Below are 272,830 nucleotides of genomic sequence, written 5' to 3' on the forward strand. Positions count from 1 at the left end.
ACCAGCAAAGAGATTACAACTTGCTTTACTGCACTCCAGCTACCAAGTGCTTCCCAGTTATACTGGGGCCACCCTGAGTGGACCCTGCCCAGCTGTCCCCATGTTCTCAGGCCAGCAGCAGAGAAGCCCTGCCAGGCAGCTTCTGGCCAGTCCCCGTAGCACTGCTGTCATGGTCCTCCCCAGACCTCCCTTTAGCCTCTGCCTGCAGGCTCACAGTTTTAGTGGAGACACTGCGATCCTTGATTCCGGAGAGGCTGATTTAGGGGAATCATATTGGGCTTATTTTTTGCATGGTCCCTTAAAGGAAGAGAGAGAGGACAAGGGCAGGGAGGGCCCAGCTGTATGGCAGGCAGTCCAGAGGACAGGCTGGTAGTGATAAGTACCTTGTAAGACAGAACACCAGTGATCAATCAAATACATCTTTATTATCTCTTCCCAAGATGCACAGTGTTCTAATGGAGCTACATTCACCCCTAGGCAGGCAGGGAAGAGAAGAGAGAAGGAACAACTACACCTTCAGGAGTAAAGTGGGGCAGGCAGGGGACTGGGAGGTCATGGGTGCAGGGGAAGGACCAATTGCAAGAGGTCAGGGAAGGCATCAGAGGGGTGGAGGGGGCTACTGGAGGGCACCAGGAAATTGGGCCAGGGGAGGGGAGGGCCTGAGATGAGGGGTGGTCAAGAAGCTCTGGCTGCAGCTACGGAGATGTCCTTGTAACCCTTGATCTCCTTGACTTCATTGCTGCTGATGAGGACTTGCAGCTGGCGGCGTCCGGCTTTAAAGGGGTAGAGGACCAACTGAATTTGGGTGGTGTGTCCGGCCACCAGAGTTCCAAGGCTGAAAGTGAAAAGGAGCTCGTTAGAGCCCTGAGGGGTAACTGGTGGGATGGGTAATCCGGTTTCCCCCCTTGGTTGGGAAGCACTTCCCACCTCCCCACACCACAGGGCCAACCTTCCCTGAGGAGGGTGGGAAGATGGGTACACAGAGGCAGCATTCAGGAGACCAAAGACTGTCCCATGACCCCACAAGGAACCACCTGTCAGAGACCAGCATAAGACAGGTGAATGGCGATGGCACTTACTCATATGATAACTGCCCGTGGATGAGGCCACTTCCCTCCAGCACCATCGTACAGTGACTCAGAGCCACTGTTCGGGTGTTGGTGAAGGTGACATGGACTCTCAGTGCTTTGCCCACCTCGGCCCTCTCAGAGACCTGTGTGGGGAGAAGACAGGGATGTTGCAGGCAACCGACCTCATTTCTGCACTCCAGTAACCTCACTCCCCCATCCCTCTGTTGACCACCAGGGACTGTTTATTTAGACCTAAAACACTGAAGTTGGGAGAAAAGAATATGAGCTGAGAGTATTCAAGGTTAACACACACGCTGTCTTAGAAGGAAACCAGCATTGATTGGAAATTGGCGCCAAGTTGAACTCTATTTCCCTCTCTATCATCTAGTTCAGAATGGCAATTAGATCTCAATCTCAGTGCCAGCTCCAATCTAACAGGAAAGCTGTGTTAAAAAGAAGCACATACATTGTACTCCAATGAGGACATCAAAGTAGAGCGGGTAAAAATAACTTTGGAATCCAACATAGTCACACAAATCATCCCCAGGTCCCTTACTGATGGGGACCAATTAATAGCCTAGTTGGCATCTGATGTGTTGCATTGGATCCTGTTGGAACCAGGCTTCAGGTAGCGGGCAGGGCTCTCACCTCAGTACCAGGCTGACCGCTTGCGATTCTGCCCACTGTTGGTGAAGGCTGCCTGGCATCACTTCACCTGAGAGCATGCCCAGGTGAAAACCAGCAGGTGGCCAGGTAGTTTATGACATGGAGTCACTCAATTCTCATTCTGGGTGGGGATGGGGTGTGCTGTTGGGAAGCCACGAGCTGCAAAGCCAGGTTGTGACTAGGCTCAGGGGAAGTCTTTTAGAGTGAGAGGGGAAAGTGGGGAAGGAGCTTCTGGGGAAGGAAACCCTGGTAACAGGAGATGGGGAACATCCTGCCTGCCTGCTTCCCTTTACCCTTCCTTCACCTGTATTCCTCCCTCATCCAATGGCCTTGCCAGCTGCTCAAGCACCTGAACTCAAAATCTCAGGCTCACCTTTCATTTGTTTCCCTCCTCCTTGTCACCCCCATCTTATTAGCAGTCACATTTTGAATTTCACTTGTGGTCTCTCCCTCTCAAACCTCCTTGACTCCGTCTCCCAATTGTTGTCTTTCTTGCCTCTGCCTCTGCAAAGCTACTTCCTTACTTAAAATGCCTTCATCTCTATCTCATACGTCTGTATAGTGTCTTCCTGTATTTACATTCCATTTGAATCTTCTGTAAATGTCACCTCCTCTGGGAAGCCTACATGCTCTGTCCTGTGCTTTGTGGCAAGCACAAAAGATCACACCACATTGTGCTTTGTCCACTGAGTGGACACTCAGTGTTGGGACAGAAACCGTGTCTCTTACTGCCATACCCCCAAGCCCTGGGTTGGATGAGTCAGAGGGCCCTGGCCTGGGTCCCAGCGGTGTGCAGACGCTTACCTCAATAGATAAGTGGGGAGGTTCCAGAGAGATATCTTTTAGGACCAGTATGGACCTCCCCGTCCCCTCCACCTCAGCGATGCCAGACACACGTATCAGCCTTTCATCCGTCAGCTTGTTTCTATAATTGATGTAGGGTAGCAAGAGCGGCCACTGTATCTCTGAGCACAGATAAAAGACATCTTGAGTCTGGGGAATGGGTCTCAGAAAGCAAGGGGATAGAAAGAAACGTGCGTGTGAGAGGAAAAATTCGTTTGGGTGTGAGAAAGAATAAGTGTGTGAGTCTAGATGGGTGTGTGAAAGTGTATGTGTGTGTAAGAGAGAGATAGCGGGCTTGCCCTGCCCCTGTTGCACCCAGAGGTCGACTCTACATTTCACCTGGTGGGATGTTATCAGAAGTACAACACTTGGCAACCAACCTCCTGCCAACAGCAGCTTCACTGCCCAGTGAGTATATGTGCATGTGTGTGCACTGGGGAGATGTAGGGGTCTCTGTGCGATCTGGCTGGTCCAGCCCAGCTTTCTTCATGGCCCCAAGGTCCCCCTCCCCTGCTGTAGATAACTTTCCAAGCCTGCCTCATACTCACCCTCCCCAAAGTCCAGGTTTAAGTGCACTATTTGTCTCCAGAGGGGCTCCCGAGCGCCACCCTTGTGTAGCAGGGCCTGTGCGCAGAAGCGCACCTGAAGCCTGATGGGACCCTGGGGATGGGCTCTGTTTGGCACCCTCCTGGCATGCAGCTTCAGCAGCAGGTCCTGGCCCCACTCAGGTGTCCTGGCCAGGCGAAGCTGCAGCTGCGCTGGCTGATCCTGAGAATCCCTGGACCTCAGCAGATCCAGCAGGGGTGAAGAGGCCCTTCTGGAGCCCAGCATTTTCTTGGATGCCTTCATGAAAACAGACCGCTCCTCAGGGGATCCTGGCAGAAAGGACAGAGGAAAAACTTCAGTGGGAGTGGTCAAGGGGCCAATGACTGTCTTTAGGAAACAAGCCATTGGCAGCTCCCAGCTCCCCTTCTGAATCCCTAACCAGAGGAATAGCTATGTCAGGAGGCAATGCAGCATTGTGGCTGAGAACATGGGGAGTGGTGTTGCTTGGTGCTGAATTTAAATCCTTCCTCTTTCACAGTCCTCTAATCCCTCAGAGCTCAGCTGTCATTTAGAGCCTGGGGCTATCTCCTTGCCTCATAGAGTTGTCAAAATTGGGGTTAAATGAGTTGTTCTTTGTCAACAATATTGCCACTGTTGTCATTATCATCATCATCAATGCCAGAGGCTTCTCTCTCCCACCAGCATCCTCACTTCTAAAATACATGCTCCAGGACCTGGCTGGTATGGCTCAGCGGACTGAGCACTGGCCTGTGAACTGAAAGATCACCAGCTCAATTCCAAGCCAGAGCACATGCCTGGCTTGGGGGCAAGGTCCCTGGTTATGGACCTGCAAGAGGCAACCAACTGATGTTTCTCATGATCATCCATGTTTCTCACTCTCTCTCCCTTCCCCTCCCTCTGAAAATAAATAAATAAAACATTTAAAATATATAGGTATATATATATATATATATATATATATATATATATATATATATGCTTAAGCCTTTTAAATAGAGCTTCATCTGTTGCCGGTAGGGGCTATTCAACATTCAATCTTAACCCCAACTCACTCCAAACTGCAGACCCCTCTAGAATATTTACTGAGCACCAGAGCCACTGATCCAAGTAGTTTCCGTGTACTAACTCATCAAACCCTTACAACAGCCATCTGAGATACAGTTAACCCATTTTACAGATGAGAAAGTAGAGGCACGGGGATGATAAGAATGTGTCCAGGCTTATACATCTAGAACGTAGCAAGCCCTTGTTAGTACCCAGGCAGCCTGACTCCACCCTGGCCTTCTCCACGGGACGTCTACTCCCTTCCACAGGCCTGGAATCCCTTTCCTTCCCTGAGCATCCGCCTCTGCCCTTGCTGCCACCCCCACCGCCATGACAGGAGCCTGTGGTGTGACCCTAGGATAGGGTTGCCAGGTAAAATCAAGGACATTCAATTACATTTGAAATTTAGATAAACAACAAATAATGTTCAGTATAAGAATATCACATGCAGTATTTGAGACATACTTGTACTAATAAAAAAATTTTTTTGTCTGAATTTATCTAGAATTCAAATTTAACTGGGCACCCTTTATTTTAATTTGCTAAATCCAGCAACCCTGCCCTGGGGCCACATGGTCAGGACTCAGGAAAACCCTGGGAGTTTGCCATGAGGAAGCTTTTATGTGGTGATGATTTTAATGTGGGACCTAGCCCCACTGGGAGGCAACACAAAGGAGGTTATACCCACCACCCTCCCCAAACCCCCGGGCCCCAGGTACCTTCTGGGTACTTGTAGGAGCTGGTGATGTTCTGACGCTGGTCTGATCCTACCATCTTGGTGCTGATGTTGTTCCCAATGGAACGGGTATTATGCACCAGGATTTCCTGGGCCTGGCCATCCCCAAAGAGCCAAATGACTTCATCGGCATTCACCTCAGCATACACAAATGGGGTGTCATAGGGCAGGTGAACATCCCCTTCCTTGATGGCCCTCACGGAGGCAGGGCCACAGCAGAACAGCCCTGCACAGGGAACAGGAGTGGTGGACAGCTAACATGGCTGCTGACACGGGGACCAGGGCAGCTGGTCATGGTTGTGGGAAGTAGGGAGATGGGACAGGGAGGGGCAGTGGCACTAATGCCATCCTGCAGTTTCCATTAATTTAGCTGATTCCCACAGCCACCCTGTGAAGCAATGGTTAGCATCACCCTCCACTTTAAAGTGAGGAAACAACTGAGAGATCACCTAGCCTGTCAAGGTCAAAGGCAGACTCCTGACCCAAAGTGGTCCCTGCTTTGACTTTGGGAAGGGGAAAAAGAGGAAAAATACTTTCTTTTGGCCTCTTGCTCAGATGGCTTCACTCTGATCGTCCTTCCCCCAGAGCCCAGACCCTCCCATGGTGGTCCTCACTCACCGCTGCTGGTTTCCTGGGGAGTGGGATCCAGAACCTGCCACCCGTTGTATCCTGGTGGGAGATCTTTCCGGATCATCCAGCACTCATTCCAGACGTGGAAATTCCTACAGAAAGGAGGTAGATGACAAGGACTCACAGTTGTAGCAAATTTGCCAGGTATGAGACGCTACACTAAGTGCTTGCTGATATCATTGTTTCTTCTTCTCTTTTTAAAAAAAAATTTGTATTTGGAAGTAATTTCAAGCTTACAGTAGAGTTACACAATATTAAAAAAAATAGTACAAAGAGCACCCATAGACCCAATTCATAGACTGTTAACATTTTGCTCTATTTGCTTTATCATTGGCTTACTTTCAATATGGATATGGAGATTATATCTTTTCTTTTTTCTTTATTACTTCAGTGAATATTTCCCTGGAATAGGGATTGTCCCTTACATAATTTATACAGTTATCAATCTCATACATTTAATATTGATATGATAATTTAAAAATCTAATTTGCTGCCCTGGCTGGCATAGCTCAATGGATTGAGTGTGGGCTGCAAACCAAAGAGTCGCTGGTTCAATTCCCAGTCAGGGCACATGCCTGGGTTGTGGACCAGGTCCCCAGTGGGGGCCATGTGAGAGGCAACCACACATTAATGTTTCTCTCCCTATCTTTCTCCCTCCCTTCCCCTCTCTCTAAAAATAAATAAATAAAAATTAAAAATTTAAAAGTTAGTAAAAATAAAAATCTAATTTTCTGTCTATATTTCAATTTTGTCCATTGACCTAATAGTTATCCTTGCAAGGGTGTCCAATCTTTTGGCGTCTCTGGGCCACACTGGAAGAAGAAGAGTTGTCTTGGGCCACACATTAAATACATAAACACTAATGAAAACAAAAAAAATCTCATAATGTTTTAAGTAAATGTATGATTCTGTGTTGGACCACATTCATAGCCATCCTGGGCCACAGGTGACCCATGGGCAGCGGGTTGTACACCCCTGCATTATAGCATTCTTTCTTGCCCAGCCCAGAACCACACTTGCATTTAGTTGTCCAGGATCCCTTGTCTCCTCATTCTGGAACAGTTCCTCAGCCTTTGTTTTATTACACTGAAATTTGAATAGAGCATTTGTTTTACCAAAGTGGTCCTCATTTTTGGCTTATCTGGTGTTTCCTCATTATTAGATTTAGGTTAGGCATTCACAGTTCTATATGAGCGATATATTCTTCTCAGATACACACCTGCTTTTTTAAAAAAGAGATTTCATTTATTTATTTTTAGAGAAAGGAGAGAAGAAGGAGAAAGAGAGGGAAGAGAAACATCGTTGTGAGGGAGAAACATCGATTGGTTGCCTCTTGTGCAGGCTTGGAACAGGACGGAACCTGCAACCCAGGCATGTGCCCTGACTAGGAATCAAACTGGTGACCCTTTGCTATGCAAAATGATGCCCAACCAACCGAGCCTTACTGGTCAGGACCACCCCTGCTTCTTGGATCTGAGTAGTTTCAGCTGTCTAGGAGCTCAGAGAGAGAGGGCAGCTAGTTCTCAATGCAGCTCAAGGGCCTTACCTGGAAACTGGCTGGAAAGGGAAAAACAGAAAGTCAGATTTGGGTGAGAGCAGAGGAGAAAGGAACCAGGGAAAGAGACTAGAGTTCCGAAAATAAAGGGACATACAGAGATACACAGACACTTGTGCACACACAAGCACACATGCACACACACAATCAGAGTGTGAGTGAGGCAGGGAGAGGAGGAAGTCAAGAGAGACTGAAGGAAGTATGCAGAGGTAGGTCCCCTAGGCTTTGGCCTGACAGGGGAAACAGAGAATGGTGCAAGCAGAAAGACCCAAAACAGGAAGAATAAGACGATGCAGATTTTGAGGTCAGTATTCAGAGGTACAATCTAGTCATTTGCTTGTGGCTTCAGAATGTTATCCCATAGTCTTCTATCTCTGAAATGAGTTTGATGTGATGATCTAATTGGCCAGAACAGTCTCCTGGGTTGGGAACTTTTTTTCTGAGCAACAGCAACAACACACAGGGTAATGCTGCCTCACAGCAAGGGGGAACTAGGTCAGAATTTTCCTATCCTACCTGGGATAGAGCAGAGACCTGTTCAAGACAAGTGCCCCTTACCATATTTTGTCTCGTTCCGGAGTTGCCAGCATTTCTGCATTTCGATCATAGTAGGTATCTAAGGTCAAATTCCCATCCACATTGTGTGCAGAACGGAAATTGGAAACAATACGGGTTGGAACACCTAAACATCTCATTACTAAAGAGAAGAAAAGAATGGAGAATCACTGAGTTCATTTCAAGCTGAATCACTGGTATCCCAGGCATATTTTCTAACTTTCTTGCTGGAGGAGAAAAAGAAGGCCAAAATTCCTGCAGATCCATGCCTGTCACTCCTTCATTCTCAGAACACCACACCCAGGCCCAAAACCCTGCTGCCCTATTGATGGTCTCCATCTATCAGGACAAAAAAAAAAAAAAAAAGCATTTGATGGTCACTTAAAACAACATTTAATAGCTCAACTTATCATTTAGGGTTTCTTCTATTCATCAGCTTTCCAAATTAAAAACAAAGAATCTAGCCCTGGCTGGTGTGGCTCAGTGGTTGAATGCCAGCCTGTAGACTGAAAGGTCACTGGTTCAATTCCCTGCCAGGGCACATGTCTGGGTTGCAGGTCAGGTCCCCAGTTGGGGAAGCATGGGAGTCAACCAATTAATGTATCTTTCACACATTGATGTTTCTTTCCCTCTCTTTCTCCTTCCTTTCCCTCTCTCTAACAGTAAATAAATAAAAAAAATCTTTAAAACAAACAAGCAAACAAAAACCCAGAGGATATAAAACACTTTATAATTAGAAAGAAAATGTAAGAATTTAGGCCTCTGCTGTGGCCGGTTTCAGAAGAGAAGGTGTGTGACCTTAGGTAAGTGGCTTAACTTGTATGGGCCTTAGTTCCCTTGTATGTAACAAAAAGAGAAATCGAACCAGGTGATTCTCAGTTCTGGAATTCTGGATCTGTAATTCTACTGAAAGACAATGGTCTGGCAGAGGTAAGAAACAAATCCTAAGTGAACAGAGGAGCAAGATATACTTACAAAGGGAACATGCAAGTACAATGAGGCAATAACCATCTTTGTTAAAGCAACAGCATCCTCTTGTGGCTGTGAAGATGGTGCTACACAGGCTTTTGAAAGCTGAGTTAAGATTTCACAGATCTGCTCACACAAAGTGGACATTACACCACGGTGATCATCAACTCATACACACACACACACACACACACACACACACACACACACACACACCTGCCCAGGGTCAGATGAAATCAACCCAAGAGCCAGATGTGACCAAGGCAAGGAGTTCAGAGGGAGGTCATCCCACCCCTCTCTTGTTGGGGGTGAGGGGGAGCAGATGGTGCCTACAGCTCTGCTGGGAGGATTACAGTGCTTTGAAACGTAAAAGGACTATTGAGATTGATTGATCTTTTTTGTTTCTATTCATTCAAGAGCCTCAAAGAGCTACACCTATCTGCAATCACCCATCCACTCCCAGCACAGTTCCTGAGCTTTTCACAAACCCTTCCCAAGGACCAAAGTTAGGCCAGTGCTGCAAGTGGCCAGAAGCAGCTTGATGGGAGCAGCTCTGACCTCGCTCCATGGCCCCAGAACTCCAGGGCCTGGGAGTGGGGACAGGCTCAGAGGTGGAGCAGGGACACAGACTTAGACCTCCTTCCATCTCAAACTCTAAAGCCCAAGCCTTCCTCCATAATGTCTACCTAGCCACCCTAAGGGTAAATTTGACTCTACTAAATGCTGACACTATTTTGAGCATTTCCATTGAAAACAGATGGGTAACGTGAGGTCACTTGATTTGAACACTCGGATTTAAAGCTCTTCTCTGCCAGAAGCAGGTACACATAACAGCCAAGTTCTGCTGCCCCTCTTAGAAAAATCTAGAACTTTGTCTTTGTCCCCTGTCTCTGTCCTTCTGATTCTGTGCTTCCTCATTCTCCAACTCATTGAGTGTCAGCCCATGAGTTCAGCCAATATTCATCGAGCCCCACGGCGTAGAGAGTAGCACTGTGACAGGGACTCCTGCCTTGCGCTGGGGGAGACGGGCGGACCCCTCAGAAGATACTTTCCATCTTCTCTCATCTTTGCAGACAATCTGATCAACAAATTTGCACTAAATTGTAAATAACTGATAATGCATAAAACAGCAATGGTCCTTAAGGGTAGTTAGCAAAGTAGCAAATCTCTAATTGTAACTCCTCAAGAATCTCTCTGAAAAGCATTTGGGAGCTGCAGCTCTGCCTACAGGTGAGATCCGCTCTCCCAGACCATCTGCTTGCACCTCAGGCTTCCCAAACCTGTCCTGACTCCAGGCTCACCTTGAACTGAGAAGCCTGAGCAGGTGGCAGAAAAAAGCTCCATCAAGGAGACTGTGGAGTGATTGCAACAGGTCAACCTCCCTGCTGGGTAAATGTGCGGGACTCCTCAAGACCGTAGAGCATGCTGGTTAAGAGCCAAGTGCTCACAACTCCTTAGCTGTGGGCAAGCCACAGTCAACTCATGTGAAAATGGAGATGTCAGACCCAACCTCAAAGGGTTACCACTAAGGTGAAATCAGTGATTCTGCATTTCTACCTCCCCTCACTCACCAGTGCACATAACGCCCGCAAAAACCCAGCACTGTCCGTACTTCACAGGCTTCCCGCCCCTGGCTGACCACTGCCGCAGGATGGCCACGCTGCCATTCCACTCCAGCGGGCTGACCCCCAAGGAGTAGTCCTCTCCCCAGTTCCCCTGCAGCACGCCATTGTCATCATTGCTGTTGATCTGCAAAGAACAGATGGGTGGGTTTCCACAGTGGCTATGGAAAGCCCAGACTGCCCTCCGACAGGGGCGTGGGAGCTCTGTCCTCACCATGGCGCTCACCACCCTGCAGATGTACACCACATCACTCCTCTGGGAGCAGTCTTTGGACGGGTTCTCTAAGAAGTACAAGCTCTTGTTTAGGATCTCAAAGCAGATATCTATGATGTCCTCTTCAAACTTCCAAGTGATTGCAAGGGAGAAAAAAAAAAAAGAGAAGGGTAAAAATGTCTGGAATGCTGAAACTTCAAGCAAGTAACAGACTTTTAGGGAAGGTGTGTGTAGGAATGGGGCTAAATAGCAAAGTTCTGCCTTATAAATCAAAATGGGAATTCTGAAAAACTGACCTGTGTGGCTCTGATGGAAAATGCAAAGAGAATTCAGAGAGATGAAAGATCCTCATTGACTGAAGCGATCAGAGAAGGCTACTGGAGCTGGTGGGCTTTGAAAGGTGAGGTAGACAGGAGATAGGAGGGTGATGTCTTTGAGCATGGTGGGTACCCAGGACAGGGGCTTAGAGATCCTCATTTCTGAAGGACTTGTGGGAGAAAGTCAGAGAAAAAGAAATATAGGCTAAGGCATGTGTGGAGAGGGAGAGGAGAGTGGAGAGCCTTAAAACCAGGTGGAGGATTTGGCACTGACGTCAGCACAGGAGAAGCCAGTGAGGCTCATGCCATTCGTTTACAACATGTATTTGTGACATGTCGTAACCCTTTTGGCAGCCAAATGCACTGGTATTTGTCTCAGCTTCAAATAACCACACAAGCTGTCACAGTTGGAGACCAGGGGAGCTGATCTTCCTTAATAAGGCTTCCTGCTTCCCCCGATTCCTCCCTCCTGGTGTGTGGACAGACAGAAACTACACCAGCCATGACTGGTAGTTGAGGGTGGAAAATCTAGCCCCCTAACCCTGTATACTAAGTGGATATTTGATGTTATTAAATAATTGCTGTTCACTTTTCTTCAGTTCTGATAATGTATTGTGATTCAGTTTTTCAGAAAGAGTCGTCACCTTTTAGAGCTATATTCTGAAGTATTATTGGATTAAATGATATGGTATCTATCATTTGCTTAAAAAAAATCCAGTGATGAGGTGGAGTGGGTGGTGCGGTGCGGGAAGACTGGAGGAATATAAACTAGAGGTCAGCAAACTTTTTTTGTAAAGGGAAAAATAGTAAATATTTTAGACTTTGCAGGCCAGAGAGATTCTGTTTCAACTACTCAGCTCTGCCACTATAGCACAAAAGGAGCCACAGATGATACCTAAATGAATGAGCACACTTGTGTTCCAACACAATAGTATTTATGGCCCTGGCCAGGTGGCTCAGTTGGTTGAAATGTTGTCTCGTGCACCAAAAGCTTGCGAGTTCAATTCCCTGTCAGGGCACATACCTAGGTTGAAGGTTTGGTCCCCAGTCGGGGCACATGGGCACATACTAGAGGCAACCAATCTATGATTCCCTTTCTCTCTCTCCCTTCTTTCCTCTATTAAAGAAATAAATAAATGGTTCCTCAGGTGAGGATTTTTTAAATGGTATTTATAAACACAGAAATTTGAACTTTATATAATTCTCACATCACAAAATATTATTGATATTTTTTCCAACAATTTAAAAGTGTGAAAGTCATTCTTAGTTTGTGGGCCATGTGAAAACAGAGAAGCCACGCTTGGCCTATGGGCTATCGTGTGCAAACCCCTGGTGTAGGTGAGACAAGACTTACCATAAATTGATCACTATTGAAGCTGAGACAGATTCGTACAAGTTCACTGTAGTAGCCAGTCTGTTATGATTAGGTTTTAAGTTTTTCACTATAAAATATTAAAAACTAAAAAGGAGCCCTGGCTGATGTGGCTCAGTGGATTGAGTATTGTTCTGCAAACCAAAGGGTCTCTGGTTCAATTCCCAGTCAGGACACGTGCCTGGGATGCAGGCCAGGTCCCCAGTAGGGGGCGCATGAGAAGCAACCACACACTGATGTTTCTCTCCCTCTCTTTCTCCCACTTTTCCCCTCTGTCTAAAAATAAATAAATAAAATCTTTTTTAAAAAACCCTAAAAAGAAAGACATCTCCCTTTCCTTCTTTGCCTCTCTCACTGGATGGGAAATTGGTCCAGCACCGCACACCTGGACTTGTTAGTGGCTATTTGTGAGCCCACCTTCCCAGATAGTGTTACCTGCCCATAGTTCCATGGCCAGGAGGTGATGAATCTCTCCTGACCCTTGTACACAAAGCCGTAGTCCATCATGATATACTCCTGCAGCAGTATTTCACTTGGCAGATAGACATCATCTTCTGAGCAGTTAAGAGGAGTGGAGGGGGTAAAACACCAAATCAAAAAAAAAAAACACACAAAACAACAACAAAAAAACAGAGTAGTAAAAATGAAAACAATCATGAAAATTACCTTTCTGGAAAAAGGAGAAGCAATGAGGTGATGAAAATAGAAATCAAGAGTGGACCCCTTAGAAGTCTACTATACATTTTTGTAGAGGCCAGAGATAAAATCTATACTTTAAAAAAATAATGATGATCTTTGGTTGGTTGTAAAAGCAGCAAGATTGTTGTAGAGATTTGGAAAACGTAGATGATAAAAAGAAGATAATGAAAACCACTGATTCCCACTCTTCAGAGACACTCATGTTTTGGTGTATTCTGGCCACTCTCTTTTTTCCCTGCACATATATGTAATATATTATGTATCACATTATGTTCCATCTCCTAATCTATTTCACCTAATCTCACACCATATAAGTAATTTCAAAAGAGTGTATGGAACCAAAATGTGGAGCTCTTAATGCTGTGACCTAAGGCTAAAGTTCTTCATGGGACGTAATAGACACTCAATAGTGCTATGTTTTCCTGGGGAGATATAAGATTAAAAAAGAAAATCACATCATGAAGAGTTTCATCATGCCACTAAAAATTCCTTGTAAAGAAGATTTTTGGTGAGCACAAGGCAACGTATTACATAGATGTGCAATGTTTTATCTCCTGGGCTTTCTGAGTAGAATTTTACAGAACATTCCCAATGGATCAAGTTGGCATTACCACCTGTGAGCAAGCTGTACCTGCGCTCCAAGGATTAAAAAGCAGGAAGAAAGTCCCCAGGGAGTGAGTCGAGCTGTAACCCTGGCCTTGAGAGGTCTCTATCTTCAGAGTGTAGGAGCCAATGACTGCATTGGATGGTGTGAATAGGGAGACACAGAGCAAGTTGGAGTCAATGGAGAAGTCAGAAGCACTCCAGACATTCCCTTGTTGGGTCTGGGTGAGTGAGAAGGTGGCTCGGGTTCCTGACAGCTCCGTGGGTGCTGGTCCTGTGTAGAAAAGAATGACTCCAAAGTGAGGTTCAAAAATCTACGTGACATGATTCCAGGCATCCTGGAACGACCCTCACCTTTTCCCAACACTTGTTGATTCTCTTGGTTTAAGGTTTTTACTGCCACTGGGTGTCCTTGGGCAAGCCATTTAAGATCTCTGGGCCTCAGTTTTTAATCTGTGAAATGGGACCATAATAGTACCCACCTGAAAGTATTGTCACAAGGATTAAACAAGTTTATGGGTCTGAAGTTTAGAACAGTGCCTGTAGTATATTTAAAGGTTGGTTGTTATTATCACAACTTGAGTTTTGTGAGTTTGCCAAATTCTTTCTTAACAACACTAATAGGGTGCTAACAACTTCCTGAGGAATCCAAGGAGAAGAGAGGAAGGGCAGCTCTGAAAAGAGAGGTAGGTGCCCTACAGGTAGACTTTGCCGTGGGGAGGGTGAACTCACCAGTCTCAGCTATGAAGGTAATGCGGTCGGTCCCCCAGTGGAAGGGTCGGTTGAAATGCAGCTGGAGCATGAAGGGCTGGCCCCGGCGCACAATGAGCCGCTTGAGGCCCATTTCCTGCGTGTGATGAGCCTGGTTGTTCCTGGGGCTCTGCAGGTTGACAGACCTGAGCTCTAAGGCTGCCACTGGGGGAGAGGGGGGCACAGGTCACTGCCCACTATTGTTCCCTGGGCTCAGCATCATTCCCTGACATTGTCAATCATTTCTGTGGCACCTGGCTCTGACTTAGGTGAGATTCCAGACCTTAGGCCTTCTGCCACCCACTCCCTAGTTGCAGGACTCCGTGTCAGAGGGTGATCCAGCAGGCCCTGGCCCGAGAGTGTGGGCACAATGACCCCAGTGACCTCTGGGCCTGGACCCAGAGCCACAGTGCTTGGGAATTAAGGTCCCAGAAAGCAAATCATTTCTGGATAACTGAAACTTACCCCACCACGTACCATTAACCATTTGTGTTGATGTTCTTTCTATAACTTATTCTGCTGATTAAAAAAAGAGCAAGTAAGAATTTTGTATGAATTAAGTCAATGAGCTGACTGGAGGCTGGGACCTCAGCTATAGGCAAGTTCCTACTTTAGGATACAGGGCAGGTGGAAGCCTCAGGGTTACTTATAGGTTATTTCTTGCTTCTCAACCATGTTGCCAGTATATGAAAGCACTTACCACTGCTTCCTGAGGTGCTACTGTATGGGTATACCTAGTGTACAGTTTAAGAATTCTCATTTGGACCTAAGGAGGAACACACCAAGATACATCATAATTACATTAGCCAAAATTAAAGATAAAGAGAATATCTTAAAAGCAGCAAGAGCAAAGGAGACAGTAACCCACAAAGGAGTGCCCATTAGACTATCAGCTGATTTCTCAAAAGAAACCTTACAGGTAAGAAGGGGCTCAAAGTCATGAAAGGCAAGGACCTACAACCTAGATTACTCTATCCAACAAAGTTATCATTTAAGATGGAAGGTTAGGTAAAGTGCTTTCCAGATAAGGTCAAGTTAAAGGAATTCATCATCACCAAGACCTTGTTATATGAAATGTTAAAGGGACTTATCTAAGAAAAAGAAGAAGATCAAAATCATGAACAGTAAAATGACAACAAACTCACAACTGTCAACAACTGAACCTAAAATACAAAAACAAAAACAAACTAAACAAACACCTAGAACAGGAACAGAATCACAGAAATGGAGATCACATGGAAGGTTATCAGCAGAGAGGGGGAGGGGGAGAATGGGGAAAAAGGTACAGGGAATAAGAAGCATAAATGGTAGGCATAAAATAGACAGGAGGGAGTTAAGAATAGCATAGGATATGGAGAAACCAAAGAACATATATGTACGACCCATAGACATGAATTAAGGAGGGGGGTACTGCTGGTGGGAGGGGGGTGCAGGGCAGAGAGGGATAAAAGGGGGAAAATTGGGAGAATTGTAATAACATAATCAATAAAATATATTTAAAAAGGAAGAATTCTCATAACACTATAAGCCTGTAAGAGTGCAGGCTCTCACTGCCTGAACTGTGAGTCCTTGAGTTATTTAAAGTCCCTAGACATCAGTGTCCTCGCCTGAAAAATGGAGACAATGCTAATCCTACCTCACAGGGTTGGTATGGGCATTAAGTGAGAATTCACAGGTAAACCTTAGCATAGCAGCAGGTACAAAATAAGCACTCCACCAAAGGAAGGGCCTTCATTAGTTGTTCTTAGTACTAGTAATAATGCAGCCTCAGATTGCATTTGCTTTGCTGTTTTTGCTGGTGATTTTTATTGTATTTCTGTCAACAAAAAATCTATTAGGTCTTTCCCCCTAGCAGTTCACTAATTTATCTCAGTGGTTCTCAGCTGGGGAAAGTTTGTCCCCTGGAAGACATGAGGCAATGCCTGGAGACATTTCCAGTTGTTACAACTAGGGGAAAGGCTGCTACTGACATCTAATGGGTAGAAGCTGGGGATGCTGCCAAACATCCTGCAGGAAAATCTCAAGTTTGCTCCCAGTCACGATGTAAACGTGGGTCACAGTCAAAAAGTTTGAAAAAAAAAAAAAAAACAACTGGCCTAGATCCTGTTGGAAACTAGTTGCATATCATTTGTTCCTAAGGGTCCTGACATTTTCGTTCCAAGACCTACTGAGCCTTCCCAGAAAGTCCTTCCACCCCAGACATAGTGCCCAATGGCCATTCCACTCTGAACGATCAGATACCCAGAAGAGGCAGTGAAGAACACACTTCCACAGGGAGGGCCAGTACTGGGGGCAGCCTTTTCCTGGCTGCTGTTCACAGCTCAAAGCACAGTCCCCATGGGCAGCCAACTCCATTTTCCCTTGACCCAGGCTGACTCTTGGTTTAGGGAAAAAAGGGAGGAGGAAGAAGAGAGCTGTCTTCCTCTTCACACCCAAAGTTGCAGTGCATAGAGTAAGCCCATTCTCCACTGGAGGCTCAGGTTTTCTTTTTTAATTCCATTTAATATAATTATGCTTTTGGCCCACTGAAGTGCCTTTCATGTCAGGGAGACAATGACTTCAGAGAACCGAAGGGAGGGCCTTCAAAGGAGCAGGAACAAAAGCTAAGAGATCAGAAAGAGGTTCAACAAAGCGGGAAATCAAGCAGAATCAATTAGTGAAAGCATGTCAGTGCCCACAAGGCCTTCCTGACTTGGCCACTGGCCCACCAGAGTTAGTAACAAGTAAGAGGAGAGGTAAGCCCCAGCCACATGACTCCTGGTGCTTGATTAAATACAAAGACAAGGACATAAAAAGGATCAAAATATATCCCCATGTATTACCAGTCTTTGAAAAAAAAAAAAAAAAGAAGACGTTAAAACAGCCCTCTCTGCCTTCAGTGAATTCTGAGATGGGAAGCTCTTGTCCTCTGAGAGATCAAAGGTCTTGTGGAAGGTTTTATCTCTCCCTTTGAGTCTCGGCTCAGAGGTAACCACCGATCAAGGATTTTCTTTGACCTTTGAAGATGATGCCCCACCTCCTACCTATGGTCACTTACCATCTCAACACCCTCTTTGTTTTCTGCAGAGCACTTAATCACATCTAGAATTAGTTCCACAAAAGCAGAATCTTTGGCTATCTTCTCACACCTGCTTAGGATGGAACCTGGTTCCTAATTACTGATAATTATAATTAATGTTCTTACTTAATTCTTACTACATGTCAGGCGCTCTCTGAAGTGTTTTACATGACTTAAATCATTTGTATTCTCACAACCACGCTCTGTAGAGGTGTTAGTATTGTTCCTGACATGCAGAGCAGAACTGGGATTCAAATCCAGGTACACTGGCCCCAGAGCCTGTCCTCTAGCTCTTTACAATCTTCTGCCTCCCCTGTGGGTGTCTAGAGATGTTTGCTGAATGGATATGTGTATATGTGCATGAAGGAGGAGGTAGGTGGCCTGGCAGAAGGGAAGTAAGGCTGTAGAGGCACAGAAGGAGAAGAGCTTGTGAGGGCAATAGCACCAAGCTGCTACTGTTGGCTTCAGTAGTAATGTGCACACCTATTCCTGATGGGAGAATAAAAGCTATATACCTCTCTGAGGGCAATATATCAATATTTATTACAAAATAAAAGAAAGCCTTAAAACACAGATACCTTTGAGTCATAAGTTCCTCTTCCAGGAACTTTTTCTTTTTTTAAAAAAATCATAATTTGGGCCTGGCCATTGTGGTTCAGTTGGTCATTCTGTAGATCAAAATGTCGTGGGTTCAATCCCTTGTTAGGGTGCATATGAGAAGGCAACCTATTGATGTTTCTCTCTCATGTCGATGTTTCTCTTTATCTCTCTTTCTCTCTCCCTTACCCTCTCTCTAAAAGCAATGAAAAAATGTCCTCGGGTGAGGATAAAAAAATCATAATTTGTGTACAAAAATGTAAGCATAAGGATATTCAGTGCAACCTAAATAATCTTAGAGTAAGAGTTGGATACACAAACTTTATTCCTCTCATCTTGATATAATCAACAAAAAAAGGACAAAGAGGGATTCCAGCTAAGATGGAGGCATAGGTAGAAACCCTTCACTTCCTCGCACAACCAAAAGGAGGATAACAACCAATCTAAAATCAATAACAACCAGAAGTGCCAAAAAATCAAACTGCATGGAACTCTGACAAAACAATTACAAAACAAGAATTACAAAAGAATTACAAAACAGTCAACCAGAAAAAACAGACTGGTAAGATGGGCAGACAGAGAGAACCATGGCAAGGCTGAAAAGGAAACTGAGCCTCAGAGCTGACTGTGGACTATGGCAGTTGCCACGGTGGGAGAAACTCCCAGTCTCACATGAGAATTCGTTGGAAAATGGACATAGAGCCAAGCAGACGAGCTGCATTATTCCCTCTCTGGCCCCTCTCCCACAGACAGCACCTAGTGCAGCAAGGAGGCCTGCCCTGACCTGGTGAATACCTAAGGCCCTGACCCCTTACAAATTAACAGGTGCTCCAAGACAAAGAAATAGGGCCCAAATGAAAGAACAGAGCAAAACTCCAGAAAAAGAGCTAAGCGATGAGGAGATAACCAACCTATCTGATGGAGAGTTCAAGGCCCTGGTAATCAAAATGCTCACAGAACTGACTGAGCTTGGTCACAAAATGAAAAAACAAATGAAGGATACCCAAAATGAAACAAAGCAAAATATTCAGGGAACCAACAGTGACAGAGAGGAAACCAGGACTCAAATCAACAATTTGGAATAAAAAGAATAAGCATCCAACTGGATCAGAATGAAGAAACAAGAATTCAGAAAAATGAAGAGAGGCTTAGGAACATCTGGGATAATTTTAAATGTCCCAATATCTGAATCATAGGGGTGCCAGAAAGAGAAGAACAACAGCAAGAAATTGAAAACTTATTTGAAAAAATAATGAAGAAAAACTTCCCCAATCTGGCAAAGGAAATATACTTCCAGGAAGCCCAGAGAGTCCCAAAGAAGTTGGACCAAAGGAGGAATACACCAAGGCACATCAACATTAAGTTACCCAGGATTAAAGATAAAGAATCTTAAAAGCAGCAAGAAGAAAGGAGAGAGTTACCTACAAAGGAGTGCCTATAAGACTATCAGCTGATTTCTCAAAAGAAATCTTGCAGGCAAGAAGGAGCTGAAAAGAAGTATGCAAAGTCATGAAAGGCAAGAACCTACATCCAAGATTACTCTATCCAGCAAAGCTATTATTTAGAATGGAAGGGTAGATAAAGTGCTTCCCAGATAAGGTCAAGTTAAAGGATTTCATCATCACCCAGCCCTTATTATATGACATGTTAAAGGAACTTATCTAAGAAATTGAAGAAGATCAAAAACTATGAACAGTAAAATGACAACAAACTCACAACTATCAACAACCAAACCAAGAAAAAAAAAAAGAAAAACTATGAAAACAAAAACTAAGCAAACAACTAGAACAGGAACAGAATCAGAGAAATCGACATTCATATGGAGGATTTTCAGTGGGGAGTGGAAGGGAAAAATGGGGGGAATGTACAGGGAATAAGCATAATTGGTAGGCATAGAATAGACAGGGAGAGGTCAAAATGGTATAGGAAACAGAGAATTCAAAGAACTTATATGTACAACCTATGGAGATGAACTAAGGGGGAGGGGAATACTGGAGGGTTGAGGGGTACAGAGTGGAGGGGGGATAAAAGGGGAAAAATTGGGAAAACTGTAATAGCATAATCAATAAAATATACTTTAAAAAAGGACAAAGAATATGGGAAAATAATTCATGAAATAATAAAAGGAACATAAAAAAATAAAAACACCATATGTTACAGATTATCTTTAGATGGTGAAATTTGTGGGAAATTTATCTTTCCTTTGAGTTTTTTGGGGTTGTCCAAGCTTCTGCTTAAACATGTACTCTTTTTGTATTTAAGGGAAAGTGTTACTTTCATTAAAGGCAGATTTCTGAGCAGGAGTGACATGATCAAAGCTGTCCTTCTGAATTAATCTGGCTGTGGTATGTAGCCCAGACTGGAGGGTGAAAAAGATCAGCATGGGAAGGGCAGTGAGTGTCTGCTGCAATCATCTGAGACAAAAGGCTAATGAGGACTTAAACAAAGGTGTGTGAGGGACTGGCATCTGTGGGCATGTGGCAGGCTAACAAACAGCTAGTTTGGAAAAAGACTGGGGCAGATTAAAAGAATCCACTGCCAACAATGTCCTGAGCAGTCAGGCTACTGGAGAAGAACTGGAAACCTCCAGGCAAAGATGGCGGAGGGTAAGTTATACCCAGCACAGCCAGTGCAGAGAGATCGTGCCTGCTGCCAAGGTCAGGTGGACTCAGCTCCTTTCTTCTCCTGACTTTGTCCCTAGATTTGTCCAGTTTCTTGGCCAATGTCTTTTCTTTTTCTACTACTCATTATTATTGCCAGTTTGGGACTTTGATAAATACTTTTTTTTTTTTCATTTCTTCCCTTTTAAAAAATGTGAAAGGGCCCATCTGTGTGAGAACAGGGAGGTTCTTATGTGATGAGATATTGCAGCATTTCTGTGCCTCTTTAAGTGTACAAGAGTAAGAATGCTTTATTATCTAAAGGTTCAAGTCCAAATTCTTTCAGCAAGTGTTCAAAGCCCTCTACAGTGCAATCCCAACATCTTATCTCCCAATAGCCATAAATAAACTCTGCTTCACTTGTTGCCTCCAAATAGATTGTGCCCAGCTCTACCTCTGGATGGTCCCTGCCATTCCCCAATTTCTATGTGTCCCCACTGTAACCATTCTTCAAGGACAACTCAGCATCCACCTGCTCCATGAAATCCTTCCCAAACAATTCAGAATATGGAGGTATCTTACCACCTGTTACAATAGTTTTATATCTAGCTAATATTTACTAAGTATTATTAAATTCCAGGATTTATATGCATTATCTCGTATTCCTGCAAATACCCAAGAAGGTGTTAACTCCATATTACAGATGAGCAGACAGAGGATCGATGAGGCTAAATTTCCCAGTGTCACCTACCTAGTATTTGGCAAAATTGTCACTTATATCTGGACAATTTGATTCCAGAACCTGACTCTTCTCGCCTGTATGCCTGCTCTGAGGCCCCCCGCCTCTTTCTTTCCAAGTAAATGAATATCATGGTTTATTCCAAAGAAAATGTAATAGGCAGGCCTTAGAGGAGCTGCTCTGGTGGAAGAACTAGAGAGGGGTCCCCTGGTTTCTCTGTAGAGCCCTAGAGTTCCAAAGAACACAATGAAAACCACAGTCCCATCTTCACCACCTTGTCCTAAAACACCAGCCTGTCCAGGCAGAACCAGCTCCAGGACCTACCTGGCCTCTCCCCCTGCACTGCAATTTCTTAGACTCTAAACCACTTATTTGTCAATTAATCACCAACAGATATGTTGTTTCTTTGAAACATTGTTTTCAGTTAATGGTGTCTACATAGTTAACTACACTGTTTGCTTGCATACACCCAGCACTCAGCAAACAGCTGCTGCCAAGAGGAAGCAGCTGTTGTGTTCCTAGCTGGCCGCACAAGTGAAATCATTAGGTCTTTGGCAGGAAATACAGCCCTGGATTACAATCCACAATATATTAAAGTTTCTATAAATATTAAGTCTTGCTGTAATCAGAGAAATGAAAACTAAAACAATGAGATCCCATCTTTGACTCATTCAAAAACATTTAAAAGAATACCCATAACTTATTTTATGAGGGCATATGGAAATAGACTATCTCATATGGTAGGAGTGTAAATTCACCCAGACTTTTCAGAGAAATTGTTTGATATCGAAGGGTAGCAGAATATGTCATCCCAAAATATGCCACTTTGGCATAAAGATTATTTTGAGCTGAAGGCACGTGCAAAGAAGCAGATAAAAGAAAGTCTTTTTGACCTCCCCCCATTGGCTTCAAAGCAGGATATATATCTGTAAACAAGTCCTCCCTCTCCTCTCTAATGGAGCCTGGAGAGAGCTCTGGGCCCCATCAGCCCAGAGAAGCACCAGAAGAATCCACATAACAACCTATTAACTAGCCTTTGTCTTTCATTAGCTTCCCCAATGTTTACCTTTCTGCAATTTGTTGCCCTAAACACTCAGTCCTTTTCCTTTGTCTTTCACTTCTCAAAAAATTCATTGATCCTTTGTTAAGATGCTATATAAGGCCAAGTTCTAACCACTCTTTTGAGTTACTCGTCACTGAGTGCTCCCATGTGTATATGCAATACACATGTTAATAAATTTCATTTGTTTTTCCCTTGTTAGTCTCCTATCAGTTTAATTTGGAGGTCCTCAGCCAATGAATGTCACTGGTGGGGGGAAAAATTAAATTTTCCCTCCCCTACAATATCCATCGTAACTCCCAGTGAATATTGTTTTTGATCCAACAGTTCTCTTAAAAAACTTTCGGATAAAAAACATTTGCACACATGTGCAAAGCTATGTCAACAGGGACATTCACTGCAGCATTATTTATAAGGGCAAAATATTTAAAACAATCTAAATGTCCATGAACAAAGCAAATAAATAAATTAAATTAATAAATGTATTAACTACATTGTGCTTGTTTGCCCCAAATTGAAACCTATAATTCATTTCAAATCTTCGTATTGCATGCAAAGATTTCCAAGACATCCTTGGCTGGTGTGGCTCAGTGGGTTGAGTGCCAGCCTACAAGCTGAAAGGTTCGATTCACAGGGCACATGCCTGGGTTGTGGGCCAGGTCCCTGATTGGGGGTGTGAGAGAGGCAGCCAATTTATGTTGCTCTAGCACATTGATGTTTCTCTCCCTCTCTTTCTCTCTTTCCCTCTCTCTAAAAATAAATAAATAAATAATTTTTAAAAATTGCCATAAGAAAAAGATGTCCAAGATATAAGATTTTGTTTTTTAAAAGCAAGTCACCAGACAATATGTGTTATATAATCTCATTATATAAAACAAATAATTGTATATAATCTAGTGTTATTTGGAAGCAGTTAACTAAATTGTTAACAGTTCTTTCCTATGAGGAAAAATCAGATTGGGAATACATATGTATGTGAAGAGGGATTGGGGCTTTTTCTTAATCCTAATATATGAACTTTTAACTTTTTATAACATGTATTTTGTGTATTATTTATTTAATTAAAGTATGGTATTTTAGAAGGTACTATAACATTTTAGGCTTACTGTAATTTGGGATAACTGAAGTGAAAAAATACCCTAGAATTTAGTACAAAAAGACCCTGGAATCTAGCACATGAACAAACCTCTTTAGCCTTCTCTATCAAACTCTGCCTTATGTTGAAATACAATGTACATCTCAAATTCTAACAATTTCTATGATATATAGTTTATTTTTTATTAAAATATTTTTTATTTTTCAACTACAGTTGACCTTCAATATTATATTATTTTCAGGTGTACAGCATAGTGGTTAGAAATTTATGTAACTTACAAAGTGATCCCCACAATAAATCTAGTACCCATCTGACACCATACACAGTTATCACAGTACTGCCGACTGCATTCCTTGTGCTGTACTTGACAGCCCTGTGGCCATTGTGTAACTGCCAGTTTGTACATCTCAATCCCTTCACCTTTTTCACTTAACCCCCAACCCCGCTTCCCATCTGGCAACCCATCAGTTTGTTCCATATACCTAGGAGTTTGTTTCTGTTTTGCTTGTTCATTTATTTTGTTTTTCTGTGATGTATAATTTACAATGCAAATTTTAAAAACCTGTAATCCACGTTTAGCGCCCTCTCCCCGCTGACCCCATGTGTCTGTCAGGCTGCCCTCCCTGTTTTTCTCACTCCCAGCAGCAGGGCAGCAGTGATTCTAAGGGGAGCTGAGAGTCGGGAGAAAGGCCTGGGATCGGAGAAGTGATGCTCCCACAGGTCCAGGGTTAGCCACAGAAGTGGCCTCTCAAGCACCAAGGGCACCAAGGGGTAAAAGTCAAGGTCCTTGTGAGCCCCCTCAGACTTTTCAAGGTCATTCCAGTCCTAGACGTTAAAGAAAAGATTGCCCACTGCTTCAGGTACAAACTGAATCCATTCATAAGAAAAAGAATGACTGTATGCTTTGTGCCCTGAGGTCTGAATTAAGGTAAAGAAATGGGAGAAAGGAGCCACATTATACAGTGGACTATCAACATCAACTTAGGCCCACCTGTCTTTCCTGTTCACCTCTACCCTCTCCGTGTATCTCTCCTCTCTTGATTTAGCACCTCAGAAAAGTTACGTTCCCAGTACTCACCTTGATTCATCTTCCTCCTTCTTCTGTCAGCCAGGGCCCTTCAACTAATCTGTATAAAGATTCTAGACTTTATAGCCTCTCTGGGCATTTACTGTCATCTGACCAGAAACTTTCTTTCCCTCCTGAGTTGGGTGGGGCTGCCATTTCCTCCTCCTCCTAGTATTCTTCCTGCTCTTAACTTTCCCACTGTTCCGTGTGCATCACAGCTTAAGGAAAAGAGCTGTTTCTAAAGCCTTTTTAAAAATTGCTGAGGGATTTGTTTCTGTGGCTTCCTTTTTCAGCTGAGAAGACTCAAGGGACATGGAAGGCAAAGCTTGGTCTGGATCTGTTCCTTTGCACCTCTGTCACTTCAGGGCCTGGGACTGGATTCACTCTAAACTGGATTCATTCTGGTGTGGGGCATCCCTCCATGGAGTTGAGATGGGAATAAGGCAGGGAACTGCCCTCAGAAAGGTTATCACAAATGGTCATGAAAACACCTGTGGGCAGCCCATTAGGACCTGGAGACCTTTGCACCTTGAAGAAAAATTAAGTAAATTGAAATGGTGAATTATTATAATTCAGATGAAGTTGGTAAAGTTTCCAGTGACAAGGAGAAATGCCCGTGATATAACGTTAATGGGTGGGGTGGGAGTCAGGGAGCAGGATACAGAAACAGAGCAGCTTATCTCAAGGAGGAAAAAAATGTTATTTATATAGATAGACCCATTTTTAACAGATGGAAGAAAGTATAAACTGTGATTCTCTAAGAGCAGTGAGATTGTGAATGATTGTGGTTTCCTTACTTCAACTTTTCTGAGCTAAAAAAAAAATCCTCATTGGGAGAGGAAAAAAATCAGGGAGGAAAAAAATATTATTAAGAGAAAGTGAGAAAAGGGAGGACCGTGGCTGGAGATCTGGACAAGTGTCTGTTATGAGATTCACAGTTTAAAGACAGAAGCAGAAGTATCCAGTCAACCCTCCTGGAAGAAGAATTTAGATCGGTAAAAGAATAGCGCTACAGAGAAAACATAAGGCTATTTACACATTTACTGCTCATTGTCAAAGGTGTGTAAGAGGTGCCCAATTCCTTATGTGACTCATAGAGAAAATGTCTGCACCCATTGTAATCAAAGCTTTCTGTCACATCTGCCTTTTCATGTGTTGAATATATTTAGGAAATGGTCCTCAGTTGGATGCATTAAATTAGTTTATTACTAAATGCTTACTGAGTACCTTGTGGGCTTTATGTTTATCAAAATTACTGTACCTTACCTCAGAAAAATAACATTTTGGGTACTTGTTAGGGTGGTTGGTGATGCAGACTGTGAAAGAATTCACAGAGTGAAGAAAGTGTAGAGAATAAAGTTTTTATTCACTCTCCAAGAAGGAGAGGGGTATGGTGTAGAGAGATACGCCAGCATTGCAGGGTGGGGGCTTTGAGCTTTTATTGGCTCATAATGGGATTAAAAATGGGTGGGGGTTGCCCTTGTGTAGCCCTTGGGCTGTTGGGGGGTTGTAACAGGTGGCTGCAGTTTGTTCCAGTGTCATCCTCTGCCTGTGGCTGTTCCGTTCTTGCTTCCAGTAATTTCTAGTCCTGGGGACAGAAGCTCAGAAGAGTAAAATGGCAGTCAGGTTTAACAAGGTCATAGGCCTGCTCAGCAAATGGTGCCATGATAGCAAATAGAACTGCTCTATCCTTTCAGTACTGGTGCAAGAATCCCTAGTAGTAGAAATAGATGCCCTTTTTATGAAGACAGATTTAAAAAAAAAACAAAACAGCTCTTTGTAACATAATTTCTAATTTACATTAAGAATATTTTCATTAAGATTTTATTTATTTATTTTTAGAGAGAGAGGAAGGGAGGGAAAAAGAGAGGGGGAGAAACATCAATGTGTAGTTGCCTTTTGTGTGGCCCCTACTGGGGACCTGGCCCGCAACCCAGGTATGTGCCCTGAATGGGAATTGAACCAGTGACCCTGTGGTTTGCAGGCCAGTAATCTGAGCCACACCATCCAGGGCTAAAAATATTTTTTAACATAGACTTTTATAAGTGGTAGAGTGGAGTATACACTTTGATAAATGTCCTTCCTGTTATTTTGTCTTTACTGAGGTCATTTTTTTCTATAGTTACAATCATACTGTATCTTTTTTTTAAGTTAATGACCAAAAAAATTTAATTGCTCAGGAGAACAAGACTGGGTCAGTCTGAACATGGGTCACAAAATGTATTCATCCTATTCCTTGACTGTCCAGAAAATGAGTTATGCTCTTAGATGGAAAGCTGTAGCGGTGAGGAGGAAAACCGAGTGGCCAGCCCCGTAGAGGTCCTGAGTTCTCAAGAATCACCAAGCTCTCTGTACCTTAGGTTAGGGCTGCTTGCCCACACCTGAAATGTAAGTGGCACAGTGATTTTCAGTGAGGGTAGTGGCATCACTGTATAAAAGGGCTGGAAGGGGTACAGAAAAATCAGAATTTGGCCTTGACAAACACAAGACAGAAGAAGAAAGACACCTTCCTCACACCCCTTCATTCTGCTGTAGCTGGTGTCACATTATATGGCCTCTACAGAGACATCGATCTTAAAACAGCCCAGGCGTTCCTCCCCGCTGCTTAGGATGTTCTGGATTTGGTAGTTTCCTGGTCCCGACAGGTCCAGGTGGGGTAGGGTGAAAACTCTTGGGCAGTGAGTGTTTGCCTTCTTTGAAGGGACAGTGGCAGGGAAGCCCACAGGTATGCAGGGGTTCTGGGCAGGGCTCTCCAGGGGGAAGGAAAATGTCAACTATGTCACAGATGTCTTCACAGGTACAGTTGTCAATTTGTTCCACACGCGGGACTTTGACCCACAAGCCAGCCATTTCCTTCTGCAGTTAATTCCACCTTCAGAGTAGAATGGGGTTACATGCGTCTGGGTCTCAGCACTGACAGTCACAGTCCCAGGACCCACAGAGGGGTTAGGCGCCACACTCAGGCTTTTGGTCAGCACAGGGTCCTTCCGCTCATCACGGTTCTCCCAGGAAAAGCTACTGATCCAGCTGGAATGACTGTTTCATTAAGACCTTTGCGAGGGCCTCAGGTCCAGAGAAAAGCAAGCCCAGGGCAAGCAGGAGCAGAGCCTGCATCCCGGACATCATTGCAAAAGGTGGGTCTGTGCAAAGAACTACAACAATCATACTGCTTCTTAAAGACAGAACTTGTTCAATGGAGAACGTCCATATAAAACAATTTGCCATCCTACTTGAAAATATAGCCTTGTGTAATGACTTTTGCCTTGTAAAAATGAGCTTTTACATCTCAAAAATTATTTATTTATTTCAACCCTTCCATTTTCACTTTGGGGCTTAAATGGGAAAAGAGGTTTCTCCAAAAGTAACCACAATATTAGTACCCAGGTTAATCAAAGAAATTCTACTTGGTCAACCTTAAGGGCCTCATTAATACTGTGTCACAATTTCTGCTACTACTTTCACTCCTTCCTTCCTTCATTTTGTAAGTATTGAATGACTTAGGGAGAGAGATTTAGGTGGTACGGTGGTGGGAGAGGAACAGGTAGGTGTTGGAGAGAGTTGAGGACTGCAGGGGAAGAGAGGAGTTGGACATAGTGAATGTGGACAGAGTTGGGATTGACTTCCTTTCCTTTTGCCAGGCTTCATTCTTGTTCTTTTAAAAACATCAGTGAAGGCGGGGGGGCGGGGATAAAGGGAGAATTTCAGAACCAAAAAGTCAGAGAGGCCAGTAGAAGGGAATTTTTTCACTGTCTCTTTATTTTCTACTCAAAACAATATTCAATAATATTTAAATATTACCCAACCCTCCGTGAATGAGATTGTGTTTTTTTTTTCCTTTCCGAAATGGCCAAGTGGATCTGGATCTCTCACTGTGGGAGAAAAGATACACAAGGTTTCTTATACTGAGTGATTCCTTCAGAGACAATGGAGGCAGAACTTATCTGTGGATATAATATTGGATCTAAACTCTTTGCCTCATTCACAGCCATGTTGGTGGGAAGATCTTGCACTATTTGTACTTTTAACATGAAAGAGCAAGTTGGCATGATTTGGACAGAAATTTCTTACCAAAATTCCAAAGCAATGTTACATTGTAGCAACATGAGAACTTTATCATCTGAAAAAGATACAAAAGATTTTACTTGCTATTTGGTTTGTTGGTGTTTTTTTTTCCCCCCCCCAACAAAAATCGAAAAAACACTACCCTGGCTGGTGTGGCTCAGTGTATTGAGTGCCAGCCTGTGAACCCAAAGGTTGCCGGTTCAATTCCCAATCAAGGCACATGCCTGGGTTGTAGGGCCAGGTCCCCAACTGGGGGTGTGCAAGAGATAACTGATCAATGTATCTCTCACACACTGGTGTTTTTCTCCCTCTCTTTCTACCTTCTTTCCTGTCTCTCTAAAAATAAATAAATAAAATTTAAAAAATTTTTTTAAAGAAAAAAATGTCTTTCCTTTCTGGCAAGTATCAGGAGAATTTGATAAAAATGGAGAATTTGAGCAAGGTTATCCCCAAATAACAACTGAGGAAGTTTGATTGTGAGGGAAGGGTAGCATTTTTAGGTGTTGATAGGAAAGAATGAGTAGAACAGGATTGGCTAAAAAAACGCAGGAATGAACATGAATAATCCAGGCAACTCAAATTCAAATGTCCTAGGAACCAGGTAGGTAGCCTAAATGAATGAAACAGTGGGATATAAGGAACAGAGAAAACAGCAAGAATTGTGAGAGACTAGAGAATACAGTTTCCTTCTATATGTTGGCCTGAGGCTCTGGGAAGTTCTCAGGGATGGTAGAACTGTTATTGATTGTGATGGGAGTATACACAGAAATGTATGTATTGGTCAAAACTGGTGGAATTATACACTGAAAAAGATGGATTTTACCTTCCATTTTTCCTTATGTTAAGTAGAATAAAAATAATAGGGAAAAAAACCTATGTGAGTCAGACATAAGATATATTGGCTGGCCACAAACATTGTTTTACAGCCTTTGGAATAATTGAGAAAATGAGGTTTGTGAAAAGATGTGAGGAATGGGACCCAGGCTCCAGACTGGAGAGATTTGCTTCAGATGGAGGAGAGTAATGCTCTGTATGGTAACAGGAGGAAAGGTAGTAAAGAAGGGAAAGCAGGCAGGCAAGTTTGTGGCAGAAATTTGAGGATTTCTGATCTGATAACTTCTATTTTGCCAGTGAAGCAAGAGGCCCAGTCATCAGCTTACTATGAGGTGAGAAGTGGAAAGTCAGATATTTCAGAAGAATGGTGATGGTCTGCTATAGCCACAGAGGAGAACTGCAGAATGAGTGAACTAGAAAAAGATGATGAGATTGTTAAGTAGTATTTCAGGCCCTTCCCATGTTGGTGATAATAAAATCAATTAGTTAATAATAATAACAGTGGCTTAAAATCTAATTTTACTTCTCTTTCATATAAAGGAATTATGAAGGTAAAACTAGGGCTGGTACATGATTTCATTAGGTATCAAAACTACTACTTTTTACTTGTGCATCTTGGCTTGCAGCTTCCATCCTCAAGGTCACCTCATGGTTCATGATGGCTGCAGCAACCGCAACAGAAGGCAAGAAGGGGAGCTCTTCTGCTGAATCAACTCTCTTGAAGCTTTCCTGCACCAACCACCAGACATTCTTCCTCATTTGCTGGGATGAAGTCATGTGAGCACACATACACACAAAGGCCACTAAGAAATGCAGTCTTTTATTCCTGGCAGCAGTGTGCCCAACTAGACATCAGGGTGCTATTATTAAAAATTATGTATTAGAGTATGGAGTTGGTAGTCTCTGCCACAGTGATCCGCCCTGTTGTGTGCTTTTTGCTCCCCAGTAGGGCATCTCAGGATACGGCCATGGAAAAACCTGAAAGTTGATTTCATTGATTTCACCAGAGCTGGAGTTTTATCAGATAAATGGTGTAGAAGTGCTAAGAAGCAAGAATCTAGAACTGTCTTGAGAGAGTGACTAAAATTATGAATTATAAATTCTATACTAGTTTTGGGAGAAAAACGAGGGCAGGAGGAAGCTGACGGGTGCAGAGGGAATAGAGACAGCAATGACCCAGACATCCTGATATCGTGGAAGAAGGGCTCCTGTGGAAGAAACTGAGTCATCAAGCTTGAACCATAGGAGGTCATGATGGAGAGAGGAAAGTTAGGTTGTGGACAGACAGCTGCTAATCATCACTTTAAACAGAGGAGATGGGACAAACACCCTGAAGTTCAAGTGAAGATCAGGGAGTGATGAGAATCCACCACACCCCTTCCCTGTTTCTCTTTCCTTTTCATCTACTTTCTACTTGTGTAAGACTGCATCTGTAGTATTTCAAGCTGAGGGTGTACTGGACACATCTCATGCCCCACGTCACATCCCCTTGGCCCCCTTTTAACTCCAGTTATTTTTGTAACAGCCAGGTGTGACCTGACAATATACCTTCCCACAGGTGTGACCTGTAGCACTACTGTGTCTCAACTTCATTGGGAATCTCTCATGCTCTGTCCCAGTGTTCCTCTGACCTGCTGGGCACTCACTCATATGTGAACCTGAAAAGGAGGGAGAAAGTCAGTAGGCAGGGGCCAGTCCTTGACCACTGGGGACCAGGATCTGATAAATAAATGCTCCCTCTCATCTTCTTCAGGGTGGACAATTCTGAGGTACATTCCACTTGGCTGTCCAGAGGGTCCTAGCAGGACTGAGTCCCAGGTACCCATAACTGTGACCAGCTTTATAATACTTTTTAAAAATTTTATTAACACATAGCACAATTTTACAACTTTAAGTGAAATGTACCACTTTAAGAATTTTACAGTGTATAACTCAGTACATTTAGTCATGAAACCATCACCACTGTAGCTGAAGAACACTTTTATCATACCCCCCCCCAAAAAAAACCTCATACCCATGTAGCCATCACTCTTCGTTTCTCCCTAACCCAAACCCTGGCAACCACAGATCTCTATTCTGCATAGTTCATATAAATGCACCCATACAATATGTGTCCTTTTCTGGCTAGATTTGTTTATTTAGCATATGTTTCTGAGATTTCATCCATACTAAAGCATGTATCAGTACCTCATTCCTTTTTTTTTTAGTAAAATAAAATGTATTAGTACTTCATTCCTTTTTATGGCAGAATAATATACCACTGTATGGATGTACTATGTTTTGTTCATCCATTCATCAGCCGATAAACATTTAGGTGTTTCCACCTTTGACTATTGTGGATAGTGCTACTGTGAATGATAACACATTTTTACACTGGCTTTTCCCCTTCCCTGTTAGTCGGGAGATAGAACGTGGGAAAGAATCTGGAAGTAGTGAGGCCACTGCAATAGCCCTGGTAGAAAGGGGTCACTTGGAGATCTGGACTAGAGCAGCAGGAATAGAAAGAAGGGGCTAGATTTGAGAAACATGCAGAATTACAACTGACTGCATTTGGTGACAGTGTGAGAGAGACAGGAACCCAATGGAGAGGGGAGCAAAAATGAGGATGATGCCGATATTTTAACTTAAAAACAGTGTTCAATTGTTGCCACTTTTAGAGGTCAAACATTTGATAATTTTGACAGCTAGTATATTAATAATTACTATTCTAGTAAATCTCACATAAATCCACCCACCTGTGGGGACAAGTATTTCCAGGTTCCTAGAAGCAGGGTCCATTTAGAGTTTGCAGGGCCCCTGCCTAAATAAACATTTAAGTCACCCAAAGTCAGCACGTCAACATCATTTGGCAGCTTGATCTTCTAAGGTCTTTCAAAGTCATATCACATTGGCCAATGGGAGTGATCTGCTCATCAGGCTGCCCTTCTGGAACCTGACCCTGGCCAGAGTGCCTAGGGATGACCTCATAGATATGAGTCCTGAAACTCCTCAGGGCATCTTTCTGGTCAACCCCTATGTGTAAGGAGGAGAAATTGGCCAGGGGAAGGAAGAGGGTACAGAAAGTCAGAGGTCCCCAAGGAGGTAAAATGGGAATTAGGGCCCATGTGGGATCAGGTCCAGGCTGGACAGCAGTGTTAGCCCCTGCTGGAGAGGGACTGAGAAAACTTTGAGGATGGCACTTCAAAATGCAGGGCCCTCTGAGAGCCTCACTCAACCACATCTAAGGGTGGTGGAATGATCTGGGATAACATGAACTTCTGGAAGCAGAATGAGAGATGGAAACCAGCATTTGTTTTATGTGTGTCTTATTTGCCACACACCATGCAAGACTCTTGGTCCTTTTGATCCTCATAACTACCTTGTGATGTAGGTACTATTATCAAACCCATTTTACAGATGAGAAAACTGTGTCCCAGAGAGACTATGACTTCCCACAGATCACCCAGTGGTGAATCCAGGTTCTAAAATGTGTTCCTTTTCTATAGCCCACGTTGCTGCCCATGAAGGGTCTTCCCTTTTCCACTTCTACTAAAAGGGCATGAACTGTCCCTATAAGGAGTACGGCACTGTGATCTTTTCTCTGGTTGCTGGACGTTCTCTAGCTGGCTGTGTACATTACACACCGAGTTTCTGTGACTAGGTTTCAGCCATGGCTCAAAGCCCTCCTGATCTCCTGATGAAGGGGTACAGAGCAGGAGCACCCTTCCCTGGTTTGTGTCTGATGGCTCCTATACCTGGGTTACAGGTCAAGGACTCCACCTGCGCCTGAGAATTACGTGCTTGTGGTTTGGGGAAGGCTCAACTCACATGTGGAATGAACACAAGCAACTCCCTGAACAACTTTTAAACCCAAGGAAGAGCCATTACGCTAAGTGATGGAAGGTTTATTTAGAACCTGACAGGAAATCAGCTTAAGATCACTCTGAGTCAGTCTGTGGTGATGTTAATGATTATTCCGGTTTGGATTCTCATTAATTGGGACAGACTTTGGGCAAAAATCATTAAGGTAAGGTGTGGCTGTTCTGTAACCTTGGCTGATGAAACCATGTATCCAGGCAAGGGGCCAGGTTGAAATTTAAGGACAGTGATGTGGCTGTCATTGTTTCAATTCTCACTGGGATGCCTGACTAAGAGATGGCAACATCTCTTGTGAGGCGTTGGCTTGGGATCAAGTAAGAGCTTCACTACTTTTACAGACACCTTGGTCTCCTTCTATTGAGCCCCCACCTTTCTCCCAACCTATTATATATGATCCCATAAAATAGCTACAAATGAATCAATAAAATAGAGCTCCTGTGGAGGAAGCAACTCAAGATTTTCATGGGGGGGGGTGGTAATGGGAAGCCCCATTTCCTTGTAAACACAGCATCCTGAAAGACAGCATCTAGATAGTGTTTAAGAATGAGACAAGGTATCCTGTGACTTCAGCAACACCTCAGGGCTGGGGCAGGGAGGTCCTGAGTGTAACCATTAATAAAGTTCCAAGGTTCAAAACAGCAGCTGTTTCTACTCGTGGAAGAGAATTACTCACAGTCCCCTGAGAATGACACTTGTGATCTTGTGAAGGAGTCAAGAAGATGCCCCCCAGCAGGGTCTGATATCAGCACAGACATTATTTCTTCTATGTGGGTATTTATCCTAGGATCTGAAAGTTAGTACCCACTCTTAATGTCTGTATGGAAATGAGGTTATAGATGTGGAATGAGGAGCTTAAAAAAAAGTCTGGTTTCTAAGGCACTTGATATATAAGTAGCAGAATTTCTGGATAAGAAAGTGACTTCCAGGTTAACTCATTTCCCAGCACGAGTCCCATAACTTGGTCATCCCAGTTAGTTTTCAAGTTAGGATGCCTGGACTGAGCCCCAGGAGGTACCATACGTTTTCATCATAGTTTCAGGCTTGTTTGGTTATTCTGGAGAAAAAGACAATGGTTCCCTCAGTGGCTTGTGTTCAGCTGCTGCCCCATGCCTTGGTTGTGTGCCTTCAATGTAGCAGGAAATCACGGTCCTGCAAAAGGAGTAAAGACAGGGAAGGGTTATGCAAGGTTTAGGTCTCAAAGTCAACAGAAATGAGTTTCAGGTTGCTGGACTGACAGAATGGAGAAGGGAATTTTGGCATTTCAGGGGCAGGTCCATGGCTGCCTGTATGGCCAGTCTGACCAGCAGCACACTCTCAGAAGTACTTCCCTTAGTGCCAGTTTGACCATTCCAGTTTGCATCTATAAAACGTTGCATTTTGTTATGGAAGTTAGTTGTTCTTACAAGGCAGATTAGTGCTGTGTTATGGGATTCAGTCCAACCCTCGAAGCCTCCTTGAGACTGGATTACTACAGGATTCTCAAACCTGAGTTTGAATCCTGCCTCTATAATTAGCCTGTATCCATGCACACATTATATCCCTTCTCTAAGTCTCAGTTTCCTCATTTTCAAATGGACAAAATAATAATACATCTCTACAAGTTGTGAGGATTTCAGGAGATAATGCTGGAAAGCAACTGGCCTAGTGCTGGGCATAGAGTCAGCTCTCAATAAATAGAAAAGATTAAAATTACTTTAAAAGTATATATCTGCTCAAGTAGGGCCCTTCTCTTTTCTTGGCCTTCCTTATTTTTGCTGAAGGTGCTCTTGGCTAGGACAATAGAGACTGACTAGTTGGTAATGAACTTCATTACTTTTCATCCCATTTCATTTCTGAGTAGTTCACCTGCTGTCCTAATGTGCTTACCTATGGTGATTACCTCAGCAAATGACTCAGGTTTTGGGGTAATGAAGGAGGCAGGACTATGGGTTGTTGATACCTTATTTGATATAATAAAAATGGAAAGACGAAGGTGTTTGTTGAGAACCACAAGGCTGGGTCCAGCATCTGAAACTACTGAGCCTTGCAGAGGACTTCAGTTACCACAAAAGTTTTCTGCTGAATGCAGAATGATGATGATAACTTACATTCTCTAGATTTCTAAATTCACCTGTCCCTTGACTGAGTGAATGTCCCCAATGCCAGGGAGAGAAAGTATGTTACTTTTTATTTTTTTTATATTTATTGATTTGAGAGAGATAAAGAGAGAGAGAGAAATATAAATTTGTCATTCCATTTATGCATTTGTTGGTTGCTTCTTGTATGTGCCCTGACCAGAGATTGAACCCACAACCATGGTGTATCGAGATGACACTCTAACCAACTGAGCTACCCGGTCAGGGCCAAAATGTTGCTTTTAAAAACATTACTTATCGTAGTGTAAATGCAACAAAGAAGATTCAAGTTAACTAATGTGTGTCTTTAAACTCAAAGATTGACTTCACTATCTCCTCCCAATTAACTAAAAGCTTAAATTTATAGATTGGACCAAAAAAACTGATGGTGACCCATTAAATCCCATCCTAGCCCTTGTGAAACTAATCTGTATCTGCCATATTGATGTACTCAACATATCCCACACTCAATTCATTTTTCCCCTTAAACTGCCTCTTCTTCCCAACAACCAATTTCTGTCAATGGTTTTGTGATTGACAGAAATCTTGATGTGACTTCTGATTCTTTGACCACCTTTCCTCTCTGTTCAAGAGTCACCGGGTCAAGCAGACTAATTAAGATTCTGAGCTCCATGGTAAGACCCTCCTGGATTTGATACCTGGCTTTACCACTTACGGCTGTGCAACATTAGGCCTGTTACTTAACCTTCCTGTGCCTTAATTGCTTCATCTTTAAAATAGAAAAAAAAACCAACAATTAATTCCTCATAGAGTTGCTGTAACAGATAAATGAGATACTGTGCTGACACACAGTAAGTACTTACTTGATGCAGTTCTGCTACTAATTTTACTATTACAAATAGTCTAGGATGTGTTCCCTCCTCTCTATTTTTATTATAACTGCTCCATTTTAAGGTCTTATCAGTTTTGGCCTAGGTTACAAATATTGATGTTCAATTTTATCCCGCTTCTAGATTTCCCTCTACTTACCTTGACCTGCAGAGCTCTGCCAGAGTGGTCTTCCTTAAATACCATGCAACTCTTTGAGTTCAGAATCCATAATGGTTCCCTAATACCTATGGCTTCTAATCTACAAGTTTCTGGGCAGTTTCCAAGGCCCTAAAGAATTTACCCTGCTCAGTGTCTGTCCAGGTGACTGAGGGCATAAACTCTGGTGTGCCACCATTTCCTAACTGTATAACCTTAGGTTACTGTGTATCTTTAGTCAGTTCAAAATCCTCACAGAGGGAGCTTACATATCCTCACAGGCACAGGGGCACAGATCTCTGGCTCCTCTCTTACCGTGGATGTCCTATATCCTTTTCCCTAAGAATTGAGAGGAAGACCCTGTCCTGAGATTTGCCCGAGTACATGTGAATGTTTCTCCACCCTTTATTCCTCCTCTTCTCAGTTTTGAGGAAGTGGAAGTGAGAGTAGAAAATACCAGCCCTGGCTGGTGTAGCTCAGTGGATTGAGCGCGGGCTGGGAACCAAAGTGTCCCAGGTTCGATTCCCAGCCAGGTTACATGCCTGGGTTGCAGGCCATAACCCCCAGCAACTGCACATTGATGTCTATCTCTCTCTCTCTCTCTCTCTCCCCCTCCCTCCCTCCCTTCCCTCTCTAAAAATAAATAAATAAAATCTTTAAAAAAAAAAAGAAAGAAAGAAAATACCCATACTTTTCCCTGGCTAGTGTGGCTTTGTTGGTTGGAAAATTGTACTGTGCACCAAAAAGTTTGTGGGTTCAATTCCCAGGAGGGCAAATACCTAGGCTGAAGGTTCAATCCCAGGTTGGGGTACATTCAGGAGGCAACCAATCAGTATTTCTCTCTTAAATGTCTCTCTCTCAAATCAGTAAATATACCCTCGAGGGAAGAGCGAACAGAAGATACCCATACTTCAAGTCTTGCCATACTGTCTCTTTTCTCTCCCTTCCAGGACCAGATGACTTTCAGCTCCCTTTTCATCTCTTATGTTCTTCTCTTATTTCTTACTTCCTTATTTTTTCCTTCAGTGTCATGGACTAAAGTTAAAGGCTAAATGGCATAAGGGAACAGGATCTGTTATATTGAAGGGTGTGAGAAAGTACTGACTCCTAGAAAATAAACACCCACAACAAGACATTCTTGTTCAGTTTGTTTATAGAGTGCCAGGTGCTGGGAATACAACAATGAGCAAGATACTATCCCTGCCCTTAAGAAGCTTCAATCCAGAGTGAGAAGACAGACTAGAAAAAGGTTATAACACAATATGGTAAGTGCAATATGGATATTTACAAGATGTTATGGCAATACAGAAGGGCAACCCATCCCAGCATGAAAGGGCTGGGGGGTAGGGGGTGGGGCTGTGGATAAGCTTTGAAAGTCAAATAGGAGCTGTATTACAAAGGTTGGGATGGCATGAGACTAATATAAGAGGGACAATGTCAAGAGTCCCTCTGGGAGTCCAAGTGGAGTGAGCAAGCTGACTGGTTGTGTGGTCATGTCTTGGAGACTGGTGGAGCTCACAGCATGGCTGACCAACTGACCGAAGAATAGGTTGCAGAATTCAAAGAAGCTTTTTCACTATTTAACAAGATGGTGATGGACCTATAACAACAAAACTGTAGTGAGGTCTATTTGGCAGAATCTCAGAGAAGCAGAATTATAGGACATGATTAGTGAAGTGGATGCTGAGGGTAAAGGTACAACTGACTTCTCAGAATTTCTGACAATGAGGCAAGTAAAATGAAAGACACAGGGAGTGCAGAAAAAAAATTAAAGAAGCATTCAGTGTGTTTGATAAGGATGGCAGTGACTATCTAGATAGTAGAGCTTCGCCATGTGATGACAAACCTTGGACAGAAGTTAACAGATGAAGAGGTTGATGAAATGATCAGAGAAGCTGATGTTCATGATGATGGTCAAGTAAATTGTGAAGAATTTGTATAAATGATGACAGCAAAGAGAAGACATTGTACAGAATGTTACATTTCTTGTATTAAATTGTTTATTTGCCTTTTCTCCATTTGTAGTTTATCTGCAAGAGGTTTCCCCTACTGTCAATAAAAATATGCATGTATAGCAATGAGGACTTCATTGCTCCATGTTTTCTTCCCTTATCTTACTGTCATTGTCTCGAAGCCTTATTTTAGAAAATTGATCAAGTAACGTGTTACACATGGCTTACTCTGGATATATCTAAGCCCTTCTGCACATCTAAACTTAGATGAAGTTGGTCCAATGAGGGAACATATGGATTATGCCTTTTTAAAAGCTGTTTTCTTTAGGAACTGTCAGCATGTTGTTGTTGAAGTGTGGAGCTGTAACTCTGCATGGATTATGGACAGTCAACAATATGTACTTAAAAGTTGCACTATTGCAAAACGGGTATATTATCCAGGTATACATACACTCTTTTTTTGTACTACTGGCTCTGTACTAGAAACATTTTCTTTTCTTGTTATTTGCTTTTTAAACTTTGTTTAGCCACTTAAAGAAAATCTGTTTATGGCACAATTTGCCTCAAATCCATTCCAAGTTGTATATTTGTTTTCCAATAAAAAAAGTTTATCACCCCCCCCCCACACCCAAAAGAGTCCCAACTGGGAGGACACTCTATCTAAAGGCATGAAATGATATTATGTGCTTTAGGACCTAGGTATAGTTTCATATAACTGGAATATCAAGTAAGGGGAGCAGGTATGGCAGGGGATGAGGCATTCTGGCTTTATGAAAAAGCTGCTAATGAAGTGTGTATTCACAGTGTGTATAATAAATATTAATAAAGAAAGACATAAGAATCAGAAAAAAACAAGACAATGGTTCTGAACAAAAGTAACTCTGGGAGGGTCTCTGGGAGCCAGGAGCAGCCAGGCTTGGGCTATCTCATAGAGGATTTGTTCCTCTTATTCTTCAAGCTACAATTTGTTTCCAGTTCAGCTATTTTTATTTGCCAGTTCTATTCTTGTATTTTGTATGGTTATTTACAGAAGAGGGGAAAAGGAAAAAGTGACTGAATGTAGAAGGGGGGGTATAAAATAGATGTTTAAGCAGCTCTCCATTTGGGTATCTAACAGACATCCCAAAGTCTACACATCCAACGTGAAACTTCTGATCTGTGCTCACAGATCTGCATCATCCACAGTCTCCTCAGCTCAGTGGATAGCAACTCCTACTTTCCATTTATGTAGGCCCGAAGTCTTCATGTGCACCCTTCATTCTTCGGTTTCTATCATATCCCACACGCAGTCCCTTAGGAAATTCTGTTGGCTCTTCCTTCAAAATACTCATATGCCCCAAATCCAACCACTTTTCACCATCCCAGCTGAATCTACATCATCTCTTGTCTGGATTACTGTATCAGCCTTCCAACAAGTCTTGCTTCAACTATTGACCTCCTATAATCTATTGTTCTCACAAGGTCCAGAAGGATCCTTTAAAAATGTAAGTCAAATAATATCACCCCAAACCCTTTTTCACCCAGATTAAAACCAAAGTTCTTACAATGAATTGCTTTAGGAGCTTTGCTCTTGCCATTACCTCCATCAGAAATACTCTTTTCCCAATAATTTAGTTAGCTAACTCTGTCACCTTCTTAACTCTGTTAAAATTTCACTGCTCAGTGAAAGTGACCCTGTTCACTCTATTTAATATTATAATCTGCTACCCCCATCTCCATACACTCCAGATCCTCCTTATCCTACTCTACTTTTTCTTTTTTCCACAGTCCTTATCACTTCTAATATAGTATATAATGTATTTATTATCTTTATTGTTTAATTTCTTGTCTCCCTCTTCTAGGCTGCAAATTCTACAAGCGATTATTTGGCTCACTGATATATCCTGTTAAAACAAAGGTCAAATGGATGAATGAATGGATGGATGAATGAATGAATGGGTGAAAGATAAGTGGATATTATCCATTGAAAACTCCACTTTACATTATTCAAATTCCCCTTTCTTAAACTCAGAAGCTAGTATGGAGAAACAGAGGAATCAGTTACATGTATCTTAATTTTAGGGACTGAATGAAAAAGGAAAAAAAGTCTCCCTATGGCATGACCCTGGGTAGAGGAAAGACTAATTTTTTAACATTATAATATAGTTTCTCGTCCCTAAGGTTTAAATGAATAATGACTTTTTTCTGAATTTTGTTTGTGTATATGTGTTCTTTAAGGTCTTTCCTACCACTAAGATTATAACATGTTCTTTTATACTTGTTCTAATGCTCATAGAATTCAGTTTTGCTTTGCTTATTAAGTTTAGCTCTGATCTTTAATCCATCTGGAATTTAGGCTTGTGATTTGTGAGAAGTAGGGAGCAAACATCACTTGTCACAAATGATTAGCCAGGTGGTCACAAATCATATACAAAATAGTTCAGCCTTGTCTCATTAGTTTGAAATATCACCTTTATTCTGGCATTAATATCAAACTATTATTAATTACCATGACATTACACTATTTTTTTATTTTTCTGGTGGTAATCTCTGATCTTATTACAATTCACTATTACTAATTTTAGCTTAACTAAAACAGATAGCCATTCATGTGACATTTTCTGAGCATTTATTATGTGTCATGTGCTGGAAATAAAAATATGCTGGCCAGACTCAATTCTCCAAAAATAAATTCAGTGGATTGAGGTCTAGACTCTACTGTGTGTGCATTACATATTTTTAATTTAAATTTTATTTTCCAGTTTACATTCAGTATTATTTTGTATTAATTTCATGTGTACAGAATAGTGGTTAGACAATCATATACTTTACAAAATGTTCCCCCTAAGATTTTCAGTACCCACCTGGCACTGTACATAGTTATATTATTTATGATATTCCCTATGCTATACTTTACATCCTCATTACTATTTTGTAACTACCAATTTGTACTTCTTAATCCCTTTACCTTTTTCACCCAGTTCCCCAACTGCACTTTCCTCTGGCAACCTTTAGTCTGCTTTCTCAATCTGTATAGACTCTGATTTTTTAATTGTTTTTTTGGAGGGGTGGTGATAGCAAAGTTTTTCCTCATAAGTATTGGTTATGTTGCTGATGTATTTATAAATAAAAAAGATAATCTTTGTTAACTTTTTCTGAAATAGTCTAAATATAATTCAGAAGTTGAAGCTTCTAATTAAAAATGTGGACAAAGGCTGGGAAGTGAGAAAAGCAGGATGCAGCGTCATATCCTAAAAATCATTCTTATTACAATTTATTCCCTAGCCTTAGTCTAACAATTGGGTAGCAAATGACTATTCAAGTAAATATTAGGGCACAGCCTTTCCTCTCCCTCTATTAAACTTATTTTGAGAGTTACACACCAAGTCATGCCCAATGAAGCATCACTACATCCTAGGAAGATCTTGTGTGTATATTCTCATGAGCACATTTAATTGTATGTTCCTACTCCCTCAGATTAAGCTTTTGGCAAAGTTAGCTCATTTTATTTCCGAAAGATATGGGGTAACCATGGTCCAATGTTGAGCAAAAGGTGATGAGGATCAGTTGGAAATTGCAATCAGGGAAAAGGTTCAAGTGTAATCTGTAACACCACGAGTAACACCAGGAAGTCTACCACCTTTACTCAGGTCAAGGCAGTTCCATTTTAGAAACTTTTAAACAGGGGGTCTTTAGAACTTTAATACTCCCTCCTCACACACAGTAATTAAAGAAATGTTGACATCTGTTTGTGCATGGTAAGCACAGTAGTAATAATTCAAATATAACTTATTTGAGTGTCAGATTGGACCTCCACCCAAGTATTTATTGAGCACCTACTATTATCAGGATAGAGAAATGAATTAAACAGACACAATTCCTCCCCTCAGTCAAGAAACTGCCCCTTCCCAAATTAGCGCTTTATGTCACTGTCCAAAAATAAGAGAACAGTCTTATAACTAAACTGAAATGACATAGCTCTGTTTACATAATTGATATCCAAGGAAATCTCAACCTAAAGTTGATATAATTTTCATAATTTATGCTCTACATATTTTCTTTTTAAACAGCAAGTCCAAATGTGATTATCCAGGATTCATGACCTACTTTGCCAGCCTAAAGCTATTTTATACTGCAATCAGAAGGATTAGTTTAGTTTTAATATGACACTAGACATTACTGGATGGTCCTTATGATTTAAGAACTCACCTTAGGAACTAGTCCTACTATTATTAACCAGACTCTCCAAGAACACAGGCTTCTCTAGCACAGGGAGTAGTTGGTTACATTTGGGTCTGCCACATGAGAGTATTTTCCAGGAGATGTCATGTAGGTGTCTCAGGGTAGGCATGTGTTGTTTGAGGTTAAATTTGGAATCACAAAATGCATACAGAATAAACCCAAGATTTTCAAGATCTGAGACCACTGAAAGAGAATACCAAGGCAATGCCTGGGCACTGAAACACATGTTACATGTTAACTTCCTAATATCACTAAGGAGGATTAAATCTGTAGAAAGATGAAAAATGGACATTCAGTGATAAAATCCTAAAAACACACAAGGAAATGGCAGCACTAGCCTTTGAAGAACATATTCCAGAAGTTATTCTTAACCTGTTTTCACATCTTCACTAGTATAATACTAGCAAGGCCCTACCAGTAGAGATTCAATGTAAGAATTTCTCTCCTTTCCTTAGTTTTTCTGGTCTAAAAAGAACTACATTTAATAAACAAGGAAAAGGCCTTTCATTAACTCTCATAACTACCCCAGAGCTCCGTTCCAGAATTTTAGGACAAAAATGTTCAGAGGTGAAATGGAGAAGCAAAATTATCCAACTTGAGCTCTCAATCTGGCCCACACCTCTAATTGGTGCAGATTACTGTTATGAAACGGGGATCCTGCACCAGTCTACACAGAGCACTGTTCCAAAGGCAGAGTAAACATTGGTGACAAAACTTCTAAGTGCTGTAATGAGTAGAGCTTGAGAAATAACTAATTCCTAACTGAGTATGATACATGTGTAGGGTTAAAAGTAAAGGGCATGCTTAATCTGGTAATCACAAAAAAGGTGGTTGTTTCTCTGGAAACAAGTTTGATTAGTCATAATGTATCATACTGGGCAGTTCTCAAGAGAACAGGCACCACTGTACTAATTTGGCTCTGGCACACATTCACATTCTCTTTATGATTCCACCACCACCTTCTTTTTTTCCCCCAAAAGTAATGAAATAATAATGGTTGATGGCACCATCTAAAAGGTAGCATTATAGAAGTCATTCCCTGGGTTTCGGAGTCATTTCTAGATTAGAATTCTGGTACCATTACATAGCTGAGAACATTCATTTCATCAATGTTCTGCTTTCATATGCTCCTTTCATTTTTCAAAGTTACAGGTAGGCTGTAGTGAACTTAGAAAAAGGAAATACAAAGCAGCCTCTCCCCCTTCTGATCATATTCCTGCATTATCTAGTAGCCACCGGTAGTCTGGACAGATGTCTAGCTGTAGTAAGCCTTGTTTCCTAGCACTCACGTCCATAACTTACAACTTCCCTTGAAAGTGCTCTTGCAGTCTCGATGAAGCTGAAGCTAGACAATGGTGTTCTTCAGGGAGCTTTCATCTAACAAAGCCAGCAATGTCCTCTCTGTACACTTAGGGTAGTATTTGCTACTCAGTTTTTATATTAATCACTTTTCACATTCATTTATATGGAGTTATCATAAAAATATTTAGGGAAAGAGGATTCTGTGTCAATGGCTATTATATTGAACAGTGCAGCTGAGGCCTAACAGAGAGTTAATACAACTCCTAGGCCTGAAAAGGTAGGGAGAAACAATTACTGGAACCTGGGGTGTTGCAGAATTAGAGCAGTATCTTATAGAAGAGGATTACATGATAGGAGCTGTGGCTTTTGATAGAATACAGACTTTGCCAACTTGTAGATCAGTAGGAGAAACACTGTGAATTACAACTCACTCTTCCTGCCCTACAGCTCCCTCTTGTGCCTCTGACTGGCTGAATTCACCACAAACTAGAGATAAGGAAAACTCAGTGATGTATTCCCTGAGTCAGCCTCCTCTGGTATAGATCATAGTGAAGGGTGGAGAATAGATATGAAGCAAAGCATTATACCATGCACATAATGAATTGAAGCATCATTGTCTGCTTTACAAGTATTCATGAACCTAAATAAATATGGAACCAGTGGCAAAAATGGAACAAAGGAGTATTTTTCAATAAAGTCCTACAATTATTGTTAAAGCTATCCCAGAGTTCTCTGCTGAATAAAATGGAACAATGCTTTAATCAAACTGCAACTGGGTTCATTTTAGGTTACATTCATAAAGAATGAGGTCAATGTGCCATGACCCTTGAACTATATTCAACCTTAGATTCTTACCAAAAATCTGTGTGAAACTTTTTCCAAGGTACCATCTCAAATGACAGACTTGGAGTGAAAAATTTTTCACTTGACTTAGGTTAAAGGTTGTCATAACTCAATAAATGGATAAACATAGATTAGAGAATGGGAGGAAGACATGGGGATCCAAAGGCCCAATTCCTACACTAGGATTGTATGACTACTCTCTTAAGACAGGCTTACTTACGTTTTTTTTGTACTATCTCTCTGGAGATGGTATGTGTTTTAACAACCTTTCAGATTTCCCTAGAGAGTAGTGCTGATAAAAGAAATTTTTTTAAAAGATGGGGCATAGAGGGTGTGGTCAGACCTACAGCCAAAGTCAAATCCTACTTGTGGAAACCTTTATTGTCAACTTTAATGGGTCCTGAATATATCAAAAGTCCAGTCCTTACTGCCCAGCACTCAAGGAAGAAAAATCTAATGTTACTGCATGAGGGTTGAAGTAGGTGCCAAAGGAAAAGCAGTTCCCACCACCTCCAAGGAGCAGGAGTTGTTGCTCTTCAGAAAGGAGTATGCTGGTATGGTTATGTAGCATTAATGGCCATGGCACACATGTTGTGTCAATCTGATACTCAGAGCTCAATCCTGTAGTCAAATTGATAACAGTCACCCCAGGAACTGAGGGGGAATGAATCCAGACCCCTCCAACCAGCAGAAGATTCCCATTAAGCACATGAGCTGTGTGGGAGTACCTTGGAGTAATGGGAGGCTGGATGTCTACTGATTCCCAGAGGAATCCACAAGTGACTGGTTTCAGGAAAAGTACAGAGCTCAATGGCTCCTCAGAAGCACCTAGACCTCCAGCAATAAGGGCTCCCCCTTGCCAGCTGCAGGCACTGTGGGAATGCCGACCTGCAGGTGTCTCCCCCTCCACTGGGACCCTGACCCAAGTCATTGTCACCACATGTAGAAAATGCCAGTCACTTAGTACATGTTCCACCACACTTCGACCCCCATACACAAACAAATATTTCTGATTCTTATAGAACACTTCTGTTGTTGAATGTCGCCAACATGACAAAGTAGAATCTTCTTCCGGGCCAGCCTTTGTTACTGTTACATTTAGATCCTCAGTACTATTATCCTCACTTTTAAAAAAATGAAGTTGGAGAATTCCCAAGGCTGGAGTTACTGGGGACAGTCTCCCTCCCAAAACCAGAACTTGAGTATCTGAAAGTTTTGTCATGGTGTGATAAAGGCGTCCATCCCACTGAGTTCCAATTCCCCAACTGCATATTTGTTTGCCTTTCCATTCAAAGTCACAGTATTTTGAGAGCAAGTGAAACTTGCTGATTCGGCAGTGCCGCCCCTCCTGCTCTCCAAATCCACCTACACTGAGAATAATGCCTGGGCTCAAAAGGACAGAGGCATGGCCATATCTTTTAAAGTCTGGACTCTGGCTGTCACTAGTGACTACACTGGCGGAGAGGGTCCCTGAAGGGGAAGCAGGGTCTACCCGAGGAAACACCTTTGAGGATGGAAACACCAAAGTTTGGGAGAGAGTGTCTCCCTTAGAAGCGGCCAGAATGAAATAGTGGGCACACTTCAGATGCCACTCCTCAAACTCGTCAAAGGGTTCAAGATTTTCCATGCGCCAGCGTTCTTCTGAGGGTACAAAGCAGCGATAGAATTCATTCATGTCCATAGCACTGCAGGCAGTCCAGCCTGCCTGAAGGAAGCGGCGCTGCTGGGACTCCACATCAGGAAAGCGGTCCAGGCCATGCAGAGGAGAATTTAGCTGCTGAAAATGTTGCTGCATGAACTGACCAAAGGTGTCATGTGGCCTCATCTGCTCGTAGACCACGAAGTGAGCATCAGGAAAACGCTGGGCTGCCCAGGATATGAGGGCCGCGGCATTATCTGGCTCCAGGTAGGTCAGCACGGCCTCAGCCAGAAGCAAAGTGGGTGCTGCCGTATCAAGGCCTGCGGCAGCCAGGGCGTGGTCCAATCGCTCGACCTGCCTCAGGTCCAAGCCCAGGATGCGGTAGTCCAAGCTCTCAAAGAACAACGCAGACCCTGGGTTCCGGCTCTGGATTGGCCCGGTGACCGCGCACAATTCCGGCGTTTCTCGAATCTTCTCCGCTTTGCGCTGCGCCACGTCGGGAAAATCTACCTCCCAGACAGCAGCCCAGGACAGCCGGCCTTCAGTTTTAAGGCGAAAATAAAGCGAGTCTGAGCCGGCACCCAGCGACAAGATCTGGGCGCGAAGTCCACCGGAGGTAGCGCCCGTACGTTCCAGGAAGACACGCACGCAGTGCCTTACTGCGCGTGCGCGGACATAGTAGCCGCGATGGATAAGCGGCGCGCGGCGCGCGGTCCCCGGAACTAGCAACGCAGCATAAGTGTCTTGTACGTACCCGTACGCTGCCAGGGAACTTTTGCTGAGGGCGCTGCTATTGTTGGTGTGCTGCACTGCTCCAGCTCGACGCCCGCGACTCCGCGGGCCCATGGCCAGAAGACACAGAAGAGCCGCTGTCCCTCACGGTGGTGAGCGGCTCTTCGGTTCTAGTTACGCACCTCGCGGACTTGTATTCGTAAAAACCCCTCCACCTTGACTCCCCTTCCGGTGATTAGTATGCGTCACTTCCGGGAGGAGAGTGCCTCCCTAATCTGAATTGAGGAGGTTGTAGTTTATACTAAAATTTGACTGTGGTTGACTATTTGATTCTCTGGGACTGCATTTTCGCGGGAAGACTGCTCGCTACGGCTTATTGTGGACAAGTTAACTGTGTCAGGGAAGCACGTTTTGTCAGTTTTCAACAAGCTTTTCCGTATGAAAGAAAAGTTTTATCTAAATTCTCATAGTTGACTGAACTGTTGACAGATTTTAAAGGTGAGTCTGTGGGGGCTGACAGCCAGGACTTGGGGGGAAAGATCTACACCACCGACGTTGGTGGGCAAGTAGACGGGGTAGTTCCTCGGATACTAACTACTCGTGCTAATTTAATGCTTTAATTCAGGGGTATCCAACCTGTTGGTGTGTCTGGCCCACACATTAAGTACAAAGGCACTAATGAAAACTGATGAGCAAAAAAGGAGATTTAAGTAAATTCACAATTTTGTGTTGTGCCGCATTCATAGCCATCCTTGGCCAAGGGTTGGACACCCCTGCAATTGGTACCAAAGACATGCCATTTGAGTCTGGAAACAAGTCAGCGAGGGCAGGTGCAAAATGAACAAACCTTTACAGAGGTTGTGATTCACCCGATAAGTTTTTCCCCACAGATATGTACTATTTCCTGTATTCCTGGCTCTGTGCTAGGCTAACAGTAAACTACTCAGCCCATTTCTCTGCTATAAAATGACATTCCCCTCCACTTTCAAAGTTCTGTGACTCTAGGGTAGTAAGGGAATTGTGGAAGAGAGATGATTATTCTCTCATATGGTTTGAGTCTTTTGGGGGGTTTAAAATAACTATCAAATTTCTGAATTGGGTGTCTGGGTGTCATCACCAGTAGAGAACTGCCTCCAGAGATGTTAAGGAAACTTATAATTTATTAATTAGGATTTGGAAACTGAGGGCTGAGATGGATAACTATAGGTGTGGCTACCTAGAAGCAGTAGAGCATAATGGTTAAAAGTATGAGTTTTGAAGTCCAGCCAGTTTGAATTTGAATACTGGAACTCAAAAGTTTGAGTCAGGGTAAAGTTTTGTTAGTTGAAAAGTTTCATTTAGGTCTAATGTTTAAGACCTATTAATAATCTTAGGGAGAGCAACTTCCGTTGAGCAGTAAGGGCCAAAACTGTGTTACAGTGAATGGGAGATAGGTAAATGGAGGCAGTCATTCTAAATTACACTTTCAAGGACCTTAGTTCAGAAGAAAAGGAGAGAAAGGGCAAGTAGTTAAAGAGCATTGTGGAGTGAAAGAAAGTTGGGGTTATTTTTCTTTTAGGTGGAAGCAAATACTAACTATATTTGCATGTTAGTCCCCTGAGCAAAATAAGCCAGTGGAGAGAGAGAGGTTGGAGGAACAGAAAAGTGAGATTTACTAGTGGAGTAATGAATTAGGATATATGGGAACGAATGGGGTTCTGGGCCCAGATTAGTCTGGGAGACAAGAGAATGAATCCTTTTTCTCTGACTCCTGAGGGAAGAAGGGGTGTAGATAAAGATAAGTGTAAGTGTGGGGGAGGGGAGAGAGAAATAGAGGGAATTCATGCCTGATGACTCCTGTTGTCTCTGTAAAGCTGGTGTCTGGGTTGTCACTTCAATGTGAAGCAGTTGGGTGTAGGGGAAACCTTGAAGAGTTTGGAATTGCCTTTGAAGGGAATGGGAGAAGGACTCCCCTGAGCATGCTGAGCTGAGGGATCCTCATCTCTAAAATGAGGGGACTAAGTCTGCTTTGTGAGTTGCCTCAAGTTGACTGAGGACCAAAGAGGAGAAAAAAAGAGTTGTAGGGCTTTGAAAAAAATATATAGCATTATAGAAATGATATTTTAATGATGTTAGTAAAATGTATATGATATATGTATACATTAGAAATATTTTCTGGTAAAGAGCAGAAATCAAGAAAAGTGATTCAAAAAGAAAGAAGAGAGCAAAATTTATGATTTGATTATCTTAGGATGGTTTTCTGGTTATTATTTTTTAAATCTGTTTGTTCTTATGTAAAATGGGAGTAATACTACCTTAGGGGTTGTTGTGAAGATTCAGACAGACACTTAGGATAGTGCTTGTTTCATAGAAGTGCTTAATAAATACTAACAAATAAGTTTATTATTCTGAACCCCCTCTACCTACTGTCATGAAAAAAGTACTCTTGACACAGGAGACTTGGCTCTCATCCTTCTCCTACTTGATAAACTATTAGTACAAATGTAGAAAGATCTTATCTCAGTATGTTGCCTATCCCTTCCTCAACTCTCACCACAGCTTTTTCTTGCCCATGCAAAATCCAGCCTAGGAAAGTTGAATTTGCCAAGGAGTGGTACTATCACTAGTAGTGTCTTAGGCAAGGATCAGTGAAACAGCAATTATTTTAAAATGTGCAAAGATTGTGCTTGTTTTGGTGGCTTTCAAATTTCCATAGGTTAACATTGTAGCCAGTGCTGGAAGAGGGTTTGAATCTGGCCCAAAGTAAGGTCAGGATCCTAGAGTAAGATGTTACCAGCCTCTTAAGAGCTCTTTAAAAAAAAAATTATTGCCCTGGCTGGCATAGCTCAATGGATTGAGCTTGGGCTGCAAACCAAAGCATCACAGGTTTGATTGCCAGTCAGGGCACATGCCTGGGTTGCAGGCCACGGCCCCATGCAACTGGAAATTGATGTTTCTCTCTCCCTCCCTTCCCTCTCTAAAAATAAATAAATAAAATCTTTAAAAAATTATTGATTTTTAAGAGAGAAAGGAAGGGGAAGGGAGAGAGAGAGAAACATCCATTTGTTGTTCCACTTATTTGTGCATTCATTGGTGGATTCTTATGTGTCCTGACTGGGAATCAAGAACTCACAACCTTGTTGATAATCAGGACAATGCTCTAACCAACTGAGCTACCTCGCCAGGGCCTTAACTGGCTTTTTTAGGCTCTCATTCTGTTGTCTAACCATAAAAGTTCTTTCCTAACAATTCATAATAATAAAGCTGTTTTGCAAGATTTTAAAGAATTATTTTATAGACAATTATAATAAATGATTAATTTGTTAAATTATTAAAATTTAATTAAATTAAGTAAATTATCTAAATTTATTAAAATTTTTAATTTATTAAAAGTATTTCCAAAGTAATCAGGTATTATATGCTTGTTGTTAAACCTTAAAATTGCACAAAACTATATGACATAAAGTAAAAATTCTCTCCCAACCTTTGCCATTTCCAACCCACATTCTAGTGGTAACAGTTTTCTATGTGCCCTTTCATAGGTGTTTTAGGACTAAAGCTATAAATACATAAGACAGTGTATTTGTATGTATACATGCATGCATGCTTTACTTATGTCATCTTTATAAATCATATAATGTGCAACTTACTTTTTGGAAGTAACATTATATTGTAGAAGTCTTTTCATATAGTCAATTGGGTGGATACATATAATTAATTTAGCCAGTACCCCACTAATGGGCATTTAGGTTGTTTCCAATTTTTTGCTATTATAAGTAATACTACAAGAAATGTATTTGTACATGTCCTATAAAAGATAAATTCTTAACAGTAGAATTACTGGGTCAATAAATATGTGGGTTTGTGTATGTTGATAAATGTAGCCAAATTGCTTTCCAAAAAGACCATACCAAGTTCTGTTCATACCAAAACTTTTACTCAGATCTTCACCATTTTAGGTATTACTCTTCTGAGGTTCAGAAGTTTTTTCTGGATAATTTTACAAGTTAAGTCTTTCATGAACTTTAAAAATCAATTTCTAAGTAATAATTTTGAGAGTATTTTGATTAACATTTACTTTGTAATTCAGTTTGACTTATGTAAGATAAAGTATGTTTTTGCTTTTTAATGACATGTTTTATGTGCTTCAGTAGAGATATTAAATGTATTGATTAAACATTCCATATTTTTCATTCATTACTATTTACTAAGCACTTACAATGTGGTATTCCATTGAAATACCACTTTTAACTTATACTGAGTTGGCCTTTCTTTGGATATCTCATGGTTCTGTCTAGTCCTTACAAACTATTTTCTTTATTGCCTATTTTAATATCTTGGTAAATTATTTAATCCCTCTCAGTGTAAATTTATTGTTTTATAATGTGGTAATAAATGTAATATTTATTCTGTGAGGTTATCAGTGAGATTAAAGATTATATTATTAAAAGTGCTTGTCACATATTCCATAGGCTCTGAATTGAAACTGCTATTATTATCAACATCATCATTAATATATGACAACCCAGAGAGTCAAGGTGACTACTTTGAAAAATCACTAAATTTCATTTGAAATTTTATCTTAATGTATAAGCCATCTTTGGAGGCAAAGGAAAAATTAGGATTTATTTATCATCTGTAATGTGCTAGGCACTGTGTTAGGTACTACACATGGTCCTTGTCCTTAGAAAGCTTATAGTCTGGTGAAGGAGAAAAACAAGTAAATCAGTGATTAAGAGACAATATGATAAAGCATTGAGTGAAAGGTAGTCACTGGTTATATGGGAGCATACAAGAGGGGAATTTCAATTACTGTATCAATCATCACAGCTACCGTACATTTTTATCAATTTTTTACAAATAAGGAAACTGAAGCTGTGAGGATAAGTGACAAAGGCCACATGGCTACTAACTGCAAGAATAGTAAAAGGACTAACAGGTCCATTGAAGCCAACGCTGCTGCTCTTCCTTTATATATTTTAAATAATTAAAAAATATAAACTTTTTTATAGGCCTTATAAATTTCTAGTTTTAGAAGTAGTTTTCTAGAAAATGCTAATTCATAAGGACTACACCCAACATTTCAGATTGTAATCCACCTCTTATGTTTTCTTATTTCTAGTTCAAATTATTAGCTAATTTAAATTAGCTTTGGAGGGACTTTTGTCTTTTAAGGAATAAATTAGCAAAATCCTGTTTCTTTACTTTTATGTCAACATCTGAAAATGTTCACATTTGTTTGAATAGGTGAAGCTGAGCCCAGAGCAACATTTACAGCTAATCTTAGAAAAATGTGTGGAAATAAAGCAATCTGAAGGAAATTCAAGACCAAAAAATTTGCTGGCTGAAATATATTGTATTTTTCATACCAATAATAAGAGTGTTTGGAGAAAGACCTTTTATTCTGCTAAATCATGTTGGAGGCAGAAGACCAGCAGCAATGGAAGAGAACCTTTTACTCAGAATTACCTAAAGTGGTGAGAATTCAACCACAAAATTCTAGAGTGGTTGCCAGTTATAATGTCTTCTGTGTTGTTTCTTTTCACAAAAGAAAAGTAAATTTTATAGGTATAATTTGTAAACTTTAAAAGTTATATAGCTAAATGTAATAGGCAACCTGCCTACTACAGACTATAAACATCAAGTACCTGGTATAATACTATGAATCTAGTGGAATCTTGATATGTTGCACTGATTGTATTCTTTTGTTTTTAGGAACTTCATGCCCACTTGAATGGATCCATCAGTTCTAATACAATGAAGAAATTAATAGCTAAGAAACCAGGTCTTAAAATTCATGATCAAATGACTATGATTGATAAGGGAAAGAAAAGAACTTTAGAAGAGTGAGTTTGGGCAGATTCTGGACACACTTTTTTTCTCTATCATTGTAAATAGTATGTAAGAACTCAGATTTTAATAATTAAAAGAATAGGGTATCCATCTAGTATGGAGAGTATAACTTGACAGCATTTTTTCCAGTTGTCAAGCTGTTGACAATATTTTTAATGATTTATATTGTTTGTAAAGTTATACTGTATTGAAATATTCTTTAGACTTGAAAGTACAGGATTACTGATTTTTTCTTTATTTGTTCCTACCAGCAGAGGGTGGGGAGGGGCTGACGTGGTGGAGAAAAGAAATTAGTATTTCCCACTTAAAAATATCAGTAATGTAGCCCTGGCTGGCGTAGCTCAGTGGATTGAGTGCAGGCTGCGAACCAAAGTGTCGCAGTTTCGATTCCCAGTCAGGGCACATGCCTGGGTTGCAGGCCACGGCCCCCAGCAACCTCACATTGATGTTTCTCTCTCTCTTTCTCCCTCCCTTCTCTCTAAAAAAAAATAAATACAATCTTTAAAAAATATATATCAGTAATGTTTTATTTTTAGCCATTTATCTTTCCAGATCAATGTAATTTTCAAAGAAGGTGTTCTGTAGTTTTTTAAATAAATATATAATTACTACTAGCCTAAAATCTATTAATTTAATTACTTAATGAGTTCATCTTGAGCTTTCGATGACTAGAGTATTTTAAAGCTTTTCATTAATGTTATAGATGTTTCCAGATGTTTCAGATTATTCATCAGCTTACTACTAGCCCTGAAGATATTTTAATGGTAAGGAACAAAGCAATTTTTAAACAAGTTAAAAATTATTAATTTATACTTTTCTCTTGTTGCATCAAGTCTGATAAAAATGTTTTCTACTTTTTTTATGACAACTCTTTTCAAAACTAATGTAAGACATTTGTGTAAGAGCTAGTATCAAAACGCTATGTTCATTGTAAAAGATATGAGGATAGAACTAGATGCGTATCTTCTGTTAGATGGAGGATAGTATGGAGGAGAAAATCTGGTAATATTTTCCATAATAGTTAACCACAGATAGAAATGACTTTGATAAGGTTTTATCCCTATTGCTTGGAAGATTTTTCACTGCCTAGGTGGATGTTATAGAGAGTGAGGAAGTTCAAGAAGTGCCTAGAAATTGAATTACTACTCCCTAGGGAAATAGTTCCTTTCTCTGAGAATGAAGGACTAAAAGACACCACTGTGTTCTCATATCTGAAGTTCCATGAGCCTACAGTTTCCATGGTATGGAAGATTGGCTTCTGTATCATTGATCTGACTTGGATGGCATTTTAAAATGCCCTCTTTATAAATGAAGAAAAACAAAATCCTGAGAGTGTTCTTAATCATTAGAAAAATGCAAAGTAAGAAGTATAACTTGTTTTTCTAAAGAACTAACTTTTGGCTGGTCAAGACAGAATTTTCCTCCTTGGCCAAGATTGATCCTCACAATAAACAATAAATCACCTTTTGAAGGAGAGTTGAGTCTAAAAGTTTAGTTCAGCAAATGTTGACTGACTGCCCAAAGTGTTCCAGTGCAAGAGGCTAGGGGATATAAAGATAGATTGACGGTCCCTGCACCTGAGGAGTTTTTAGTCAGAGCTGAATTTGAGATACACAGATGTGGACCCCAAGGAAGTATTCTTGGACATGGGGTAGGGATCATTTCACAGGCTTCACTGTGGCCTAGGTAAATCTTCCATTGCTCTCATTCCATACTTGCCAGCAAACTTCTGTTACTCATTTGGTGTCACAGGTATCTTACCACCAAGATGAGGGGTGCCCAGAATAGTAGATATGATCACTGCAGTTGCTGAGAAGAACAGCCACTTCATACCCTCCTTGTCAGTGCACACGTTAACAAATAGGCTTCTGCATTAGTCTCCTGTCAGCTGGGGTAGAATGATTTGGGGACTCTGAAGCAATGACAAGATGCAAATTCCTCAACCTGCAGAAATGAGTCCCACAATCTGATGGTGGCAAAAGCAGCAGTGTAGAGTTCCTAGAGAAGCACTGCCGTTTGGTCTAGTATGTAGAAGGTGCAGGCTTATGTTCGGTGGTGGAGGAAGCAGTAGTACCTCTTGGTGTAGTGTTGTGTTGTGTTGTTGTAAGGTGTGTGGTCTCTGAGGGTGATTCTCTAGGTCCCCTGGTGAATCCAAGCCACCCATCATATTTATATTATTATAAATTCCTTTTTGCTTTTAATTAAAAAAAAAAGACGAGACTCAGACTTTGGGTTCCAGTGAATCCACTAAGGTAGTGCCACCCCATTAGGCACTGTCTGCACAACCAGCCAACCCCTTGTTCACTTACCTGCCAATGGGCATGTAGTCAAAGCCGGTTAAGGTTTGGAGTCCAACTGTAAGGACTAAATAGGGCATGTTGTCACAGTATCCCCAACTTGGTATTTTTTCTTTTAGATTTGATATTTTTTTAGGATTGATGTCAGAGAAGGAAAACATACCTTCAGCCTTTACATATAATTTACCCTGGTCATTTAGTAATTTTTGGATTGTTGAGATTTGTGCTAAACTACATACAGTTTGACTTAAATTTATTACCTGTTTTCTTTGCTTATGAGGAATTTTCCTAAGTACCTCTAAGGAAAATTTAACCCTGCCTAAAGAATTTGTTGAAAAATACAACTTATTTCTAAATAACTTGAATAAGAACTTTAAGCCATGACTCTGAATGGTACATCAATAATGCCTAATATTAGGTGTTCATTTCCATACGTGCCTGTCTAGTACTACACACTCATAGATGGTTTTAACTAGTTATAGTTTTGCCTCATTTCTGTTTTATCAATTTGTTATGAACACTAGGAAATAGAAAATGGTTAAAAGGAGGGAAAAAAACAAAAAGTGCAAATGATATGCAGATTTGAATTTAATGTAGAAATGATAGGGGGTGATAGAAGATACTGGAAATTTTTCATTTATGTTGTGATCTCCACCAGGAGTGTAACAAAGCAGATAATCTTAATTACATGACTTGCAAGTCAAATTTAATGAATGAAATAAAGCTGTAGCATTTGGCACTTTCATTGGGACCCTTATACCTATATTATCAGTATTATGTGCATTGTTTTTATTTTTCAGGTCACAAAAGATGTCATTAAAGAATTTGCAGATGATGGCATCAAGTACCTGGAACTAAGGAGCACACCTAGAGTAGAAAATACTACAGGTAGAATATAATTTCTTCTCAGCCAATATATTCTCTGTGTGCTCTGTCATTCATGTGTTGACAAGTTGAGAATACAAAGCACTTACTTTTACTCTATTGTAAAAATAGAATCAGCTTTCCAAATCTTAAGATGTACACTTATGATGTACATTATTAATGAGTGAGTTATTCTGCTCTGACTGGTGTGGCTCAGTTGGGCATCGTCCTACCAAGGGAAAGGTTGTTGGTTTGATTCCTGGTCAGGGCACATGCCTGGGTCACAGGTTCAGTTCCCAGTTGGGATGTGTGCAAGAGGCAACTAGTTTATGTTTCTTTCACATAGATGTTTCTCTCCCTCTTTCTCCCTCCCTTCCCCTCTCTCTAAAAATAAATAGCATCTTTAAAAAATATTTTTAAATGAATAAGTTATTCTTTAAAACATTAAGTCAGGTATTATTTATTATAAGTTATTCTTTAAACATTAAGTCAGGTTTAAGGAAAATAAAAAGGCTTACAAAAATTTTGTTTGTTTTTCTTGTTTGTTTTTTTCACTATGAGAAAAGGAAATTTGCTTCTTATAGTTGCATTGTCTTAAACATAGGCTAACTCTTGCTCTCTGTATCAAGAGCACTTGCGAGACAAGGCCACTGAGTAGATGTAGGATCATGTTTTATGACAGTCACTAAAATGAGGTCATTCAGTCACTTCTCAAGGACAAATAGTATCTTAGGCCAGAAGAAAGCCATGATGTGGTGGAACCTCTCTGGATGGAGATAAGCAGATCTGGATGTGGTCTGCAGAAATTTCCTGGGACCCTCTTTCCATAAGGGTAGTATCAAGAGATATTATGTAGGATCTTCGGGTCCCTATTAGCACTTTGTGACCTGAAGACATCCTGCCTGTCATCTTGTACCCTGACATATGTAGCCTGGTAACCATTCAGGGGGTACAATTTTTGCAACTTCATATAATAAAGTAAGTGTTTTGCAACTGGGACAAGCAGAAGATTCTTTTTAATTTTTTAATTTTTTAAAGATTTTCATTTATTCATTTCCAGAGGGAAGGGGAGGGAGAAAGAGGGAGAGAAACATCAATGTGTGGCTGCCTCCCTCAAGCCCCCTACTGGGGACCTGTCCTGAAACCCAGGCATGTGCCCTGACCAGGAATGGAACCTGCAACCCTTTGGTTCATAGGTCAGCACTCAATCCACTAAGCCACACTAGCCAGGGCAGCAGAAGATTTTTATCTCACATTTTTAAACTGCAGAATCAGTTCCAAGTTATGATGGTGAGGGTAGTGAAAGAGAAGGATGGAAAAAACCTGCCAATTATTAGAGCTGATTTGCTTTTTAAAAAGAGATTCAAAAGGGAGGTGTTAACCTAAGTATGTAACAATAGGGGAACTGTTAAAGAGGTTAGTGGAATATTAGGCAACCATTAAAAATAGTTGCAGAGACACTCTAATGATATGGAGATATGCTCAGAAGATAGTGTTAAATGACTGGACAAAATACATGTATACCTAGTAGCATCCCACCTAGTAAAAAATATATATATACACACACACATATATATACAAAGAGAGTGGTTATCTTTGAGTGGTAGGATTATGTGTTATTTTTATTTTTCTTCTTTATAATTGCCTGAGCTTTACTAGAGACTTCCCACCAAAAGTAAGCATATGAGAGTATTTAGATGAGGTTGTTCTGGAGAGTGCTCTTTCAGAGTCCCCCAGGAGAGAATTAAAGCACCCAAACTTTAAGAATTTCTCTAGTGGCCTAGATGAGAAACACTGAACCTGAACAGAATTGAGGAGAAAGGAACTCAAGATTTTTTTCTGGGCCAGCAGGAAAACATTCTGCTAGTAGAGAAATATACTTCTTGTTTGTTTGTTTTTTTAAGAACAGGCTTTAGAATAGGACTTGTTATTTTGTTAGAACATTAAAAAATTTTCACAATAATCTGTGACAGTAATTTTATGTCTATTGAATCTAAGAATAATTTTTAAATGGACTGGTATTTTGTGTGTATTTTAAAAATTTTATTTATGTAGTACTTCATTTTTTTCCAAATTTATTAAAGTTCAGTTAGTATTTACTAAAATATATCAGTAAGGGCCATGATTTAATTTCTTTTATTATGCTTTTGTCTCAACACAAAGTGAAAATGTAATTGTTCACATAGGGATGCTAACGTTGAAGGATGAAATAGTTGATGATCTCTTTACATGTTTTCTTTGTGTCCTTTTCAGGAATGACTAAAAAAACTTATGTGGAATCTGTACTTGAGGGTATAAAACAGTCTAAACAAGACTTAGACATTGATGTTAGGTAAGAAGCATTGTCCTTTGGTGGTCACCATTTAAAAACCCAGAATGTGTGAAAATTTTACTACTTCGACTATGGGTATAATGGACTTTTATAAATCAACCAACTGATTTTTATCTTATAATACATAAAAACAGAGTCAAGAACCCTGTTCTTTAATGTTGAGAGTGCAGTTCTGAATTTATTCATATGGCAATAAAATTCTGAGTACTGCTGCCATAGTGAGCTATGATGGCTTTCCATTGCTCTCAGCTAAAACCTAGACTTCTTACTGCAGCCTCCAAGGTCCCACATGATCTGACTGCCTCTCTTACTTCAACAGCCTCACCTGGACCACTTGTTACTTGTTATGCACTGGTGTCTCTGTTCCCCAGATAGTCTGAGACTATCCCACCTCAACACCTTCCTGTAATGTGCCTAGAACACACTTTCACCAACCATTTCCTTGGATGGCTAGCATCTTCTCATTATTCAGGTCTCAATTCAGCTGTCACTTCCTCAAGAGGGCCTTCCATTACCACTTTATCTAAAGTGCCCTCCCCAGATCCTCTAGTCACCCCACTTATTTCCTTTATGGAATTCTTTTTAACCAGATCAGAAACTATTTTGTTTTATTTGTGTATACATGCTCACCCCCAGGGTGTAAATTCAGTGAGGCCACAAACCTTGTCTTTTGATTCACCACTATACATCCAGTACTTAAAATAGAACTGGCAGGTCTCAATAGGTCCTCCAAGGAAGAATGCTAGCTGTAGCATTTCTGGCTATTAAATCTCTAAGAATTAATCTTAACTAGACTAATACCCCAATTTAAAAGACCACCCAAAAGACAAAAATTGAGAAAATAAAGACATACAACTGGCCATTATAATCAGATAATTTAAAAAAGAAATATAGTAGCATTTCAACATCCCCCCCCCACACCAAAAGAGGGTAATAACCAGTGTTTGTGAACTTACACTGTTGGTGATTATATATAATAAATAAAACCTCTCCAAAGAGCAATATGTATTAAGATCTATGAAAATATTTTCCCCTCTGACCCAGTAATTATCTTCTAAACATATATCCTAAGGAAATAGATTGATTTCTGTGTAAGATTCTTCATTGTAGTGTTATTTATAACAAAAGGTAGAAAGGATCCTAAAATGTCCAGCAATCAGAACACAATTACATTGTTATGTTCATATGATTTACATTGTTTTGTAACATTATTTAATGGCAGGAGAAATTGTTAAATGAAAAAAAAAAGATATGGAATTGATATATAGTTGATCCAAATTCTGTAAATAAATAAATGCTGGAGAAATTTCTTTATTTTGTGAGTAAATAGATAAACTAATGAGTGCTGGAGGAAAATCATACAATATTAACAGGGGTTCTCTGAGTATTAGATTCCTTGTAGAATTCCAGCCAATATATGTATCAGCTATTGGACACATGTTAGAATATTACAAGTTTTTTGTCATCCTTATAAAATAATGGATCTAAGCCCCCTGATAAAAGAACACAATACTACCTATGAAATACTCTTGCCAAAAAATTTGATCTGATTAAGCCTCTAGATTAGATTCAATTTCCAGTTTATAGGAAATACAAGAGACAGGAGAACATGCTAGTAACACAGAGATTCAATCGGCAAAACCTAGACTGTGGGAAACTTTCTAGGAAAAATGACCTGGTTTCTTCAACAAATAAATTTAAGAAAAGGTGTGGGAAAGGTGGGTAAAGGGAATGGCTGTAGATTAAAAGACACTTGAAATGCATCGACTAACAGAATTGAATGAACTGTTAAATAATTGAACAAAAAAATCACCAGACAGTTAGAAATTTGAACACTTAATTAGATATTTGGCGCTATTTAGGAATTTACATCTCATTCTTTCTAGCAAAGTAAGATGTCATGTCAGTTAGGCTATGTATTTCCTATAGTAAGATGTATGTGTCATTGCTCTCTGGCCATACTCAAGAGCTGTCTTTTTTATCATATTCATTTTCAACTGTGTTTCTTATATTAAAGATATTTGATATCAGTTGACAGAAGAGGTGGCCCTTCAGTAGCCAAGGAGACTGTTAAACTTGCTCAAGAATTCTTCCTTTCTACTGAAGATACAGTTCTTGGTCTTGACCTCAGTGGAGACCCTACGGTAAGTTATTCTTCCTGAATGCATTTTATTTCTAAAAGGTTGGGTTCATTTATGGGATAAGGATTGACTTGAAGCGTCCTGCATTCTTCAGAGATCCAGTAGACTCTCGGATGACCAGAATGTCTACAGCAACTGTTCTTAACCAGGGTTCTATGAGATTTAAGCCCCATAAAAAGGAAAAAGATTTACATGACAATATTATGTTCTCCATTCTTCTAAAGATGGTATACAAGCTAGTTCTATTCAACATAGAAGTTAATTCATTATATAAAATGAATGTCTAAAGCTAGAGCTTATCTCGTAGAACCCCAGTTGAGAAAGGCTGGCCTAGAGTTTCTTGAATGTCATATTCAAGGTGGGTATCTCACCTGTGGCACTATTGGCATTTTGGGCCAAATAATTCTGTTATAGGGACTATCCTGTGCATTGTAGGGTCTTTAGGAGCATTTGTGGCCTCTATCCACTAGATGCCAGTAGCACCTCCCAGTTGTGACACCTAATGTTTCTAGACATTGTCAGATGTCCTGGGGGGTGGGAAATTCTGTTTGTGCTAGGTAACCTTCCAGAAATAAAATTTGGTGACTGCTGTATTTAGCTTGGCTAATTGGCCTCAAGATCACTGTTACTTAAGATTCTTGAAAACAGGGACTGTATCTTTGCCAGCTTTGCATTCCCCACGTGTCTAGCACATTGTAGGTGCTTTATACACAAAATATACGGATGAATCATTGTGCCATTTTTTTCTGCCATTATTTTATTTGTTTCCTGGGACAGATTACTCAGGTCCTTAGTTTGCCCAAAGTTCTCATGCATCCTCATTTGATCTTTTATCTTTAAGGCAGGACAAGCAAAAGATTTCTTGGAACCTCTTTTAGAAGCAAAAAAAGCAGGTCTGAAGCTGGCATTGCATCTTTCAGAGGTAAATAATATTATAAAATCAGGCAGGAGAGGGTAGATTATATGAAAAATAATAGTCATCTTTAAATGGCTAAAAATATACCTGGCTTGGAAAAACATTTTTAGAAGGGGAAAGTAGAATTTTTTTAACATAAATTATAATGATAAAGGCATGGCTTGCCTTGGTCCCTTGTGTTACTGTTTTTGTTTTTGTGGCTCCTGGGAGGATGGCTGTTGACTTCTGGTACAGCTATGTCTTGAAAAACAACCTAATGACATCTTGCTAGAGAAAATGCATGAATTTTCATCATTGATCTTGTTGTTGGCAAGCTGACATTGAAAGAAGCACCAGTTCATCTCACTTATTCTCAGAAGGGAAGGGACCTCAATGTATCTATCATATGTACTAGCAAGAAAAGAAGTAGCTCATCATCATTTTATAAGGCTCAACAGGAAAGGCTCATCAGTCCCCGGGTCCTTGGCAGCATGAACAAGTGACATATAATGTACAGGTAATGGATGGAGAACAGTCACTTTCTTAAGCACATCCCTGTGAGGCAACCAAGGGACTCTACTGCACTTTCCTCCATTTTACAGATGGTTTACCTTCTTCCTATTTTTTTTCTTTAGACATACAAAACACTGCATAATATATACAATTAGATGAGTTTGGATTTGTTTCATAAATGCAGGAAATAGTACTTAGTCTACTTATCTCATAGGGTTATCTTGAGTATTAGATAGGGTAATAGATGATGGCTGAATAGCATCATGATTTAAAGATTAAGGAGAAAATTGGAGCTTCTTGTCATTGCTGGTGGTTTTCATGTCTACAAGCAAAGAATTGGTAATCTAGTGGCAGAACTTAAAATCTAGGTTCCATGTTTTCATACTCTGGTCAAAAAGATCTTTGACTCAAGCTGATACCTGATTGAAACAACTGGTCAATATAATGAAACAGCCAATATGTGTCACTGTAACCAGTTATCTCTGGTCTGTGCACAACATCAAAGCTCTTTACCTTAGTGAATGTTGCTTTTCTTGTTTAATCCTTGGTATTAAAACATTTTATTTCAGTATGTTACTATAATTTGCCTCTTAGACTATTAGGAGATAAAAAGCTCAGCTAGACATTTTCATGGTGGTTGTGATATGTATTTAGCTAGCCTCATCAAAATAAAACATGAGCATACTGTGTGTGGAATCTGGGCCGTGGAGTCAGATGGAGCCATATTTCACCATTCTGTCATTCACTAGCTCTATGACCTTGGACAACTTTTAAGATATTTTATATTTTTAACTACAACAACTATGTATCTGAAAAAAATCCAAGTGTAGAGAACTATAATGTAGAAGGAAAAAAAAATTAAAACATAAAAGGTCCCCTTCTCATTTCAGTTGTGCTCCCGAGTCAATCTTGTTAACAGTTTTGTGTTTATATTTTTCCGGACCTTTTTCTCATATATATGAACACACATACACATACACAACACAAAATACATATACATATAGAGTTATGGGATTTTGTTTTTGAAAATTACTTTTTCTGAGCTATAATTCATGTTAATATTTTGGAAGATTCTTGAGGTTTAAAGGAAAATTTATGTCAAAAGGCACAAAGTAGGTCCTTAATAACTGTTTATTATTATTATTGGCTATAGTTATTATCATTGAAATGAACCTAGAATATTGGGAAAGGAATGGGAAGATAAAATGCAAAGAGGAGAGCTGGGAACGTTTAAGTAGTTCAGCTTTCCAGAATGTCTGCATTACCTTCTTAGGGACGAACAATCTGGCTATAAAAAAAAGCACTTTTAAGAACCACTGAAACCCCTGGCTGGTGTGGCTCAGTTGGTCTGAGAATTGTCCTATAAACTGAAAGGTCATGAGTTTGATTCCCCATCAAGGCACGTACCTAGGTTGTGGGTTCAGTTCCCGGTTGGTGCACATATGAGGCAACCAATCGATGTTTCTCTCACATTGATGTTTCTCTCCCTCTCTCCTTTTCCCTCTCTCCCAAACCAGTAAGCATGTCCTAGGTGTTGCATGAACAAATAAAAGTATTTTTCTTAAAAAAGAACCACTGAAAGAGGTTATTGATGCTCGCTCTCTCCTTTTTTGAGATTCCAAACCCCCAAAAAGAAACACAAGTACTCCTGGATTTGATTCCTGACAGAATCGGGCATGGAACATTTCTCAACAACTCTGAGGGCGGATCCCTGGATCTGGTGGACTTTGTAAGGCAACACCAGATACCGCTGGGTAAGGCTTAGGGCTTCAGGTCGTCCAGATAACCCTCTGTCCCTTCCACCGCCAGCCCCTAGATTGTAACCTGTATGTAGAGTTTTGTTCTAAATATATAAATATCATTTAGAAAATAAAAGATGCATGGTGTATATGCTTTCTGAGCATTCCTTTAGGTAACCAGAAGTTTTAGCTCCCATTAGACTATAAGCTCCATGAAAACAGGGCCCTTACCTGTCTTGTTCACTGTTGGATCCCCCAGTTCCTGGAACTTAGTCTTATATTGAAATAATAAGGGGCATCTAGTATTTTGAAATGACTTTAACCAAATTCATGTGTTATAAAAATGTAACATTTATTTAAAAATTAAGAATTATGGAAAATTCAAAGTATATTTTTATATGTCCATTGACAACTACACACTTGCCTACGTGTATATACCTGGAGTTGTTTTTGTCTAACAGCATATATTTATGAAGTGTCTGCTCTGTTCCAGTCAGTCTTCAAATTGCTGGGAATAGAGTAGTAAACAAAACAGACAAGCTTTCTTTCTCAAGGAACCTATTCTAGCATAGGTAAGAGTCAGTAAACAAATATATTAGAAAATATCATTATTAAGTTCTTTGTACAAAATTAAGGAGGTTGATACAATGATGAGATAACCACTTTTGGTTGGATGGTTGAGGAAGTCCTTTCTGGAGAGGGAAAGAAGCAATTGACTGAATGATAAATTAACTGAATTTACAAATTTACCAATTTGCAAGAACACTTATGTGGGTATGCTTTTTTTAAACCTTTTTATTGAATTTTTTGGGGTAACACTGGTTAATAAAATTGTCTAGGTTTCAGGAGTACAATTCTACAATACATCATCTATATCTGTTGGATTGTGTTCACCACCCCAAGTTAAGTCACCTTCCATCACCATTAAACTATTTAAAGAATTTTCAGTAATTCATAAAGGGTGAGGCTTTTTTTCTTTTTGTTGAGGAAATTTTTAAATCAACAAAACTAGAAAACAGAAACCATGGTGATAGAGATCTTACTTGGTGTGATGGCTCAGCTCTGCTCCCAGCGGAGTGAGGGGGCAGGTTGGGTTTGCCATTCCTTGGACTGAGTGGCCCTGTGTTAAGGCTGCCTTATCCAAGGGAGCGTATGCTGTCCATCAGGTTGGCAAAGTATTTTACTCTGCCTAGGGAGACTGGGACAGTGTTTCAAGGCAGGTATTTGCTAATGGAAGTCATTCTTAAGATGGACTTGCAGCAGGCAGTGATTGATAGTTGTCTGAATGAAGGTTAGGGGTTTTCCTTGAAGCCATGGAAAAGGTCAATTTCCCCTACTGGCTTTTTATAATACTGTAACCCTCAAGCAGTGCTGCCATTATCTTACCTTTATTTTAGCCTCCACTTTAAGACCAGGTAGAAGTGTAGCAACTCTCATAATCAATCCCCTGGCTTCTTCATGTAACTGTCTTTTACACTCCTCTTTTTTTCTCCATTTTGTAGAAGAAAGAGGGAAGCACATGACTGTGAAGGGGATATTAATTCCCTGCCTGGCATAGTTGCTACCATAAGTTGCACATTTCCTGCACAACCACACTCATTGAATTATAAATTTTCACACATAAAAAAAGGTCATTTTGTAAAATAATGAACTATTACCATAGTTTGGAAAGATTTCTTGTGTATCTGCTTGATGAATGAGTCTGCTAACCTGCTTTTAATAAAAGGCTTTTTCTCCCTTTTCATCTAGAACTCTGCTTGACCTCAAACATCAAAAGTCAGACAGTTCCATCTTACGACCAGCATCATTTTGGATTCTGGTACAGCATTGCCCATCCTTCTGTGATCTGTGTAAGGTGTTTTGTGTGAAGTATTTTGTTCTTTTTTAGTCCCTGAGTTGCATTAGTTCAGACATTCAATACCTAGCTTACTGCCTTGCATACCTGAGGGTAATAAGGCCCAAATAGAGTGAGAGGAGACTGGGGCATAAGAAGCTGTAAAGAGCCAGGGTGACTCTGGTTTGGCTTTACCTAGGGGAACATTGAAAGGAAAATAGTGATGCCTGGCACCCATCCCTTGAGATTTTGCTCTATATGATCTGGGGAGCATCCAGATGTATTTTAAAAGCTCCCTAGGTGATTTTAATACACAGCCATGATTAGAGCACTGCTTCAGAGAGAAAGAGAGAGAGAGAGAGAGTATGTGTGTGTGTTTTAAGGGTAAACAAACCTATTTAGTTTTAGAGACATGGCTATATTAATAGGCCCCTGTTTAGACTCTTAAAAGAAGCATAGTGAATAGGAAAATATGTGACCTCTAAACAAAAGTTGTTTTTTTAAAAAATCATTTCCTGATTCATTTTGAAATTTTATTATATTGGCAGACCGATGATAAGGGTGTTTTTGCAACACACCTTTCCCAAGAGTACCAGCTGGCAGCTGAAAAATTTAATTTGACCCCGTCGCAGGTATGGGACCTGTCTTATGAATCCATCAACTACATCTTTGCTTCTGAGAGTACCAGGTCTGAACTGAAGAGCAAGTGGAATCACCTGAAGCCTAAAGTGTTACATTTTTAAGTTGTAATGAAGTTAATTACTTTTTAGTATGTGTTGCAAGCAAGATCTTCTTGCCATATTCTTCTTAGTAAACCATTCACCTCTCCCTTTGAGGAATAGTAGCCAATTAGCATGGGCTCCATCACCAGTACCTTACTCATGGTGGGTGCTCAGTAAATGTTTTAAATTGACTAACAGACTCCAAGGTCTTACGTAGCTTATCTATATGCTGCTTACTAGAAGGGACATGAATGTTGCTGCTAACTAAATTCCCCATTCCACCATTGATTTTTACTTGCCCTTCTGCATTAGTGATCATAAAACTTCAGGAAATTCAAAGTAGTTTTTCATCAGGAAAAGTTTTGGAATTACCAGTTTAAATAAGATGAGGAAAGGGGGAAAACAGATTGCCTCTAAAACCTTCAAGCTTTCCAGCTTCTGACAACAGTTCTGTATTTTGTTGTGCTTACTGTAATCAGACTCTCTTAAGTATTCCCCAAAATTGTTGACTCATGGCTATACTGCATGCCATGGGCTTTTGTGAGTAGCCAGTAGTCAGTGTTCATCTACTTTAGGAAACTCGAGTGACAGATAAAGCTAGCTGCTGAGATCTGGCTTTCTCCTTCTTATGATTAATTCCTCTGGAATCAAGTTTCCAGTTTTTTTAATGTGTCTACCTTATCTTTTCTATTCTCTTACTTTGACTGTATGGAGCTATGCCGGCCAGATGCTTCTTGAGCTCTAGGGTACTTTAGGCCTCTATTTCCAGCCTTTATTATTTTTTGTCACCCCTTCCCTTGACCTCACTCTATCCCCACTCCATATTTCCATCCTGACTTCCAGGAGTTCCAAAGTTTTGTTTCTGAAAAAGCCCATGAGGGATATAGAAGGAATTTAAACTAACTAAACTATCTCCATATAACATGTTATTTTAAGCACCATGATGTCAGAGAATGCTCAGTAACACTATACATCAAAACTTTGAGACATGTATCTCACTGCATAGCTATTTGAATATATATGAATAAAGTTTTCATTTTATATTTTGAATTGAATCATTGAGAAAGAACTGATCCATCTTTATGTTCATATCTCATCTTCCCTACAAGCTGCATAAAAACAGTTCTGTACAGAGTTGATAACACTCAGATTATAGTAAAAGGAAAACAGCAGCAACATAGAAACTATATATGTTAAGTTCTATGTGTTTGGCCATAGAGCAGAAGCAGTAAAAGGAAGAAGGATGGCAAGGGGAAAATAAACAAAAAGAAGTAACAGCAAGCCCTGGCTGGCGTAGCTCAGTGGATTGAGCGTGGGCTGCAAACCAAAGTGTCGCAGGTTCGATTCCCAGCCAGGGTATATGCCTGGGTTGCAGGCTATAACCCCCAGCAACCGCACATTGATGTTTCTCTCTATCTCCCTCCCTTTCCTCTCTAAAAATAAATAAATAAAATCTTAAAAAAAAAAGAAAGAAGTAACAGCAGTAGGGAAATAACTGATGGAGATTAATATGAGTCCAGCTCCTGCTAATACATTCTTATTCCCTTTGCTGCATGTGCCACCCAGTCTGTTCCTACAAAGGTCTTGTGGGTGTTAAAAGGATGGGGTATATAGATTCCCTCACTCCCCCAACAATGGGCTTGGCTTTTCTTTCTTAGAATGTTTGAAAACTATTATTTCTTACTTCTTCCATCCTTAGGAATGGCAGATTGGGTAACAGATAGTGATTTGTGAGCAAGTTTGAGGTGAACTGGTTTTTCCCCCAGTAAGAGACTTTGCCTTTGCCCTATTCCTTCTGCACACTCTTCATCTGGAGGTTGGAGGGCTGGTCCTGGTCCTGGGTCTTTTAAAACTTACTCTCCATGTTCAATAATGATGGAGCCTAATGGATATGGATACAGATACCAAGGGAGGATTTTCATTCTAATTTCTCTTTTGCCATATTCTAATCTGTTTTTCAGCCCAGAACATAAAGGTTCAGACAAACATTCCCTTAGTAACCCCACACAGGGAGCCAAAAAAAGCAGGTGAAGATTTATCTTTTCCCACCAGCAACAAGTTAATCACTACTAGTTAAGCAATAACTTCCACGTACATGTTTTAAAAAATATCTGATGAAACACTGGGCACTTTATAAATATAATTTTTATTAACATGGTATCCCTGAGAGGCAGATTAAGGTATAAATATTATTCTGCTTTACAGAAAGGGAATTGGAGGCAGCTTGACTTACACATAAGACATCTGGAACCACAATTCATATCTGTTGATACCCCAACTATTGCTTTCCCACAAGACTATGCACAGACATACTAAAGGTAGAATCCTCTCATTTTAAAAAAAGCAATAGTACACTTCCTAAACCATCTCGGATCCTGAAGCACTACTTTAGACTGGTGTTTCCTATATTTTCCTGTCTGCTTAGGAAATATAATTGAAATACAATCTCCCTTTAATTACTAATAAATGTTAGAATCTTTGTACTAGGACCCCTCAACACCAGAACCCTAATTAATCCCTCATCTAAAACAGTAAACTATGAATTACATAATATTCAATCTCCCCTCTCCTCTCTGAGATCTCATCCCAGCCATAGGACTGTGATTCAGTGTGAATGTGAACCAGCTACTTATCCTAGGCCTAGGCCTTGGCCATCTGCTCATGTTCTTTCCTGACCTGCCCATCAAAGAAGTATCTTCTCAAGATACTGCAGTTTTTGACCCTTGTTTTCCATAGGAGCTAATCTGCTATAATTCTTCATTCTTCTCCAGTAGCAGTCAGCTGTTTCCTTATTAATAAGTACAGCATAGCACATGAATTACTATAGATGAGGGGAGTATCACCTCCTGATCTGCCTCTGGCACTCCATGTTTCAGCTAAGGTGATTCTTTCTCTGTCTCCAGCACAGCCCATATCACACTGTTCCTCAAATTTTGTGCTGCTCCAAGCTTTGTCTAACCTTATGGTTTCTCCTTTGCCCTCTGCTCCATCTGCACAAAACACCTTGCTCCCGAATATTCCCATTTCTCATCCACCCAGCACTCACATTTGGAATGTTCATCCCACCCTAATTTACCCAGTAATCTTCTCTCTTTTGAACACTTCCTGCTTCACAAAGCCTTTCTGAATAAAGAGAAGAAAATACCTCCCAGATTTTTCCAAACTCTAATGCAATAGATCTTAATATTTATGTAGTGTTACTAGCTAGCTTTAAAACTGTTGCAAATATACACGTGTACTTATTATTTGTCCATGCCAGTGTCATTTTAGATTGTATAAGGACAAGGACTATTTGTGCTATATTAGGGCTCATCATACTATGACCATACGGGTAATTAATGCAAAACTATTTGATTATAAAGATTAGCATTACACTTAGGTGTGAAGACCTGCTTTTAAAAATAGATGGATACAGTTGAATATATGCACGTGCATGCATGCCACTGAACTGACCAAAGATAATCTGTCCTCCTTGCCATTAGGGTAAAGAGTTGTTGGATTGGTCTATTTTCCCATCCACAGGAATGTGGCAGTGGCTTTAGCTCATTGTAGGTTAGTACTGAACCACCCACAGGGTATTTAACAGTATACTAGGTGTTTGGAGTGTGTGGAATATAGACAGTTCCCTGTCTATAACTGCTTTCCCAATCACCACATCCAGCTACCTTGCTCTTTGGGCTTCTGGACCACAAGGGACATATGAAATTCAAATGAGATGGAACAGAAAAAAATCAAACTAGAACTGTAAATGTAGTATGCTTCTATTCCAGATTTTCTAGGGCTTGGAAGAAACTAAGACATCCAAGGTTTATACCTCAGTATTTATAAAGGTTACATTATTTCCCCATATAGAACACCTAGGTTCTTGATAAGATTCATAGGTCAAAACCAAGATGGACATTAAACTCTCCTTCTTCAAGGTAGATGAACAGTTCATGACAAATACAGATGTTTCTCTACTTACTATGGGGTTATGTCCAGATAAGCCTGTCATAAGTTGAACATATGGTAAGTCAAAAATGCCTTTAAAGCCACCAAATATCATAGCCTAGATGGTTTCTACTGAATGCATAGTGCATTCTCACCATCACAAAGTCAAACTCCTGTAAGTTGGGGACCATCTGTATTTCATTCTGGGCACAGGCTTAAGTGAGCAGGAAGACTCATTCTTTTTTGTATTTCCATTACTGTATAAAGAGCTTGACCTACTCAATAAGAAAAGTCTCACATCTTCTCCCTGAAATGCTGCTGTGGTGGGTTTTTCCACCTGAAATGCAGCTGATAAACAGGATGAATAAAGAAGGGTACATGTCAGACTCATAGGATCTACTACTATGACCTTTCTATTAAGGGAACACAGGAAAGATGTTACCTGTCAGTTCAGATGCAGGCATGGAGAGAGATTGAAATCTTCATTTCATTCTTAAGATGACTGCCATGGGAATTTGATCCAGGAGAAACTGGAACAGTGAGGTAAATTCTAGAGTATTTCCTAAGCTAGTTGGGCACAGAATAGGAGATGGATCTCACTATTGAAAGACTTTTCCAAACAATTTCAATACATTTATTGAGGCTCTTTATTTTCTTATAGATCCTCAGGGGCTTACTGCTTAGGCACTGACTGTGTCAGAAGTTTTTCTCGTGTATGGATTTCTCTGTGCTTATTCAGAGCAGAGCTTTTACTGAAGCACTTGCCACAATCATGACACCCATAGGGTTTTTCTCCTGTGTGGGTTCTGTGATGTGCCCGTAAGTCAGAACTCTTACTGAAACTCTTTCCACAATCAGGACACACATGGGGTCTCTCTCCCGTGTGTATCCTCCGATGTGCACTAAAATGAGAACTGTTATTGAAGCTTTTTCCACACTCTTCACATTGATAGGGCTTTTCTCCTGTGTGGGTTCTCTGGTGAATTATAAGGCTTGAGCTCTGATTGAAACGTTTTCCACACTCACTGCATTGATATGGTTTCTCTCCTGTGTGGATTCTCCTGTGGGTGATGAAATTTGAACTGTCACGGAAACTTTTCCCACAGTCAAGACATTTATATGGTTTCTCTCCAGTGTGGATTCTCCGGTGTCTAATGAGGCGTGCACTCCGACTGAAGCTTTTCCCACAGTCAGCACATTTATATGGATTTTCCACTTGATGGGATATCTGATGCATGAGGTGGGAGTTTGGACCAAAGTTTTTGCCATATCTAAGATATTTATAGGGTCTCTCTCCTAAGTAAGGTCTCTGATGACTTAGAACTTTACTTAAACTTCTCTCTGAAAGTGTGGGTTTTCCTCTCCTTTCCCCTGGGGTCCTTTCCCACTGTCTTCCTGATCTACATCCACTCTCACTACCTTTGTCCCAATTAAGATGCCGGACAATTTTCCTTTCAGACCTTGCAAGTAATGTCCTATGTAGTTGTACTTCCTCAGAAATATCCCGTTTCAGATTCTCTTCATTCTTAAATCCAGCCTCAAAACCTGATAAAAGAATAGAATTTTTAAAGTTATCCATTTCCTCAATTATGTGCTAAGGTAAAATAAGTATCACATTAGATGATTAAAGATAAAAATTAGTGAATTCTAGATCCCAAATAATTACCATGCATTAAAATTCCAGTGTTTTCCTCTTCTACTTGATAACCTATCACATGCTTCTCATCTACACAGGGCTAATCAGTATATTCTTTTAACTCTTCCTGGATTCCCAGGATCTTCAGAAAATCTCAGTATAACAAGAAAAACCTACTAGATTTAAAACTATCAACATCTATATGCAGGAAAGACACTTGGTAATGTTGTATTTTTGTCTCATTTCAGGCCTATAATGGTATTCTAGTTTATTTTGTGCCAATAACTAAAGGGATTATAAGGGAATGCCCTGGAAAACCTGTATATCCAAAAAGAGCTATATGAGCCCTCTTCTGCTCTAATTCCAATCATGCTGAGAATAAAAACAGGGTAGAAAAATACTTGGTGTCTTTCAAAGAACAAAAGGCCTTCTGAGAGAAGAACTTTGCTAGGAAGTACCTCACTAAAAACATTCTCTTTGCTTGTGGAAAGATAATCACTAAATGTCCCAAAAGCATTTATTCTAATGCCCAAGCTAAGTTTTCATTCTTCTAAGAACCAAATGCCAGGCTCCCCAAGCCTAGGCTAATGTGAATTTGCAGATACTTGCAGATTTTTAGTTTGAATTTATAGAATTTTCAGATATTTCAGGTAAACACCGGATCCCTAGTTTCCTGGAAGAAATCTAAAAGCAAAAGAACACTGTCAGCCTGTGTATATGCCCTCTAAAGCAGTATTTCTACTTAGAAGAAAGGCCCCATGAAATAGAGGTTCATCAGGGTAAATGAAATCTCAGAAACTTAAATATGTAAATATGTTTGTGATTCTTCACGTGGAGTATTTAATTTAGCCATTTTCTAAATCCAGAAGGCATTTTTTAGTAGAATGTATTATTACATCCATGAAACTGATGATCTACGAAACACTCTTGAAAAATATTCATCTAAAGAACTTTTGGAAGACTGCTATTTATTGAATACTTACTATGTGCCCAAGCATGGTGCTAGATGCTTCACTGAGGAACCTCACTTCTATCAGCCTTTTTTTTTTTTTTTAAGTTTGACTTTTCCTTTTTTTTTTTTTAATTATCTATTTATTTATTTTTAGAGAGGAAAGGCGGGGGGGGGAGAGAGAGAGAGATCAATGTGTGGTTGCTGGGGGCCATGGCCCGCAACCCAGGCACGCGCCCCGACTGGGAATGGAACCCGCAATGCCTGGTTCACAGTCTGCACTCAGTCCACTGAGCCACACCAGCCAGGGCATCTGTCAGCCTTTTGAGGTAGGTCTTCATAGATAAACTTACAGGGTTAAATAACTTGCTCTAAGTTTCTCAACTTATAAACAGCAGAGTCCAGATTCACACACATATACAGGGGTGGACATATGTAGGTTTACAGTTGTGAGTATGCCAAAACAGTTTATTCTCTTATTATTACTTATTAATTACTATATTATTTGTCTTATTATTATTTCATAGGTTTACTTATGATTTATCCATTAGGTAATGATGGCTGGTAATTTAACCTACTTTTGCCCACCCTTGTACATGTATGACTCCAAAATCAGAATTATTCTTCCCTTAAGGAGGGAAACCATAGTGAAGTATTTTCTTCCTTATACAACAGCTAAGATTCAAAGGGTCCAATAATTCAGAAATCTCAGACTTTTGCATAAGTATGTCTGAAGAAAGAGTTAAGTAGGTTTTCAAATGTGTGTATAAAGCAAACATACAGCTAGTGTATAAGCTAAAACTAGAACAAACTAATGAGAATGAACTTTTAAAATCAACTTCATCCCATTATGGGTACATGGGAAATGTTAGCTTTCAGATTTCCTGGTAGATAAACTGCCTAGAAATGTAGCAACTCACACATAGATGATAGCAAATTCACAAAATTCGAAACCATTTTGGATTGATGCTATATGAGGGGGTAAGTCAAGTGAGTAATTTATATCCCCTCACTGAACTGCTTTAATAGACAGGGAATGTGGGGAAAAGATAGGTGGTCACAAGAAGAATCCATGAGAGCTGGGTGTAGAGGTTTCAATCTGATTATTTTTTCCCTAAGTCCCACTGCCTCCCCTTTGTTATTTAGGCCTTAAGAAGTAAATAATCTTACCACTAGGACTCTGGAATAAGACTGGAGCACGTGTCACAACAGCCCCTGGAGGTAGCTCAGTATCATCTTCATCATCAGAATCTTCTGTGGCCTCTTCTGCTTCACTGGTATCCTGGATGGGGAAAGAGGCTGGGTCTTCTTCCTGGCCATCACTGAGTGGGGCAGCAACCCGGGCACTCACCAAAGCATCCATCTCTTCAAAAAAGGGACAGGTCTCTGGTGCTTGGCCATTCTTGACTTTCCGATAGCTTGTTTGTAGACTTTTAAACTTGGTCCGACATTGCTCTGGTGTCCTAAGGAAGCCATATTCCCATAACCGCTCAGCCACGGCTCCATACAACTGGCTATTGCGGTGACAGTTCTGGAGGGCTTCATAAAACTGAGTCTCACTAAGAATTGCAAGGTAAGTCTTTGTCTCTTCATAGCCCCAGTGTACACCTGCCACCAGAAGAGAAATGTCAGTACCAGGTCTTTAAAGCCTCAATTCCTTAATCCTATGATCTGTATCATGAAAGTTTCTCAAAGAATCACTCAAATCCAACAAACACTCTCTTTTAAAATCACACTGTTGCCTAATCCCTATTATGGCCCTTCTTCACTTGCCACAATCTCAGGGGGGATAAAAGCCCAATAATAACAAAGACCTGAAAGGGTACAAGATAAAGGACCTCACAGTTACGCAACTTATCATTAGGAAGCAGAAAGAAGAAGGAAGCAGACCAGACAGCATCTCCTGGCCTGGACATGTGCTAGTGCTTCAGGCCCCACTCAGGCAGTACTTCATCAGGACAATTACAGACTCTTTTCCCTGAAGGTAACCAAGGTAAAGGTAAGGGAGATTCAAAGATTCTTCCTCCCACTTGAAAGCCTGCTCTCAATGTAATGGAGATTACATTGCTTCCATTATCCTCCACTCTCCATAAGTCAAGAAGGGGAAAGAATTGAAAGACAAAAAGCCGTGGAGAAGGGTGAAAAGAATGAAAATTATAGCAGCCGCCACATGTGCCTCATTTGTGATTTATCTACATTTATTCCAGTGACAAAAAATGAAAAATAATAAAGAGAAAGGAAAAAGTAGAAGATAGGAAGAACAGAACTAAAATAACATCACATTTAATTTAAAAATGGAAGCAAAAAATCACTGTTCACAGTGGAACTACAACTTTAGAGATATTGTCCTTCTGCCATTCTCCATTTTACAGTTCAGGAAACAAACTCTGAAATGGTCAGATAACTGTCCAAGGGCACTCAGCAGATTAGTGGTCGGGATTAGAAACAAAGCCTCCTGACTGGTACTTTGGTGCCCTTTCCATAACAACATGGTTGTAGAAATTACGTCAAAGGTAATAAAAGATACTTAGAAAACTGTTCCACAGGCAAATAATATTCCAACATAGAGTACTAAACAAGATTTCTCATTCCCTTTAAATGCCAGTGTGTGTTGCAAATCTCATAGAAGAGACTCAGAAACTGTTTTCCCAACTTTAGGCAATCCTTCACTATGCTATTCTAAATAAAAAGGAACATATAATAAACTAATTTTTGAGACTTGAGGGAGTAAAAGATAAAACACCAATTCATAAAAGGTACTTGATAAATATTAGTTCTTAAAATAGTGCCAAGTTTTTTTTAGCCTTTAATGATTTTTAATCAGGGGAAAACATTTTAATAAAGAAATGGAAGCACTAATATTCCTTTTCAGGACTCTTGTATTTGCTGAGTGTATTTCTTTAAAATACCTAAAATTATTCCCTACTTCCTGTTATCTCACTGACTTTCCCACAGAATGAAATACACGTGAAACCAAAGTGCCTCTTTATTCTCTAACTGACAAAACTGGCAGGTGACATTAAGCTTCATGACTCCACATTCCAGTCTCATAACTCCGAGTCTAATCCCAAAACCCCAAGAAAAAAAGCTTACCACTTTGACTTCGGAAAAGGACAGGTGCAGTTGAGTTGTTGGCGTCCTGGGGGTTGGCCTTCTGGCCCATTTCATCACTGTCAGACTCTTCAGCCATGGGTTCTTCTACTCCATCCTCATGCTGCCAACTCCCCAGCCCTGGCTCCTCAGTCTCAGCATCACTGCTTGCCAAGCCAGAGTGAGAGGCTGCCTCTTCCAGGCCATTACTGGGCAGGGCAATGACCTGAGCACTCATCAGAGCTTCCATCTCTTCAAAGAAGGGGCAGGTCTCAGGTGGGTGGCCATTCTTGACTTTCCGATAGTTCTTCTGAAGACCTTTGAACTTGGTCCGACACTGTTCCAGGGTCCGGAGGAAGCCATACTCGCGGAGCCGCTCAGCCACAGCCCCATATACTTGGCTGTTTCGATGACAGTTTCGGAGGGCCTCATAAAATTCAGTCTGACTAAGAATTGCAAGGAGAGTTCTGGTCTCTTCATAGCCCCAATGCACACCTGCCACCTTCTCATCCTCAAAGCCCCAGTGATCCTGTTCTACCCAGCGTCTTTTCTCTCTCCTGGATGGTAACATGTCAGCATGCATTTGTCTGTCTCCTGTGAGATTGCCTTTTGGGAGTTCCTTTTCCTTGGAGCCCAGATCTGGGATCCAAGGTTCTCCTTGCTCCAACTTGGAGACCACACCGGATTTAGGAAATGGAAATCCTGCTTGCAGGGAAGCAAACAAAGGATATCATAGTTTGGAATGATCATTAAAATGATAATAATAATCTCTGAGTTCAGACCTGCCTTTTTTATAGAGGCTTATAAACAGTGTGTAAGAAATTTTTTTCAGAAAGTTCAATATGCTGAAGAAAATGGTTGAAAATACATGAAACATCAAAAAATGAGAAATACTGTATTGTCCAAAGCAGGGTGTGACAAGAGAGGAAAAGGTCTGTTGTAAGCTTAGAGCAGATAATTCTGTCTCAAATTGCTCCCTAGCCTCCCTGACCACTTGAAGGTAGATCATGGCACTGCTGGGAACAGTCACCTCCTGTCTCTTAGAATTCTCCACTTGGGGCTAAAAAATTAAACTCAGATTTCAAGGGGGAAGGGAGCATGGGGAAATCATCTTCAACTCCTCTGTTTCCTTCACACTCAGCCACCAAGTTCTAAAGGTTTTTTCCCTTAGTATGTACTCTGTTCCTACTGCCACCACCCAAGTCTAGACTCCTCACCTTCTCACAACCCAGGTAACTGCAGCAGTCACTGTCCTACGTAGCTCCAGGCTCTTGCTTTCTCAGCTCATGTGCTATACTGCTGGACCTTAACCTGAGTGCCTACTATGTACTGTCCATTCATATCAGACTCCTCCCCTCCTGTCCACATTTAACCCATTCTTCAAGCATATTTGCCAATGCCCTCCCCCATCTTCCACTGCCAAACCCCTGCTGTACTTGTACAAATGAGTAACAAGTCATTGTTTAGCATTGTCTCAGTACAGTTTAGTTCAGCATATCTTTATGTTTGCTGTTATGTTCTCAATCATATTATAAGCTCTTTAAGGATAGGCATCTTTTCTTATTGCAGAATACCTTGCAAGGTGTTGAGTGCATGGTAGGTAGGTGTTCAAAAGCTGATTCATTCTACAAACCTGTGTGTGGCGTTGAGGGAACAGAGACTATTACCAAACTGATTGAGAAGGCTAGACTCTTAGACAATAAGATCAGATTTCAGAACAACCTCAACAAGTTAAAGAAATGATCAAAGAAAAAACATACAATATGGAGTTCAACAGAGCACAAAGTAGAAAAACAAGCTCTACAAAATCATGTACAAGAATAAGCACTAGACACAGACAATGGGGAAGGCTATGAGAGTCCTGGCAATTACCAAGTGAACAATAATCATCAAGTAATTAGTTGAGCTATACTGAAAGACAATGTGAAATTCTGAAGTAAAACTCTTACTCTGCCTCAACCTATCAGACCCTTACTGGTATAATATATACATATAACTTAGTTTTCCACAACTGACATATTTGGAGACTTCAAGTTTCCAAGGGACAGTAACAAAATCTTAGTACATCTGAGCCCTGACTGGTGTGGCTCAGTGGGTTGGGCGTCGCTGGGCAAACTGGAAGGTAACTGGTTTGATTCCAGGTCAGGGCAAATGCCTGGGTTGCAGACCGGTCCCCCTCTCCCACTGGAGGTGTGCAAGAGACAACCAATGCTAGAAGCAACCAATCGATGTTCCTCTCACACACTGATGCAGTTCTTTCCCTCTCTCCCTCTCTCTCTAAAAATAAATTAAAATCTTCTAAAAAATTAAAAGACTTAATACATCTGAATAATGGAGCTCCTGGGAGAAAGCACAAAGAAATAGTTCATTTTAAAGAAGGAAAATGACTAAAAGGAAGATGTACTTTCAAGTATAGAAAATAATTTTTATCTAGAAAATACTGACTTGGTATCATCATTACAAAGAGGAAATAAAATATCTCAAAATTCTGATAAAAACTAGGGAACCATCCTCTGGCAGACTTATCAAAAGAGGAAATATAAGAATTCTCACTGCAGCGGAGAGCTAAACTACATGCCTTCAGGAAGTCCCCAACAACCACATACTCTATAATTGTCACTCATTCTGAAATCCCTTTTCTACTCACTATTCCCAGCCCTACTTCCCACCTTAGAATGGAATCCTATCCTCCCATATGAATCTACTCCTCACCGCTCCTTTGAAAAGGTCTGAGCTTCTCCTTTGGATTCATCTGCTCCTGTGGTCCCAGGTCTGGGCTTCTTGCCCTCTCTTTCTTGGGTACACCCCTGGACTGGGGTTCCACTGACTCCTGCCGAACACTTAATAACTCTTGTGATGATTTCATGGGTGTCATCTTCTCCAAGCGCACTTCCTGCCCCTTCACAGAGACTGTGACCTAGAAACAACCCCCGTCAATTGTCACTGCAAGGTTAGAATGAGGAGCATTCCCAGAGGAGATTATTTAATACCCTCCAAAAAAACCACCATCCTTTTGGGATATGTCTAGTGGTGGTGGTGGTGGTGGTAGTGGTAATAGCCAACAAGAGTCATTATTATTCCATTACTGTTAGCTTAGAGCAGCTGGAACAGCAATAGGAAAAATCAAAATAGTAAACCCAACTATAGGCTAAAAAATAAATCCCCTTTCTTCTCTACTAAATAAAAAACTATGAATCTATGAATAACTCATGATGACAAGGTAGCAAAGATACAACCACGTAGCATCTCCAGATAAGCTGTATCTGAAAAAGTTCCCTGTTCCAGGACCAGTATAAGCATTACCAAGGAACACTGTAGCCCTCTTTAAAAATGTCTGTACCTTCATTTGGCCCTTTGGCCTTGCCCCTGCCCAAACACTTCTGAATTCCCCCTCCCTTCTTACCGAACGTCCAGGTCTTCCAGGCTGTCTTTCTAAATCTTCCACCAGAGCCACAGCCTCCTCTCCATTTTCTGGACATTGCTCCTGTACCCACTTCTGGATCTCTCCAGGTAAGATGGCCAGGAACTGCTCTAGCACCAACAACTCGACAATCTGCTCCTTGGTGTGCACCTCTGGCCTCAGCCACCGACAGCAAAGTTCCCAGAGTTGGCTGAAAGCCTCCCGGGGACCAGCTACCTCCTGGTAATGAAATTTCCTGAAGCGCTGTCTGAAGGTCTCAGAGTTAGTGCCATTCCCTCTCAGAGCAGGTTTGGCCATCATTCACAGCAGAAAGCAGCTTTCCTCCACTTAAGGGTCTATGTTCCAGAACTTACACCTATCTTCCCATGTCCTTGGAAAATCACTTGCAGATGAGTGTAAGTTTCCGCCTAGGGTAGAGAGAGATGGCACTATCAGAAAGAATATATTCATACGTCTAAAGTCTTGCCATAGCTGGCCTGACTTCCCAAATATATGCTCCATGTGGCCAGCTGAGGTAGCACCAACTTCAGAATAGAAAGCCAAAACTGAGCATGGAGAGAAAAGTTTCAAAAACTGCATTTCTGGGCGATTTCCCAGGGCGGCCTGGAGAAACAGCAGAGAAAAGAAAGCAGTCTGCTCCTCTTCCCCCTCCCCCAAATCGGATCCCATTTAGCTCTGACCAATGTTTCATAGTGGGTTCGAACTACATGGGAGACCTGAGCTCAGGATCTAATGGCAAGTCACCATCCTGCTCAAGGCAACAAAAAGCCTCTGTCCAGCGGGTCGCAGCTGATCTTTCCCAGTACCTCCGTAGTCCTTCCCCAGGCCTCTACGTCCTCCCTGCCCCCTCGGACTCCACACCTACCAAGTCCCACCCCAGGCAAAACTCAAAGACTGAAACTTTGTTTTTCCTCAAAACAGAAGTAATCGCTCAACAAATATTCGGAAACTAGTGATGGGAAACCTCGCGACTGGGAGAAGTTGGTTTTGGCTCCTGAAGCGAGAACCGGGTGGGCTTGGGGAGAGTCGCACTGAGCTGGTTAAGAGAGAGAATCCGAGGGGGCAGTAGTAATGGGTCTCCTGAGGACGAGCTCAGGTGTTGGCCAGGAGGTCCGAGTGCTGTGGAATTCGCGGGCGCGGAACTCAGCTCAAGGAGCCGCGGGTGCGGGGTTCGGCCTCTTTGTCTTCGCTCCCTCTGGCCAGGTCACTCTCGGAGCCGTGGTGCAGTGCCCTCCAGAAACCTCCGACCCGGCTAAGTGGCCTGAGAGCACCCTCCGGCCCACCGCTGGAAGTGTCTCTTTCTCGGGTTGTCCCTCAACCCACTTGCATTTCTGCCCACGGGCCAGCGTCATCCACCCGGGTCGGCCCCAAGCCAGGCTCTCTAGCCTTGTCCAGCTCTCAAACCGGAAGTCCGAACGGGTGACTCCAACGCCAGGGCGCATGCGCAAAGTCGGCAGCCGCACTCTTCTTGTGGAGCTCGGTTTGCCGCCAGCGGGTGAGCCCCGTCAGCGCCGCTTACTTCCGGAACGCGGCTCTCCGACGCTTTCCTTGCTTCCCGTCTGCTCTTCCCGCAGCTATCGTCTCGGCGGGTACATTCCAGAACCGTCAGTTCCAGGGGCCTGTACGCGTGTTGGGAAGGGGACACTGGACTCTGTGGTCGCCTTGAAGGGCACTGGAGGAAGGAGTGACGCATAGAGGGACTCGAGGTCCGCGGTGGGAATGATCCACGAACTGCTCTTGGCTCTGAGCGGGTACCCAGGATCTATTTTCACCTGGAACAAGCGCAGTGGCCTTCAGGTACGGTCCGGCTCAGAGGGCGGGAACTAGCGAGCGCAGAATGGGTAGACCTGAGCCAGTGCTTGGGGGAGGAGTCTGAGGTACTCAGAGGGCAGGACCTGCGGGGGCTTTGGGGGCGGGAGGCGTGTCCCTGGGCCTGTGACTAGAGAGGCCTCCTGGAGACAAGCACTCGGTGAGAGGGTTGGGCCTAGTCTGGGAAAATGAGGGCAGACCCAGAGGGGCTCCGCCTTCGGGGAGGGAGAGGGAGACCCGGAACGGCTTAAAGTTAAGCAACAGTTTCTGGGGAACTAACTGAATGTAAAAGTGAGGAAGGCGCTTTCTCCCATTTTCACACTTGCACTGTGTTTTAAATTGAGTTTTGAAAACTAGACCAACTACGTAGCGTTTAACAAACAATAAGGGCTCAGCCAATTTTGTTGAATGAAAAAATGAATAAGTGTGTCTCTCTCATGACTCCTTTCTCAGGAAAATTCTGCACTAGGAGAATCTGCGGGGGCCCGTCATGTAACCAGGAATGTATGAGGAGGAAGGGCTATGTACTATATGCATTATCTAATTTAGTCTTCATAACCACCTAATTCCATATCACAAGTTAACTCCCTGTGACTCGCAACTGGTAATTAGCAAGCTTGATCTTGAAGGTCTGTCTGGATCCACTATCTGAATTACTCTTTTCTACTTCTGTTTCCAGTAGTGTTATCTAATCATCTCAATAAGTTAGTAACTAGATATTGTTAGCTCCAGTTCACATACAAATGAGCAAACTGAAGTTCAGAGAATTTATGGTGGCTAGTCCTGGTAATAGCAAGATTTGCATATAGCTTTGTCTGGTGACAAGGCCATGCTTATTCCTATGAGAATTGGCAGTAGAGCCTGGGGAAGAGCAGAAAAACAACATTATTAGGCTATAAAACCTTTAAATCGAAGCAATCCCTTTTATTATTCCTTTTCCTCTAAAAACTAGCACAATGACAGGCATATAGGAGAAAAATGTCCAGGAATTATTTGTGGGTGCTTTGTGACATGAAGTAAAAAGAGATAATAGTATAGGAAAGAGAGCTACCTTTCTTTCTTATAAAAAAAGTTCCAGTCAGAGATTTTCTTGCTTAAGTTCCCAGCTTTAAAGCCACCTCCTCAGAAAAACTTTTTCTGACCATTTTTTTTAATGTATCCTCCCCTTATGCCATTATTTGCTATCCCAGAAACTTGTTTATTTCCCTTATAGGATTTAGCATAATTCACATTATTTATTGTTGTTACCTGTTTCTAGTCTTCCTCTCTCACAGATTGCCCATAGGAGCAAAGATCACAGTGGTCTTCTTCATAGGTGTACCAGGAGCACCTGGCACAGTTTCTGCCAGAGTAGGTGTTCAGATACTTATATAAAAAGAGGCCACCCAAACCAGAAAATCTTGCATACCTTCTGCAGAGCAATGGTTTTCAGTCTTAAAAAGGAAAGAAATTCTGACAAACGCTACAACATGAATGAAACTTGGAGCTACTACTAAGTGAAATAAGCCAGTCACAAAGCACAAATATTGTATGCTTCCACTTATTTGAGGTACTTTGGTCAAATTCATAAAGACAGGAAATAGAAGGGTGGTTGTCGGGAGCTGTGGGGAGGGAGAACAGGGAGTCTTTGTACAGTGGGTACAGAGTTTTGGTTTGGGAAGATGAAAACGATCTGGAGATGGATGAATGGTGGTGATGGCAGCACAACAATGTGAATGCACTTAATGCCAAGAACTGTACACTTAAAAATGGCTACTATGGTAGCTTATATGTATATTTTGCCACAGTTTTTCTGAAAAAGTTGGTTGAATGGATACATTTTCCCACTACTTTTTTCTACTTGAACTGCTGTGTAACTTTTATATAGCATACTAGGCTATCATTTGGCTATTATTTAAATTAAAAACACAAATAAAAATATGGACACTAAATGTATATGTCCAGTTATAAGGTGCTTTTATAGATTACAGTATGCTACATTTATTTACATTTTTATTGAAATGAAAACAAGGTTTAAAATTTTATAGAGAAGTTATTTTAAGAATATGTTTGAGAAACTCCTGAAGTTTGCTGAAGACATTGCTAAAGACAACCTTTTTTCAACGGGTCAAAACCTCATATCTTTAAAGAACATCCCTGAAATGTTGCATAAGAAACAAGTAGGTCCTGGCTGGGTCGCTCAGTTGGTTAGAGCATTGTCATGATATGCCAAGGTTGAGGATTCAATCCCCAGTGAAGGTACATAGAAGAATCAACAATGAATGCATTTATAAATAGAACAACAAATCAATCTCTCTCTCTCAAATCAATAAGTAAAATTTTTAAAATGTATGTATTTTTTTAGCCCTGGCTGGTGTAGCTCAGTGGATGGAGCCCAGGCCTGTGAACCAAAGGGTCACAGGTTTGATTCCCAGTCAGGGCACATGCCTGGGATCCAGGCCAGTTCCCCAATAGGCGGCATGTAAGATGCAATCATACATTAATGTTTCTTCCCCCCTTTCTCCCTTCCTTTCTCTCTCTCTAAAAATAAATAAATCTTAAAAAATATATGTATGTTTTTTTTTAAAAAAGAAACATATAATAGCTGCCTCTGGGGGGAGGCTGACTTATTTTTTTATTATTCTTTAAACTTATTGACTTTGGAGAGGGGGAGGGAGAGAAAGAAACATTGATCAATTTATTGGTTGATTCTTTAAAAAAATCTTTTTAATTGATATTAGAGAGGGAGGGAGGGATAGAGAAACATTGATTTGTTATTCTACTTATTTATGTATTCACTGGTTGCTTCTTGTATGTCCCAGGCTGGAGATTGAACCCACAGCCTTGGCATATCAGGAGGACACTCTAATCAACTGAGCTACCCAGCCAGGGTTCATTGGTTGATTCTTGTATGTGCCCTGACCTGGGATGGAAGTTGGAACCTCAGCATATGGGGATGATGCTCTAACCAACTGAGCTACATGGCCAGGATGAGGTTGTACACCATTTTGTATTGTTTGAATGTTTTACCATGTGTTATCACTTATTTCAATAAAGAACTAATTAGGTCAGGGATGGGGAATAGCACCTTTGTAGTGGTTTGGAAATACTTTTGTTACCCAGAACTTACCAATCTTAAATTAAATGGGCATTTTGAAAAAGGAAATGATAAATAGTACAGAACATTTGAAAGACCTGAAAGACCAGCATGTAGTGAATCAGGCACCAGTGTTTTCAGCCTGCTTCTTCTCCTGCAGGTGTCACAGGATTTTCCATTTCTCCATCCCAGTGAAACCAGTGTCCTCAGTCGACTCTGCCGCCTGGGCACAGACTATATTCGCTTCACTGAGTTCATTGAACAGTACACAGGCCATGTGCAGCAGCAGGTAGGTTCCTGTTCTCAGGGAAGGTGCACCTCCAGAGGGCAGGAGCTATGTCAAGATTTTGGTGAATCTGCTGGTAATTCATGTGAAATAAGTCACAAGAAGTTACAAATTTCTCATCACTAGAATTACTCAAATGAAGGCCAGAGGTCTGTATCTCACATAAGGGGAAACTATGTAGAGGGAATAATTTAGGCAGATTGGTGTGAGAGAAAATTTGTTTTGCCTGAGTTTTAGAGGGCCAGAATTAAGTTATTTTGAACTGGACCACAGTTCCAACTCCAGAAGTGAAAACATAAAGCATTATTTCAGATTCCTTTGCCACTTTGCTTCTGACTATTTTAGCCACATTGAGGCAAGCAACTAGAATCTTTGGGTTTCATTTTTAAAATTTGTAAATAAAAGGGTTAAACCAGAGAAGGCACTTGGCACATAGTAAGCACTTGATAAATATTACCCATTATTATCAATTAATTGGAAGTCAGTATAGAGGTCAAGAATTTGTGTCCTGCTCCATCACTCACTGGCCATAGACTGCTTAGCAGTAACCTAATTCTCAGTAACTAGGGCTCAGTTTTGTTATCTATAAAATGGGGATAATAGATAGTACCTATTTCATAGGGTTTTAAAGATTGAACAAAGTAATTCATGTGAATGCCTGGTAGAGGGAGCACTCAAAAATTTTTAAAGAGATATTTTACAGTTCTCTTTATTCTTAACCATCTGTAATTCTTGTCAGTGGTAAGGAAAAAGACTGCTGAATTGTATGACTGATTCAGTGATGACTCTTTTCCAGTTGAAAGAATGATTCTGATTTAGGGAAAAGGTGAGGACTTCAATGCAGTCAATACCCTCTGGACCCAGAGGGTAAATTTGTTATCAGGCCTTTGGTGTGTCGACTAATGGTTGTTTCAGCCAGTGCAATGACAAGAATCTCCAATTTGGGGTGCAGTAAAGAAGGACACTTCATTCAGTGCACAACAGCTCAATTGTCATACAGCACAGCTGTGAGAACAGCATGGCTGTAGAACAGATCTGAGGCCAGTCAGCCCTGAGGCTGGGCCTCTCTCCAGCTAGACTGCTGTATTCTGCTTCTTGATGATCTGCTTTGAACTACGCTGGTCTGCTCTACTCTGCTCTGGCAAGACATCTTCTGTGTTTCAGCTGAGCCAGGGAGAAGCAGTCTGCAGTCTTCACTGGAAAGAGAAAAAGGTGATCTCTGAGCCAGAAATGAGCTGGCTTACATGGACAGAAGCCCATGTCCCTGATCCCTGACGAGTCCATCCTCCTGTAGATGAAGACTTTGAATCCTCAAAGTTTGATTGGCCCAAAAATCACTGCCCTGATTAGTCAGAATAGAGCCTCAATTCTATTGGGTAAAATAGGATTCCAGCAAACCTTTATAAGAGCTGGCTCAGATGGGAGAAATACATTGCTGGAAGACAGTTCAGTACAGAGGCAGGCAGTGCAGTTCAGGCTTCTTTGAAGTTTAGTTTGCATAAGAGACCCCTGTGCAGAAACAACCACTACACTGTTTATTTTCGTTTTTGTTTTAAATTTGAGCCCAGTTAGCCACCAGGAACCTTTCTTAGTAGGTGTCCTTTTTTTCTCGGGGTTCACAGGTGATAATCTGTGGGGCAAAGGAGTTGGAGGATAATGCCTTATGTTTTCATCTCTGGGACAGGGATTCTGGTTCACTTAAACTGATTATATTGCAGAGAAAATACATAAGCTAAACATGAGCTTAAAATCTAATCATTGTGGGGTGGGTAGGGCAGGAAAGAGTAATGGGGGAAAATGAGAACAACTGTAATTGAACAACAACAAAATACCTAATCAATGCCAGTTTGCTATGAAATCGTATTAAGAAAGAACACTTAATTATCAAAGTTGAAATCTACACATTATATTAATATAGATGAACTTTACAGCTATATTAATATATTGTAAACATTGTATTAATGTTATATAATAGTATACCAGTATAATAAAGATATAATTATTAATATTAATAATATTAATATTGATTTTGGTATATAACACCTAGAAGAAAAAACTTCTACATTTGTATGACTATATGGGTTTTATCTTATATATGTGAATTCCTACTTTACCAATTTTAAAGATATCCATAGTACCTCTTTTTTTGGAAAAGTGAAAAGCATACTCATTTTCTTTTTTATTTTGTGATAAATGAAGACATTCAGTTCTCTGAAATGACACAAGATCAAAACAGAATTGATTGTTTGTAAGCCGACCTGGTCTATTTCACCATATGCCCATGCTGTTCTTATTATACAAGGGGAGACCAAAAACCACCTGGAATTATCTTCTAGAACGCAGGCCCCTTGTAGTAGAGGCTTCCCCAGCTAATTGAGTGTTCTAGGAACCCATCTGTATCAGTGTACCAACTGGCATTTTGTGAGGTTGTATTCCACTTCAGTGAATTTTTTTTAAACACTCTTTCAAAGCATTTGCCCACTTCATGATGGGTGATTTATAAGCACACCTGCCCATACCTCGCTGAGTGTTCAGTCATTTTTGACCAAAAACAGCATGACCCCTGAGCCCTACCCTCCCTATTGACCCAATCTCACCTCAAGAGACATTTTGTTTCCCTGGGTGAAAAAAAGACCTCAAAGGGAAACCTTTTTTGCCTATGTGGAAGAGGTACAACAAAAAATGGCAAAAGCACTAAAAGGCATCAAAATCGACAGGTTCAGAAACTCTTGAGCAGTGGAAAAAACATCTTGATAGGTGTATTGCATCAGATGGAGAGTACTATGAAGGCGACTGAGGTTTAAACATGTAAGAATAAATACATAATTTTTTATAAATAAATTCTGGGTTGTGGGGTCCCCTCTTGTAGCTGTGAACATTTATCTCCAGGAACTACTAGTATCCTTTGCAGTATCTGTGGCTACACTGTGCCTTATAAACCCTGAGCCCAAACTTCCTATCACACTTGTTGCTGAATTCTGCCATTGTATCTACCACTACCAGAGCCCCATCACCCAAATCAGTACACAGCCAGAGAGGCTAGTCATGGTGAACTCTCATTAACTGTTAACCACAGTTCCCTATATAAAGCTACAAGAAGCTCTTACAAAAAATGTTAGGTTTCCTGAAAGACAAGCCATATTTGTAAATAGCCTCTTAGTGAAAGTTTCATAAATCCCCACATTGTCAGATTTGTGTCCAGATGAATTGCCATGCCCAGCAGGAGAAGGGATGTGAGAATGAGGATTGAAGTCATTGTATTTATTCAATAAACACCTACCCACTGTTTAGAGAACTATGGTAGGGACTAAAATACAAAGATGAGTAAAATGTGGGACCTTGCTTCATGAAGCTTTGGATATCATGACTTAAGTACAGTTTTAGCACTAAATTGAGATGCAGTGAAAGCAGCTAAGGGGGAAGCTATTAATTCCCTGGGGAGAGTTAGGAAGGGCTTTGCAAAGAAGAGATGCTTGAGGTGGGTCCTACAGGGAGAGTAGATATTTGTCACTAAGATGAATGTACAGTTATAAGCAGAACACATCCAAATTCATGGGCCTAAGAAATAGAACCAAGGCATGTTTGGTGACCTGTGGGTAGTTTGGAAGTGAGGATGTGAAGTTGGAATCAATAAAAGAATTTTGAAGAGAAGTAAGGGCCAGAATGCAGAAGTCATTGCATGCCTTGGAGGGGAGTTTAGATATTATCTTGGAGCAGGGGGAAGCCACCAAAAGAATTTAAACTAGAAGTTATAAGATGAAAATTGAGTTGTAGAAAAATCTCCACTGACAATATGGAGTACTACCTGGTTGTAACATCTGAACCCCTTGGAAAATTAAAATATCTCATTTTAGCCCTGGCAGGATAGTTAAAGATTGTGGGTTTGATCCCTGGTAAGGGCACACACAAGATGCAACCAATGACTGCATAAATAAATAGAATAACAAATCAATGTTTCCCTCCCTTCCTCCCCCTCTTCCCCTCTCCCTCTCTCCACTGACCCACGTGCACCTTCTCTTCTTCCTCTAAAATCAACAAATACAAAATTTTTAAATATATTACATTTTAAAAGGTCAAAACTCACAATCTGTCTCTTCTGTTGAGTTTCCCTCTCACTGAAGCACTATTCTGATATGGAATTATTTAGCCAAAAACAATGCCACTAATAAAGGGTAACGTCTTCCTCGGGTTTTAGGGTCTGAACCGAGAGATGATTTCTCTGTCTGATTTCAGGATCACCATCCATCTCAGCAGGGCCAAGGTGGGTTATATGGAATCTATCTAAGGGCCTTCTGCACAGGACTGGACTCAATTTTGCAGCCTTATCGACAAGCACTGCTTGATTTGGAACAAGAGGTAAAGGGGGGGATATGGAAGCAACACCTCTGGGACAGCAGATTAGGGCACGTTTTTTAATTTGAAATGCCCTTTGATATGGTCAGGTAGTTAGGAATAAGCTATTTTCTGTGTGGCTGCAAGTACAGTTTACAATGTTTTCTCTGTGATTGTCCAAGCCATGGTCAAAGTGGTGTGCAGATTATGGCAAAGGTTCCTGAGTGAGTATATAAGAGCCCTACCTTTGATTTTATCAACTGAAAATCAGAATTAATAATCTTTCATAATCATAAATTCTTTTTTTTTTTAATTTTTTTAAGATTTTATTTCTAGGGAGGGAAGGGAGGGGGGAGAGAGAGAGAGAGAGAGAGAGAGAGAGAGAGAGAGAGAGAGAGAGAGAGAGAGAGAGAAAGAAACATCAATGTGCGGTTGCTGGGGGTTATGGCCTGCAACCCAGGAATGTACCCTGGCTGGGAATGGAACCTGGGACACTTTGGCTCCCAGCCCACGCTCAATCCACTGAGCTACGCCAGCCAGGGCTATAATCATAAATTCTTGATAGCCTAAAATTAACACTAAGCTCACTCTCAGATTTCCTTCTAGTTTTAATAGATCAAGTAGATTCAAGATATTTTGTATGGAGCACTAATCACAGTGATTTTTGTTGCAGTTCCTGGCTGACCCCCATCTCTCTATATCACATGTCAATTACTCCCTGGATCAGGTATGCTGCTCAAATAACAAAATGCCTTGGAATCTGCTGATACTGTTAGAATAATCTAACTTATAACATTTTTTTAGAACTCTTTTCCTTCTGGATTCAGAGCCCAGCATTTTATATTTTATATGCTTTTCTAGATCAAAACTGTTTGAAAAGCTCCAAATTTAGTTAAAAATTAATGTCTGATGTTACTGCTTTAAATTGACCTTAATATTAATGATTATGCTAGTCTCAGAAATAAAAACTGCTTCTATCTGCCATTCTCTTTCTATCTGCCACCAACCCCATATCAAATTGCCTTAAGATATTAGATCTTGGCTGGTCTGTGGTATTGCTATCTTTATGTAAAGTGGGACTATTTAGAAATAAAAGCATTTCCTAAAGTAATTTTTTTCCTTGTATTTGATAGACCCTCCTAATTCTCTTCTTTGCAGTTTCAGCTCCTTTTCCCCTCTGTGATGGTTGTAGTAGAACAGATTAAAAGTCAGAAGGTGAGAACCGTCCTTTTTCACTTTGCTCTGATAAGCACCAATGAAATATTTTTAATTAATTTTGCTTTACATTCTTTTTTGAAGACTCTAGATTTTAGTAGTTTTTACTAATTTATTTATTCAACAGTATCTGCTTGGTATTATGCTAAGTGTCAGGAATGCAAAAATAAATTGTGACCTTGCCTCTAAGCATCTTTTGGTCCAGAAGGTGAGGGAAATGTTGATAGATGCACCCAAAAAAGCTGTCAGGTAAGAGAAAAATGCTATGGATACTTGGAGGTGATAGTTTTTTGCACTAAAGATTGGGATTATTAGATAATGTATCTGAAGGAAAAGCTAAAAGTTAATCTTTAGAAAAAAAGAAGGTAATCGTTTTATGTTAGGGTGCTGGCAGTGTTCTGAGAATTATACCATTGTGTAAAACCTAGGTGTTTGTTAGTTAAATATGCCTATTCTCATCACAAGCTTTCATCAAATGGATTGAAAAATGGAGCCCCAAAATTTACATTTCTTATAAGTTCCCAGGCGATGCTGCTAGAAGTGGGGTTGGAGGGCTGGATGGAGAGGGGTAGGGAGACTATAGAGTTCATACTTTGAGAATAACTATTGCAATATTGTGATTTATATTAATAAATGTATTTTTGTCTTCACATTGTTTCTGGCACAGAGCTCCTAAAACCCTTGGGATTTCCTAAGTGTTAAGAGTGATAAAGGTGTCTTGATATTCATAAGAAACCCCTGTCAACCACACTTGAGTTGTTAATGAGGTGACTTTTGGACTGCACTTAAGGATGGGAATGGTTGCCAGGGGGACCAACCTTGTGATTGGAGGGATGGATCTTTCAGTCCCACCCACAACCTCTAGGGGTGGGGGAGGGCTGGAAATTGAGTTCAGCCACCAGTATCTAGTGATTTAATCAACTGTGTCTATGTAATGAAGCCTCCCAAAAACCCAAAATGACAGGGTGTGGACAGCTTCCCGGTTGGTGAGCCAGAATGATTCCACATTTCTTCATCTGGCTATTGATTTGTAACATTTGATATTCTTGTTCAAAAAAACCAAACAACCTGTAATTGAGTGGATAACTGTTTCCTGAGCTCTGTGAGCCACTCTAGAAAATTAATCAAACCCAAAGAGGGGATCATGGGAACCCCTGAGGTATAGCCAGTTAGTTAGAATCACAGAAACAACCGGAGCTTGTGACTGGCATCTGAAATAGGGGATGGTCTTCTGGGACTAAGCCCTTAACCTATGGAATCTGATGCTATCTCAGGATACAGTCAGAATTAGGTCAAAATGTAGGACACCCCAGCTGGTGTCTGAGAATTGCTTGGTAGTGTGGGGAAATCCCATACACATTGGACTCATAGTCAGAATAGGAACTATATCTAGATCTTATGAGAAAGTTTATCCTCACTCTCTGCTGGATTTTGCCCTTTGGACTGAATATAGAATATGAGTTTGTACTACATGTACTATTAAAATGGAATCCAGTTTGAAAATGCTGTGTTTTCCACAGATTCATGGATGTCAAATCCTGGAAACAGTATACAAACACAGCCGTGGAGGTTTGCCTCCTGTTCGAAGTGCACTAGAAAAGTAAGTCATGGCTCAATTGGTGGTTAGGGGTGGAGGTGGGTGGTCAAGTGACTCGACCATGCACGTGTTTTTTTTTTCAGGTCATCTTAGGTTTCCCTCTGGGAAAGGATATAACCAGGATAGAAAAGATCCATGATCAGAGGAGCCCATGTAATCCTTATGATGGCTCAGAAATTGCACAAAAAGGGTTATAAAGTGTTGAGTATCAAAGCTAGGATCTAGTTGCCTAGATGCCTTTGAAGCATCTTTTGGATCTCGTCATCTTGGGAGAATTTCCATTACATGTGCCAGGTATTGCCTAGCTAGGTCTAAACTTGTATATTTTGAGTCAATGGTATTTTCACATTGAGGTCCTTAAAAAGTTTTGTACTTTATAATCCCATAATGCCACTCTTAGGAATTTCACTGTAACAGAATGATTCAAAAGAAGAAAATAACCATATGTACAAATATTATTCATTGCACTGTTGTATAATAAATCAAGAAATTAGAAAATTACCAGCAGCAGAAGAAAGCTGAATAAAGATATATTCACTTGATAGACTACAATGTCATTAATGTTGTAAATACTATAACAACATGTAAAAATATTTTTATAATACTAATTGAAAAAAGAATGCAAAATATGTCTTATGGTTACAACTATATTAAATGTATATAGCGTTTCATCAAAGACTGCTCATTTGATCTTCCTGTTTCCCTGTTCCTCAATTTTTTAAGAAGGGTGTGAAAAAAAGAGGGTGTGACATTGATTTCAAAATTGTAATCAATGATTTCTGAGGCCCCTCACAACTCAACAATCTCAACTTTAATTAGTGCATAAGTAAGTCCTCAGAAGAGCAGGAAATTTTCCAGAATATGCTTTAGGGACTTAATTCTCTATTACTGTGCTTTTTTTTTCTCATAGAAATGAATTTTGATTACAGAAAGTGAGGATATGCAAAGAGAAGAAATAGAAATCACCTGTAATCACAGCCTCTTGAGATATCCAATTCAACTTTTGGTGTATATCACCTACAGTTTCTCTCTACATAAACATACTCATAGTTATATGTAGTGAGTATAAAATCTTACGTAGATAATATGATATATACAGGGACCACAAATAAAAATTATATATTTTCAGGGACCACATTTTACAGACCACATATTGTAATATGCAAAATTTAACTGCCTTTCCATTTGATTTTTTAAACAGCAATTCCATTCAATTAGCATACTACAAATAGCAGACTCCATCTCTTCTAGTTTCTTTTTCTTTCCGAGTTATTTTGAAAAATTTTAAATCTCCAAAAATGTTGAAAGAATTATATAATAAATACCTGTATAGCCTTTAATTTCACCAGCTAACATTTTGCCACATTTGATTTATCTTTTTCTTTCTCATCTATATAAACTGAAATATATATGTAAATATATGTATAAACACACACACATGCATGCATACCACAGTTTTTGCTGAATGATTTGTAAGTGGTCACAGATATCAAAACACTTAACCCCTAACTATGTCAGTTTATATCTTTTTAGAAAAAGGGCATTCTCTCATATAACCTCAGTACCATATTATACCCAAGAAACTTAATGTTAACTCAACAGTATGATATCCAAAATATGTCTGAATTTTCTCAGTTTCCCTCCAGAAGTTCTTTATAGCTGTTCTTTTTTTGCAGTCCAGGATCCAATTAGTGTTCATAGGTTGCATTTGCTTGTCATGTCTATTTAGTTTCCTTTCATTTGGAATACTCTCCTTCATAGGCTTTTTTAAAAAAATCTTTGATGACTGACATTTTAAGAGTACTTGTCTTGAAGAATGTTCCACAAACTAGATTTTTCTGATTATCTCCTCATGATAAGATTTGGGTTAAACATTTTTTTGCAATAATACTACATGAGTCATATTATTCCCTATTGCATCATTTTATAAAGCACAGAAAGTAAGTCTGTCCCATTACTGGTGCTGTAAGTTTGCTCATTTGATTGAGGGACACTTTCCCGTTTGTAATTAATATGTTATCTGGGAGTGATCCTTTCAGACCATGTGAATATCCCATTCTCCAGCAACCATTCTGTATTTTGTTGGATAATGACAGGCAGGTGTGTGTGCCTGTTATGTATTGACTCTACTCTCCCTATGTGATACCAACAAAAATAAAACAAATTTAATGCTCTGTTAGCCAAAGAGGGACTCCTATAAGTCCATTTAGTTTTAACAGGAAAATCAATGTTAAAACTTACTTTACACAAAAAGAGGAAAGAAAATGTGCTTATCCTAAAAGACTATCAGAACATTAACTGAACATTTCAGACTTCAGTATGTAGGCATCAAGTTTGGAAATTAATCAGTCCAGCCACAAGCATTTAAATTAAAACACCACAATTATTTTTGTCTTATAGTTGGTCATTTCCTTTCTGATTCATCAACCTCTCAGGTCTCTGTTTATCCTGTAGCAGTTTAAAGCATACCCTGTGTGCTATTGTGGGGTTAGTGTTCTTTAAATGGGCTTCTAAGGCTCTTGCCTTTTATCCCCACTCAGAATCCTGGCCGTGTGTCATGGGGTCATGTATAAGCAGCTCTCAGCCTGGATGCTGCATGGACTCCTCTTGGACCAGCACGAAGAGTTCTTTATCAAACAGGGTCCGTCTTCTGGGAATGTCAGTGCCCAGCCAGAAGAGGATGAGGAGGATCTGGGTATTGGAGGACTGACAGGAAAACAACTGAGAGAACTCCAGGACTTGGTGAGAGCATAGCGAGAAGCCAACATACTCCTGTCAAGAAGCAGAAAAAACTATAGATGAGTGTCCTTTTGGTGATCCTCCCTCCCTGCTCCAAGTTCATCATAGCTGGGCACCTTCCATAAACTCTTTAGATATAAACACTTGTCTTTTATCTTAGCTTAGTACTTAAACTAAATATCTAACTTAATGTGAGACTACAAAACAGAAAGTACATTTGTGAGATTCTGTTTGTTTCTCCTTTTCCTAATATATGCTTTTAAGAGATTAATAATAAATCTTATTCCTTCCAGTATTTAAATACAATTTGGAGTTTTCATTAAACTCCCCAAAGTCCTCTATTGTCCTTATTCATCATTCATCTGTCCTGCTACAACATTTTATCAAATGCCTGTTATGTACCAGGCACTGTTCTACGTGCCACAGTTACATAGACAGATAATATATAGTACTCCCTATCCTTAAATAGCTTATAGTTTAGTGGAAGATATAAGTAAATAGTAACATTACAGTGTGCTAAGTGCTCTGGAAAGAGTATGTACAAGTGTTCTCAGAACTTGGTCTTAGAGTAACTAGAGAAGGCTTTTCAATGGAACATATGGCCAAATTGCGAAAAGTATGGGAGGAGAGGTCAAGAAATGTTCCAGGCACGTGTGTAAGTGTTTCAGGGAAGGATGTGTGTGAAGTACAGAGCCCATGATGGACATGGCTCATCTGGGGAACCATTAGTAATTCAACTGAAATGGTCAAGTAAAGACTGAAGTATCATGTAAGGGGCAGTGGAGGGGCTTGGGGAAGTGGCAGTCAATGCAACCATTGAGTTAAGCAGAGGTAAGATCACTAAAGCCCTTGTAAACAGTGGGAAGGAATTCAGACTTGAATCTGAAAAGAGCTGGAAGCCAATGAAGAATTTTAGGCAAGAGGTTAATACAATCAGGCATTATGATAGATCACTCTGGGTATGTGGGGAATCATTTATTTTTTTTAAAAATCAAGATTCACTGTAGGTAGGTCAGTTAGGAGAATGCTGAGGACACTTAGGTGAAAAATAACAATAGCCTAAATCAAGAGTGTTAATAGTAAATGTGGAGTAGAGCCTTGAGAGAGATTTAGGAAGTGGAATAAGTAGGTCTTAGTGATTGATTGGATATGAGTCCAGAGGAAAGAATCAAGGATGGCACCTAAGTGTCTGTGTTCAGCAGCTAGGCAAATAGTGATGACAAGAAATGTGTGTTGTTGGTATTGGAGGAAAGAAGATGGGTCTAATTTTGGACATGTTGAGTTTGAGGTACTTGTAGGAAATGTCCAGTGAGCTGAGGCTAGAGCTCATGAGAGCAATCTAGCTTAAAGGTAAAGATTGAGGAGTCAACAGCATTAGATGTATTTAATCTGGAGTCCACGTGGGACTTCAGGAGGTTTTGCAAAATGTATATTTGTATGTGTGTCTGGAAGCTTTTATAATTGTGGAGAATCCTGTGGTGTAAAAAGACAAAATATCTGTTATGGTGAGAAATTCAGCCATAGAATATGTTGTTATGGATGAAGAGGGTGGAGAGCAAAAGGAAAATCGTTCAGAATAGTGCCTGGAGCCACCAGCTCCACCACCTCTGAAACCCAAAACAAAGAGGGCAAACAGCAGAGATCAAAGTCAGGATTGTGAAGTCTGTTGGAACTAGATAAGGGTCAAATTAAAAGCAAGTCAGGGGATGGGGTGCTGAGTGATTAGGTGATGGGCATCTGTGGCTTTCTGGGCTAGATCAGTGGTTCTCAAACTTCAGTGTTCATCAGAATCACCTGGAGAGCTTGTTAAAACATGGATTGCTAGGCCTCATTGCCCAGTTTTTCTGTAGCTCTGGAGGAAGGGGCTTGAAAATGGCATTTCTAACGAGTTCCCAAGTGAAGCTACTGCTGCTGGTCCAGGAACCACACTTTGAGAACCACGGGGCTAGATGGCTTAGGGCTGGTATAAGAGCTGGGCAGAACAGACATGTACGCAAGATCATAAAATCATGGACGTGTAGACTTGGAAAAAGTACAGACTGATTGTTCCGTGGTACGCATAAGGAAACTGAGTTCCAGATCTACTGCACAAGTTTCTACGGTAGTAAAGCCAGAATGTGGACAAAAACCCTAGTGTTAAACACTGTTATTTCCACCATGCCCTCCTGCTGCCTGAAAATGGAATACATCTCTCTAACACTAGTCACTTAAGAATTATGCAACTTCAGATTTAAAGTTCCTGCTTCTAGAAAATATAAATTGTGGGTTAGGATGTTTTCTTATTTTCCCTTTCTTCGTACATCATCTCTTATTTGGATTATTTCCTTGACCAGCGCCTGATTGAGGAAGAGAACATGCTGGCACCATCTCTAAAGCAGTTCTCCCTGCGAGTGGAGATTCTGCCATCCTACATTCCAGTGAGGGTTGCTGAAAAAATCCTGTTTGTTGGAGAATCTGTTCAGATGTTTGAGAATCAAAATGTCAACCTGACTAGAAAAGGTAGGAATCTCCTTGCACAATGTACCCCATCCTCAAAGACCCTTCTTCTTTTTTTTTTAAGACTTTATTTTTTAGAGAGAGGGAGAAGGAGGGAAAACCTATCTGTTGCCTCTTGCATGACCCCACTGAGGAACCTGGCCTGCAACCCAGGCATGTGCCCTGACCAGGAATCAGACCAGCAACCTTTTGGTTTGGGACGAAGTTCCCAACCCACTGAGTAACACCAGATGGGGCCTCAAAGGCCCCTCTTGACATTCTGTGACTCCAAAGTATGCCTGGTCAGAGTGAGTGGCTAGCAGTGTTTATGTGCTGACATTTCAGCACAGCCATGATGTGTTTGCCTGAAGCAGGTGAAGGAGCTGCACCACCGTGGTTGGGAATCCTTGCCTGCCCCGGTTGCTCTCTGTCTTCCTGTAACAGTGCCTTCCTATTTTGCAGGATCCATTTTGAAAAACCAGGAGGACACTTTCGCTGCGGAGCTGCATCGTCTCAAGCAGCAGCCGCTCTTCAGCCTGGTGGATTTTGAGCAGGTGGTAGATCGAATTCGTAGCACTGTGGCTGAGGTTTGTCTTTCATAGCATATTTTCTTAGGAAGAAAGTGGACTAATTTCCTCAGAAATTTGACTTTTATTTCTTCTTAATGTAGTAAGAACTTAGCTTGAAAGGAAATGTTTGAGAGAGTTGAGGAACAAGACAAAAATGAAAGCATTCTCTCTGTTTTTATAGTAGAGGTAGAACTACTTTAGCATTGTCACACCTGACAGGAGTTTGCTAGTTAAGCAGTCAGTTGAATAAAGGGAGGTCTTGGTTTTATTTCAGATAGTTAGCATTTTGAGGCTGTCGATACACAGTAGTTGGCAATAACTCCAGGGGATCAATGGATCCTGACTAAATTTAGTGCCTTATTTATATTTTAGAATGGCTTTATTATTCTGTCATTTATGGATATGATACTCCTGAGGAAGGCAGAACAAGTATAATTTTTCCATTCCTATAAATGAAAAAAAAAATACTCAGAAAGCTAACTTGTCTGGTGTTGCACAGTAAGTAATAAAGATGAGATCAGAAACAGGTCTTTTGGCTTCTACCTAGTCCAGTGTTCTTATATGAGTAGTGATCAGTAATTTTTCAAATGGGCATATGTTCTGTAGCTTATGATAAAATTTGGCTCACAGGGATGTGATAACGTGAAATGACATCTTTAATTAGTCAACTGTGCTGTTAACTATGTTAGTAGTTTCCAACTCTGGCTGTAAAATCACCTGTGGAAATCTTAAAATGTACGTGCACCAAGTCCTTACCTCCACAGCTTCTGACTTGTAAGTCAGGAGGGAGTAGGTACTTGTCTGATTGCTTTGACTTTGTCCCACAAGTTTTTGGCCTAGGTAGTGTTTTCATTTTCATTCTGTTCTAAGAAATTTTTAATTTTCTTTTTAACCCAAAGGATTTATTAAGTTTTAGTCTTATTATACTATTAGTCCTTTGGGATTTATTGAGGCTTTTTAATGGACTATTAGCAGGTCTGTTTTTTGTTTTTAATTGCTTTCCATGTGCCCAGAGAATGTATATTCTATGCTGAGCCTAGAGTTCTGTGCATGTTGTAATTCCTCATTTTCAGGTTATATATTACATATGTACATATTTATTAGGAATATATATGTTTTGTTGTATATATATATAATGTCCTCTTTATCACATATATTTGTATATGTACATAGTATATTTTGACTTCAGTTCTATTTTATTAGTTATTAAGATCACTATCCATGTTTCTTTCAGGTCATGGTTATCTGGTATGTCTTCTTCCATCCTTTATTTTCAACTTTTCTATGGGCTTTAATCCCACCCTTTTCCTTCCCTCTCCCAAGCAATCACTGATCTGTCCTCTAACCTGTCACTTTAGATTAGTGGGCATTTTCTAGGTTTTATATAAGTAAAGTCAAACAGTATGTACTCTTTTATGGTGGAAGGTGGGTCAGGCTTCTTTTACTCAGCGTAATTATTTTGAGATTAATCCATGTTGCATGTATCAATAGTTTCTTCCTTTTTCTTCCCTAGCTTGCACAGGACACTCATATGAACATCACTAATTACATGTTATTTCAAATACTTCTCTAAATATAGAAGAGCTATCACATCCATCCCCTGATATAGCACTCTTCTCAAAGTATGCTACTGTACTACACATGTCCTGGCCAGGTAGCTCAGTTGGTTAGAGCATCGTCCCCATATTCCAAAGTTGCAATTTCAGTTCCTGGTCAAGGCACATAAAAGAATTAACCAATGAATGCATAAAAAAGTGGAAAAAACAAATCGGTGTTTCTCTCTCTCGCTCCATTTCTCTGTCTCTAAAATCCATAAATTAAAAAAAATGTTTTAAGTATCTTAAGCATACAATTCTTTTAAAAATTTTTTCAATTACAGTTGACATACAATATAATAGTTTCAGATATGCAATACAGTGATTAGACACTTATATAACTCATGAAGCGATCCCCCTGATAAATTTAGTACCCATCAGGCACCATGCAGTTATTACAATATTAACTATGTTCCCTATGGTACACTTGATTTTCTCATACCTTTTTATAATTGTCAATTAGTACATCTTAATCCCTTCCCTTTTTCACCCATCGCTTCAACTACCCTTCCATCTGGCAACCAGGAATTTGTCCTCTGTATCTATTAGTTTGTTTCTGTTTTGCTTGTTCATTTTTGTGTTTTAGATTCCACATATAAGTGAAATCATCTTGTATTTGTCTTTCTCTGTCTGACTTATTTCACTTAGCATAATACCCTCAGACATGTTCTCATCCATGTTGTCACAATGGCAAGGTTTCATTCTTTTTTATGGCTGAGTAATATTCTGTTATCTGTCAGTGGGCACTTAGGTTGCTTCCCTATCTTGGCTATTGTAAATAATGCTGTAATGAACACAGGGATGCATATATCTTTTTGAATTAGTGTTTCAGATCTCTTCAGATAAATACCTGGCAGTGGAATTGCTGGGTCACAAAGTAGTTCCATTTTTTATTTTTTTTTAAAGATTTTATTTATTTATTTTTAGAGAGGGAAGAGAGGGAGACAGAGAGAGAAACATCAATGTGCAGTTGCTGGGGTCATGGCCTGCAACCCAGGCATGTACCCTGACTGGGAATTGAACCTGCGACACTTTGGTTTGCAGCCCATGCTCAATCCACTGAGCTACACCAGCCAGGGCTTCATTTTTTAATTTTTTGAGGAACCTTCATACTATTATCCATAGTGGCTGAACTAACTTACATTCCCACCAACAGTATACAAAGGTTTTCTTTTCTCCAAATCCTCATCAACACATTATTTCTTCTTGATGATAGCCATTTTTTAATTCAAATTGTATTTTATTGTATATGCTATTCCAGTTGTCCTAATTATTCCTCCTTTTTCACCCTCCTCCCAAAACACCTCACTCCCTCAGGCAATCCCCACACCGTTGTCCATGTGCCTGGGTCATGCATATATATTTTTTGGCTACTCTATTTCCTATGCTGTACTTTACATCCCCAAAACTATTCTGTAACAACCAATTTGTACTTCTTAATCCCTTCACTATTTATGCCCATTCCCCCAACACCCCTCCCATCTGGCAACCATCAAAATATTCTCTGTATCGATGATTCTGTTTGTTTCATTTATTTTGTTTTTTAGATTCAATTATTGATAGATATGTATGTATTTGTTGCCATTTTATTGCTCATGTTTTTTATCTTCTTAAAGAAGACTCTTTAAACATTCATGTACTACTGGTGATGATGAACTCCTTTAGCTTTTTCTTGTCTGGGAAGCACTTTATCCATCCTTCGATTCTAAATAATGGCTTTGCTGGATAAAGTAATCTTGGTTGTAGGTTCCTTGCTTTTCATCACTTTGAGTATTTCTTGCCAATCCCTCTGGCCTGCAAAATTTCTGTTGAGAAATCAGCTGAGAATCTTATGGGAGCTCCCTTGTGGGTAACTAACTACCTTTCTCTTGCTGCTTTCAAGATTCCCTTTTATCTTTAATCTTCGGCATGTTAATTATGATGTGTCTTGGTGCAGGCCCCTTTAGATTCATCTTGTTTGGGATGATGGCCATTTTAACAGGTGTGAGTTGATATCTCATTCTAGTTTTGATTTGCATTTTCCTGATGATTAGTGATGTTAAGCTATCTTTTCATTTTCCTGTTGGCCATTTGGATTTTGTCTTTGGAAAAATGTCTACTTAGTTCCTTTGCCCATTTGTTAATTGGATTGAGGCTATTTTATTATTGAGTTATATGAGTTTTATTAATATGTTTTGGATATTAACCCCTTACCAGATATATGGTTTGCATATATTTTCTCTCATTCTGCCTTTTCATTTTGTTATTTCTTTTTTTTATTGATTTTTAGAGAGAGGGAGAGAGAGAGAAACATGGATTTGTTGTTTCACTTATTTATTCAGTCACTGGTTGATTCTTGTATGTTCCCTGATGAGGGATCAAACCCGTAACCTTGGTGTATCAAGATAATGTTCTAACCACCAGAGTTACCCAACCAGGGTGATTATTTCTTTTGCTGTGCAGAAGCTTTTCAGTTTGTGTAGTTCCATTTGTATTTTGCTTTGTTGTTTGTGATTATGGTGTCATATTTAAAAAAATCATTATCAAGACAAATGTCAAGGAATTTCTTCCCTACATTTTTTTCTAGGAATTTTATATAGCAGGTCTTATGTTTAAGTCTTTGATCCATTTTGAGTTCATTATTGTGTATGGTGTAAGACAGGAGTCCAATTTTATTTTTATGCATATGTCTATCCAGTTTTCACAGTACCATTCATTGAAAAGATAATCCTTTCCTTTTTGGGTGTTCTTGGTTCTCTTGTCAAATATTAGTGACCATCTATGTGGACACTTAATTTTTTTAAGAGATTTATTTATTTATTTATTTTTAGCAAGATGGGAAGGGAGAGAGAAAGAAAGGGAGAGAAACATCAACTGATTGCCTCTCATACCCCAACTAGGGATCTGGCCTGCATGTGCCCTAACTGGAAATTGAACTGGCAGTCTTTCAGTTTTCAGGCCAGCACTCAATCCACTGAGTCATACCAGCCAGGGCAGGGGAATTTAATTCTGAGCTTTCTGTTCTGTTCCATTGGTCTCTGTGTTTGTTTTTATGCCAGTACCATACTTTTTAAATTACTGTAGCTTCGTAATATAGTTTGAAATTAAAACTGTATGCTGCCTATGGCTATGTTGTTCTTTATCAGAATTGCTTTGGCTATTAGGGGTCTTCTGTGGTTCCATACAAATTTTATAATAGTTTTTTCTATTTCTCTGAAGAATATCTTTGGTATTTTGATAGGGATTGCATTGAACCTATAGATGACTTTAGGTGGTATGGACATTTCAACTGTTAATTCTTCTGATCCATGAACATGGAATGCCTTTCAGTTTGTGCCGTCTTTGATTTCTTTCAATGTCTTGTGGGTTTTGTTGTACATATCTTACACTTCCATGGTTAAGTTTGTTCTTTTACTCAGTGTAATTGGTATTAATCCATTTTTTCATCTATCAGTAGTTTATTCCTTTTTGTTGCTGAGTAGTACCCCATTGTTCATACCAATGTATTTTCTCTTCATATGTTGCTAAACATTTGGTTTGTTCCCTCATTGTAGTTTTAATTTTCATTCCCCTGATGACTAATGGTGTTTTTTTATATGCTTATTTGCCATCCATATATCTTCTTTGGTGAAGTGTCTGTTGAAATCTTCTGTCCATTTTTACTGTTTCTGTTTTGTTTTACTGTTGGGTTTCAAGAATTCTGTATTCTAATTATAAGCCCTTTATATGGGACTTACAGATATTTTCTCCCAGTCTATGAAGACTTTTCATTTTCTTAACACTGTCTTTCAAAAAGAAGTTAACTTTTATTAAATCCAGTTTATCAATTTTTATTCTTTTATGGTTCTTGCTTTTGGCATTGTACCTAAGAAACCATTGCAGTCCCAAAGATTTTCTCCTTTGTTTTCCTCTAAAAAGTATATAGTTTTCAGTTTTACTGTTAGGTTTGTGATTATTTTGATTCAATTTTTGTACATGGTGTAAGATATGAATCAACTTTTAATTTTTTCCATGTGGATATCCAATTGTTCTAGCAACTTGGTTTTTTTATTATCTTTTGTGTATTTATATTGCTACTATCCTTACCTCTTTTTGTTTATCAAGAATATTTAAAATTTTTTATCTTTTTCATGGGTTAGATTTCCCGGGAAACAGATTCTGACACTAAAATTTGGTAGCAAGCGGTAAGGGAAATGGGATTGAGCAGAGAGAGAAGGTAAACTGTGATATAGTTGCAACAGAAGCTTTGGCCAATCCTATGCTGAGTTCTGAAGCTAGAATGGCCCTTCCGAGGTATCCCAAATTGAGGATCGAGTGCTATGCCATTGTACATCTGCATCAAATATTGGATGTGGACTCTCCTCAGGGAGAAGAACCATTGGTAAGGAAGCTCCCTTTAGCCAAAGGCAATTCCTGGAGGACCAACATCAGGCAATGCTCCCAATAACTGGGGTAATGAATACCTCAGTCTTACAGGGGAGATACGGATAACACACTATAGATCCACTCTGTTCTAAAACTTCTGCTTCATATGGTGTGTCTTACCTAGTCTGTTGTATTTCTTTTACTCTTCACACATCTAGTTATTTTGACCTGTGTGCTTATATTTCCCAGGGGATGTCAGCTACTATGTCTATTAGTGTGCATTAGAGAAGGGCCAACGACCAGCTCTTAATCTATGTCAGTTCCAGTAAGAGAGAGAGGAGGAGATGAGTGCCAGGGTGGGGATCCTGCACACCCTGAATCAGTATTGATCACTTCACTGAACAAACTCTTGTCATGATTTTACCTTTGATACTGGTAATAGTTAGGCAGTTGATTTCTGTATATTAATCCTCCACACCGTGCTGAATTCTCTTACTAGTTTTAATAATCTGTGTATCAGTTCTCTTAGACTTTCTATGGAGATATCATCTGTTAATAAAAATAGTTTTATTTCTTCCTTTCCAGCAATACATATTTTTTCCTTATCTTACTGCATTGGCAAAGTATTTAGTATAATTTTTAATGACTTTAGAAGAATTTCTTATGTTTCACCATAAAATAGGTTGTCTGCTGTGGGTTTCTGGTATATACCCATTCTAAGAATACATTTCCTCTATCTGTTTTTTTCTAAAATCATGAATGGATGTTGACTTTTTATCAGATGATTTTTCTGCATCTATTGAAGTGATCATATGGTTTTTCTTTTTTGATCTTTATTAAATTACACTTATATTTAAATTTTTATTTTTTTTAGATAAATTCACATAACACCATTTGAGCCATTTAAAACTAGTCATGGTGATTTTTAGTGTATTCACAATGTTGCATAATCATCACCACTATTTAATTTCAGAATATTTCCATCTCATATATGTTTACTTTAAACTACCCTTTCATGCCTGGGTTTAACCCAACTTGGTCATGGCCTATATTCTTTTTTTCAATACATTGCTGGATTTGTACAAAACAATTTTTCATAGAAATTTTCATTGTAATGAAATTTTGTCTCTCTTTTGTTGGTTCTTTTCACAGCATCTCTGGAAACTGATGGTGGAAGAGTCAGATTTACTGGGTCAGCTGAAGGTAATCAAAGTGACGCTGGTGGGCAATGACTTCATTCTCTAGCCTCTCCTAAAACAGGTTGCCTATACCCAGATTTCTAAGTACCTGGTATGTCCTCAGCCAACTGTGCCAATTCTACCTAATCCTACAGATTTACTATAGTATGAAACTTTAGGTGTTAACATTCTTCTGGCATAATATAACTGTTTTCACTGAGTAAATGATAACAAAGACACACCAGACATCTTGCCGTGAGGGATTACTAAGTTTGCCCCTTTGAAATGTCAAAAGCCTATTTCCTTTTATAGGTTAGCTCAAACTGATGAGATTTGGAAATTATATGTGTAATTCCAGTAAGATAGTGAGGAGCTCATGGCCCTGCTGGATTACCAAGTTGTAAATTGAAATTTTTTCTGCAGATCATTAAAGACTTTTACCTTCTGGGACGTGGAGAACTGTTTCAGGCCTTCATTGACACAGCTCAACACATGTTAAAAACACCACCCACTGCAGTAACGGAACATGGTAATTGCCTGTGGGCCTGAAAATTACCCGCTTACTGAAGGTGTAGGGTGTTTCTTGGCTGCTGCTGAACCACTTAGGCCTGCTCTACATCGTAGCAGGCTGGTGAGTAACAGCGCAGTGTTTCCAAAGAAGGAAAGCCTTTCGGGCCAGCTTCACACTGAGGTCACTGGGAGTGGCCTCTTGGCAATGACCTTTCCTGGAAGAGTTGGTACAGGCCTTCAAACCAGGTATTCATCTCATCAGATTATAGCCATAGAGTCTTTATGGGACATACAGGAATTTATTGCCACTTACTGTATTAAAATTCTTCAGGTTGTAATGATGGATGCCTCATCTGCACTAACCTGGGTAGAAAAGGGAATATATTTGCTATTATATTTCTAACTCTAGGGGGATAGGGAATAGCTGGGCCTCAGAACAGCTGAGCTAAGGGCTTGAGTTCTGCTAGGATTCTGTCCTACCATATCTCTTCTGTGTCTCTTGTATACTCTTTGATAGCCTTTCATTCCCATCTGGAAACATGGCCACTTGCTCCTAGGAACATGTCTCACAGTGTCTACTGGAGGAGCCATACCTGGTCTCCCTGGTAGCAAATTCAAAGATTTCAAGGAAGGGGTTTTGATTAGCCTAGTCCAGATCATATACCTATCCCTGGATCAAAAAGGGAAGACAGTAAGGTGTGCCTGCTTCAATAAAGTATTTACCTTTGGCCAATGGGAATGACCACCATTCCCACTGAGACTATGTGATGGGAGCTGGGTGAGGATGAGAGTAAAAAAAAAGAAAGGAAATGGGGGGAGGGGAGTGAAGACAGCATTACTATTTTTCTGGCTCTATAAAACAATAGATGTAATACTTCCCCAGCAGGGGAGATACTATGAACATGAAAACAATAGATATCTACTATACTTACATAGGACATTTTTGGTTGCAAATATCAGAAAACCCATTTCAAACTCACTTAAACAAAGGGGGAAAATAAGTTATTGATTCTTATAACTGAAAAGGTCAGCGTTTGATCCAGTGGCTCCCATGACACCTTCAGGATTTGGTGTCATTCCATCTTTACCACTGCCTTTCTTCCCAGGCCTGTTCCATAGAGTGGCAAGATGGCCTCCAACAAAGTTCACATGCTATTTGCCAAGTCCCTGTTTATCCCTCTCTCACATACACACATAAAAAAGCTGTACTCTTTCAGTCTGAATAGAGCCTCTTAATTGGCCTGGCTTGGGTCATGTTCATAGCCCTAAACAAAATTCAGGGTAGAGTATTACGTTCCATTTGATCATGCCTGAGTCACCTGCCAACCTATAGGACCAGGTATTGTCAACTACATGGATTGTACTGGGCAGGGGAGATTCTCCGGGGAAAATGAAGGAGGAGCACATGCTAGTCAGATAAAAGCAACCAACATCGACTGCATCCTATTGTGTTAGGCAGGCTGGGGAGAGGTGGAAAGCAGGGTTTGTTATGTAGCTAAGCGTTCTTGTCAACCTGTGTGTTCCCTCTTGCAGATGTGAATGTGGCCTTCCAACAGTCAGCACACAAGGTGTTGCTAGATGATGACAATCTTCTCCCTCTGTTGCACTTGACAATTGAGTACCATGGAAAGGAGCATAAAGGTTTGCCTTCTTTCTTGCATCTTTCTGCTCCTATTGGTCATCATCTGTTCTCCTATTTCTGCTTCCATCCACCTCCACTGAAACTGTATCATTTCGGACCTTAGAAACCAGCTAGCCCAAATTTTATATGGAAGAAAAGGGAAGGAAGTCCAGAGAGACTGAGTGAGGTGCCCAGGCTGTGGTTTTTGTTTTTGTCATGCCACTGGAATTGTCTGTTTATGTCAAGCCACTAGACTTTAAGGTTGAAAAAAAAATCTCTAGAAGGCCTCCTAAGAGAACTTCACACAGACATGTCCTTGCCTCTCTAAATCTCCTTTCAGTCCCCTTTATGCTTCTGACACTGCAGGCTGAGTGAGTGTTCATTTCATGAATGCTATTCAATTGCTGAAGCTCGGGTTCTAGTTTAGCAAAGTCTAATCTAGACACCCTTCCTTCTCTTCTTGACAGATGCTACTCAGGCCAGAGAATGTCCTTCTCGGGAAACTTCTCCTCGGGAAGCCCCTGCTTCAGGTTGGGCAGCCCTAGGTCTTTCCTACAAAGTGCAGTGGCCACTGCACATTCTCTTCACCCCTGCTGTCCTGGAAAAGTGAGTATTTCTGAGTCTTCCACAAGTAAATATGACCCACCTTACTTCCCAGCGAAAAAAACAGGAACAGAATTGGTGGGAAAACAACAGCCATCAGAATAGCTTTTCAACAGTCTGTAAATCAGAGGTTTGAAACTCAAAAGCCTTCAGGAGCTGGACAGAAAACATTAATTAACAAGTGAAGACACAGACGTGAGACAGTAGGGAGTGGCGGACACTGGAATAAATGAGAGGTTCAAACCCTTAAAAGCAGGAGAGGTTTTTTGTTTTGTTTTGTTTTGTTTTGAAGGCAAAATAACAAGCAGTTTACAGGCTGTCAGTTTGTGACCCCTGGGGCATGCAGTCTCTGAACCACGTTGAGCCTGGCCTTTCATAGTTCTATCAGGTTGACAAGGTTTCTCCCTAACTTTTCTAATTTTCTTTATATATTTGGGAACACTTTCCAAGCTCAAATGTTTGTTGTGGACTTTAGCTGCCGGGGAGAAGATCACCCTCTTATCCCCAGGGAGAGGCAATGGGGGCAGCCAAGCTGGGTGGAGGGTGAAGTAAAGGAGCGTTACACCAGTGTGCTGAGACTCTTGGATCAGCCTCGGTCTTTACCCTGGGAGCCTGCCAAGTGCTGTTGCTCAGCCCCATAGGGACCTAACGGTCCTAAATGGGAGGAAAACTAGAGCTCTAGAGAAAAGAGGCAGAAGTATACTTGGCTGCTAGTAGCCTCCGAAATCCATCCCCAAGCCATTTCGGGAATGTCCCAAGTCCTTGTACAGGTGCTGGCACTGGCCCCTGGATGGGAGCTGTCATGCTCAGGCTAGAGGAATTGAGAAGAAGGAAACAAGTAAGCCAAAGGGCTCCTCTTAATCCTCTCTCTTCCTGTTCACAACCCCCTTTACTTTGCGGGGGAGAAAAGCTTAGGATATGAGAGACTAAGCATAAACTGGAGAAGACAAGGCTTGTTTCAGGGGGAAGATTCTGTGGCAGGTTCAGAGCCCACAGCCCTAACAGTCCACTCATCTCTTCACTTGATATGCTGCTCGTAATACCCTTAAAGAAATCAAACTCAAATATTTTTAAAACTTTCTATTGTGAAAGTTTCCAAATATAAACAAAAGTATGGACTATAATGAATTTCCATGTATGTACTATCCTGTTTCAGTAACCATCAACATTACAGTACTGGCTTTATTACTTAATTAATTAACTAATTAATCTATTTGTTAGAGCCTATAAAGCAACCCTAGACATGTCATTTCACTCCATCACTATGTCATTCAAAAAGGCTTTTTTTTTAAACATAACTACAATGCCATCATCGTGCCCAATAAAATTAAGAATTCCTTATTATCTGATATCCAGTCCATATTGAAATTTCCCTAGTTATCTGGAATTCTTTTTTTTGCCCTGGCTGTGTAGCTCAGTTAGAATGTCATCCTAATATACCAAGGTTGCAGAACCAATATCCGGTCAGGGCCCATACAAGAATCAACCAATGAATGTATAAATAAGTGGAACAACAAATCACTGTTTCTCTCTCTCTCTATAATTGAAATAAATAAACAAATAAATAGTTGGGTTTATTCAAATCAGAATCCAAACAAGGCATACTATTTTCAGTATGTTGTTCCATTAATAATAATTTTTAGCCCTGACCTGTGAGGCTCAGTGGTTGGGCATCGTCCCACAAAGTGAAGGTTGTTGGTTCAATTCCCTGTCCAAGCACATGCCTGGGTTGTGGGCAAGTCCCCGGTTTGGGTGGACACAAGGGGCAACCAATTGCTGTTTCTCTCCCTCTCTTTCTCCCTCCCCTTCCCTTCTCTCTACAAATACATAAATAAAATCTTTTTTTAAAATAGGCAATTTTTAAAAAACACGCTGTACTACCAGGAATCAGCTGCACTTCCCATGTGCCTTTTCAGTACAGGGCTCAGCATTAGGCAACTGCCCCCTGAGCTTCCTGCAGGGGATCTCAGCAAAAGGAGCCCTCGATTTTATTTTCTCTTTTGGCTTCATGGACACAAAATCAGATTAACAGAAATCCTTGGTTCCTAACATAATTCTTCTTATGGGTCCTTCCAAGACTCTCCTTCTAAACACACACACACACACACACGTGCCATAACACCACTTCTCAGCACAAAAACTACAACAGTGACAATAATGTCGATCTACCTATGTGGTCCTTCCCAGTCCTGCCCCCTTGCCTCCCACATCCCAAAGGGACCACTCTCCTAAATTCCATATTTGTGTGTGTGTGTGTGTGTGTGTATATATATATTCACTCCATATATATTCCATATATGTATACACACACACATAAAGACTTTATTTTACTTTTAGAGACGGAAAGGGCAGGAGAAAGAGAGGGAGAGAAACATCAATGTGTGGTTGCCTATCACGTGCCCAACACCACTGATGACCTGGGCCACAACCCAGCCATGTGCCCTGACTGGGAATCGAACCAGTGCCCCTTTGCTTCCCAGTCTGGCACTCAATCCACTGAGCCACACCAACCAGGGCTATAGATAGATATTTTTATAACATCTGTCTATATATTCCCCCAAAGTATACTTTTTTCTGTTTAGTTGTTTTAAACACTATAAGAAGGTTTTATGAGACTGTATGTAATCTTTTGAGGTTTATCTTTTTTATGCAAAATGATATTACTGGGAGTCGTTTGGTTGGGTTGTACAGCTGAAGTCAAATAGATAGCTATGTAATAGTCCATCATATAAATAAACCAGTTTTATTTGTCTATATCTCTAGCCATTCTTACTAACTTCCTGCCTTTTTAAGGAGGGGCTAGTGGCACACAGTCCTAGGGTCTGTCAAGTGTATGGGAGCAGGGAGTGAAATTTTTATCTTGCATAGCCTGATGTTTCTGTCCCAGGTACAATGTTGTTTTCAAGTACTTACTGAGTGTGCGCCGGGTACAAGCCGAACTGCAGCACTGCTGGGCCCTCCAGATGCAACGCAAACACCTCAAGTCCAACCAGACAGACGCAGTCAAGTGGCGCCTAAGAAACCACATGGCATTCTTGGTGGATAATCTTCAGTACTACCTCCAGGTCTGTGCTGACAGATGAGTAGAAGGAAGGGGTATGAAGGAAAGTCGAGGACCCAGGCAGGAGTCATTGAAGAAGGGCTGCAATCCTGCATTTGGTGAAACACTGGGGGTTTGAGAAAATTCACAGATTATATCACTAGGCATGTTTCTTGGGGACATTTTAGAGGAAAGCGAAAATAAATAAAGGAGAATGAGGGGTTAGGGTCCTTATCAGCAGTACAGTATTTAATTATTGTTGACTTGACCCTTTTTAAAATAACTTTTTATTGACTGATTTTAGAGAGGAAGAGAGAGAGGAATATCACTATTGTTCCACTTGTACATTCACTGGTTGTTTCTTGTGTGTGCCCTGACCGGAAATCAAACCTGCAACCTTGGCCTAATGGGACGATGCTCTAACTAACCTAGCTACCAGTTAGGGCTTTGACCCTCATTTTTATAGTTTGCTGTAGCTTCAGGAATCCTATAGGACTTAACCAAGTCAGTCAGTGGAGGGGATGTGGCATGAAGGGATTGACTTAGGGCAGGCAGTGGGATGTGGTATCTGCTAAGACATTGGAGGCTGTTAAGGATTAGGCAACTAACTTTCTACAGTGCTAGGTCTATAGCGGTATCTTTAGTGAGCCTTAAAGTGGCTTGGATAGGAGGCAGAGAATTTCTACAATATGTCATTCTGTCGGGCATCTTATGTCCTTGAGTTCTCAGAATGTGCAAGGTGCTAAAATTATTTGTGTAATTGTCTATCAGGTAGATGTGCTGGAGTCTCAGTTCTCACAGCTGCTTCATCAAATCAATTCTACCCGAGACTTTGAAAGCATACGATTGGCTCACGACCACTTCCTGAGCAATTTGCTGGCTCAGTCCTTTATCTTGTTGAAACCTGTAAGTAGGACTTGTTGGTTTCCTCAGACTGCTTCTAGCCTGTTCCCTTAGAGTTGCCAGGATATGGAACTATCATTAAGTAATTGTTCACTCTGTTTTGAGACATTTTTAACAACTTATGAAAATAAAAGGGAATATAAATGTTTTTGAATTTCTGAAATATATCATAGGATGTGGTGAGCAGCTAGCTATAGATGAAAGAATTATGTGCTTAACCCTCAGAAGGAAGGATTTCAAGAAATTTTAAAAACCTTTCTCACACCATAGAAAGACCAACAAAAAGCATGTGGAACTTACTTTCCTAGTAATGTTTTGGATAAGGCTCAACCAGTTGTTTGAAAGTTGGTCTTTCAATTTTCAACTAGAATAGTGTCTCCTCTCAACATGTGTGTGTGTGTATATATATTACACATATGTATGTATGCATATCTCCTTCAGGGAAGTTATTCTTAACTCTGGATCCACGTGGAAATCATCTGGGAGCTTTAAAAAATCCAGGACCCAGAGCACTTAAATGAGAGTCCCTGGAGTGGGACCCAGGTACCAGTATTTTTTCAAGCTCACAAGCTGATTCTAATTCTAGGATAAAAAAACGAGAAGATTAAAATGAGCCCTTGTAGTTTCTACTGTTACACTTCATCTGTGATGTGCGATGACTGTCATTCCGCAGTTGTGCACAGCACAAGTGCTACAAAGTTCTCTTTTGTTCTGGCATTTGGGCTGTTATGTTTGCTGCACTAAGGAGAAGTGAGTTATATAAATGACACTCCAAAGGGTTCAGTGAATTGAAAACAACCAAGAACCACTGTGATGGGGACTGTTTGCCATGAATGAATGCATCCTTAGGGAAAAGCAGAATCTCAGAGCAGGTGGTCACCACTAAATATTTATTAGAGTGCTTACTGTATGCAAGGCACTGGGGATACAAAGAGGTATAAGTCATGGCTCTGCCCTTAAGGAGCTCACAATCTAGTTGGAGAAACAGGACATACATACATATACAGGTCAGTAACAACACAGGTGGGCTGAACAAATGCCGGGTGAATAGTATAGGTAATATATAGAGGAGAAACAATTAGGTCACTAAAGACTATGGTGGCACAAGGGAAGGGAACCTGGTATTAGGAGGAGAGTATCCCAGGCACAAGGAACAACACTGAAAGCAAAGCTCAAGGCAGGAGCGCACACAGTGGGTCCAAGAAACGGTGATCAGCGTAATACAGCTAGAGTGAAGATTTTGTGCAGGGGTGACTAAGCGTACAACAGCATCTCTGCCAGGAAGGGGAGGGCTTGTCTTACACATGTTGCATTTGGAGGGGTTGGCAAGACTTGCACGTGGCATTGTCTCTCCTGAGGTCAGATGTGGGAGCACGAGAATAAGTTAGCTCTTATTTTCCCAAATCTTTAATTTCACAGATCTTTTTCCTAATGCCAGCTTTTATTTCCTGGGTAGGTGTTTCACTGCCTGAATGAAATTCTGGATCTCTGTCACAGCTTTTGCTCGTTGGTCAGTCAGAACCTAGGCCCACTGGATGAGCGTGGGGCCGCCCAGCTGAGCATCCTGGTGAAGGTGAGTCTGCCTGGCCAGTGGAAGTGTGCAGCCCTGCCCAAAGGGTAGAGGTGGTTTTCCCAGTGGGGAAACTGTATCTTTCCCTTTGAGGTAATAAAACATTTCCCCAGTATTTACACAGAAATAACAAGATACAAACTTAAAATATTGGTATCAGTTGATTTTGAAGCAGATAATTATGTGTTGCCTCAGTGTTCAAATATAGTTCAGCCCCGAATAGCTTATTCAACCCACCAAATACGAATTGGCTTTGCTCTCACTTTCGCATATCCAGCCTCCTTACTTCCTTAAACTAACCCCGTCTCACTGAGATTACAATTATCTCCTGTAACAAAAATGCACAGGCTCTCCCCAAACCCAGTACATGACAATGTATTAATTTGAAACCAGCTGCTAAATTCCTACTGAGAATGAGAGTACTTCACGTAGGAAGTCTTGCATTCTATGGACTCGGTACTAAGAAGTCATTTTAGGAGCTGGTAGAAATGGGAAAGTGGGAAGACCAGGTGGTGCTACAGAATTTTGAGCAAGGCTTTTCCAAGGAACACCCCCTTCCCACGTCTCCACGTGGATAGTTGGTGAGTCAAGAGGAATGATAGCTCGAGTCCTTTTCTCTGCAGGGCTTTAGCCGCCAGTCTTCGCTCCTATTCAAGATTCTCTCCAGTGTTCGGAATCATCAAATCAACTCAGATTTGGCTCAGCTACTGTTACGACTAGATTATAACAAATATTACACCCAGGCTGGTGGAACTCTGGGCAGGTAGGAACAACCCTTGGGGAACTCATTGGACTGTGTGTGTGGCTTTTATAAAATGAGCTATAGAATTCCAAAGCTAGAAGCAGATTTCAGCCATCATCTAGTCCATATACCCTTATTTTATAAACAAGGAAACTAAGGCTCAGAGAGATAAAGGGCCATGTCTGATCATCTTTAATAATTTTAATGGATTATTTTCCAGTAAAAGCCATCATCATAGTAAAATACGAAATTCCTGAGGCTGAGATGGGTTTTAAGTTCTCCCCTAGGTTGTTTTGCTGTGTGGGGAGGCAGCGTGGCTTCAGTTCCCAGTTCGGACCTTAACTAGCTGTGGAGTCTTAGGTACCCTGCCTGGCAGGTCCACAGCTTGTGTGTCTGTGAAAGGAGGGGGACGGCCCCTTCTGACTCTGAACTTTTTAAATCTAATACTGAGATTCAGTAGTTGGCTTCTCTCAGAGGTCTATCCCATTTTAAAAAGCATGTCATTGTTTTCCTTTGTCCCTGAAATGTCCTTGAGCAGATTTTTCCCAAGCAATTTTAGTAGAACAGTCAAAGAAACATTGTTTTAAGATGACATTATCTAGATCACAGGTATCCCTGATTCATATTTTCTATGAAGAAAACCTTTGTTTGATGAAGTTCTTTTTTCCTTTTTCCTAGTTTTGGGATGTGAAAATTTCTGGTTCACAAACTGAAGTAACAAGTCTATTCCACTGCATTCTCATCTTTAACAGAAGACTCAAAACCAACATCCCATTCCCTAGCCACTCACCAAATGTCTGCAAACTACTGAGGCGGCTCTACTCTCGTCCTAGAAGCAATTACTGAACATTCATGGACACAAACCCTTCCCTTTGTTCGCACATGGAAGGGTCTGCCCCACCTGAGGGGAGATCAGAACTTGCCCACAAAGGACACGTGGCATCACTTCTGCCTGTGCTGACCCATCACACTGAGAACATTTGTCAGATAAGTTCATGTTTTGAGCACCTACTATGTGCCTAGTTACTGTTCAAGCTGCAAAAGACAGAGTAGTAAGTACTATGTAGCAGAAAGTTAAATATTTTGTGGCTTGTGTGAATAAGAAATTGTTTATAAATAGGTCAACTGCTGGATGTTACCATTAAGCAAGAAGTGCACCAGGTAAGATAGGTTTCCCCCTACCCCACAGACCCTCTTTCCTCCTTTTGAAAATGGAAATTGAGAATGCCCCATCCTTAAGGAGCTTCAAAACTGTGAATCTGAAGAATTTTACCAATAACTTCCAATTACTTCAGACTGGTAAAAGGGCAATTCTAGCTATTGACAATGTGTTTAAAAATATTTTTTAACAAAGAAAAAATCTCCTTTAAAAAATTGAGGTCAAATTATGAGATTTAAAGTACTGAAAATCGCAGGTCTAATTTTCCCACTTTAGGAGAACCACAGGTTCTCTAAACTCTAGCCCAACCATCACTGGGAACCACTAATGCTCGTGTCAGTGTAAATGAAAATAAATGTTCATTGAATAATTTCCTTTAAACCAAAAAAGAATGCAGCATTATGGCTTCAGTTTGTAGCTGCTCAGTCTGGCCCTCACTGCTTCATCTTCCACTGCATACTCTACACCCTTGTTCTCTGCAATTGTCAGCTAAAGATGACCCCTTCCGCGGCTGCCCCTGAAGCAGGGGTTATCAAACCATCGCCTGCCACCTGTGTTTATAAAGGCTCACTGGAACACAGTCACTCTCGTTCGTTTACCTGTTGTCTGTGGTTGCTTTCATGCCATCATGGTAAAGATGAGTAGTTGTGACATAGTTAAGTGACCCACAAAGCCTAAATACTTACTGCTTGGCAGAAAAATATTTCTGATCCCTGTTTTAGAGAATGAGAGGACAGCAACAGGGCTGATGCTCGGTGTTGGGAAGGAAGAACTACCTGCATCTGTGACAACAGTATAAAATTTTGTGTCTGTGACTAGAGCTTCTAACATTTCTAAGTGTTATCACTGTTTCTCATGTTAATCTTGCGGAACATCATCCCATCAAGTTTACCGTCACTACCCATTCACAGCAATCGGTCCTTTTAGCTCCGACAGCACAGTACCCACAGGTCAGTTTAGTGAGTTCAACTCTATGGAGGAAGATTTACTTTTCAATTTTGACAGGAAACAGAGCTGTGCTGAATTTCACTCAGCTTTTGGCACAATTATTAATCTGGGCCCACTGTAAAATCAGGTTTTCAGGAAGTATTTTAGAGATCCCAGGATAACCTTTTGACAGTGACACCACAGAAAACTTTAAAAGTCACTCCTTGTTATTTTCCTAAGCTAGCTGTCCCCCTAGAGTGAACAAGGCTATTGAAAACCACAGAAAAGGTACTATGTTTGTCTTACTACTTGTGCTATGATTAAGCTCAAAGAAGTGGATGAAGAAATCCCAGTTACTACAACCAAAGAGATTCAACATTTATTTTATCATAAAAGTCCAGCAAATAAAACTATATACAAGATCCATGCAAAGAATCCAATTACACACAAGACACATTTAAAACCTTGTTAAAACACAGTCTCCACAACAACAGGGAATAAAACTGGTAAGACCAAGTATCCTTAGTGAGAAATATAATCGTGTTTATATTTTGGATGCTGCTTGAATCCAATTCTTTCCCCAACAATGAGGCACTGGATCACCCACTCTTGTGATACCACAGGCAGCTGCAATGCTTCAGCGCACTTCAGCACCGAGGCTGGGCATGAGGGGTCCGTCACCACCACGTCAAATATCCCTAAAGCAATATCTGCAGGAAGCAGAGGAAGGTAAACAAAGAAAGGAGACTCAATTTAGTCCTCCATTAAAAAGCCAGATGTGCCAATATATCCCACTCTGCCCAAACTAAAAACCCTTTATGTGAAGTTATCATCACTAAATGGTGACCTTATGAAATGTTTAGCAAATACACCACTGGACACCAACAGAAGCATAAACAGCCCATTGCTTCACTCATGTTGACTCACCTCTTGAAGGTGGTACTTTTCTTCTCTTAGGTTAACCATATCTGTGTTTCTATCATCAGACTGAGACTTAAACCACAAGGCCTAACAGCTGTGGGTCTAGGGACATCCTTACAGCAATAACAACACACATACTCTCCAGGTACCTTTGTTATGGGCACTTGAATGGTGCTGTTTCACGGAGGCTGCCCCCCCGGTCATGAGGATCTCAGACCAGAGCTCCAGGAAGTTCTGCTGTTGGTCTGATACCAAGAGTACCTTCAGATTCTGGAAAGGGTTTTCACGGGGTTGCCTATGAAGGAGTCAGAGACACAGCAGCTTGGAATTAGAAGGGACTTTAGCATGACAGATACTGTCCAATAACAGCTCTTCTACAAAGGGGCTAAGGTACACAGGGATACTTTAAAAACCCCTGCATGCAGGCACCACCCCCACTTCCTCTTTCTGTGAATGATGTGTATTCTCTGGGATCATGGCCTTCTAATCACCCCTTCTGATTTCCATGTTTGTCCTGGGGCTAAAAATAAGTCCAATCATTTTTGACTTATCAAAAATCATTTTTGACTCAATCAAAAAAAATGAGTCTACATTTTTTTAAATACCTTGCTTAAAACTTAGTCCCCTAACTTTACAGGTTGAGAATATTGAACCTACATAAAAATGCTCATACATTTTCAAAAGGTCCCTAAGCAGTACTAGTGAAATAAACTAGGTGAACTGCTAATAAGCTCAAATCTATTCAAATTTTGTAATTTATTATGTGATCACTCTTGTTTCTAGAAAGTTACTCTAGATTCTTCCCCTACAGAGGCTTGCTATCTTCCTATCATTCTAGATGGGCTCTTAAATGCTCACCAATCCAGAATTCTTTGCTCCTCAAGGCTGTAACCAGCTGGCAGCAGATAATTGCGGTAATTCTGTAGCTGGTTGGCATGGCAACTGTCATGGACCCAGACATGAGACACACAAGGAATACCACTGGCAAGGCACAGGAAGTACTTCCGGGTTCGACAATGCTGATCCGCAATTAGGAGACACTGGTAAGCCGTGTTACACTGGAAGAAAAGGAGCAGAACTGATGGGTCTGGTGATGTCTATGGAAAGTCCCTGAACAGCCCAAGTCATTGACAACAGTTTTGAATACTTCTAAAATGACCCTTGAACGACATGGGTTTGAACAGCACTGGTCTACTTTACAGATTTTTTCAATCCACCCACACAGTTCAAACCCATGTTCAAAGGTCAGCTCCACTGCTGGGAATCCAGTATGGGAAGGGTCAACTGGTTATACATAAGTTTTGACTGTGCGAGAGGTCAACCCCCTGTAACTCCCATGTTGTTCAGGGGTCAACTGTACTACCCAAAATGTGATTGAGCCTGTGCTTCTGCCCAAGGTCTCTTTTCTCACTGACAGGCTCAATGGCTTCCCTGCATCTCTCCTTGCCTCACCTGCAGCTTTCTGGGGGCCTAAATCTTCAAGGGACAATTGAATTCCATGTACCCAGCATTTTAGGCAAAGAATTAGGAACACTATAACAGGAATTTCTATTAAGCAAAAATTTTAATCTGCTTTGTCTCAGCAAAAGACCCAAAGTCATTAACTAACCCAGATTCTAACTTCTCTTCCTTGTACACAGTAAAAACCCTATTTCACCCAACAATTTTTGGGAGTTTCCCAGTTCCTGGAATCTCTAGCTATTTGTCCTCGCAGGCCTCTTCTCACTATAGCAAGGGGACTCTTCATTACTGCCCTCCTGGGAGGCTACACAGAAACTCCTCACCTGAGCTTCATTGAAGTCTTCGAGAATATAGCCAGCTCCTGCTCGAAGCTGGGATTCTGTGTACTGCTTGTTGAAAGGAGGAATTTCTAAAAATTCTATATTAAAAGAAAAAAACCAGATAACCAAGATAACAGTTACTATTGGTTGGTTGCTTATTTGCTACTTTATGCCTGCTTTTTATGGCCCCTTTCCCCTCCCCAGCTACCTCCAGAGCACAATATCCCAAAGACAGCTCAAGGGCTTCCCCGTGGCTCAGAAAGAGGCCTATAAAGTGCTGCCAAAAGAAGGGACAACAACAGGTAGGGCAGGGAAGACAAGAAAAGGAGGTAGGCCCTAGACCTAAAAACATCAAACATTTCTGCACTAAGACTGAATCATTAAACTCTTCATAGAGGATGGACACAGCCACTGCCCCTAGTGATTTATTCCAGCTTGAGTAACCCATACCATCAAGTTCTTCCTCAGGTCTACCCTGAATCTGTCCTGCAAACTAAGCCCATTTCCTCTAATTCTGCCTTCTGTGGAGATGACAAATCTATTTAATACTTTCTATAAGAGAGCCTTCAAGTTCTCCCTTTATTATTTTACCTCTGTGCACTAAAACTTTCATAAACTAAAACACTCAAAAGAAAGTAGGGGTTTTCAAATTTAATGGATTAAGTGAAAATTTGCCAGAAAACCCTGTTTCAACTTTTTTATTGAAAACTATCTACCTTTGATAACCTTGAAGTACCTCAGGACACTGAATATCAATGACTGCTCTACAGTCTTGAGGATGAAGAAGTTATGAGATGAAACAGAAGCTGTAATGACCCTAGGCAATTAGAAATTGCTTCTTTTGACCGAATATCTAATTTGAGCTTGTTTTCTTGTTATCTGCTCCTCTTATATATAAATAACATTTTAAAAAGAGAAAAAAAGCAAGACATTAGCAATTTTAGTTATTAGGGGCTCTGTGAAATTAAGTGCTAATGAATTGATCACAAATAAAAATCCCAACCAAATGCATAAATGTTCACGCCAGGACCACTCCTCTTCCCTGTCACAGCCAGTGGTAAACCCTGGTACAGCAGACCCCTGCTGAGACAGCTCCCCCGCTTTGGTGCCCCCTCTGCTGCCTGCTGGAGCTGCTCAGGCAGTGCTGATGCCCCCGCTCTGACTGCCCAGCCTATTTACCTTGGTTGCTCTTTTCTTGATTCAGCATTCTACACATTTTTTCTCAAAATGAAAGCAAACTGGGAACTCAGAACATAGCAGGACTATTTCTCAGTTTTGTCACTGCATCTTTTTGACCCATCTCAGTATATCATGTCATAATTGTCAGTGCCAGCAATCCACTGCCGAGACACTGCTGAGGTCCTTTATTTTTCTCAAGACTTCTATTTTATGTCTGCTTAACCCAGGACTGTTTCTAGTTCTGACCTACTTAGATTTTAATTGCCACTTACATTTCTTTGCATTTATGTAATCAAATATTGCCTAGGTCTAGGCAGTCCATTTCTCTAATTTTTCTCAATTAGTTTGGATTTAATGTAAATTACTTTTGTCTTAGGAGTGACCCTGCCCAACCAGAGGCTAAAATGAATATTTTAAATCCCATCATTTAAACCAAGGATAAAGGTACTAAATAAACCTAAATCGAAGATAAAAGGTACTTTAGTACAGGTACTAAATCCAGAGTCACTCCCTGTGGCTGATGGTGTGCTCCCTAACAAGACTGGGTGCAAAATTCTGAACTCATTAGTTAAAATATCTGAAGTTAAATTCAAATATTTTACTGATCCCCTGACATCGAAGGAATTCCCATTTATCTGCAAAACATACCACATAGTTTCTTGAAAACTAATTCTGTAGAGGACTGTTTTAGTACAAATGTCTTCAGCCTTCTTGAGATTGAGGAACCTCTAAACATTCTCATGCCAAAAATATCAAGGATTTTGGTTCTGCTGCGGTAACGTCCAAGGATGAAAGCGCAACATAAAGCAGATATCTTCACCATAACCACACTTTCCACAAGAAACCTAGAGATCCCTCTAAAAAACTATCCAAATCCCTCCTCATTTAGACAAGGCCTACCTCCTCTCACTCACATTTATAGGATGAGGTTAAATACATTTACTGTATCAGCAAGGGAAAATGGAAGTTAGTTTTAAGTTTTTAAGATCTCACACAGGCTCACAGATTTTTAAGGATTAGACAGTCTGCAGTTCATACCAGAGCTGGTTTTCTTGACCATGATATACCAACCAACAAATAAAACATCACAAAGCTGCCCTGTGAAGCCCTTGTCTAGGGAAGAGTTAGGAGTGTGCTGGAGAACAAAGACTAGAGTCCAATAATACCGTGAAAGCAAAACACAGCAAGACCACGAACACTGTTTTGATGCCATGACACATCTCTTCCCAGAATCCTCAAGGGACTCCCAATTACTTATGATCAGAGTAAAACTACATTCTTGGCTAGGAAATTCCTCACGTACTTTATGTCCCAATGCACCTACCTGAATTCTGTCTGATAAACCAGGCTTGGTGTACACTTAACCTTGAAACTCCTAGACATGCCACACCTGTTCCCACACCCTAGGGCCTCTACACTGATGGCTCTGTTTAAGGACCTTCCAGAGAGCATAACCCTTAACTGCCACTCCCTCACCACCCTTCCCATGGCCCTGCACAGATCCCCACATCACTGTAGTTGCTAAGAGATGCTTTCAGTTAATTAGAAAAGAGTCAACCACACACCTGAAATGCCAACCAACACAAGTCTGCAGTGGTGCTATTTATGATAACCACGTTCCCTAATTCAATGCCTTCTTGCAAGACTCAACATTAGCCAGAACTCAAACTTGTAGAAAATATCATTCCATTTGGACCTTTAGCATTTACAGACACATCTGGGATGCTGCTGTCAGTCACTTATATTAAGTGTATACACTTGTACTGTCTACTTTCTCTCCTAGATCACACTTTAGACAGCTGAAATAATTTTACCTCTCTGCACCACAGCCTTCACTCAAATCCTAAGTAACGGATAACATAGAAATACAATGTATGGAGTTAGCTTAAGTTTAAAGAACAGTACAAGAGTTGAAAAGGCCTGGGAATATAGGGCCCTGGAGACCCCATATCCCCAGTCTCGTACACAGACCTCAAGTCAATGAACTTCACCCCATGTGGGTTTTCTCTGGCATTGCCCCTACAATACAGATGGGAATTCAGAAGCTTAACTGATTTGGATGACTGTAGTAGGGTACAATCGACACTGGGTTCTAGTCCCAATTCTACCATTACTGTGGACAAACAGCAATTATTTAACCTTTTCAAGCTTGTTTCCTCATCCATAAAACAGATGGTAAGATCTACCTCCCATTTGCCTAACAGGATTGTCTTGAGGAACCACTTATTAAGAGGAATTTTGTGAAAATAGACCATAAATTTTCCCTGACCAAGAAAGACCCAGTTGCTAACTGTCCTGCCTCCTCTACAGATGGCTGGGGGGGGCGGGGGGGGGGGCGGGGGTGGTGTCAGGCTCATAAAGTGAACAGAAAGGAAGAAATTGCACAGATGTCAAAACCCCCAGGGCTCCCTAGGGCCTTACCCTCCTCCTCCTCACTGCTTCCTGAAGGACCGTCTGGCAGTTTGGAACGGCTGGCCAACTTGTCACTTGTTGTGGCCATGGTAAGGAGAAAGGCATAGCCTAGAAACAAGGTCTTGTTGAGTGGCAAAGGGCCTCTCTGCTCGTCCAGGGTGGAGGGTTCACCCATGTTGTCTCCACTCTCACAGGGGCTCACAAACTCTCCTGCCCCCACCGCACCTGGAAGGACAGAGGCAGTCAGCAGACGGATGCAGACCATGGTCTGGGCACAGCACGGCGGGGAGGCAAGGTCCTGATGAACTTTCCCTCAAAGACCATTCCTATGGCCAACAACCTAGGATAAAACTAACAGTGCTGAGAAATTTCACATATTTACATTTTTCACTTCCAGGACAATGTACGCTTGTTTTCATAAATGAAAATCAACTAGTATTGCTCTTATACAGCCAAACCAAATACTTCTAAGGTCATGTGAGGAAAGAGGCAGTTCTAATACAAAGATTAGGTAATTGTGAAAATACTCTGATGTCTTCAGCCCGTTTCCCTGCCCGGTGCTCCGATTTTCCTCCAGGATATGTGTTACTTTGAAGCAGGCTTTAAAAAAAACACACAACACTTTATTACCAAGAAATGTTCCCAACAGACGAACCCTGACGTCACCAGAATGGTGTATAGAATACTTGGTAGTAAAAGTATTTTTGCATCTTATGGAGCCACATCACAACAGCCTGCTTCAACCGTCCTGGTCTCCACCACCGGCAGAGTAGGGAAGTGAACCAGCCAGCCCATGACTCTCAGAACACCCATGTTAGGAGTGCACCCAGTAAGACCTTGAGAAGAAAAACAAAAATACCTGACTTGGAGAAGCGGAATCGTAGGCTCATTAGGAGGCTAGGAGGACAGGTCATGCCTCCCTAAAATAAAACCAGCTGCAAGAGAACAGTGTGACGTAGTATGCATAAGCCTGGACTTCAAAGTCAGACTGCCTGCATTTGAATTCTGGATTACCTTGGGAAATTTAGCCAACTTTTCTGTGCCTCAGATTCTTTAACTGTAAGTAAATTCTAGCAGCACCTACAGCTCATAGGGATTATATGACGTAGTATGTACGAAGCACAGAGTTCCATGACTCACATACCCTAAAACAAGCAGAGGTGTTGGGCAGATACGGAGATGACACAACTCAAATACACAGGAAGCAAAAGGAGCTCTGGTGCCAGGATAATGTAACCACCAATAAACTTCCCCAGTTTGCTAGGCTAAGGGAGCTCCCTCGGGGCAGGTACTGGGGACTTTACCCCTGCATCTCCACAACCCACAGCAACTGGGTTCAGCCACAGCAGAGACCAGTATACAACAGAAGGACTGAACTCCTCTGTTAATATGAAGCATGAAGGACTGGCAAGGCGTTGTTTGAGAGATAGTAGGGAAAGGGGAGCTGCAGGTCCTAAGTGCCAGAGGAGAGCAGGGCTTCCAGAGGTAGAAGATGATGCCAGGCAAAGGAAGAGATCTAAAACAAATTTCACCTGTTTTGAATCTGCTTAAAATTCAACACTTCTCCTTTCCTTCCTACAACCTACACAGAAGTCAATGAATGTTTCCCATCAAGACCAGCCTATCTCCCTCCACTGCATTCTGCTGGGAAATGGGGAAGGGGGACTCAGAAAGCTGTCTGAGGACCTAGCACCTGTGGGCTTGTGAGGGCCTACAACTTTGTAGCCAGGACAGAGCAGCCACTGCCTCATGCTCCATCTCTCTAGCAGCTGACCTTGCATCTGGTTTATATGGCCACGGTCTGAGAGAGAATGAGGCAAAAGGGCGCACTTACCAGGTTTCACAGTGGTGGACTTCCGGCCTCTCTTGGCAGGGGACCGTTCCTCTTCAGAAGTGGTAAGTTTTCTTTTGCCTGAGAGAACTCCCGTGGAGGCACGAGGGCTTTCTGTGACCTTCCGGGTGGGGGTTGTGCTGCTGCTGCTGGACACAGTGGGCGTGGCCGGGGAGCCGAGGTTACTGCGCCGTTTCCGTTTCCCTTCCACCAAATTGTCTGTGACAGGGTAAGTCAAAGGTTGGTCAACTCCTATGACACAAGGCCCCAAACTCCAAAATGCTGGGCAGAGCCTGATTTAGACACCACTGTGGCCTTTCATCAGCCCCCACAGGGGCAGGAAGCCTCTTTGAAGGCCACCATGTTTTTCTATTTCAATCTCTGAATTGTATTTGTTCCCCTACAGAACTGGGGAGGCCAGAACAATCTGAGGACTTGGGTAGTGGCTCCAGAAAATGACACCTCATCACCATCTCGTGAACCACAGAGGACTAATAACATTTAGGGAAGCATCCCTCCCACCACAGGGAGGGCAGGGGCCCACAGGCAGCTGTTCAAGAGGCAAAGGTCTTACCTAAGCTGATATCTGCTGCCTTGGTGAGGGGCGTTACTGCCTCATACGGGCCAAGGCCATACTGCTCTCTCAGTCTGTTGCCTTGCTCCAAGGACAGGATGACAGACATTCGCTTATACCACTTCCTTTGGCCTTCCTTTTCAATGCTGTAGTACAGCTCTCCGGACTCCTTCCTATGACCTTTCACCACTCCTGGGTGAAGAAAACATAAAAGCAGCTTGATGCTGTTTCACTGCCCAGCATCCGCTCACAAAGCTTTGCAGAACAGGCTAGGTCAGAATTAGTTGATCCAACAGTGGGCTGAAGTTAGGATTTATCAAAATCCCAGCTGGTGATCCCAAACACCACCACCACTTAGGATACACATAGTTACTACCCTGACCTTAAGCCAGGGAAAGTTCCTCAACAGAAGAAACCATTATAAAATAAAGCTACCTAAAGCCAGGCTTTATGGATTGTAGGTGGTTCAAATCGTTCTTGAAGTGAAATGGTATGTGGTCTCTTAATGATCCCATTATTTTTTAAATTTTTATTTATTGATTTGAGAGAGAGAAAGAGAAACATCGATTTGTTCTTCCCTTTTTTGATGTGTTGTTTTTCGTATGTGCCCTGACTGGGGATCAAACCCACAACCCTGCCTTATCAGGATGATGCTCTAACCAACTGAGCTACCCAGTCAGGGCTTAATGATCCCATTATAACTTACTAATTCTTGTCTTTTTTGGAGGCTGAGTGGTAATTCTTGAGTTAAGCTGTAGGTGAAAGATGACATCATTCTAAGAGAGAATGCATTTGTCTGTGTGTTTATTTCTGTGTAGCAAAATAAAAGTTGAGATAGAGCAAAGAAAGGGAAAAAAATCCTGCCTCTCCTGCCTAATCTTCACCCCTATTATCTACTTTCCTGTTCTTGCTCTGATTCGGAACTTAAAGGTAGGCCTTTAGGTTAGAAAAAACAGAATGTGGGTATAAAGGACACTGGGCTAGAATTAGAAGACCTGTATATAGGCCTAATTCTACTGCCAGCAAGCTGCGGCAAGACCTGTTTCCAATCCTATGAAAAAGATGACACTCCTTCCCCTCTATCAAGCAATAAACAATGTACACACACACACACACACACACACCCTACATACATAAAACCAGGGCATTAATATAAACACTTTTTCATTCCCTTAAACAGAAGGGTCTACTTGTTCTCTCCCATTAGTCTAGGCTTGAATAAAGGGCTTAAAGAAAGCCAGAACCTAAGCCACCAAGGGAAAAAAAATACAAGGGAGAAAGCAGGCCGAAGTTCTCTCCTATGTACGCCACACAATCTCTCTCTCTCTCTCTCTCTCTCTCTCTCCCCTGTGTGTTCACCTCCTGGCCTAAATTTCCCATCACCAAAATAAATCACAAAGACCCTCAAAAGCAAAAAGAAGCCCAAGTCCAACAGTGCATGTCCCACTAACGAAGAGCCGCTGGAACTAGAAGTGGTCCAGCGCTGACATTAGCGGACAGCCTCAATAAATGGGGACACAGAATCCCACTCTTGATGCCATAATTCGCTCTGGATACAGAATTGTTTCTTTGTTTTAAGAGGGCCAAACATGGACCTCCAAGGGTGGCTTTACCCCTGAAGGAAGAACAAATGCATTTGATAAGAACTATACAAGTCACGGGTCATAAAAGACCTTGACCCATATCCTACTAACTGATGTCACACAGAGCTAAGTTTTAACCACAACTAGAAAGTGAAGTGGCCCATTTAACACTAAAACCAAGGGCCAAACATCAACTACTCAGGAGTCCAAGTCACAAAGAGTCTGGAGAGACCAACAGGGAGGCATTTTTGCCCACTATATCCTAATCCATGTTCAAAAAAATCCCCAGAAAGGATCATTTTAAATGACAAACTCAATACAAATATGTAGCGCACAAAAACGAGGCAATATATTCAAAGAACTGGCACATGAAGTACGCATCGCAATCAGAAATCCCTCACCATCACAGTACAGGAAACTGGCCACTTAGGGGAAAAAAAACAAAACAGGTACCATTTTTTCAAACCAGAAAGTAAATGGCGGGTGTGTGGGCATACAAACACAGCACTAACAACTTCTTCCTCGGCAAAAATATCTCAGTATACCTGCCACACTCACCTACTAGGTTCCCATCAAGGCAGGCAGTAAGTTTAAAAGTTGGTGAAAAAACAGAGATCGGAAAGGGAAAAACCCTAACTGCACAGGGGAGAAACCTGGCAAACACGGCCTTCACCTAGTGACGAAGGTTAACATCACCAGCACTGTCCTGTGGCTGTCACATACCCTCCTCCCCCATACGGTGTGATGAGAAGGACACTTCCCCTCTGCAGCATTCTTTTCAAAAACCCATACTCCAGTCTAATCAGGAGAAAACATAAGATAAATGCAAACTGAAGGACATTCTACAAAATACCTGAACAGCACTCCCCAAAACTGTCAAGGTCATGAGAAACCAGAAAAGATTCAGAAACTATCACCAATGAGAGGCAATCAAAGAACACCAGGGGATTAAATGCAATGTGGTGATCCTGCATTGGGTCCCCAACCAGAAGAGGGGCGTGGAGAAGCTGGTGAGATCCAACTAAAGTCCAGTATTTAGTTAATAGGAACAAACCAAAGTTGGTTTTTAATCCTTACCCAAGGATATTTGTTTTCATTGCTTTTAGAGAGAGAGGGAGGGAGAGAGAAGCACAGATTGGTTGCCTCCCACGTGTTCCCAAATGGGGGATCATACACACCCAGACCAGGGATCAGTCCCAAAACCTAGACACAAGGGGGCACCAAAAAAAACTGGAACAGATGGGGGAAGACAGGGGGATGTTTCCACTGCTCAGAGCAGTTTTTGAACTCATCGATTTTGATATCTTTTAGTGATTCTGCTGTTTTTTGTTTCACCTCTTCCACATTGGCAAAATCATTTCCCTTTGAGAACTTTTTCATCCAGGAAAACAAAAGAAAGTCAATCGGGATGAGATCGGAGGAACAGGGAGGATGGGGCATGGGGTTGCGCTGTTTTTGGTCAAAAACTGAACACTCAGCACCGTGTGGACAGGTGAGCTTGTAAATCACCCATCATGAAATGGGCAAACATGCCGAATCTTCAAAAAAAAAATCCACTGAAGCCAAATGCAGCCTCTCACACCAGCTGGTACACCAATACAAACGGGTTCCTACAACACTCACCAAGCAGGGGAAACTGGTTTTTTAGGGTTCCCCTGCCCCATATGTGTCCTGACCAGGAACTGAACCCACAACCTCTCAGTTATGAAAAAACTCTCCAACCAACTGAGCTATGCTGACCAGCACTGGTTCCTTAGTACTGACAAATGCTAATGTAAGATGTTAACAATAGAAAAGCTGGAAAGCTGGGTGAGAAATATATGGAAATTCTCTTTACTATCAGTGCCCTGTACTTTGCATATTTTCTGTAAGTACAGAATTTTTCCAAAATAACACATTTATCAGAAATAAACAAGCAAAAGACAACAAAAAAGCCCATGGTGAGACTAACCAGGGTGGTAGGAATAGAATTTCTGACAAAGAGGACTGCCCAGAGCACAGTGAATCTCTGCAGACTGCTTTTCCTGTTACCTGCACTGAAATACTCGTCCTCCGAGAGAGCTGTCACTTCCGTATCCAGCGGGATGGGGTCACACAGCAGAATGTCTTTGCCCAACACATCACACTCGTACCCGTCATCAAAGAGTAATTTATACTTCCCAGCTCCGACGTCTTGTGTGATTTTCCCAGAGTAAAAATAGCCATTAGATGACCACTTGGCAACAACGCGGAGCCCCACAAAGCTGTTCCCTGGAGAGGAAGCATCTAAGCCATCCGAAGACCCAGCAGCCGCCTGGAAAGGGATCTCTGGGGAGTTGCTTCGACACAAAGCACCAGCACCCATGTCTCCTCGTCTGGTGGAATCTGGCATTCTTGGTGTGATGCGGGTGAAGGATTTATCGTCTGGTGACATGCTAGGTGAAATGTCCTCTATGCCCACTGGGCCAGGCACAGCTGTTTCTCTAAAGAGAGTAAGAGAGAGGAGAAAACAGTGAGAATGAGGAGAGAGAAACACCCAGCAATTTTCCCACTCCTCTGTCCATGGGTCTCTTCAGCCCATTTTTTGATGACCCCGTCACAGGCATAAGCCTGGTCTCTCCGTGGCCTCACACTGATCCCTGCCCACTCCCCAGTCAGTATGGGCCCCTCTTCTCCCTCCTGACACCCCACATACTCTCTAATCCCCTCTCTTCTTTCTACGCCCTTTTTTCCTAAACAAGTCATAGACTAAGTATATCTCACACTACCCGGGTACCTGTTTCCAGTGGTCCGAGAAGGCGGGCGGCCCCTTCGCCCGCGCCCACGAGGCGTGACTGGAGCCTTCCCTCCCTGTCTGATGCCAAGGCCTGCATCACCATCCTCCTCACACACTGGCGCCCCTGTCTGACTGACCCCTTTTCTAGGACTAGAGAATGAAGACAGGTTAGTCTGATAGCACCTGCTACTGAATCCTTTCCCCAAAGTCTCCCCTTGGCCCTCAGACTACATGTCAGGCCAACATGTGCTGGGCCTCCAGGGCAGCAGGGAGCTGGTCCACACACCCACCACCAACACATCAGCTGGGAGTGGGAATGCAGGGTACCAAGGACATCCTCCTCTACACAAGTCTATTCCCTCCTGACAAAGTTTCCTACTGCTGCCCTCAAAAACAGCACACGTTCTCTTCTACTTCAGGCTCTGGACATCTGCAGAGGATAACAGAGAGCTAGGGCATGTGTCACGTTGGGGTCACTTGCCAAACTTTCTGTATTTCTAACCAAAACACTTGTAGGTTGCAAAAAAAGGGGGTGGTAGGAGCATGTGCCAGCACCATCAAAGTCCCCTCACCTGTTTTCCACATTTTCTAAGGAAGTCTAACTCCCACAGACGGCACCCTACCTCCTGAGCAAATCCCAAACAGAATAAGAACAAAAGGGGAGGAAAAGGACTTAATTTTTCCTAGATGGAGGAAGGGGTGGGGAATGTTCCCATTACTCCCCTTTTCCTGTGATATTTAAAATGTCAACAACCCTGCCCTTGCCGTGGCTCTCTCTCTGGAAACCCTGTCTGCACCTCGGTTTTCCTGTGCTTCCTCGGGAGCTTGGCAAGGCAAAATCTGCGGGTTCTGTCCCGCTGGTTTTCCCTTTGAGTGGTCCGGCTCCTCTCCCTGAGCTGCCACTGCTGTGAATGGCTGAGAGACTCGTCCCACTTGATGTGCGGTGTAAGCTGGATGCCTTGGAGGAAAAGGAGCTGATGTCGCCCAGGTCACCTGAGGAGCCCCCAGTCTTTGAAGGGGAAATTTCAGATTCACACTCCCGACATTCTACAACTGGCTCTTCAGTCTCCTGCAAGGAAGAAATAAATACAAAAGCTAAAAGAAACCACAATAACATAATGTTAATATGACTGTTGGAAAATCTAGAGATGGCATCCTCTGCTTGCCCAATGTGCAATGTTATTAATTAATAACCTGGGTGCCTTTGCTCACCAAGCCTTCTATACGGAATACCCTTTCCCCTTATCTCCCATATCTAAAACCTTCAAGTGTCCATCTCAAATCTAAGCACAAAACTCCCTTTCCCCCAAATTCTTTAATGGCTCTCCATCAAACAGAAGACAAAAATCTAAACTCTTTTCTATGGCACACAAAGCCCTTATGCTCTAGGCCCTTACCAACCTCAACAGCATCCTTTCTCATTGTTCTCCACTCTACCATTCTTATCATACTGAGTTTATAAATATTCATTAAGCATGCCATGCTATCTACATATTTACTCAACTTTTCATTCTGCCAGCCATGTCCTTCTCCCGCACCTCTCAATGTTATCTGCCACACTCTTGGGCGCTATATATTCTGTGAGGCCTTTTAGCCACTTCCAGGCAGGCTAATAGGCTCCATCTCTTCTTCCTAATACATCTTTCCACACCTCCATTGCAGCAACCAACAAGTTGCATGTGAAGTATAAGCTCCTAAAAAACAGGGACACTGTCTTTTTTCTTTTAAGATTTTATTTATTTATTTTCCGAGAGAAGGGAAGTGAGGGGGAGAGGAAGAGAAACATCAACTGGTTACCTCTCTCACGCCCCCAACTGGGGACCTGGCCTGCAACCCAGGCATGTGCCCTAACCGGGAATCGAACCAGTGACCTTTCAGTTTACAGGCTGGTGTACTCAATCCACTGAGACACACCAGCCAGGGCAGGACACTGTCTTTTTATCTTCACACTTCCAGTGCCTACCAACATGCTAGGATCATAGTAAAAAGAATCTGCTGGTTAATAAATGAATAAAATCTTTAAAAGATGCTAAACAAAGGCAGCAAGAGATGAGACAAGGAAAGTTCCCAGAGTCCTCTGACCTCAGCCTGTCCACCTTAACACCACTACCCATCTCTGTGTGCACAGCAACTAGAGCAGACTGTTCCCACTTGTGTTTTGTGTACTTTCTGCTTCTGTGCTTTTGCTTTTTGGAAGCCTTCCATATGGAATACCCTCCCCTTATCTCCCAATATCTAAAACCTTCTGTGTCCAACTCAAATACTTCCTGGTCCATTCCAGAAAGATTTTATCTAAATTTCCCTTCAGATGAGTTTCTTCCTCCTCTAAACTACTATACACACTTTCCTCTTGGCACACATTACTTTCACTCTTAAAAGGCAGTGTAGTGCAGTGGTTAGGAATGTGGGCTCTGGAACTAGACTGTCAGGGTTGAATTCTATTTCCTCTATTTATAGCTATGTAGCCTTAAGCCAGTTAACTTGCTGTGCCTCAGCTTCTTCCTCTGCAAAATGGGAGAAACAGTACCTATATCAAAGCTTAACTATGAGGCTTAAATAAATTAAATCATTTAAAGTCCTTAGAATGGTACCTGACATATAGTTAGTGCTCAATAAATGTTAGTTGCTATCATTCTTTTATTTAATTATGGCAGTGCTTCCCAAACTATACTCCATCGGAGTATAAAGTAAATAATATAAAGTAAATATTACTTTAAAAAATATTTATGACCATGGAAATTCATTTTCTCCTCAGAGTATCTAGCAGGCCTGCTGTTTCCAGAAAATATACTTTAGAAAACACCACAGAACATCATTAAGTAATATATATAACACCTGACATAGTACCTGCCATAGAGTTCAATGTAGACTTACACCAGTCACAAAAATGTTTCATGAAAGCAAACTGTTTCTATAAAGCTGCTAAGTTCACCTGTTTTACAAAGTAGCAATAACACTGAAAAAATTACACAAACTTGTAACTGAAGATGAATCAACATTTTACAAGAAACATTTCTGGGACTATTATTATTTGGTGTGTAATAAATAAAGGATACAAATAATTTCTCACACTAGTGCCAAATGCATTAGTTTGACACTTTCTCACACGAGGGCCACAATGGCCCATTAATAAATTACAGCATTAATATATTCCATTTAATAAAACTGCATACCAGAGTTTCATTATTCCTGAGTACAGCTTCCTACAGGACTAGCTGGCAGAATTAAAGTGCCTGAGTGAAGGCAGAAAACAGCAGTGCCTCTTATCAATTAATAAAATGTTTCCCAAATGTTAGCATATGTACTAAGAAAGGTGCCAGATCTTCAATCCAGAAAATCTGTGTAATTTCAGCCAGTATTAGATGTAAACAAAGTCAACATATAACACTGTCCAGTATAACAGTCAATAAATGCCAATATTATGCTGACATTGGGAATGAGTCCTACTGATGAATAAAGGTGCACTGCTCACCAACTGGTCCATAACCACACAGGATGGAGACCAAGAAAGGACATGTGAACAAACATGAAGACACATGAGAATGAAAACTAATGAGAAAACATGCAGCCTATCAAGAAATTCTAAAATGCATTAGAATCTCCAAGGATTAAAAATGATACATAAAGTCTTTATATTTATTCTCGTGTATGACAGAGATTTATCAATCTGTTCTTTATAAAAATGGAAAGCAGGATGGGACTGGTTAAATAAGTGGCCAGAGGTCAAACAGCAAACCCATGGTTGGAAAAGACACCAGGTTCAAGACTCCTGGTTTCTAAGCTGGTTCTCATATCTCCCTAACACAAAGATGGAGGAAAATGAAGTGCTAGTAGCCAGCGGCACAGGAAAGAGGGGAGAGGTGGCAGTGAAGTGCCAGGGTAATTTTTCTGAAATAAATTTGCCACATAGACCCAGAGTATATATTACCTCAGTAACTTTTCTTTCTACTTCCGTTCCATCCACATAATATACATCTGTGATGACACGAGTGACGAGCGTGCGAACCTCATGGATGGTTCTCATGTGCCGGTGCAAGACGTGGCCACGTGGGGGCTGAGGCATATCAAACTCTTCCTCTCCCTGTGATAGAAAATACAGAACACAAGCATAGGTCTCACTGCTAATGGGCAGAATCACAAATCAGCTTCTTCAGGGTGAACACTGTTCAGAGGTTCCATGAATCTAGTGTGATGAAATTTTCCAGCTGCTTTGCTCTGTATTCATTCACCTACAGATAAAAGCAGGGATGGATCAGCTCTATAGCCAGAGGCCAGGAAGAATTCGTACCAGTATCCCTGAAAATGACCTATTTCTGCCTAAATAAGTTGTAACATCTAGCACTTATATCTAAGATATTTAAGTAAAACATTATTTCTAGATTGTGATCTTTCAAGTTTATACTTGAAACACTCTTCAGATAACAGGAATGCATTCTCTAGAACATTGTATAAAATCTGTTCATCTCAGTGCCGTTTGTTTTACCTGCATTAGTAGGGAAAACTATAGTTGATTTATATCTGGAACAAGATAGGTTGATTTCTCCTAGAATTAAATATGAAATATTTAATATTCCAAATAGTAGGTTATAACTAAAGAACCGAACTAGTGTCCAGAAACAGAACACATTAGCAATTAGGATTTTGTGCCTGGTTATACCAAAAAGAATAATCAGTTAAATAGTTTAAATAAGACCTACATTTTTACAACAACTGTTACATACATGTTTCTCCCAGCACCTATATCACATTATCCACATTCACACCCTCCCCCACTGGCTCTGATTCTGAGGTGGAGGGAATGCCCACGTGTTCTCCCCTCTTACTGCCCCTGTAGTAGACCAATTTTACTTTCAGTAGTCAGTGTCAACATATCCAAGTATTTCAAAGAATTGTATGTACCACTACAACAATGGAAAGTCTGCGCTTTTTCATGACAATGTAGTTGTGATTTACTTACAGCTTTCAATAATTTACCTGAATAATTCCTACTCCAACCCCATCTCAGAGGTAAAAGACATACTAAAATGGAGCTATATAAATTATGTAAGTTATAAAAATGAAATAAAAAGCATGGAATGTTGCTCAACCGATTCTTTAAAATACTTCTACACAGACAACTCTGGGTAATGAATGGTCTGAGCACTGGCCTGTCCCACCTGAATCGTCAAGGTGCCCCTGCAGCAGAGCCATGCCAGCCTGGACCTCTGGCCTGAACACACACGTGGTTGGGTCCTGGATCAGAGGGGTCCAGAAGATTTTAGTGCTTTACTTAGTCCCAAAATGTGGCCAAGAACCCTCCCTGTAATTCTTCCATTACAACAGCCAGACAAATGAGTTTCAAGAGAGACACTTAAACATAGCTGATAAAATAAGAAAGGAAATGACAAAGGGCAGATAAAAAGAAAGCTGTGCTTACTCTTTCTTTAAATAGTCTTCTGAACAGTGATTTCTATAAAGATAAAATAACTTGAGAATCTGCCCTGGCTGGTGTAGCTCAGTGGATTGAGAGCAGGCTGTGAACCAAAGGGTCTCCAATTCGATTCCCAGTCAGGGCACATGCCTGGGTTGCAGGCCAGGTCCCCAGTAGGGGACACATGAGAGGCAACCACACATTGATGTTTCTCTCCTTCTCTTTCTCTTTCCCTTCCCCTTTCTCTAAAAATAAATAAAATCTTTTAAAAAATGATAACTTGATAATCTTGCCATTATTAGAGGAAGATAACAAAATGAAAATGAATCCATACTTTCCCTTCATAGAAAATGTGGCTCCAAACCAACTCAAAAATTTAAAAAATGTCGAAGGTAGACTACTTACACTCTTCTTCAAGCACTGGCCTGAGTCCTACCCAGACTGCAGAGAATAAAAAAGCTCTTACATTTGGAAAACCTCATTTTCATTCACATTGTTGTGCAAACATCACCATATTCACTTCCAGAACTTTTTCATATTTCCCAACTGAAACTCTATCCATTCACCATCTATCTTTTTCTAGCATCTTTCTTTTCTTAGCTGGAGCAACTAGGTCCTAAATGTGTTACATTACTCTGCAGGACATGGGAGTATTCTACTAGCAGTATCAGTGGTGGTTGTGGTAGTGACAGCAGCAATAATAGTATTTAAAATAATAATCATCAATAAGTAGTAGCAGCAGCCAACATTTATAGACTACTCACTGCGCCCCAGGCCCAGTGCTGAGGGCTTTGCATGCCTTACCCCTTCTACCCTCACAATACGCAGATGAAGTGCTCTGACTCCAAAGCCTGGGCCTTAACCACACCGCTCACTGGTTCCTATCATCACTCCTATCTCTGATGAGATAGGAGAAAGGATTATTTCCCTATTTTACAGAGGGAGAAAATAAGGAAGAAAAGGAAAATATAAAATAGTGGCTCCCACATGATTACTATCTTAAGATCAAGTTTAACTTTTTATGAAGGCAGAGAAACCAAAATTATGTGGCAGAATGAAACAGTTTAAATTAAGGGTGAAAATAAACAGACTCATAAAAGGATCTGATACGCTACTGCCCCTATATCCAAAAGGCTATTGCTATTTTCAATCTGTACGAACTGAAAAGATCTTAGATCTCACAGACTGTGTTACTATAAATTTTTGAAGAGGCATGGATAAACAGAACAAGACTACACAGGCCATGATTTAAAAACAGAAAAGTAACATAGCATAATGAAAAAAAAAAATACCGATTCTGAAGTAGACATGCTGAGTTCAAATTCCAGTTCTGCCACCTACTGATGGCAAAATCTTGGGCAAGTTACTTAACCTCTCTTCAGCTTGGATTCTTTACCTGTGAAATGGGAATAACAATACCGACCTCACGGGTTGTCTTGAGCACAATGCTGACACACTGTAGGTGTTCAATAACCAGGAACTAGTTCCCTACTCTATTCCCAAGAGCCTGTTCTTCCTCCAGCCTCACTTTCATCAGCCCCAATCCTTTTCTCCCATTAAGCCTTTCTGCAGCCCCTGGTCCCGGGGAGGCTTTTCCCTGCCTCTCTCTATCCCTGTTACCATTCTTTGTTTCTAATCCTGCGACACACTACCCTTCATACTTCTACTCCTTCCTCTTTTACTGTCTACTCTCCCAGTTCCAAAGACCCATGGCGAAACAGACTCAGAAGAAAAGGAGTTAGCTCTCATAGTCATAAAGGAGGATGAAAGATGACAGCTAAGGGAAAAGACTGAACAACCGGAAAGAGTACAGGACCCGACCCTGACTGGTGTGGCTCGGTGGGCTGGGAGTCATCCACAACCTGAAGGGTCGCCTACTCAATTCCCGGTCAGGGCACATGCCTGGGTTGCAGGCCAGGTCCCCGGCTGGAGGAGCGTGAGAGGCGACTGATCAGTGGTCCCTCCCCCTTTCTTATTCTCTTCCCCTCTAAAAATAAATAAATAAAATCTTAAAATAAAAAAAAGAAAAAAGAGTATAGGACCCAGACTATCTTCCTGGCTTTCTTTTCTAGTCAAGACCTACTTGACAAACTCTAGCACCATTCCATTTTCCCTAAAAGACGATTTATTGGTTATAGCTACCTACCCATAATTTTCACTAACCTCTCTCTGCCCTGAGATGAAATTCAGTTGTTTTTGTCTTTTAATCACTGGTCTGTACAAAATTGTTAATAATTACCATTAGGTAAAAGTACCACAAATTAAATTCTCCAGGAATCCAGAAAGTTACAATCAGGGCCCCTGGGGTACCCGGTAAGCTCTCTCACCTGGCTGTGGAGGGACTCTGTATCGTCCCCAGGAGCACTGACTGGTTTCTCCCCAGTCCCCTTCTCAGTCTGAACTGTGGCATCCTGTTTTCCAGAGTTCTCGTCCACTGTGCTGGTCCCCTGTTCACACACATTCTTTACAGTCTGGGTTGCTGCTGAAACAGTTTCTGGGACCCGTAGGGAACACTCTATGGTCTGAATTCCTACATTATTTTGGCTGGGCCTTTCAATCAAGGCCTTACTAGGTTTTTCCTGGTTGGTATTCCACCCTTCTTTCTGGCCTTCCAGCACATCTGTCTCCATTGCTTCACCTTGAAGACTGGCTGGCCCCTGTATGGCCACCAGCTGGGAGGCAGACAAAAAGTCTTTGACAGGACTGCTGGGCTTTATCATTTGTTGATGTTGCCTGGTCCTTTGGTCACCTTCCAATTTTCCCTTCTCTGCTTCATCTTGAGTACTTGGAAAATGGAGTAAGTTCCCCCTAAGAATCAACCACATAAAAAAAACATGTCAAGTAAGCGCACATGCGTATACGTGCTGGTTCACATGCGTGTGTGTGTGCGTGTACTGGTAAGGGGGGGGACCATAATTTGACAATATGAAAAATGTGAGAGAGAAAATAAAATGAACAAGAATATCACCTTATGAGGTTTCTCATTACAATTTCACTCCTGTAGAAAAACAATGGCACACAGGACTATTCCATCACGATGGTAAAATAGTCATAACATTTCTTCCCATCACTAGCTATGAACTCTGACATAGGAAAATAAGTTGAACAAAAAGATATAAAGCCATTATTGAAGTCACAGACAATGAAGGCAGCTTAGGGGTCTACTTCTAAAAAGATCAGTTAGATCAAGGGGACTCTTGACTTTATAAATAGTTCTAACATTCTTTAAATGACACCTAGCCCTGACCGACCAGGTAGCTCAGTTGGTTGGAGCACTGTCCCGATACACCAAGGTTGCGGGTTCAAACCCATGGTCAGGGCACAAATGAGAAACAACCAATGAATGCACCAATAAGTCAAACAATAAATTGATATTTCTCTCTCTTCCTCTCTGTAAAATAACGTATTTTAAAAAATACCACCTAGCATTTTAGATATATTCAACCCTAAACAACAATTTCAGCAAAAGAAACCTGATCTGTAAAGGACAGAGTTGTAGGTAAGATTCTAGCTTTGCCAGCTATACTGGTACATCTACAACTAACCACTTCAGAATGGCGCGGTGCCTCAGAGACAGTTCTCAAGATACAGCCTACAGTACTTCATTAGTCTTACCATCTGGCTATCAGTGACTTACTTACTTCACAAGCATTTGTCTCCTGCAAACCAGATATCGTGAAGCAATGAGGTATCTGGTGGCTTTCTCAAACGTCCTTAACAATACACCAGAATAAAAAGGCCCAAGTGAGCAAGTTACACAGAAACTTAACATTGATGTCTTATTCAAGTTTATATCTAAAATACCTACCACAGGGATTAATATAAAGTTAAGTGCACAATAAATGTACTTTAAACAAAAGAATTCATGTTCTCTCAATTAACTGCAAGAATCCTCTCTGATTAAATAAGCTAACTGTATGAGCAAGTGCATATAGAAAATGCCCATAACCCTGAATGTTTTAGTAAATTACAAGTTCAAATGAGTCCAGTATACTATAAACCACAACAAACTAATGCATTTTTAGGTTACATTAAGTGCATAACAGCCAGAATAAAGATAAAAGGATCCATTCCAGCCTAAGAACATATCTGGAATCTCTTTCACTTTGTGATGTCATATTTTACAAGGCATAAACCAATAAACCCCCAGATTTAACATTCAGGATGATAAAGGGTCTAGAAACTATGTCATCTGTTGCTCTAAGCATTTGGCCAGAGAAAGATGGAGATGCTCATCTACACAGAAAAAACTGTCTCCAACTTGGGAGGAGCTCTCACCCTTAGGGATTGCTCTGCTGTGGATCTTGAAGAAGAAAGAAATGGAGAGGTTTCTGAGGTTTCTATCTTATTTAGCTCAGTCTACCAAAACAGGAAGTCAACAAGGGACTTAGAATAGAGTTCTAGCCAAGAGCTGGGATACATTTTGTTGTTAGATCTTATGTCCTGTGTGTCAGGAACCTCAGCTGAGTGAAATATATGATCCAATGAGGAAGACATGAGAATAAGATCACCAGAAGACAGATGAGTAACACCTACCTCTGATGAAGTTTGTAAGGGTGGTCTTATATAAAAATTTCTTAGCATGGTACTAGGTACACAGCAGATGCTCAATCAGTATCAGTTGCATCAGAGAAAGCAATTGGGGAGATGCATTTCATTTTCTTCATAAACTGAATACTCATGTTTGAATCTTTAAGACATCTAACATATCACAGCTAAACAGCAATAACAGTGAGTCAAAAAACTAGAAGGGACATGACTTGATTAACCATTTCAAGAATTCAATGACCATTGTTCTCCAAGCTTAAACAAGCCTACACATTTTTCTTCAGAAGCTATTTAGGGTAGAACTGCAGAATAGATTTTACCTTCTAAAACGAAGCTTTGTTTTCTTTGGGACCTTTTTATTCGTAATCAATAAATGTTAGATTGCTTCCCCCCCCCCCAAAGAGTTCATCAGAACAATTCTTCTCTAAAGACAAAAGGTGTCTCATTGCAGTATAAGTAATGTTTAGCAAATTCCTATCAAATACCAGAATTTTGTATTTGTCATTCTTATATTAGCATCAGTCAAATGAAATGATGTTAAAATCATAATCAGTTCCCACCCAGGATCATAGGAAATACATACAGTTTTGGCTGGCAAGACTGCTGACTAAGGCCAACACAGAACAATGGACAGAAACCCAAAGCCTCACTGCAACACATACTGCAGAAAGTGCTGCCCACCTCTGCCAAGTTCATACATTTTTAGAAATAAAGCAATGAGAAATATCTACCACAGAGATGTATATGAGTATCAATGTCCCAAGAAACAATAAAGAAATCTTTAGCACCAGAACAAAGAGCATTAGAAGACAAGAGAAATCTGATATATTGTAAGAAGGACCACACCTCTCTTCATTAGTTCCAGCTACACAGTCCTACTCTGGTCACTCTATGCCAGGTTCGAAACTGATGCAGAGAAAGAAATTCCAGCATAAAAAGGCCTGGACAAATTAATCCTAAGTGAAACAAAGAAGAATAAATCTCCTTATTTAACAAACTTCTAACCACTCTGTTCTCAGTGTAGATCTATGAAGTAAATGAGGCCAAATCCAGCTGGATGTGTGCTGGCCCTTGTTCTGCCGAAGTTACACAAGATCACTGGCATGCTAGCCACCTCTAATTTAAGATATTCTAATAAAATAGGAAAGCAATACAATGCCCCTGATAAATTTGGTAATTGCTAGACCACTACCATACCAATTTTGGAACCACACAAAGTGACATTTCACCCAACAAGTTTCTTGATATAGTAGAGGGACGTAAGTTGGGCTAGCGGATTCCCAAGAATACCAACAAGCTCACATTTAATCATCAGAATGCCCAATAAAAGCACCCATGTTTCTCTTAAATATTTCTATCAATAAAGAATACAGAAAGTACACTGTAAGTAACACTATTAGATACCTGCAGACAAACGTTAGTTAGCACATGCTCTAATTACAAACTCACTAAATTCCAGAGATGACAGATGCCATCTCATAATAAAAATACAAGCTTATTTCCATTGTCATTACTTCCTTCCCTATACTGAAAATAATACTCATATATTCCAAACATTTTTTATTATTTAAATAGAAAAGAAATACTTTGTAACTCAAACAAAATGTTTTCTGCTTCAAAGCTGTTCAAAGAGATTATGGAGTAAAGAAATTATGATAAAATCTTAATTTCATCAGTTCTGACAAACTTTAAATTGGGGTGTTGAGCATCTATCTCAGTTTTGCCCTATGGGTGACTAAAGGGAAAGAAAAGGTCTGTTAAACATTCCCAAAACTAGGAAAAAGGGAATAAATCTTAGAAATATAGAATGACAGTTTCATAAATTTATGAAGACAATCATTTCAAATTGACAGAACTGGCAGATAAGGACAAAACTTTGCATCTATAAAACATTCAATAAAACGTCTGTCTCATGACACCTCATCTTAATGCCATTTAGAATATGCCACCATTCCTCAGATAAAAAAGTAAGCTCAAGTTCACAAAATTATAGCACTATATTCTAGATTTTGGTAGCAACCATTTCATGAGTCAATATAACCCACAATATACTTCAAAAATAATGCTCGCCTGGTAGGTGCGGAGCAGGGATCCTGATTCCGAGCTTCATCCTCTTGCCGGGCTTCACAGACACAGCTAAGCAAAGACATGGCTGTCTGGGGACTAAGATAAAAAAGCAATATACTGTGTTAGTTTTGAAAGGAAACTCATACCTCTGAAGATTATCCTTTTAGGCACAGAGGGAATAAAATCATTTTTCTGCATCTAAAACTCCAAAGTGCCTTACACCAAAATGCAAATCCCTCCCTACAGTACTTATTTCAAATTAGCTTAATTAAAAACTCTCAAGAAAGAGTCACAGGAAATAAGGTAGACACACTGTACTAAATACCGTAAGAACACAACCAGCAAAGTCCAGAATGTAAAAAAAACTCCAAGACACAAAACCCAATTTCTTCAACAAATATATTGCTAGAGGGGGGAAAAAATAGAGGGAGGAGGCCCCTACAGATTAAGAGTTAAATTAAGAGACATTTCAATCAAATGTAATGTGACCTTGTTTGGATCTTAATTCAAACTGTAAAAAAATACGTAAGGCAACCAGACAAATCTGAACACTGAACATTTTCTGACATTAGGAATCACTGCTAACTTTAAAAGCATGATAGTATTTAAAGTCAAAGAGAAATTCTTATCTTTTAGAGATAGCATTGAAATATTTACAGATAAAATTATATAAAGCTGGAATTAGCCTCAAAATAATCCAGTAGGGAGGAGAATACTGGATGTATTTATAAACAAATTAAGATTAGCTAAGAGTTGGTCATTTGTGATACTGGGTGATGAATACATGGTGGTTCACTATACTGTTTCTCTGCTCTTTATATGCTTGAAACCTTCAATAGTGAAATGACAGAAAGATGACAGCAAATAATCTGAACAGAGCTCAGTAACATGACACTTTGTTTAAAAACAGAGGTATGGCTTTACCTAAATGCAGAGGAAGCAGTGAACATTTAAAATATTCTAACAGCTCTGGCTGGTGTGGACTGAGTGCCAGCCTGCAAACCAAAGGGTCACCAGTTCAATTCCTGGTCGAGGCATATGCCTGAGTTGCAGGCTAAGTCTCCAGTGGTGGGTGAGCGAGAGGCAACCACATGGTGTCTCTCCCTCTTTTTCTCCCACCCTTCCCCTCTCTCTAAAAATAAATAGGCAAAGTTTTTAAATAAATAAAATATTCTAACAGAGCTTACTTTAAATTAAAATCTAGATTCCCATATGCAAAATATGCTTTATAACAATACCAATGAATTTTATCTTATTCTATATATAATCCACCAATCCAACCCTCTGCTTCAAGTATTTCCTTTATTTTTCCAACCCTACATTCCACCCAAATGGCTTGGGAAGCTTCAGCAACATCGTCTGTTCCCTCTTCATGGGCAATATACAGACTAATAACAAGTTATATATCCAATGTACAACTCTGTTAAAACCAAAAAGATCAAATATAAACTCCATTTTTCAAGTTGTAAGACTACATATTATTAGTCTTCAACTGACTAAGGACCCTAAGGTACTTATTTTTCAGATTAAATATATAACAGTCCAGAGAACAACTAATCTAAGATATAGTTAAGTACAGATCAAAGGATTTAGATAGAATCAGGGTTAGAAACTTGAAAATGAAGGTCAAATTTAGTCCAAAAAGTCCTTATTTGACCCACCAAGCATGAAATTTTATTTTTTAAAACCCAGATTTCTCTTTAAAAATTAGAGGTTTGGCAACCTATTTGCATTCTTGCATGGTAACAGTAGGCTGGAGTTGAACAGGGACTACCCACACCCCGTTCTTCAGAAGGCCGTCATCCTCAACACTTCCAGGGCTTGCGCTTAGCCTGCTTTACTTATTTATAGGACTTGCCTAGCCTCACCTAAACATTCTCACCTGTATTTCACCAGCTGCTGCTAGTATTTTCATGCTGGATGACTCATGCCAGAAACTAATAAAAGAATTCTACTCACATAGCCACCAGATGGCAAAGCTTACCACCAGAGCCTCAGGATGGAGTCATACTCATCCTCAAGCATTCCAGCATTCATGACAAAGCAAAAATAATCGTTCAACACAGCAGTTAATTTGGCAAGCCAAGAGAAAATGGCCTGAGGCTGCAACTGAGTAGGGGATCAAGGTCTATGGAACAAGGTCTAAGGCTATCTATCGCTTGTTAAACCATCCATTTTCTCACCAAAGCAACAAGCTCAGTCTCACCAACAGAAAAAGGTAAAAAAGGGCACTCCCACATGAATAAAAGGGAGAAAGGTAAACACCTTTACATATCTTAGTTCTTAAGAAACTCTACGTTAGATTCGGTACATTGTTAAATTCTTTATGTTGGAATTATATTTTAAGTTTTTTCCTCTCTTGATAAATCTTCCCCAGTACAGTGGCTTTGTATATTGAATTCCTCTAAATAGCAACCAGCTCTGGTTACCTGGCAACAGCCTCAGCAGCAGCAGTAGATCCGTTTTTTATTTCACCAATTGCAGGCTCTGAATAAAAACAAAAGCAAGGAAGAAAAAGAGAAATACAATTCATTTGGTATCATGCCTAAAAACTTGTTCTAATAGCATTTGCAACAAATAAAGAAATGGGTAAGAATAATAAGTGAAAATAAAAAGATTTCTGATAATGATACAAGTTTCTCTCACTGTCAATTTTTTTCAACCTTCCTACAGAAGACTAATCAGTTTGTCCAGAAATACAATGAAGCAGTAACATTTAAAAATGAAAATAAAACAACTTCTTAATCTCAACTCATGTCTTCTCATAGGATTCTAAATATATGTAGTAAAATATTTTTTAAAAAATAAAAAATTATGAAAGTTAAAAATCACAAATTCAAAACAAGAAACCTTTAATAAATTATGTAGGAAAATGACTTCAGTTGATGCACAAATTTTAAATAGTGTAAAGTTTTATGAGAACCCACACATAGAAGTATTCAAGTACTTCCCAATTAACAACAGATTACTGAAAAACAAAACACATTTTTAGTAATTAAGGGTGATACTGAAAAGAACCCCATATTTTCAAAGCAATGTCCTATGTCAAGGGATTAAAATTTATTCATTGACAATTTATTCCAGTCTCAGAAAAAAGTAACAAATATACTTAAATGTTTCTAAAAGTTCATGGCCCAGCATAACCTAAATAGTCCATCGAGGAGCCAGTGGAAGTTTAGTGGTTAGAGCCCTGCCTCTGAAACAGAACCGGGCACAGGCCCTGGCCCTGCACTTAGTAGTCCGACCTGGGAGTACATGCCTTCATCTTCTGGCTCAGTTTTCTCTTCTGTAAGAGAGATATGAGAGGACCAATCTCATAGGTTTGTTGTGAGGATGAAATGAGTAAAATTTCGAGTATGGTGCCTGATCCTATGCTCCTATTATCAGAAAAGGTGTTAACATTTACCCCCTTAACATTTAGCTCTATTTAAGATCTTTCCAATTGTAATTTCAAATCTGAAGATTTGAGGCTACCACATATTCTCTCCATAAGCCCTACTTGATTTCAGAAAAGATAATAATAAGGAGGGAAACATGTAAATTTTAATTTCTACTGAGGTTCTAAAGTTTCAATCAGTAAGAAATGAGAAGCAGGATAGCACTGTAATTTGAAACTGGACTTCCAATTCTTGGAACTACTTTGAATTCAGGCTACTGCATTTAACACCTGTATGCTTCAGTTTCCTCGTCTGTAAAATGAGGATAATAAGATCTTTACAAAGAGATAAAATTTCATAAGTTTGTTATGAGATTTAATAAGCTGTACATGTAAAAATGCTTGGTATATAGTAAGAACTCAAAATACATTAGCTAAAATGTCTTTTCTTTGTTCTCAGAGAATGACAAGTCCCTCTTATTCAAGTCCACCCACTCCATCTCTGGTCTTTGAAAGTCTTCCCTCCCAACTTTCTCAGGGCCCTAATCCATCAACTATTTCCCATACGGTCTCATTTAAAAAATTTTTAAATATACTTTATTGATTACGCTAATATAGTTTTCCCATTTTTTCTCCCCTTTGTACCTCTCCACCCTGCACCCACCATCCCTCCAGCATTCCCCCCTACCCCTTAGTTCATGCCCATGGGTCATACAGATAAGTTCTTTGGCTTCTGCATTTTCTATACTATTCTCAACCTCCCCCCATCTATTTTGTGCCTACCAGTTATGCTTCTTATTCCCTGTGCCTTTTTCCCCCATTCTCTCCTCTCCCTCTCCCCGCTGATAACCCACCATGTGATCTCCATTTCTGTGATTCTGTTCCTGTTCTGGTTGTTTGCTTTGTTTTTGTTTTTGTTTTTTAGGTTCAGTTGTTGGTAGTTGTGACTTTGTTGTCATTTTACCGTTCATAGTTTTGATCTTGTTCTTTTTTTTTAGATAAGTCCCTTTAACATTTCGTGTAATAAGGGCTTGGTAATGATGAACTCCTTTAACTTGACCTTATCTGGGAAGCACTTTTTCTGCCCTTCCATTCTAAATGACAGCTTTGCTGGATGGAGCAATCTTGGATGTAGGTCCTTGCCTTTCATGACTTGGAATACTTCTTGCATGCCCCTTCTTGCCTGCAAAGTTTCTTTTGAGCAATCAGCTGATAGTCTTGTGGGAACTCCCTTGTAGGTAACTCTCTCCTTTCCTCTTGCTGCTTTTTAAGATTCTCTCCTTATCTTTAATCTTGGGTAATGTAATTATGATGTGCCTTGGTGTGGGCTTCCTTGGGTCCAACTCCTTTGGGACTCTGAGCTTCCTGGACTTCCTGGAAGTCTATTTCCTTCACCAGATTGGGAAAGTTTCCTTCATTATGTTTTCAAATGAGTTTTCAAATATTTTGCTCTTCCTCTTCTCCTCCTGTCACCCCCTGTGATTCAGATGTTGGAACGTTTAAAGCTGTCCTGGAGTTTCCTCAGCCTCTCCTCATTTTTTTTGAATTCTTGTTTCTTCATTCTGTTTCAGTTGGGTGTTTAATTCTTCCTTCTGCTGCAAATTGTTGATTTGAGTCCCGGTTTCCTTCCCTTCACTGTTGGTTCCCTGTATATTTTCCTTTACTTCACTTTGCATAGCCTTCATTTCTTCCTTTATTTTGCGAGCATACTCAATCATTTCAGTGAGCATCCTGAGTACCAGAGTTTTGAACTCTGCATCTGATAGGTTGACCATCTCCTTGTTGCTTACTTCTTTTTCTGGAGCTTTGATCTGTTCTTTCATTTGGGCCCTATTTCTTTGTCTTGGTGCACCTGTTCCACTGTTTGGGGTGGAGCCTTAGGTATTTGCTAGGGTGGGGCAACCCACTTTGCTATGTTGTGGTGCTGTATGTGGGAGAGGCGTCAGAGAGAGAACAATGCCACTTGCTGGCTTGCTCAGCTCTCACCCTGCTTTCAGTCACTTTCCTTGCTTCCCACAAATGTATTGGGCCCTTCTGGTGCTGATTCCTGGGTGTGTGGGCTTGTGTAGTTCTAGGATCCTGTGGGTCTCTCCAACCGACTCTCCTGTGAGACTGGGAGTTTCTCCCACCACCACAACCCCCACAGATTTTTACAGTCAGAAGTTTTGAGGCTTTATTTCCCCGTGCTCGAACCCTGGGTTGTATGGGCTGTCTCTCTCCGCAGTTGTTCCTCTTGGCTTATCAGCCTGCGAATGTTGGACTGCCCAGTCTGCCAGCCATAGCCTTGTGGCTCATCCACTCTGCCTCGGCTCCCCATCTCCAACCGTCCTACCAGTCTGAATGAATGTTTCTTCTTTAACTCCTTGGTTGTCGGACTTCCATACAGTTCGATTTTCTGTCAGTTCTGGTTGCTTTTGTTTTAAAATTGGTTGTTGTCTTTCTTTTGGTTGTGTGAGGAAGCCAACCGTGTGTACGTATACCTCCATCTAGGCTAGGAACCATATTCCCTCATTTTTAATCCATCTTTTTTTGAAGTTTTCCTTTCAGTCTATAAACCTGTTTAGGCATCTCTAAACCTAAAAATGAAAAATCGCCTTTAATCTTGCATTTCCCTCTAACTCATCAGATTTTTAACAAAAACTATTCAAAAGTAGAATACATCTGCTGCCTCTTCTCCCCTTTATTCCTTAATTACCTTCAGTATAGCTCCCACCCAAACCATTATACTTAAATAGTTCTTGCTAGAGTCACCAAATGGATCTTAATTGCCAAATCCAATGTACATTTTTAGAAATATCTTACTAGACCTCACCTCTGCATCTGACATTGTTTTCTTCTAGCAACTCTCCTCCCCATAACCTTCCATGCATGGCTTTATACTCTCCTAGTCCTCTTCTCTGACTGATCTTTCACAGTCTCTTTTAAGACTTGTTCCTCTTCTAACTCCATTACACACTATTTACAAACTACTAAGTAAAAAAAGATTATAAGCTTTGGAATCAGATCTGATTCAAACTCCAGCTCTACTTTCTACCAATTACTGTGACAACAGATATACAACTTAGAAACTTCTCTCTGTCTGTTTTGTCATCAATAGAATGGAAATAAGGGTATCTACTTTGGAGTGCTATTATGACAATATAGATGTAGAGTCATCCTGTATTTTTTCCCTCCCCCTTTCTTTTATATTCACAAATGGTTCCAAGTTGTCCCTATTCTACTATTAACCTCTCAAATTCATCCCTCATCTCTATGCCCACCCCACTTCCAGTCTTTAACTAGGAAGTCTCAGTCTTAACTAGGAAGTTAAAGACTGAGTTAGCCAGGCAGAATAATAAGAAATGGGCAAGGCAAGGAATGATGCATAAAAATGTAACTTTTGAAACACTAAGCTGATCCTGTTAAAAAATCAAATCTAATCACACTACTCCCTGGACTACAATTTTACAGCTTTTCAGCGTGATATAAAAGGCCTTTCAGAATCTGGACTCTACTTTGCAGCAACTCCTTGTATCTTCCCTTATTTTAGTCATATCAAACAACTTGGAATTAATGTGAGAAATAGTCAACATAAGCCTACAATGTGAATCCACAATCTTAAATTTTCTACCTTCTTCTGAACTGTTACTGAATATGGAAACCAATTACTTAGTATCAACACAGTTTAAAATAGAGATACAACCGGAGCCATAAAGGTTATAAAATGAAGCATCTTCAGTAACACAAGTGACAGGCCAAAAACAAAGAATTAAATCTGTGAGAGTAAGTTTTACAAATGTATTTATAATTATAAAAGTATCAATCACTATTACTAGAAGAAATATAATCATTACTTCTCAGATGATATGGAGCTACTAATTACCCAAGATTAACATAAAAATAAAACTTACTTTCTAGACTAAACTGCAAAGACTCTTCGCTTGCCTCAGTCTCAGGACTGACCAGTTTCATTCTTAGACACAATTTTTCATCCGTTTCGGGGACAGTCCCAGAACCTCCTTTTTCATTCCCAGGTATAGGATCATTGGTCTCCACCATGCTTTCAGACATGACATCACTGTTTGCTGTGGTGCTTTCTGGATAGTTGCTAATATCTGGAAGGGAGGCAGGAGGAAGAAAGAAAGAAAGAAAGAAAGAATACTAAAATACAAACAAAAAACAATAATTCAAGGTCATCAATTTGCCCGTTTGGCTCCACAGCTCTGCAGGATTGAAGGGGGTTCCTAGGATAGACCCTGTCACATGTATCAACAACTACACACTAGTATTAACACCTGGTCTTAAGAGGAGCAACAGGATTCAGTTCCACTTCTGCATCTGGACAAAGGATGCTGCATGAGCCCTCAGCCAACCCACATCTGCCAGCATCAGGCATAGGTAGCAGGAGACTCCAGACGGCATGATTGTTACCTCCCAGCACTGACTAGAGAAAACAAATAGGTTAATGTAGAAGACTACTGGCTGCTTCAGAGAAGGAGGATCTACATTTTCTTGCCCTGTCAAACAGTAAATTGACCATCCAGGGTACTAAATTAATAGTACTTTTACCCTACCTGCTGTCCCTTCCTTATATGACAACTCTATATCATTGCTTAGCACTCAGATTCTATCACCTTGCAAGTAACAGAATAAAATATTTATATATTTTTTTCTTTCTTCCTTCTACACTTTCTTTCCTTTCATCACCACTCAATATCTCCTGGGAGTAAACATGAAATCAGATATCACAGGCTTATTCTTCCTAAGACAAAAATCAACCTTATGAGGAAGGTCCAACTCCTCAGATCTAAAAGAAATCCCTTGCATAAAAATTGTCTCTAAAAAATTCTGCTTTAAATGACATTACATTTTAGTCACTCACCAATAGGAGTACTGTGTCTCCTGGGCTCCAATTTTAGGTGCCCAATAAGAGGTGGAGTCGTGCCAGTCAATGGTGGGATAATATCACCTTCTTTAGGCAAAGTGAAATGAAATGGAGTTTCTAGAAGGGAAAGAATAAAGGTAAACAAGAAGGAAACCAAAACAGAAGCATAAAAAAGCAAAAGTGAGGAGAATTGCAAGAAATATTTAAATTATTATTTTCCCAAATTCTGCCTCATTCCCAAGCCCCCTTTCACCAGGCCTCCCAACCAATTTCCTATTGTCCTCTCTGTTTTCCTTTCAGCCATCAACAAGACTGACAGAGAGCAGGCAACCACAGGATGGGCAAACAAAGGAAGCCCAAAGTTTGGAGGCCCTGTGGAACATGGGGTCCAAGTGAACGTAGAAACATCTAAGCTCCAAGAGAGTACATTTGGGAATACTCAGTGATACAAATTTGGAGAGTTTCAAGTCTATACATTTTAATTTTGTGCAATGTTAATCCAAGAGGTTCGTTTATAAACTTTAGCAATCTGTAGGATCCTCCTGATTGAAGTCTGATGGTAATACTTATAATTTATAGTCTATTCGAAAAGGTGACAAAGGATCTCAAGGGCCAAAGTACTTTAAAATACTCCTTGGTTCTAACAAAAAATCTATAGGTTTCATGGTTCAGCAGTACTGACCAGCATTCACTCTAGATCACAGTACTAATACTCATATCTACATCTCTGCACAACTGCAAATCTCACGTATATGAGCATTCCAGTACACACATTTTTGTTTAGTCATTATAAAATTAACATAAACATAAAACATTTGACAAGATACCAAAAAACTTTGACAAGAGACAAATTCTGAGATGCCCTAAATTAAATTACAACAGACTGCAGGGTGGGAGGAAGAGGTAAGTGGTTAACCAGTTAATTTAGCCTCAGACTAAAACCAACAAAACACTCACATTCCAGATGTTAAAACTCTGAATCAACTTTCAGGTGGCTATCTAAAAAACACTGACCACCAAACACATCTGCATCCTGCTTATGTTTATGTTGCCCATAACTAGTTCAGAAGCAGTAAATATTTCTTTTTTATGGACTATGCCTCCATCCTATAACTGCCCCCCACCCCTACTGCCCTTCACCTTTTCCTGTCCTTATGACAGCCAATTCTTTCAAAACAACGTACCATCTTTCTTCCCTCACGGTGTGTCCCGGGACCTGATACTTTTTCTGGCTAGTATATGGCTTAATAAACTCTTTCCTTCAGAAAAGCTCTCAACTGCAAAGGTTTTTGATTAACATTACTTTTTAATTAGGTCACAGTTCCAAATTTTTAATAAGCAAAATTAGCGCATTGCCAAAATCACATTTTCTGATTTTCTACTTGCTCACCTCTTTTAATAAAATGACTAAGTTTGGAAGAAAAAAAGAATTGTGACAGACTGCTCCTCTTAAACCTAACACATGAAAATTTGTACTTATCCTGGGTGGCTCAAAATAACTATGATCTGTCATACTAGTCACTACTTGTGAAAAGAATTTGCTTAATACCTTTTCCAACACCACCAAGCAATTCTCACATTCTCAGGATATTGACGGGTATCCTAAAAATATAACTCAATTCTGATACTCTACCTGGAGATAGCACCAAATCCCACAAGTTAAAGGCTCAGTCCCACAAGAATGCCCCCACATCAGATGCCAATCACCAAGTCCAAGTTTGTTCCCTGTGCTATACCTTGTTACCAACTGGCTATATATTATAGATTCCATAACCTCCTCTTCAGGTTCAATTAATCTCCTAGTGGCACTCAGGGTACTCAGAGAAACATTTACTTACGTTTACCAGTTTATTATAAAGACACAGATTAACAGCCATACACAGGGTGTATGGCTGTACACAGGGTGAGGTCCAGAGGGTTCTGATAGCAGGAGATTGGAACTGGGATGAGACACCATCCGGGATCATTTACTAACTAAGAAGCTTATCTTGTTCAAGAGTTTTTTAGAGCATTCATCCCCAGCCCTCCCCTCACAGGCAGCAATCGGTAGGGTTGAAAGTTCCAACCTTGGTCTTTCCGGAGAACAGCCCCATCCTGAGGCTACCTAGGAATATACCCTAAATCACCAATTAGCACAAACCCAGGTGTGACTAAAAAAGCAGGTTCTGGATAATAAAAGATATTCCTTTCACCTGAAAAATTACAATGGTTTAAGAGCTCTATACAAGAAGCTGAAGGCAAATATCTCTCTTAATATACCACATTTTCTTCTTCCATCTTTTCCCACTCTACTCACAGCCTTCATTACCTTCAATAAAGCACTTTATACTGTTTTTTTCCTTCAAAATCACAAAACAACAACAAAATATCTTTTACACCTACATGTAAGAGAAAAACAAATTAGTGATCTGAAGGGATGGAAAAAGAAAATGAAATGGACTTTAGAAAAAAAGGATGAAAAGTATACATGCTTGGCTAAAAGGAACTGTAAAGACTAGAACTGGAAATTTTCAACATCACATTTAAATAGCAAAGAACGCCACCGTAGCTATAGAATAAGAGAAATAGGTCAGTAGACAAGCATTCATTCTCTGGCAGCTTCTTAAAAAGCAAGTTCTGAGTTTTGTCAAAGATGGAGGTATACGTACACACGGTTGGCTTCCTCACACAACCAAAAGAAAGACAACAACCAATTTTAAAACAAAAGCAACCAGAACTGACAGAAAATCGAACTGTATGGAAGTCCGACAACCAAGGAGTTAAAGAAGAAACATTCATTCAGACTGGTAGGACGGTTGGAGATGGGGAGCCGAGGCAGAGTGGATGAGCCACAAGGCTATGGCTGGCAGACTGGGCAGTCCAACATTCGCAGGCTGATAAGCCAAGAGGAACAACTGCGGAGAGAGACAGCCCATACAACCCAGGGGTTCGAGCACGGGGAAATAAAGCCTCAAAACTTCTGACTGTAAAAAATCTGTGGGGGGTTGTGGTGGTGGGAGAAACTCCCAGTCTCACAGGAGAGTCGGTTGGAGAGACCCACAGGATCCTAGAACTACACAAGCCCACACACCCAGGAATCAGCACCAGAAGGGCCCAATACATTTGTGGGAAGCAAGGAAAGTGACTGAAAGCAGGGTGAGAGCTGAGCAAGCCAGCAAGTGGCATTGTTCTCTCTCTGACGCCTCTCCCACATACAGCACCACAACACAGCAAAGTGGGTTGCCCCACCCTAGCAAATACCTAAGGCTCCACCCCAAACAGTGGAACAGGTGCACCAAGACAAAGAAATAGGGCCCAAATGAAAGAACAGATCAAAGCTCCAGAAAAAGAAGTAAGCAACAAGGAGATGGTCAACCTATCAGATGCAGAGTTCAAAACTCTGGTACTCAGGATGCTCACTGAAATGATTGAGTATGCTCGCAAAATAAAGGAAGAAATGAAGGCTATGCAAAGTGAAGTAAAGGAAAATATACAGGGAACCAACAGTGAAGGGAAGGAAACCGGGACTCAAATCAACAATTTGCAGCAGAAGGAAGAATTAAACACCCAACTGAAACAGAATGAAGAAACAAGAATTCAAAAAAATGAGGAGAGGCTGAGGAAACTCCAGGACAGCTTTAAACGTTCCAACATCTGAATCACAGGGGTGACAGGAGGAGAAGAGGAAGAGCAAAATATTTGAAAACTCATTTGAAAACATAATGAAGGAAACTTTCCCAATCTGGTGAAGGAAATAGACTTCCAGGAAGTCCAGGAAGCTCAGAGTCCCAAAGGAGTTGGACCCAAGGAAGCCCACACCAAGGCACATCATAATTACATTACCCAAGATTAAAGATAAGGAGAGAATCTTAAAAGCAGCAAGAGGAAAGGAGAGAGTTACCTACAAGGGAGTTCCCACAAGACTATCAGCTGATTGCTCAAAAGAAACTTTGCAGGCAAGAAGGGGCATGCAAGAAGTATTCCAAGTCATGAAAGGCAAGGACCTACATCCAAGATTGCTCCATCCAGCAAAGCTGTCATTTAGAATGGAAGGGCAGAAAAAGTGCTTCCCAGATAAGGTCAAGTTAAAGGAGTTCATCATTACCAAGCCCTTATTACACGAAATGTTAAAGGGACTTATCTAAAAAAAAGAACAAGATCAAAACTATGAACGGTAAAATGACAACAAAGTCACAACTACCAACAACTGAACCTAAAAAACAAAAACAAAAACAAAGCAAACAACCAGAACAGGAACAGAATCACAGAAATGGAGATCACATGGTGGGTTATCAGCGGGGAGAGGGAGAGGAGAGAATGGGGGAAAAGGCACAGGGAATAAGAAGCATAACTGGTAGGCACAAAATAGATGGGGGAGGTTGAGAATAGTATAGAAAATGCAGAAGCCAAAGAACTTATCTGTATGACCCATGGGCATGAACTAAGGGGTAGGGGGAATGCTGGAGGGATGGTGGGTGCAGGGTGGAGAGGTACAAAGGGGAGAAAAAATGGGAAAACTATATTAGCGTAACCAATAAAATATACTTTAGAAAAAGACTGAAAATAAAAAGAAGCAAGTCCTTTAGGTTAATACAGAAAAATTTAGAAGATAGAATCTAAAGAACAAAAAACATGACCCCAAAAAATCTCACAAAGCATCATACATTCCAAATATATATTTTAAAGATTTTTTCATTCCTGGAACAGTCATCTGCACTACACTGCTCTCTTGACAGGAACTATCCCTCACAGTATGATCTACTATACAGACTTTCTAAAATCTGTGTGATCTTTCAGTATTTCCTTCTATGCAACAAACCATAATATGAAAGTCTAATGTACAAGCATTAAAAATTATTTAAAATTATTTCCCTGTTTCTTTTGCATAGTACTACGTAAAAACTTACTGGTATGAAAGTTATTTTAACACCATTGATACAACTGCATTATTACAGCCTAATGGAAAACTGAGTCTTTTACCGGGAGCACTAACACAACATTTACCTGGTCTTCAATGTCTCATTCCTGGATTATTACAGCAGCCTGTCAATTATTTTCTCTGCCTTAAGTCTCCTCCTCCCCCAACCCCCAATACTTTCTGCACACTTGACTTTGAACACATTAGCTCCTGGTCAAAACTGGGGTTGCTACTACCAGATAATTCCTAATTCTTTAGCCATCATTCAATTAACTGGTAGCAGGCGATAGTTCTAGTCTATATTTATCATTCATGTTCATAAAGCCTCTATTCAATGTCCTCCAAGTGCTTTCCCATTTCTCTGTTTTTGTTCACTCATCTGAAACACAATACTAATCTAATCAAATTAGCAATGAATCCTGCAAAATAATATTTTACCCCCTTAAATTTACAGAAACTTTCACCATATTCAATTCATTTTGTAAGATTTAGCATGCCAACATTATTTAAGTCACCTAAGTCCCTTCTTGATTTCCCAGGTTATCATGGTTTATTCTAATGTATGCCAGCATGCCCACCAATTAAGAAAGATATGAATGAACAAAAGAAAATTTAATACCAATTCTTAAACCATCTAAGTGGGGAGTTTGTACTTATTACTGAAGACTTTAGATATTCATTAGTCCAAAGCAAAATTTAAAACCTTTAATGTCAGTAAGGTCTCTCTTACTTCTAACTTCCTGTTACAGCATAAAGCCCATCTTTTCTTTTGTTCTCAAGAGAAGACCTGGTCACCTTCCACAAATGATCTAGAGCCCTCTACATAAATATGTAAGAATTTCTATAATGAAGAAAAATACAAAAGATAGAATTTATATTTGGGTGACGCCATGCACAGTCTACCCTAAGAGTCTGTCTCTGGCATTAATGGCCAATTAGGATGATATTCGATAAAGTAGGCCAACAAGTGTTGGAGCTAGAGCACAAGACATGTCTGGCTTCACTGATTATTATTAACCTATCACATACCACTACTTGTGGACTTCATTAAAGACTTATTAAACTTCTTGTGATTTTTCACATCATCAAACCATCATAAATTTATTCTATAATGAATAAGGTTGGCCTTCCAAGTATCATCCTCTTAAATTTGTTTTGTTCCGAGACTTCCAGCCAAGATGAAGGCGTAGGAAAACACACTGTGCCTCCTCGCACAACCAAAAGAAGGACAACAACAATTTAAAAACAAAAACAACCAGAACTGCCAGAAAATCGAACTGTATGGAAGTCCGACAACCAAGGAGTGAAAGTAGATACATTTCTCTAGACCAGGAGAAGAGGTGGAGGCAGGCAGAGAGGGATCACTACAAAAAAAAAAAAAAGCGGTGGCTGGCAGACCTCAAGCAGGCAAGGCGGCAGCAGGTGGACCCAGCAAGGCGGCGGATTGTGGAGAGCCATCACACACAAGGTGGCTGGAGGACCAGGCAGTCCCACATTCGCATGCAGATAAACCAGGCGAAACTGGGGAGTGAGACAGACTACGCAACCCAGGGTCCCAGCGCTGGAAAATAAAGCCTAAAAGCACTGATTGAAAACACCTGTGGGAGTTCAGGTGCTGGAAGAGACTCCCAGCCTCACGGGAGAGTTTGCTGGAGAGACCCACAGGGTCCTAGAACGCACACAAGCCCACCCACCTAGGAATCAGCACCAGAAAGGCCCAGTTTGCTTGGGGGAAGCAGTAGAAGTGACTGAAATCCAGCAAAGAGCAGAGCAAGCACCATTGTTACCTCTCAGACCCCTTCCCCACATACAGTGTCACAACCCAGAGATGTGGGCTGCCCCACCCAGGGTGAATACCTAAGGCTCCGCTCTCACTACATAACAGGCGTATAAAGACAAAAAATTAAATTAAATTAAAAAATGGTCCAAATCAAAGAACAGATCAAAGCTCCAGTAAAAATACAACTGAGGGACAAAGAGATAGCCAACCTATGAGATGCATAGTTCAAAGCACTGGTGATCAGGATGCTCACAGAATTGGTTGATGTTGGTTGCAAATTAGATGAACAAATGAAGGCTACACTAAGTGAAATGAAAAATGCACAGGGAACCAATAATTACAGGAAGGAAACTGGGACTCAAACCAATGGAGTGGACCAGAAAGAAGAAAAAAACATACAATCAGAAAGAATGAAGAAATAAGAAGTGAAAAAAATGAGGAGAGACTTAGGAACCTCCAGGACATCTTTAGACGTTCCAACATCCGAATTATAGGGGTACTAGAAGGAGAAGAGGAAGAGCAACAAGTGGAAAACTTATCTGAACAAATGATAAAGGAGAACTTCCCCAATCTGGCAAAGGAAATAGACTTCCAGGAAGTCCAGAAACTCAGAGAGCCGCAAAGAAGTTGGACCCAAGGAGGAACACACCAAGGCACATGATAATTACATTAGCCAAGGTTAAAATGAAGGAGAGAATCCTAGAAGCAGCAAGAGAAAAGGAGACAGTCACCTACAAAGGAGTTCCCATCAGACTGTCAGCTGATTTCTCAAAAGAGACCTTGCAGGCAAGAAGGGGCTGGAAAGAAGTATTCCAAGTCATGAAAGGCAAGGACCTACAACCCAGATTGCTCTGTCCAGCAAAGCTATCCTTTAGAATGGAAGGGCAGATAAAGTGCTTCTCAGATAAGGTCAAGGTAAAGGAGTTTATCATCACCGAGCCCTTATTACATGAAATGTTAAAGGGACTTATTTAAGAAAAAGAAAATGAAAAATATGAACAGTAAAAAGACAGCAAACTTAGTTATTAACAACCACACCTAAAACAAAAGCAATCTAAGCAAATAGCTAGAACAGGAACAGAACCACAAAAATGGAGACCACATGGAGGGATAGCAACGGGAGTGGGGGGAGAAGAGAAGGGGAAAGGGTACAGAGAATAAGTAGCATAGATGGTAGGTAGAAAATAGACAGAGGGTAAGAATAGTATGAGAAATGCAGAAGCTAAAGAACTTATGACACATGGACATGAACTAAAGGGGGGGATGTGGGTGGGAGAGTGTGCAGGGTGGAGGGGAGTGAAGGGGGAAAATGGGACAACTGTAATAGCATAATCAATAAAATATATTTTTTAAAATTTGCTTTGTTCAAATTTCAGGAATAGGTCTTCAGAGACATGTCTAAAGAGGTCTCCAAATTATTAACAGTGACAAGTTATCTATAAATAGAAGCATTTAGAGTCATTCTCTCCTTTTCTCCCTCTACTGCCTCACACCCCCCATTCCCTCTCTGGCCACCCTCCTCTCTTTCCTCTATTAGTTGACCATTTTCCACAATTAAGCATGTTTCAATCAGTAAAGCTTTTAACCAAAAGAGAAAGAAAAAAGAAAGAAAGAAAAAAGAAAAAGAAAAAAAAGTACCCTTTTAACTTAACATACAGAAATCTAATGAAAAAACCTGGGACTCAACCAATTAATACCTTTCCAGAACCATTACCTTCTTAAGTTCCTCTCACTTAAATTAGGCTCTCTTAAGGTTTAGCAACTACACAACCACATTTTAAGTATAAAATCATATTATTTTGTTCCAGCAATGTTCTTACCAATGATTTACTTTAATCCTCTAACAGTCAAACCACTGTCTTCACTGCTTTTAGTTGTTTGCTCAAGAATTAATTCTTGAAGTAAACAGAATATAACTTACTAGTATTTTCAATAATCTAATTTTTCTATCCTCACCCAAGGATATATTTACTGATTTTGAGAGAGGTAGGAAGTGTGTGCTGGGTGTGTGTGAGAGAGAGAAATGTCAACCAGCTGCCTCCCCCCCAGAGCCCCTACAAGAGAGAACCGGCAACCTAGGTATGTGCCTTGACTAGGGACTGAACTCACAAACTGATGGTGCCTGGGCAATGCTCCAACCAACAGAGCCACTTGGCCAGGACTTAATAATCTACATAAATAGTAGTAAAATAAGTTTTACTTCAGCAATGTCTATTATAAAAAAGAGCTGGCTCTGCCCATTAATAAATAGGATAAACAAGAATTCATGAAGAATACTATTAACATAATAGAACTAATAACCCAATGTTTTAGAAGCTTCTTTAGCATACAATTGTTAAGATAATTAAAAAGTACTCCTAAGTAACCAAATTGAAACAATCTACATGCCCTGATACTTCCTTAGACTAGGTAGGTCAGTAACAGTATTTAGATAGGATGAAATTACAAAAATATTCAATAATACAAAATATTAGGTCATTCAGATAGTCCTTTACTATAACTCATCAGAATCAGAGAAACCATACAGTGTCACAGGAGAAAAAGCACAGCACTGAGAATCAGGTGACTTAGAGTTTTCTCCCACTTCAATCGTTTATTAGCCACATGACTTTAGGAGAAGAGACTGAACCCAATAACCCCTAACCTCCTTTTCAGTTCTAACATTTCTCACTCTGAAGAGAAAAGAAAATCCTGAATATAAAACCTAACAAATAGGGATAATTTTGAGGGTATAAATAAATAAACACTACTAATAATCACATCTACACAAGAGGTATAAAGTGGGACTGTTACAGGAACACCAAAAGGTATAATCACTCACACTAATAGCTATGATGTGTCCAAATACTGTTTCTCCTTTCCATAACCCTAGAGGCTTATTTTCTTAAGTTTGTGTTTTGTTTTTATTTTTTTTTTTGAAGTTTGTTTTGTTTTTAAATTACACTAACTCTGGGCATTTAGAAAGTTTGAATTCTTTTCAGCCAACATCATATATTATATTCTACAAATATTTCAGAAGTAATCTATATTCCCATCTGGACTTCATAAAATAGATAAAGGGCACATACTAGCATCTTTTCCAGTTTAAGGTTTAAGATGTGTATATGTTGAACCAAATTTAAAAACTTTATTTAATAACCATAAAGAGGAAATAACCAATACAGGCGCAGTCATTAATAGAGGTCTGAGTATGACTTTACTCTAAGATCCTTGTACTTAAAGGCAACTGTCAAAACAGAAAAATTTGGACCAAGACTGGGACCTTAGTAGAAATACCAGACTGGTATTAATTTCCACATATTTATAAAATTCATGTTGATTACTCCTAAGTTATAAAGCTAAAAAAAATCAAATGATCTCTAATTTCATAAATTACAGCTACAAAAGAATACAACCCAAATTTTTTAATTTCCCAATTATTAGTAGCTATTTATAAAAAAAAAAATCCAAGTTAATTTTCAGCCCTGACATAAGCATGCAGTTCTCTCCTACCTTCCATTCCAAATTGTAATTTGGTTGGAGACACAGAATTTACAATCACACTCACCACTAGAGCTTTCACAGAAGCTTTGCGAGGTGTGGGCAGAGGCCTTCTCCAGCTTCTGAGCTTCTACACCTGAGCCCAGCTTCTTTGTATTAGCCATTTTTGAGTCTTCTGTTAGTAAGTTATCTGCTTTCTCTTGAGGTTGGGTCTGCTGCACTTGCTGATCAGGTTTTGGAGCATCGTCTGCTCTTACTGAAGTCATGGGAGGTAAAGAGTCAGCCGCTACAGGTTCTTTTACTGTAGTCACTGATTTCAGATCTTCACATTCAGCACTCTTTTCTTCCTGGGTATCAACTCTATTCTCAGCACATGGTTCTATTTCTGGAGCATCATCCTCCCACAACCGGGAATCTGAGCATTTCTCCACTCCCTCTAAAGGTTCAGAAGAAACATCAACTCTGGGAGACGGTTCCTTCACATCTACAATGACAACACTCGAGTCCTCTGAAGTAGCTTCTTCCCATGCTTCTTGATCCTTATGTTCCAATTCTTGGTCAAGTACTGGAAGCTTTTGGGGGGAATCAACACTGGTTTCAACTTCCATAGCTTCCTGACATTCTTGTTTTGAGATTTCCTTTGAAAGATGCAACCCTTGGGATTGCGTTTCAGTCAGAGAAAGGTGTAATGAGACACTCTCCATATTTTCTTCTTTCAGCTCTTCTCCTTGACTTTCACAGGGAGTCTCAGGAATTTCTTCCACCTCAGAACTTGACGACCCCTCCTCTGGATGATGTTCTTTAATTTCCATAGCTTCCTCCTGATCTAACATGCTAGAGAGTGCCTCTGATCGAGTAGCTGGAGAAGGAACAGCCTGACTCCCTGAATCACAAGTGAGGTCAATACAAATGTCTTCTGCTACAGTTTCTTCTCTGCCTTTGCAATCAGTAGCTAAAATGCTAACGTCATCTCTGGTTTCTGTGTCATCCCCCTTTGTTTCATCAGCACTCTGATTCACTTCTACTTGGCCATCTTGTACTGGATTAATCAGGATACTATCATTTTCAGCAGAAACAAGTTTAGAATTGAGAACTGATGACACAGGTTCAGTATCCTCAATCTGTGTGTTTTCTCCATCTTCATCAATCCTGTGAGAACTCAAGCTCTCCATCTTTGGGGACTGACTATACTCACTTGTAGAAAGCATCAACTTACAAGAATCCCCTGTCAAAGATAGCCCAAGATCCTCACTGGAATTCTTTGGTTCAACCCCTGGAGTTTTAGAACACTCGACAATCAAAGATGAGCTATGCAAATCTCCACCTTTCTTCCCATCATTTGATCGTTCTTCCAAACTTGGAGATGGAAAGAAAATATCCTAAGGAAGATAAAAAAGAGACAAATCTTCATTTGTTCTTAATCATACTGCTTTTAAATCTAATCCCTGAATTCATCTAAAATTTCTAAACTAATTATTCAAGAACTAAAGAACTCTATGACCATGTTCTCAGAAATACAAGGCTCAAAATCACCAGTCTTTCATCAACACAAGTCGCTCTAATGCTTTTATGAGTTACTGACATAGAACAAGCATAATCTAAACAAAAACTTGAAGTATTAACTTACACTGTTTAAAAAATATTTTTTTAATTTATTTTTAGAGAGAGGGGAAGGGAGGGAGAAGGAGAGAAACATCAATGTGTGGTTGCCTCTCATGCGCTCTCTACCAGGGACCTGGCCTGCAACCCAGGCTTGTGCCCCGACTGGGAATCGAACGGGCGACCTTTTGGCTCACAGGCCCACGCTCAATTGACTGAGCTACACCACCAGGGCTTAACTTACACTCTTAAGGGTAGGAAGACACCTAAATTTAGCTGTATATCACCGAACTGTTAAAATCATGACATATGTATGATGGGCCCACAATTACACAGGGATCATTTGAACACATGACTACAAACACCACTTCGGTTCTCACAAAGCAGGAATATATACTTATTTCACTTCCCACTATTTCAAAATAATACTAGCATTCATTAAACAGATGTTAAAATCCAAAACTTCTAATATCATTAGTCAACACATACTACTACATACCAACAAGGACAGCTGAAGTTAAAAAGACTACATCCTGTTGGTAGGATGTGGAACAACTGCATCTCTCATACGTTGCTGGCAGTAATGCAAAAGGTACAGCCACTTTCAAAAACGATATGGCAGTATCTAACAAAGCTAAACATACATTACTATTAATGACCCAGAAATTCTACTGCTGGGTTTTTATGCAAGAGAAATAAAATCATATGTCCACACAAAGATGTACATACAAATGTTCATGGCAGTATTACTCATGACAGCCAAAAACTGAAAGCAACCCAAATACTCATCAACTGGTGAATATACTGTAGATGTCCATACTGTGAAAGACTACTAACAATAAAAAGGAATAAAACATTATAAGAATATGAATCTCAAAAATATGCTAAGCTAAAGAACTCAGGGAATTCAAATACATGGTGACAGAAGACTACAGTTTGGGTGGTAAGCAAATACAGTATACAGATGTCATATTACAAAGTTGTACATCTGATATTATATAATGTTATAAACCAATGATTTCCCAATAAATTTAATTTTTTCCATAAAAGTTTGATTTATTATCATTAGGTTATATATTTACTTACTTTAGTTTTTATTTTTTAATATATTTTATTGATTATGCTATTACAGTTGTCCCATTTTCCCCCTTCACTCCCCTCCACCCTGCACACCCCCTCCTACCCACATCCCTCCCTAATTCATGTCCATGTGTCATAAATTCTTTAGCTTCTACATTTCCCATACTATTCTTACCCTCCCTCTGTCTATTTTCTACCTACCATCTATGCTACTTATTCTCTGTACCTTTTGCCCTTCTCTTCTCCCCGCACTCCCGTTGCTATCCCTCCATGTGGTCTCCATTTTTGTGGTTCTGTTCCTGTTCTAGCTATTTGCTTAGATTGCTTTTGTTTTAGGTGTGGTTGTTAATAACTAAGTTTGCTGTCTTTTTACTGTTCATATTTTTCATTTTCTTTTTCTTAAATAAGTCCCTTTAACATTTCATGTAATAAGGGCTCGGTGATGATAAACTCCTTTACCTTGACCTTATCTGAGAAGCACTTTATCTGCCCTTCCATTCTAAAGGATAGCTTTGCTGGACAGAGCAATCTGGGTTGTAGGTCCTTGCCTTTCATGACTTGGAATACTTCTTTCCAGCCCCTTCTTGCCTGCAAGGTCTCTTTTGAGAAATCAGCTGAGTCTGATGGGAACTCCTTTGTAGGTGACTGTCTCCTTTTCTCTTGCTGCTTCTAGGATTCTCTCCTTCATTTTAACCTTGGCTAATGTAATTATCATGTGCCTTGGTGTGTTCCTCCTTGGGTCCAACTTCTTTGCGGCTCTCTGAGCTTCTGGACTTCCTGGAAGTCTATTTCCTTTGCCAGATTGGGGAAGTTCTCCTTTATCATTTGTTCAGATAAGTTTTCCACTTGTTGCTCTTCCTCTTCTCCTTCTAGTACCCCTATAATTCAGATGTTGGAATGTCTAAAGATGTCCTGGAGGTTCCTAAGTCTCTCCTCATTTTTTTCACTTCTTATTTCTTCATTCTTTCTGATTGTATGTTTTTTTCTTCTTTCTGGTCCACTCCATTGGTTTGAGTCCCAGTTTCCTTCCTGTAATTATTGGTTCCCTGTGCATTTTTCTTCATTTCACTTAGTGTAGCCTTCATTTGTTCATCTAATTTGCAACCAACATCAACCAATTCTGTGAGCATCCTGATCACCAGTGCTTTGAACTATGCATCTCATAGGCTGGCTATCTCTTGGTTGCTTAAAAGTACTGGCTCTGACTCTTTGATGTGTTCTTCCATTTGAGCCTTTGTGTGTGTGTGGGGGCGGGGGGCGGTCTGGTCCTACCTCTTATGTAGTGAGGGGCAGAGCCTTAGGTGTTTACCCTGGGCGGGTCAACCCACGTCTCTGGGTTGTGACACTGTATGTGGGGAAGGGGTCAGGGAGGGAACAATGACATTTGATCCTCTCTCTGTGGGATTTTAGTCCCCTCTGCCAATTCCCACAAGCAAATTGGGCCCTTCTGGTGCTGGTTCCCAGGTGGGTGGGCTTGTGTGCATTCTAGGACCCTGTGGGTCTTTCCAGTGAACTCTCCCATGAGGCTGGGAGTCTCTCCCGGCACCTCAACCTCCACAAGTGTTTTCAATCAGTGCTTTTAGGCTTTATTTCCCAGAGCTGGGGCCCTGGTTGTGCGCCTCCCTGGGTTTGCTCATTGCCTGCCTGTGCCCGCGCCCAGGGTCTGCCAGCCACTGCTTTTTTCTGCCAGGACCCCTCTCTGCCGGCCACCAACTCTGCCCCACTTGCCGGTCTGGATGAACAGTTGTTGGGACTTCCATACAGTTCAATTTTCTGTCTGTTCTGGGTTGGTTTTTTTTTGTTTTTAAATTTTTGTTGTCCTTAATTTTGGTTGTGCGAGGAGACACAATGTGTCCATTTACACCTCCATCTTGGCCAGAAGTCCTTCCAATAAATTCAATTTTTTAATTAACTTTTTAAAAAAGACTTCAAACAGAAAAGACCATACATACTTTATGATGGCAATTACATGAAATTCTCAAAAACACAAAACTAGATTGACAGAAGGCAGATGAATGACTGGGATGACAGAGGGGATCAGGGGAGTGGGGAGAAGGATTCAACTGCAAAGGATTATGAAGAAACTTTCTAGGGTGAGGAAACTATTCTATGCTGTGATGGTGACTGTGGTAATGTAATTGCATACAATGTCCAAAATTCATCAGACTATACACTTAAAATGGCATTTTTATTTTATGATAATAATACCTGCATTTTTTAAAAAGAAAATAACCCAAAGCTTAATGTGTTTTTATGTAAGAACTACATTTAGTGTGTTACTTTCCTGAAATAAATGCTATAAAACATGATTTTTAAGAGAATGAGGAAACAAGATAGGTTGCCAAACATTCTATATATTCCTTAACTTCTGGTATTTCAGTGTGTGGTTTTATTGTTTATCCTTTCAAATTATAAAAATAGTCATAAATTTGAGCCTACTCATTTATTCCCTCACATGACTGAAATGTTGGTACAACATTTCTAAATGGTAATTTGGCAGTGCACAACAGCCTTGAAACTATATATCCCTAGCCCCAAAATTTCATTTTAAGGAAATTATTTGATGGAAGTACACTGAGATTTGGATACAATACTGTTCAGTGCTAAATGATTATTATTATTCAGAATAGGAAACAGTATGAAATCTTCAATGTTTGACAGAAGATTCATTGAAAAACTATGATACCCCCACATGATGAATATTTTGTATCTACATAAAATTGCTGATGAATATTAAAATATACAGAAAAATATTCAGACTATGAAATTAAATAGAAAAATTTTTATTTAAGTAAAAATGTATATGTATTTATTTTATCGCAGTCTTTTAATACATTTTATATAATTTTCATGTATTTTTGTTAATAAACATATACCATAAATAAATTAAGAGTAGTTATTTCTGAGACAGGATAACTGATCTTATTTTCATTTATCTGTACATTATACATGCTCTAAAACAAATATGCTTAATTTTTGTCTCAAAAAATAAGTCACTTTACAAAGGCTCATAAATAAGACATTGTTAATAAAATTATAAACATGTTTTTAGTGTGAAAATCACATAAAATGAAGTTAACTGCTTTACAGTGAACAGTATTGCGCCGTCACCAACACCTCTACCTACTTCAAAACATTTTCATCACTCCAAAAGGTATTCCCACACTATATCCATTCAGGAGTTGCCCCCCATTATGAACACTTTTTAGCATCTTCAAACTAAATATTGATGTGAATTTCTTTTTTTACAAAGTCTTTTTCAACATAGTATATAGAATATTAGAGTAAAATTTTAGGACTAACCAGACTATCAACAAGCTAGGTTTCTAAAGACTAACTAAAAAAAATTATTTTTCAAAAAAGACTGCCTGGACATAGCCTCCAGAGGTCTGGCCCATAATAATCCACAGTGTTGTGGTTCCCCGCAGGTCTGGTTAGAATAGCAGAGCTACCAGAGCTAAGTGGATAAAACCTCCACAGACACCTGGTTGGTGTGGCTCAGTGGACTCAGCACCAACCTGAGAACCAAAAGGCTGCTATGTAAGGGCACATACCTGAGCTGCAGGTTTGGTCCCCAATCAGGGCACATATGAGGCATCTATGTTTCTCTCCCTCTCTTCCTAAAATCAATAAGCTTGTTCTCAGATGAGGATTAAAAAAAAAAGACCAATTGGAGAACTGTCAAGACTACACTTGATATGAGTTGACCTTTAAGTAAAGATGTAAATCCATAGCTTCCAACCAGTCAAAAACTGGTTTCACCTATACAGAGTTTAAGAGCCATTCATATAATCATCTATAATCTGACTTGTTTTCATCCCCAATATTAATACATATGTCGAGAATGATAAAAGTGTTAAATATCAAACCATGTTCTACTAATCCTCACCCCACCCCTCATATATTGGTGAAAGGTCAAAGAGGCTTTACAAGTAACAAATATAATACTTCCAGTCCAGATGGGGGGGTAGGTAAATGTTGTGTTCACCTCCTCCCATGATCACATCAGAATTACTTACAACTATACTACAGAAAAACATCATCACTGACAACCACCTGAAGACTGACTGAACAGATGGCCTACAGCTAAGGATATAAAGAAGCAGCCATCTCCAGACTGCAGGGAGGGCAAAGACTCAAAACAGGCAGGTCCCACACCCGTGGTATGGCAATTAAGAACAGAGAGGACCCTGGCCAGGTGGCTCAGTTGGTTGGAGCATCGTCCCATTCACCAAAAGACTTCAGATTCAATTCCCCCATCAGGGCACATAAAAGAGGCAGCCAATTGATCTCTCTCACACATTGATATTTCTCTCTCTCTCTCCTCCTTCTACTCTCTAAAATCAATAAACATATCGTAGGATGAGGATTTAAAAAAAAAGGAATGGAAAAAGAATGGAGAGGGACCTCTCCACTACAGAGGTCTCCCCCGAGGAGCAAGGGATCACAGCCTGGGGCCACCAGTGCTGAGAAGAGGAGTCTCCATAACATCTACCTGTGAAAGCTAGCAGGGATTGCCTCTGTCCAATGAGAGGGAAGGGTGCTGGAGACCGAGGTGCTCCTTTTGAGGGGCTCATGCACAAAGTGGCTCAAAAACTCACACACTCTAAGCCCCAGTTCAGGGGCAGAAGCTCCAAAAGCACCAGGGACATGCAGTGAGGAATTAAATTGACTAGCACTGGGGCAAAAGCTGGAGGGGTAGCAGTCAGGGCAGCTCTCTCCTGCGAGGGAGGTGACAGCAAGTGCCATTGTTCCTTTGTTAAACTCAACTCCCGACCACCCTGCAAAAGTAGGTGGGCACAAAATCTGAGCTCTCCTTTTACTGGGCTAACACTATGCATCCTGCCCTGGAGACTCCACGCCACACAACTCAGAACAGCTTCCAGCATCTCCTCCACAGGAGGAGTTTGCCTCAACTTTTGATGCAGAGTTACCTCCAAGGCCCATAAACACTAAACAAGCAACAGCAGGCTTTGGTATGCCCTGTACCTCTAAGTGTCCTTCCCTTCCACAGAACAGAGTAACCAGTGCTGGCAAGTCTTGGCTTGGAACAAAGTTGTAACTAAGCAGCCTTGAGCCCGGCACAAGTGGTAGCTGACATCAGCTCACACTGTGGTGCACACCAAAGGCTCCCAAGTCCAGCACAAATGCAACCAGCCACAGATCAATCTGTAGTTCCTACCATGTATCCCAAGCCCAGTATAAGTGGCCACTGACTTTGGCGTGCACCAGAGTCCTTCCCAAAAGGCACCAGGACCAACAAACCAGGTGGCCAGCTTCAGACCACACCATGGCACCACCCAAGGTGGTGTTTTTTTTAACTCCACAAACAACACACCCCAAGGACAGACTTGGCTGTCACCAGAGCTCCCTAAAGTGATCCCTGCTCTGAGGGATCATCCCCTACAAAATAGCTCATCCACTCTAGTTAAAGACAGCCCTCACATCAGTTAGACTGAGAAAGAACAGCACCCACAGGCATGCCAATAGCAATGAAGGTTAAACTACAACACACAACCCACACAAGGGACACCCGTGGAGCATACAGCTCTAGGAACCAAGGTGATAGCACCACTGGGCCCCGCATGGAACCAACTACATAAGGCTACTCTGCCAAGCCGGGAAGACACAGCAGATTCACCTAATACATAGAAACAAATACAGGGAGTCAGCCAAAATGAGAAGACAAAGAAATATGTCCTAAATGAAAGAACAAGACAAAACTTCAGAAAAAGAACTAAACAAAATAAAGACAGGCAATCTACCAGACACAGAGTTCAAAACACTGGTTATAAACAATGAATGTGGGGGAAGAATAGAGGAACTTAAACAGAGACTTAGAAAACATAAAAAAGAACCAGTCAGAAATGAAAAATACAATAACTGAAATGAAGACTATATTAGAAGTAATCAGCCTGAGAACCAAAAGGTCGCTGGTTCGATTCCCAGTCAGGGCACATGCCTAGACTGCTGGCCAGGTCCCCAGTAGGGGGCACATGCAAGGCAACCACACATTGATGTTTCTCCCCCTCTCTTTCTCCCTCCCTTCATCTCTCTCTAAACTAAATAAAATCTTAAAATTAAAACAAAAGAAGAAGTAATCAAAATCTGATTACATGAAGCAGAGGACTGAACCAGCAATCAGAAGGACAAGAGAGAGGAAAACACCCAATCAGAACAGCAAAAATAAAAGAATTTAAAACAAAAGGATAGGATAAGGAGCTCCTACAACAACATCAAGCATACCAACATTTGCATCACAGGTGCACCAGAAGGAGGAGAGAGGAAGCAAGAGAGCAAGGAATTGAAAACCTATTTGAAGAAATAATGACTGAAAATTTTCATAACCTGAAGAAAAAGATAGACTTACAAGTCCAAGAAGCGCAGAAAGTCATAAACAAGATGAACCTACATAGGACCACATCAAGACACAGAATTAAAGATCAAAGATAAAGATTAAAGACAAAGAGAGAATCTTAAAAAACAGCAACAGAAAAGCAGTTAAGTTACATACAGAAAAACTCCCATTAGACTGTCAGGTGATTTCTCAGCAGAAACTTTGCATGTAAGAAGAGACTGGCACAAAATATTCAAAGTGATGAAAAGCAAAGACCTACAACCGAAATTACTCTACTCAGCAAGGCTACTACTCAGAATTAAAGGAAAGACAGACTCTGAGACTGAAGAAGTTCACCACCACCAAACCAGTATTACAAGAAATGTCAAAGGGATTTCCTTTAATAGGAGGGGGGAAAAGAGCAACATAAATATGAATAATAAAATGGCAATAACTACTTATCTATCAATAATCACTTTAAATGTAAATGCATTAAATGGTCCAATTAAAAAACATAGGGTATCTGATTGGACAAGAAAACAAAGGCTCATACACATACATATGCTGTCTACAAGAGAACCACTTCAGATCCAAAGACACACATAGACTAGAAGTAAAGAAATGGAAAAAATATTTCATGCAAATGGAAATGTTTAAAACAAACACTATAATAACAGACAAAGAAGGACATTACATGATAATGATAAAGGGATCAATCCAACAAGAGGATATAACGCTTAAAAACATTTATGCACCCAACACAAGACCACTTAAATATGTAGAGCAAACAGTGATGGACATAAAGGGAGAGATCGACAGTAATACAGTCAATCACAGTAGAGGACTTTGACACCCAATTGACATCAATGGATAGATCTTCCAGGTGAAAATCAACAAAGAATCATCAGGCTTAAATGACACACTAGACCAGATGGATTTAATTGACATTTTCAGAGCATTTCACACCAATGCAGCAGAGTACACGTCCTTTTCAAGTGCACATGAAACATTTTCCAGGATAGACTACATGTCAGGCCACAAAACAAATCTCAATAAATTTAATAAGACTGGTATTATATCAACCATCACCAACCACAAATGGTATGAAACTGGAATTCAATTACAAGAAGAAAACTGAAAAATACACAAACATGCTACTAAACAATGACTAGGTTGACAATAGATCAAGGAAGAAATTAAAAGATACTTTGAGACAAATAAAAATGAAAACACAATTACCCAAAAATCTATAGGACACAGCAAAAGCATTGTATTCATAACAATATAGGCCTACCTCAGGAAACAAGAAAAACCTAGTTCCTTACACCTTAAGGAACTACAAAAAAGAACAACAAATAAAGACCAAAGTGAGTAAGAGCAAAGAAACAATAAAGATCAGAGCAGAAAAAAACAAAATAGAGTTTTAAAAAATGTAAAAGATTAATGAAAGCAAGAGCCAGTTCTTTGAAAAGGTAAGACTGATAAACCTTTAACCAGACTCATAAAAAAAAAGAGGGGACCCAAGTAAATAAAATCAGAAATGTAGGAGAAGTAACTTCTGACACCACAGAAATACAAGGATTATAAGAAAATATTATGAACAATTATGTCATCAAACTGGACAATCTGGAAGAAAGGATAAACTCCTAGATACACAATGTCTTCCAAGATTAAATCAAAAACAGAAAATTAAAGCAGACTAATCACTACCAACAAAATTGAATCAGTAATCATAAAACTCACAACAAAGAAAAGTCCTGAACAAATGGTTTCACAGGTGAATTTTACGAAACATTCAAAGAATTAACACCTATCCTTCTCAAACTACTCCAAAGAACTGAAAAGGAGGGAAAGCTCCCAAGCTTATTTTATGAGGCAAGCATTACTCTGATTCCAAAAGCAGGCAAAGACATTAGAAATATATATTTTTTGTATATGTCTTCCTGGGCAAGAAAAACAAAGAAAAAATAAAATGGGAGACTACATCAAATTAAAAAGTTTTTGCACAGTAAAGGAATCTGTCAACAAAACAAAAGACAATCTCCTAAGCAGGAGAATTGCCAATGATATATCTGATAATGGATTAATATCCAAAATACATAAGAAACCCATAGAACTTAACATCAAAAGGCAAAAAACAGCCCTGGCTGGTGTAGCTCAGTGGATGGAACGCAGGTCTGTGAACCAAAGGGTCACAGGTTCAATCTCAGTCAGGACATGCCCCTGGGTTGTAGGCCAGGTCCCCAGTGGAGGATGCATAAAAGGCAACCACACATTGATGTTTCTCTCCCTCTTTCTCTTTCCATTCTCCTCTGTCTAAAAATAAATAAATAAAATCTTTAAAAATAAATACAATCTTTAAAAAAAAAACAATCCAATTAAAAAGTGGACAGAGAACCTGAATACATTTCTCCAAAGAAGACATACAAATGGCCAATAGATACATGAAGATGCTAAATATCACTAGTTATCAGAGAAATGCAAATTAAAATCACAATGAGATATCATCTCACACCTGTCAGAATGGCTATCATCAAGAAATCAACAAACAAGAGTTGGTGAGGATGTGGAGAAAGGGGAACCCTCGTGTACTGCTGATGGGATTGTAAATTGATCTAATTACTATGGAAAACAGTACTGAGATTCCGCAAAAAAATTTTTTGGAATATTTTATTTATTCATTTTTAGAGAGAGGGAAAGGGAGGAAGAAAGACAGGGAGAGAAATATCAACTGGTTCCTTGTCATACGTGCCCCCACAGGGACCAAACTCACAAGTCAGGCAAGTGCCCTGACTAGGGATCAAACAGGTGACACTATACTTTGCAGGACGATGCTCAACCGAGCCACACTTGTCAGAACATCCTAAAAATTTTTTTTTAAAAAGCCTTGGCCAGAGTAGCTCAGTTGGTTAGAGCGTCATCCCTATATGCCAAGTTTGTGGGCTTGACTCCCGGTCAGGGCACATGCAAGAATGAACCAATGAATGAATAAATAAATGGGACAACAGATCAATCTCTCTCTCTCTAAAATCAATCAAAATTTTTTTCATTTTTTAAAAAAAGAACTATCACACAATGCAGCAATTTCACTTCTAGATATTTATCCAATGAAATCCAAAACCAATTCAAAAATATATATGCACCCCTATGTTCACTGAAGCATTATTTACAATAGCCAAGATAAGGAAGCAACCAGGGTCCATCAATAGACAAATGGATAAAGATGTGGTATCTATATGCAATGGACTATTACTCAGCCATAAAAAATGAAATTTTCCCACTTGTGACAATATGGATAACACTAGAGGATATTATACTAAGTAAAATATGTCAGAAAAGCAAAAACCACATGATTTCACTCATATGTGGAATCTAAAGAACAAACAAGATAGTAAACTCATAGACATAGAGAGCAAATTGATGGTCACCAGATGGGATGGGGCATGGGAGGATGAGTCACAAGGTAAAGAGATCAGGAAGTACAAATTGACAGTTATGAAAATAGTCATGGGCCCTGGCTGGTGTGGCTCAGTGGACTGAGTGGCAGCCTGTGAGTCAAAGGGTTGCCAGTTCAATTCCCAGTCACGGCGCATGCCTGGGTTGCAAGTCAGGTCCCCAGTAGGGGGCACATGAGAGGCAACCAGATATCTATGTTTTTCTCCCTCCCTTGCCCACTCTCTAAAAATAAAAAATAAAAATAAAAATAGTCATGGGAATGTGAAGTACAGCATAGGGAATATAGTCAATAATATTGTAATAACTATTTCAGATGGGTATTGGACTTACTGGCGTGATCACTTCAGAAGTTATATAACTATCTAATCACTATGTTGTATACCTAAACTAATGTAATATTATATGTCAACTGTACTTGAAAATAAAAATTTTAATGTTAATTAAAATGAACATACATATTAGGATGTATAAGATTAGCTGTATCCCAATTTTCTCTTGATTAGTAATTACCTCATTATAAATATTTAGATCTGCCCTGGCTAGTATGGTTCAGTGGATTGGGCATCATCCCACAAATCAAAAGATCTCTCATTTGATTCCCAGTCAGGGAATGTGCCTGGGTTGCAGGCCAGGTTCCCAGTTGCCTAACTGATGTTTCTCCTGCACATCAATGTTTCTCCCCTTGTCTTTCTCCCTCCCTTCCCCGCTTGCTAAAAACAAACAAAATCTTTTAAAAAAATAAATACATAAATATTTACAACATCAAAATTATGTAAATTTGGACTCCAGTAATCAAGGCAAAGGAAAAATAACAGATGTGCAAAGGTTAGCTATTAAGAACATATAAAGCTCTGGCTGGTGTGGCTCAATGGATTGAGTGCCAGCCTGAAAAGCAAGAGATCACTGGTTCAATTCCCAGTCAGGGCACATGCCTGGGTTGCAGGCCAGGCTCCCAGTAGGGGGCGCATGACAGGAAAACACATTGATGTTTCTCTCCCTTTCTTTCTCCCCCTCTAAAAATGAATAAATAAAGTCTTAAAAAAATAACATGTAAGAAGTTTGAGACATAATAAAAAAAGTATGGAACATAAGTGATGGATTTAACACACACATTTATTGAAACTCTTTTCCAAATCTCTGCTAAGCAATTGTAAAGGAGTGTTTTTAAAGCATGAATTTTTTAAGAAAAAGAGAACAGAAGAAAAAAACAACAGCAACAAAATTCCGGAAGAAGATTCATCTATTTAGCAGACTAGTAAAAGCTGAATTCCTAGGCCAGCAGTAGAAAAAGCCAGGAAGTAACCAGAATCACACCATAGAACCACCAAGTCCAAATAAAGATTCAGGACTTGGCAGCAGCACCAGGTAACTCTGGAAGCAGCACTAGGTAACTCTGGAAGGGTAAAGCTAAAAACAGGAGGTCTGGTTGGAAATTCATTTAAGAAGTAGTTCAATTCCCCCAATCCTCTCTCCCTGATCCACCTCCACCCTAGAGAGAGTAAAATAAAGCGTTCCTGAAATGGAGGACAAGAGGCACAGTTATCAGAAAGTACCACACTGAAAACAGAGAGACTAAATGAAAATTTATATATTAAATGGAAGCTGTACCTGCCTCTCAACACCCCAGTCCTCTTCCATCAACAGACTTCTAGAACAATGACAGCCAACAGACAGGAGATTAAACATTTTTCTGGGGGACCTAACCAAACTGAGACAAATTAAGATACTGACACTAGGAGATGCCCAAAATGGCCTGGCAGATCACACTACAGTGAATCCCGGAAACAGCAAGAACCAAGTACCAGGTCAGAATTTCTAATCCGTTTTCTGGTATTTCTTTCTTAAGTGGACAATCAAGGATTAGCAGATACTTGAAGAAAGCCTCTAAGGTGGAAATCAAACATCAAAATCTATTTGAAGAAACAGTAACTATTCCACAGAAGAGAAAAAAACTATTTTTTCAAAAAACCTATTTATTACTATCTTAGAGAGAAATGAATATGAATATAACCATAAAATGGACAAAATGCTACTTTAAAGAGAGAGAGATAAAGGAAATTCAGAGGAAAAGTTTTGAAATTAAAAACCTAAGAGTAAAAAGTAGTAACTGAGAGAAAGGTTAAGAGATTGCTGAACCCAGCAAATCACACTCCTGGGTATATATAAGAAAAATAAAAACATACGTCAACACAAAAACTTGTGCACAAATGTGCATAGCAGAATTATTCACAATAGCCAAAAAAGGGGAAACCCAAATGTCCAGCAACGGTTAAATGGATGACTAAGATATGGTATATACATAGTGTAGTAATTCAGAATAAAAGAAATGAGGTTTTAACATACCACAACATGAATGAACCATGAAAAAATTATGCTAAATGAAATATACTAATGACAGAAGACTATGTATTATATAAGTCCTCTTATACGAAATGTCCAAAATAAGCAAATCCATAGAAACACAAAGTAGATTAGTAGTTAGTTGACTAGGGGTGGGAGAAACGAGAGTGGCTGCTAATGGCCATGGGGTCTATTGTGGGGAGAGAGGGGAGGGAAGACAGAAAATGAATAACTGCACAACTTTGTGAATGTACTAAAAGCCACTAGATTGTACTTTAAAGGGGTGAAAAATGTAATACATGTATTATATCTTAATAAAGCTATTTAAAAATAAAATGGTAGTTGAGGAAATCACCCAGAAAGTTGAACAAAAAAAAAGAGATAAAGAGAAAAAATAAGGGGAAGAAATTAATGAATTAAATGTTTGTCCCTGAGTCTCTGAACTGAAGGACCTGAGTTTCTACACTGAGAGAGCTTACCATTTCCCCAATACAATGAATGAAAATAGTTCTATGCCAAGAGTCTGGAAATTTCAGAACACTATGGACAAAGAGATAATCCTACAATATTCCAGTAAGGAAAAAAAGATCTCATACATTAAAGATAAGAATTGGACTAGCTGCTCACTTCTCAACAGCAACACTGGAAATTTGAAAATAGTGGAGCAATTCTTTCAAAAAGTTTAAAGGAAAATTATCTTCAACCAACAATTCTAATACTCCTAAAAACTATGAATAACACACAACAGTAGAGAGCATGCTACTAAAGAATGTCCTCCACCCAAATGAGGGAAAAGCCATGCAAGAAGACAAAGAGCCCAAGAGGAATCCAATATAAAGACAGGTAAGGACAACAGTGGAGGGGAGATGACAGTTATGCATCAGTCACAGAAAGCAATAATATAGATTAGAAATCAGAAGGCTCCAAAAGAGGTTTCTGGAAAACGACAAAGTTTGAGGCTCTGAACAGCCTGAAAGGAGATTTTGATAATTAGTAGAAAGCCTAGGGTTAATTTAGTGAGAAGCAGATAGAAGTTTAAACAAATAAAAAAAGATAATCGTCAATTTCAGAGAAAAGAAATTATGCAAACATGGAAAAAAAATCACAATATTCCACAGGCACTGCTGTGAATAGTTTATAAAATAGTATTAATAATGATTTAAACAATATTATAACATTATTCTGGAGACAAGGGGAAGTAGTTTTTAAAAACTCTAAATATATGTAAATATAATCAAGAAATATAGAATTATATACATAAATAACAAGAAAAAGCCTAAATAATTGAAAGTGGTTGTCTCTAAGTAGGGTGGGAAGACAGCTTGTTTAAACTATCTGACTCCTTTTTGGCTTTTTTACAAATGCTTACTGTAAAATCAAACCCTGAACATTAAAACTATGTTGTAAAGGTACCCTTCAGAGATTTTTTTAAAGGAACAGAGGAATCTTAAAGAAATATGACTAGGGTTATCTTAGGTTCCAGGGACCTCTGAGTATGTTTAGCATCACTCATTTGTCTCAAATTTTCATTGCCGGTTTTATATCTGCCTCTGAAGGTCATTGGTAAATGTTGAAGATGGGGCAATTTCTTCAATAGCATCTTATTCTTCAAAAAAGTCAGTTTTCCCTTTGTGGCCAGGAATCACTTCTGTAGGTAGTGATACCACAGCTAAGACCTTCATTTCCTTAAAAGCTCTGTTTGGTTACTGATAAATATCAGTAACCAAATATCAGCTGGTAACTGATCTCTAATATTAGCTACCTTTACTGAAAAATTCTCCATGCCATGCATCATTGCCTATAGCTCATCCCTAAATCCTAATGACTCTTTCAAACTATGTATGTTCATGTACAACAGTAATAGAAAAACAAAAGGTAAAGGAAACGGTATTTGATGACTGACCATTCCCTTCATCATTAGATAACCTTATCTTTACCCTTTCACTGCCAGCAATGACTAACCCTTATGGAGTATTTTCCACATGCAAGACACTATCCTGGATACCTTATATATTAAAGTATATTACATCATTTAACCTTCACAAGTACCTTGTTAGGTAATATTAATATCCCCATTTGATCTGATAAGGAAAATGAAGCTCAGTTTCATTGGGTCACAAAGATAGTACGGGCAGAGCCAGCTGTTCTTAACCACTCCACCAAATCACTTCTAATGACTTTCATAAAACAGAATTTTCAGCAAAATGAACATTTTAAAACTCTAGACGGCAATTCAATTTCTTTCTTCCTACTGTCTCTTCCTCATCAAATTTATGGTGAATCACTATTCATTTTTAAAAATAAACTTTCATAACAACACCTGTAAACTGAAAGGCATGAAAGTTCTTCCAATACTAAAATAATTTCCCCACTTAAGATCTCATAAGAACGGGCATTTAGACTGAATATATAATATAGCCACTTAGATTTAAAGACCTTCAATTCACTATAAATAAAACTTAAACTTCACTTTTTAAATATTTAAATTTAAAATCATACAAATGACCGGTGTGGCTCAATGGGTTGGGTGTCATCCTGAGAACTGAAAGGTTGCCAGTATGATTCCCAATCACAGCACATGTCTACGTGGTGAGCCAAGTCTCTGGTTGGGGAGCATGCAAGAGGCAACCAATCAATGATTCTCTTGCATATAGATATTTCTCTCCCTCTCTGTCTCCCTCCTTTCCCCTCTCTCTAAAAACAAATAAAATCTTTTTGAAAATAAGTAGAAATAAAATTACACAAATGAGACTTCAGTTTTTCCTTGCTTTTAGAAGAAAACTAACTTCTCCTTTGAAATCTAAAAACCATCCTGGTAACCTCAGCACAGGAACAATTAAATTATGGTACATCCACTCAAAGAAATATTAGGCAAGCTTTAGAAGGATAATATGAAAATGACATAACATTTAAAAATCAATATGACACAATGTTAACTAGAAAAAATGAGTTATATGTTCATTACAGACAACTTCATTTTTATAAAATGTAGGCATGTAGAAAGATAAAAATGACAAGCAGTTGTATTAAGGTATAAAAATGATTAATGCCCCCTTTTAATTTTGCAGTAACATTTCCAAAAATTTTAAAGACATAGTACATGATTTAAACATTAAAAAGAACACAAGCTGTCCAGTGACTCTGGAAATGTTCTAAGACTAGATTGTGCTGTCTTAGTTACACAACTCTGTAAATTTACTAAAACATCACTAAACTATACACTTAAAACAGGCGAGTTTTATGGTTTATAAATTATACCTCAATAAGGTTAGTCTTTCAAAAATATTAGGAGAAAAAAATCTTTCTACAACACTCACATGAGAGAACTCCGGCTGGGATGGGATAGGAAGTGACCCAGGAGTGAAGACTGGCGTGCTCTGGGACACTGGTGTTGAGGCTTGTGGTGACATCACGGGCTCAGGGGGCACAGGGAGGTTTTCTGTCTCCACTGATTCATCACCTTTGAGTTTCTTCTGAAGAGACTCTCTTCCTCCTTCAGATAACACTGACATGTCCATTGGCTCATCTGGTTTAAAGTATTAAAAACAAATTTAGAAATAAGCGCTCATCAACATTACTCATGTTCCAATACCACTAATAAAAGTTACATTACAGAAACTTCCATTCTTAAAAAACACTGACTTAATTTTCAGAAAAGTTGACAGATGAATCGACTAGGCCCTACAAATCTAGTAATACTTACTTTCTTCCGCAGACTCCCAAAAGTCAGTTACAGATTAAAATGGAGTTCATCTGGGGATAACCACCCATCCACAAGAAATGTTAACACTTAGCTCCTCTGAGACTCTTTCCTGATTATAATTCAGTTTTTCACATTCTGCATAGGAAAGCCCAAATTAATGGTACCTGATTTAACCATCACATATTCTGCCACAGACCAGTGATCTTGTTCACCACTCTACATAAGTATCTATACATTTATGAAATCACTATATTTGCACTAACAATGGCTAAGTGCAGAGAGATGGGTGCCAGGAAAAAAAGCAGGAGAAAAAAAAATATACCAATACCACTCAGCACTGATTTACCAAAACACTAAGTACAAGACCCTAATCTTGAGACATTGCTTAGGAGGGAAACACATGCATGAAACCTATTTTCCCACAGTATATTACCCACCTGAAGGCCATTGGCATCTTCCTCAGAGCCAGCCTGGCTAACTAGGTATTTGATTCATCAACCCTTTTCCCCCTGTCTTACAACTTGACCCCAAACAGGCTTCCTCTAGACCAGTGATTTTCAACAGGTATGCCACAAGAATTTTTCAAACATGCGATACCTGGCTATTCAGTCAGGGGCACTGACCTCTTTTCCCTTAGACTGCCAAGTAAAAAGATGACAACAGCCAATACAACAATAGCCATCAGTGTGAATGCCCTGTCTTGAACCATAAATGTATCAGTCATATATTCGAGTTGCATTTTATTGGTCATGCTGCATAAGGTTACACCTGATTAGTTAACTCATGGAAACAGAAATCCTTATACACAAATGGAGGCACCTGTTATTTTAGAAAGTCACTTTGGAGCAAAAAGGGTAGGTAATTTAATCAAAATTATACCTATTTTGCCCTGGCTGGCGTAGCTCAGTGGATTGAGCGCGGGCTTTGAACCAAAGTGTCGCAGGTTCGATTCCCAGCCAGGGTACATGCCTGGGTTGCAGGCTATAACCCCCAGCAACCACACATTGATGTTTCTCTCTCTCTCTCTATCTCCCTCCCTTCCCTCTCTAAAAATAAATAAAATCTTTAAAAAAAAAAAGAGTTTAAAAAAAGTATTAAAAAAAATTATACCTATTTTTTTGGTCAGATTAACAAAACAATGTATTTTGGGGGTGTGTCACAAAATTTTACTAATTATTGTGTCCCATGAGATGAAAAAGGCTGAAAATCGCTGCCCTAGACCACTCTCACAAACCACTTCTGCCTTGATCTTTCTTACCATGACAAAGCATTTATGAAGGGCCTGCTGTTCTAAGTACTACAAATGAAAAGCTTTAGGTTAATAATCTTAGCAAAAAACAAAAATACAGAAAGCGTGCATAGTCCTACAAACAGTTATATGCAAATATTTAGTAAATATTGTATGTAATAAGCGAATACATTAAATCTAAAATACAATTGACAAGGGAAATAGGTTATTTGAAAACCGAAGTACTCTGAATCATATACATAAAATGATCACAAGTGTGTAAAGATACCTCTTTATATTTATGCATAGAAAATACTCTGAAAGGGGCCCTGGCTGGTATAGCTCAGTGGATTGAGCACTGGCCTGTGAGCCAAAGAATCCCCAGTTCAATTTCCAATCAGGGCACATGCCTGGGTTGCAGGCCAGGTCCCCAGTTGGAGGGTGCTTGAGAGACAACCACACATTGATGTTTTTCTCCTTCTCTTTCTCCCTCCCTTCCCCTCTGTCTAAAAATAAATAATATCTTAAAAAAAAAAAAGAAATACTCTGAAAGGAAATATATCCAAATAGTAATTATAGTTATATCTGGAATGCAGTATCACAAGTGATTTTTATTTTCTTCTCCTTACTTTCCTATCTGCTTTCCAAACTTTCTGGAGTACAGGCACACTTCCTTTTATTGCACTTTGCTTCATTGTGCTTCACAGAGGTTTCAATTTTACAAATTGAAGGCACACCCCACACGAACAGAAAGACTACAACTTACTTTATTATGATACTTTACTGCAATATTCACTTTACTACAGTGGGCTGGAAGTGAACCTGTCATATCTCTGAGGTATGCCTGTTTTAATTACATTTACTGTCAGGGAGAAAGCACTTTAATATAGTTGTTTTTGTATGTTCACACTACAGATAGAAGAAATGGTTCTAAATATAAATCAAATGTAACTTACATTAACAGGAGTTTTTGTAGAAGAGATGCACTTTTATTATTTTAGTAAAGATATCACTAATCATGTTATGCTTAAAATATTAGTTCATTTGAAAACCTACAACTGATTTCAAGAGAAAACAACCAGATACAAAGTTTGTGGCAGAAGAAAGTCTAAGATTAAATTCTGCCATGGGTAAATTACATCTGAAAAAGAGTTAAATATGTTTCTATATTTGTATCACTTAAGAGCAGAGACAGTAGAATATCATAGGAGGTATATACCTGACAGCTGTGGAGTGAAATCTCTCTGTGCCACCATTTCCTCATCTATATAATGGGAATGAAAGTAACACCTACTTCTTAAAATTGCTGCAAAGATTTCATGATAAAAACCAAAAAGCAGCACCTAGAACCAAAAAAGGTCATAGAACAGTGCCTAGGATACACTAAGTATTCAATAAATATTAGCTATTGTACCACTATTAGTGTGAAAGAGAGAAAATCATGGAATTTATTGGAAAGGCTTTGTAGGAATTTAGAAATATCTTTAACCACTGGATAGGAGACTAGAACTGAGCAAGAGGTTGAGATAATGAGATAAGTAAGAAGAAAAACTTTCTTATGAACAAGCTAGGTCCTCAAAGGAAGAAGTGAATGAAGTAAAAATTTCTACCACCTGCTCCTAGACACTCTTTGACAAAAATTTCTTTGATAATAGCAAAAATAACCTATAAAAAACAAAAGAAACAATTTTTGGTTCCCTCTCACCAATAACACATGAACGTGTTGCTGGAAACTACTAGCCATTAGTAATATACCCAGTTCTTCACTATACTAAGTCATTTGAGTTTAAGTTTAAAAACCTAAAAATTTTCCCTTAAAGATCTTTTTACAGAGCCAGCAGTACAGAAAGCTCAAAAGAGTCAGTGAAGAAGAAGTCAGTGCAAGAAGAGTCAGTGTAAGAACTGAGGAGAGCACTTTACACTAGGCCACATCCCTAAAAGTAAAACAGACATGAGTCTTACGGAACAGTTTAGGTCACAGTATAATAACATATAAAGGAAACAGAAAATTATGCAAGGCAGAAGTGCTGCTCTTCTAATCAAAGATCAACAGAGAGATCAAGAGAACTCACCTTTCCTTACTTCTTGCTCTGTGGGGCTGCTAGGAACAATAAATGGGGTAGATTGGAAAGCATCAGGGGAAGGAGCAACAAGATCTGAGGAATTCCTTTATATAAAGAGAAAATCACAGGTTATTTTACCACAGCTACAGTTTTGCATTTATTTACATTTTAATGACAAAAATATCTAAGCCATTCAGACAAATATTTACTAGCATTTCTCTCAAAAAACTACCTGAGGCAGGTGGAAGAGCCATGAATAATATGGTAATAACTATTTCTCAGAGTAGACATATCCAAAATTAGGCCATATTAAGAGAAAGTAAATGATCAGACACAAGGATATGATGGAAAAGCAGATGAGAAAGTACTATAAAAATAACTCATCTACAGATTTGAGACAAAAAATATTTACGACGTTTTTACCTATTATAAAGATTGTGCACATTTTTATTTAAAAAAACAAATCTCTTTGCCCTAACAGATAAAAAAAAAAATCCAACTACTGTCAATTCTAGTATAACCCATTCTCCACCCCTGTTAAATGGGAAGAACTGCTAGTCAAACAAGAGCAGGATACTTGTTTTAGATGCCTAGCAATCTCTACGTACCCGGGCAGTTTCTTCCCTAGTGAAACCTTTGGTCTACTATTATAAAATCTCATAATGGGAAAGCAGACCTACCTACCTTCAATAGTTCCGCTAAGTTCTTACCCTCCAAATTCTAAAACCCAGAGTTTACCTTTTGGTTTCAAAAAGAATGCTGGACTAATGGACAATTTTAGCTCTTTCAGCCCTAGCCTAAAACCCACAGGCACATTTCCCTGGCAGAGCTAATTCAGGCTTACGTACGAGGAAAGGCTCTCCTGAACAAGGGACCTCTGACCAGAGAGGTGCAGGAGATGCAGAGTGGTGGCAGGTGTGGAAGCCAGAGAACAGCCACCTTCTTCCTTTGAAGGAGTAGAGCAACCATCAGAAGCTGTTGAAAAAAAAAAATCTAGTTGCATTTACTTCTCAGATTGACATTACTGAGTTGTCAAAAAAAAAACAAAAAAAACAAGAAAACAAAAAAATACTCCGTACTGCAAAAAAAAGTAACAGGCATTTTTCCAACAATGTTCCAAGAGGGCAGAAACTGTTTTCCAACTGTAGCACAACTGATGGAATGCCATGCTGACACAAATTATGAGGGGTCATTAAATCTCCCCCTCCCTACTAAACTACGGGTTTCTATAATAACAAACTGACAAAAAGAATTCCTTGGTTCTTTCTGTCATGATTGAAGCTTGAAAAGGCCAGAATCCTGATACCTCTGCTTGACTACTCTTCTTTCTGGTGAAGCTTCTATTACAGAACAGCAAGTGAGACTTTTATTTCAAGGTCTGCCTAAGGTGAAGTAAGCTCATGGCATAATATAGAAATGGGGGAAGTCAAATCAATGCATATGACACCTGATCACATGAATGCAGCAATTTTCATGATTAGAACCTGAGCCTCTTAAAAAGGAGACAAAAAAATACTAACACATTAGTAAAAGGATGTATGAACAGCCAATACTGATTTATATTATGAAGAGTTTTCTGTTGGTCCCTACTTAGCAATAGTTGGAGGATCAGCTATATTAATCCCAAATATGAAGGGATTTCTTAAATATCTTATAGTTTCAGTGAGGACCAAAAAAGATTTCTTAGTAACCCTTTGAATGTCTTACACACAATCACACCTCAGTAAAGGAACAGAACCCTCTCTTCCTTCCTCCTTACAACCAACACATTAGAGCAGGTCCTCCAATAATACCATTTCATTCAACATTATTTCATTACTACATTGGTGAGATGTCCTATGAACTTAACTCTTGTTTATATCAACTAGCCTATGCTAAAATTGGTTTTGTTACACATTGTTTCACTTAAAATCACAGAACCTATCAACATTGAAGACTTAATGTATATTTTCACTAGTTATTACTGAAGCTTTCTGACTCTGTAGGTGACAGAATGGGGGACTGTGAGGGTTAACAATATGTGAAAAAAATACCACTCTAGTCTTCTAAGTTTTACCTTCTTTCTGCTAAACCACAACTTCCTATTTGTGGTAGATGAACTAACAAACAGATGAGTAAGTTCACTGTAATCCAGGTGAATATGAAAAACTTATACCTGATTATATTAAAGATTTGGAGACCTATGATGGCAGAAATAGCTAGTCTGTCCATAATTATTAAATTTACTATATTAGCTATTATTCCTCAATATCTCCATTTCCAAAAGAGCGAGAAAATTAAAATATTAAATAGCAATCATTCCCAAAAAGCCCTTCTCATTAATCAGCTAGAAACATACTTTCCTTCCATATCCCAAACAAGTCTGCATACCAGCCCCAGTCCAGATGGCTCAACTGGTTGGAACATCGTTGCATACACCAAAAGGTTGCAGGTTCAACGCCTAGTTAAGACACATTACCTAGTTTGCTGGTTCAATCCCCTGTTGGGGTGCACACAGGAAGCAACCAATGTTTCTCTCGCATCGATGTCCCTCTCTCACATCAATGTCTCTCTCTCTCTCTCAAATCAGTGGGTATATCCTCAGGTGAGAATTAAAAAAACAAAGTCTGCATACCATAAACTGTCTTCTAACTTAAACAGTAATCTCAAAACAGAAATAAAAAGTTTATAACTTTGAAGAAGAAGAGCTATACAGCAACTAATTACTCTTTATTTTTTGTGTGTTTTTTTCATTTGAGAGAGAGAAGAAGGGAGGGAGAGACAGAGAAAGAAACATCAATTTGTTGCTTTTCTTACTTGGATTAATACATAATCCACATAAATATATGTATTAATAGGCTGATTCCTGTATGTGCCCTGACCAGGGATAAACCTGAAACCTTGGCATATCAGGACGACACTACGCAAATGAGTACCCGTCCAAGGCCACAACCAATTTACTCTTTATACCTGTTTTATTGCTCTGGTCAAACAAGTCTTCCTGAGTCGACAAAGCCTCAGGCTCTGGTGACTTCTGAATCTGCAGTCCATCTTTCAGAAGTTCTGGAGCAGATGTTTGTTCTTTTGTTTCCACTGCAGTAACAGATACTTTGGGGCTAAGAGGCAAGTCCTCTGACCTAGGAGAGTCATATCACCAGAAGAAAAAGTTGCTATGTTAAATACTTTCATCTTTGAGCTGAGAAACTTTCCCTGTTTTAATAATTTCAAAAATTTCAGTAGCTCTAGTCTATATAACTACTTATTGAACATGAAATAAGATACTAGATAAAGATACAAAGCCTCCGCCCATTTCAAAACCTGTCTCAGTCTCTTACACAGCAATACCTCTTTTCTACCCTGCACACTGCTGTGCTGCACAAGATTACTGGTGAGTGATTTAGGGATTTGTGTTGCATATGCTATTATCTATTCCTGCATGAAGGATTCTGATCCAGACCACAACAATGCCAGTTCTACCAATAACCTTCCAAGTAAAGGACCTACATGTAAATTAACCTCTATACTAGTGCTACACACGTTATCTTCTGCTGGCCTTTTTCCATTCCATCTACTCAATCAAAGCCCAAACCAAGACTCCACACCCATACTATTCACACATAGAAGACACTCAGTGCTGACTTGCTTTCCAAAGATTTATGAAGTTCATCTACCCTACCACCCCTGAGAACAAACAGGATAGCAAAACTAGCTAGTGTGCAACTTCCTAAAGAAAAGCCTAAAAAGCCAGCCCCAGTTAAGCTGAATGTTTTGCATTAGAAAGAGAACTTCTCTTGATATTCAACTTTATTCAGGACCCCAGGACCACATTCCCCACTGTTTCTACAGAAGGAAGTAGCAAATAATACTGAATGCTTAGTCATCCTGCCCCAAATTGGAAGCATCTCACTTTTCCTCTGCCATATCCAAACTTCAGCTGTCGACCAGAGGCAATGCTCTTTTGGAGACAACAATCACGACAGGCAGAACAGAGATATACTGCCCAATTCCTATCAGGCTTAGAGCCTAAAAGATTTGGGAAAATAATACCTCCCTACATTTGTATCATAAACTACCAAATGCAGGATACCTGAAGACCCAAAGCAATTTGGGCACTCCTCAAGTACAGAAAGAGTCAACTTTCAAATATAATACCCGTGTGACTCCTAACAACACGAGAGAGACTACAATACCTCACACAGCGAGACAGTACCTTTGTAGACAAAGATCAGAGAGGAGGAGGAGCAATCAAAGATGAAGGAGTCATGCTTATAGTTACAGCAGCAATGAAATGGCTTTGTAATGTGCCTAAAGGTGAGCACGAAGAGAATTCATGAATAATCAATGTTCCTACTGGACCAGAAATATGCTCAGAATGGCATGGGAGTGGGAAGTTGGAAATCAACAATTTTTTTAAATGTTTCCTCCTGGCCAAGTGAAATGAGTATAACCCTACAGCAGAAACCTAAAAATACTTTCTAGAAGGAACATGGGATGGGTTACCTTGCCACTGGTGGATTTTGCTCTTTGACCATATGTATGTCCTTATTGGGCTGTGCCACCGTAGGGGATTCCTCGCTGGGCTGTTCTGCCATGGAGCCATCTTCATTGGATTGTTCTTCATGCTTAATTGCTTTAAGTTTTAGAAGGAGACAGAAAGAAGATATTTAATTTTCCAAAGTAGTAGAAGCTTTTGTAAAGGTAAAGATTTTAATAGAAAGAAGTCCAATTTGAAAAAATACATATTTTCAAAAAAAGGAAAACCAATAACCCACTTACAAAAAACCTTAATTTGCAAGCCATCAACTAACAAGTATTTGCCAGACAACTATGCACCCTTCCTATATTAATGTAGATTGTATTAACTAGTAAATGTTATCAAGGGAAGAATAGCTCTAGCATGGAAGGAAAACAACTCCTAAAGCCAGAAAACATGTTTCATACCAATATTAGAATCCACACCAGATAGCCTAGGATAGCTTGGGTTGGCGATTGCTGACTGTAGAGGCTCTCTGTCTACTTCATATGGCACAGTGTGTTCCTCAACATCCTGGCTCTGGGAGAGTTCCAGAACCCCAAAGCCCAACTGTGATGAGGCAGGATCTAGGAACAAAACCAAAGAAATTAAGTATCATCCTACAATATCATGCACTAGGCAAGGTGCTGTTTTAGCAAAACAAGCTCAGGTTAAGTGCTTCACATCAAAGCCCTGTCCCCCCAAACTTTTCGAAATAGAATTAAGAATAAAGCACTAAAAGGGAAGGTAAAAATGTGTAATGAAGCAAAAATTGCCTATTATAAAACCTCAAAAGCACTGAATATGGTAGACTATGTCTACTTTCTGAAGGTATACATAAACCATACCCGCACACTCAACAATTCAATGTACTTCCAACCCCACAAAGCATATATCCCAAAAAATATCTGATTACAAAAGGAGGAAGAGAAGATATGCATGTGCACAAACAAGTGATTAGGAGGAAGAGTCAATATGATCTACTAATTTCTGAACACTAAATTAGGTAAGATATCTTAGACTACTAGCACATTTCTTAATGAGTATGCTCAATTTAATGACAAATCTATAACCTGATAAAAAGAAGAAATGTACTATCTGTATGCTCACATTAAAGGGACTTAGAACAATCTACTATTCTGAAAAAGGCATAGAGCTACCTTCAGCACCAAGGGAGTGTGTGGCATTATCTGGAGTATCTTCTTCCTTTTCTCCTTTCTCCTTCTCTTCTACCTCTTCTTCATTCTCTTCCCCCTCAGGAGGAGCAGGCACAAATGACAGTCCCAAAACGCTACATAGCAGAAAGACACAATCATGTGTTCCCAGATAGGTTGGGACACTTTGTTCGAAACACTCTTTGAATTTTATTGTGACTCCCCACACACCAACCACCTTTTAAGCAAATCTGACTAAGTAAAAAACCTCACCCCAATAGTGCTTCTTTTCTACAAACAAGCACCAAAAAGGTTAACAACTCAAAAACAGTGTACAACATTTAAGTAATACAATTAACCAGAGAAAAAGAACAAAACACTTGAATTTTGTCTTAAGAAAAAAAACAAAACACTTGAATTTTGTCTTAAGAAAAAGAACAAAACACTTGAATTTTATCTTTCTCTGAAAAGATATGAGAAGGGCTAGAAAAATCTTGCACTCGAATTACTGACAAGTTACAAGAAGGTGTGCATTAGATGTGCAGGGCAGGGGTTCAAAAATACATCTATTAAAGCAAACACAGTTCACAAAAATACTACAGCAAAAAATCTTAGAACAGAAACACTGAACCAGAGTATCTGAATAAAATACAGGTAAGAGGCCTATGTATTTTTTAAAAGATCCTATCACAGGTCAAAAAACATAAACAAAAGTAAGGTCCTATACATAAGGGTAACTCAGCAAGTTGGAGCCTCATCCCTATACACCACGGTTGCAGGTTCAATCCTTGATCAGGGCACATACCAAGGTCAACCAATGAATGCATAAATAAATGGAACAACAAACCGATGTTCCTCTCTCTGTTTCTTCCTCTCTCTCTAAAATCAGTAAGTAGCTCTGACTGGTGTGGCTCAGTGAATCGGGTGTCATCTCACAAACTGAGAGATTACCTGTTTGATTCCAGTGAGGACACATGTCTGGGTTGTGGGCCAGGTCCTCGGTTAGGGGCAGATGAGAGGCAACTCTGATGGATGTTTCTCTCCCTCCTTCTCCCTCTCTCCCCCTCTCTCTAACAAATAAATTCTTAAAATAAAAAATAAAATTGTGTAGAACCATGTATAGAGTTAGCCCTTTGCATCCATGGATCGCCAATCATGGATCAAAAATACTATTTTCCACCTGCAGTTGGTTGAATCCGCACATGTGAAACCAAAGGAGAGGAAAAACTGACTATATTTACTGGAAAAAAAAAACAACTCTGCATATAAGTGGACATACACACACATTTCAAACCCGTGTTGTTCAAGAGCCAAGTATAGAACATTACCTATATAACTAGGAGGACCAGATGCATGCATGACCCAGGGAAATATAGGAAAAGAAACTACAAGAGCAAATATGACAAAAAAATAGAAGAACAATGAAAGACAGCACAAATCACACATCTTGGATCTTCACCAGTCTCTTTTGGTGGTTTTTCTTCATGTCCCTGACCTCTAAATGCTAACACCCAGTGAGTCTTTGGACCTCTCTGCTCCATCTACACTCACCTCCTTAATGATCGTATTCAGATTCATGGCTCTGGATATTATCCATATGCTTATGATTCTGCAAATTAAATCTCCAGCTTAAACCTTCCCCCCGAGCTCCAGACTTGTATATCGCCAACTGCCTCCAACTGGCAATTGAAAAGGCAACTTGCCCTGGCCAGTGTGGACCAGTAGGTTGGAGTGTCATCCCATACACTGAAAAGTTGCAGATTCAATTCCCAGTCAGGGCACATGCCTAGCTAGGTTATGGGTTTAATCCCTGGTCAGGGACCCTACAAGAGGCAACAGATCAATGTTTCTCTGTTACATTGATGTTTCTCTCTCCCTCTCTCTCTAAAATCAATGAAAAAAAAAATGTCCTCAAGTGAGGAAGGAAGGAAGGGAAGGAGGAAGGAAGAGAGAGAGGGAGGGAGGGAGCGAGGGAGGGAGGGAGAGAGCAAGGGAGGGAGAGAGGAAGACAGAGGGGCAGCTCAACTTTAATTTAAAGCTGACCTCCTCCTGCAGTCCATCTCAATTAACAACTCCATTCTCCAACTCCTCAAACCAAAAACACAGGATCACTGTTACTCCTTTACTCTCATATTCAATGTCTTTAAATCCTGCTTTCAAAAACCTAGAATTTCACTGCTGTCCCATCAATTCTGTCTCACTACTGTCATATTTTGACTAAATCATTTCAATAGTCTCCTAGTTGGTCTTCCTGCTTCTGCCTTTGCTCCCCCTTCAGTCTATTTTTTTATTACTATTATTCTATTTAAATAGTTTCTTTTATTTTATTTTCACTTTCCCAGCTTTACTGAGGTATAATCAACAAAAAAAATGTGTATACCTTTCAGACTATTCTTGATCCAGCAGCCAGAGTGATCCTATTAAAATCCAACTCAGATCACGTCAATCCTCTGCTCAAAATCCTCATATGCCTCCTATCTCACTAAGAGTAACAGCCAAATTTCTCACAGTGCCCATAAGACTTTATATATTCTACTTGCCTTTACCTCAGACTCCTCCCACTCCTCTTTGCCACTGCTCAAAAATGCCAAGCACTTTCCACTTGCTGTTTTCTATGCATGAATTGCACTTATCCCAAAAAACAACAGAGATCAATTACTCACTTAAGATTTTTAATCAAATGTCAGGACAGTGAAGCATTCCCTAAGTCACGCTATCTAAACTTGTAACTCCTGTGACATTTCCTATCCTCTTTTGTTTTATTTTTCTCTTCAGTCCTATGAATGTCTAACATACTGTATCTTTTACTTATTTATCATGTTTTGCTATATCCCATAACAAGAATGTAAGCTACATTAAAGTCTAGGATTTTTATCTCTTCTGATCACTTTATATCCCCCAAATTCAATAGTGCTTGACATATAGGAAATACTCAATAACTATTTGTAGAACAATTGGGTAAATCAAAAGAGGGTTTATCTTGAAAAAATTTTTAAACCTAAAGTTATTCCATAATAAAATACTTATTACAAATTTAAAAAAGATCCTAAGAGGCTTGATTATAGACAAAAAATAGTACTGATGTTAAACTTTTCTCCACTGTCTAAAGTTGATGGAAGAAAAAAAAGGTTTAAATATATTATATGACATACAAAAGTAGCCAATAAAAGAATTAAAATAATTATCACAAAAATTGGGGAATACTGTTGTGAGTAAATCCTCATCTTTGATTATGGAACTCAATTGTCTTAATCTGATAAAACAAGAAATGACAGTATAATGGTATTACCTAGCTTTACAATAGTATTAAGAGATAGAAAGATAACTTCCCAAAGAAGTAAAAACACAAACACTTAAATAGGGTTGCCTCTGTGAAAGATGACCAAGAATAGAAAAGTACTCTTTTACCTTTCAGTATAAGCTCTTTTTAAAATAAATTATGTATTTGTATTATTCTGTTAAAAATACTTAACAGATCTCATCAAAATTAAAAACTTGTTCTGTGAGCGCTGGCCAGGTAGCTCAGTTGGTTAGAGCCAGTCCCAATATGACAAGGCTGCAGGTTCAATCTCTGGTCAGGGCACATACAAGAAGCAACCAATGAATGCATAAAGAAGTGAGACAACAAATCACTGTCGATGTCTCTGTCTGTCTCTCTTTCTCACCTTCTTTCTCTCTCAAATCAATAAATTTTTTTTTAAAAACCTGCTCTGTGGAAAACCCTCTGAAAATGATGAAAAGACAAGCTGCAGAAGTGGAAGAAAAATATTTGCAAATTACATATCCTACAAAGGACTAGTATCTAGAATATATAAAAAAACTCTCAAAACACAATAAACATCCAATCTAGTGCCTACACAGAAGATAAATTCAATAAATGGACAATGATAAGACAAAGTAAAAACTGAGTACTGCTTAGGGTATGAATTAAACATTATGGGACTAAAACTAGTGAAGTATTTTGGTTGGTGGAAAGCATGCCTACCAGTTTTGACTATACACCTAATACTGTTTGATATTTTTTCCCACTAATAAATCACATCTATGCTAAGAATGAGGAATGCTTATGTTGTTTCACATGCACAAAGATCACAGTTTGAATAATGTAGGTGTAGAAAATGTTATTACTGGCACAAAAGATATTCCAGCTACCCATACTAATACAAACTTCAAATCTCACTCCCTAATTCAAAAAATTAAGATTAATCCCTTATCCTTGGGATGAGGCAAAGGTAGAAGCAAAGGAACTGATCCATTTATAAGTTTAAATAAAGTCCTTCAAATATTAGTTTACCTGCTTGTCCTGTTTGGCTGAGGTATCTGTTCAATGACCTGACTGATGGAACCACATGTATCCAGGTGAGAAGAATCCACAGGGTCTGAAAAATACAATAGATATTAGCACAAAAGGCATTTTACTAAACTTTAATACAAATTCAGGAATGCAGACTATGCAAACCTAATCAGATACATTACAGAAAATCAACCTTTTCAGTGCCTACTATGTACCAGATACTGTGATAGACTTCCTTACACACATTCACAACCACACGTTTAAATCCATCCAGCTCTAACAAATGCACTTGAGGAAAAGGTTTGATAGCTTTAAACAGCTCACCTGCAGCTTTGCTTTCTTTCAGATGTTCATTGAACCCACTATTACTGTCTCCTTGTTCTCCAGTTGGTTGTTCAGGATTGGACACAACATCCTAGAAAATACACATACATAATATCCCTACTATATATGAAATAATTCAGAATGAGACATATGTGTTTGTGAACACAGTTGATTTCATTTTCCCAACTAACTGTATCCAAAAGGCAGTGACCTCCTAAGTACTTATGTTGGCTTGTTGGTCTAGATTAGGAAAAAAAACAAAAAATTTGTTCAATCATTTCCAAACAAGATATCACTCACCAACACAGGGTTCTCTTTGTGTGTCTGTAAATTAGGGAGGTGTCGAGAGAGCATACTGAAGTGAGAACCAGAATCATCCTCTAGAACCTGGCTTTCAGGCTGAGAATCTTCAATTATCAGACAAGGAGTGTCTTGCTGAGAGAAATCCGAATCCAACTGACTTCCAGTAGGGTCCATCTGCTCCCCTAGAATGGAATAACAAAAGATTAGTTCTGTGTAACCTACTAGGCTTCCTCACGTAGTTTGAGCTTAAATAATGGGGCGGGAAGTACAGGAAGGAACTGGGGAAATGGGACCACTCTAGTGCTCTTTCAATTAGAACATTACTATATTTATGATCTTGCAAAGCACTTTCCTACCATACCTCCCAAGACGGGATCCCTCAATATTTACAATCAGCCTGCCTATCCTTCTCTCCCCTTCCTTTTCCATCACCTTCCCGTTGACACCCTTTCCCCTCCTTCCTAACCTCTTCTCTTCCCGCCCCTTTTCCATCCCCCACAACTCTCCTCGTCCTTCTGGTGACTCCACCACCCCAAAAGGCTGCTTTACAATCTGTTTGCCAAAACCCCCACAGCACTTCACGCTTTCTCACGACCACTCAGCCTTCCTAGCTAATGCTTCCCCACCCCCTCCTCAGGGCCCTCCAACCCTTTCCCAGTTACCGCCGCCATGCTTGCCACCCCGCCCCCTCCGGTCAGCCATTCCTTCAGACCCAAACCCCAAGCCTTCAGAGCTGACCGCGCCCCCATTTTTCTCCAAATAGTACCAGGCATCCCGGCGGGAGGTCCCTCGCGCTTGAGTTAGAGATCTCTGCACGCTCCCCAGGTCCCTCCAGCTCTATCCCCAGATGGACACTGTCGCCACCGCCGCCACCGGCCTCGAACTCCTCCTGTTCCCGCGCGTCACGCAGTATTGGCTCGCCCATTCGCTGCTGTTGCCTGCTACTCAAAAAATGCTGTAGATGATTGGTGGACGGGCACAGTGCCCCGCCCCACGTAAGAAAAAGGAACACGGCGGCGTGTTTCCATGACAGCATGGACGTTGCCGGCCCTCCCCCTTGTAGAGCCCTAGAATGACAGTATCCTTGAACCAAGGGACCTTGAGAGGGAGTGAAATATATTCCCTAGCCTCCAGGACAATTGCTTGCCCCACTACTCAGATAAGGAAAAAGGCCTGTTTTTTAATCATTCATGCACTTAATGCCCTTTCTCTCACCCTCTTCAGTGTAAAAGAAGAGGATTTCCCAGCTTTCTAATAAAAGGGCGAAGAGGAGGATCCGGGGAGGTGAGGACTTTAGAGCTGATGCAACTGGAGAGAGAAGACTCTTTGGGGTTTACCTGTGTCACTGAGGATCACTTTTTTTGGCCTCTACCTGAATTCAAAAGCCTCACATTACATCTCTGCCAGTTCTTCCTCCCCGCGCCCCCCCACCCACCCTTTACATTGTCTGAGGACCCCAGTAACCTTTTTTTTTTTCCATTGCCCTTTTTTTATCTGGAACTTAGTTCAAGCTTCACATTTGTTTATCGTTGCCCTATCTTTTATAGAATTGTAGTCTACGGAGACTATAGCCCCAGACATTTTTTGCACCTTCCGTCGAGAGAATTGAGCATAGTGACTCTCAAGACACTGGTGAAGAGAACAGCTGCTGCCCCTTTAACTAGATGACCTCAAAGATCCCTCCAAGTCCTGAGAGTCTATTATCCTAATTATGGTGCTAGGGTCTTACAGAAGGTGTGGCAGCTGTGACTTGTATTAATGAACTAGGCCCTATGAGGAATATGGGGGGTTTTTTTGTTGGTTTTGGGTTGTTTTTTTTTTTAAGTGGTTGGATCTGGTATGGATTTCTAGCCAGAGCAGTTGTCAATAAGAAAAGCATCTAGCACACAGCTAAGCATATACGTAGTATGCATTCAATAGGCAGTAGTTTTCTCTCTCTACCCCAGGCCCAGAATGAGTTAGGCACAGCGCATGCAACCAGGATTTACCCATCCTATAAAGTCCAATTCAGCATTCAAAATAAGCTAAGCTAAAGTAGAACTTCCTACCAACCAATCTTCTCCCTGCTGTTATAAATTAGTGATCATATTTGCCAAACCAAAAATCAAAGGATGCCACCTGAATATGTTACAGTTATTTATTTCAAAAGACAGACTCTTTGAAATAAAACTTTCCTGAAAAACCTAGAATATATTTGTAGAATAACTAGAATATATTTAGGGTCCCTGGAATGTTTTATTAGTGGAGCAAAAATGGAATGGAACACACAGAGACTCATGCCACTTCCTCATCTTGAAATGTGTAATTTATAATTGACACTTCTTCCTCCACTCTTAATGCTGCAGAAGTGACCAAATAAGTCTAATCCTAAAAGTACCAGATCTGGCTACTATTAACTAACTTCTCTAGGCAGACAAAGTGAATTCATCTGCTCAATTTGAGAGGGCACAAACAACTGGCTTCTGTTTTGGGGCAAATCTTGACCTTGATTATGGGCCTCCCCCTTTATGGGAATAAAAATCCCTCAAAGGTCACTATATTTTTGCTCTCCTCTGTCCCACTATTGCATTTCCCCTCCCCAAACAAAGCATAAATAAATAGACCTTCCTAATTAATTGACAAAAAACTGTGTTTGTCAAAACTTGTAAATAATACACTAAAAACGATAAATTAAACCTCAATAAACAAAAATAAATAGATAAATAAAGAAATGAGCCTGAGCCATTCCCCATTACCGAATAAAACAAGAGCCTTAAAAAACTGTGAAGAAAAATTGTGAATTGCTTATTAGGTAGTATGACAATTTAATTAATCATTAAATTACCCATACAGATCAAAATGCAGCCAGATGGTTGCCCATTGAGCTGCAACTGATTGCAGTTACATGAGCTAATGGCCTCGATTGACTCTTAAGACTGCAAAGAACCATCAGCACATCTACCTATGTATATAGGTGCATCTTTATCTAAGACCTCAGACAAAGAAATCTAATCTACCTCTGAAGTACTCCCAGACAAGAAAATGCCATCTAAAGTTTAAAAAACCTCATTGCCAGAAATTTTTCTTCTAATCAGCTAACTTAAAACCTTTATTCCAGAGCTTAAAGCCATTTTCTCTCACATTGTCTTTAATTCCCATAAGGTTAGGATTATCACATCTGGTCAAAATACTATAATGTAGTTCAACCAATCAAACAATAAACATATATGCTATATAATTAGTCATTTTCTGAGGTCTCCTCACAGACTTCTCTAAGCAAACAGTTTAATTCTACCTCACAGAAACTATTCATCAACATTTAAATTTGCTTCATGGTTTTCCTCTGGAAACTGGTAATTTAGGAACTTAGTGGCAGAGAACTTTACTGAGGACATGACAAGCACTAAATTTAATAATAAGCTAGTATATATCCTTTTTTAAAGTATTACATACTGACTTATAGTTAACATACAATTGATTCTGACCTCTTGCACTTGAACCTATACAATCATGTCCAGTCATACACCAATGATATAATTAAAGACATGTATTAAAGTTTTGTTATAGGTATCATGCTCTGCTTTAGTTTTTTTTATTGTCAGTCTATTACAGTTGTCCGAATTCTTCCCCCATTGTTCTGCACTGCCTTGCCCACCCTGCCCCCACTCCAACAGTCAGTCCCCACCCTGTTGTCCACATGCACGGGTCATTTATACATGTTCCTTCACAAGACCCTTCCCCATATTTCCCCCCTTATCCCCCTCCCCCCACTCTGGTCACTGTCAGTCTATTCCTTATTTCCATTCCTCTGGTTCATTTTTGCTCTTTTGTTTATTTTGTTTATTATGTCCCTCTTATAGGTGAGATCATATGGTATTTGTCTTTCATTGCCTAGTTTATTTAACTTAGCATAATACTCTCCAGTTCAATCCATGCTGTCGCAAAAGGTAGGAGTCCATTCTTTCTGTTGCATAGTATTCCATTGTATAAATGCACCACAGTTTTTTGATCCACTCATTTACTGATGGGCACTTAGGCTGTTTCCAGCACTTGGCTATTGTAAATAACACTGCTAGGAACATAGGGGTGCATATGTTCTTCTGAATTAGTGATTCAGGATTCTTAGGGAATAATCCCAGCAGTGGAATCGCTGGATCAAAAGGCAGTTTCATTTTTAGTTTTCTGAGGAAACTCCATACTCTTTTCCACAGTGGCTGCATCAGTCTACATTCCCACTAACAGTGTGTTGAGGTCCACCCTGCCTGGTCTTAGGAATCTGTAAGATGGCTGAGTAAGAGGCCTCTGTACCAGGAGACCCTAAGGAGACAAAAAACTTATTTTCCTGGCATGAACGCTGCCTGTTCTAATGTCTGGCTCCCTTTGCATGATCAGCAGTCAATGACGGGTAACAATTCTCTAGGAAAGAGAATGAATCTAAGACAGACTCGATCACGTGGGAATGCCCTAAGGGAAGAGATTCAGGGGGCTGTGAAAATGATGGGGCGATCGACGTCGACCCCTGCCCCCTCGGCTTTGCCAAAGCCTGAGTCCTTGAGAAATCCAAGTCTCCCAGCTGTCTTTGTTTCCTCTGCCCAACTCAGACCTATGGAAATAACAGGGATGGTGCAGTCCAGACCAGAGTCGGCAGACCCCCGGGGTAATCAGGCCTGAGACATAGAATATGAAAGACCCTGTGAGATCTGCTTGCTGGAGGATGCTCTTTAATTAAAATATGAAGGCACAGGGAGGAAACAAACCTACGTTTTTAAGTCCTGTAGTCTTTTTAAATGGTAAAACCCAAAAATCTCTGGCTTAGGATCCCAGCAGGAGATCTGCCAGCACCTTTCAAAGCTAACTACTTGTAATTTGCAAACGGTATTTATATCCAAGAATAAAAGCCTGCTTGGGTGAAAAGACGAGGCACTCTCCGCTAGAGAGAGTGGCCGTTTTCATCTCTATTTCCCCACAGAACCTGGTTGTCTCTGTGTATGTTTTTCTCATGTTTCAGCAAGGCATCCACAGCAGGGATGGATACTGCTGGCCTGTATCTGCCACAACAGTGCACTAGGGTTCCCTTCTCTTCACATCCTTGTCAGAACTTGCTGTTTGTTGATTTATGTTATGACAGCCATTCTGACCAGTGTGAGGTAGTATCTCATTGTGGTTTTAATTTGCTTCTCTCTGATGGCTAGTGATGTTGAGCATCCTTTCATATGTCTATGGGCCCTCTCTGTATGTCCTCCTTGGAGAAGTGTCTGTTCAGGTCCTTTGCCCATTTTTTAAGTGGATTGTTTGTCTTCCTGGTGTTGAGTCATATGAGTTCTTTATATATTTTGGGGCTCAAACCCTTGTCCAAGGTATCATTGGCAGGAACCAACCCATACAGTTAGTTCCCCTTTCATTTTGATGATGTTTTCTTTAGCCATGCAGCAGCTTTTTAATTTGATATAGTCCAAGTTGTTTATGCTTTCCTTTATTTCCCTTCCCCTAGGAGATATATCAACAAAAATGTTGCTGTGTGGGATATCTGAAATTTTATTGCCCATATTTTCCTTTAGGACTTTCATGGTGTCTAAGCTTATATTTAAGTCTTTTATCCATCTTGAGTTAATTCTGGTGTATGGTATTAAGTTGGTGTCCTAGTTTCATTTTTTTTTTTTGCATGTACCTGTCCAGATCTCCCAATACCATTTATCGAAGAGGCTATTTTTACTCCATTTTATGCCCCCGCCCCCTTTGTCAAATATTAATTGACCACAGAGACATGGGTTTATTTCTGGGTTCTCTATTCTGTTCCATTGATCTATGTGTCTGCTCTCATGCCAGTACCAGACTGTTGTGATTATAGTGGCCTTATAATATATAGGGTCTGGCAGAAGTAATGCCTGCTTGAGTGTGGTTGGTAGGGTACATGAATCTTGCACAAGATGGACAGTGATTTGAACATTTTACCTAAAAAGTCATATGGTGTGCTTGAGTGTGATATTGTTATGTTACAGAATTGCATGCTTATGATTTTTGTGATAAAATATTTTGTAATAAAAAAGGGTTGTACCCTGGCTGGTGTGGCTCAGTGGATTGAGCACCAGCCTGTGAACCAAAGGGTTGTGGTTTGATTCCCAGTCAAGGCACATGCCTGGGTTGCAGGCCAGGTCTCCAGTAGGGGGCATGCAAAAGGCAACTACACGCTGATGTTTCTCTCCCTCTCTTTCTTCCTCTCTTCCCTCTCTAAAAATAAATACATAAAGTCTTTTTTTTAAAAAAAGAGGGGTGCTATTTGTGCTGGACTCTGTAGTTTGATATCAGGTATTGTGATCCCTCCTACTTTGTTCTTCTTTCTCAAGTTTATTGAGCCTAACCAAGGTCATTTTTGTTCCATATAAATTTTTAAAATATTTGTTCTAAATCTGTGAAATATGTCATTGGTATTTTAATAGGGATTGCATTGAATCTATAGATTGCTTTGGGTAGCAAGGACATTTTAATGATGTTAATTCTTCCAATCCATGAATATGGTATATGCTTCCATTTATTTGTATCTTCCTTAATCTATCTTTTCAGTGTTCTGTAATTTTCCAAGTACAGGTCTTTTGCCTCCTTGGTTAAGTTTATTCCTATGTACTTTATTTTTCTTGTTGCTATAGTTGCTTGTTGCTTGTTAATGAGATTTTTTTCTAGTTTCTGTTTCAGATATTTCATTGTTGTATACAGAAACACCTTCGATTTCTGAATGCTGACTTTGTATCCTGCTGTTTTGCCAAATTTGTTATTAGGTTGAGTAGTTTTTTGGTGGAGCCTATAGGATTTTCTATGTTGACTATCATGTCATCCTCAAATAATGACAATTTTACTTCCTCTTTTCCAATTTGGATGTCTTTTATTTCTTTTCCGATCACCGTGGCTAGAACTTCCAATACTATTTTGAATAAAAGGCTGAAAGAGGACACACTTGTGGTGTTCCTGATCTTAGGGGGAAACCTTTCAGTTTTGCCCATTGAGTATGATGTTGGTAGTAGGTTTCTCATATATGGCATTTGGTATTGTGCTCTGTTGTACATTCATAACTCATGAAAAAGCCTCATTAACACTTTAAGGGTTACAGATGTGGGCACTAAGGTTTAGAGCAGTGATTTTCAACCACTGTGCTGCGGCAGACACACTGTTGCGCCACAAGAATGTTTTCAAACATGCAATATCTGATTATTTAGTCAGGGACACTGACCTCTTTTTACTTAGATTGTCAAATAAAAATATGACAGCCAACGCAACAATAGCCATCTGTTATGAGTAAGTCAAAACCGTACCTTTTTTTTTTTTGGCAGACTGGCAAAAACTGTATTTCATGGTGGGCCACACAATTTCAGTAATTACTTTATGTGTGTCATGCGATGAAAATGTTGAAAATTGCTGGTTTACAGAGATCAAGTAATTTTTACAAAGCCTCAGAGCTGGCAGGGAAGAGAGTCGGAATTTGAATCCAGTCTAACTGCAGACATTCTATAAACTCATAATTGGGGAGGAGCAATGACAAAGAAATGGCAAAGCAGTTGATACAAACATTTTTTTTGTTTAGAATGTATTTTTATTTGAACATTGACTATGGGTGTCCCTAATGATCTAAGAATCCATAATAATTAAAATAAATATGAAGAAAACAGGAGAAGCTGCACAGCTGTTAACTCCACCTCCTTATGAACATGTTAAGTCAACAAAGAGGTGATGACATAATTAAAATGGAAAGAAAATTACTGAAGGTACCAGGGACCTGGCCCACAACCCAGGCATGTGCCCTGACTGGGAAATGAACTGGGACTTTTTGGTCCATGGGCCAGTGCTCAACCCACTGAGCTATACCAGCCAAGTCCAAGTTTGAACTCTTGATCTTCAGTCAGGACACATACAGGAAGCAACCAATGAATGCGTAAGTGGAGCAAATCAATGTTTCTCTCTCTCTCTCTGTCTCTCTCTCTCTCTCAGAATAAATTTTAAAAATTAGGAAAATAGTATAGTGATCTTTAATAGACTCTTTCAGCTATCCCCACGCATTGTTAACATTTTACATTGTTCCTATTCATTGTTGTATGCATGGTAAAATATACATAACATAAAATACTCCACTTTAATCATTTTTAAGTGTAGACTTTACCAGCATTAAATATGTTCACATTGTTTTACAACCATCATCATCACCCATTTCCAGAACTTTTCATCTTCCCCAACCAAAACTCTGTTCCCATTCTATAATGACTCCCCATTCCTTTCTCCCTCCTGCCCCTAGTAACCACCATTCTACCTTCCATCTAGGTAACTCATATAAATGGAAGCATACAATATTAGTTCTTTTGTATCTGGCTTATTATACTTAGCAGAATATCCTCAATGTGCTTCCATGTTATAATTTTAATGGCACTTGTCTCAATTTTCTTCCCTTTTAAGGCTGAATAATATCCCATTGCATGTATATATTCCATGTCATGCATATATTCCAATATCATGAATAAGGATGATATTCCTCATCCTTATTCATTCTAACCCAATTTTCAAACATTTACAGAGCTCCATGACTTTGCCACACCCAAATATATATAAGACCCCAGAAGCAAGGTAGCATAACCCCACCAAGGGAGCTACCCCTTCCGGATAGTTTAATTTTTCCAGCCAACCAATCAGCTGTAGGCCCTCTTCTCAACCTGGGTCTCTCTCAAACACAAAATTTCTTGACAAACGAGTTCATTTTTCAATTTCAATTCACTTAGTGCAAGGCACCATTCTGGCTGCATGGTGGTGGACAGAGGAACTAGGTATAAAAATGGTTAAGATCTAGTTCTTATCATCAGGGAACCCAACAATTTATAGAGGAAACGAAACATGTACACAACTAACTATAATTCAAGATATAGTAAAAGTGCTATAGAAGTTCAAAAGAGAAAGAAATCAAAAGAATTTTAGTCATGTGGTTATAATGACTATTTATTGAGCACTATGTTCTAAGCTGTTTACTCTTGCTCCCTCCTTGATCTCATCCAGTCTCATTGCTATAACTACCATAAATATGCTAATGACTCCCAACTTTGTATCTCCAGGCGAAACCTCTCTATCAAATCCCAAACTTATATGTCTAACTGCCTATTTAGTATCTGCAAACAGTTGGATGTCCAGTTGACATCTCAGATACAACATACCGAAAATTGAACTCATCTTTTCTACCAAACCTGCTCCATTTGGAGCCATCTCAGTCAAAGGCAATTGTATCCTTCCTGTTGCTTATAATCAAAGGTTGAAAAAATTCTTTTTCAAAAAGTAGAAAAATAGCCCATCTAATTCTCATCCAATTTCAACAATTATCAACACATGCCCAATCTTTTTTCATCCACATTCCCAACCACTTCCCCTCAACTGATTATTTCTAAGCAAATCCCAAACATCATATAATTTCCCCTATAAATAGTTGTATTTGTTTCTAAAATACAGAGAATTTTTAAAACTTAACATCAAGCCCTGGCTGGCGTAGCTCAGTGGATTGAGCACGGGCTGCGAACCAAAGTGTCACAGATTCAATTCCCAGTCAGGGCACATGCCTGGGTTGCAGGCCACGGCCCCCAGCAACCAAACATTGATGTTTCTCTCTCTCTCTCTTTCTCCCTCCCTTCCCTCTCTAAAAATAAATAAATAAAAATTAAAAAGAACTATCATTAAAAAAATAACATCATTAACACACCCAAAGAAAATTAACAGTAATTTCTTAATGGTATCAAATACAGAGTGTTCAAATTACTCCAATCATCTCATTATTTTTCTTGTTTAGAATTCCAAACAAGCTTTACACATTACATTTGGATGATATTTATCTCAGGTCTCCTTAAATCTGTACATTTTTCCTCTTTTTAATATCCTGCAATTTATTTATTTGTTGATGAAACCAGGTCATTGGTTCTGTAAAATTTCCAACATTATGGATTTTTCTATTGCATCCTGTCTTGTCATTTACTGTATTTCTCTGTCCTTTTTATTTCCTATAAATGGGCAGTCAGATTTATGTTCCTTTTTTCTTTTTCGGGAGGAACACATCATAAAGGATATTGTATACTGCCTATTGCAGCTCATCGGGAGACATACAACATCTGGTTGAATATATATTTTTCTTTTATTACAATTGATTGTTATAATTTGTTCTGTTGTAATTAATTGTTACAATTAATTTTTACTTGAAAGTTTAGCAATCATCGGTAATCATTACCTAGCTGCATTATTTCACTACAGGCTGCAAAATGTTGATATTCTAATTTTAACAAAGTTTTCATTAATAAGCTGGAATTCTCCTATAAATAAGAACTTTCCCTTCATCAAACAGTTGATCACCTAAGGAAAGGCAGGATAAATGCTTGATCCTTTCCCTCTGATTTAACCAGTTTTCAAAATAATGAGTTGAGGTTCTCTACATAATAGAGAATAGTTCTTTAAATAATGAGGTTCTCTAGCATACTGCAAAAATAACTAATGAGGTCTTTTGTTTTCAGTATCTGTATGGACCCACAAATTTTAACATATCTGGTGTGCTTCAGTCCATTGCAGTTATTGATAATTTTGAAATACACATTTTCCCATCTTTGGACTATAGAAGTCCCTTCAGATTAGCTCGCAAGTCCTTTTGACATGATTCCAGTAGTCCTTGATAGTTCCTTGCTTTCTAGTGTAACATGTTCCAGGTTCATCTTGTTTATTTCTTGCTCCAGATTTGGAATCTGATGTTTCTTCTCTAAGAAATCTTGGTTCATTTTAGTAGTAAATGAAATTTAGAGACCACAGTTTGAATGGTTAGAATTTTGGAATGCTTACTGCTGCTGGATTGGTCATTGTTTAGTTTTTTCCAATTAAATTTTAGGATTTCAGAGATTTTATCCAACTTTTTTCCTTTTATATTTGTATCTTTCTTATAATCAACATCTTGGTTTCTGATAACAATGACTTATTTATTTGCTTTATTCTATCATATATGTAAAATGTTATTACTAATAAAATAATGACTAATTAAAACAATTTAATATTTCTTTGCAATTGACTTTTTTTCTTTAGGGTATATCCCATTACAAATGTGCAGTGAGGACATATGCTACATCACTGATAAATCCTGAGGACATTATGGTAAGTGAAATAAGCCAGTCACAAAAAAAAAATACTGTCTGATTCTACTTATATGAGGTACTTAGAGTAGTCAAACCACAGAAACAGAAAGTAAGTAGAATGGCAATTACCAGAGGCTGGGGAGTGGGCTGGGGAGAAAATCTGGAGTTACTATTTAATAGTACAGTTTCAATTTTACAAGATAAAAAGAAGTATGCAAATAGATGGTGGTAATGGCTGTATAACATTATGAATGTATTTAATACCACTGAATTATACACTTAAAATGGAATCATATAGTATGTGCTCTTTATTTTTTAAAGATTTTATTTATTTATTTTTAGAAAGAGGGGAAAGGAGACAGAAAGAGAGGGAACGAAACATCAGTGTGTGGTTGCCTTTCACACGCCCCCTACTGGGGATGTGACCACAACTCAGGCATGTTCCCTGACTGGGAATTGAACTGGCAACACTGATTCACAGGCTGGCACTCAACCACTGAGCCACACCAACCAGGGCTAGTATGTACTCTTTTGTGCCTACATAACCTTTTTGAGATTTATTCATGTTGTTGCATGCATCAGTAATTCATTCTTTTTTTATTGCCCACTAGTATTTTATTGAATACATGTTCCACAATTTGTTTTGTGGATGGTAAGTGATACTACACTGTGGTTTTAATTTGCATTTCCCTAGACTAATGATGTTGAACACTTTTTCATATACTTATTGGCCATATTTTCTTATTAAAATCCATTCAAATTGGTCACTTTATAATTGGATTCTTTTTTTTATTGGTCTGTAGATTTTTAAAAATATGTTATAGATCAAGTTATTTGTTAGATTGGTCATTTTAATTTTGTTTTATACTTATATAAAACATTTATATGATTCCAAAGTCAAATTTACAAAATAAGATACATTGCAAAAAATCCACATTCCATTCCTGGCTGCCTTACAATTTGTTTTTTCTCTCTTCCTACAGGTAACTTTCTTTTTCCTTTTGAGTTTTTTGTTTATCATTGAGATCATTATTTAGTCTCTTTCTCTCTCATTCTTTACTTGGTGAAGCAGATAACCAGGTTGGCTCTACTTCTAAAATACTGTATGCCTAGAGTCCCACTGATTCTCAGTATCTCCACTGACATCACTCTGGTCTGAGCTACATCACTGCTCACCCAGATTACTGCAGATTCCCTGACTGGCTTCCTACTTCAATCCTTACAACCTCTGCAGTATAGTCTCAACGTAGCAGCCAAAGTGACCCTGTAAAATCTAAGTCAAACCATGCCACTCCTCTGTTCAAAAGCCTGAGTATGTTTCCCATTTCACTCAGAGTAAAGACCAAAGTCCTAACAATGCCTTCAAGACCCTATGTGATCTGGGCCCTATTATTTCTCTGATCTCATCTCTTATTCCTCTTCATCTCACTCCTCTGTTCCAGGCCTAAGGGGCTCCAACTATGCCTCAAATGTACCAGGCATACTGCTACCTAAGGGACTTTATACTGGCTATCCTCTCTGCCTATAAAACTCCTCTGCAAATATTCAAATGGCTAACTCCCTTACTTCCTTCAAATCAGCTCAAGTCTCACTTCTCATTAAGGCCCTGACCAGCCCATTTAAAACTGAAACCTTTCCTGCTCCTTCCCCATTCTCCACCATCATGACACCTCCCATTAGCATTCTCAGTCACTCTTGTCCTATTTTTTTGCCACTACGCACTAATCACTTTTTGAAATATTATATAATTTACCTATTTATTATCTTTTGTGTGTTCCATTTGCTGATACACAATAAGTGCTCCATAAATATTGAATGAATAACTAAATAAATGACTTCTAGGTAGTTCTAAGCATAGTTACAAGATTATCGAACTTAATTCTCAAAATAACCCTATAACGTGCTATCATTATAATTTTACAGGTGAGGAAACTAAAGCACAGGAAGGATAAGCAACTTGCCCAAGTTCACACAGTTGGCAAGTGTGAAGTCAGTTTCAGAGAAGCAGCTGTGTTTGAGTTAGTTCATACTCCTTAAATCCTTTGTGGAATAAGATGGAATTTCATTGCACAAATGTAAGTCATAAAGGTAAAGGAAGTAAATTCTTAGATGAGAATTAAGGGGAAGAAAGCATTCAAAGAAAAAAATACAACCTGAACAGAAAGTACAAGAATGACGAAGGGACAGGCAATTGGCTCAAGTTGATTGAATGAAAGGGTTAATGCACGGTATGGGCAGGAGGTGAGGTTGTAAAGGGAAGTTATGGCATGTTTTGAAGGATTCTCAAGAAAGAACTGACCAGAAGGAGGAGAAAGAGTATTTGTGATTTAGTGATATTGTAAAGGGAACTTTTGTAAAGTGATACCTCTTCAATCCAAGCATTCGTGGAAGGAAAATAACTGTATTCTATGAATACCTGGAAAAAAATGCAAAATTTAATTCACACACAGACATGGCCTCAAACACACTTAGATTTAGATTCTCTTCAGCAGCATCATCTTCTTCATGAGAAAATCCTTCATGATTCCTGCAGTGAGGGGTAGCTCTGTTCAGAATAAAGAAGATGGAAACAGAGGCCACAGCCAAACACTAATTTCCACCTCACAGGAAAATGGAATGGACAAGGGAAAATGGTATCCATAAATGTTTTTCACTTTTGGTAATCAGTTTCTTAAGAAGAAGACTGTGGGGAGGAAAGAAGGATAAAAAGGGAAATTTCCTTTGCAATGCTCTGCAGGGGGAGAATAAATCCAGTGCCTTTGCTCTTCCCATTACTTACTGTGAACAAATAATTAGGAAAATTACCCAACAAATATTTACTGCGGGCCTCCTCTGTGTGTCAGACATAGTAATAAATGCAGACTTCTCCCCCATCTCAACCTTTTTGGAGATTATTTTACTCAGTGCCTTTTTAGAGGTTATTTTACTCTGTGTCTTTGCAAATAAACCAGCTGTTCCTGCTAAAGATGACCCTATGGCTGCTGATATACATTATGATCATAGTATTTTGCCCAAAAGCCAAGGATAAGCCTCTGACACAGCAATCCTGTAATTCAACACTCCTCTCTCTGTGTAAAGAATGCTTTATAAGCAGAACTGAGTACAGGGTGGGAACCTGAGCTGCATGCAGCTCTTTGGGATATTTTGATTGATAAGATGATGCAATCCAGTAGAGCAGGCTGGAATTCTACCAAACAAGCTCAGATCCCTGGAAAAACTAAAGGCATTTATTGGTCTAGAAGTATGGGAGGAGCCAATATATTTCTTGATGAATTATCAGAGCTGGTTTAAGTCCTATGGAGACCCTAAGCATTGAACGATTATGGTGCCCTCCTCTCCCCCACATACATAATTCCAAGATGAGTTCAATTAATTTCAATAAAGTTCTGATTTTCTCATGGAACCACTTCAATAATTTAATTTAAATGCCAAACATGAACCAAAATTACTTCCAGAAAAAAATTAGAGATGCCCCTCATATTTTGATATGTCATTATATGAGTTTCACATGTACAACATAGCAAATTCCATATTTACATACACAACAAAGTGACCACCGTACCACGTCTAGTTACCATCCATCACTATACAATTCTCATCACCCATTTTGCTTCCCTCTCCCAACTCCCTTTCCCTTTGATAATCATCAGTCTATTCTCTGCATCTATGAATTTCTTTTGTTTGTTCATTTATTTTTTAGATTCCATATGTAAGTGAAATCATACAGTGCTAGTCTTTCTCTGACTTATTTTACTTAGCATAATACCCTCTAGGTCCATCCATGTTGTCACAAATGGTAAGATTTCTTTTTTTCGTAAGATTTTATTTATTTTTTACAGAGAGGGGAAGGGAAGGAGAAAGAGAGAGAAACATGGATGTGCGAGAGATACATCAATAGGTTGCTTTTCACACACTCCCAACTGGGGACCCAGCCCACAACCCACACTTGTGCCCTTTGGTTCACAGGCCAGCACTCAATACACTGAGCCACACCATCCAGGGCTCTTTTTTTTTTATTGCTGAGTAATATTCCATTGTACGTACAGCATACTCACAACTATTAACCCACTTTTGCCCCACCCTGTATATACCACATCTTCTTTATCCATTCATCTATCAAATGGACTCTTAGGTTGTTTCCCCCATCTTAGCTATTATAAATAATGTTGCAATGAACATAGCAATACACATTATCTTTTCAAATTGGTGTTCTTCTTTGGATAAATATCCAGAAGTGTAATAACTGGATCATATAGTAGTTCTATTTTTAATTTTTTGAGGAACCTTCATACTGTTTTCCATAGTGGCTGCACCAATTCACATTCGCACCAATTCACATTCCCACCAACAGTGTACCAGCATTCTCTTTTCTCTGCATCCACATGTTATTAGCTCTCCTACTTTGTTAAAATGTGCGTAATTTACCTACTGGGTAATTTGTCACTGTATATTATGAACCAATACAGGTCTGGGGGGCAAAAATCATCTAACTAGCATAAACTTAGCTATAACTACAATTACCTTTCATACCATTTAAGATTTATACTATCTTCTTCCCTGTGCCCACTCCATGGCACACCCAAGACGAGCTATGATAGTGCCTTCCTTGTGCACCTCTTCTAGCCTCTTATACTGGTGGATCCTTAGAGAACCCTTCCACAATTCAAGGATCCTTCTTCACAAATAGTTTGAAAAGCATTGGTTATAACCACTATTATCTGCCAATGCTGTATGACAAGAGTATAAAAAATATATAGAATAGGAGCATTCCCAAAAGGTCAAACCTGAGCTGTCCAGGGGTCAACAGTTAAATGAAACACTACAGTGGGCTCTATGACCGCTACCCAACTATTGCACGTGCTTCACAGAATGCATATCACAAATCCCCACTAACCCCCTTGTGTGAGCCCTTGAATGACATCCTTTTGCTAGTAGGTTCCTGCCATGGCACACTATTCCTAAACAAAAATAAGTTTTCACATACTTTGTAATTCATATGTAAATGTACTTCTTTAATGTTTTTACTCAGCTTTCTATGCCTTATATACATGTGCATGAGTATTTTCTGTCTTCAGTTGTAAAATTTTGGAGCATAGAGGCTAGCACTCCATAGTTTTCTTTATAGAGCACTTTGTTTAGTGCTTGGTGCTATTTGACACTTGAAAATATATATTTTTTAATTTTAAAATTGATTTTAGAGAGAGAGAGAGGAAGGGGGAGAGAAAAAAACCATTAATTTGTTGTTCCACTTATTTATGCATTCATTGGTTGATTCTTGCATGTGCCCTGACCAGAGATCAAACCCACTACTTTGATGTGTCAGGATGATGCTCTAACCAACTCAGCCATGAGGTCAGAGAGAAAATATTTTCTGATAATATGATGATGATACTGGCATCATCACCCAGTAGTGGAGATACTGTTAACCAGGAAAGAGTGGGGCTAATTAAGAAATACCTATAGCCAACCTTTCCATGACACTGTCTGCCTTTGGCACAAAGAGCCTGCTGAATACTCATCCAGCATATGTATGCAGTTTTGGTACTATCATAGTCTAAATTTGCAGCTCTAATTAATAAAACCCAGTTCTACCAGGGCCTGAGATTATAAGCCTGAATTTCTGCCCCTGCCATCTGATCAGTGTGTTGTCCTTGCCTATATCATTCAGGTCTATTGTCTAACCTTTTTGTCAGACTTAATGAAAGCAGAGCTTGTGGTTACCTGCTGCTGACCCTTATACTGAGGCCTGGTGCTAGTTAAAGGTCTCAGCTCTACAGTTGCTATGGAAACTGTCCCCTTCATCTCCCTATTACCTATTCTGGCATTCTTCTCTGATTGCAGAAGAGAAGGCCTACACCTCTCACCATATTCTTTGCCAGACTGGAATCTTCAAATGATTAGGCAAAGGTGTCACAAAACATTGTCTCCTGTGTTGTATAGGGTGAGGCACCCCCACCATCTGATATTCTATCAGTACTTTTTACTTATCCTTCTCTGCTACAAAAAGGATTGTCAAAGCCATGTCCAATTTCTTTTTGAGATGTAATTAACATATAATATGTCAGTCTCATGTAGGACCATGTCCAAATTGATTGAAGAATGTTCTGGCTATTTTGCTACAACACATGCTCCATGATAGGGCAGAGGATTGCTGTGAGGTACTTAACATGCAGACAGGGGTCAATCCTCCTCAGGACCTCCAGAGAGAAAATGGATCAGAACAAACATGCTCTCAGGCAGCCTTTGCTGGACCGGGTAATGTGCTGCTTTCCACCGGATACCATCTTCCAAATGTAAGGCAAATGGGATCCAAAAAAGTGCTGCCAGAGTCCTAGGGTGAAAGGCAGGCTCTCTGTCTGATGCTTACATGTACAGAATGATTAATGTCCTGGGTAAAAGAGCTAAAGTGCAGAGTAGGTGGTGGGGACATGTTGAGGAATGAGTGAGGGTAGACTTACAGCACACACCATTTTTATAAGGATGTTCCAGTCAGACATAAAATAGTGGCAGCTTCCTTAGTCCTTTTCCCCAAATCCTGGTTCTTTGGTTTTGGAAGACTCAACCCTTTCCTTGGTTCAAATATTGCCCCTTCAGTCTTAAAAATTCCCTGGGAGGAAGTAATAACAACACAGTCTCCAAAGGTTACACAAGTCACTGTGTCACACACATTGCCTGTAGTTGGAAAAGTCTTTCCTGGGTTTTACTCCTATCCCCCTTGCTGCAGTCTGAGTTCACTGCACGCCAGTCCTGCACTCAGCATAGATGGAGTCCAGCCAACCACTATCTTCGGAATAACAACTCACCAGGGACTCAGGGCCGGAAGGTCATTCTGTCCCTCCAATACTGCGCAGCCTTCTAGAGCAATCCCAGGGGCTAGGGCAATGAGGACACGAAAACCGAGGACGGAGTCTAAGACCCTGGCAGGCAGAGGCAAAAAAAAAAAAAAAAAAAAAAAAGTGCCAGACAGACAAAGATAACACAGACACAATAACACAGGTGGAGACAACGACATAAAACTGAGATAGACAGGGACAAGATGGCTCCCTCAGTTCGGGCGAGGCTGCGGAATTGCCAGATAGTACTTAGAGGGGAAACATCCTAACTACAAGGTTGCTTCGTTGCCCAGGCAATCGACTCGCCCCTCCATCCGGCCCCTCAAAATCCCCACCCCTGCCAGAGGCGGAGTGGGAGCTCCGGAGGGTGAACCAGTAGCCGAGGAAGAGGGTGGTACCCTCAAGCCCCCGGCAGCTCGAGACTGCAGAGCCTAGCGTCCCATCCGCAGCCCGGCCCCTGCGGCGCCAGTGCTCCGCCTCCTACCAGGCAACAGCCAATGAGTGGCTCCTGCCGCCGGCCTTTAAGAGCCGCGCGCACTCTCCCTGCAGCGGACGCAGCCGGCCTAGCAAGCCAACGGAGTTTCCATGGAGACCGAGGCTGGGCCCTGGTGGCCACGCGGCGTTACCATGGAGACAAGTCTCGGGCTGGGGCTCCCAAGCCTGGGCTCGCCGCTGTCTCAAAACCCCACGGAGCCGCTGTGCGATGTCAGAGCCGCGGTGGCGGCGGCACGCTGGGACCCGCGGAAACATTCTTTGCTCATCGTGATCGGCGATATCGGTACTGAGAGTCAACTGAGGGCCGTGCGGGCCCACCTTGAACAAGGTGAGCCGCTGTCCTGGCTGTGCTCGGGACATCCTCCATCCCGAGCTTCTCCGCCATCTGCATTTACCTCCCAGAGCGTACGTCTGCATCCTCCATCCCTACTGGGCACTTCCTGAAATCCGGGCGCCCTGTTAACCTGATTCACCAGCCCCTGTCACCTGCATCTTCCACGTCAAGCGTCCGTGTCCTCCCGAGCTGCCAACAAACATCTCGCTTCCCCATCCTTCCCGCACACCCCATGGCATTCCGCAGTCTCCCTGAGGCGGGGTAGCTCTGTGCAGCCCCGGGGTCCGCTCTGGCCACACCCTCTTTCCCCGCACTGTCTCGGTCCAGATGTCCTGAAAGTCCTCACCTTCCCCTGAAGAAAGAGTCTATGTCCCTACCTTAGTTTCTTCTTTAGGATCCCTGCACAGGCACAGGGTGCATTCTGAACGCTGCGGACAAATCTCAGATCTCCCAGTGTGGACAGCCAACCTGAGAGAGTGACCTTTGTGGCTACAAGCTCCTCAGTCCTCACCGCCCTCCCCAGTTGCCAGCCAGTGTCGCAGTGCTGCGGAGCCACCTGCGGGTGGAAGTAAGCCTCGAAGGGGTGGAGGCAAGGAGGGGGACATAGGAGAGTCTAGAATCTTACTTAGCTGTAAAAACAGTGAAGGCATCCCCCAGTATCTGGAAATAGGCCCTTAGGTGTCACTTCTAGCAGAATTGGGCAACTCTGCAAGAAAATTCCTACATACAAACTCAGTAGTAATTACCAAATTTAGCCTAAACTCTGCCCCTCTCCCTCTGGCTCAGGCAAGGCCCAAGAAAAGCACAGGATGTGAGATAGACCTAGGCACTAACCACCTTTCTTAAAGACATCAATGAGACTGATAATGGCGGCTGTCCTTATCCTCTTCCTCTCCTTACCCCTCTTGTGAGCTTGGAAGTGCTCCCTGAAGTACAACCTCTCCTACCTTATCTAGAGCCCTCTTTGTTTCTTTTTCTTTCACAGGGATTCTCTCCTGGAACATTGACTTATCATCCTTTGATTTGAACGAACAATTGAGACTCTTCATTACCCGGCACCTAGCTCACTTCTCTTCAGAGGTCAAAGGTTAGGATTAGTGTCATTTGTCTCAGTCCTTTGGGTGTGGGTTGGTCACAGAAGAGCAGAGGTCCACTCTCCCTGGCAGAATTGGCCTTGTGGGAGATTTGGGTGGTGAAGATGGGAGGGACCCCTCACAGGAAAGTTGTAAAGCTCCATAGCTATCCCTATATACCAGTACACTTCAAAGAAAGATGGTATGATGGTGGAAGCAGCCTGGAGAATGTAATTTTGCCTGAGAAGAAGGTGGTTTGTGGACAGCTGTTGACTGTTGCACTAAGGAAACGAGGTACTTCTCATGACCAGTCAATTATCTCTCATGCACAATTCACTCTCTTTTCTGTTCCCCTTTCTGTGAACCCCAGCCTCCTTGCTTCCCTTCACAGAGATCCTTGAATCCCCCACTTTGCTTTCCCAGATCCTTGCTTAGAACTTTCCCTCAGCCTCCACAGCTTACTCTCCAGGTTTCAGGGTTTCTGGTTCCTTCTTTGGCTCAGCCATCAGGTGTCCAGAACAGAGCAGAAATCTGGTACAAAAGGCGAAGAGTACCATCCAATCCAGGGTGGAAGCAGGGTCTCCTGGAATTGCTGCTACAAGAGCTAGTTACACTTTGAGGTTTGACTGTGAGATGAAAGTTTACAGGGTGTAGTTCCCCATCCTGCTGAGTGGAAGAAATGGCTCATATATTTGAGAAAATAATATTTTAAGAGTTATTGTTCCATGACAGTATCTGTGGGGAGACTGCAGAAAGTCCTACATCCCATTATAAAAGTGTTGGGCATTTTGGTTATGTTTTCAGTAAATGACACACCAATCCATGTGCCAGTGACTGTACGGAATATAAAATCCATCCAACTCAACAGTTACTGCATCAAGTGACTGACTCATATCTTATATAGACGTTTCTCAATCATTCAATATAGTAAATAGTCACACACACACACACACACACACACACACACCCTCTTTTCCCATTCTTCTTGCTAACTGCCACATCTTTGGTCATTTCCCCAATCACTGACTCCTCTGGAGATGCTCCTGGAGAGAGAAGACAAGGTGAATATGACTAATGCTTTATTATCCTAGGAATATGCACAGCATTTTGAAAATGTGAGGCTGGCATCCTCTTGATATGACTGGCTTCCTGTGAAGCTAGCCACCCACTGTTTTGAGACTGCCTTCTGTTTAGAACTACTCTCACATCATGGCTTCCTCCATTAGCACTGATGATTGAAAATCTATAGTTGTACCACTTATTACTCCATGGAGCTTTAGTGCAAGATAAGGGGGTGATAGCAGATGAAATTAATGACTGAACTGAAGGTTCGGAAGTATCTGCTGATGTTAATAATTTATACTGAATTCTCTAATCTTTCCTTTTGGCCACAGAGACTTTAAGATTAGGCTGCTTTCTGGAATGATATATATAAATGTACAGACTTTAAACCAAAATACTTAGCTATTTTTAAATTAAGATTTGGGGATGCTTGGGAAGGTGCTTTACTGGGAGATACATAGGTACTCTCAGGGACCTCTCTGAAACAAGCACTGATATATAAACACCTACTAGATCTTTTTGATCTAACAGTTATGCCTTGATGTCCTCAAGGGGCTTAGGGTCATACACCCAAGATCGGGGCTTACTTTAGCCTACTGAATTTTTTTAGGTTTTGACATTTTTTTGGTGGCCTGTGTCCCTGGAGAACAGTGGAGAATTTCCTGGAAAAACCCACATGGTGCTCAAGACAGCCACAGCCCCACCCCTGCTGGCTCCTTTTTCAGCTGTCCCCACAAACAACAAACAGTCAGCCTAGAGCAGCTGCAGACACTGCCCCTCCCTTCAGCCTCCCTTTTATAGGGAGGCAAAGGGAACCAGATGGCTAGGATGGGCTCCAGGGGATATGCTAGTGCCTTATGACTTTGTTTGGCCATCCCTCTCACCTCTCCTTAAGCCCTCAACTGAAATGCTTAGAAAGGGGACAAAAATGTACCTTACAATGACAAGGAGAGTGCAATCATTCCTAGCCACCTCCCTCCACACGGTCACACTCTAGGAAAAGCAGGGACCTTCCAATGGAGAGTCAGTGGTCCAGCTCCTCCTAGTGGTCAAACCTGGTAATGGCTTTCCCAGGTGAATTTTGCACCAGGTAGACAGTCTTTAATGGTGACTTGTAGACTTCCTTTCTAACCCCTGCAAAAAGCTGGAGCTCCTAAGCATTATAAAACAAACCCAGAAATAATTAGGACCATGGAAAACTGAGTGTAAATGACACCCTGATACTACTACTATTGGGCACCTATAGGAAAGGGAGAGGGCTTCATAATTTATAATCCATGATTGGTATTCTAGGATTCTAAAACACATAGGCTGAAGGGCCAGTTTGGAGGTCTTCTGTGTGACTCTCCAATACCACTGATGTGCTCAGGAAATGCAAGTTCTGTTACCTTCAAACAGGAAAACCATTCTGAATGAGCAATGAGAGAGCAGCTCACTGGCCTCTACAACTGGGGTTCGCGTTGCTGTCTAAAATGGGAAAGCAGGGACATGAATAGTACTTGAAGTCCTTTCCTGTGGGCACTTCCAGTTCTGGGTTTACCTGAGAGCTGAGGGTACTCTAGAGTTGGTCTTGTTTGAGATTGTGATTTAGGATTTTCCTTATCACTTACATGAGCTCTCACAAATCTGCTACAAAAGGGAGACAGATATCCAGTGGCATTTGTACATTGCAGGCTTAGGATTCTAGGAATGAAGCATTTTTCCATCTTTTATGCCATTCACTCCTCACAGCATTACTGGAAAATGGTACTAATATCATACTCACTTTATAGTTCAGAAAGCAAGCTTTCAGAGAGGTTAAGTGAGTCGTTTAATTGCATGATTAGTGAAATGGTAGAGTCAGGTCTCAAATCCAGGACTTTGAATCTCACTTTGTGTCTGGTCTCAGGCCTCATTCTCATCTTTGGTATGTCTATTTCATTGCAGCAGAGTCTAGGAACACAGCAGGTGAAGGGTTGGTTGTGGTGGGTGGCGGTCCAGAGGGTGAGAGCTGAAGAAAAACTCCACTATGAGTTGGAAATATGCCCAGGGTGTGGCCCTTAGGGGTAGCAGCCGAGAATAAGGATGGGCTCTGCATTGGGGTGGGAAATGTTATTTTGTTCTCAAGCCAATGTCTACTCAATTTCCCTCTTAGTACACCTCAGAGAGACCTAGAAAGCAGAGAGGAGATAGAAAGAAATAAAAAGTATGAAGTTGCAGAAGGAAAGGTGTTTCCTTTTTGTGATGCTCGGAACTCAGCCTGGTTTGTGTTGTGTAACCCTGCAGATGGCTTCATATATCCAAACGGGGCTGTTGCCATGTTGCTGCTTTGCATCCCTGGATCTGAGCAAGGATTCCTCCCCCTCTACACCCCCCTCTCCCCAGCACTGGTGACTCAGCTCTCCTCTACTCTGGTGGCAGTTTGGGGAGGCGGGGAGGGATGCTGAGAGCAGAGACTATTTTGGCTTCTCTGACCTTCAAAAACAATTCTTGGCTGCCTAGGGCAAGGGTGGGGTTGGTACGGGGGGGGGGGGGGGGGGGGTATGAGTGTGTGGATGTCAATGTGTGGAATGCTTTAGGAGTTGGCCAGGCCTGGGGAAGGTTGATGGAAAGGAAGAGGGCCGGAAGGGCTTTGTGGGAGCATGAGCATCATCCGGTTGGAACTCAGTGCTAGAGCTCTCCAGATCCTCCTTTTGAATCCTAGAGCATGTAACTGAATCTGAGACAGAGGTAGAGACTAAGGGAAGCAGAGCCAGTATTAGAAGGATTAAGACAGTATAAGACAGCCCTGGCCCATGTGGCTCAGTCGGTTGGAGCATCATCCTGTGATTGAAAACTGAGTTGCGGGTTTGAGATGTTTCTCTCACATGATGTTTCTCTCTCTCTCTCTCTCTCCCTTCCTGTCTCTAAAAGCAAAAAAAAAAAGTGTCCTCTGGTGAGGATTTAAAAAAAAAAAAAGGATAGTATGAGACAGAGCCCTCAAAGAGACATAGAAAATTGCAGAGATGAGGAGAGAACAGGGACCCAACACTCTACAAAGTCATTATAAGATTTTTTTAAAATCCAAAATTACTTTATGTTGCATTTAATAAATGGCCTATAGTAAGAAACCTTGCTTAGGCTGGGGCCCTGGTGATCCTCTTTGGTCCCTGTTAACTCTTTCACTGAAAGGCAGGAAGCACCCTGCCTCTTCATACCGATGACCCAAGAATTCCTGGCATTGCAGCCTGTGTGGTTACTGTGCTGTGCTGTATTGGCACAGAACCGCATGCTCCCAGTGTTCCTGTGCCCCACCCCGGGTTGTCGAGGACCATGTGTCCACTCCAGAATTTCAAACTACCCAACCTAAAATGAGACTTATTCTGCTTTCCCTGGGTTTCTGCAGCTATGGCCCAAGAGCCGGCAGAACTCAGCGCAAGTCCCGTCCCCAGCCTTCATCTCAAGCACTCCCCTCACTCCTACTCCTAGCTTTCAGGCCCCCAGCCCCTTTGTCTCCCGTCCCTCCAGGGATTGAAGGTCACTCCGGGGTCTGAGGGGAGAGGCAGCAGATGGTTCCTGCGAGGAGGGGGAGGCCCAGGCAGCCCTCACCTCTTATGTCCCCCACAGCGTGCCACAGCACAGGGCTTTGGTCTTTTGGCTGATGCTAGAAGAGTATCTCTTGATGAAGCAGGGTTGGGGGAGAAGGGTTCTGTGGGCCTTTTCCTCAGGCTTTTAGAGCTGCTAGACAACTCCTCAGACCCCCCAGAGACCAGGAGAGACACCGGAGTGCTGACATTGTGAAGGCAAAGAAACAGTTAAGTCTCCAGTGCATCGTCATGGACTAGCCTCTCTTCCCCGCCCCGGCGCCGCCCTCACCATCAAGCGCCCCCGCCCCCCCCCAACTCCCACCCTAAGTGCTGCAGACTCTTCCCTGAAGCTGCCGGCTCAGGCCGGAGCTTCAGCCTCCATGAGGGGCTTCATCCCACACCCAGGGTAAGAACCATATCGAACTCGAAGGGCTTGGCATGGGGAGTGGGGGATACTGTGATCTGGAAGTGGGATGGGGGTAATGAGAAGGGGGTTGATACCTAATTGGTGTGTCTGAAACTGGACCAGTGGGGTGGGCAGGGTGAGGGAGCCGAGAAGGACAAACATTACTGGCTTTGGGGCCACCCTGGACCCAGAACCAGGCAGAGGCCAGTGAGGCCAGGACAGTGACAGTCCACCTCTCAGGCTGCACTGGGCTGGGAGACATCAGCTCAGGGGCAGCAGCAGAGGGTGGTGTCACTGGCTCTGCCTGGCAACCTGGGTGCTGGAAGAGTTTGGGGCTGTGTCTTTGGGCAGAGGCAGAAGAATCTGAGGGAAAGGCGGATGTTATGGGGATGTACCTAATGGGAGGGTCCCTGGGTGTCAGCTGCTCGATTGCTCAGCTGCTCCTATGCTGAGGGTGAGCGGGACAGTGAGTTTTTGCCAAGTAAGGGAAGGTGGGGACGCTGTGGAAAAGAAAGGAGGAAAGGGTCATTGAGACGTGGCACGCACCTCTTCACAGACTGACCTATTTGCATTGGGCTCCAGCATTCCCTGAGACTAGCCTGAGACTGGGTCTCTAAGTGCCCCCCAGACCTTTCCGGCTCCCTCTGGAGGTAGAGAGGCCACTCTGGAGATTAAAGCACTGCTTCCCGAGCAGCTGCCCTGCATTCCCAGTCTTGTCAACCCCACACTGGTTTCCAGCCTCAGCCCCACCCCCACCTCATCTCTGCTTCTCTTCCCAAGATGGGGGCTCTTGAATAGAGGAGCCAGTTTCTTCTCCCTCTTTGCGTTCCCCCCTCCCTACCCTCCCCATGCATAGGCAGCCAAGAAAATGACTTGTCATGCTGGGGTGGGGGCGGAGCTGGAGCCTGAGCTCAGTGCGCACACTCACACACACTCACACACTGCGGCAAACTGCAGCTGCCGGAGCGGCCCCCCCTCCCCTCTGCCTCACTGCGGAGACACCTGCCCTCCTGCCGACTCAGCCTCAGCACCCGCAGCCCACCCCCACCCCATCACTGGCCAAGGGAAGTGACGGTGACTCACAAGAAGTCCTCTCCAAAGAAAAAGGAAAAACAGTCCATACCCTGTGGTGGGATTGCTGGGCGAGTAGAAGAGAGAAACAGTGCTTTCTCCCAGGCCTGAAGAGGAGGGGCACAGGGTATAAATCATGTAGTTGCCAGTCAGCACTGGAGAGCACTTGGGTGAGGGAGAGGGTGCGCCACCAAGACAGGACACGGGTCAGAGAAGTCTGGTGTTTATAAACAGGGGACTGCAGGGACTGAGGGATTGGGGGAGGCGGGGATAAGAAACAAATCAGTCTGTACCACAGGTATTTCTCTTTCTGAGTCTTCTAGCTCAAATGTGCAACTTTGTGGTGTGTATGGGGGTGGGGGTAGCAATTGCCCTTCTAAATGCAAACTACTTAGAGCTAGCCTAGAGCTAGCTGCTCCCTCACCTGCCCCAGCCCAGCCCCTGCCTTCCTCTGAACTGACCTCAAAGCTTCCCTCAATCCCCAAGTGAATAGAAGAGAGCCCTTGAAGTCCTCGTGGGCACCACCCACCCTACGTGGGGTTTGCTTTTCTGACACCCTCCATAGTTAACCTACCCTGCAGTTACAACTGCAGCCCCTTGCCGTCAGATCTGCCCAATCCTGGCACTAAAGCTCTTCCACTTAACAAAGGCCCTGGCCCCAGGCTCCTCTTGCCAGAGCCTCAGAAAGAGGAGAGAGCTGGGTCACAGTAGAGGGCCTTGTGGAAGGTTATAAACCCTCCCACCAATATCCTCCAGATTGCCCACTCCACGGGCCACCTGTTCACCTGTTTGTAAGGTAGCTTTACTGTGTGCTGCACTTGGGAAGGGCAGGAGCAGGACATGACAGCATCCTTCTTTAGTATCTTCTGTCTTAACTTTCTTGGCTGTGTTGCTTGGCGGTTCATGTGAGAGTGGGGAATGGCCTGGGGAGCACTCAATCTTTCCTTCCTTATTTTTCTTTTCTCTTTTTAGAGAGAGGATGGGGAGAGAGAAAGAGAAACATTAATTTGTTGTTCCACTTATTTGTGTATTCATTGGTTGATTCTTTTTTTCTTTATAAGGAATTAGAAGCACAGGGAAGGGACATGTAGACTTTTTAAATTCTCACCTGATGATATGTTTATTGATTTTGGAGAGAGAGGAAGGGGGAGAGAAACAGAGAGAAACATCAATCTGTTGCCTCCCGTGAGAGGGGATTGAACCCATAACCTTTTGGTGCATGAGATCATGCTCCAACCAACTGAGCCACCCGCTCAGGGCCACTGGTTGGTTCTTGTATTATCCTTATTTGTTTCCTGTTTTGAACTGCTAACTCCCCTTTCCATGGCAGAAGGCCTACAGGAGACGGGCAAGGATGGAAGGAGAAATTGTTCATAACGGATGGGCGGTTGGGTCATGGACCGGGCCTCTGTGGCACCTAGGGACATGATGGTGAGGTGGGAGGGGGAGCTGTGAAACGTTTGGTGGTGGGAACAATATGACGGGGTACGCTTGTGATTGCAGGCTTGGCCTCTCAGGAGCCAGCGAACAGAACAAGAAGTTATAGTCCTACTTCTACTCTTTGAATTATAAAGCCCCAAGGGTTTAGGTAGTGCAGACTTCTCTTAGTCTTTTGGAATGGGAATTCTGGTCTTGGATGGGGTCAGAAAGGAGGATGGGGAGTCTGAAAACACTGCACAGAAGTGCCCATCTCTTAACTTCCAGGCACTCTGCTGGCATGAAAGCCCAAGGCAGACACAGGCTAGGGAGGAGAGAGCTGAGTGTGGATCATGTCCCAAGAGCCCTCCCTGCAGCTGAGCCCCCTATCCCCAGGCAGCACCAGGAGCTTAGTGCTCTAGAGGGACAAAAGCTTCTTGTCAACTAGGCAGTCTGAGGCGGGAGTTCCAGGCAGAGGGTGTGGCAGTTGAAGGGAGGGAGAAGATGGACTGTGTGGAAGAGGAAAGGAGGAAGCCCAGAAAGGCAAGGGCTAGAGGAGCCTGTGCCTTGACCTTCCGTCAGCAGTATCCAAAGTGGCAGGATCTAAGAATAGCCAGGCTGCTCTTTCTGTTAAGCCCCACTTTCTGGTAGTGCATTATTTTCCCTCCTGCCCTGCACAATGCCTCTCTATTTTAATCTGTGCCCACTGTCTTCAGTATAAACCCCTGCATCTCTCCCTCAGGCCAGAGGACCCTCTGCCACCAGAGTGAGATCCTAGAAACCATCATCCTGGTAAACCCCAGTGCCGACAGCATCAGCTCTGAGGTAAGGCCAGGCCTTGCCACAAGGGCCTGGTTTGAAAGCGTTGTAACTCACCCTTTCAGTACTACTACTGTAATGCCAAGAATTTCTGGACTTGCTTTTCAACCATTCTTTCTCTGTCATCTAAGCTGCCTTACAGTCTCCAGCCCCACTCTGGAGCGTTGTGGGGATATCAGTGGGGAGCATGTCCTTGCAGAACTGAGAGGAAACCAGGAACATTTCATGCCATTCCCTGGGTTTCCTACATCTGTGACCACACCGCTCCTTCCATTCCAGGTTCACCATCTCCTTAGCAGCCCATCAGCTCACAAACTACTGATATTGAGTGGGCAAAGTTTAGAGCCAGGGGGAGACCTCATCCTGCAGAGTGGTACCTACTCCTATCAAAACTTTGCCCAGGTTCTTCACAACCCAGAGGTAAGTTCCATGTCTGCATGTCTGGGAGGAACAGAATATGGGATAAAACTAGAGCTGTGGGGAGGGATCCAAGGAAGGGGAAATCTCATATTGCTTGACCATCCGGGGTTCTGGCAGAAAGGTCAGAGATTACCTTGGTAAGTGGTGGAGATTACCAGAGTGAATCTGAATCAGATTAAGACAACCCCAATGACCTGATCAGCCTTCTATCTCCCATTACTCTAGATTTCCCAATTGCTCAGCAATAGAGACCCTGGGATCCAGGCCTTCCTCACCGTGTCCTGCCTAGGGGAGGGTGATTGGAGCCATCTGGGACTATCCAGTTCCCAAGAGACCCTGCATCTCCGACTAAACCCTGAGTCCACGTTGCCGACCATGGATGGTGTGGCTGAGTTCTCTGAGTATGTCTCTGAGACCGTGGATGTGCCATCCCCCTTTGATCTGCTAGAGCCCCCTACCTCAGGGGGCTTCCTCAAGCTCTCCAAGCCTTGCTGCTATATCTTCCCTGGCGGCCGAGGGGACTCTGCCCTTTTTGCTGTTAATGGTTTCAACATCCTAGTGGATGGTGGCTCTGATCGCAAGTCCTGCTTCTGGAAGCTGGTGCGGCACCTGGACCGCATTGACTCGGTGCTGCTCACACACATTGGGGCGGACAACCTGCCAGGCATCAATGGACTCCTGCAGCGCAAGGTGGCAGAACTGGAGGAGGAGCAGTCCCAGGGCTCCAGCAGCTACAGCGACTGGGTGAAGAACCTCATCTCCCCTGAGCTTGGAGTTGTATTCTTCAATGTGCCTGATAAACTGCGGCTGCCTGATGCCTCCCGGAAGGCCAAGCGCAGCATTGAGGAGGCCTGCTTCACTCTGCAGCACCTAAACCGCCTGGGCATCCAGGCTGAGCCTCTGTACCGTGTGGTCAGCAACACCATTGAGCCACTGACCCTCTTTCATAAGATGGGTGTGGGCCGGCTGGACATGTATGTCCTCAACCCTGTCAAGGACAGCAAGGAGATGCAGTTCCTCATGCAGAAGTGGGCAGGCAATAGCAAAGCTAAGACAGGCATTGTGCTAGCTAATGGAAAAGAGGCTGAGATCTCGGTGCCCTACCTGACCTCTATCACTGCTCTGGTGGTCTGGCTGCCAGCCAACCCCGCTGAGAAGATTGTGCGTGTGCTTTTTCCAGGGAATGCTCCCCAGAACAAGATCTTGGAGGGCCTGGAAAAGCTTCGGCACCTGGACTTTCTACGCTACCCTGTAGCCACACAAAAGGACCTGTCTGCTGGGGCTGTGCCTGCCAACCTCAAACCCAGCAAAATAAAACAGCGGGCTGACAGCAAGGAGAGCCTCAAGGCCACTACTAAGACAGCCGTGAGCAAACTGGCCAAACGTGAGGAAGTGGCCGAAGAGGGAGCAAAGGAGGCCCGCTCGGAACTGGCCAAGGAGTTAGCCAAGACAGAGAAGAAGGTAAAGGAATTGTCTGAGAAGCCCACAGAGAAGCCGGCCAAGCCTGAAAGGGTGAGGACAGAGTCGAGTGAGGCATTAAGGGCTGAGAAGCGAAAGCTGATCAAAGACAAGGTGGGGAAGAAGCACCTGAAAGAAAAGATATCGAAGCTGGAAGAGAAAAAAGACAAGGAGAAAAAGGAGATAAAGAAGGAGAGGAAGGATCTCAAGAAAGATGAAGGTAGGAAGGAGGAAAAGAAGGATGCCAAGAAGGAGGAGAAGAGGAAAGATATTAAACCTGAGGTCAAGAAGATTTCCAAGCCAGACCTGAAGCCCTTTACCCCTGAGGTACGTAAGACCCTGTACAAAGCCAAGGCCCCTGGAAGAGTCAAGGTGGATAAGAGCCGGGCTGCTCGTGGGGAGAAGGAGCTGTCTTCTGAGCCCCGGACACCCCCAGCCCAGAAGGGGGCTGTACCCCTTCCAACAGTCAGTGGGCACAGGGAGCTGGTCCTGTCTTCCCCAGAGGACCTCACACAGGACTTTGAGGACATGAAGCGTGAGGAGAGGAGGTTGCTGACTGAACAGAGGGATGTAGGACTAGGACAGAAACCTCTCCCTGCGGACACTGCAGGGCAGGGACTCCCAAGCACAGCTGGCCAGGGGATACCACCCTCTGTTCCAGGGCTGGAACAAGAAAATACTGTGGTAAAGGAGAAAGAGGTTGTCCCAGACAGCCCTGATGAACAAGGCAGCAAGGATAGAGGCCCAAACTCTGGGACTGAAACAGAGGAAGAGAAAGAAACCTGGGAGGAAAAGAAGCAGAAGGAAGCAGAGAGGCTCCCTGATAGAATAGAAGCCAGAGAGGAAAGTGAACCTGAGGTAAAGGAAGATGTGATAGAGAAGGCTGAGTTAGAAGAAATGGAGGAGTTGCACCCTTCAGAGGAAGAGGAAGAGGAAGAGGAAGAGACAAAGGCTGAAGGTTTTTACCAAAAACATATGCAGGAAGCCTTGAAGGTAACTCCAAGGAGCACGGGGACTCTCAGGGCCCGGGAACTGGGATTCCAGGGAAAGGCCCCTGAGAAGGAGACCTCATCGTTCCTAAGCAGCCTGGCCACACCTGCAGGAGCTACTGAGCACATCTCTTACATCCAGGATGAGACAATCCCTGGTTACTCAGAGACAGAGCAGACCATCTCAGATGAGGAGATCCATGATGAGCCAGAGGAGCGCCCAGCTCCACCTAGATTTCCTACAAGTGCATATGACCTCCCTGGGGCTGTAGATCCTGCCCGCTTTGAGGCCAGTCAGCCTGCAGACAGTGTTGTTCCTGTCACCTCCAGCAAAGGCTACGGAGCACCAGAGACCGAACTCACCTACCCTCCCAACATGGTGGCTGCCCCTTTGGCTGAAGAGGAACATGTGTCCTCGGCTACCTCAATCACTGAGTGCGACAAGCTTTCCTCCTTCGCCACATCTGTGGCTGAGGACCAGTCTGTGGCTTCACTCACAGCTCCCCAGACAGAGGAGACAGGCAAGAGTTCCCTGCTGCTTGACACAGTCACAAGCATCCCATCATCCCGCACTGAAGCTACTCAGGGCTTGGACTATGTGCCATCAGCTGGTACCATCTCACCCACCTCCTCACTAGAAGAAGACAAGGGCTTCAAATCACCACCTTGTGAGGAGTTCTCTGTGACTGGAGAGTCAGAGAAGAGAGAAGAGACTGTAGGGAGGGGCTTGCCTGGAGAAAGAGCTGTGGAAGAGAAAGTGGAGACTGCAAAGGTAGAGATATCCGAGAAACTTCACAGTCAATATGGAACCCCAATGTTTGGTGCTCCTGGGCACACCCTTTATCCAGGGGAACCAGCCCTTGGAGAATTGGAGGAGCGCTGCCTCAGCCCAGATGACAGCACAGTGAAGATGGCCTCTCCTCCACCATCAGGTCCACCCAGTGCCACCCATACACCCTTTCATCAGTCCCCAGTGGAAGAAAAGTCTGAGTCCCAAGACTTTCAGGAAGCAGGCTCCTGGGGAGACACTAGGCGTATACCAGGTGTGGGCAAGGAAGATGCTGCAGGGGAGATAGTCAAGCCAGGACCTGAAGAGGACACGCTAGAGGACGGGGAGAAGATGCCTCCTCCCAGAAGCCCCCAGGCTCAGGAGGCAGCCATCAGTATTGCTGGGGGACATACAGGCTACACCATCCAACTGTTGCCAGAACAGGATAAAGCAATAGTCTTTGAGACTGTGGAGGCACGAGAGCCCATGGGCCCAATTCTAGGAATGGAAACACTTGCAAGAGATTTGAGGACATCACTCCAAGAAACTGGTGAACCTCAGAAAACTGAGGTACTCCAATTTCCTGACCAAAGCCTCTCCTCTGATGATGCAGAGTCCCTCTCTGTTCTCAGTGTGGTCTCCCCAGACATTGCCAACCAGGAAGCCATCCCCAGGTCCCCCTGTGGCCTGACAGAACAGCATCTACACAAAGACCTTTGGCCACAGGTATCTCCAGAAGACACCCGGTCACTTTCTCTCTCAGAAGAGAGTCCCAGCAAGGAGACCTCTCTGGATATTTCTTCGAAGCAGCTCTCTCCAGAAAGCCTTGGCACCCTCCAGTTTGGGCAACTAAACCTTGGAAAGGAAGAAAAGGAGCCCCTGATGCAGGCTGAGGACACTTCTCAGCACCTAGCCCCCATGTCTATTCCAGAACCCCCTGCAGCCACAGTGTCTCCCCCCACAGATGAGAATGCTGGATACTCTGCACAGACGGACATCACAGATGAGAGCCCTGATGGAAAATTACCTGCCAGCTCCTTCTCTCACTCGACACTGTTGGGAGATGGGAAGCACTCACCTGAAGTGACCACAAGCCCTGGTGAACACATTCTGACACCTGATAGCTCCCTCACCAAGAGTCTCGAGTCTTTGCCAAGCCCTGCCATGGAAGACATTGCCATGAAGTGGGAAGGGAAAGTTCCAGAGTTGCAAAGCAGAACCCCAGAGCCAAAGGATGAAGTCCTGCAGCAGGACAGAATTCTGGAGCAGAAGGATATTGTTATAGAGCAGAAGGGTACAGCCATCCATCAGAAAGGTGAGGCTCTGGAAGAAAAGAACAAGGCTGTGGAACAGGAGGATAAGACCTTAGAACAAAAAAACAGAGGTGTAGGACAAAGGGACACAGTCCTGGAAAAGAAGGACAAGCCCCTGGAACCAAAAGACTTAGAACAAAAAGACAGAGACTTAGAACCAAAAGACAAGGCCCTGGAACAGGAGTGTGTGGTCCCCAAAGAGAAAGATGAAACCATAGAACAAAAGGTCAGAGAATTTGGACATAAAGACAAGGTTTCAGAGGACAAGGTCTCTGAACTGAAGTCCAAGACCTTAGAACAGACAGACCAGGTCCCTGAACAGAGGGACAAGACCCAGGAACAGAAGGACAAGGTCTTGGAAAAGAAGGATCAGGCCTTAGAACAAAATTACTGGGCCTTAGGACAGAAGGATGAAGCCCTGGAACAAAACAATAAGGCTCCTAAGCTGAAAGACAAGGCTCTGGAGGAGATGGACAAAACTCAGGGGCAGGAGAGCACAGTGCAGGAGAAAACCATGAAACCAATGAAGATCCAAAAGGAAAAATCTTCAGAAAAAGTTGAGGTTGTAGAACAGAAGGAAGAAGCTCTGCTGGAAAAGACCAAAGCTCTGGGATTGGAAGATAGCCCAGTGCAGGAAGACAAGGCCTGGGAGCAGGAAAAGAAATACTGCAAGGAGCAGGATGTAGTCCAGGAGTGGCAAGAAACATCTCCAAACAGAGGGGAGCCAGTTGGAGAACAGAAGGAGCCCACCCAGACATGGGAGGACACAGCTCCTGAGCAGGAGGACAGGTACTGGAGGGGCAGAGAGGATGTGTCCCTGGAACAGGACACATACTGGGGGGAACTGAGCTGTGAACGGAAGGTCTGGTTTCCTCATGAGCTGGATGGCCAGGGTGCACGGCCACGGTACACAGAGGAACGAGAGAGCACTTTCCTCGATGAGGGGCCAGATGATGAGCAAGAAGTGCCCCCCTTGGAACACGTGCCCCAGAGCCCCTGGGCCTCAGACTTCAAAGGTTTCCAGAAGTCCTCATCACAGAAGGGGCTGGAGGTGGAACGGTGGCTTGCTGAATCGCCAGTTGGGCTGCCACCAGAGGAAGAAGACAAGCTTACCCGTTCCCCTTTTGAGATCATCTCTCCTCCAGCTTCCCCACCTGAGATGGGTGGACAGAGGGTTCCTCCGACTCCAGGACGAGAGAGCCCTGTCCCAGAGCCTAAGCCCATGCCACCCATGAGGAACGAACCTTCCACCCCCTCATGGCTGGCTGACATCCCACCGTGGGTGCCCAAAGACAGACCCCTGCCCCCTGCACCCCTGTCCCCAGCTCCAGCTCCCCCAACCCCTGCCCCTGAGCCACACACTCCTGCATCCTTCTCCTGGGGCACAGCTGAGTATGACAGTGTGGTGGCTGCAGTGCAGGAGGGGGCAGCTGAGTTGGAAGGTGGACCATACTCTCCTCTTGGGAAGGACTACCGCAAAGCTGAAGGGAAAAGGGAAGAAGAAGGTCAGTCTGGGGCTCCTGACAGCAGCCCCCACAGCTCAAAGATCCCAGAGGCCAGTGAGAGCCATGCCACCAAGGAGCCTGAGCAGACGGAGCCAGAGCAGAGAGAGCCCACACCCTATCCTGATGAGAGAAGCTTTCAGTATGCTGACATCTATGAGCAGATGATGCTTACTGGGCTTGGCCCTGCATGCCCCACTAGGGAACCTCCTCTTGGAGCAGCTAGGGATTGGCCCACGCACATCTCAACCAAGGAGGAGGCTGCTGGTCGAAACACATCTGCAGAGAAGGAGCTTTCATCTCCTGTCTCTCCCAAGAGCCTCCAATTTGACACCCCACCCTTCAGCTATGCTGCCCTGGTGGGACCCACCATACCACCTAGGCAGGAGCCTGATCCAGGGCCAGGTGTGGAGCCCAGCCTCATCCCCCCTGCAATACCCCCCCGTGCCCCTATCCCCCTGAGTAAAGGCCCAAGCCCCCATCTTAATGGTAATACCCTGAGCTGTAGCCCAGATAGAAAAACCCCATCCCCCAAGGAATCAGGCCGGAATCACTGGGATGACAGCATTAGTGACTCAGAGCTAGAGAAGGGGGCTCTGGAGCAGCCAGAGAAAGAGGCCCTGTCTCCAAGCCCCCCTCACCCCATCTCTGAGGAGCTCCCTAAACTGTGGCCTGAAGGTGAGGCACATAGCAGCCCTTCCTCAGACTCACACCTGGGTCCTGCCCGACCGAGCCTGGACTTCCCTGCTTCAGCCTTTGGCTTCTCCTCAATGCAGCCAGTTCCCCCACAGCTTCCCTCCCCCGCTGAGCCCCGCTCAGCACCCTGTGGCTCCCTTGCCTTCTCTGGGGACCGAGCTCTGGCTCTGGCTCCAGGGCCCCCTACCAGGGCCCAGCATGATGAGTACCTAGAAGTGACCAAGGCCCCCAGCCTGGACTCCTCGCTGCCCCAGCTCCCATCACCCAGCTCTCCTGGGGCCCCTCTCCTCTCTAATCTGCCACGACCTGCCTCACCAGCCCTGTCTGATGGCTCCTCCTCCGAGGCCACCACACCAGTGGTTTCGAGTGTGGCTGAGCACTTCCCTCCCGGTCTGGAGACTGCAGAACAGGGGTCTGTAGAGCTGGTCCCAAGAATGGAAGCAGCTGCCCACAGCCTTTGGGACCTCACTCCTCAGAGCCCAGCACCTCCAGCTTCATTGGACTTGGCCTCTGCTCCGCCTCCAAGCTCACCTAGAGACATGTTTGATGGTTCCCTGTCCTGCCGCCTGGAGTGCTCAGTGGCAGCCACCAAGAAGCCAAGCTCCTTCCAAGGTCCCTCTGGGGATAGTGCCACCAATGGTCCAACTGAAACCAGCCCCAACCCCCCAGACCTTGCCTCAACCAAGGCCGAGAAAAAAGAGTCTGAAGGCTACCCTGCCTGGGAACATGGGGCCTGGACTGAGGGAGCTGAAAGCAGCTCCCAGCCAGACACGCTGCTCTCCCCTGAGCAGCCACTGTGTCCTGGAGGGACCTCTGTTGGCCAACCCAGAAGTGTCTCCCCTCAGATGGAGGCGGGGCCCCAGGGATGTGCCTCTGAGCCCCTGCCCCACCGTGGGGAGCTCTCCCCATCCTTCCTGAACCCACCTCTGCCCCAGTCCACAAATGACAGTGACCCCTCAACTGAGGAAGCTCAGCTGGTAGGGAGAGTGGGAAGGCGCCGGGTGGGGGGCCCTGGAGCCACAGGGGGCCCATGTCCTGTGGCCGATGAGACACCCCCAACGTCAGCCAGTGACTCAGGCTCCTCACAATCAGATTCTGACGTTCCACCAGAAACTGAGGAATGTCCATCCATCACAGCTGAGGCAGCCCTCGACTCAGATGAAGATGGAGACTTCCTGCCTGTGGACAAAGCTGGGGGGGTCAGTGGAACTCACCATCCCAGGCCTGGCCATGACCCACCCCCTATCCCCCAGGCTGACCCCCGCCCATCCCCTCCCCGCCCTGATGTGTGTATGGCTGATCCCGAGGGGCTTAGCTCAGAGTCTGGAAGGGTAGAGAGGCTACGGGAAAAGGAGAAGGCACAAGGGAGATTAGGGCGCAGAGCCCCTGGCAGAGCCAAGCCAGCATCTCCTGCACGGCGTCTGGATCTTCGGGGAAAACGCTCACCCACCCCTGGTAAAGGGCCTGCAGATCGAACATCCCGGGTCCCACCCCGGCCACGTAGCACTCCAAGCCAGGCCACCCCAGCAGAGGAAAAGGATGGACACAGCCCCATGTCCAAAGGCCTAATCAACGGACTCAAGGCAGGACCGAGTAAGTATGATGTGAAAAGTAGGAGAGATTGTGGGTTGTGGCTGGGTGTGTCTGGTCTAAGACTCCGGGAATGGGAGGAAGGGAAGGAGGGAGAAGGTTGCCACAAGCAGTCTACTTTCCCTCTACAATGAGTCCTGGCTTGTCCCTACAGCAGCCTTGGGTTCCAAGGGCGGCTCTGGCCCGCCTGTATATGTGGATCTGGCCTATATCCCGAATCACTGCAGTGGCAAGACTGCTGACCTTGACTTCTTCCGACGAGTGCGTGCATCCTACTATGTGGTCAGTGGGAATGACCCCACCAATGGCGAGCCAAGCAGGGCTGTACTGGATGCCCTGCTGGAGGGCAAGGCCCAATGGGGGGAGAATCTTCAGGTGAGTGGCAACAGATGTCAAGGAGGTAATCTGGTCCAAGCTTACTCAGAGGCAGTAGTGGAACATAGTCTTTATTCATAAAAGCACTGAGTTATTTATTTATTTATCAAATGACCTTTAATTGAAATATTTTCATTTGTAGTTCTTAACTAGCCAGGCATCCCCCTGTACCACTGTTGATGTCATGTATGATGTCACGAGGGTGGCGGCCATCAACATTGCAGCCCACGGAGTGGGCCATCCCCAGGATCTCTTTAATGGTTCCAGAGAGTTCTCTAGCTGAAGATCAGTGCCACATCTGTCAGGCAATGTTGACAATCTCACCAAAAGTGATAGTTCCACTGTGCTTAATGTTTTGGTTTTTTTTTTTCTTCTTTCTGTCTTGTGGTGATTCTTTGAGGGCTCTGATGATCAGGGCAGAGGCAGAAGGCACTGCCTCAATCTGGGCCTGTCTGTTCTGTGTGGTCAGTTTCACTGTAATCCTCAGACCTTTCCAATCACAGGTTGCTTTGGTGATGTCATCACCAACCTTTTTTGGAGATATGCCCAGGGGGCTGATCTTGGGGACTAGGGCAGACATGGGATCGACTTCCCTGCTGGTGCATCTCAGACATATGACTTTGATCTCCTTGGGGTTGAACTTTGGTGGCATGGTGGAGGTAGCTAGTGTCGGATTTGGGACAATGAAAGAAAGTTGCACCTTTGCCTCCTCCAAGCAAAAATCAGGACTGAGCCCTTTCTGTGGGCAGTGGGACTGCCTCCTTGACTATCAGGTGTTCCATCCCCTCACTTCCCTTCCCTTCTTAGTCTCACATCAGACATGTCTTGTCTCTCTCCTAGGTGACTCTGATCCCTACTCATGATACAGAGGTAACTCGTGAGTGGTACCAGCAGACTCACGAGCAGCAGCAACAACTGAATGTCCTCGTCCTGGCTAGCAGCAGCACCGTGGTCATGCAGGATGAGTCCTTCCCAGCCTGCAAGATTGAATTCTGAAAGAACCCCTCTCCTTCCCCAAGGATCTGCTCCCCAAATCCCTTAGAGAATGGCTACTGCTGAGTCCTTTGGGTTGGGGGACATGGGAACTGGGGAAGGAGAGGGTGGGGGACAGGATGTCTTGTGGGGACTTGGGCTGGACTAAATGGGAAGGGTTGTCCCTTCCCCTCATCCATACCTGAGAGAAGTCTCAAAACCAAAGGTAACAGATAGGATAGGGGGAGGGCACAAAATTAGGATAGGAGGTCATTTTATGCCTGAGAACCCTGGAGTGACACCTTTGTCTAGCACAGCCAAATGCTGGGATTGGGTGGGGAGTTAGTATGGGTCATCTCAGAGCACAACCTCCTCCCTCGTGGAGGGAGATCATATCCACACCCCTAGGGACCTCTTTATTTATTTAGCATCCCAAGGAAGGATATCTAGTAGTAACTTACATGACCTGGGGGCAGAATACTGTCAGTGAGGTGCCCAGAGTTGCACCCTTCACCTCCCATCCACTTACCCACCAGGGTTGGGTTCCAGCAAGGGTCCAGGGTACACTGCTGCTACACTGTCCCACTGCTTCCCTCCATATCTGAATGTCTCAGTCCAAAACTTGAAGATCTTTTGACCAATAGACTGGTGAGAGAATGAGCTCATCCTCCCAGTCCTTGCTTCACCATATACATCCCAGAGCTGTGACCAGACCAGGCCTCCTGGGCAGCACAAAGGGGCAAGGAGAGCCCAGCCCCAAACCCAGAATTTTCCAAGCTCCCTAACCTATTAAAGTTTTCACCTACCCATTCCAATTATCCTGATCCCTTCTCATCCCCTGCTTGGCTTCTCTGCATGTGGTCATCTACTGTGGCCGGGTGTGTAATGGGTTAAAAATAAGCCACTGCTTGACATCCCAACATTGACACCCCAGCAATGTGTGAGTCCCCCAACATTCCACTGTACCATCCTGCAGCTGAAATGGGAACGCTGGCTGCCTTTCTAGCCCTAAACTCTTGGGTAGAGAGGATCTGGGAGGTGGAGGCCATGCCAGAGGACTTGGGGAAAATGAGAGGGAGGAAGGAAAGGGAGAGGAAGCTGAGCTAAAGCTTAACTCCTACTAAATGAGAGGAAAACAGGCTGAAAATACCATCTCAGGAGAGGACCTCACCCCAAGCAAGCCAATGAGCAGTCCTGCCAGACTACTGCTGGACTGAGAAATCCAGACGCTCATCAGGGCCCGGCTTCTCTGCCAAATGACTGTGGGAATCAAAATGAGCCCACCTGTGTTCTTCCTAGCTCCCACCCTCCCCGTGCTGCTGTGTTCTGCTCCTCCCCACACTTCCCTGCTCTAGTTCCCAGCTGCTGTAATGGAGCTGCCTTCAACTCTAACAATAAATCAAGTTCATTAGAGATGCTGCAGTGCTGCTTAGGCTTTTTCTGACTCCACATGTTGCTTAGTTGCTGGGCCTCGGTTTCCTCTCTGCTTCTCCAAGCCTAGTCAATTTATCTCAATGTCTGATAACTGGAAGCAATTTCAGGATCCAGAGAAGCCCAAGAACATAGGGTGGGTGAAGCGAAAAAGGATATGAGGAGTCAGCATAACTTCTGAAAATGGGTGAGAATACCTGAACCAAGGGTGGGGACATACATTTGGTTTAGGTGAGGGAAGAAGGGCAGGGGGTCTCCATGGAGTCAAGAGCTGAGGATTGAATGACCAGCATCAGACACTTCAGAGAGGGGAACAAGGAAAAAATAAGGAGTGTAGGGGCCATAAGGAGTCCAGAGCCTCCTGAGGTTGTAAATACCTTACTTGTGCAGTCAGGACTTTCATGGAGTAAAATGTTGGATTTTCCCCCTGGAGTGAAACCCTGTATAGTCCTGGGTATGTCAGGAGAGGCCTCCTTGTGCATGTGAATATATGGGCAGGAGGACTTCCAGCCCTCCTAGTGCTCTGGGCTCTCCCAATGTAAAGATGTCAAGGGGGTAGAGAAAGAGCATAACCCCTTTATATCAACACTTCCTGACACTCCAAAGCATCAGAGAAAAAAATAAGGGGGTGATTCCAAGGAGCTGGTAAAAAAGTATTGTGTACCCTCTGGGGTTTCACAGAAATAGACCCTCTCCTACAACACTACTCATGAAGACCTTTTAGGATAGTGGACTGATTGCCAGAGTAACCTCCTGGGATGCCAGATCTCTGTATTTGTACAGCCCATCCCCACTCAACTACAAAGGCTTCTGACTGGTTCAGATTAATTCAGTAACAGATATGATTGACTTATAGTCACATTCATTTTTGAGTTCACAAGGACATCATCATCACCACTACCTTTCTCATTATTTCATATTTATTGAGCACTCATAATGTTCCAGCCCCCCACTCCAATGATGGCATTATCCCTTTTACCCACCCCCATTCCCATCCCCAAATCTTTGGGAAAAGCTTCATAATCACAACTGGCCCTAAAGATGCAATGATATAAGGACAAACCTCTTGGGGACACTGGAGTGTTTGTTCTTTGGCCAGTCTGTCCCTGGCACTACTACAGAAATATATATATATATGTATATATATAATCTTTGCTCATGTCTGTGCAATATTGATCTCTGCTGATTGCTTAAAATAGAACCTGATTTTCTCTACTGCAGTATCTCCTAAGCCAAACAGCCCCACAACAAAAGGAGGCCCAGCTTCATAGATTGGCCAAGAACTCCCAGAGCATTTTAAATAGTTTCTCTGAAATTTTCACAGCAATCCAATACCTATTTTCCCACAGAGCTACTGCCCAGAGGAATGGAACTTGGGGCACCTGGGGATGATATGGATATACCCATAAGCCCAGTCTAAAGGTTAGTGGCCATGATGGATGTTTGTTTGGGAAGGGGACTCTTCTTTCCCAGACATTTCAGACAGCCATCCTGGGCCCATCTGAGGAGTGCTAGCAAAGACAAGAGTCTCCCTGAATGCACATATGGTCTAAGGGTACCTTGAGAAGTTGTGAATGTTTCTTCAGAAAAGTGAAGACCTTGGAATCCCCTTTTGCACTTGTCCCCGGATGGTGTCTTCAGCAGTTAAGAGGCATTTCCTTTAACAATTGGGGATTTTCTGGGTTGCTCAGAGGTGGCTGGGTAATAAGAGACCAGCTCACCCCTTGAAGGAAATCCTATTCAAGTCTAATGGCTTGGTGAGGAGTCAATGGCTGCTTTGAACATGAAATTGGCCCCTCACCAAGCTCAGCTCCAGCACCCGTATGCTTCAAGCCAAGAGGACTGCTTCCTCAGACACCTCTGGTAAGGTCCAAGGCCTCATGCTGGCAGGTAATTTAGCCAACAGAAAAAGCTGCTAGCTCAAATGGCTGGTACAGTGTAACACCATTAATGAGAAAATGATTAATCACATGTTGCTGGTGGAAGGGGTGAGTTTTGATCATGGGCTAGAGACTGGCTCTGAGGATTTGGATCACTACATGGATACTGGGCTTGGGGAACATCCTCCCCAGACAGCTGCTCAGTCACATCATGGACCACCCAGGACTGCTCGTTAACCTTCTCAGAGACTTCCTGGATCTGTAGGTCACTCTCCTCAGGGAACTCTTGGGATAGTGTATCAACCTCAGGGATATCCTGAGACAACAGGCTGGTGGCAGAAGCCTCTTGGGCCAGTCTGCCAACCTCCAAAGAGAACTCCTGGCATGGTTGGCTGAGCTCCTCAGGGATCTCTTGGGCTGGTTTGACAACTTCTGCAAGGCATCTCTGGTCCAGGCCACCAAACCCTTCAGGAAGCCCATGGACCAGCCTGCCAACCTCCACAGGGACCCCGTGACATGGCTGGTTGACCTTCTCAGGGTTCTGCTGGCAAAGTTGCCAAGTTTCCTCAGAGACTTTCTGACACAGTTGGCTGATCTGAGGGACCTCCTGGCATGTCTGGTTGACATCATCATGGATCTCCTTGCATGGCTGGCTGTTGTCAGGGACCTCCTGGTATGGCTGGCTGATTCCTTCAGGGATGTCCTGGCATGGCTGGCTAAGTTCAGGGACCTGCTGGCATGGCTGGCTGTCCTTCTCGTCAACTTCCTCACATGTCTGGCTGGTTTCCACGGGTAGTTCCTGTAGGGACTGGCTTGGTACAAAAGGCTCTTGCTCCCCTTCTATGGGGAGCTCTTGTGCTCCATCTCCTGGGATCTTCTGGTGCAGCCCAGGGCCTTGACATTCTTCAGTCACACGTGAACTTAGAGAGGGTTGACCACTGAAGCCAAAATGGCAGTTACCATCCACTGCAGTAGGGGAGGAAGGACCAGCACTGGACACGGTGCTAGAAGGGCCACTGCTGTCTGTAAAGTAAATTCAGAAGACCAAGTCAGGCAAGCTGGAAGAGTAGGTTCTACTCTACATATGTAGTTCAAGTGCCAGAACAGATAGCCTATTTTACTCTGTCTTGGGGAAATAAGGCCTGAGTACTTCTAAGTCATGCAAAGACTCCCAAGTTAGCCCAGCCCCAGAAACTGTTGCTCTGGCCTAACGTGCACTACAGGAGTAGCACCAAGGTGCATCTAAGGCTTCAGGAGACAGTGTTGAGGCCTCTTTCATCCAGTTCTTTCACCAATGTATCCCTATCCCAATTCCAAATTCTCACGATCCCTCATTCACATCTGGAAGCATATGAATGAACACTTTATCCCAGTGGCTCATAATTAGGGTTACATAGATTCTAATCAATTCCAGAGATTCTAATTTGTAGGTTTAGGGTAAAGGTATGCAGTAGAGACGGATATAAGGGTAATATATTTTGTTGAAACACTCCCAATTACATCTTTGGTTAAGAATCATTTCTTTAAAGCAATCAATATATTTCTGAGGCAGAGGTAATCATTGTTTATAGCCCAAGATACAAGTAAGCAGAAGTATGGAGAAAAACCTTGTGAACAGAACGGTAGAAGGGAAAATGATTTATCTAAAGATGGAAGAATATCATAGAATCTCTGGCAGCAGTTTTTAACTAAACTTTCTGGGGCTCACTGACGCCTTTGAAACTCTAATGAAAGTCATGGACTACCTTCCCAGAGAAATGTACATATGAATAATTACACTAATCTTTACATATAATTCCTGTGGTTCATAAACTTTACCCTGAAATCCATCCATGGATCCAAAGTTAAGACCCTATAAGTGTTGGGACATACAGTGTTACAGGTTTGTGGATATTAAATACACATAAAATATAAAATCTAATTTCCCAGATCCTGACAGTAATAAAATGAAAGCTGTAGGATCTTCATTTACACTGTGGGACAATTCCTACCCCAACCTCTACTTCTTCATTGACCTCTAGCTGGGGACTAATCTACTTTTCCTTTTGTAAATATATTTATTGATGGCATTATAACTTTATATTTAAAGCACTCTGATATAAATAATTATAGATTTTGGAAATAGAGGCCACCTGAATATCTTTTAATCAAAGAGGACCTGGGAAAGTTTGTAAACCCAAGCCTACAAAGGTTCTATCAATCATTCAGTTTAAGGTATGCTGACAACCTCTTTTTGTGAAGGATCAGAGGAGGCATGCTTCAAGCAAAAATAAATAAATAAATAAATAAATAAATGTTAAAAAAAAAGAGGAACATGGTTTTGAGCTAATAAGGCTTATTTAGAGCAAAGAGACAGGCCCCCAAAATACTTACCAATGAGGTTATACACCTGATACTAAGATTACAAACAAGAAAAAAAAAAGCTGTAGGCTGTATTCACTCAAACATAGAATTAGCCTTAATATTTGGCTAGTGGTTTGATTCAGGCAAATCAAAGAGGTCAGACAGAAACATAAGTGGGAGAAGGGGAGAAGGGCTAGAGGGGCTCAGAACCATAAACACTACAGGAGAGAGGTAAAAGGGACAATGGCAAGGTGAGTGTAGGATAATCTGAATTTCAGGGGGAGAATTCTTAGTGTTAGGAAGGAAAGTTTCTTCAGCATTCAGGGTGCCACAGAAAGGCAAAATTCAGTAAGTATTTAGTACCCCAATGCTGAAGTATGCATCTACTTAAGTCCTATCCAAGTAAAATAGTGAAAGGTGTGTTTGATTTTAGTTATTCCCCGGAGACAGGATGAATAAGGAAGGGATTTTCCATCAGTGGTGTCTCCAGCCCTTACCTCCCTTCTGATTACTACTGATATCTCCCTCCCCTTATAATTACCCTAAAAATCCTTGTGGCCCCCATTGTTCTAGGATAATTAGTGATAGGCTAAAGATAATGAAGAACAGGTGGGGAAAAGCAGCACCTCAACTTGTACTAAGAACAGACAACTTGAGAGAAAGGACATCTAGAGAGTAGTAGCAGATCCTAGTTTCCTCCTCCCAGCTTTTCTATACATTCAAGTTTCCTCCCAAGTCATCTTCACTTGAGGATGCTGTAGAGACCAAATGAGGATCTGAGGAGATTGAAGTCTTCATCTTTTCTTCCCCGAAGGACTCTCTGGACCACTATCTTTTTGGAGCCTCCCCAATGAGATAGAAGGGGCGTGGAGGACAGAGGTGACAGACACAGCACACATATCCTCCCTTCAGCTTAGAAGAGGCAGATGTGACTGCTTCCCTGACTGGTTATTCCTGGTCTTTCAACCCTCATTTTCACTTCCCTCCATAGAGAGGTCTCTCACTCACCAATTCCCCCATCCCTCTTGGCCTTTGTCTAGGTAGTTCCAAAAGGATTACTTACACCAAGGGGGCTTCTCAGAGCGTTGCTGAAGTTGTATGGTAGGTGAATGAAGAGTACGGGGTGGGGAAAATGGGCTATCTGAGGCCTGGTTGCTGTGCATAGACTCAAAGAGAGCTGGATAGGTGGGGGAGAGAAAGGGAAGGAAAAAAAAGTACATGAAGAAGAATCCAAGACCCACAGTTCTCAACATAAGTCAACCAGCTTATATTTCCTCAGGCTGGAAAGAAACATCCTTCACATAATTTTTAATATTTTAAACTTTATATTATGAATATTTTCAAATATATTTTTTAAAAGTCATTGAAAAACTAGTACAATCAATACTGATACACTCATCTCCTATATTTAACACATTAGCTCATGTCAACATGTTGCCATAGTTGTTTCATCTACTTCTTCATGCTGAAGTTCTCTAAAATAAATGACAGACATCATGAAACATTTCACCTCTAAATACTTTAACATGCATTTCTAAAATATAAGGAATTTCTCCTATATAGACATATACTACTAATAAACCTAACAGAATTAAAAATAATACCTGAATATCATGTAACATCTAATCCATATTCAAATTTCCCCCAATTATTTGAAAAATGTCTTTTATAAAGCCTGAGAACATGGCAAATGTTCTTTTTCACTCATGACCAAAAAAAAAAAAAAAACATTTAAAATAGACACTGGTTTCAGGGTCTTCTGGATGCTTATCTTGCCAAGAAATTTCAGTGTACAGGTAAAAACATGGATAACTTAAGTGCTTTTGTTTAAAAGTTTTTGAATAATTTTTTTAGTAGTTAACATTTATGATTTTATTTATTTATTTTTAGAGAGGTAAGGGAAGGAGAAAGAAAGAGAGAGAGACATCAATGTGCGGTTGCTGGGGGCCGTGGCCTGCAACCCAGACATATGCCCTGACTGGGAACTGAACCTGCGATGCTTTGATTCACAGTCCGTGCTCAATCCACTGAGCTACGCCAGCCAGGGCTTGAATAATTTTTTCAATTATATTGGTCTGCAAAAAAAGGACTCAAAAGAGGGGGACATAAAATGAATCTGAAGCCACTGTTCAAAATATTAGGTATTTTTAAAATTTAAAGTCAGCTTATAAATACAAAGTATCATATGCAAAGAATGTGTGGTGAACTTAGACATACTTCCCTCTCCATCAAAGTCTGATACAAATGAAAGAAAAATATAGTGTATTAGTTTCAGAGTTAACACAGGGAAATGTTAATATTTGAGTTATCTGATGAGACTGTTGGTACTAGTTGGGAAGTATTCTGCTTTAAAGTGTTATGTATTAAAACATTTTAAAAATAGTATGTGTTAAATGATAAATGTAAAATATTTTACTTTTGAAATGGTTCCCGGTAAATTATTACTTTAGTCTCTGGGCACTTAAACTTGTGCTACAAACAAAGGAAAAACCTACTTCATAAAGTACGGTAGATGTTATGTTTAAAAAAAATCCTCATTATTCTCCTCAAGTGTCTACATCTGATTTTTTGTTATTTTAAGGAACCACAGTACTTTTCTTTTAAAGTCTTGAGTTTCTTTGAATATGTTTTTCATTGTTCTGAAAATTTTGTAATTAAGCAGCCAGGAACATACAATGTTTTAACTGCAGATTGTGAACAGCTCCTTGTGTAAAACTACTTAATAAAATTAGATTTTTAAAAAATGTCTTTTCTACTAAGATCTAAACATGAACCATGCATTGTATTTGGTTGTCTCCAAAATCTCTTGTAATTTAGGATAGTGCCCTCCTGTCCATTTATTTTTTTCATAGTGGCTTTTTGAAAAGAACAGTCAGTCATTTCACACAATGGCATTTCTCACATTCTGAATTCATCTGATTGCTTCTTCATAAAATCATTTAACTTGTATCACTATCCATTTTATCTCCTATAAACTGGAAATTAGCTATAAGAGGCTACATTAGATTATTCAGTTTAAATAACTTTGGCAAGAATACCTGAAGAAGTGATCCTGTGTACTTTATATTATATTGGAGGCACATAATGTCTCATTGTCCCACTAAGTAATGCTAAATTTATCAACTGGCCTAAAGTGTTACCCATAAAATCCCCCATTGTAAAGTTTTCCCCTTCTAATGAGAGGTGATCCTTTGACACCATGCAAGCCCACCAACATTTCAACTAATTGTGTTAGTATCCATTGATGATCTGTAATTATTTTATTAGGGGTGTCAAGTGATGATTTTCTAATTCTATCAATTTATTAGCTGGGTTTTTTTCCTATACAGAAATTTTATTAGCTGGCATAGTATCTTTAAAGAAGGGCTTTTCCTCTTTTTTTTAATAAAAAGGATTGTATTTATTCATTTTTAGAGAGAGGGAAAGGGAGGGAGAAAGAGAGGGAAAGAAACATTGATTGTTGTCTCTTGTACCCCAATCGGGGACTGAACCTGCAACACAGGCATGTGCTCTGACAAGGAATTGAACCAATAACCTTTCAGGTTGCAGGACAATGCCTAACCAAGTGAGCCACTCCAGCCAGGGCAAAGCTTTCACTCTTCAACTGGGGCTATTTAGTTACACTGAACTGTAGTTGTTACTAAAAAGGATGTGCTTATTTCCCTTTAATTAGTTTTTAAAGAAAAGAGTTGTTGAACAGTGTTGTCCAATAGTGACAAATGATAATTATTTTATTTTGTTTTTGTAAGATTCATTATGAATTTGTAGATTTTTATATATTCAGTGCACTTTAACTAATTACAGTGAATTATTCTTTTTAATGCTAAAATATTCCAATTCTCATCAGTGGGAGCTTCCTCAGGATTGATTGCTTCTATGCTTTTGTTACATGTCCCAGAATCCCTTGTGCCTTCATTGCCCTAGACCATGCATTCTCAACAAAATTAATTATTGGTGAGGGTGAAAAAATTCTTAGATATGCAATTGGTTTGTATCCATCATATGGCCACAATACATAAATAAATATACAGTATATCTATGGTATTAAAATTTTGTGCAGTGGGGGGGCGATTAGGGAAAAAATGCCTATAGAGGCTCAGGGTTGGGAGTGTGTGATTTCTTTTATTAAAGGTGAAAAAATATGCACTAGACCAAGAATCAGTCATTTTCCCATGGAATCCTGGTAGTAGGGAATGGTATGTAGAGGCCAAGATCTGTGTGCTAAGGGAGCTCATTGCTACTACTGCTAATGCCTAATGTTAGAAATATCACTTTAAAAAAAACTGAATTCATATTGCTAGTTTCTATTCAAATTTAAAATCACAGCATTTTTAGGCCCAGGCCAGGTAGCTCAATTGGTGAGAGCATTGTTCCAAAAGGCCAAAGTTGTGGGTTTGATTCCCATTCAGGGCACATACAAGAATCAACCAAGGAATGCATAAATACATGGAACAACAAATCAGTGTTCTCTCTCTCTCTCCCCCCTCACCCCAAAATCAATAAATTAAAAAAATAAGAATAAAATAAAATTACAGTATTTTAAAAATCTTTTGAGTTTATACTCATATCTATCTTACTTTGAAAACCCTGGTTCCCAATAGAAACATAGTCACTTATCTTATTTGCATTACCGATTTGTTTACATAAAAAGATGCAATACTGCCATTTGCAACAACATGGATGGATCATGAAAATATCATGCTAAGTGAAATAAGTCAGAGAGAAAAGTCAAGAACCATATAATTTCACTCACATGTGGGACATAAAACTGAAAGCAACAAATGAACAAACAAGAAAACCAACCAACCAAAAACTCGTACACAGAGACAACAGTATGGTGGTTACCAGAGGGAAGGGGAGCTGTGGGAGTAGTAAAAGGTAAAGGGGGGTCAAATATACAGTGATAAAAAAAAAGATTTCACTTTGGGTGGTAAACACACAATGAAATATATAATGTATTATAGAATTGTACACTTGAAACCTATATAATTTTATTAACCAATGTCACCCCAATAAATTAGTTTAACAAAAGAATCTGTATTCTATTGTTAGATGGAATGCTCTATGTCTGTTAGGTTTACTTGGCTTATGGTGTTGTTCAAGTTCTCTGTTTCCATACTAATCTCTGTCTAGGTGTTTATCTATTACTGAGAGTGGGGTATTGAAGTCTCCAACTATTCACTATTGCAGAACTGTCTATTTCTCCCTTCAGTTCTGTCATTGTTTGCTTCAAATATTTTGGGGCTCTGTTGTTTGGTGAGTATATGTTTATAATCATTCTATTTTCTTGATGAATTGACTTTTATCAATATATAAGGACCTTCTCTGTCTCTTGAAAAAATTTTGACTTAAAGACTATTTCATCTGACATTAGTAAACTCCAGCTCTCATTGGTTCTTGTTTGCATGGAATAGATCCTTTTACTTTCAACCTATTTGTGTCTTTGGTTTTAAAGTTAGTCTCTTGTAACATATAGTTGGGTAATTAAAAAAAAAATCTATTCTGGCCGTGGCTGGCGTAGCTCAGTGGATTGAGCGCGGGATGTGAACCAAAGTGTCGCAGGTTTGATTCCCTGCCAGGGTACATGCTTGGGTTGCAGGCCATAACCCCCAGCAACGGCACATTGATGTTTCTCTCTCTCTCTCTCTCTCTCTCTCTTTCTCTCCCCCTCCCTTCCCTCTCTAAAAGTGAATAAATTAAAAAAAAATCTATTCTGCTAATCTCTGCCTTTTGCTTGGAGAGTTTTATTCATTTACATTTAAAACAACTACTGGTGAGAAAGGGCTTATTTCTGCCATTTTGCTATGTTCTCTGTATGTCATACAACACAGGTGGCAAACACAAGGCCCACAAGCCAAATCCAGCCCTCCACTTTGTTTTCTCCTGTGCAGCACCTTGTTTCTACCCGGTGGCAATGCCGAGCTCTCACTTAACTGTTAAGTAGTTACATTTATACAATCCTAACATTACATTCAGCCCTTTGAAGGCAACCTCAAGGCTGATGTGGCCCCCGGTGAAAATGAGTTTGACACCCCTGCCATACAACGTTTTCATTCCTCATTTCCTTCGTTACTACCACCTGTTGTGTTTAATTGATTTTTTTTGTAGTGAACCATTTTGATTCCCTTCTCATCTCTGTTTCTGTATATGTTTTAGGTTTTTCCCCATTGGTTACCATGGGGATTACACTTAACATCATAAATTTATATTAATCTTATTTGAATCAATAGTAATCTAGCTTCAATAACATACAAAAACTCTGCTCCTATTAGGCTCAGTCCTCTCCTTATGTTGTTATTGTCTCAAATTATATCTTTATACATTATATGCTAATTAACACAGACTTACAGTGATTGTTTTGTTGATTTGTGTATTAATTCATACATGAAACAAAAAGAAGAGCTGCAAATAAAAAATACTATAATGCTGGCTTTTATATTCACCAATGTAATTAACTTTATCAGAGTTCTTTATTTTTTGGTGTGGCTTCAAGTTACTGTCTAGTGTTCTTTCATTTCAACCTAAAAGCCTCCTTTTAGGGCAGGTCTACCAGTGACAAACTCTCTCAATTTCTGTTTATCTGGGAATTCCTTAATTTATCCTTCATTTTTGAAGAGCTTTGCCAATTCTTGGTTGATAGGTTTTTTTTTTTTCTTTTGGCACTTTAATACCTCATCCCATTGCTCTCTGGCCTCTACAGTTTCTGATGAGAAATGTGTTGTAAATCTTATGAAAGATCACTTCTATGTGGCAAGTTACTTTTCTTTTGCTACTTTCAGTATTTTCTCTGTCTTTGTATTTTGACAATTTGAGTGTAATGTGTCCCAGTGTAGATCTCTTTGCACTTATCTTTCAACTATTTGGTTGTAAAGATTTATGTCTTTACCAAATTTGAGAAGTTTTCAGCCATTATTTCTTCAATTATATTTTTTACCTCTTTCCCTCTCTCTTCTCCTCCTAGGGCTCTCATTATGCATATGTTGGCATGTTAATGATGTCTGACAAATGTCTTTGGCTTTATTCATTTTTCCTCATTCTTTTCTTATTTCTCCTCTTCAGACTGGATATTTTTCAAAGGACCCAGCTTTAAGTTTGCTAATTCTTTCTTCTGCCTGCAAATCTTCTAAGAAATCCTCTGGTAAATTTTTCATTTTTGTTATATTTTCAGCCCCAGGTTTTGTTTGGTTTCTTTTTTATTTTTTCTATCTCTTTAATGGTATTCTCTATTTGTTGAGACATCGTTCTTCAGATTGTTTTTAGTTCTTTGTCTCTGGTTTCTTTTCCTCATTTAAAATATTTGTCTCGCTCTGGCTGGCATAGCTCAGTGGATTGAACGTGGGCTGCGAACCAAAGCATTGCAGGTTCAATTCCCAGTCAGGGCACATGCCTGGGTTGCAGGCCACGGCCCCTAGCAACCACACATTGATGTTTATCTGTCTGTCTGTCTCTCTCGCTTTCTCCCTCCCTTCCCTCTCTAAAAATAAATAAATAAAATCTTAAAAAAATATTTTCCTAGTAAGTCTAATGTCTGTGTTTCCTCGAGGACCACTTCTGTTCATTTCTTCTGTGAATGGACCACATTGTCTTCTTTGCATATTTTAATAATTTTTTGTTGAAAATTGGACATTTTGAGTATTTTAATGTATTAACTCTGAAAAATCACATTAGCCTCTCTTCCTCAAGGTTTGTCTTTGTTGTTTGCTATGGCCTGTAGCTGTTTGTTTAGTGATTTTTCTAAACTATTTTTGTAAATTTTGTCTTCTTTATCATGTGGGGTCTGTGAAGTCTTATTCCTTTAGTTTATGTTCAGCAAGTGTTTTCTTTGAATGTGCCAGGAACCAAAAAGGGGGAGAAGGAGGGAAGAGAGCAGAAAGCAGAGGAAGGGAGAGGAACTCTTACAGTCTTTGCCAAATTGGTCTATGTTCAGGTACTCCTTCAACACTTAGGCAGACTGTTTACAACACCACCTTAACCTTCACTCTTTGCTTGTGCCCAGTCTAGAATTCAGCCAGAGGTAAAAGCTTTGTGTCTTCTCATGTCTTTTTGTGCTCATGTGTCCTTCCCTAGGCATGCACATAGCTTTTTAAATTTCCCAGTATATGTGGGTGGGCTTGAATGCCTAACTTCCTAAAGAAACTCTCTGCCTAAGTTTTCCTCCCAGGCTTTCAGGATGCCTATTGTTTGCCTTAACTATATATATTTTTCCCCTGACAGCATATTGTTCATTTATCTTACAATGCTTTCAAGAAATACCCTCTGCATAGCCACATTTATACACTGGGAGAGTTCCAAGTTAGATGAAACAAAGGTAGGCATCCTGTGTCAGTCCTTCAGGCAGCCCCCACATAAATTAGAACAAACACAGTTCTTTGAGATAAGGTCTGTTCTGCTCTCTCTGGAACCAGGGTCCCACGCTAACAATATAGGGTTGCCATCTTCAAGGCTGCTGCCAAGGTGGGGAGATGGGTGGGAAGTCAAGTAAAAATACTAGAAAGCTTCCTGCTACTTTTAGGTTACTTCCTTCTTGATCCAGTATTTTCCTGGGTGTTACAAACCTTTTACTATTTTCCAGAGTTCTGACAAAGTTGGTTCTGTCATGTTTTTCTGGATTTTTTGGCATTCCTTCAAAAAGACAAGCCCTTGGAGCTACCTACTGTATGGTTTAATTTTTACATTCATCTCTCTGATCTACATGGAGTTTATATTGGCATATTGCATGAAGTATGGATTCAATGTTAATTTTTGTCAAATAACTATTTAGTTGTCCCAACTCCATTATTAAAAAATCTGTTTTATGGGAGGGAAGTGGGGAGGGTTGAGGGGGTGGGTTGGATTGGGAGTAAAAGGGAGAAAACTGTACTTGAACAATGATTAAAAAAATAAATACATAAAAGTACAAAATTAAAAGACAAAAAGAAAAGCAAAAATAACATCAGAGTAACCTTATATTACCACATTTAGATTTCCTAGCACTTTTCCTATTAGGATAGAGGGTTGCCTTGCCCCCAGTGTGCAGGATAGTTTAGAATGTCATATTAGTAAATCTGATATTTATAAAATGATTTTAAAAATACAAATTGGTAAATAAGCAAATAAAATCTCTTTATCAGGAAAAAAAAAAAAAGAAAGCCATCAATACTTTGATTGGGATAACACTAAATTCATAAATTTACTTGGGAAAGAGTGATATTTCTATGATTTGAGTTGGCTTATGCAATTAAACATTTTTTCAAGTCTACTTTTATATATTTTTGGAATACCTATCTTTTTAATTGGTTATTCATGTTCTAGGAAGCACGGGAGTGAGGCAGAGATAGGAATACAAGACAAGAGTATTCTCCATACCTGCAGGCGCCTGTGCTTGGGATTCAGTGTGGCGCTGGCAGACTCTACTCAAGAATTCACTCACTTGACGCAGGGAGAGGGCATTATGCAGTGTTTCTAGGGGGTAGACGGTAGGCACCATGGAGCACCCTTCAAATCCTGTTAGAAAAGAGATGGGCAAAGTCAATATTACTCCTGCCAGATACACCCCAACTGGCCAAGGAAGCATGGAGAGTCCCTGAGAGCCATCGGGAGAGTCCGTGGCTTATGGAGTGTGGGGTATCCAAGATTCTTAGGAAAGGGAACTCTTTAGAGCCCCCAAAGAAATCTACTTCTGTCACCTCCAGACTTCCTAAAAAATCTACCTGCCAAGGCCTCCAGGTGAATCAAATCACCTCTCATCCTACCTATGGAGAGCCTGCAATGTCCCATGGAAAATTCAACAGAATTCCAATAGGGTAAGCACCTACATTGCTGTTGCACTTTCTGGAGGAATAAACCAAAGGTCCATAGGTAAGGGGTGAAACTGTAGGTGTAAATGAGGTTAGGGAGGTCATATGGAGCTGGGAAGAAACAGCAGATTTCAAGGATCATGTATAAGAGAACCAGATTAAGGAGGAGAGCATGTAATCTGAGAAGGGGTTCGTGCAGATATAGGATATGGGTAGAAAGGCTAGAATATTTGGAAGCAAGCTGGAGGGCATGCAATACATATGGAGCTCAGCCCAGGAAAATCACATGCATGAACAGGCTGGGGGATGGAAGTTCTTTCTTGGTTATTTCCATCACATCAAATGTCCTCCCTTCTGCCCTCAATGGAAGACCCCAGACTTGCTAGGATTTTCTTATTCCATCAGGAAAACAGGCAAACACCCTAGAAGAAACAATAAACACTGATTCTCTGCTCTGAACCCAATAATTCCAATGTGGTCCACTGCTAGGGTAAAAGGTTAAACTAAATGTGTAACCCTAATCCTAGGGCCTATTGAAAAGAAAGAAAGAAAAAAACTTCCTGTTGGAGAATCAAGAAGCACACATCCCAACCACTTCTTCAGTCTCCAATCTTTCCTATGCCTCCTCTACATCTCCTTCAGGGGACTAAGGGTAGGCAGGACAGCAATATCTATGCAAGACATAGCCTCCTATTCACCAAGGACTAAAACCTCCAAAGAACTATACCTCATCATTGTCTAACTTCTGGCCCTTGTTTGCTTCAAGGATTCAATTGAGACCTCTGTGCTTCAATTTCTCCATGTACTCTAGTGGCAGGAGAGCAAGAGAGGTACAGTCTCTAGCTCCTCAGAGTAGATAGAAAAATGCCTGAATTTGAAGATGGTGGTAGTATAAGGTTATAGAGATAAAAATATATTCCAGGGCAAGAGACTACTCTTGTACTTAATAGAACTGGGAATGCGTAGCATTAGGAGGCAGTGAGGAAGGAGGAGCAGCCAATGCTACAGCTACCAGGCACTCTGGCACCAATCCCATCCAAGCAACTAAGTGCAAATCACATAACCTCAGGGTAAATAGGAGAAAGGAACAGGTGGGCTCTCCTGCCAAAAGTGCAATAAGCAAAGCAGTCAGTCCCAGCCAGGGTAGTGGCAGCAGCCAGCTTGGTGGTAAGGGGTACCGTAGAGGCACTCGGGGTCATCCTGGCCTGAGCGCAGCCAGTTCCGGAAGAGGCGCAGGTGGTAGGAGCACTGGTGCAGGTGATGCGCCAGCGTGGCATCCAAGGAGACTGGCCGGCCCCCTGGGCAGTCAGAGGAAAAACGGCGCAGCAACCGGACCACAGGGTGCTGGTCATCCAGCAGCTCTGGAGGGGTTGGGGGGTACCACGGCAGGGAGCACAAGATAAAGAAAGAGAAGAGGGAGAGACAATGAGGGGGGCACTGACTGGCACAAGCATTACTGGGAAATGTAGCCACTCAGCTCCAAGGTGAGCTAAGAGAGAAGCAGAGATGGTCAGAGCCCCTGGGCATCTCTTGCAGGAAAGAAGAATGTTGGCATCATACAGTGAGTCTAAAAGAAGGGGGTAGTGAGACTTCATCATACAGCAAGACTCTCCCCTTTCTCAGTGAGCATAATTCAGTCAGTGTTTACAGACAGAAGTCACATCATTCTGCATGGGGGGTAAGCAGGCTTGGGAGTTCTGTGGGAGGCTTGAGGAGAGATCTGGTACCCCTGACTGTTCTTGGGCAAACTCTGGGTAAGGCCTACTTCTCAGTCTAATATATTTCTGAGATTGGACTAGAGATAAAAAGATTCAAAGTCTCTCAGAGAAGCAGGTCAAGAATGGTATAGGATATCAAGGTAAAGTCTGAAGTTAAAAAGGCTGATAAAGGTTCAGGCCAGGCCCTCTAGACCAGACTCTAAGATAACTACAGACAGGGCTGGTGTTAGCTGGCATGGGAGATCAGAAGGAAACCAGGTGTAAAACAGAGCATATAAAAAAATGGAATCAATATGTGAAAATGCCATTATTGGTTAATCATCCTTTACCTTTGTTCAAATATACAGATGCAAAAAAATGTTTACATAAATCTCAGGACTTGGGAGACTCTGTATCCCTTCAAGAAGCCAAAAGTTACATAATTTTATATTTTCTTCCCGATGCCGGTGGGTCTAACTGCACTTTGTTCAGCTGGTTGATGGAAAAGCTTCAATCCTGAACCACTTATTATTGTTTTAAAAAAGATTTTCTTTATTTTTAGAGAGAGGGAAAGGAGGGAGAAAGAGAGGGAAAGAGACATCAATTGGTTGCCTCTCGCACACCCCCAGCTGGGGACCTGTCTCACAACCCAGGCACGTGCCCTGACAGGAAATTCAACCAGCAGCAACCTTTCAGTTTTCAGGCCAGTGCTCAATCCACTGAGCCAAACCAGCCAGGGAATGAACCACTTAGTATTTTAAATGCTTGGCAAATTTTCTGGATATGTGCGATTCAGCTACAAAAGATTGAAGATAGTGAAAGGCATGTGGAAGGGGGTGTAAAAGGAACAGTAGGGAAAAGATCCTGGGGAAAAGATATGGGGTCTTAAGATCTTATGACAGAATGTTGGTACAGAGAAGGTAGGATCAAGGTAGCTGAGAACGAGTACTCAGAACTCCCAGACCAGAACTGGTTGCATGGGGTGATCCCATCAGACTACAGTTTCCAGAGACCTTAGTTGAATGTCAGGAGAGGTTTCTGCTGCACCCAGACACTACCTATACCAATGGTAAGACAGTTGTGAGGGTCCCTAGGAAATAAAGGGCTTGTCAAATCCAATGTGCACACTTTGACTTTCTGGATAAGGGTGAGCCTCAGTCTCTTTTCCACTAGATTAGTTTACTTTAGTGAGTTCATTGTGCGGTTTAGTAATGCGCCATATCTGTATACTTGACAGAGTCATAGGATGTGACCAAAGCTTATCAGAAATAGAGGCAATGATGGGCTGAGAGATGTTTTCCCATCAAAGCAAGGAGATAGCATAGCCTTGACTCCTTTCTAAAGTCAGGTCCAGTTTAACCAGCTGCTGTTTCAAAGCCAGACATCATGGCAAAGAGATGGCGATGATGGGGCAATAGGCTGGCACATATTGTGAATAATTTGCTACAAGCAATGCAGGAAGCATATCCTATCTGCAATTCCTGGGTCAGTCAAGCAAGATCTGGCCATGGGGTAGAGTGCTCATATTATCCTGATGGTCAAATTAAATCTAGATAACCTTCAGCAAGAGACATAATAGGTCCAAATTTCTCTGACTGCTAACAGGTAGATCCAGATTCTGGTTCTTCAGGACTATAGCCTCCAAGCTCAAGTATAAGAAGAACAAAAGCCAGAAGACCCCTGAGGAAGTCTGCAGGGTGTTGGAAGAGATCTTGAATTTGCTCTCCTGCACTATTCCTGAATTTTCCAGGTCTTTCTTCCTCTCTGCCTTTTAGTAGAATTAATTCTTCTTTTCTTCAACTGATGAGGCTGCTAACCAAGGCTTCAGGGAACTAGACATATATAGGTTTGAGGATCTGCTTTATGAATTTGTATCTTTTCTCCTAGAGCCTAAGAACTAGGAGATCTATGATTTGGCTCTGATTTTAGAGGCCCAAGTTCCTGGTACTGTATTCCATAGCCTAAGTAACATGTCTCCTAAGTCCAGGTCCCAGGCAGTGGCACTGGGGTTGGTACATGAGGCTCCACTCTGGAGATGACTGTGACACGTGAAGGCCAGAAGAGCTTGAAGCCAAATGTGAAGGTACAGCCATGCCAGTCTGAATGGAGAGATCCTGTCATGGGCATAAGTGGAAGCTGGGGTGGGGGTATAAACTGAACAAGTATAAGCTAGTCAAGCTCAGAAGATTTCAGCAGTGCCTAGAGGTGTATGGCCCAACAAGGCTAAAATCTAGCAGTTGCCACTGGCTGAGAAGCAGGGGATCAGCACCTGGAGGTTTTCCAACCAGAAAGCCTTGCTAGTTTTACCTCCCTCACAGAATCTTAGCTCTTGGATGGAAGAAAACTATATAAAACAGAACTAGATTTATCTTGAAGACAAGAGACAATGCAGAAAGAAACTAAAGCTAAAAAAGTATAAAACAGGAGGTTAAGTTCTAAGTTCCCCTGCCATACCCTACAAAGAGACCACGGCCCTTCAGTTTTTGGTTCCCACCTTCAATTTTTGGATCCCACATTCAGTTTTTGGTCTGCCACCTTAGTGTGGGAAGACCCACTTCTTCAATATTCCTGAAATATTTTTCATCCCTAAGCCCCCCTAAAATCTTAGTAAACATCTCTTCACTTCAAATTTCTCTGAGGCAGCAGTGCCATAAGTAAGCTGGGGCTACACGAAAACCACATGTAAAAAAACTCAAGGTACAATTCTTTTTCTTCTACCTCCTACCTCCTACTCCCTTCTTTCTCTTTTTTCCCAGGTCAGTCTGGGCTCCTGTTTTCTATGCCCAGGCCCTAGGTTAGTAGTAACATAAAGCAGATGTCAGGAGCACAGGAACCACACCAAGTACACATAATGGTAAGAGATATGAATATGGAGATGGGAAACTATATACTTAAGACCAATGTCTTTTGGGGTATACTTGGGAGCTGGGAACTGCAGCATTGCTCCTAAGGGAAACAAACTAGTTATCCACTCCAACAAAAGAGTTGGAGGAAAAACAAGAAGATCAAAATTACATAAGCTGAGTTCGGGGTGGGGAGATGAAATGAAGATAATATAGGAAATGCCAGTCTCTTCCTAAGATGGGGAACCAGTATCATGTTTATACAAAGCCCAGCAGTCATGTGATGGGAAAGGGAGAGTTTTAATTAATGTTTTGGTGATGATGTTGAAAAAAAGTGACACAATGGTGATGATGGTGACCATGGAAGTAAGACCCTGAGTTGCCACAGGGATAGGGCAGCCAGGCTGCAGCCAAGGCTAAGGTTTGTCACACAAGGGACATGTCCCAAGAGGGACACTTAGTGAGTTTCATTCATAGACAGCAGGGTGTCAACACAGTGGAAGGAGAGGCAAAGTCAGTGTCAGAACTCAGAGGTTAAGTGTCTGGAAGTGACATGGTGAGGATGAATGACGTTGGGTCAGAAGCAAACGTACCGTTAGTCGGATGCTTTGCAAACGACACAGAAAATCGTTTTACGGCCGGGACAAACAAGAACTCTGGGGAGAAAAGACATCATGGGGATTATACCCACACCTGTCCCCACTCCCTGCTCTGGAATTTGCCAGCAATCTACTCTGTTCTTTGCAGTTAGTATATGACATGCTCCCACCCCCACCCTTGGATTCCTGACTACCACATTTCAATTTTTCCTTTGGTATAATCTCTTCTTAGGAATCCATGTGTCATCTCTGCCACCATACAGCCCCACAAACAACCTGAATTTCACCACCACATCCTCTTTCTCATCTAGAAAGATGATCTTTGTAGAAACTTTCATCCCATCCCCCAGTCTCTTTCCATATCATCTTTCCTGCCTTGGCTAAGCAACTTCCCCATCCCTGATTTCCTAAATTTTAACACAAGGCTCCACTGCATTCTTCCTGACCTTGGATCATCCTTCTTGGTTCTTTCCCTATAGACCAGCATCCAGGAAAGAATACAAAGGTGAAATAAATTGATGTAGCAGGGCTGTATGTGGGAGTTTATGAAGGGATAAGCATAAATAATTAATACTTGTATGGTGAGAGGGAATGCAAATGGAGGTGGATGGGGTCTTGGTTCCTTCTCCCCTCTACAACTGATGAAGAAAACTTGTTAAAAGGCCAGTGTCAGTGCCCTCTTAAGCATAAATAGTTCTTGAACTATGTCCTTGCTGGAGGACAAATGAAGAAAAGAGTTACCCCCAAACCCACCCACATACCATCTCGATGCTTCATACTGGCAGGTGGTAGCTTTTTGCCATGGCTGCGAGCGTAGTCCTGAAGATTCGGGGCGCTGGAGGAGCCACCCAGCACCGTGGTGCTGAACAGCCCTGTGCACTGTGAGCCTGCAAGGCCGGGAGTGCATTAGTAGCCACGCAAAGCTGTAATTACCACACAGAAGTACACACAACATCACATGACAACATCAAGACACACACACACTGCCACTCAGAGCCACCATCAGGTGGCTACTACACATAGCCACAAAGAGCTTTCACTACTTTCACAGCTACACCGGGCAAGCAAAGTAGGGGTTCTCCTGAAGATCTACACGGCAGATACAAGGGGCCACTACAAATGCAGGGTTAGTGATATTAGGGGACTCGAAGCTATTGAAAGAGATAGACTATGCTTTCCATGGGTTCTCAGGAATACTAAAAGAATAGGCAATCTTTCTAGATAGCCCTAAATTTGATTCAGTATTCCTTACCCTGGATATAGGGTTCGAAAAACCCAGATCTAGTCCATTACGGGTTTAAAAGGAAAGAACTTTGATTGAAACTAGAGACTAGGTTTTGAACACTCCTCTCAAATCTCAAGTTCTCCTATGTTTCAATTCCTCCTTAGTTTGTCATCCCACATTCCCTCCCTTCTCTCTCCCACTAGGCCTTTTTACTTTTCCCAAGAAAGAAAGTACAAGACTCATTGAATGTTTAAACCTGAAAAAGGCTAAAAAATTATCTAGTTCAACCTTCTGATTTCAGAGACGAAGATACTGAGATGCAAAACGGATCTCATTTGCTTAAGGTCAGACAATTTGTTTAGGAGCTAAGCTGGACTAGAATCCAGGCCTCTTGACTCTGAGATCAACTGTGTTTGACTATAAAAAAAAGTGTTTTTTTTCATCAAAAAGATACAGATTGTTTCTGAAGTGAAGATGGACACAAATTGAAAGGCATGAGAAGAGTCAGGTGATTCTATGTAGAGCATGCCTACTATGTGCTGAGCACCATACTAAAAAGGACTTAGTAAACAGGAAACAACCAAAAACAATGATCTTTTTCTACTCTCAAAAGTTTGTCTTGTAAGCCCTATGCTCAAAGTCAGATGTCCACACATATAAATTCAAAGAAATCAAAGAGAACTCTATTGTCAGTCAGAGGAGTAAATAAAACTTGAAAAATCTCTGAAGCAAATAAATCAAGCCAGTTACTGATCCAAATACATGGTCAAGAATAGGGTTGGGACTCATAGTTCCCTCTCATATTATAGCCCACGAGGACAGAATGGGAATGAGGAGATAAGATGGACAACCTCGTTTGTGGGATTTGCCCCTCTACTTCCAAACCCATCTTAGCCAAGACCCTGGGTTTGGCTTGGGAACCTAACATTCAGAAGAGAGATAAATAAAGTGCACAGGAGGTCAGTTTCTTTTGACCCCACAAAGAAGGGGCCACAATTTCAGGGGTTCCAGCATTTCAGGGTCACCACAGAAATTAAAAAAGCTCAGATGCTAAATATCTCCACCCTGGAATTCAGGACCACTCTTCTATGCAGCAACTTCTCTGACCTTTCATGCTCAAACAGGCTCTAGAAACAGGATTTCAGAGAGTAATAAGGGTTGCTAAATGTGTCAGTTTTTCTTCAGAGAAGCTGAAACTAGCTGGCTCTGTTCCAGACCACCCCACGCTTTTTTACTTCCTCCACTAAATAACGTTCTGGTGCAGTCCTGCCAATCCTGCCCAGCCCAGTCCCTTCGGCATCTCAGAGGGTAGTCGCTACCTAACCAGCACCATCTGTTAACTGCCATGTCGATACCTCTGCCTTGTTCTTAACAGCATTCCCACTTAACTGGGCCAGACACACCTATCCTCTTTTTCCGCCTACCTAAAACCTATGCTTTACTGGGACTTCTGGGATGAGAAGCCCTTTCACAGATCTACACATCTGTCATTTATTTTTCAAACCACCTACCTCATTTCAGGAATCTAGAAGGCACCCTACTCCCATAAAATTAGCCTGGAAAGTTATCAAAATCTTTCTCCCTCTGCTGGCCCAAATGCTGACCATTTTGGGGCCAAGAAATTGGGTGCCAAGGACAAAGGTAACAGAAAAAATGAAAGGAGCTAAATGGAGAGAATAATAGGACAAGAGAGAAACAGCCAGAGGAGCAAGTACAGACCCCACACAATTATCTCTAACTGCCATTTCTAGTTATTGGCTCACAAGGCGCTGTGTTCAAAGATAGCCCCTCCCAAGGACCACTACCCACCCCCAAACAATACAATACCCTCTGAGGCTTGGTCCTTCCTGCAGTCTTTGTTCTTAGGAAAGGTTGAATGATGTTCTCCACCCCTCTCCAGGAATCAAAAAAAATCAAGAGACATTCCCTCAAAGTCCTGAGAGAAGCCTCTGCCACTATACCAGTCTCAGATTTGTCCCTCAATTTTCAGGAAGAAAGGAAAAAAATTACAGGATTAGGAGAGGATGAAGGAGTGGGAATGGAAGTGGGAGGGGCCAGAGCAGGGAGATAATAAACATAGGTCTCAGAGGAAGACATGGCACAAATTCTCCAAATGAGGAATATGACATGTATGGGGGTCATGAGTACCTCTATTTACAGCTCTGTCTCTGATAACTCTGAAGATTCAGAGTCTCCATGGCCCCTTAAGGTCTGGGCTAGACTGGACGGATAGATAAGGGATGAGAGGAGAAGCCAGAAAAACGCCCTTCAGCCAGATAAATGAAGGGGGGTGGGGTGGTACAGAAAACCAGAAGACAAACACCTTCTTAGAATGAAAATAGTCATGTGGGATCAAAGTTCACACTAAATACGGCTTCTCCAAATTCATCCTCCCTAGCCCCACCAGACAATCCCCACAATAAAACTCTGAAGAAGAGACAGACACCGCTTCCCAACAACAGGTGAGAGACACTGGAAAACCATACCTAGGCCACTCTGCTTCATCTCTGTCGGTGGTCGTGAAGATGAAAAGAGCCGGTAGCCACCAGGCCTGGAGGATGAAGTCTCAGAAAGCACCTAGAGAAAAAAGTCTCGATGTTACCATTTGCCACTTCAACATAGCAGTCTAAAGAAAACACACATCCTGAATTCCTGCCCGTACAAAGCCAAGCAGTGTCAAAAGGTTTGGAAGAACCAAAGGATTTTTAAGGGGGAAGAAGAAGAAAAGGAAACAAAGAGTATATTTTGCAGAGGAAGCTGTCCAGAGAATCCTATACTAAAAGGCACATTTATTTCCAAGATGCCTGTCCCCCTAGCCCTCCCATCCTGAATCTGAGAAATCATTCAACCATTCCTAATTCTCAGCAGAGCGGGGTTCCTTAATCTTATCTATCCCTCCAGCAGGACTCGGAAAGCCAATCACAATAGCTCAGCCACAATGAGAAGTGGTACGGCCACCCTCTCTTCTTTCCATGGGAGAGCTGTGGCTATGGAAACCACACTCAGTTTCTTATCTGAACCAAGAAGCCCTCCCCTCCTCTCCTAGAGACACGAAACAGATTTCTAAAAAGCCCACAAGAGTCCAATCATACAACCCCAAACATACATACACCCACCCCTGACAGTGTTCTGAGTCCCTAAATCCCAGAAGGCAAAGACAGGTGTAGAAAAGGAAGATGAGGTAGGGAGGAACACCTCTGTGCAGGACGCCAGGTGAGTGGTGGACACAGCCCGGGGCTGTAGGCCGATGGCTAGGGACGGCCGAGGGAGGTCTCCGGACCTCCGGCGGCGCCGTCCCCTTAAAGGAATCAGGTCCAGGTTCCCCGTGCACTGCATGTTCATGACCTGAAATCAGACCGGGTAGAAAGCCGGTCACAGCTCCTTTAACCCCTAGTGGCTATTGGGCAGACCTAATTACAGGGCTGAAGAAAATGATCGCCTAGGGCACAGCTGCTATGAAGGTCACGGATTTTTGTATTTTAAAACAGTCAAAAAATATGACATGACAAGAGGAAAAGAAGGGATGGGGGAAGGATTGTAGTTGATAGGGATAGTACAGAACAAGGAGAGGAATTATTAATATTAAAAGGCTGTGTGACCAAGGAACATACAGAAGATTTTCTTGCAAATCTAAAGAATACATCTTGGGCAACCATCATCCTAGCTAAACAGCACTAGTAACTGAAAGGAAGAAATGTGATTATAAGAGGAAACTTCCTGTAGGCCTGAAAGCAAGAAGTCAATCTCACTAAGTCTGAGTGATGATACACAGAGAGATCTGCCTTTTCTATGTCTCTTAACTGCTTAAACCAGAAGAAAAAATGGGGTCACGCACAACAGTGCCAGAGAGACTGGCAGAGCATGTGAATGGGAACACATTTAGATGCAGAGGAGTTTATTGATAGAATGTTATGTCATTCTACCTATTTGATCTATTCACTTGAGTCTAAAGGGTACTAGTGTACTATGGATACTAAGTTAACTTACACCTCAGAGAGAAAATGATGCATATTCCACCTAAAGAAACTGAGTATTCACAACTTCAAATCCACTTTAAAATCATCAGAAAGAAAAGGATGAGTCTAGAACAGGGACTACTTTGTCTTCTCAGGTTTCTCCAAAATCTTAATTATAAATTTCTTGCTGAACCTATGTAAGCTAGTTAAAGACTCTTCTGAGATGTTTGCAAAATGGAAAAACCAATTCCTTTAAGACAGAGCTTGCAGAGAGCCAGGAACAGATTCATCTTTCAAAACAGGACTCAAATCAGACAGTCAGAGTTCATAACACTGGGATAGATCATGGGGTCAAAAGAGTGTCACTGGGCCAAAGAGGGAAAGAATCTTTCCATGAAGAACAGAGCAAAACCCCAGAAGAGTTAGCTGTATACATGTGAGATGTACAACAGTTCCTTTTTCTAGGCTACAGAACTAGGACCAGGTCTAGAGACAAACTCCAAGTATAGCAGAACACAAACCCATAGCCACAAACCTGCTCAACAGAACAAAGGGCACTTACTTTCAGACTAGATTCCCTTTCTAGGATGAGAGTATAGATAGATAACCCTAAAGGGATTAATTTAAAGTGCCACCTATTTGTTCTTGTATGAGCTATAATTTTTATCCAAGGTCGCAAAGAGATAGAGAAGGCCTAGCCTTTAATATCAACTGTGTTGTTATTATAGTTACTGTTTACTGAGCATCTACATGGTCAATACTACTTATATTTAATAGATGGAAAATTGAGGTTTGGAGATGTTAACTGTCCAAGGTCACACAGCTTCAAAGTATCAGACTGGGATTTTATCCTGGAGTTCATGCTGTTTCACCTATATTTCATTTTAAAGAACCGCCTTTTCAAATTCATCCACAGGCCTCCTCCTCGAGCTCATCTCTTAAAATCCTATCTCACAGGCACCTCTCTCTGGCATCTCTTTAATTTCAGAAATAGCAACCCGTTTAAAGGAGCATTATTTAGAGACCGGCTTTGAAAAAGAGATTAAATAAAACATACCCATCAGGGGCAGGAGTACTCTACTTAAGGTCCCAAGAATCACCCTCCAAAGGGATTCAGAGGATTCATGGATATTGTCCTACGAGCCTTTCCAGCACTCCTTTCCCCCAAGCGCCTCCCATTACCTCCATGGAGCCGGCTTTTCGGTTCCGAATGAGGGGTGATCTCCTTGGGTGGCCAGGACCCTCAGAGGGCTGTGGTGAAGTCTGCAATGCCCGGTCTGGCTCATCTGGTGCCTTCTTCGGGCACAGGTTCTCCATGCTGCCTTGGTCTGTTTTCATCTCCTCATTCTATGCAACAACAGACACAGATAGGAGAGGTGTTAATGGCCTCCAGCCTCCTAATCTCAGCCTTCCCAACCCCTTTACCTCCCTACGCTGTTTCCAAGTTTCCCACCACTTGGTTCCTAAATCCTCCAGTCCCAAATTGCAGCGCTCTAACCCACCTCAGAAGAGGCTGGACGGAATCCACAACCAGTTGGGGCACTGCCTTCTTCTTCGACTCCTTTCACTCCAGGGCTAAAGTGCAGCTCCACATGGAATCGCTCCTCTGATAAGGGATCCTATGGGGCATCACCAGATGAAGGAGCAGTTGGAGGAGCTAGATGTGGCAGTGGAAGACCAGGCAGGGACAACAGGGAGGAACTCAAGAGGGTATATCCTCTCAGGGCCAAGGTTTCAGTGTCTCACTCCACTCTGTGGCTGGTTTATTATAGCTTCCCTTTAACTACGGTCTAGAGTTATGTACAGGATTCTCATTCCCTCATCACCACTGTTTGAGATTCACCACTTGGCTTGACTTTCCAACCTTCTCTTCTATGACCCTCCCCTCCCATCTCCCACAATAATTCAGCTTTGCTTCAGTGCATACAGTAGGAAATATAAAGATATCTTTGTGCAGGCAGATGAAGGAGGTATATGTGTGACCATTTTTGAGAGAAAAAGACTCATTATAACATTGTCCCAAATTCCATACCTGCCCTAATGCCAGAGCTATATGTTCTGTGTCATCTCTCTGGCTCAACACCATTCCAAAACTCTTTTTCTGTTCCAGTAGGAACCTCCTAGATGCTCTGTGCCTAAGTGTCACACGTAGCAGGATTCTACAAATTCTAAGGATAAAAAAGTTTTTTCCTAAAAGGGGATAGAGGAGAAAGAAAGGACCTCTCCTCATCCCATCCTGTTAGCTCCTCACCCGTGTATTGTCCTCATAGAGCATGATGACAATCTGGGTCATATAGTTGAGCTCTGAGATGGCGCCAAGATAAGCCAAAGCTCGCTGCCATTGTGCATCCTGGGTCTCCTACCAAACACAAGAAGAGGTAAGTCGATGCTTACCAAGACAGTCAGGGAATGGGCAGGGAAACAAGGGGAACAGAGAAAGCTTGCAATAAAAAAAAAATTATAATAATAATAAGACATGAGAAGGAGAGTAAAAGAATGCTGAGAAAAGATGTTCATAGGCTGAGGGAAGAAGGAAGATCCTTACTTACATCAAGAAGACCCCCATAACGGAAGACACTGAGTAGGGAGTGGACGTGGCTTTCGCTGGTAAAATAGAGCCGTGTTCGAACGTGGCGGCCTGGGGAAAGCACTCCTCGGGAGTACCTGAGGTAACAGCTAAGTCACTCACAACATCAGATAATCCTCTTCCCACCCCTCCACACACTGCCTCTTCCCACCTCAAACACTTCTCTCCTTTCCATCCCAGAATCCCCTCCTTCTCTTCTTGGTTCCCCAAGCTGTCCCAGTCTGGATTCCCCCAAGGGCTCCCCTGACATGCCCCTCCCTCCATCCAGCACCCCTCCCAGCCCTCCCTCACAGGGGATGCAGCTTGTTGACAGACTCATCCTCGTGGGTTCTCTGCAGGTCAAGTAGTATCTTCCGCAACAGTGGAAGACAGAAGCCCACAGCAATTTCCAGTTTCTCCTCCCGACTGATCCCGTACTCCTAGGGGCCACAGGCCAAGAATAACAAGTAGTCAATGAATCCTGTTTTCCTCTTGCCTCTTACTCTCAGGCCTGAGATCATGCCTGTCTTCACCTCTGGTCTAGGACTTCTTTCATACCCACCCCACTTCCCCTCTCCAGGTTTCTCCTCAGTCTCTTGTACTTACTCAGAGCCAGAGTAGACCCTGAGAATTGTAGCAACTCATCCAATTCTTTCTGTAAGTTTCCTTGTCCTGGCTCCCATACTGCCCCTCCTTTCGGCCTTTTCTCTCCTTCCTTATCCAATGGCCCGATCCCTAAACTAGACCCCTTATATGAGACATACCTGAGGAATGACCACATCGGCCAATGCCTTAGAGAGACGTAGCAACTCTGCTGTGCCTTGAAGTCCCAAACTCGCATTATGCTGTACATCATACTTGACACAATCATAGATGTCAGGAATCTTACTGATATCATAGCGCCCACTCTTCTGTCGAAAGTCACGCTCCAGCTTGCTCCAACGCTGAAGCATTAGCTCTAGTGTCTCACTGTGGTAGAGCTGCAGGTCTGGAAGGAAGACAGACAGAGAAGCCAAGATTTTACCTCTAACAAAAGACCCTAACAAACATGAAGTAGAACCAGAGAGATGAGGATGCCTTGTCACTTAGGAGAGGACACAGGAGTGTCTGAGAAACCCATCCTTACCTGAAACCTGGAAGAGAACATGGTATGCATACCCACCTATAGACTTGGGGTCCTGCATCCGTTCCCGGATCTGGCGAGTGAGGTTTTCAATCAGGGCAAACACCTCATCACAGACCTTCACAGGATTCTGAATGATAGCCATGGAGTTGAGAAGGGCAGTGCTTCCAGTGGGAGCCAGCTGTCGAGCATAGAGAGATGAAAAGCAAGATAGGCTCAATGCCAATTGCCCAGATTCCTGTGAACTTATTACAGGAACTGCTTGCAAATAAGATCTGTTTGTTGGCTCTCTCTAAGGAGCACTCTTACACCACTGGGCACACCAGCTGCTCTGGGGCCTTCTGATGAGAGAACTGCTCTAGCACACAGTCATCTGAGACGGGTTGATGGCAAACATCTTGGAGTCCACAGGAAATAAAATAGACTTAAATTTTTTTCTGGGGTGTTCTAAAAAAACACATGGAAAATGCTGGGGAAATAAAGATGAAACATAAATCCCTCAAAATATTCACAGAATATTTTCATGAGTGGGTAATAAAGATATTATTGTATTCCTCTAAACAAGATGATAGCTTGAACCTACAGTACAGATGCTGCCTCAGAACTAGGTACCAACTCAACACAGAATGGAGAGATGGGAAGAGGATTGTGGATGGAACACAGACATTCTCTACCTAGGTCCTTATGAGTCCCATTCTTGCTAGCAAAAGGGAGCAAGGGTGAAAGGGAAGGTGGCTTAGTTTTTCTGGATTTGACATTAAGCAGTGGATTGGAAAATAAGGAAACAAGGTCCTGCCCTTGTCAAGTCCTGTTCAGAGAAACACAGAAAAAGCCATTCTCTAGGCAATGTGCTCAGCTACTTAGCTCATTTAAGACTCTATTAGAAAAGGTTACACAACAGCGTGAATGTACTTAATGCCACTGAACTGTACACTTAAAAGTGGTTAAAGTGGTACTACAATTTAAAGAAATAAATAATTTTTTAGAAGAATCAATCAGAAACGAGGAACTCAGTGGCAGAATGGTGGAAAATCATAGTCTGGCACATGATCCCCAGTCAACAGTGGCCTGGACACACACGAAGAAGGAAGACATTACATAACACCATCCACTATGATTAAACCGTGAGGCAGTATACTGCAGTGGCCGATAGCCTGGGCTCTTGGGTTAGGCTCCGTGGGTTCATACTAACTGGGCGACCTTGTAAAGGTTGCTTCAATTCTTCTGAGCCTAGGTTTCCTCATCTGTAAAGTAGGGAAAAAGTAGTGCATGTCCACAGTTCTTATGGTGAATCAAAGATGGCCATTAATTTTGTGTCACCTTCCCTTTCCTTTGATTCTAGGCTGGCCCTGTGACTGCTTAACCAGTAAAAAGTAACAAAGTTATGTTGGGCTACTTCTTGGCCTACACTTTTAAAAAGCTTGGAAACTTCTCCTTTGGTGAAGTCCATTTTCAGAAGTCTGGCTACCATGCCAGAGAAACCATTTGGAGAAAACATGTGGAGAGGAGAGGCACTGAGCCTAATGGGAAAGCATGAAAGGAGAGAGCCCAGCCATCCCAGCCATCCCAGCATCCTAGTTGAGCCTGCAGATGGTTCCAGCTCCAACATCTGGATAGCATCTGGGAAATTTTAGGAAAGACCTCAAACAAGACCAGCTGAGCCTAGAACTGTGAGTAAAACAATAAAATATTGATTCTTTTAAGTTACTGAGTTTTGGGGTAGTTTTTTTATGCTACAATAAATAATTAAAACATTCTTTCATTCAAAATCCTCGGGACCAGCTGTGTTTGGAATTGAGAATTTTTCAGACTCTAGGAAGTTAATATAGCACATATGCTATATGTTACATAATACCTCCAGCAAGGCCTAGGGCATCATCAAACACATGGACGACCAAACACATGGATTTATATTTATGCAGCAAAATGTATCACATAGTTTATACTAAATATCTTAATAGGGATTAGAAATATTTATCATGTCAGGTTTTGCTGCCAAATGAATCTTGGTGCCAACCCTATAAAAACCCTTTTGATTTCTGAAATTGTGGATAAGAGATTATAGCTCCATGTTTATCTCAAAGAGTAAGAATTAAATGAGATAATATATGGAAAACATGTAAAATAGTGCCTGGCACATGATAAATACCATTATTGATCACTACTATTTAGAATTCTAGAAATTTTGAATCAGGGTTATATTGGACAGCAAGATAGGGAGAGTCTGACCTGTTCATAATCCTCAGGGCCAAAGGGTGCATCCCGCTGCAAAATGTGGTGAAGTTGAGCCTTCACCCGGTGCTGACAGCTGCTCAAGGAATCGCCATCACTGTCCAGGAGCCCATTCATGTTGGCACTCTTCACCATTTGTACCAAAATGGGTGTCAGCTCCCCTTCTAGAGCCAGGAGGCCCTGGAGGGGAAGCACAAAGTCTATTCATTTTCCTTCCAGTCTAGCATAGTCCTCCAAGGCTTAAATGGTCAAATGAGAGCTGACTAGGAAAACCCAGGTACAGGTCAAGGAGCCTCCCTCACTAATTTTTCTCAGCTCATTCTCAGTATTACAGAATGGGGTCAGACACCAGAAGAAACTTCTCTGAGTCGGCCACAAATACCCGAAAATTTCCCAACTAGTTCTCTAAACTCTCTGCTTCCCTTCATAAAGGACACTGGGGCTGTGGGAGAACTGCTGTGCACACCTTAGCAAAGGCAGCAGCAGTCATCTGGACACGGCCCTCGTCAGAGGCATAGATCTTGAGATCATGGCGGAAAGTGCTATGAAGACGAAGCAGCCCACAGCCAGGGAAGCCAGCATAGTCACCTGGGGGCAAAAGGGAGGACCAGGAATGCATGCCATAAATACCCACATGGAAGAAAGAATGCTCACTCCCCTTTTAACTTCACCATTGCCTCAGTCCCTTCATTTCCGCAACTTATCCTCTAATCATTTTATCCCAGTCCCACTAGGTGTTTATGCCGCCAAAACACTCACCCTGTCCTCCAGGGTACATGCAGCGAAAAGCTCGCCCCAGCTCCTCAGCCTGAACACGGCCATCAGGAGTCAGTTCTCCACCCCATTTCAGTACCAGCAGAAGAGATGGGGCCAGAGCCTCCTGCTGTGGGTCTGCAAGAATAAAAGGCAGTGAATAGGTTTAGACTTAAGGAGAACCCTGGGGACATCTAAATATTAGGTCTTTTGAGGAGCCCAAAAAGGTAATCTGGGGTAGAGGTCATCTAAGGGTTCAAGAATAAGAGAGCTGAATGATAATGGGAAGGAAGTACTATATCTTACCTTGTCCCTCATTAGAAGCTTTTACTCCATGAGGGTAGTAAGTCAACTGCACCTTCCGGTTGATGCCTGAGAAATGACCATACCTGCAGAATAAATTCATAGCTTACTTTCTACCCCAGCCCCCAATTCTCCCTGTTACTGGCTCCCTCTTCCTAACCCCTTTCTCACATTTCCAGCACAGACTTCAGCTGCTCTAGTTTCCCAGTCTTCTCTTCGATCTCACCACTTGGTTCTTTCTCCAGTTCAGCCAATAGCAGCCTTGTGATGTCCAGCACCTCCTGGAGGAAATAATAGGATATCCATGCAGAAGGCAAAGTCCTGGCCAAGTGACCCTTTCATCCTGGTCTCTCATGGAGGCCCCCAATCCCATACCCTCCACCTTTCTCATTGCACTGTTCTTCCAAGCTGGATTCACCATTTTACCTGTAGCTGCTCGGGCCTCTTTAGTTTTAATTTCCCTGTCTTGTAGCCACCATGTTTTTCAAATAGACTAAAAAACCTGAAGAAACAAGGAGAAGCTTCAGTATGGCATGAGACAGTCAAAGCCCCTGGGATCTGCCTCCCTCCCTTGCACCCATTTCCCTCACAAAAACTGATTTGTCTAAATTAGGGCACTCTTCCTACCTTGGGTGTGTCACTTCCATCTTCATTTTCTGCTTGGGGGTACGATCACCATGACGAATAATCGCAATGACACAACGAAGTTCCATCCTAAGATAGGGAATGTTTTTAGAGCTTCTCCCCCAACCCACCCCTCACCACCTCCCATTGTTTCATCCTATTTGATATGTCAAAGAACAGAGGAAAACTATCTGAGATTAGGAATATATGTTAAGTTTAATAAAACTGCCTAGAAGAGACCCAGGCTCCACTAGTCGGAATGCACAGGGTCAGAAGGAAACCACTGGTCTGACTTCGGTGCCTTAAGTAGATTATTCCAGATTTTTCACTTTTGCTTACATAGTGCCAGATGTGGTAGGGACAATGGGAATGTCCTCGGCCTCTGTGGGGATGGACCATGGGATCTGGAACTGTGGGGCAAGTTCCCGCATTATGGTGTTCCTAGAAGGAGAAACATGAAGAAGCTGTGTGAAATGCATGAACCAGAACTACATGTATAAAAGAAGCTCAACAAAACTAGCACATTGTAGAAGAATCCACTAATATAGAGTCTAAAAACATGCAAAATACACCCCCAGATTTGTAAAATATTAATAAATGTATGAGATTGACAAACACCAAATACCTCTGTGTGGGAAGAAAGGAGACGTAATTAGAAAGGGGTATGGAGGGGCTTCAACTATATTCTTGATATTTAATTTCATAAAATCAATGGTGAATACATGAATACACACCATATTCATCACTTCTTATACATTTTTGATGTTTTAAGTATTACATGATAATTTTTTAAAGTCAAGTTGTAAAACAGTATTACTGTATGATCATGTTTAATAAAATAGTTTGTTTATACATGGCAGAAAAAGGCATACTATTACATCTAAGACTTTTAACAGTAATTATCTCTGGGTAGTACAGTGTTGAGAAGGCAAGAGGGCTGAAGAGCCCTTTCTCTATTTTCCTTTTTCACTTCTAAATCATTTTTTACAATATTTAGATTAAAAAATATGACAAAGATTAAATTGAAAAATAAAGTAAAAGCTTTCTCTCTTCTCTGAGCCCATTCTCCTCAGCCCAAACCACTGTGTCCCTTACCCTAGAATCTTGGCACAGTCATCGTAGTATTTCATCGAATTCTTGACAAAACTGAAGCCATTGACATCACACACAAAGGAATGACCATTGGCACGAAGAAGGTCAAAACCACAAACTGTTTGCTACAGGGCAAAGAGGCAAGATGAGGACAAGAGAGCCATTCTTCCTTCCCAGACTCCTCCTCCTATCTGTCTCCCTCATTACACAGCACCCCTCACCCCCATGGGACTTCCTCTACCTTAAAAGCTACGCAGACTTTCCTGGCCACCAGCTTTTCCATGGCTGTCAGCATGACTGGATATCGAATCTCTTTCCCTTCACTGTCTCGTTCAACCTTCCCATCCAAAGCTGGAGATTTTCTAGCTTCAGCATGGGCATAATCCGGCCCCACTGTATATACCTGCAGGTACATAGCATCACTGAGTATGCCCACAGCTCACCCTGCATATGAGAAGATAATATGAGTACTAGCTCTGTAGACTAGTGTGAGAATAAAAAAATAAAAAAACACCCTGAGGATAAAGAACAAGGAAACTAACATTTTTCTTACTGAGCCCTACTGAAGTATCATTATGAAGGTTTCTCCTAGGGACTCTAGCATTATTGTCTAGTCCAGGGGTGTCAAACTCATTTTCACCAGGGGCCATATCAGCCTCCCGGTTGCCTTTAGAGGGCCAAAATAATTTTAGGACTGTAGAAATGTAACTACTCCTTAACTGTTAAGGAGTTGAAATTACATTTGGCCCTTCGAAGGCAACCACGAGGCTGATGTGGCCCCCAGTGAAAATGAGTCTGACAGCCCTGGTCTAGTCCTTATTAAGAAATAACTTACCAACATTATACCATCTTCCATGTTACCCTTGCCCTTGATCTGATAGTGACAATGTAAATACCTACTTTCCTCACTTGTTATCTTCACCTGAATATGAAAGCCACTCATATTCACACTTTATTTCCTATGACCCCCCTCCACATGCTTCTACTTGCTCCCCAAGCACCCCAGCCCACTCAGACATTTATAACCTCTTAAATCCCCACATCCACCATAACCTTGACATCTGTGCCATCTGTTGGCATAAACTCCTCATATATGTATGACCCTGTCTTTCGGACGCTGCTCTCAGGAGAGTAAACGCTGCTTCGGCTGCCAATCTTTGAAAGGAAAAAAGAAAAAAACAATTTTGCCTTTGGTTTGTCCCCAAATCTTCCAGTTTCCCTCCCCACAACCTCATTCTTGTCCGTTTATGACTCTGACTCCCCCACACCTTACGAAAGAGGCGCTGGCTTCCTCCTCCAGCTGAGCTGGGGTAGTAGATGTAAACATTGTGGTCCTCTGCACTCACTGGCTTCTCCACAAAAGGCTTGGGAAAGACAGCTCCGTTTACCTCTACGTGGTCTTCACCTTCTATCAGGTTGCACTCTGAAAGTAGGTTTGTGGTCATTCCGAGGACCTAGGATTATAGAATACTTCCAACTCCTTTTTCTCCAAGTTTTAATCTCCACGACCCTCAAATATCTATGACCATGTCTTAGTAATAAATATGGTAATATCTATATGGTATATAGACAAGACCACCTATATAAAAGGCCCACGGCTGAGTCCAAAGACCCATGGCTCTAACTCTACCCATAATCTAATAGCCAAAGCCTCGTTTGGATAGATGGCACATATGAGATTTCTAGAGGATAAAGTGCTGGGTTAAGTCATAGAAAGCAAGGCTGGGCAGCACTGGACAAGACCAGGTACTCACCCTCAGGCCGGGCAGGGTCACGGTTGAGCACAGCATACCGAGGCAGATCAATGCCCTCCTCCTGCAGGATCCGGTACACCTCCCTCCTGTCATCCCGGAATAAATTAGCTGGGAGAGGTAGGGATGGCGACTATGTGGAAGGGCTGGGGATTTCATTTGCTTAAGAAGTAGGAGATACTAGGGTGCAGAACTCAAGAGAATATGGTAAAAAATTAAGCATGTTTAACCCTGCACCTCCCGGAATGGGTTCTCTAAACAGGCATACTCTCAGGGCCACCCATCCCACCAGTCAACAGGAAGCCATACCTATCCTGAATGTAATACTGCATAGCCAGGTCATTGATGAGAAAGGGGTTTCGAAGCCTGGAATAAGCAACAGCTTTGTCCAGAGGGAAGCCTGGGATGGAGAAAAAAAGTAGAGAGCCAAGAAAGAAAGTGAAAGAGAATGAGAAAACAGCAAGAGAAATAGACATTAATTAAAGCTATTAGAAGCCATTGAACTCCTCTACCATCCCATCCCTCATCCTTCTGCCCAACTTCCCAAGTCTAGAATGTCCATCAGGAAAAAGTAAAAAAGAAATTATTTTTAGGATCCCCCCAGGAACTCAATTCTGTCAGAGATCCTGAGACTCTTAGAGCTGTCCTGAGGTTCAATATGGGCTTTACGTTACCCACAGCAACTCCACCAAGATGTAGGGAAAGCAAACTGCTTTGCACTGTCCTCTAGTGTGTCAGGAAGAACTGAAGCCCTCTTCACTATTTGACAGTAAGAACCTCACTTCCAAGTCTAGTATTCCCCACACCTTCCCCATTCCTTCCCATTTTCCTTCACAGACCCTAACCTTTAGAGTGAAAAGAAATGAGGCAGTGGCAGGATGGCCAGTTTTCCACAGGTTCATTGAGGATCACATCTTCTCCCAGGATAATAACAGTCAGGTAGTCAAATCTGCAGAGGCGCTCTAGGATTTGGGTCATTGGCTTGGACTTGGATTTCTTGGTCATGGCACAGATGCCAACAATGATCTGAGGTTCAGGAGGCTACAGAGAGGAGGTGCTGTCAGGAACTCAGGGACTTCCCACCTGGACCATCCCTATTAGAAACAGCCCTATCAGGAACGCTGTCTCATCTCTTTAGGGCACAGAGTTTCTTGCCAGGGTAAAGGTTGCCTCCTAACTTAGGTCTAGATTGGTGCCTGTAGGGATTCCTACTGTTTACAGATAGGAGCATTTCCATAGTAGGAAATGTGTGCTCAGGCAAAAGAGCCAGAGAACCAATAACCATGAGACAACCTGGTAGGGGCTTCAAAGGGAGGGAAATCCAACCAGTCTCCACTCCCCCTCCCCTTAATCAGGATGGAGCTTATTTACGAGAGGGAGTCTATGCATTTGCAAAGAATAGCAAGGTGCTTCCAACCAAATGGAATCTCAGTTCTCTATAACAGGGGTCCCAATACCAAGTTACATCATTTTCTCTAATCTTACCACTTCATCCTCCTCATCCTCAAGGAGCTCGCTGTCACTCTCTTCTGTCCTCATGCCTATTCGAAGGGTGCCCAGGCCCTCATCTCCAGCTCCAAGGAAGAAGTGGGCAGTGGCACTCTCACTCTCACTGGTCGGCAGTGACCACATCCCCGCCGGAGCACCCACTCATCCCGCTCTGCTGTGGAGGGTTTCCCATTAGCTCAGAATCCAAGCCCCACAACAGTAGGTGTGGGTGGGGGGTGGGGAATAAGGAAATAAGAGGGAACTACAAGGGAACTAGGGGAACAAACAAAGCTATGGTAAGAAGGATCAACAGGAAAGGAGGCACAGGGGTTAGAGTCTCCCTTTTTGTCCCTGCTCATCCCACCTCCAACTGTGAGACTGATAAGAGGATCAGTAGATTAACCCTTACACTGCTGGCATGTCCCTGATTCTGCCAGCAGAAAACAACCATTAACTCCAGTAGCAAATGGGAAAGGCAGTTCTTCATGGAAGGCCACTGTTGATTCCTATGAGAAAAGGTTAAAGTGACATTTCAAACTCTGAATTCATTCCAAAATGTTCCTAGCCCTTCTCCACTTCCCCACAGTAGTGTTGAACTCAGTGATTTAATTCAACGGCAGAGGGATGAGAAAGATCAGCTGCCCTTGCCCTTAACCCCCATTTTCAGTCCTACCAGTGGATTAACAACAAAAAAAAATATTTATTAAAAGCACTGTATGTTCTACATATTATCAGAACATTAAAATTCTCTGTTCCCCCTGTCTCTTCTTCATCTGCTCCACCTTAAAAGACAGATGCCCAAGTTCAAAAAATCTGTTCCAGGAAGAAGGTCTGATACTGGTTGTGAGGCTGAGGATACAGGCACCCAATATAATAGCCTCCAACCCATTTTCAGACTGAAATTTCAATCTTCTATCTACCATCTTCTGGTACTAAAGACACAAATCTGGTCTAGGCCAAGGTCCCTCACACCAGAAGCTACAGTGGAAAAAAAAATCCTGCCTAGAATCAGAACAACCTGGCAGTTTTACTTCTGCATGCATATAGCTAGAGCAGTGGTGCTTAACCAATTGTGAATATGCTGTGCAGGGGACATTTGCAGGAGACATTTTTGTTGTCACATCTGGGGAGGTGCTATTGGCATCTGGTCAGTAGACACCAGGGATGCTGCTAAATATTCTAAATGCATATGGTATTCCCTCACAACAAAGTATCCAGTCCAAAATATTAGTACTACCAAGGCTGAGAAACCCTGCTATAGAGAAACTCTCCCACATAAGATATGTGCAAGGATATTCATAACCTCACTCTTAGTAATGGGAAAAACTAAAAACAACTTAGATGCCACAAGCAAAAGAATGGATAAATATAATGTAGTACATACAAAAGATAGACTAACAGCAATTTTAAAAATTGAATCAAATGTCACAAACAGCTTCCAAAAGCAAACTATAGACATATGTATAGCATAGTTCCATTTGAATAAATAAAAATATTACTTAAGTTTATGACTGACTTTATAATTAGTAGAAGTATAAAAAAGGACTGGAAAGACAAACATCAAATTCATGATGGTGGTCACCTCCGGGGAGAGGGAAGAATGGAACTGAGAAGAATTCAAATGGAATTTCCCGACCCTATCTTTTAATGTTTATTTCACCCTTAAAAATATAAAGCAAATTATGCAAAAGGTTAACATTTATTAATACTAAGTTGTGGGGATATGAGTATGTTACTTTTTTTCCAAAAATAAAATTGAGTCACACATCAGTAACTTTCCACATTCTCCAAAATTCTCAGAAATACTGACTGATGACTCTTAAGGAAAGCCACAAACTTCTTAAGTTAGTCTTAATTTAGGGGTTAATTTAGTCTTATAGAATTTTAAAATAGCCTTCAATAATAATTACTTTCTGTATTTTTATTTAAACCCTTCCATTACAAGCGGGAGTTGCCGCTTTGATTAGAAAGGTACAATTAACCTTTATATAAACCTCGACCTTTCCAGTCTTCACCATCTGCTTGTCGTCTCCCTTGCTCAGCCACCCTGGGTGCACAATATTCTCCTTAGACATAACATTTCCAGTTGTCTACTGCAGGATATATGTGTGTGTGTGTATCCCCTTCTGATTAATACACTGCTCCTTTTCAGTGACCTGACCCAATTTCTATGACTTGTGGCATTCCTAAAGTCCCTGTATAGTTTAAGCATGCATAATTTTGTTGCAATCTTTATCCTTTCTCTGAAGCAGGAGCTTTTTCCTCATGTTTAAGATTCCTAACCTTTCACCCTTTTTTCCACTCAGTCCTTCCTGGTTTTCTACGGAATGTACAGTCATGTTCTTGAAATCCTGTTACAACTGTGTAACAGGGGATAGTAACAGAAAGGGAAAGGAGAGTCTGTTCACAAGAGAGATGAGAGGTCTAAATTCATAGTTAACAAAGCAAAAATAGAAGCCTGACAGAAATAGCTATGAAATAAGCCAGGATTTATTTAGATGTACCTCGGGGAGAAGGTTGGACTTAATGTGGTGTTCCAAGAGCCAGCCATTCCCCTGTTTTCTGTGCTCTTCTCTCATTCCCTCTCACCCAATACTTTGTTGCAAAGGAAAACTTTAGACTCTACATTAGGTTAAAGGGCAGTCTTACTGTGGAGGGAAGACAGGGAGGGAGGGAGGAGATAGGTAGGGAAGGAGAGAGGGAGGGGCAGGTGGGCAATCTTCTCAGGAACATATATGCTAAATCAGATCTGGAGAAGGGGTAACTTCTTTATCCCTTAGAATTTAGGGCTGCTTGCACTTGTCTTCTAATTTCCTTAATCACCATCCACCTGATGGAGGGCTCCACCAATACTGAGTTCAGGCACGAGTACTTCCAACACTGTAAAACTCCTCAGGTCACCAACACTGTCTCCTTCCCTTAGTTCCTTCTTGATGCAATATTTTTAATCCTTCATACATACCCTTATTCTGACACTGATGAACTGTGCTGATGCCCTTGTCCTCAGTATCAACTCATACTGCCTTCTTTCCCCAACTTGCTAAAATGACTCTTCATTGACTCCCCTAACCACTCCCATCACTGATCAACTCATCCAGTTAATAATCGAACTATCCTCTCACTCACTGGTTCCCCAGCATTAAACAGTCCTTCAAATTCTCGGATGAGTCACCACACTCGGTAATACATTTATATGGAACCCTCAGTGATCCCCCACAAGGACTGCGGAGATTCACTCTTTCCTCACACTGCCCCTCCACAGACTCCCGTTCTCCTCTCTCTGCAACGACCCTCCTCAAACTGACCCTCCAGCCTGACTCCACTCCCATTCCTCACAGATTCCGCAGCCGGACCTCCTCCCACGCCAGCTCCTCTGCTCACGCAGACCCTCGCGCGCGCCTCCTCTCGCCGACCCTCCTCTGTCCTCTCCTAGCACAGCCGCCGGGCACGGATGCCGCCCTTCGTCCGGACTCCGCTAGCCTTTGCCCGCCCCCGCCTAACCCGCTCACTCTCCCTACGGTGACATTGAGGCCTGCCCGCAGTGCCCCTACCCGCAGCTGCCCCCATCCGCTACTAACCCAAATCCTCAGCACCAACCAAGCCCACTCTCCCCAGCCCACCCCCTCAGATACCGCCCCCAGCCCCCAGCCACTCCCCCACCGCCCCCGGCCCTCACTCACCCGCCTCCCTGCTCTCGCGCAGCCGAACGTGCCGGCAGCGACACCTGACAGCAGCCCAATGGAAGAGCGACTTCTCTGCAATGCCACCAATCAGCGGAGGGCGCGCACCGGCAACACAGTCAGGCTGCGTTGGCCGGCGCTTCTGCGCGGAGGAGAGTGGCCCCTAGTGGCTCTGTGGAGGAAGTGCAACCTGATGCTCCCTCTGATTTCTAACTGCGTGGCCGCACTCCAGATGCGTGGTCTAGACACCTTGGAGTGAGACTGAGAAGGTGGGGTGCGAGGAGGTGAAAGAGCAGAAAGCCAGATGCAGAGGAACAGACCCTGCACTTGTGCCCCTGCACTTCCTTGACAAAACTAGGTTGTTTGTTTGTTTGTTTGTTTGGGGGGAAAAACAGGGTATGGCATACCTAGCTAAGAGATGCAATAAATATAAGTTGGAAATGTTAACAGATGTACACAAGTGAAGGGGAGACTGGAGATAAAAACAGACAAAGAGAGAAACAGATCAGAAAGTTAAGGGACGGGACAGGGAGACTTAATTATGGAGGAGTCAGGTAAATGGATGGACATGGAAGACTGAACACGTTGATTCCTATCTCCTCGTTTTGCTTGCTCTCTTCCCTCTAGATTTGATTGACTCCTCACCTTGCCTTTAATAACTGTGCAGTCTTGGACAAGTCACTGAACTTTCCTCAGCTTCCATTTTCTCATCTGTAAAAGAATGGAATTAAAAACCTAACTCAAAATGTACTGATTGTGTGAAAGCATTTTTATATGTGTTTGTATTGTTATTCTCTTTGCAGCTTCACTTAGATTTCCCTGACCAAAAAAAATTCCAAGTCCCTTAGTTCTTCTCTGAACCCTTTGGGATCTTACCACTTTTTCAGTTAGTTGCCTATTGAGTATAATGATACTGACCCCAAGGCTTCCCAAATGGGATAGAGATGATTCTATGGATTGACTCTAAGAGAAATAGATGCCTCCTTAATTCACACTCAGGTTCATATCCCTTGTACCACTCCAACCCTTCAAACAAGTTATTAAAGCATTTTCTAAGTAGTTAACTTGTTTTCTCATCCTCCTGAAAATGTAGACTCAGTCTCTAGCCAGCCATTGGAACAATTCAATTCAATTCAATTCAATCATACATACCAGAGTCCCTTGCAATTGTATAATGCTTTATGAATATGAAATATTATTGGTAACACTTATTATTAAATAAATACCATATATAGATTACTTACCATATGCTGTAGGAAAAATTTTTAAATGAGTATTAATACATTACGGTCTGCTAGAGCCTCACAAGAAATAAGAAAGGTACACAATACATATCTTTTCTCGGTGAAGCTATTACTCAAATTTGGGCAGGTACTTTCCAAACTTGAGTGATTTCTTTACTCTTCTAGGCAAGTCTTATTTTTCCTTCTGTAATTCTCTCTTCTTGTTTCCTTCCTCTTTAATCTTAGTAGCCACCCTCTCAATCAAATAACCCTGCTGTTCCGGAGAGTTATCTTCCTCCTTTAACGGGGTAAGTATACACCATTCCAAGTAATTATGTTTGCTTACTCATAGCCACTCCTCAATCTAAATAATGAGCCCCCACAACAGAGGTAACATTTTGCGTTTCTGCAAGAGTGACCACACATCAACTGCAGAATTCAATAATTGCTCTCCTACCAGGAGAAGGAGTTAAGCGATGAACCCAGCAGTGAGGTGGATGGCTTTTAAGGATACTCATAAATGAAGAAAGCAGGGAAAGTAACACAAGGGAAGCCTGAGAGGAATGAAAGGAATGAGAATATAGGGGCGGGATCTCATCATTGAGGCCAGAGGACGATGTGAAAGGAATTTCTCTTTCTCACTACTCTCCTCTAAGAGTTTCAAGAATCTTACTGTCTTGTGGGTACACCAAGATAGATGAGGGAAGGAACTAATGC

The 272,830-nt window shown here is 41.4% G+C and overlaps 9 protein-coding genes and 2 pseudogenes across 36 annotated transcripts; 4 read left to right on the forward strand and 7 right to left on the reverse strand.

The window, feature by feature from the left end:
* Positions 1-406: 406 nt before the first annotated feature.
* On the reverse strand, positions 407-24,550 carry TGM7 (transglutaminase 7). 3 transcript variants are annotated; one of them, XM_045823154.1, is made up of 14 exons: positions 24,441-24,472; positions 14,913-14,978; positions 14,195-14,377; positions 13,491-13,736; positions 12,596-12,714; positions 10,472-10,600; positions 10,207-10,384; positions 7,670-7,808; positions 5,545-5,648; positions 4,910-5,152; positions 3,128-3,454; positions 2,541-2,701; positions 1,080-1,213; positions 407-835 (listed from the first exon to the last, which is right to left on the reverse strand). In XM_045823154.1, exons 3-14 carry the CDS (start codon positions 14,304-14,306, stop codon positions 676-678), a joined length of 2,052 nt encoding a protein of 683 aa, XP_045679110.1. In that variant the 5' UTR covers positions 14,307-14,377; positions 14,913-14,978; positions 24,441-24,472; the 3' UTR covers positions 407-675. The 3 variants fall into 3 exon arrangements, with proteins under 3 accessions (XP_045679110.1, XP_045679109.1, XP_045679111.1); XM_045823153.1 differs by lacking the exon at positions 14,913-14,978 and having other exon boundaries at positions 24,441-24,550; XM_045823155.1 differs by lacking the exon at positions 14,913-14,978 and having other exon boundaries at positions 14,195-14,342; positions 24,441-24,478.
* A 2,234-nt stretch (positions 24,551-26,784) lies between these two features.
* LOC123807935 lies at positions 26,785-27,554 on the reverse strand (annotated as a pseudogene).
* Positions 27,555-37,805: 10,251 nt separating this feature from the next.
* LOC123808630 lies at positions 37,806-40,469 on the forward strand (annotated as a pseudogene).
* A 4,482-nt stretch (positions 40,470-44,951) lies between these two features.
* On the reverse strand, positions 44,952-47,086 carry LCMT2 (leucine carboxyl methyltransferase 2). Its single transcript, XM_045822634.1, has one exon. It carries the CDS (start codon positions 47,084-47,086, stop codon positions 45,026-45,028), a length of 2,061 nt encoding a protein of 686 aa, XP_045678590.1. The 3' UTR covers positions 44,952-45,025.
* ADAL (adenosine deaminase like) lies at positions 46,997-67,196 on the forward strand. 4 transcript variants are annotated; one of them, XM_045822636.1, is made up of 11 exons: positions 46,997-47,124; positions 52,199-52,428; positions 52,667-52,797; positions 53,508-53,568; positions 55,902-55,989; positions 58,219-58,297; positions 60,315-60,441; positions 61,280-61,360; positions 63,462-63,600; positions 65,335-65,435; positions 65,968-67,196. In XM_045822636.1, the coding sequence occupies exons 2-11, from the start codon at positions 52,366-52,368 to the stop codon at positions 66,160-66,162; spliced, it is 1,065 nt and encodes a 354-aa protein (XP_045678592.1). In that variant the 5' UTR covers positions 46,997-47,124; positions 52,199-52,365; the 3' UTR covers positions 66,163-67,196. The 4 variants fall into 4 exon arrangements, with proteins under 4 accessions (XP_045678592.1, XP_045678591.1, XP_045678594.1 ...); XM_045822635.1 differs by lacking the exon at positions 46,997-47,124 and adding an exon at positions 47,336-47,470; XM_045822637.1 differs by lacking the exon at positions 46,997-47,124 and adding an exon at positions 50,928-50,957.
* Positions 67,197-68,268: 1,072 nt separating this feature from the next.
* ZSCAN29 (zinc finger and SCAN domain containing 29) lies at positions 68,269-80,269 on the reverse strand. 2 transcript variants are annotated; one of them, XM_045822564.1, is made up of 6 exons: positions 80,132-80,269; positions 79,150-79,574; positions 78,459-78,663; positions 75,750-76,448; positions 73,827-74,264; positions 68,269-71,616 (listed from the first exon to the last, which is right to left on the reverse strand). In XM_045822564.1, exons 2-6 carry the CDS (start codon positions 79,465-79,467, stop codon positions 70,745-70,747), a joined length of 2,532 nt encoding a protein of 843 aa, XP_045678520.1. In that variant the 5' UTR covers positions 79,468-79,574; positions 80,132-80,269; the 3' UTR covers positions 68,269-70,744. The 2 variants fall into 2 exon arrangements, with proteins under 2 accessions (XP_045678520.1, XP_045678521.1); XM_045822565.1 differs by having other exon boundaries at positions 80,033-80,162.
* A 559-nt stretch (positions 80,270-80,828) lies between these two features.
* On the forward strand, positions 80,829-115,107 carry TUBGCP4 (tubulin gamma complex associated protein 4). Its single transcript, XM_045822566.1, has 18 exons — positions 80,829-80,964; positions 84,213-84,341; positions 88,572-88,694; positions 89,344-89,397; positions 89,829-89,885; positions 91,406-91,485; positions 94,023-94,224; positions 96,555-96,720; positions 97,159-97,283; positions 104,357-104,407; positions 104,806-104,911; positions 106,426-106,533; positions 106,981-107,119; positions 110,004-110,181; positions 110,928-111,062; positions 112,516-112,632; positions 113,253-113,392; positions 114,050-115,107. Exons 1-18 carry the CDS (start codon positions 80,887-80,889, stop codon positions 114,060-114,062), a joined length of 2,001 nt encoding a protein of 666 aa, XP_045678522.1. The 5' UTR covers positions 80,829-80,886; the 3' UTR covers positions 114,063-115,107.
* Positions 115,108-115,810: 703 nt separating this feature from the next.
* On the reverse strand, positions 115,811-192,229 carry TP53BP1 (tumor protein p53 binding protein 1). 2 transcript variants are annotated; one of them, XM_045822562.1, is made up of 28 exons: positions 192,055-192,229; positions 191,286-191,470; positions 190,986-191,076; positions 190,662-190,746; positions 186,374-186,504; positions 185,642-185,800; positions 185,201-185,330; positions 183,671-183,837; positions 181,570-181,696; positions 180,731-180,825; positions 177,045-177,253; positions 158,983-160,294; positions 148,756-148,875; positions 147,785-147,988; positions 142,948-143,005; positions 140,522-140,614; positions 136,231-136,711; positions 132,422-132,574; positions 129,291-129,562; positions 128,494-128,643; positions 127,770-128,200; positions 124,156-124,347; positions 123,585-123,800; positions 121,760-121,975; positions 118,163-118,257; positions 117,237-117,436; positions 116,528-116,673; positions 115,811-116,167 (listed from the first exon to the last, which is right to left on the reverse strand). In XM_045822562.1, the coding sequence occupies exons 1-28, from the start codon at positions 192,059-192,061 to the stop codon at positions 115,980-115,982; spliced, it is 5,913 nt and encodes a 1,970-aa protein (XP_045678518.1). In that variant the 5' UTR covers positions 192,062-192,229; the 3' UTR covers positions 115,811-115,979. The 2 variants fall into 2 exon arrangements, with proteins under 2 accessions (XP_045678518.1, XP_045678519.1); XM_045822563.1 differs by lacking the exon at positions 128,494-128,643.
* Positions 192,230-209,786: 17,557 nt separating this feature from the next.
* Positions 209,787-230,941, forward strand: MAP1A (microtubule associated protein 1A). Of its 2 annotated transcripts, none has more exons than XM_045822143.1 (7): positions 209,787-210,046; positions 211,038-211,139; positions 219,368-219,450; positions 219,724-219,864; positions 220,090-228,184; positions 228,336-228,556; positions 229,397-230,941. In XM_045822143.1, the coding sequence occupies exons 1-7, from the start codon at positions 209,809-209,811 to the stop codon at positions 229,550-229,552; spliced, it is 9,036 nt and encodes a 3,011-aa protein (XP_045678099.1). In that variant the 5' UTR covers positions 209,787-209,808; the 3' UTR covers positions 229,553-230,941. The 2 variants fall into 2 exon arrangements, with proteins under 2 accessions (XP_045678099.1, XP_045678100.1); XM_045822144.1 differs by having other exon boundaries at positions 228,339-228,556.
* Positions 228,612-229,390, reverse strand: LOC123807995 (60S ribosomal protein L12-like). Its single transcript, XM_045822167.1, is given in 1 exon segment — positions 228,612-229,390. A coding segment is annotated over 1 exon segment (507 nt). The 5' UTR covers positions 229,209-229,390; the 3' UTR covers positions 228,612-228,701.
* A 916-nt stretch (positions 230,942-231,857) lies between the features above and the next one.
* PPIP5K1 (diphosphoinositol pentakisphosphate kinase 1) lies at positions 231,858-270,953 on the reverse strand. 20 transcript variants are annotated; one of them, XM_045822151.1, is made up of 33 exons: positions 270,891-270,953; positions 267,620-267,716; positions 267,208-267,382; positions 266,568-266,763; positions 266,032-266,122; positions 265,726-265,811; positions 265,240-265,394; positions 265,025-265,126; positions 264,213-264,374; positions 263,975-264,096; positions 263,219-263,320; positions 262,883-262,969; positions 262,682-262,757; positions 262,427-262,536; positions 262,259-262,341; positions 261,959-262,090; positions 261,666-261,787; positions 261,197-261,379; positions 259,007-259,148; positions 258,609-258,832; positions 258,181-258,284; positions 257,828-257,942; positions 257,530-257,637; positions 256,781-256,897; positions 256,461-256,625; positions 254,518-254,667; positions 253,809-253,899; positions 250,859-250,984; positions 250,092-250,154; positions 246,137-246,319; positions 244,528-244,665; positions 236,246-236,359; positions 231,858-233,862 (listed from the first exon to the last, which is right to left on the reverse strand). In XM_045822151.1, the coding sequence occupies exons 3-33, from the start codon at positions 267,352-267,354 to the stop codon at positions 232,922-232,924; spliced, it is 4,737 nt and encodes a 1,578-aa protein (XP_045678107.1). In that variant the 5' UTR covers positions 267,355-267,382; positions 267,620-267,716; positions 270,891-270,953; the 3' UTR covers positions 231,858-232,921. The 20 variants fall into 20 exon arrangements, with proteins under 20 accessions (XP_045678107.1, XP_045678101.1, XP_045678105.1 ...); XM_045822145.1 differs by having other exon boundaries at positions 258,157-258,284; XM_045822149.1 differs by having other exon boundaries at positions 258,157-258,284; positions 267,208-267,385.
* Between the last annotated feature and the right edge of the window lie 1,877 nt (positions 270,954-272,830).

The sequence above is a fragment of the Phyllostomus hastatus genome, unplaced genomic scaffold (assembly GCF_019186645.2).
Source record: "Phyllostomus hastatus isolate PE091 unplaced genomic scaffold, TTU_PhHast_1.1 phas_scaffold_501, whole genome shotgun sequence".
NCBI lineage: Eukaryota > Metazoa > Chordata > Mammalia > Chiroptera > Phyllostomidae > Phyllostomus > Phyllostomus hastatus.

Coding starts and splice junctions, on each gene's coding strand:
- PPIP5K1 (XM_045822145.1), bottom strand. CDS start 267,354: ATGTGGTCACTGCCGACCAGTGAGAGTGAGAGTGCCACTGCCCACTTC. Junction 257,943..258,156: donor GTCAACAAGCTGCATCCCCT/GTGAGGGAGGGC, acceptor CTGTTACCTCAG/GTACTCCCGAGGAGTGCTTT. Junction 236,360..244,527: donor CCAAGCACAGGCGCCTGCAG/GTATGGAGAATA, acceptor CCACCTATCCAG/CTCTCTTTGAGTCTATGCAC.
- TGM7 (XM_045823153.1), bottom strand. Junction 12,715..13,490: donor TTTTAATCCTTGGAGCGCAG/GTACAGCTTGCT, acceptor TTAACTGCTCAG/AAGATGATGTCTATCTGCCA. Junction 3,455..4,909: donor CTCCTACAAGTACCCAGAAG/GTACCTGGGGCC, acceptor CCTTTCTGCCAG/GATCCCCTGAGGAGCGGTCT.
- TUBGCP4 (XM_045822566.1), top strand. CDS start 80,887: ATGATCCACGAACTGCTCTTGGCTCTGAGCGGGTACCCAGGATCTATT. Junction 88,695..89,343: donor TGCTTGATTTGGAACAAGAG/GTAAAGGGGGGG, acceptor TTTTTGTTGCAG/TTCCTGGCTGACCCCCATCT. Junction 97,284..104,356: donor TTCGTAGCACTGTGGCTGAG/GTTTGTCTTTCA, acceptor TTCTTTTCACAG/CATCTCTGGAAACTGATGGT.
- ZSCAN29 (XM_045822564.1), bottom strand. CDS start 79,467: ATGATGGCCAAACCTGCTCTGAGAGGGAATGGCACTAACTCTGAGACC. Junction 76,449..78,458: donor CAGACCTTTTCAAAGGAGCG/GTGAGGAGTAGA, acceptor CCCTGCAAGCAG/GATTTCCATTTCCTAAATCC. Junction 74,265..75,749: donor CCTTTTCCGAAGTCAAAGTG/GTAAGCTTTTTT, acceptor TTCTGGTGGCAG/GTGTACACTGGGGCTATGAA.
- LCMT2 (XM_045822634.1), bottom strand. CDS start 47,086: ATGGGCCCGCGGAGTCGCGGGCGTCGAGCTGGAGCAGTGCAGCACACC.
- ADAL (XM_045822636.1), top strand. CDS start 52,366: ATGTTGGAGGCAGAAGACCAGCAGCAATGGAAGAGAACCTTTTACTCA. Junction 52,798..53,507: donor AAGAAAAGAACTTTAGAAGA/GTGAGTTTGGGC, acceptor TTAATGTTATAG/ATGTTTCCAGATGTTTCAGA. Junction 53,569..55,901: donor GCCCTGAAGATATTTTAATG/GTAAGGAACAAA, acceptor TTTATTTTTCAG/GTCACAAAAGATGTCATTAA.
- MAP1A (XM_045822143.1), top strand. CDS start 209,809: ATGGAGACCGAGGCTGGGCCCTGGTGGCCACGCGGCGTTACCATGGAG. Junction 219,451..219,723: donor CCGACAGCATCAGCTCTGAG/GTAAGGCCAGGC, acceptor CTTCCATTCCAG/GTTCACCATCTCCTTAGCAG. Junction 219,865..220,089: donor AGGTTCTTCACAACCCAGAG/GTAAGTTCCATG, acceptor CCATTACTCTAG/ATTTCCCAATTGCTCAGCAA.
- TP53BP1 (XM_045822562.1), bottom strand. Junction 185,331..185,641: donor TGGTGTGGATTCTAATATTG/GTATGAAACATG, acceptor TAAAACTTAAAG/CAATTAAGCATGAAGAACAA. Junction 123,801..124,155: donor GGCAGCAGATATCAGCTTAG/GTAAGACCTTTG, acceptor ACCCTGTCACAG/ACAATTTGGTGGAAGGGAAA.